At 57.3% G+C, this 222840-nt stretch overlaps 3 protein-coding genes and 3 long non-coding RNA genes across 10 annotated transcripts; 1 reads left to right on the forward strand and 5 right to left on the reverse strand.

The window, feature by feature from the left end:
* Positions 1–25451: 25451 nt before the first annotated feature.
* LOC106729102 lies at positions 25452–31322 on the reverse strand. The gene is made up of 3 exons (XR_004314082.1): positions 30949–31322; positions 28405–28520; positions 25452–26242 (listed from the first exon to the last, which is right to left on the reverse strand). It is a non-coding gene; the product is annotated as an uncharacterized LOC106729102 (long non-coding RNA).
* Positions 31323–31499: 177 nt separating this feature from the next.
* JPH3 (junctophilin 3) lies at positions 31500–103404 on the forward strand. The gene is made up of 5 exons (XM_032464518.1): positions 31500–32442; positions 58268–59045; positions 99114–99238; positions 100779–101656; positions 103271–103404. Exons 1-5 carry the CDS (start codon positions 32061–32063, stop codon positions 103349–103351), a joined length of 2244 nt encoding a protein of 747 aa, XP_032320409.1. The 5' UTR covers positions 31500–32060; the 3' UTR covers positions 103352–103404.
* LOC116658782 lies at positions 91151–94543 on the reverse strand. Its single transcript, XR_004314085.1, has 3 exons — positions 94443–94543; positions 91684–93998; positions 91151–91533 (listed from the first exon to the last, which is right to left on the reverse strand). It is a non-coding gene; the product is annotated as an uncharacterized LOC116658782 (long non-coding RNA).
* LOC116658781 lies at positions 97567–97920 on the reverse strand. The gene is made up of 2 exons (XR_004314084.1): positions 97851–97920; positions 97567–97732 (listed from the first exon to the last, which is right to left on the reverse strand). It is a non-coding gene; the product is annotated as an uncharacterized LOC116658781 (long non-coding RNA).
* KLHDC4 (kelch domain containing 4) lies at positions 100583–144126 on the reverse strand. Of its 5 annotated transcripts, none has more exons than XM_032464521.1 (14): positions 143963–144126; positions 142960–143051; positions 140192–140270; positions 139577–139675; positions 130012–130148; positions 117422–117514; positions 117050–117209; positions 112914–112989; positions 111729–111937; positions 110396–110798; positions 109805–109924; positions 106550–109433; positions 104410–104958; positions 100583–103377 (listed from the first exon to the last, which is right to left on the reverse strand). In XM_032464521.1, exons 1-12 carry the CDS (start codon positions 144059–144061, stop codon positions 109273–109275), a joined length of 1728 nt encoding a protein of 575 aa, XP_032320412.1. In that variant the 5' UTR covers positions 144062–144126; the 3' UTR covers positions 100583–103377; positions 104410–104958; positions 106550–109272. The 5 variants fall into 5 exon arrangements, with proteins under 5 accessions (XP_032320412.1, XP_032320413.1, XP_032320414.1 ...); XM_032464522.1 differs by having other exon boundaries at positions 100583–101947; positions 103249–104958; XM_032464523.1 differs by having other exon boundaries at positions 100583–100849; positions 101791–104958.
* A 41852-nt stretch (positions 144127–185978) lies between these two features.
* Positions 185979–217230, reverse strand: SLC7A5 (solute carrier family 7 member 5). Its single transcript, XM_006180714.3, has 10 exons — positions 216539–217230; positions 204701–204826; positions 194982–195087; positions 194469–194513; positions 193973–194096; positions 193291–193394; positions 192790–192886; positions 191999–192148; positions 189840–190017; positions 185979–188856 (listed from the first exon to the last, which is right to left on the reverse strand). The coding sequence occupies exons 1-10, from the start codon at positions 217077–217079 to the stop codon at positions 188801–188803; spliced, it is 1527 nt and encodes a 508-aa protein (XP_006180776.2). The 5' UTR covers positions 217080–217230; the 3' UTR covers positions 185979–188800.
* Positions 217231–222840: the final 5610 nt, after the last annotated feature.

Raw genomic sequence — 222840 nt, forward strand, 5'->3', positions numbered from 1 at the left:
TCCCTTCCCACCCACGGGGACTTGCCAACAGCCTCAGACCATGCCCTGCACACCCTGCCCTGTCTGTGGCAGCCGGCTGCTCACAGCTGGATAATGTCTCTGCTTCCTGGCCGGCCAGCGCCTTCCCATCCTGCCAAGACTTTCAGGAACACAGCTGGGATGGATGGTGACCCGAAGGGCCTGGCCCTGAGTGGCCTTCCTGGCCGGCTGGGCCCAGGGACATGGCAGACACAGGAACAGCCTTGCTTCTCTCCGGCTGCCCAGGGAGAGCCTGGCTGCTGGCTCAAGGTCTGTGTGACCTTAGTGGTCCTGTCCCCAGCTCAGAACTGGCCCTGTTTCCCTTCCAGGGGGAACAGAAAGCAAAATGTCAACTTTTGGGCCCGAGGGTCTCCAGCCAGGGCTGGGGAGGAGTGAGGGGCAGAGGCACTGCCACTGGGGCTCAAGAGGTTAAAAAATTCCCACTTCTCAGGAGGGCAGGGTGGGCCAAGGTCCAATGCCCAGTGGCTCTGTGGGGTTCACAGAGGGACCTCAGAGGTCCCTGAACTTAGGAAGGACCAGTTACACCCTTGTTTTCACCGACCTTTAACTGGATTAGACCTCAAGTAGGGTTATATCAGCTGGCCTCAAGGCAGGCATCTCAGAGTACTGCCATCCTCCCTCCAACCTTATCCCCACTTTACAGATGAGAAAACCGAGGTCAGCAGGGTGGCGTCCCCTTACTCAGGGTTCCACAGCTTGTGAATATCATCAGATTGGGCTTCAAACTCAGGTCCGTCTGACCCCAGCACTCACACACTAAGTGCACCAGAATGTACCATCCTGCAGCCACCGGCAACCCCCGCAGGTACCCCCCCAGCAGGAGGGACAGTCGTGACAGAGCTTGTTGGTTTTGTGCTAATAAAGAAACTCACATCACTAGGTCGCAATCTGAGATGGTAGTTGTACACTTACATAGCTGGTTTGCTCATACCCTATGTATTTCAGTTGTGCACTTAAAACATTACTCTGAGAAGGGGTCCATAGCCTTCACCAGAATGCCAACAGAGTCCATGGCACAGAAAGGGCTACGAACCCTTGCTTTAGAGCATGCCTGGAAGATGATGACTGTGAGGAGGAGGGAAACAAAGTGCCAGTTCTGTGAGGCAGGGATTGCTTCTCAGGTCACTGCTCTATTTCTGTGTGTAAGTGAGCGCCCGCTCAGGGGAGCACCAAGGGTGCGTTAGGGAAACTTAGAGCTTTTAACCAGCCACCACCCCCTCATCCCTGTTGACAGACTCCCTGAGATGCCTCCTTGTGGTGAGGTGGCTGCCAGCTCCTCTCCTGGAAACCCTGGGGCAGTTTGTGGCCCAGGAAGGGATGAGACCTGTAGGGTGGGGCAGAGCACCCCTGTGGGTCAGACTGACTGGCTCCAAATCCTGGCCCCTACGATTTACCAGCTAGGTGACCTTGAGCAATTTCTCTAATCTTCTGAACCCTTGGCTTCCTCATCTGTAACACGTGCTTAATCACACATCCGTGTGTCCACCCGCCCACCCGTCACCTGTCCATGCGTCCGTCCATCCATGCGCCCACCTGCCCATCCATCCACCCTATTTTCTGATGTGTTTCAGAGGACATGCACTTCTCCCTAAATACTTCAACATGTATGTCATTAATGACGCTTTAACATTTCCGAAACTTAATTTTACTTCTGGATACGTATACAGCCAAGTCCTGCCCCCTTCTTGCCTCTCCCCACTAACACCCTGCAGCCACAGGGTCAGAGATCCCCGACCAAGGACCAGCAGGACCCTCTAATTCCCCCCAGACCTCTGGTTCCTGGTGGACCCTCCCTCTTCCACGGAAAGTCTGAGGCCAGACAGAAGTGGGTGTTTCTCTCCCAGGCTTCGGCGTGAGCTGAGTGCTGCTTTTCTGCTGCGGAGACGTGTGTGCAGATTCTCCCCTAGATGCTCTGCCGTCTCTGGCACTGATGCAAAACTTGTCACCTTGGACCAGCTTTTCTTAGAGGTAGCGAGTCCCCCATCGCTGGGTTAAGCGAAGACTAAAACAGCTCTGGAGAGAGTGGGAGGGTGTCACAGGATTCAAGTCCAGAACAGAGGCTGAGCTGCATCACGGTGTTCCAGCCTTGGCACCGCTGGTGTTCTGGGCTGGATGACTGTGGGGCCACCCTGTGCTCTGCTGGAGGTTTCGCAGCATCCCTGGTCTCTGTCCACTAGATGCCAGTAGCTCCCCCACCCAACCAAAATGATAGCCCAAGATGCCTCCAGTCCCCAGTCCCCAGTCCCCAGGGGGAACTCGCCCCCAGCTGAGAACTCCTGGACTACAGGAAGTTGAAGGTCCCTTCTGTCTGGAAATTCCATGATTTATCCTGGGAGCAGGCCATCCGCCCCCCCCCCCCCTTCACAGAGCCGCATCCTTTCCTTTGCTATGGAAGCTGGGAATCATCTTGTCTCTTCCCTTTCTCCTTGCCCCCCTCATTCATGCCTTCTTCCAACCAACAGACCCCTGTGCCGAGCCGCGGGACACTGCCACACAGCCCGGGGTTCCTGCTCTGGCAGGCGGGAGCAGCGCAGCCTGGCCTCCGAAGAGGCTTGCGTGAGAGGCGCGGCAGCTCTTACAACGGGGGCGGGGCGGGGGGGGGTGACAGCCTGCGGGGCGGCGGCAGCAAGGGACAGCGGCCAGGCCGAGCTGCGCGGGCAGGCGGCCTCGTGGCGGGGGCACATCTGATCTGAAATGGAAGGAAGGATGTCCGCGGGGACAGGCGGAGGGGCGGGCGGCGCTTGCAGGAGCAGAGGCGGGGCGGGGCTGGTCTCCCCTTGCAGAGGAGACTTGTCTGCGGGTGGTTCTTGCCCTGGAGGCACAAGCCCCCTGAAGAGTTTTAAGCAAGGGGTGAGTGACACCTACTGGGAGTGAAAAGGGGACGGGATGGGGGGGGGGCACTGAAAGACCGGCGCGGGCAGTACAGCAGTCCAGGAACCAGATGGTGAGGGCTGGACCCCGAGGTGATGGCCACAGCAGGGGCTGGGGAAGGGGAAGACAGGTAAACGAGCTCTGTTCTAAGAAGTGAAAAGCCAGGGGTGGGGCCGGGTCTCGCTGGGGCAGGAGCCTGACCTCTTGGGGGTGGGGCCAGACCTCCTGGGCGGGGCCAGGCCTGGGGGTGGGGCCAGACCTTGGGCTGGGGAAGGCACAGGTAAAAGGCACCCTCCTTGACAAGGGCCTGCCTCTGTGTCTCCATCACAGTCTTAACCAACTGGCCAGATAGCACCTTTAGAGAGCACTGCCAAAGCATGTGTCTGGAAAGATTGAAAATGGCCTAGTGTCCTTCAGCGGGAGGCTGGTGACCTTGCCCCAAGTCACTGCACGTGGTGAAGGGTGCATACACTGCCCCTGTGACACCACACCCCTTCTTGGGAGAGCCTGTGCTCTCCTGCAGAGGACACGCACAGAACAGTGTGCTCCCTGTGCCATTTGGTGGAAAGGAACAACCTGTGATCGCAGGTGCTTGCGTGTGCGTCTGGTGCTTCTGGGGAGACCTTGAGAACCTGGTCCTCTGCTTGCCTCGCGGAGGCTGGGGACGGGGACAGGGCCTAAAAGGAGACTCTTCACTTTGCTCTCACTTTATCCCTGAGCCCATTGGGAACTTCACATGGCTGCAGGGAACAAACCAGACTCAGACAATAGGGCATGTTTCATCCTGGGACCTGGAGGCATCCAGATACAGGCATCCTGGCTGGGGCAGCAGCTCCCCGCTGGCCACAGTGACCTCGCCCAGCTCCTGTCCTCATGGCCACAAGACGAGGTCAGTCCTGGCCTCCAGGTGGGAAGGAGGGCAGACGCCAACTGAACGCAAAGGGCTTTTCCAGAAACCCCTCCCCGACGCCCACACGCGGCTGGCAGGGCTGGGTCCCCCGGCTGCAGGGAGGGCTGCGACACAGGGCTTTCAGCTGGGACCTGTGTGCTCTGGTCACAACTGCAGCTCTGGTAGGAAAGAAGGGACGCATGGAGGCAGGGCTGGCACCCTGAGTGCCTCTTAAATTGTGTGCTGGGAACTGCTGTCACCTGTCCAGAACAAGCAGGCCTCTGTAACACTGCTGGAGGGCTGCACAGCTTCGGCCCCGGCACGGAGACCCCAGGGGAGCAGGATGCAGGCACAGTGTGGAGGAAGGAGGCTTAAGGCAGGATGGGTTCCTCCCTTCCTGCCAGCAGAGGATGGGGACATGCCAGGTGACAGGTGAGATGGCAGATGGTGGCTGAGGGGAGTGACAGTCTGCGAGGTAATGAGGTAGCTCATTATCAGGCAATTTTTGTCGGTGGCCGAGAGCCCAGCGGCAGCCCGACTCACTCGGCCTAGGGAGTGGAGATCCGGGCCTGCACTGCCTGTTCAGAGAAGGCACAGCCTGAGCTGCTCGCAAAGGGTCCTTTGTTGCCCTCTCCGTCACAAGCCAGGGTTCCCAAAGCTGCCACCTGGAGATAGCTATGCTTCAAATGCAGACCTTGGGTTCTTCCACCCGCAGAGGAGGATTCAGCGGTCAGAGGGGCCCAGTAACCTGCCTTTTCAGACTCAGTTACAGAGCCATTCCCAGATGCAGATTGTGGGTACCTCCTATGGGCTTGGCACGGTCCCCTTTATCTACGTTAGGTTCCATTTAATTCTCACACGAGCAGTCACCACCCATGAGGTGTCAGTAGCCCCTTTCAGGGACAAGGGAACAGAAGCTTAGGACGTGAAGTCCCTGGTCAAGGTTACCCAGCTGTCCGGGAGGAGCCTCTGTCCTGGCAGACAGCCTGGCTCTCTGACCAAGCCTCACACCTGCGTTGTCTGGTGTAGGCTCACGGCGTTCTTGAAGGTCTAACGTTGCTATTCCCCTTAACGGATGGGCAGACTGAGACTTCAGAGGCTGTGTCACCACTCTGAGTCCCGGGCCTGCCAGACGGTGGGGGCCTGTATTTGTCAGAGTAGCAGAACCAATAGTGTGTGTGTGTGTGTGTGTGTGTGTGTGTGTGTGTTTGTGTGTGGAGAGAGAGACAGACTGATTTTAAGGAATTGGCTCTCACAATTATGAAGCCTGGCAATCCAGGATCTGCAGGGTTGGCTGGCATGGGCGGGAGACCCAGGGGAAACCCGACACTGCAGTTCCAGTGTGAAGGTCGTCTGCTGACAGAATTTCCTCTTGTTTGCAGAAGATCAGTCTTTTGTTCAGACCTTCAGCTGATTAGATATGGCCCACCCTCATTATGGAGGACAATCTGCTCTACTCAGTCCACCAATATAAGCCTTAATCTCATCCAAAAACATCCAGAATAATGTTTGACCAAATGTCTGGGCCCAGCCAAGTTGGCACAAAAAGTCAACCATCACAGTGCCTGATGTTTATGAAATGAATAAATGAACTCTCTTGGGGCCAGGCAAGGCTGAATTCTGTTAGGGCAGATTCTTTGTTAATGGACATCAGCCTGGACATGGGAAGGCAGACTGTAGCCCAGGCCAGCTGCTGCCTTGGTGCCACTTCCTGCCGTGACCTTGGCCCTGGGCTCCTATTTGCTCCCTTACTGGAAGGAGATAAGTCTCGACTAGAGCCTGCTTAGCACCTGCCTGCAGTTCCCCACAAACAGACATGTCTTCTCTTCCAACCAGGATGGTGATGGCCTCCCTGGGGGCAGCTGACAGCTTTGCCCACGATCGGAGGCATCCTGCTTCTGAGCATTTATCCCCCGTCCCGGGAGATCGTGGATCCCTGGCCTTGAGGCTGCCCTGGCTCCCCTCTCGTGTTGTGTAACCTGCCCCCCCATCCAGGGAGTCAGTTCCAGATGTTCACCGTGCCGTCGACGTGCTGTGATGGGGGAGTTCAGGGCCTACCTCCTGTCGATAGGTGGTGTCAAGCAGGGGGCTCTGGAGTCCCCCTTCCTAGGTTCCAGTCTCACGTGGAGCTGCGTGACTGACTCAGCCTCCGTTCCCTTGGCTGTGACATGGCAGAAACACATGGCCCTACTTCCAGGGTTAACGTGAGAATCAGCTAGGGTGATTGGTGAAGTGTCTGACGGGGCTGGTGTGGAGGAAGAGGTCCATGAGCTGGTCCTGTCACTGTCATCGCCACTTAAGCTGTGTCCCTTATAGAGACCTCATACAGGTCTGAAAGTGCAGTGACATCTTGTAGGAAAGGGCTCAGCCTAGATCTTGGCACACAGTGGGTACTCAAAATAAAAATGTACACTTGGGTGTAATTTACAGGGGCCACGTTTACTAGAGGTTCCAGCTCTGTTTATGTTAGGCCAGCCCCTCGATACCTCCATCTGTAAATACAAAATTTACCACTGAGCTGCTTTAAGGTGTACGATTCAGTGGCATTTAGTACATTCTCAGAGTTGTCACGCCCATTCACCTCTATCTAATTCCAGAACATTTTCATCACCCCTGAAAGAAACCCTGTTCCTGTTAGCAGGCGCTCCTGCCTCCCCTCCCCTCAGCCCTTGGCAGCCCTGAGTCTGCTTTCTGTCTGACTTACCTACTCTGGACTGTCCCTACCAATGGAATCAGATAATCTGTGATCGTCTGTGTCTAGCTTTCTTCGTTCAGCATGTTTCAAGGTTCGTCCGTGTTGTAGCGTGTCAGTACTTTATGCCTTTTTATGGCTGAATAATAGTCCATTGTAGGGACATGAAGTGTTCATCTACTCATGAGTTGATGGACATTTGGGTTGTCCCTTTTCTTCCTTTTTTTTAAATTGACGTATAGTCAGTTGCAATGTGTCTGTTTCTGGTGTACAGCATAATGTCCCAGTCATGCATGTACATACACATTTTCATTTTCATATTCTTTTCCATTAAAGGTTACTAAGAGATATTGAATTTAGTTCCCTGTGCTGCACAGAAGAAAATTTTTTGTGTATCTATTTTTATATATAGTGGTTAACATCTGCACTCTCAGTCTCCCAAATTTATCTCTTCCCACCTCCTTTCCCCTTGTTCCCTTTCATTAACTTTTTTTTTTAATAGGTGTACTGGAGATTGAACCCAGAACCTCATTCATGCTAAGCATGTGCTCCACCACTTGAGCTATACCCTCCCCACAAACATAGTTTTATTAGTAGGCTTTTAAAATGGAAGGATAATTGACTTACACTCTTACATGCGTCAGGTGTGCAATGGAATGATTTGACATGTGGATACATTATGATGTGCTCACCATGATCAGTTGAGTTGTCATCTGTTACCTTACAAAGTTACTACAGTATGATCACAACACCAGCATTCCCTGTGCTCTACCTTACACCCCGTGACTTACTTATTTTACAGTTGGAAGTTTGTACCTCTTAATCCCCTTTGTCTATTTCATACCTCCCCCCACCCCCTCTCCGCTGCCATCACTAGTTTGTTCTCTGTATCTATGAGTCTGTTTCTGTTTTATTTTGTTTGCTCATTTGCTTTGTTGTTTGGATTCCACATATAAATGAAATTGTACAGTGTTTGTCTTTTTCTCTGATGTATCTCACTTAGCATAATAACAGAGGGTATGTTGTCACAAGTGGCAAGGTTTCATTCTTTTTTATGGCTGAGTAATATTCCATGGGATACGTATATCATGTCTTCTTTATCCACTTATCCATCAATGGGACACTTAGGTTGTTTCCCTATCTTGGCTATTGTAAATAATGCAGCAGTGAACACGGGGGTGCAGATATCTTTGCCGTTAGTGCTTTCATTTTCTTTGGATAAATACCCAGCGGTGGAATTGCTGTTTCCTGTGGTAGTTCTGGTTTTAACTTTGGGGGAACCTCTGCTTTGGGGAAAACCCCAACTTCCCTGCCCACCAGCATGCACGAGGCTCCCTTTCCTGCACGCCCTCGCCCGCACTTGCTGTCGGTTGTCTTTTTGATGACAGCCGTGCCGGCGGCTGTGAGGTGACATCTCATGGTGCTTTTGCCCGTGTTCCCTGTAACTGATGGTGGTGCGCATCTTCTCACATGCCTGTTGTGCCTGTCTTCTTTGGGAAAAGGGTTATTTAGGTCCTCTGCCTGGTTTTACCTGCATTGTTTGTTTCTTTGATACTGAGTTCTATGAGTTCTTTACATATTGTGGACTTGATATATTATCAGACTCAAATGGATTAAAGACTTAAATGTGAGACCCAAACCCACAAAACTCCTAGAAGGAAACTGGCAGGAAGCTCTTTGACAGTGGTCTTAGCAACATTTTTTTGAATCTGTGTCCTCGGGCAAGGGCCCAGTGAGGAGACCCCAGGGTGCCACTTCTGGGCTGCTTGTCCCCTTCTCGCCTGAGCTGTGCCTCCTGCTCTAAGGAGGGCTGGGAAGTTGGGTAGAAACTGCTCAGGGAAACATCAGGGGCTTGGATTCTGCCCCTGACTCCCGGGTGGCCTCAGGCGAGTCCTTGCCCATCCTGAGTCTCAGCTTGTCCCTCGACGGGCACGGGGTCAACCTAGTGATACTCGGGGCTCCCCCAGAGTCCTCGGGAAGGGGACAGCTGCACAGGGGCTTCTGGGCGACTAGCCTCCGAGCCCACAGTGCGCTCTCCTGGACGCTGTGTGGAATGGGTTTATATTTCCGAGCCAAGGAATACCTGGTTCACGGAGACCCGCCACCCTGGCAAGGGAGGTGCCGGGCATCTGCAGAGACCTTGGGCCTCCCAGTGGCAAGAGGGGAGAAGGGACAGCTAGTGGGGACCCAGAGTTTCCAGCCGACCAGCCTGGAGTTTGCTTGGACCAGGAGGCTCCCTGCTCTCGTTGCTCGGCTTTTGGCTCAGCAGCCTGCACTGTGGGTGTGTAACGAGCAGGTGCCAAGTGGGTGGTCCATTCATCAACTTATTCAGCCAGTGAGACATACTGTGGCCTTGTTCAGAAACGGTGGCTGCAAAGCAGTGCCGTCACCGGGGAGGCCGTGTCGCTGGGGCAGCAGGCCAGCTCTGGGCTCGCGGGGGGTTGAAGCGTCAAGTCAGGGTGAGCTGAGCGGACAGCAGGGCCTCTGCTCTGGCCTCCCTCTTCCCTGACAGCAGGACAGTAATTCAGCACCAACCTGCACTCGCTCAGGGCGAGCTCACAGCCAAAGTCGTTCACTCGCCAGGCCTGGACGAGGTCGTTTGTTTCTGGAGTGATGAGCTGCTTTGCGAACCGCAGGGGACCGACCACCAGCCACTGGTGAGCGACCCCTTCAACCCTAGGGCAGGATCACTGAAAACAAGCAGCGGTGGTGGGCACATTGAGTGGCCCCTGCAGGAGGAAGGGGGACGAGGCAGGGCGAGGGGACAGCCTGGAAGCCCAGGTCCAGATCATTTGTCCAGGGTGGGAGCCGGAATGGGGGCCGTGCTGGGCCAGGAGCAACACGCGTCTTCTCAGTGCCACAGGAATGGTTCAGACGGTTCACGATTTAGAGGACGTGCGCTCTGAGAACTCTCCTCGTGGTGTTTTCCTACCTGACCCACGGTACCTGCGCGCGTCCCCGCCGTGGTCTCTGCCCTCTGCCCTCCTCTGCCTCCCATCCGTGATATGAACCACCACACCCAGGCCTGGGAGGGCTGCCCAGGTCCCCTGGCTACTGGATTCCAGAGCTCTGCCCTCCTGCCAGCCCTGGGCAGGGCCCCGTTCCTGGTTCCCACCTGCCTCCCCTCCCAGAAGGAGGACGGTGAGAAGCCAGGTCCACCCGCTTCTCTGCAGCTCCCTGGGGGTCCCTAGTCTGGGTCACCGCTGTGGTCACTACCCACTACTGCCGTGAGGCTGCACCGCCCCTGGGAAAGGCCAAGCAGGGGCCACTGGGTGGGCGGCATCCTAGGCAGCTCCCCTGAGCCCTCGGGGACTGCCTGACCTGCTGGGTGCCACCTCCCTCAAAGGCCGACTTGAAAGTTTCTGGAAGAAGCTCATTTGTCACAGTGAGGGTGCCACCCGCACTTGGAGGGCGCCAGGCAGGGACCCCGGACGCAGCACCACCTGAGCAGTGCCCTACATTCTACCTGGTTTTAGGACATCCTGGGAAACAGTCCCACAGGTGAAAACCTGTTTGTAACCGTGTGCGCTTATGACCAAACTTCACACACAGGCGGGACGCATGATTTTGCACCATTGCCACGAGGCAAACGTTGTGCAAGTGGAGGGGACACCATGTTGGGTTCAGAACTTTGCCAAGAGGTTTTCGCCATTTTGGAAAGCCAGGTGACTGGTCGGTGGGTCCCACGCTCACACCTGGATCAGGTGTCACGTGTCACTGTCACACTCACATGAGCCTGTGCGCCATGGCAAGCAGCTGAGGTCTAGGGAGGCTGGGCTGAGTGAGGGCACGTTGAGAAACGTTATTCTGTGTTATTCCTTCTGGATGTGCTGCGTTTTACAGCTGGGGCATTCTGTGGGGTCGAGGACACGGCGCAGGCTCTGTGCTCCATTTCGGGATGGCAGTCGGGGTGTACAGTGATTGCTAGTGAAGGACGGTGGTCTGTTGGACTGGCTGCCATTGGCTGAGTGGACCCACCCTAGTGGTTGTTCCAAGGCTTTCTTTTTTCTAGCCCTGCTTAAAAAAAACCTTTATTGAGATATAATTGATAGATGAAAACCTGCACATGTTTAATGCAAACAATTTGATGAGTCAGGACAGCTGCAAACACCTGTGAAATCGTCACTACAGTCAATTAACAGAAGTACCCATCCCCTCCAAAAGGCTCCCCATGCCCCTTTGTTGTCGCTTTTTGGTTTTGGGGTTTTCGGTGGGAAGAACACGTAACATGAAATCTACCCTCTTAGCAGATGCTGAAGTGCCCAGCACGGAACTGCTGGCCGTAGGCTCCGTGTCACTCAGCAGGTCTCCGGAATGCATCGACTGGCGCTTTTTCTTTTTTTTTTTTTTTTTAAGTTTAACATTTTACTGTGGACCATTTTAAACTCCACAAAAGTAGAGAGGATACCATAATAACCCTCCATGGAGCCATCACCCAATATCAGTATTTTGCCATTTTGCCAATCTTGTTTCAATCACCTGCCACTCCTTTTTTTTTAACCAAAATATTTTAAAGCAAATTCCAGACTGTTTCGTCATTCCACACATTAAGGATTTTTAGTCTGACTGATAAAGACATTAAGAAGTGCCCACTGTACCCTTAGGCCCCAGCCACGGTTCCTGTCTGCTTCCTCGCCTGGTACTCGGTGCAGTTCCCTCCTGCCCCCAGATGGCCCCAGTTCATCAGGTACCCTCCTCCCCAGGGTCCTCTCCTCCGCGGGTTTCCTTGGATGCTGGCAGGTCTCCCAGCTGCCACGCCCCCTGCTTTAGGGACAACGGCACCAGCTAAGCGCTCGCACAGTCTGCTTGGTCTCATGCCCTCCGCAGAGGCAGGGATTACTTCCATGTCCCTTGCACCCTAGGCTCTGAGGAGCTCGTAACTTGCCCAGAGTGTCACCGCTAGTTAATCTCCAAGGCAGGAGTCATACCTGAGGACCATCCGGGGCTCAGGCTCTTGGCCTTTTTTCCCTGGTGGTTGAGGCAGCTGAATCAAGGTGGACACTTGTGTTTCTCTGAGTTTAGGTGACCTGGATCAGGGTTGGCAAACTACAGCCTTTGGGCCAAATCCAGCTGCTGCCCGTTACTGTAAATGAAGGTTTATTGGGACAAAGCCGTGCTGTTCATTTGCTTATTACTTCTGGCTGATTCTACCACCACAGAGCCTGGTGCTTGTAACAGACACTGTGCACCTGCAAAACCAAAAGTATCTACTTCCTGGCCCTTTACAGGAAAAGTTGGCCAAATCCAGAGTTACATGTGTGACAGGACAAAGAAAGAAAGAGGAAAAGGAGCCTCCCCCTGCTCCCCTGCCCCCCAGACCAAAATTACTTAATGACTTCTTCTTGAACTGACTGAAAAGGCATCCCTGATGGACAGGTGTTAGATTCGAGGTGAGAGTGTGGCTGGCACGTGAGTGTCCTTCGTACGTTTCACTCTATTTTTGTGTGTGTTTGAGAAGCTCCAAAGTAAAAAGTAAACAATAATAAGAATAAATCAGTTTAAAAATAAAGTCACATAATAACTGTGTCTTTACAGGTTAGTCTCAATGATTTTATTTTGAACAACTAAATTTAGGGAGGACACCTTGTTCTGAAACAACCTCAAATGAGGCTAGATATGGGTCCTTATAGGGGGACTGGAGGGAAGAAATGAAAAATAACACAAAAATTATCATAAATTTAGCAAGAAAAATTAACATAGATTTAGCAAATCGATGAAAAAAAAATCTGTATATTAGGCAAGGGAAAAATGTGTGCAAGGAAATATCCCCAAATGTTAATAGTGGTGACCTCTGGGGAATAGAAAGAGCAAATCTTTAGTAAAGATTGTGTTGAACCCTGTGTATAGAAAACTCTGAAAATTCCACACGAAAACTACTAGAGCTGATAAACAAGTTCAGCAAGGTAGCAGGACACAAGGTAAACATACAGAAATCTGTTGCATTTCTTTACACCGACAATGAATATCAGAAAAGGAAAGTAAAAAAAAAAATCCCTTTTAAAAATCACATCAAAAAAACCCCAAAATACTTAGGAATAAACCTGACCAACGAGGTGAAAGACTAATACAGAGAACTATAAAACACTGATGAAGGAAATTAAAGATGACTTAAGGAAATGGAAAGATATCCCATGCTCTTGGATTGGAAGAATCAATATTGTTAAAATGGCCACACTGCACAAAGCAATCTACATATTTAATGTGATCCCTATCAAATTACCAAGAACGTTTTTCACAGAACTAGAACAAATAATCCTAAAATTTATATGGAATTACGAAAGACCCTGAATTGACAAAACAATATTGAAGAAAGACGGAAGCTGGAGGCATAACCTTCTCAGATTTCGGACAATACTACAAAGCTATAGTAATCAAAACAGCGTGGTATTGGCACAAAAACCAACATATGGATCAATGGAACACAATAGAGAGCCCAGAAATAAACCCACAGACCTGTAGTCAATTAATCTTTGACAAAGGAGGCAAGAATATGTAAGGGAGAAAGGACAGTCTCTTCAGCAAGTGGTGTCAGGAAAGCTGACCTGCATGTAAATCGATGAAGTTAGAACCCTCCCTCACGCCATACAGAAAAATAAACTCAAAATGGCTTAAAGACTTAAACATAAGACAAGATACCATAAACCTCCTAGAAGAAAACATAGGCAAAACATTTTCTTAGCAATGTTCACTTAGGCAATCTACTGAGGCAACAGAATTAAAGCAAAAATGAATAAGTGGGACTGAATTAAACTTACACAGTGAAGGAAACTGTAAACAAAATGAAAAGACAGCCTATGGAATGGGAGAAAATATTTGCAGACAGTGCAACTGATGAGGACTTAACTTCCACAATATACAAACAGCTCATACAGCTCAGTAACAAAACAAACAACTCAATCCAAAAATGGGCAGAAGACCTAAACAAGCAATTCTCCAATGAAGACATACAAATGGCCAAGAGGCACATGCAAAGATGCTCAATATCACTAATTAACAGAGAGATGCAAATCAAAACTACCATGAGGTATCCCTGGATACCAGTCAGAATGGCCATCATTAAAAAGTCCACGAACGATAAATGCTGGAGAGGGTGTGAAGAAAAGGGAGCCCTCCTACACTGCTGGTGGGAACATAGTTTAGTGCAGCTGTTATTGAAAACAAACTAAAAAAAAAACTAAAAATAGAGCTACCCTATGATCCAGCAATACCACTTCTGGGCATATATCCAGAGGGAACTCTAATTTGAAAAGATACAGGCACCCCAATGTTCACAGCAGCACTATTTACAATAGCCAAGACGTAGAAGCAACCTACATGTCCATCAACAGATGACTGGATAAAGAAGTTGTGGTATATTTATACAATGGAATACTACTCAGCCATAAAAACAATAAAATAATGCCTTTGCAGCAACGTGGATGGACCTGGAGATCGTCATACTAAGTGAAGTAAGCCAGAAAGAGAAAGAAAAATACCATATGATACCATTTATATGTGGGACCTAAAAAAATGACACAAATGAAGTAATTTACAAAACAGAAACAGACTCACAGATAGAAAACAAACATGGTTAATGGGGAAGGAGTCAGGGAGACGGATAAATTAGGAGTCTGGGATTTGCAAATACAAACTACTGTATACAAAATACAAGGTCCTGCTGTATAGTACAGGGAACTATGCTCAATATCTTGTAAAAACCTATAATGAAAAGAATAGACAGAGATGTATAACTGAATCACTATGCTGTACCCAGAAACTAGCACAAGATTGTATATCAACTATATTTCAATAAAAAAAAAAAAAGACTGTGTGGAATCTACACGTGGAAAATGCACGGACCATACATGCACAGCTCCATGCCTTTTCACAGGTACAAATATGGTGCGGAGTCCAAGCAGCAGACACCCCCCTCCCTTGCAGCCCAGCCCCTTCTCTGGGGAGGCCGCAATCATGGCTTCTGAAGTGCAGGTGAGTCAGGGCACCTTAGAGGGTCTAGCTTCTTGCCTGTGAGCCTCGTCCTTGTGCACAGACCAGGTTGCTTCATTTCCTCACCGTGTGGTGGAATTGGGATGTTTTAAACTCTTATTTATGCTTACTTCTGTTTTCTCATTTTTTGACAGCAAATATGTATTCCACAATGAAACATATATTTTTTTTAAAAAAAATCCAAGGGGAAAAAGAGAAGAAGCAGGGAGAATTCAAGGAATTTCAAGGAGAATTCAAATACCAACCACAAAAACAGCACAGTCGTGGGGCTTCTGGTTCAGGAACAGCTTCAAAACATATCATTTCTGGCCAAGGCCAGCCTGTCTGTCGGCCAAGTGGGGGGAGTGCAGGCAGCTGTCACCACAGGCGACGTCCTCCTCCGGTCCCATGATCCGCCCGAAGCAGGCGGAGGAAGCCAAAAGCCGGGTGGAGGCAGCCAGCTCCCCTGCTCCCTCGGGGCACTGCTCCCAGCCTTTGGTCTCTAGCCTTTTTCTCTCCCAACAAAGCTTGCAGTAGGTGGGAAGAAGGAAGCCACCCTCAGAAGAACGGACGGGCAGCAGGAGGTGACCTGGGGAGTGGACGAAGCCCAGCCTGCTGTGGGCAGAGGCTGGCCTGCTGCTGGCCGTTGGAGGCAGGACACAAGCTTGTGCAGAGTGTTGGCGATGGTCCTCCCCTCCGTGCCCCCCAGGCTCCAGGTGGGTCTGGGCCCACACCTGTGACTTAAGGCCTCGGGGGAGTCACCCCCAAGTAGGCACTACTCCACCATGTGGCTCAGAGGGGAAAGAGGTTCCAGAGCATGTCTTAGAGGCTCAGAGTGTGGATTCTGGAGTCAGGCTGTTTGGCTTTGCATCCTGGCCCCACCGTCTACTAGCTGTGTGGCTTTAGGAAAACCACATTGCCTCTCTGAGCCTCAGTTCCCTCATCCACAAAATGGGGATAATGGTAGTACCTACTTACCAGGTTGTTGAAGTTTGAATGAGCTCTTAGGACGGACAGCATTGAACCCATAAGTGTTCAGTAACCATTATTAGGTGTGCACACACACATACACACATGTATTCCACACAACGAGTATTATTCAGCTGTTGAAAAAGGAAAAAAGGCAATGAGAGAAAATATTTGCAAATCATGTATCTGATGAGTGGTTAATACCGAAAGTAATAAAGAACTCATACAGCTCAGTATAGGAAAAGCCTAATTAAACAGTAGGCAGAGTATCTGAATAGACATTTTCCCAGAGATGACGTACAGCTGGCCCACAGGTGCGTGAAAGGATGCTCAGTGCCACTCACCGTCAGGGAAATGAAATCAAAACCACAGTGAGGTACCACCTCACACCTGTCAGAGTGGCTGTTATCAAAAGACTAGAAAGAAAAGTGTTGGTGAGAATGTGGGGAAAAGGGAGCCCTTGAAGACGCTCGGTGGGAATATAAGTTGGTGTAGTCATTATGGAGAACAGTATGGAGGAGCTGGAAAAAACTAAAAATAGAACTGCCGTATGATCCAGCAATTCCACTTCTGGATATTTATCCGAAGAAAATGAGAACACTAACTCAAAAAGATCTACGCACCCCGTATTCACTCGGTGTTATTCACAGTAGCCAAGCTATGCGTCCATCAACAGATGAGTGGATAAAGAAGATGTGTATACAAACACACACACACACAATGGAACCCTACTCAGCCATAAAAATGAAATCTCGAAACCTTGCCATTTGTAACATGGATGAACCCTGCGGGCATTATGCTAAGAGAAATAAGTCAGACAAAGACAGACATCGTATGATCTCGCTTATATGTGAGATCTTAAAAAAGAAAGAAAGAAAGACCAAGCGTGTAGACACAGGGCGCAGGCTGGCGGTTGCCAGCGGCGGCGGGTAGGGGGCAGGCAGAACGGCCGAAGGGGGTGACAAGGTACACACTTCCAGTTATAAATGAAAGGCACGCAGATGTGATGTTCAGCATGGCGAGTGTATCGCAGACTTGAAAGTCGCTAAGAGAGTAGCCCTTGACAGCCCTCATCCCAATCAGAAAACATTGTTGCTGCTAGGTGTGGGGACAGATGTTAACTGGACGTACTGTGGCGATCGTTTCACAATATACACAAATACCGAATCATAACGTTGTGCACCTGAGACTAACGTAATGGTACACGTCAATTATATCTCAAAAAAAAAAAAAAAGGGATTAAAGTGCTGACCCGGGCTACAGCTTGGAAGGACCTAGGAAGCATCTTGCTGAGCGAAAGAAGCCAGTCACAAAGGACCACGTGACGTGCGCTCACTCTCAGACGAAACGTCCACAATGAGCAAATCTGTAGAGACAGAAAGCAGATTAGTGGTCGCCAGGGGCTGGGGGAGCGAGGAGTGCGGAGGACTGCTAACAGGCCTGGGGTTTTTTTAGGGGTGATGAAAATGTTCTGGAACTACAGAGAGGTGATGGATGTTGCAGTAGCTGTGTGAATGTGCTGAATGCCACTGACTTGTTCTCTTTAAAATGGTTACATTTAGGTTATGGAAATTTTACCTCAATAGAGAAAGAAAGCTGAGTTTGCAGGGGAGGGGGGAGATTCCACAGCGCCCCGTGAGAGGCAGCAGGGCCCCACAAGGAATGAGGGAAGGCCAGTGAGGCACAGAGCCAGGGGCAGGCCCAAGAGGGACCCATAGAAGCCATGCCCAGCCCGCCCAGCCCCTGTGGTCTTAGTAAGATTAAATAGGGGCTAATAAGGTGGATGAAAACCTCGCAGCCCTGTTTGCTGAGGGCTCTCCGCTCCCTTCATCTCCTAGGTTCTCTCTGTCGTCCCAGAGATGGATACCCCACTTTACAGATGAGAAGAGTGAGGCTGGGGGAGAAGAGGTGGGAGGGAGAGGGGGGTTGGAAACCCAGGCCCGTCTGACTCCAAAACCTCTTGATGTGGGGGAAATTCCGAAACACCTCACGTGGCAAAAGTTGCTGGGTTCTGTGTCAGTAATTTACCCTCAGGAAGCAAGCTCAATGGGCAGCTGGTTCCCTGCAGCTGGGAGCTGGGTCTGACTTTATTGTGTGGTTTACAGTCCCTGGAGCCAGCCAAGGCTGTGAGGGAACTGGCCGAGGGTGGCGGAGGTAGAGGAGAAAGATGGAGGAGGACAGGGACACGGAGGTGTTCACCACCGGTGCTCAGCCCTGGGTGCTGTGCAGGGTCCACGCTGGTGGCTCCAGGCCATCACACCCACTCTGAGCCCAGGACGCTGGGAGGAGGAGACGCTTCAGGACTGTGGGCGGTGAAGCCAGCTAGACTCCCAAGTCTGCTTGCGTCCCGCCACCTGGCCCGGAGTGATGCTGAATGGGTGTGTCAGTTACCTATTGCTGCATAACAAATACCCCCAAACTCAGGGGCTTAAAACCACACACCAGTGTCATTAGAAAGAGAGAGAGAGGGAGAGAGAGGGGAAGAGGCCAAGATGGAAGCCCCAGTCCTCTCACAGCCTAATCTCGGAAGTGATACCACACCCCTCCTGGTGATGCTACTTGTTAGGGGTGAGTGACTGAGTCCAGCCCCAGCTCGGGCAGGAGAATGAAGTCCACCTCTCAGGGGGCAGAGAATCCAAGAATTTGTGGACATGCCTCTAACCCACCACAGCAGGTGACCTTGCCTGGTGACCTTGCCCTACTCGGGGGTGTGGTTTCACCGGGGCACTGAGCCTGGCTGATGTTCCCCGAGGAAGCAGAAGACACAGTGGACTTGGAGCCTGAAGACCTGGCCCAGCTTCTCACCTCCTGCCACTTCCCGGCCGAGCGTCTTGTGCTGTTTGTCTGAAAACGACCATAAACTAATACTGTCAGGATGCAGGACAGGGAAATAAGCCAGGAGCAAGCACGCAGCGGAGCCACCTGCTGCACTGCCTTTAACATGACGGAGAGTGCAGGGATCAGCGGAGAAGAGCCCAGAGTGTTCCATGAGGGGAGGGAAAGAAGGGATTCCAACTGTGTGATACTCTTCGTGTAAATTCCGTATGACACGGGTGCACACGCGGTAACTCAGGGCTGGGGAGACGGAAAGGCTGGGCTGGGGCTTCAAGTCTAACTTCGATCTCCTTGAAATACACTGCAGAGCAGATATGAAGAAGATGCACATGTGTTCAGTCTGGGTGGTGGTACACAGGGCCTGGTACATGCTGAACTCGTCGTAATTTACACCCTGAGTCTGTTTTGACAGCAGTGGAGCTGCTGTGAGGATGCTCTGGGGAGAGGGGGTGGAATGCACCCCCACAGGTGCTAACATGCTGGAGACCCTGGGGTCACCACGCCCCCTGAGCCGTGGATGCTCGCGTGTGCACACACACGCATGTCACTGAGTTGCTGATACGGGAGGCGGGCCTGTCAGTGTGTAGTAGGGCCTGACTCCGTCTTGGATGCTGGACTGCTGGCGAGTTTTCAGCCTCGCCCCTCTGTCTTTCTGTCCCACATCAGGGCAGCAGTAGAAAGCTGGGGCCCCTCCTTCAGCACAGCCGGAGTTTCCCACCATGCAGGCTCCTCTCACTCAGCCCCGCCCCCAACCACAGTAAGACCCAGGCCTGTCTCCTTTCCCTGCTCCCTCAGGCCCTTTTGACCTCCTTGGGGGGCCACCCTGCTCTCCCCTGAAAGCCTTATCATGGGTGCGGGCACCCCTCCCCCATCACTCCGGGCATGAGCCCCAGCATGGTGGGGGGCCTGTCTCTCCAGCCTGGCCACAGCACACTGGCACCTGGGGGCTCTCAGCCCCCGATTCAGGAAGGTCGAGACCAGGTGAGTCAGTGATCCGTCCGCACATTGGCATCTTCCTCTGTCTCCAGGGACCTGGGACCCATCAGGTTGGCTTTCTCCGTGCTCAGAGCTCTGTCCGGCCCCCCCACCTCCCACCCCACAGCTCTTCTCTGGAATGGACTCTCTAAGTCTTGGTGGGAGAGAAGAGAGAAGGTGGGCAGCTCCCACTGGCGGAAGGCGGACGCCGGCCTGGGCGGGCTGTCTCCCTCCTTGGCCGTCAGTCCTCACGGCTGTGTAGCTCCCGGAAGCGGCCCTGAGGCTGGCAAGGGAAGACCGGGGGCACTGACCCTCTGAGGGCCCCAGGGCACTGGCAGTGGAACTCCTCAGCGGTCCATGGGACAGAGGGGCCCTGCGCACCCTATTTTCCACGGTGTCTTAGGTTCCCTGAAACGCGGTCCACGTTGGTAGTGACGTGTGGCCCGTGACTGTGCGCCTGTGTGACAGCCTGCGCATCCTGAGGAGCGGCTGTAAAACGACCCCGATGGTTTGCTGTGAGGAGGGACGTGGAGCCCGTGACACTGACGTTTTGGGCTGCAAAAATGGCCCCGAGTCAGCGAATTCACGTGGTTCACACAGAAAGCAAAACTCTACAAGTATTTTGTCCCCCAATCCCGCCTTCTCCTGGAATACAATTGTTTGTTCATTTGTTCCCCGAGCCCAGGGAACGCCCAGGCTTTGCGGTGTCTGGAGGGTGGAAACCCAGCGTGCGCGCCCAGTCCCCCTGTTCCCAGAGCAGGACCGGCGGCGGGAGAGCGGGGCCGCGGCACTGCACAGCCGCTCCCCTCCAGACGGGGTCTCCCTCGGGCCGCCGTCCTCCCCGGTCCTGCTGGCAGCCGCAGGCCTGGAGGCCGCAGGAAAGGCCCCCACCCCCCCCCCCCCCCGCGCAGGACTCGACCCTGCCGCCTGGACCTCCACCTCTCTGGGTGGGTCGGATTTGCTGGAATTGGCTGCAGCCACAGTGCGGCTGGACTGGCAGCTAATGGCAGAGATACTGGCTCCACGGGGAGGGCAGAGGCTGTGCTGGACGCAGGCAGCTGGCCAAGATGGCCTTCCAGCCCTGCCGTCAACACTGCCTGAGGCTGCGGTCGGCCTAGCCCCACCGAGTACCCAGCTTCCTGCAAGAGGGGCTGGCAGAGAACCGGAATGTGCCCGGGGCCCCCGCCATGGGAGGTGGTCCTGGACAAGGGCATCAGCACTGCCTGCCCTGGAAATGCAGAGTCTCAGGCCTCGCCCAGGCCTGCCGACCCAGAGTCAGAGCCAGGGGTTCTGTGTGTGGGAGGCTGAGTGGCGCTGTGACAAGGCGGCATCAGGCAGCGGCAGCAGGTTTGCAAAAGGCACATGCCCTTTGACCTGGCCAGGCAGCATCTGGGGGTTTACCCAAAGGAAGCAGTCAGGTGCACACAGGGAATGTCTGACCTCACAGCGTAGCACTCACCGTGACGTCCTGTGCCAGGACAGCGGTGTCCCATTCCTGTCATGTCTGTGAACGTGACCCTGGGAGGGGGCTGGCTGATGCAGAGGAGACAAAGCTCACGAAAGTCAGGGAGAGCAAGGTGGCCCCGCCAGCATGAGGAGGTGGAGTTAGGGGTTGGGTTCTGGCTGCCCACCAGCAGTGCCCGCCGCCTGCCTACGTGACCTGGCCATCAAGGTGGCGGCACCAGGGCATGTCCAGCACTGGGGGCCAGCCCAGCAGAGCAGGGTCGGCCTGTGTGACTGGGTGTCCTGCTCTCTGCTAGGAGCCTCAGGTACACTTGAGCAACCCCCCCCCCCCCACCGCCACCAAACTGGGCTGAGGCACACCCTTTCCTCCCTCCCTCCTGCCCCAGGGGCTCATACGGCTTCCTGGGGGAGGGGAGGGCCTGTCCTCCTAGCCCAGGCCCCCATTCCCACTCTTGCCGCCATGGCTGCCCCTGGCCAGCAAAGCCCTTGTCTGCAGCGACTCAGGCCAGCATTGCCACGGGCAGCCTGGGGCAGCCTTCTCTCTGGAACGTGGTGCTTGAGACCGAGGTGGTTGGGAATCAGGGGCAGAAGAGGACCCCTGCCTCCTGTCGCTGCAGCTATGGGAGTTCCCTGGTGAGGGGTTCCCAGCACCTCTCGAAGGAGCTGGCAGGTGCACACGTCCACACAGACAGGTGTGATGACTTCCCTACTGCAAGCTCCTGGGAGCAGGGCGACGGGGCACATACAGCCCAGCATCAGTTCACGCTGGGCCCAGAGTCAGCTGGCCCCCCTGCCTCCTCTCGGCCTGTCTTCCAGAGCCCCAGAGAGGCCGGCCTCTCCGGGACACCCTCACGTGTACCATCAGCTCTGGGTACAGTCGGGGACAGGAGTGTGTGGCTCAGGCCCTGGTCTCTCCAGGCACTTTTCTCCAGAAACACGTTGTTGGGGGTGGACGACACTGACCTCATTGGTTCAAATGCCCCCCATCCCCAGGACACGAGGCTCTCTTCGGGAGGGAAGGCTCGAGGACATAGAGCAGGAGACAGAGGGGGAGTGGGCAGTCATTGCAAAGAATTCACGTGTGTTAGTTAAGATCCTTTAGCAACACCACCAAAAGCATGAGCAACAGAGGGAGAGCAGATACACAGGACTGCATCAAAATAAAGACCTTTTGTGCCGCATGTGATAGATGCCTTGAAGGAAGTGGAAAAACAGCCCACAGAATGGAAGGATACATTTGCACATCATCTATCTGATGAAGGGCTTGTATCCAGAATACACCAAGAACACCCACAACTCAGTAATAAAGGTAGGAACTTAGAAAAGGGCAAAGGATCTGAATACACACTTCTCCAAAAGAAGACATACAAATGGCCAGTGAGCACATGAAAAGGTGCTCAGCATCGCCAGTCGCCAGGAAAACAGTGCAGCTGGTCCGGAAGACAGTCTGGCAGCCCTGCAAATGGCGAAACGCCGCCACTCCCAGTTTTATACCCAGGGGAAATGAAGACGTGCATATGTGTGCACAAACACGTGCAAACCAGTGTTCACAGCAGCGTGCTTCACAGCTGACAGAAAATGGAAGCAACCCAAAGGCCCATGAGCTGATACGCGGATAAACCAAATGTGGTCCATCCGTGCGACAGAATGCCACGCAGCCCTCGGGAGGAATGGAGCGCACCCGCTACAACGTGGCTGGGCCTTGAGATTATGAAAGAAGCCGGTCACAGAAGGACTGTGTTGTAGGACTCCCTCTGTGTGGAATGTCCAGAACAGGCAAATCCATGGAGACAGAAAGCAGCTTGGGGCTTGCCAGGGGCCGGAGGCAGGGAGGATGAGGAGTACCTGCTGGTAGGCACTGGGCTTCTTCTGGGGGTGATGAAAAGGTGAAATGACCATGGAGATAGCTCCCAACTTGATGATTATATTAAAAACACTGCATCATACGCTCTAAGTGTATGTATTACAAGGTGTGTGGTTTCTATCTCAATAAAGATGTTTAAAAAAATCCTTCTGCAAATGCCAGAAAACCCAGCTCAGAGTGGTGGGCACAAAAAGGGAATTTGTTCACTTCTGTCCCCCAGGCAGTGGGTAAGTTCAGACATAGGTCTGCTCTTAGGGACCGCCTGATTCAGGAACTAAAGCAAGTTCTCAGCACCTGGCTGAAGACTGAACAGGCAGGCTGAGAATCGGGGACAATCTGAATGTTTCTGCCAGAGCACACAGCCCGGCACGTGAAGGGGCGGGGCGGGATCCCGAGGCCAGCACCCCTGACTGCTAGGCCAGGCGTGAACTCACCTGGCCCGGCCCGCACACCTGATGAAGCCGGTCTGCGCTGGTCCCGGGCTCCAATCCACTATTGTGACTTCTGGATTCACCTCCCAACTTCTGAGCCTCTCTGCACGGACTTTGATCCTTGACACACCCACGGATGCACAGCAGCTCAGCCCCTGCCCACAGCCCTCACCCAGACCCCACGACTTTCATCTTGCTCTTTGATGAACCAGGAGATTCACGAGCCCCTTCATGCCAGCAACCCCCTCCCGCCAGCTGCCCCGCACACACCCTCTGGCTCGTGGACTGTGGGGATGGGCGAATCCCATGCACAGCAGGATGCACGGCAGGTGAGGAAGAGGCAGGAGGAAGCCACTGGCTGCCTCTTTCTCATGAGGTCTAATCACACTCATGAGCCCTGGGGGGCAGAGCAGGAGGAGGGAGCAGAGAAATGCGATCCGGCTGGGAAGCGTGTCTCTGAGTGTCTCTCTGCCTCCGACAGGTCACCTGCTGAGCAGGAAGTGTGAGCTAGGCCTCTGTAACCCTCCCACCCCTCTGCCCACAGACTGTGTCCCCAGCCCGTGTCAAACAAGGTCAAACACAGATCGAAAGCAGCCCCAGTGAACAGCACCTCCGGGCTCCATGGTTCACTTCTGTGACAAGCTTCAGTTCAACCAATGTTTAGGGGACGCCGACCGTTCATTCATTCGTTTGTTCATTCATCATTTACTCAAAATGCAACGATCGCATTCCTGGAGCGTGCCAGATATCACGCTGGGCGCGGAGCGGGAGGAGAGGAATCCTCCCGCCTTGCCCGCCTTGCCGTGCTCCCCCCGCCCCACCTGAGTGGGTGAGACCATGAATCAAAAGATAACCCCATGGCAGAGTGATATATGCTAAAACCAGAGGAGCCCAGGTGCTGATAAAGCTCAGGGAAGAGGCACCTGCCTGGCCTGGGCATCACTGGGGAGGGATGTTTCTGGTGAGTCTCGTGAGTGAAGGAGTGCTCCTGGTAAAGCAATGTGTACACACGTTCCAGAATACAGAGACCAGAGGGTGAAAGTGTTGTTTTTCATAGCCCCAAACTGGAAACAACCTACCTGAATGTCCAGTTACAGGAGAACAGATGAGTGACGATTGGCATTTTCACACAATGGAATATTATACAGCTACGAGGACAAAAAAGCCCAGATTCAAACAACCACATGTTAAGCACAGTGTTGGGCAAAAAGGATGCACGCTGTGTGACTAGTATAATTCTGGTCACATGGAGTTCAACAACAGGTAAAAGTCACCTCCTGCGCCTAGGGACACATATACGCAGGGGGTAAACTATAAAGGGAAAAAGATGGTGGCAAACTCAGATTGCCGGCTCTGTCTGGGGGAGAAGATTATGACTGGGGAGGGGCACGCTGTGGCTTCTGGGTGCCGCTCATGTTCAGCTCCTCGGCCTGGGTGCTTGCTCTTGGACATAGGCTCCATGACCGCTTGTTACCATGGGCAGATACATGGCTTGACACAGACAGCAACTTGTCTTCCCCAGGGAGGGGACATTCACACGCTTGAGACAAAAAGTGTGTTAGCTGCATGCTTTGCTGTGGGCTGCTTGGGCTCATTTCCACCTTTGGCAAATGACTTGACCTGTCCAAGACTCATGTTTCCTCATCCATAGAGCGGGGATAATAATAGTAACAGCCTCATAAAATTGTAGGATTAAGTGTGATAGCAAATGACCAGCACAGAGCCAGAAACACAAATGTAGTAATTAATTGTGGTCACCACCATCATCACCACCACCACCACCATCATCACCACTATCACCACTGTCATCATCATCATCACTATCATCACCACCATCACCACCACCAGCATCATCAACATCATCACAACTATCATCATTGCCATCATCACTATCACTGTCACCATCATCACCATATCACCAACACCATCCTCACCACCATCAACATCCTCAACATCCTCACCACCACTATTGCTGTTGTCATCATCATTATTATCATCACCATAATCATCACCAGCACCACCACCACGATGATCACCACCATCACCATCACCAACATCACCAACAGCATTATCACTGTCAACATCATCACGATCATCACCACCATCACCACCATAATTATCATCATTGCCATCATCACCATCACTGTCACCATCATCACCATCATATCACCAACACCATCCTCACCACCACCAACATCCTCAACATCCTCACCACCACTATTGCTGTTGTCATCATCATCATCATGACCATCATCACCACCACCACCATCATCACTGCCATCACCATCACCAACACCATTATCACTGTCAACATCATCACTATCATCACCGCCATCATTACCATAATTATCATCATTGCCATCATCACCATCACTGTCACCATCATCACCATCATATCACCAACACCATCATCACCACCATCAACATCCTCAACATCCTCACCACCACTATTGCTGTTGTCATCATCATTATCATCACCATCATCGTCACCAGCACCACCAACACCATCATCACTGTCATCAACATCATCACTGTCATCACCACCATCATCATCATCACCACCACTTCCTCTTCTTTTCCTTTTGGCTAATTTGTCCAAATCTATTCTTCATTATCCTCCTCTTTCTCCTTCATTCCTCCACCTCTCTCTTCTTCATAACTGTTTCCATCTAGAAATTTAATGACCCAGTGACAGTGTTCCCTGGGGTCATAGATAGTTCTAGGTCTTGGTAAATAAGGAAGTGAAATTATGCCTGCCATTTTTTAACTCTTTCATTCTTAATTTCAAGTCATCTGTCCCACCAACAGAACACACATCCCAATTTTTGGCTCGGAATCCACTTGCTCTAACTTGCACTAGAAAAGCCAACCAGGCCTTCTTCCTGCTGTCACAAGGCAGGACCCTGACTACAGTTGACTGGGTCGGGAATGGACACCTGACTGCAGCTGACCCGAGCTGGATCTCCCCTAGGAACCAGGATACACAGAGTCCAGATTATTGACTGCCAGTGTTGGACTGACTGAGAGGTGATGGAAAGAGTAGACCACAGCAGAGAAAGCTGGTCTCTGGAGAGCAGAAACATAAAGCAGACAGTAGGAGAGACAGTGGGGCCCAGGGAAAGAGAGAGATTTGGGTTTTGGCTCTCTCGTTCTTCATTTCTGTCCAGAACCTGCTTTTGCCTCCGTCCTCAAGGTCGGAAAGATTCTCCTCTGTTCCACTAAGTTGCCACATTCTCATCCCTGCTGGCCTATTATTTGCAAAAAAAAAATTTTTTTTTAAATGGATCTCCCCCTGCCTGCCCCACTTATTTAGTTTGAACAGATTTATTTTCAAACAAAACTTTACATTAGTAATCTAAGTAGAAAATCAGTAGCATATGATATTCTCAGATGGAAACTAAAAATGGATACAACAAATAATAACAGATAGAAACATCAAAAATTAAATCATGAAATATAAGGAAAAATAAGCCTAATTAACTTACAAAGTGCTTATCTCAGAAGTGCAAATTAAAATCACAATGAGATATCACTACACAGTCCCTAGAATGGCTAAAATTAAAAAGACTGACATCACCAAGTGTTGGTGAGGATGTGGAGCTACTGGAACTCTCACCCACTGCTGGGGGAGTGCAAAGTGATTCAACCACTTTGAGAAACTAAATACTAAAATCAAATACAGTTGACCCTTGAACAATACAAGTTTGAACAGTGTGGGTCCATTTAAAAATATGCAGATTTTTTTCGACAGTAAATACTACAGTACTACACGAACTGTGGTTGGTTGAATCCATGGATGTGGAAATGCGGATACAGAGGAACTACGGATAGAGAGGGCTGATTATAATTTATTGATTTTTTTTTGACTGTATGGAGGTAGCAGTATCTGCAAATCCTGAACTCCCAATTTATCCCTCCCTACCCCCTTTCCCTTTGGTAACCATAAGTTTGTTTTCTATGCCTGTGAGTTTGTTTCTGTTTTGTAAGTAAGTTCATTTGTGTGGGGTTTTTTTAGATTTCACATACAAGTAATATCATATGGTATTTTTCTTTCTTTTTTTGGCTTATTTCACTTAGTATTATAATCTCCAGGTCCATTTGTGTTGCAGCAAATGGCATTTTTTTTATGGATGAGTAGTAGTCCATTGTGTGTGTGTGCGCACGCTGGGATACTTCTTTATCTAATCATCTGTCGATAGACACTTAGGTTGCTTCCATGTCTTGGCTATTGTAAATAGTGCTGTTTTAAACACTGGGGTGCATATATCTTTTCCAATTACAGTTTCCTCTGGATATATGCCCAGGAGTGGGATTGCTGGATCATATGGTAACTCTATTTTTAGTTTTTTAAGGAATCTCCATAGTGTTTTCCATAGTGGCTGCACCAAACTACATTTCCACCAACAGTGTAGGAGGGTTCCCTTTTCTCCACATCCTATCCAGCATTTATCGTTTGAAACTTTTTTTGTAAGGGAGAAGATGGTAAATATTTTAGGCTTTATGGGCCATGCGGTTTCTGTTGAAACTATTCAACTCCACCACTGAGGCTGAAAGCAGTTGCTGCCGTCTGTAAATAAATGGTCATGGTTGTGTTCCAGTCACACTTTGTCCATGAAAACAGGCAGTGAGCCGTATTCAGCCCCTGAGCTGTAGTTGACATGACCTCTGCCGAGCTTAACATAACAGCAATCATCTGTTTTGTTCACAAGTTGAAATTATGATGGAAACAACCTAAGGGTCCACTGATGGATGAATGGATAAAGAAAATGTGAGATACATATAATGGAATACTATTCAGCCATAAAAAGAATGAAGTCCTGCCATTTGCAACAACATGGATGGAACTTGAGGGCATTATGCTAAGTGAAATAAATCAGACAAAGACAAATATCATTTCGTTTCACTTATATGTGGAATCTAAGAAAAAAAAAAGCTCATAGACTCAGAGAACGGATTGGATTGGTAGTTGCCAGAGGGGGCAGGTTGGGTGGAATGGATGAAGGGGGTCAAAAGGTACAAACTTCCACTTATAAAATAAATAAGTCATGTACTGCACAGCCTGATGGCTGTAGTTAACAATACTGTACTGCATGTTTGAAAGTTGCTGAGAGAGTAAATCTTAAACGCTCTCATCACGAGAAAAAATAATTCTGTAACTCTGGGTGGTGACGGATGTTAACTAGTCTTACTGTGGTGATCATTCTGCAATGTATACAAATATCCAGTCATTATGTTGTACACCTGAAACTAGTACCAGTATGTCAATTACACCTCAAAAAGGAAAAAGAAATTGGAACTATGACAAGGCAAGGTGGGGAAAGCCCCGTGCATGGGGTCTCGGCTCCATGCGGCATTAGCTGGGATGGCTGGACGGGAGCTGGGGGACCTGCTTTCAAAATGTTGCACTTACAGGATTGTCAGCTGGTGCTGGCTGTGGGCTGGAGGCCCCGCTTCTCTCCTGCTGCACCTCTCCACGCCCTGTTGGGCTTCCGGACAGCATGGTGGGCTGGTTCCAAGCTCCAGCATCTCAAGAACACAAGACAGAAGCTGTGTCACCATTCATGCCCTAGCCTTCAAAGTCACATTGTGTCACTTTTGGTGTCAGCATCACATGCGAAGAGAGCGTGAAGAAAGGGAGACCTTGATGCAGGCACCTCACGGTGTCAGGGTGACGCTGAGGACAGGCGGGAAACTAGATTGCAGCTCAGTTCTCTGAAGGAAACACACAGGCTTCCGTGGAGATGAAAGGGGGGCGCTCTTTACATAGGGAAACCGGGGAGACTTTCTGGAGCCAATATGGGAAACCTTCCTGGTGATATGGAGAGGGATGCAGGCAAGGGAAATCGCAGAGCACACACCTGGAGGTGAAAAAAGCCACAGGCTAGAAAACCCGACAGCTCGGGCTGGAATCCTGCTCAGTCATCATTTTCCCTTTGGCCAGGCACTTCACCCAGCAGGCTCCAAGTTGGTCTTTGTAGAAGGTGAGTGTGTACACCCAGCTCACCTGAGGAGTGCCCAGGAGGTCACTATTGTGAGCTGTTCACCCCAGAGCCTGGTGCACAGAGCCATGAAATTCCGCATGGTGGCATGGCTTTTTGTTTTTTCTCCCTGGCTTTTGTTTTGAGAGTGCTGGGTGGTACTGTGTTTATAGCCTTGGAGAGTTTCCTCCAAAATGAAATCAATACCGCCAGCCCTACTTTATAGGAGAATGATTTCCAAATTGCACAAAATGAATGCCTCTAATATCTGCATTTCAGAGAAGAGAGTCTGTTGCTGCTGGAGCTAATCTGACCCAGCACCAGAGATCGGGGAGAGTCATGGGGGGTGTGCATTGGAATTGCCAGGGGGGAAGGGTATGCATTAGCCAGAGGTAGGAGGTGCTGACCAGTAATTGCTTGGAACCAATCACCATTTCCCAATGAGATCTCAGTTGCAATCCACTGCATGTGTGAGGAAGGGCTGCTGAATCAGCAAAAAGCGGGTTGGAAATAAAATGGAAGAAAGTGCACAGTGTCCAAGAGAAATGGCAGTTTTATGTCAGCAGAGTTGGGGGTGGGGGAGAGCAGGCTGAAGGCTGGGTGTCCCATGTAGGAACCTATGACCTTCTCCTAATAACACTACTTCCCACTTCTGAATGCCTACCAGGATGGATGCGCTCAGCTCAGCGGAGTTCTCACGGTAACCTGATGGGAACTGCTTTTGTGCTCTTCTTATAGATCAGAAAACTGAGCTCAGAGACATTACGTGACTGCCCAGAGCCACACAGCTGCCGGGCCCTGGAGGAAGGATTTGAACCTGAATCTTGAGGAGAGTCTGCAGCCCTTTTGCCTACACATTCACAATATGTAAGTTTTCATTTACACCAAACAGTCCCAAGATAGTATTTCACATCATTTAAAGAGATGAAATAAAATAAATAAAAACCGAAGGAGTCTGGTTAACACCCAGTGTGGACCAGGGGGCGGAGCCCCAGAAGTGCCCTGCGCTGCAGGGTGAGAAGGGAATTGCTCCAGGTGTTCTGGAGAGCCATTTGGCAACTTCCATTAAGTCCAAGATGTGCTGGACCCAAGAATTCCACCCCTAGGCATTTAGAAAACCCTTCCAGGTGGCAAAGGGAGACGCAACCTAGGAGGTGCACTGAATCACTAACTGCAAATCACAAAGCAGAACTGAAAACTCCCTACTTGTCCCTCTGGCAGGGGGGTGGGGGTGGTAAGGAAAGGACTGCCCTTTAAGGAGGGGGCTTTGGTGCTCAGGAGGAGACAAGAAGTTGAACGTGATCTCTGGGAGAACCAGGAGGGGCTAGTTTTCCAGTGAGAGTCAGTTTAGCCAAAGGTGGGAACAGTGCAGGCAGGAGGTGTGAGCAGGGCACCGGCTAATGGGAGGCTTCAAACTGCACCTCTTCTGGAACCCTAAACCTCGGCTCCAAGACCTGGCTTGCCATTCCTGGCTTTGCTCCCCGAGTCACCCCTGCACTCCAAGGAGCCGGGACCCTCTGCACCTCCCCCACGTAGCACTCGGCTACTGCCAGTTGCCCAACACGTTCCCGGAGAGGTGGGAACTCCAGCTCCTGTCTGCCGATTTATGGTCCAGGAAGTGCATTCCGAATTGGTCCCAGGATACTCGGATCCAGGAATCAAACACCGCCTCTTGCGGGTGGGGGGTGAAGTATGTGTGGAGAGAGACCAGGTAACGCCAGAGTGGCACCCCACTTTGCTCCCCCAAAGCGCGACGGCTGCCGGGATGGGGGTACCTGTTGTCGGGGCGCAGGGGAGGGGCGGCACTTGGGTGTCTTTCCTCCAAGGTATGTGCGTGCGGCTGAGCTTTCTCTTAATTTATGGGGAGAGGCCAATAGCCAAATACCTGCTTTCTGAGGCGAGCACCCCCCTCCCCCCACGCGTGGACCCAAACTGCCTGTAAGGAAAAACAGATCGTTTGTCATAGAGAAAACCACCTGTGGTCCTCCAAGAGCTTCTTCAGTCGAGTCAGGGCCAGGCGTCGCAGACAGGAGCCAGGCGCGAGGGGCGAGGCGCCGGGTGAGGGAGCCGAAGCGTGCGGGGCGTCCCCAGCCCGCCTTGGGCCTGCTGTGCGGGGCTTCACTTCGCAGCTCCCGGGAGGGGGCGGAGAGGGCCCTGAGTGCTTGGCGCCTTCCCGTTACGCAGTTCCTGTCCCTTTAAATTCAAGTCCCGGGAAAGGGGGCGCTGGGGCGCCCCGGCTGGACCCCTATTTCCTGGCCGGCCGCAGCAAGAGGGGACGCGGGGCGGGCGGGGCGCCTGGAGCCCCCGCCCGCGCCACGCGCCCCCCGCCAGGCGGGGCAGCTCCCCTCTCCTGGCCGCGGGCGCGCCGGGGGCTGGGGGCCAGGGCGGGGGCGCGCGCGCGGGCGGGGCGCGGGGTGCGGGCGCGCGCCGCGCCGGCCCGAGAGCGCGAGCCGGGCCCGGAGCGCACGCCGCCCGCCGCCGCCGCCGCCCGACCCGCCGCATTGCTGCTGCCGCCGCCGCCCGGCCCGGCCCGCGGCCCCCAATATGGTGCAGCCGCCCGCGCCACCGCCCGTGCCGCCGCCGCCCGCGGGCCCCGCCGCCGCCCTCGGGCGCCCGCAGCGCGGCAGCCGCAGGTGGGGGACTGCGCCCCAGGCCTGAGCGCCGCCGTCCCCGCCTGGCCTGCGCGGCCAGCCCGGCAGGCTCGCCTCCGAGGGGCACTTGCCGCTGAGGTGGAGCCGTTTGCACCAGACGCTCCTGCTCCTGCCCCCTCCCTCCCCCTCCCCTCCCCTCCCCCGCCCTCCTCCCCTCCGGTCCTGTCTCCAGCGGGAGCGCGAGACGCTGGTCAGGCTCCGCGGCGCAGCTCGAAAATGAATAATCGCCCCCAATTGACTTAAATTCCACCGAAGCCGGCGCCGCGGCCGCCCGCCGCCCGGGATCTGCTCGCTGTGATTTTTGATTTCTCCATTCTTCCTTAAAAAAAAAAAAGCAAAACAAAACCAGCCAGCCAGCCAACCAAGACTCCGGTTTGTTGATCGCCTTTTTTTTTTTTTTTTCACCGTTTGCGGGATTTGCAAACCGAGTTACATGCATGTCCAGTGGGGGTAGGTTTAATTTTGACGATGGAGGGTCCTACTGTGGAGGCTGGGAGGACGGCAAGGCGCACGGCCATGGCGTCTGCACCGGCCCCAAGGGCCAAGGCGAATACACCGGCTCGTGGAGCCACGGCTTTGAGGTACTGGGCGTCTACACCTGGCCCAGTGGCAACACGTACCAGGGCACTTGGGCGCAGGGCAAGCGCCACGGCATCGGCCTGGAGAGCAAGGGGAAGTGGGTGTACAAGGGCGAGTGGACGCACGGATTTAAGGGGCGCTACGGGGTGCGGGAGTGCACGGGCAACGGGGCCAAGTACGAAGGGACCTGGAGCAACGGGCTGCAGGACGGCTACGGCACAGAGACCTACTCGGATGGAGGTAGGTGCGCGCGCGGGGGCTGGCGGAGGGGGACCCTCTTGCCCCTTCTGTTTATCTCTGGGGAAGTGGAGCTGCTCCCTCCAGAGGGCCGTGGGCACCTGGGGCGTTTCCTGGGGCTCCCCGGAGGCCACAGCAGCCTTGGCTACAGGTTGCCCTGCTGCCTGGTGGGGGACAGCGCCCCTGTGCCAGCTGAAGGGTGTTGGGGGCTTTCCAGGAGCAGTGCCAGGCCCAGGAGCCTTGGAGCTGAGCAGAGTGTCAGTGCATCACCCAAGAGCAGGCCAGAGACCTGCGGGAAAGGCCAGACAGGGCCCACGGCCTCCTCCAGGGCCCAGCAAGGGCGCAGAGGGACTGGAAGAGGGCCCCCTCCCCTTGCTGGCAAAGCTCCCTGGGTGTCGGCCTCTGGGAGTCAGGCCCCAGGACTGCTGCTTGTTTTCCTGCGGTGCTGATGGGCCTCCCTTAGTCCTGATCAACCCAAGCCAATGGAGAGAGCGGCTGGGAGAGCTAGAGGCGGGGGACGAGAACCCAAACCAACACAACAAGGCAATAAACTTCTAGGTGGTTGGACGCAGGCTAGCACTGTCAGGCTAGCACTGTCGGAGCAAGCTGCTGGAGGGAGGGAGGGAGGCCCAGCTGTTTAGGCCCAGAAATCTCGCCTTTCAGTGGCTGAATCATTTTCACCATTAGTTTAGGGATGCTCTGTGCCTTCATTCTAAGATGCTACCACATTCCCGGCTGAGCCAGTGCCGGAAGCCAGCGTGTTGTCTGCCCGCTGGCCAGGCTGTAAGATGATTTCTGTGCAGGGAGCCTTGGCTGGCTTTGCAGCTGCCCCCAGTCCCAGACACTCCAGTGTCCACTCCACCATGCATCCGAGAGGTGTGGAGCACTGACTGTTCCTGGAAGCCAGACCCCAGACAAGTCTGCTCTCCAGACACCCCCTCCCCTGTCTGGAAGCTCATCCTCAGAAGTGGCTCCGTGCCTCCCTCTTGGCGGCTGGGTGATTTTTCAGACATGGATGCCTGGGAAAGGAGCAGGGCACAGCAGGGACTTGTGTGCTTCTGCTGGGTGTAGAAAGCACGAGCGGACAGACGTGTGGTCTCCTGTCTGCTCGCTGCCTCTGAGTCCCATGGAGCAAGTGCTAAGCACCTGCTCCCGGCCACATCCAGGAGTGAAGGAGGGCTGGAGAGTAATTGTTATTTTGGCTTATGCAACTGAGAGGCAGGGTTCGTTATTCCTCCAAGGGGAGGAGGCGTGGGGGGCAGTTAATTATATAACGCTCCTGCCTGTCAAAGCCATGGCGCCCCAGTCCCAGGCGGCCTCTTCTGTGCTGTTGTTGTTTTCCTGGAGTGGGTTGGAGAGCTTCCCTGACCCTGGGGCACTGGGGCCAGGCCGAGCAGACGGCCCTCCCTGGATTCTAGGCCGTGGGCGTGTGTGTGCGCGCGCGTGCGTGTGCAGGCACGGCAAGGCCCAGGCAGCAGATGTGGGTGGCTGAGGTGGGCGGCCGAGCAGCCTGGCACTCCCAGCTGGGCTCTTTGGGAGCCCAGGGGCACCTGTCCCCGGGAGCTTTGGTCAGGCTGCCCTGCAGATCTGTCTATCCAGAGGTGCTCCCAGCTATGCCCGAGCATGGAGCGTGGCTTCTCGGTCCTGTGCCACTGACCTCGCTCGTGAGCCTGGGAGAAGAGGAGCCAGGGCTCCATCTCTGTGGAACTCTGCAGAGTATCTGAGATACTAGTCGGCCCACCTTTCCCCAAATCTTCAGTGGCCCACAGAATTCTGTGCTTTGTTCAACAAATATCTACTGAGTGCCTTTGGAGCAGGTGCTCCAGACTCTGGGAAAACAGCAGACAGACACCTCTGCCCTCAGAGAGCCCCCATTTCAGAGGGAAGGGTGGTAATTCCGCATGAGTACTCTGGGGAGGAGAGGATCTGATTCTGTGGTGGGCCATGAGTCTAGGGTCTGACGTGTTGATGGGAGACATGCTTCTCTCCTTGGGTCTCCCTGGGTTGACACCCTTCAGTCTCTATCCTTCATTCAATCAGCGAAAGCACTTCCTTCTGCCTCGTCTTGCTTGAGTTGGAGGGGAGGGGATCATGTCCGTTACAGATGGGCACGTCAGAGCCCCCAGCCTTTGGGGCAGAGCCAAAGGTTTGGATCCCCGACCTCTCCAGGGTGGAGTCCCTTTCCTCACATCACACCACCTGTATGCTGCCCAAGGTGGGCACACAGGTGCAGGGGGCCAGGCCGCCTGCCGCCTTTTGGTTTGCGATAGGACAAGACAGAAAGTTGAACTGACCTTCCCGGCCTGGGATAATCAGGCCCCGATATCTGGGACCACTATTCTGGAGCCTGGTCCCCACCTCTCCCTAGGAAAGAGGGCACTGCTGAGAGTGCTTGCCCTCAAGCAGTCCATCAGGCGAGCACAGCCAACGTGGGTTGTTGTAATCCACTGGAACAGAACAGTGGGTCTCTGCACCTTCTTCCCGGCCAGCTGGTGGGCGGGGATGGGTCATGTCTCAGAGCAGGCAGGCAGAGCTGTGGTGAGTTGACGGTCCTGACTCCAGTCCTGCTTTTCCTTTGCACGAGGGATGGGCGTCAGCAAAGCTCCCCACCTCCAGCCACGCTCCCAGTACTGACTTGGGGAAACTGCGATTTTTACGAATAGAGCACAGACGACAAAGGTATTCTGCTTTAGCTGGAGTTGGTGTGGAGTCCACTTCAACTGGGGGCACTTCTGCCAACTCCTCCTCCTCCAGATTCATCCTCCCCTGGGCGCAGGGCACACATCGCTCATTCAAGTGAGCTGAGCGGCTTCCACAGTCTGCTGGGTGACCCCACAGAGACAGTGAGGCCTGGGGGCACAGGGGGCAGGAGCACATGCTGTGGAGTTGACAGCCATGGGACTTGAATCCCAGTGGTGCCTTTGCTCTGCTCTGCGACCTTGGGCGAGTTACTTAACTTCTCTGAGCTCCTGTTTCTGAAGCTGTACTGGTAATAACAGCTGTGAAGTAGGTGGGGATTGACTGAGGTGGTGTACATGGCTTTGCCAGGAATAGAGTAAATATGTGGTATTATTTATCACTATTTTATTATTATAGTTCACATGCAGTGAATGTCCCTTATAATGATCGTTGTTAGAACCAATAGCCAGACGTGACAATGGTGATAATGAAATGATCATAGATGGCAACATCAGACACTTACTGCGTGCCTGGCAGGGGACAAGCACTGGCATAATGACAGCACTTAATCTCTGTACCCCTCCTTCCTCCCGTTTCCCACTTTGGGAAGCAGAGGCTCGGAGAAGCCAGAAGACTTGCCTGATGAGCACCGGGCGGCACCAGGACTCATGCTCAGGACTGCAATACCAGAGCCTGTGCATCTGTGTGGAACCCCTCTCTCTAAACTCTCTTGTGCAAACTTCCCTTCCTCTTCCTCCACACCCATCCCTCTCCTCTGGGTGCAGCAGCCTAGTTGCAGGCAAACACACATGGGCAGACACCGCACCCTGGTCCTCCTTCCAGTCCTGCCGAGACATACTGCCTCTTCTCCATTTGCCAGACCCCTGCTTTGCTGCACAGGTAAATACTTCCTGCTGGTGCCCTGCACAAGGGATCCCTGGGACCAAAAGTTACCACCGCCTCCCACCCCCCCCCCCCCCGGCAAATAAAACCCTCCCACAGCCCGAAAGCTATGAGTCATTGCACACACCCGGCCGCTCCTCCTCAGATACAGATTCCCTTCACTGGCCCAGATCCCTCGGCCCACACCAGTCACACACGCCCACAGTCGAAATTCAGATCCCCCGGCGCCTGCGTGTGCACACACGCACCGTACACCTGTCACCCAGAGACGTTTTCCATCTTGTCCCCCTAAACACAGCCATGTGCACCCTCCCAGCTTCGTCTGCTTGCCAGGCACTCCAGACCCTAGGACTCCTGCCCCATAGCAGCTGCCCCTGGAAAGGGCGGGTGCCAGCTGGGGAGCAGGGCTCAGACACAGGTGCGGCTGCGGCTTCGTTTCCACTTCAGATGCAGTTGGTGCCTCCTTTAATCCAAACAAAATTCATGACCAGTTGGGCACACTTTTTGTGTTTGGCCATGAACTTGTGAAAAGTAAACTCTTTTCTTTTTTTTATCCAAATGCTCAGTTTAGGAGGAAACAGGCCCATCGCCGAGGATATTACCCAATAGGAGCTCGTTTCAGAAACAAAAGGCAATTGGAGATAAAAGCACCTCCCCAGAGATTCTTCCAGCTCCTTTGGGGAGGGAAAAGGCTCCATGAGGTGAAAGGAGAGGGGAAAGCAAATAACTAGTTCTTTGTTGCCAATAATAGCAGAGAAAGAAGTGTTACTGAAAACTCCCCTCACCCAGCACGGCCCTGGAGTGATCTGACGTACTTTATATTAGGAAGCCTAACTCGGCTGGTGAGGAAGTGAGGCTCAGCACCCTCCGAAAATAGCCATCCACCAGGTAGCTACTGAGTAGCCCTGGCTGAGGCGAACAGTTAATGCAGGGAGCCCAAGGAGCGGGGGCTGCCGGCCTGAGGACACCGCGGAGAGGAAGACCCTGGGGGAAAGTGGTGATGGTGGCAGTAGGGGGAGGGCCAGGAATAGACACTCCATTTTTCTTCAAGTCACTTTTCCTTCCTCACCTCCCGCCAGGCCTCCACAACTCTAAAGACAGCCAGCTCTCAGCCATGAGCTGATAATTCTGTATAAAACACTTCTTATGTCCTTAAATGTCAGCAGGATATTAGATTTGTGAGCGCTGGAAGGAAGGATGACGTTTGAATTTTCCACGGTGGTCCATCCCCTCTTGGATTCCGCTCCCACTTTGTAGTTTCCTGGCTTCTGAAAGGCCACATGGTTGGTGAAGGTGGTGCTGCGTGGGGTCCTGGCTTTGCCAAGCAGGCTCTGTGGACTAGAGCAAGGGGCCAGCTCTCTTGGGTCCACGCGTCGTGTAGGAGATGGGAACGGCCTCTTCAGCACCTTGGAGAGCGCCCACAGGCGCTGCCCCGGCTGCCCGGCGCCCGCCCCCCTCCGGTTCCCTCCCGGCACCTCCTCCCGCCAGACCGCGTCTGCCGCCCGGCCTGACCCTTCCACACTCGGCCAGCAGAAGTTCGCCTGCTCCCACTCTGTCAGTGTGTGGGTTCCAGACGCCAAGAAACGCCACTGGGGGTGTTAGCCTGGTTTCTCACCCCAATCCTGTCAGTCTTTTTTTGAAAAATTGAGTGCCTTCTAGGTGTTTCCTGGTGAACCAAGAAAACATTCCCCAGAGAGAGGAGATGGGTTGTGGGTGGAGTCCTTCAGTCGGACTCTTAGAAATAAAACCTGAGGTTTACTTCTGCCGTGGGTTGTGTGTGCTCAGTTCCCGCGGGGCGTGCGGGGGGTGAAAGTGCACACCAGCGGCGACAAAGGAACAGCTCTGTCTGTAGCAGCCTGAGGGAAGGCTGTTTGCCACCGGTCTCTTTAAGCTGGATCAATAGATTAGTCATCTAGACCAGCCCTGCCCAATCCGCGTGTGGCTGCTTGAATTAATGACAACGGAATGAAATTTAGAAGCACACTGCCTCTGTCCCACTAGGCATGTTCCAAGTGCTGAAGTGCCACTTGTGACTCATGGCCCCCACATTAGGTGGTGCAGAGATGGGACGTTCCCACCATCACGGGAGTCCTCTTGGACAGCACTGGTGTGGCTTGTAAGAGCTGTGCAGAAAGGGATGCGTGTCAGTCGCCACTGCGTGTCCAGTCACTAAAGTAGTGCCAGCATACGGTGGTCACTCCGCAGGTACTTGTGGAGTGAATCAACTGTGCAAATGCAGTAGCGTTTGGCAATTTCATTCACCATCATCATTTCATACGTCCATCTCATCGCAAGAACTTAGAACTGGGCAGTTAAAGGGAAATTTTGAAACTCTTTAAAGCATCACTGTTATAATTCCCTGGCCCAGTTTTGTTTGGTCATCAGCTCTGTCGTTGCTCATAAGAGGCTCTGCCAGCTTTTTACGTGAGTAAGATGGATGGAGCTGAATACAGTGAATAATGGAGTGATAACGTTCTAATGCCGAGAAGCAGTCCTGACCGGGAGACATTTCTGGAGCACTGTCCAATGAGCAGCGCGCGTTGTGACGTGCTAGGAAAGCAAGCAGGAGAAGCACCCTCTCGTCTGCCCACTTTCTAGTGGTCCGTCTTCCTCTGCGTGATTCATTCAGTCATTGAGAAGCATTTACTGAGCTCCTCCTGTGTTCCTGACATAAAACTGAAAAGCTCAGGTCCACTTTCAGTGAACCAACCTGGAAATACGTGCTGAGCCTGACTCTGTCTTAGTGCATTTGGGCTGCCGCACCGTAGACTGGGTGGGGCCGGTGTGGGGAGCTTACCAGCAACACTCCTTTCTCCCTCTTCTGGAGGCTAAGTCCCAGACGGAGGCTCTGGCAGGGTTGGTGTTTGGTAAGGACCTTCTTCTGGGGTGCAGACAGCCAGCTCCTCTGTTCTCACACTGGGGGGAGGGACAGAGGAGCTCTGGGGGCCTCCTCTATCAGGCGCTAATCCAGTCGAGAGGGCTCCACCCTGTGACCATATCACCTCCCAAAGCCTGCACCTCCTAACACCATTACACTGGGGGTTAGGGTTTCAACGTATGGATTTGGGAGGACACAAACGTGCAATCTATAGCACTATGAATACAGTGCATAGTTTGCACTAATGTAGGCTGTTGGGGAAAGAAATAAGCAAATAAATACAAGAAACAGGATAACATGACTTTTACCAAGAAGAAGCCGTAGTCTGGATGCAAAACTAAAATATGTGAAATAATTAGGGGTTTCTCAGACCAGGCTTTGGGGATCCCAGGGGGAGGCCGCAGGAGAGTTCTGAGAAGGGAAGGCAGAGGTGTGTGTGTTCTTGAGTGAGCAGTAGCGGGGTCCCAGGAAGGCCCCCTGAGCCAAGTCTGAGTGACAGTGGGCACCGTGGCCATCGCCCCAGCACCGAAGCTGCAGACTTGGAAGGAGGCACTGCCCTCTCACCGGTGTCTCCTCAGCCCCTGGCAGCCAGTGGTCTGCTCTCCATTCCTGTCACTTCTCATTTCAAGAGCGTTCTACGCACGCAGCCTTTTGGGGTCGGCCTTTGTCGCCGCTGTGATTCCCTGGAGACCATCCAGGCCGTTTGCTGTTGTGTCAACAGCTGGTTCCTTTCACTGCTGACTGTGCTCCGGAGCGGACGGGGTGTTGCTAACGTGCTCTGCCGCTGTTGAGGGGCCTCTGGGGTGGCTCCTGTTCGGGGCGGTTACGCTGGCTTCTGCAGACTTCCACGTGGAGGCTCTGTGAGAATACAGGTCTTTGTTTCTCCGGCATAAGTGCCCAGGAGTGCACTGGCTGGGCCGTGTGGCAGTCGTAGGGCTGTGTTTGGATAACTACCCTGGCCGCTGCGTGGGGAAGGAAAGGGGGGCCAGAGAGGAAGCTGCAGGCCTCTGGGAGGGGGTGCCGGTGTGCCAGGGAGAGGGGATGATGGCCTGGACCTGAGTGGGGAGAGAACCAGAACCCCAAGACTTTGGAGGTGGGCAGAGCAGGCAGGCAGAGCCCAGGACAGTTAGCGCCCTGGAACTGGGGACAGAGGGGATGCTGGGGGAGGAGTGGGTGGGGCCAAGAGTTGCATCTGGAGCGTGTTCGTTGTGAGAAGCTGCGAACGGCCATGCAAGGATGCGGTGGGAGTTCTGAATCTGGATCTAAGCTGAGCATCATCCGCTGGAGGTGGAGCTGGAAGTCAGGAGAGAGGTGGTCCCTGGAGGAGCCCAGGACTCAGAATCGGGCAGAGGAGGAAGGGGGGAGCAGGCAGGGAGGAGGGTGCAGATGGGCTGCGGGGGCGGACGTGCCGGAGGGGGTGGCGGAGGACAGCAGGGGCAGAGAAGGGGACTCAACTCCTGCTTGTCCCAGCCCTGTGGCTACCATTTTTATCCATTAGGTCATCTGGCTGTCCCACACCCCAGGAGGCCAGGCCCAGAGAGTTACTGTGCCCATTTTACAGACGAGGAAACCAAGGCCAGGGGATAGAGGGACTTGCCCAAGTCATGGGGAAGGTGGGGATCCCCGAAGCCACAGAACCACACAGCACAGGGCTGAGTTCAGACCCCAGCGCCTCCGTTATGAGCCCGCATGGGGCGTCCTGAAGTTCGTATGTGAGACCAGGTGATGATTCCTGAGCACAGGCCCAGTGCACACAGATGCCCCATAAATAAGCTGTTACTGGTGTTGTTAAAAATCCACTAGCAAACCCCAGGGGTAGATTAGAGCCCCCGTTCTGCGTGTCACTGCTTTTCCCCACTTGTCCTTATCATCTCGCAGACATGGTTCCCTCTGAAGTCTGCACCCTAAGAGGAGACAAATGCTGTTGTCTTCATCGGGACACAGTTACATCCCCTAAAATCCACCCTTTTAAAATGTACAATTCAGTGATTTTTATTATGTTCACAAGGTTGTGCAGCTGTCACCACGACCTAATTTTAGACCTTTTTTTTCATCACCCCAAAAACAAACCCCGTTATGCATTAAGCAGTCACTCCCCATCGCCCCTTCCCCAGCCCTTGACAACCACTAATTTGCTCTCTGTCTCTGTGGATTTGCCTCTTCTGGAAGTTTCACGTAAGTGGTGTCATGCAGTGTGTGGTCCTTTGTGTCTGGCTTCTTTCACTGAGCGTACTGTCTTCAAGGTTCATCCGTGCCACGGGTATCAGAACTTCATTTGTTCTAAAGATTGAATGATATTCCGCTATATGGATAGACCACAGTTTGTTTATCCGCCCATTGTTCGATGGACATTTGGGTTGATTCCTCCTTTTGGCTGTTGTGAATAGTGCTGCTGTGAACATGTGTGAGCAGATTTTTGTGTGGATTTATGTTTTCCCCTCTCTTTGGCAAATACCCACGAATGGAGTTGCCAGGTCGCATGGGGACTCTCTGTTTCACCTTCTGAGGGGCTGCCTGACTCTTCTCCAGAGCAGCTGCACCCTTTTACATTCCCATCAACAGTGTCGGAGGGTTCCAGTTTCTCCACATCCTCTCCAACATCTGTTATCACCTGTCTTTTTGATGATGGCCGTCCTGGTGGGTCTGAAGTGGGACCTCCCTGTGGTTTTGATTTGCTCTTCCTTCATAATTAATGACGTTGAGCATCTTTTCATGTGCTTATTGGCCATTTGTATGACTTTGGAGAAATGTCTATTCAGGTGCTTGCCTACCTTAAGATTGGGGGTTTTTTTTGTGGTTGAGTTCTGAAGCTTTCTTATATAGTGTAGATACCACAGTGACACACTGCAGCGCCTGACTTCCTGGCCACCCCAGCATGCCTCGCTGGGTGGTGGATTCCTTGAAATAAACTGTAGGTGCCTTTTTCTCGCCCCTAGAGCACGCAGCACGGTGTCAGACACTACCGTAGGGGCTCAGGAAACATTGGGACCTTAGCCCACTGGCCAAGTGGTCACGTGGTCCTGTCCACTTCTTAGTGAGGTGGCTTTGCTGGGCTGCATTTAGGGTCTGTTTTAGCAGCAGGGAGAGAAGGGCATCTGCAGTGAAGCTGGGACCCACACAGGTGTTCCTGAGCGCTGACTGTGCTGGACGGTGAGCTGGCCCCAGGATAGCAGGGCACCAGCAGCCCCAGGGCGGGGTGTGCAAGCACCCGTGTCAGTGGGGTGAGGGAGCTGGGGCCAGGTTAACGGGGTCCTCTGGGGCATTGGGGAGGTCTTCGGGGGAGTGACTTTCCCACGGAGGCCTGAGGATGGCAGGGGTGAGGCTGAGGAGGTGTGGGAGGTGCACCCGCATTTCTAAGCATCCAGAGGCAGAGGGAGCAGGGCCGCTGGGGAAGCCTGGGAACCAGCCTGACTGAGGCTGTGCCGGAGCACATGGCCTGACCCTTGGGTCAGCACAGAACCAACCTGACTGTCAGGAGAAGCAAGAGCTAGGAGGTAACCACAGGGGACCGCCAGGCCGGAGTCTCCCTGGGACCCGGCATCTCTTGCCACACAGAGTGGGGACTCATGCTCCCTGCACGGGGCTGACGGGCCATGCCCACAGCGCAGGGTCCCACCTGGAGGAGATTAACTATGGGTCCCCGAGAGAGTGCGACAGGGCTAGAGCAGGAGCCAGGGTCTCCTCGGGGCTGGAGGCTGCTGTGCGGACAGTGACCACGGGGCGTCCACAGAGTGTCCTGCTAGCCTGAGGCCTGAGCAGGAGGGGGAAGAGCAGGAGCGTTCGCGGGGAGACAGAGATGGACAGAGGTGGGCAGGGGAGAGAGACAGACAGACAGAGGCAGAAGCAGGTCCCTGAGAAAGAGAAAGAATTGGGAGTGGAGTGGGGGGTGAACGAACCCTTTCCTGCTGTCAGGGGCGCCTGCATTATTTCTCCCTCCGCCCCTTTAAGCAGCCGCCCAGCGCCCAGCCCCTTCCATGCACCTTCCCGTTGAGTCCAGCAGCCACCCTCTGAGGCGGGCTGTCCTCTCGCCCAGAGCAGCCTGAACCCCTACCCTCCATCTGCTTGAGATGCCCCCTGTGAAATCCTGCAGGAGGAGCCCAGGCCTGGGACCCCCAGCCCACCAAGCTGCGGGGTGGGGTGTTGTCAGGGCTAAATCTGAGCTGATGCCAATGAGCTCGGTACCTCGGCCCCTCCAGAAGGCCAGCAGACCCCCACCTCCAGGCCCTCCCCTTCACCCATGGTGGCCAGAGAGGGGAATTCCTGTGGAAACACCCAGATCTCCCGTGGGGGTTGTGGAGGCCAAGGCCCAGGAGCGCCTGCAAGGGGACAACCAGCGTCCCTCCTGGCCCTGGGCAGCAGCGTCCTGGGCGCCCGGGTCCAGCACAGCTCAGAGCCGGCATCCGGGGTGGGGGGCGGCAGGGGCAGGTGCGGGGCTGCGGGGCTGCGTGTCCTGGGCCTGGTCCAGCCCGTGGCCGGCCGCTCTGGCGTCCGGCAGGGTGGGCGTGAGGCTCTTCCTCCGCTCTCCAGCCCAGCAGGCCTGCGGTGTCAGCTGTCCCCGCAGCCACGCTCCCGGACGTGCCGTTCCTGCCTGTGACGACGTCCCAGGTCTGGCGAGCACCACTGTGCTTTGCTGCCTGTCTCAATCTCAGGTAGAGGCTAGTGAAAATCTGGGTGTCATTTCTTTCCCTGCAACCCTGATTCCATCTATGGACCCCCCCCCCAGGAGTCCACAGACCCCAGGTTGGGGGCCCAGCACCGACCCTGCCCCCACGAGCAAATGTCATGTCTGAAAGGGGAGCCTCCACCTCCGTGTCCTGTGGGGAGTCCTGACTTGAGCCTTCTCCACCCCAAGGGCCACCGGAGCCTCTGGGCAGATTTGGGGGTGTTCTGTGGAGGTTTGGGGCCCAGCCTGGAAACACTCCCAGCTGTGGGCTCCCTGCTGGGGTGCAGAGCAGGCTTTCCGGGGGCCCCATGGAGCCTGGGAGGCAGGGCGACTGGGGAGGGTTGTCACTGGCCTTCACAGGAAGTGGAGGTGTCCCCACAGGGGCGGGCCAGGCGGCTGTGATGCCTGTTGCAGGGCGGAGACCCCCCAGACCCCTCCCCAGGGCAAGGGAAGGGCGGGGCTGCCTCACACCTGGGCCCACTCTGCTCTGATGGCCGGGGTTCCACCAACCCCGGGCTTCACTGTTAATAGTTTATCGAGACACAGTTCACAAACCATCCAAGTCACCCGTTTTAAGCATACGTTTCGATGATTTCTAGTATATTCACAGAGTTGTGCGGCCATCAGCACAGTCAGTTTTAGAACCTTTCCATCACCTCAGAAAAAAGCCCTGTACACAGCCGCACCCCGGTCCCGCTCCCCCAGCCTGGGCAGCTGCTCATCTGGTTTCTGTCTCAGTGGGTTTGTCCACCATGATCGTTTCGTGTAGATGGAATCCTACAGTCTGTGTGGCTTCTTTCACTCTCTGCCGTGTGTTCAAAGTTCATCCATGTTGTCATGTGACTACAGGCTGCATGAAGATCAAGACTGAATAATATTCCAGCATCTGGATGGACCACATGGGGTCTATCTGGGCATCCACGGATGGGCATTTGGAATCTTCGGGCTGTTGGAAACATTCATGTTCAGTTTTTGTGTGGACATGTGTTTTCACTTCATTCATTTCATTCTTGGGTATAAACCCCCGAGTGGAATTGCTGGGTCACACGGTAACTCTGTTTAGTTGAGGAGCTGCCAGACTGTTTCCCAAAGTGTCTGTACCATTTTACATTTCCACTCAGCTTCTTCTTAAAAAAGAGTCTTCTGGAAGCTGAGAAATCCTTACCAGTCCCCCCTAACCTCCCCCCCCCCCACCTGGGGATCTATTCCTGGACGTGGTGAAGTCTGTGTTGGGAGAAAATTCTAATTTATCCAGCACACCGTCTGTGCTGGGCTTGGGAACTCCTCAGGGTTACCTCCTGCAGGTGGTCCCACCACGGTTCTGCCCCTTTTCCCTCCACCCCAGCCCTACTCCAGTCCTCCCCGCCGTGGGGCCTTCATGGAGTGTCTCCGTCCCGATAAACCTCAGGTCCAGGAGGCTCTTTGTTCCCTGTGCTCTCGGCAGGTCCCGAGAAGATGGTGGTTAGGGGAAAGCACAGTTGTTTAGAGTAGGGGTGTCTGCATGCCCCACGAAGCTGAGACTCGGGGTTGCGGGGAGGTGGGGAGGGGCCTTGAGGAAGCTCTCGGAGCCGAGCAGTGAGCAGCGATCGCTCTACGCACTTGAGGACGTTGGGAGAGTGATCGTGCAGGACTCTCACTCTTCTCAGAGGGTGGGCTCGGGGGAGGGGGACCTCCATGAGGGGATGACAGAGACCTGCCGGGGTGTGGCCGGCCCCGGGGGTGGGGGGGTCTCCGTGAGGATATATCAGGCACCTGTCCAGGAGGCTCCAAGGGGGTAGAACAGGCTCCTGGGGGCGGGGCCCTTGTGGGATGTAACGTGTCCCTGGGGGCGGGGCTATAACAACCCCTCCCCGTGGGGGCGGGGCCTCCGTAAGGATGAAAGAGCTCGCAGGCGCTTCGGGGCCGACTTCTCTGCCTGGGGCTGCGCTCCGTCCTGGTCCCGCGTCGCTGTCTTCCCTGCAGCCCCGCGTGTTAGGTGCTATGATTATCACCATTTGACAGATGTGGACGCCGAGGGTAAGCGACTCACCCGGCCTCGAGCTGCAGTGGTGGAGGTGGACGTGAACCCTGTCTGCCTGGAACAGGAGCCCCCCGCACAGGTGTCCACCCGGTAACTGAGGCCCGGCGGTGGAGGGTGCGGTCTCACGGGGCCCAGGCTGGCCTTGTGTGCTGCGGAGCCCCTGCGTTCCGTTGGGGCTGCAGGTGTTTCCTGCGACCGCAGCTCCTGGCTCCTGCCGCACCTCCGAGGGACGCAGACCCGCCGGAGCCCAGGTCCTCCATCTCAACGCGAGCGCTGGGCCGCAGCCCGGCCTCGGCGGCGGCCCTGGCCTGGTTGGTGCGTGTGTCCCCCGGGCTGCTCCGGCAGAAGCGGGCGGTGCGGGCGCAGGCTCCCTGGAGAGGGTGGAGTGGAGGCTGCTGCCCGCGATGAAGCTGGGAGCTCGACCGAAATGCAGCTTTTCAGCAACAGGATCGCTGGTCCTCAAAAAACAGACACAAGAAATTGGTTGAGGGTCCTGAAATGAGAATCACCTGCGAGCTTTTAACACCCTCAGTGGCCGGGCCTCCCCTCAGACCCACAGATGGTGTCTCTGGGTATACTGGGTGTCAGTGATTGATTTCAGGGTTCTGCAGTGATTCTAATGGGAGGACCTGGGTTCCTGACCTCAAGAGGCACCTGAGTCACCTGGAGGGTGTCACAACCCGGGCCGTCCGCCCATCCCCAGAGTTCTGCTCAGTGGGCTTGGGGGAGCGAAGACTCTGCATTTCATCAAGGTCCCAGGTGATGCTGGCTGCCTGAGAGCAGCCTCGGCCCCGCTGCATCACGCGCCCAAGCCCGTGCGCTCAGGTGCAAACCATCCAGGCCTCTGACGTCATGCCCACATGCCCTGCCCATCCTCAGGTGCTTTGCAAATACGAGTCCACTTCCCTCCCCACAGGCAGCCCATGGGTGACCGCTGTCATCATCCCCTTCACAGAAGGGAAGCAGAGACGTGGCCAGGCTGGGGGACTTGTCCCTTCTTCTGAGGTTAGGCCCACTCTTTCCTTTTTTTCCTGATGTGGAAAATAAGCTTCCCTTTATTCATAATTGCCAAAGCTTAAACAACAGAGGTGCTGACACGGTGTGGTTCATGCCCACAAAAGACTGGGGTCTTAAGTGCTGCTTATGAAGTGGAAGAGGCCGGCCTGCAAGGGCCCCGTGCTCTCAGGGTCCAACTCTGACTTTCGGGAAAAGGCAGAACCGCTGAGATAGTAGATCAGTAGTTGCTGGGGGAGGGAGGGTGAATAGGTGGACACGGGATTTTCAGGGCAGGGAAAGTACCCTGCCTGACACTGTGACGGTGGACACGTGTCCTTCCATGTCTGTCCAGAATCACAGAGTGTGCAGCCCCAGGACTGCATCCTAATGTGTAACGAACGTGTCAGTATTGGCTCATCAGTGACAGCACCATGCTACTGTGTGGTGACAGGGAAAACCGTGCGTGTTTGTGTATGGGAAGTCTCTGTAGCTACACTCAGTTTCTCTATAAACCTAAAACTACTGTGAAGACTAACCTTTTTTTAAAATTGAAGAGTATAGTTGATTTACAATGTTGTGTTAGTTTCGGGTGTACAGCATAGTCATTCAGTTATACATATGCATGTATATATAAAGCCTAATCTTTAAAAAAAAAAATTAAACCTTCCTGGGATGAACAGATGTGGAGAGCAGAAGGGGCGATGTGAAAATGCTGGCATGAAGCTGGCCCAGTGGGCGCGACTGAGGATGCTGCAGGAGGTGGTCTCTTGAGCCTGGTCCTGCCCGCCCCCAGGCCCCCACCCACACACGCGTTGGTGGATGGAGGAGGCAGGCACACCTGCAGTGGCTCCTCACGCCTCCCTGGGCTGGGAGGCGGCTGTGCCTGAATCTCCCCTCCTCTGGGCAGCATGAGGGGGAACACAGGGGCCAGTGTTTGCTGGTTTACGGGGGGTCTGACCCCTCCTGGCCTTGGGGTGGCTTCCTGGCTGGTGCCCTGTTCTGAGCGCAGGAATGGCTGACACCTGCCTGTGATGCTTGTGGCCTCATGGTCCCTTTCTTGCTTCCAATCTGACACATCAGACACCTCAGGGAAGCCCATCCCCTCTGGCCCCCAGAGAAGGCCACTGACCTGCCCCTTGAGCCTCCTTTCTGGCTTTCCCCACCAGCCTTCCAAATACTCTGGCCGGGCACCCACCCGGCCAGCCTCTTCCGTGAGGGTCGGGGCTTCCCTTCGACACCCCCGTTGGGACCCCCGCCCCGACGAGGCGTGAATCCCCTCTGAGCCTTGGTTTCTGCAGCTGGAGATGCGGGTAACATCACTACTGTGCGGATTTTCTCATAAAGGTGTCTTTCCTCCCATCTCACTTAAACTTTTCGTCTTTATCAAGATGAAGTGCCCATAGCTGAAGAGTTAGTGCTGAAAACAATAGTGCCTCGAACAAGATCAGCAGGACCCTGATGCCTCCACCCACTGCTGCCCAGAACTTTACCTTTAAACTCCTTCAGCTGCGTCTCAGACGCTCCCCTCCAGGTTTCTACACCTGTGCTCTCACTGACTCCTGGTTTGCAGTCACTTTGGTTGTGAAGATTTTCAGTCTTAGAACCTTCTTCCTCCTCCCTTCCTTAATCATTCCAGCATTGTCACAATTCTTTTGTTAAATCCGTAGTCAGTTTTTGTTATTAAAAGACTTAAGTAGACTTGGGGAGGGTATAGCTCAGTGGTAGAGCACATGCGTGCTTATTAGCATGCATGAAGTCCTGAGTTCAAACTCCAGCACCTCCTCTTAAAAAAAAAAGTAAATAAATAAACCTAATTACCTCCCTCCCCTCAAAAAATTTAAAAAAAAAGAACATCAAAAAACAGAGACAATTAGTACTGCTTACTGCTGAGCCAAGCCAGACTTTTCATGCACAACTTGAGTTAGTGACGGCCTCATTTTTCCAAATGCATAGTTTCTTTAACTCATTGGGTAATTCTTTACCCACCTTCCAAATGCTCAGTAAAATGCCTCTCAGTGCCGCTCTGCACGTGGACAAATCCACCAGATTCTCTACACATACATCACATAAACACTTTTTATGTTTGTATTTTTTTCTTCATTGTTTTCTGGAAGATACAGTTGACCCTTGAACAGTGCTGGGGGGAGGTGGTTAGGGGCTCCCACCCTCCACACATTCCAAAGTCCATGTATAGTTTATGGTCAGGCCTCAGTGTGTGCAGTTCCACTGCCAGCGTCTGTGGTTCTGCCTCTGTGGATTCAACCAACCACGGTTGTGGAGAACCTGTGTATATGTGGACCTACACAGCTCAAACCCATGTTGCTTTTACACACACATGTGAAATCCCACCCATTCCTACTCTCTTCCTGGAAATCTTTGCTTCATTAAAAAAAATTTTTTTTTGAAGTATAGTTTTATTGACTTCTAGTGTCAGTTTCTGGTGTTACAGTGTTGTGATGCAGTTACACATAAATTCTTTTTCACGTTCTTTTTCATTATAGGTTCTTACAAGACACTGAATTTAGTTCCCTGTGCCATACAGTAGGACTTTGTTTATCTATTGTATATGTCATAGTCAATATCTGCAAATCCCAAACTCCTAATTTGTCCTTCCCCCACTTTCTCCTTTGGTAACTATAGTTTGTTTTCTATGTCTGTGAGTCTCTCTGTGTTTTGTTAAATAAGTTCATTTGTCATTTTTTTAGATTCCATATATAAGTGATATCATATGGTGCTTGTTTTTCTCTGTCCGGGCTTAGTTCATTTAGTGTGATCATCTCTACATCCATCCATGTTGCTGCAAATGGCATTATTTCATTCTTTTTTATGGCTGAGTGGTATTCCGTTGTATGTATATGTGTGTCTGTGTGTGTATATATATATATATACACACATCTTTATCCACTCACCTGTCAGTGGACATATAAGTTGCTTCCGTGTCTTGGCTATTGTGAATAGTGCTACTGTGAACGTTGTGGTGCATGTATCTTTTCGAATTAGAGCTTTCTCTGGATATATGCTCAGGAGTGGGATTGCTGGATCATATGGAAACTCTATTTTTAGTTTTTTAAGGAATCTCCATACTGTTTTCCAAAGGCTGCTGAGAATTGCATTCCTACCAACAGTGTAGGAAGATTCCCTTTGCCTTATTTTTGTTGGCTCTGCCCATGTCTTTCCTCTTCTATGGTTTACTCCCTCATTTTGGTGGAGTACGTCCGGCAGCGGCTTCCTGAGAAAAGATGCATGGAAGGCACAGTTTTTGTGGCTTGATTACTTGGTGAATCAGTTGTGCGTAGAGTTCTAGATTGAAAGTCACTGTTGTTTAGAATCTGAGTGGGGGCTGTCTCCCACTGAGGTCTGGGTCTCAGTGCTGCTGCTGAGAAGACTCATGCCGTTCGGACTTTCCTTCGTGTGACATCTGTCTTCTCTGTGGGAGCTTTGCGATCTTGGCTTGCTGGGGTTCTGAAGCCTCACGGTGCCATGACTTGGTATGAGTCTTTTTCCTTTGTGCGCAGGCAGTCCGCGAGCCCCTTCAGCCTGGACTCTCACGCCCTTCAGTTGTGGAGCACTTTCCCATGTTGTATCTCCGGCACTTTTCCCTCACTGCTTCCTGGAACGCCTGACATACGGGCTTGGGGCCTCCTGGATGACTCTGACTTCCTCTTCTTCTCACCACTTTGCCCACCTCATCGCTTTGTTCTAGTTTCTGGGAGACTTCCTTGACTGCCCTCCGACTCATTTATCAAAATTTTTATTTCAGCCGTCACTCTTATAATTTCCAGAAGCTCTTTCTTCTTCTGATCTTTCCTTTTGTATTGCATTTGATTCGCATTTTGTCGATGCAGTCTCTTACCTCTCTGAGGGTAATTTAATTTTGGCTTCCCAGAGGTCTTCCACACCCTGCGACTTTTCATGACTCCCTCCTGTTTTCCCCCCCGTGTGTTTGCATGTTTTGGTCCCACTTGTCTGTTGGCTTTCTCCAGGTGTCAGACGGCCCCTGGCTGTAGACATACCAAAGTCAGGCACCAAAATGCTGATGGGCGGTTCTATGCGTGGCCATCTTCACTGCTGGCTCCGATCCAGCTTCCCCAGGAGAATTCTCCCCTGCTGCCTGGACATAGTCATTCCAGCTGCCAGCCCCTGGGTGGGCCAGGGAAGTGGGCAGGGTCTCCGTTCCTCCTGACAGCCCTGAGCCTGGTCCCATGCCTCACCCCAGCCTCCTCACTGGCCTGGGTCCCCTGGGGTGTGGTTTTCTGGTTCTGTTGTTCCAGAAGCTTCCTGTGTCCTGCTGGAGGGGAGAAGGTTCTCTTTTTAACTCACTGTTCGTATGCGCTCAGCACCTGGCTTTGTCTTTTCTCTGGGCCTGGTCTGAGTTTTAGTTCTTATTGCCTACACTGGTTCTCACAGCGGCTGCGCCGTTTACACGCAGCGCACAGGCTGCCAGTTTCTCTACCTCTTCACCAATGCTTGTTCTTCTGTTTTGGGTTTTTTTGGTTTTTTGATAGCCATCCTAATGGGAGGGAGGTGGTACCTGGTTCGGTGTGGTCTTTTTTATTGTTTATGGTGCTTTTAATTAAAAAATTTTTTTTAGTTCAAGCGTAGTCATTTTACAATGTTTTGTTAATTTCTGGTGTACAGCATAATGTTTCAGCCATACGTGTGTGTGCACATTCCTTTTCACACTCTTTTTCCTTATACATCACTTCGAGATACTGAATATGGTTCCCTGGGCTGCACAATATGAACTTGCTGTTTACTTTATGTATCATGCTTAGTGTCTACAAATCTCAAACTCCCAGTTTATCCCTTCCCCGCCCTCTTTCCCGCCGGTAACCCTAAGTTCGTTCTCTACGTCTGAGAGTCTGTTTCTGTTTTGTAGATGAGGTCACCTGTGTCACTGGTTTTGGATTCCACGTGAGTGGTCAGGACATGCATTTCCCTGGCGACGTGTGATGCTGGGCATTTGTTCGCAGTGCCTGTTGCCTAATGGCCCAATTTAACCTCGTCATCTCTCTAAAGACTGCCTCAAGTAGGGCTGCGATCTGAAGTGCTGGGGGGAAGACGTCAACGTGTGGATTTTGGAGGAGCACCATTTGTCCCGTAGCAAACCCCAGCAGCCGTAACCCCTGAGCGCCCAGCTAAAGCTGGCTTTTACCAGTGGTGCTGCGTGGTGTTGGTGAGCACGTGAGGAGGGTGGTCACTCTTAAGTAGTCTCTTCTGAGGGCAATCTATCAAAAAGACTGATAAAAAAAAAATCTTTCTTTTGGCAAAGCAGTTTCATTCTAGGAAATTATCCTAAGAATGAATAGAACAGAGCTAATCTTTGTACCCACTGTTCCAGAAATGAGGACTGGCTTGTAATTTGTGTGACTGTGGAACATTCATGTGTTGGGTTGGTTGCAGCCAGTATTACTGATGTAGAAAAGGTGAAAAGAGGCCCGGGGTCCGTGCTGAGCACAGCGTGCTCACGTGTGTCGTGATGCTGCCCTGGCCCTGCTGCTCCTGCGCTGGGCGACCTTGTACTAGCTACTTCCCCTCCTGGTCTTCCCCACATCCCTAGCGCCTGGGGATGCTGACAGGTGCAGGTCACCTGGTCCTCTCTGGCTGGCCTGATTCAGTGGGTCAGAGGTGGGTCCTGGGTTTGTGGTTTTATGTACACACACACACACACACACACTCATGTGTGTACACACAAACACAGCAGGTGACTGACTCCTTATCTTCAGGGGTGTTTGGGAAGCGCCGGTTTCTTCACCAACCATTTCAGACTCCAGCCCAGCCTGGAGATTCTGGGGCCAGTTCTTGGGCTGGGAAGTTGCTGTGCTGGCTGTTTTAATTCTGGAGGAAGGTAGTCTGTTTGTAGAAACTTTGCAGAAACCACGTCCTGGTTAAATCTCAAAGCAGGAGAAATAATGAGGTGCCGCTCAACTGCTCGGTGTGTCCTCACCCTGGTCAGGCCCGTTCGGGCCTCGGCCAGCACTGGGCGCGGGGTGGAGGGGCCTCCGAGCGTCACCCCCTCCCACACCAGGCACGAAGGCTGCTGCAGATGCGGCAGGAGGGTGGGAGCGCAGGTGTTCTGTCTGTGGGAGGGAGACTGGAGCTTCGTGGGTGCTGTCCGTTACTCCCTGGGGAGACGCGCTCAGCACGGGCTCTCACAGCCGAGTCAGACCTGTGCCCAGACCCAGGAAACTGCAAGGGGCCCAGGAGTGCTTGAAGAACAGGCCCCGAGGCCAGGCGTCTGTTGTGGGGCGTCTTAGGTGGACGCCTGCTCAAAGCAGTCAAGTGACAGATGGGTTCAAGGAAGGAAGGAGGGACGTCAGAACCCAGGGAGCAGCCCCTCGTCCTTGCTCAGAGAGAAGGGGCCTGGCTGCTGCTCTGTGGCCCGTTTCCTTCTCTGCATCTTCGGGCGGGTGGCAGTCGTGAGCTCCTCTCTCCCAGCCGGGTGTCCAGTAGCATCCCTTCGTTAGGGTCCCAGCATCCCAGGGGAAGAAGATGCTGGCCAAGGGGAGAGTCTACCCGAGGTCCAGTCAGCTGTGCCCACCAGAGGGGATGGGCCCCACAGGAGGCAGGCCAGGCCGGGTCAAGCAAGTGGAGGTCAGTCCAGGTGGGTGGAAGGTTTCTGGACAGAAGACAGGCTGGGGCCGTGGCATCGGCATGGCATGTAGGTATGTGTGCGGTCGACTGGGAGAAAGGGTGGTGTAGCCCCCTCCAGGCCTGAGACCCTCCCCACAGGCTTGGGAATCAACCCAACCTGCATTCACGTCCCAGGCGACGTCGGGCAGCTCCCTCCCACCTCCGAGCCTCACTCCCCTCTTCCGTCCTATGGGCACAGGGAGCCCTGGCCTCACAGTGAGTGTCCGTCCCCTTGCACCCACACCCTGGATGCCCAGCAGGTCCCCTGGGTGGGACTCCTTCCTGCTGCCTCTCTCTGTCAGGGGCCAAGGGTGAGTGTCCCTCCCGGGGCAGGGCTGAGGCCTGAGCCAGGTCGGCAGCGGGTTCCGTGCCCCTCCCGGAAGAACTTGTCCCATCCCCTCCCGCCCCGGGCTGACGTCCAGGGTGTACCCTCGAGGCCGTTTCGCCTGGCCGGGCTGACCTGGCGTCTCCTGGATGTACAGCAGGCCGTGTTTTCACCAGCCTGGTCCCTTAGGCTCCGTGATGAACCCTTGGGAAGAAGTTCAGCGGGCGGGCGGGGGCTTCAGAAGAAGAATGAAAGTGTGTGACAGACACGCGGGGCCCTCGTGAGACACTTAACTGGGCAAGAGCCGACAGTCCGTGCTGCCAGAGAGGCCAGCGGAGGGTTGAGGCCAGATCTTAGCTGGCTGAGGGATGTGTGGATTCGGCCCTGGTGGTCTCCGGAACCAGACAGCACTGGTGCCCACAGTGTGCCTGGAGTGATGGTCTCAGCCGACGTCAGAGTGGATCCCTGAGCACAGTGTTGGCGTCACCTGGCAGCTTGGTAGTAATGCAGGGGCTCTGGCCGTGCCCATCTGGCTGGGTCAGAAGTTCAGGGGTCTTAACTCGCCCTGAGATCAGAGGACACCGCTTCTGTCCAAGCGAGGCCCTCTGGTGGTCTCATCTCCCACACTCTCCCTGCGAGCTGTGGTCACTCCACTGGGCATCTCACAGGCCACGTTTAGGGAGGTCTGCTTCCTCACCTGAGGCCCACTCACATATCCTGATTTTGGATTCTGGGTGATGGAGACAGGTGGGCCGCCCTTTATCTTTGTCGAGATGGGCAGGTGAGGTGGTGGAGGGTGGGAGGGTCCCCAGCATGTGCCCCTGTCCTCCCGAAGTTACCTGGAAAGAAGCAGGGCTGTCCCTCAACACTCCTTCTGCATCTGGGTGTCCTCCTGGGAGGGGCAGCCAAGCTGTAGGGCTGAGGTGGGGTACAAAATGCAGGCAGGGAGTTGCCCCCGTCCTGGGGGCTGCGCCAGCCCAGACAGACTCCCCAGCACCACAGGGACGCACCAGTCAGGGCCACTCCCTTTGTACTGGGCTGTGCTGGCTTCTGCCTTTCCACGTACAAGCTGCTTGTGTGCAAAGCTAAACATTGGATTTAGTGTCTTGCAGATAACCAGCCAGATTCAGTCAAACAACCATGGGGTTCAGGGCCTTGAATTTAATCCATTGTTGGTCAACCCAAACTGGAGAGAAAGAGGGGAGGGAAGAAAGGCCTTTGGCCCAGAGGCCCCACGAGGGTGAGGGGTGAGGGGTGAAGGGGTGGAGGCTGGCCTGGAGTCTCCTTTGGGAGAAGCCGTCCCCTCGCCCAAGGGCCTATGTTCTTTCTCTTGCTCTGTTCAGTCCTTCGCCATTGAGCAGTGAGGGTATACCACTGAGCTGTACCCTCCCCCAAATTGTCTTAAAGTGAACAGTTTAGTGGGATCGTGCACATTCACAGAGCTGTGCAGCCCCCACCTCTCTCTGATCTCAGGCCCTCTTCATCACCCCCAAAAGGAAACCCCGACCCCATCAGCTGTCACTCCCCCGCCCCGTCCCGGGCAACTGCCAGTCTGCTTCCTGTCTCTGGGTCTGTCGGTCGGGTCGTGGGGTGATGTGTGCATCTAGTGGCAAGGCTGGCCACGCAGCTCCTTTCCTCACCTTGTGCCCTTGTCTGGGCTCATCCCATGCACACAGTTTTGACCCCCTCCAGCCTCGGCTAATCCGTCCAGGGCTCTCCAGAGTCACGGCAGTCAGGAGTCATGTGTGGAGCCGTTCCCCTCTTCTCACTGATGTGGAAATAGACTCCAAGGCTGTGGTTTGCCCTGGCCACTCGGATCTGCCAGGGCACGGCTGTGTGGCCCGTGGAAACCAGGGGGCAGAACTCGGGAACGCAGATCCCCGCCCCCCCACCCCCCCCCGGTCCTTGCTCCAGCCACTCCGTTGCTCAGAACAAGCTAAGATTTGCCTGTGTCTCCACTTTTGCGACAGGCTCTGTGCGTCCCCGTCTGCATTACCGGAGGGAGGGGCGCTCTCCAGCCTGCAGGATGGTGTGTAGATCCCATGCTTCCCAGCACCTCTCCGATACCACCCCCCCATCTGAGCTCACCCTGCAGGGCGGGGTCGGCCCGCCCCCTGAGGATGTCGGGCATCACGAGGGTGGCAGGAGCCTGCTGGGCACAGGGCCGGGGTGCAGGTGGAGGGTGACCCTGGGTCTGAATTCCATAACTTTCATGCCGTGTTTGCCTTTGGGCTGGGGCAGCCCCTCCCTGAGCCTCCGCTTCCTCACCTGCGGGGTGAAGTGCTGTTTATTTCCGAGGTTTTGATGATGATGGTTAATAATAGTGGCTGTTAACTGAACATTAACAACCTTCCAGCACTTTACATGGATTAGCACGTTTAATCTGCATGGCCACCTCCCCCATTTTGCAGGTGAGGAAGCTGAGGCCCAGAGAGGTTAAAGCAGACGTTCCCAAGGCCTCAGATCCAGGAAGTGTGGAGCTGGAATTCGGACCCAGGTCTGTCCCACTTCTGACTCCTCCCCGTACCCCTGCACTCGAGGGCCTCCACCAGGCTGCGTGGAGCTCCTGGGGGTCCTTTTCTGTAAGCCCAGTCTCCCTTGAGGGGGTGCAGGGGTGCTGGGGGGGAGATGGGCTGATTCTCCTCATGTGGGAGAATCCGCAGCTTTGGGAAGGGGGCTGCCTGTGAAACCCAGGGTGACATCTTGGGGGTTCCCAGCCGGGGTGCTGGATTCAGCAAATAAACATATGGGATGCTCAGTTAAATTTGAATTTCAGATAATCGATCTGATTTCTAGGAGAAGATGGTGGAGTAGAGAGACTCACAGCTCACTGTCTCCCACAAATCTGATTTCTAAGTATGTCCCATGTAATGTGTCTCTAAAAATTACTTATTCTTCATGTTAAATTCAGATTGAACTGGGTGTCCTGCGTTTCATCTGACAGCCCTGTCCCCAGCCCACAAGTAGAAGTGGCAGTCAGCTGGGGGTGAGATTGGGGGTGAGAGGTCCCTGCGACAGCAGCCTCTCCCAGCTAGAACTGGCCACAGGAGGGCCACCGCCCTGGCAGGCAGGTCTGGCCTTATAGTGCCACCTTCCCACGGGCCACCCACCCAGGCAGGGGAGAAGCCATCCAGGACTGAGAGCCAGGGTCCCTCTCACAACCCTGGGTGCAAGCCACAGGTCTCTGCCCCAGCGTGGGTCACCCTGGGGTGCTGAGTGGCACAGAATCCGCCACCCCCTTCTCCCCTGTCACTCCATGACTGAACCCCGCTTACAGCCAGGTTGGCTGGCTCTGGGAGGGGGTGCAAAAGGGCCTGAGGTGTGGAGCCTTCTGGGGGAGGAGGTGCTCACTGCCCAGCGTAGGCCGCTGTGGCCCGAGGCAGAGAAATGCTTGGTTGGGGGCAGGGATGGGAGGAGGGTAGGGGGCAGGGAGCCCCTCTCTGTACCATGTTGAGTGTCACTTAATTTGCACAGCCACGTGGCATGAGAAATTTAGGCCCATTGTTGAAGTCGCACAGCCAATAAGCTGAGCAAGAATGTGAGCTCAGTTCCACTGGTTTTTTTTTCTTTCGTTGTGGTGAGATGTAAGCTGTGGTAAGATTGAACGTAAAACTTGCCATGTCACCCCTTACGTGCGCAGTTCAGTGGCATTAATCACATTCACAGTGTCAGGCAACCATCACCTCGGTCTGTTTTTGACTTTTCTGTCACCCCAAGGAGGAGCTCTGTACCCACGAAGCAGTAATCCCCCGGCCCAGCCCCTGGCCCCGCCGTCTACTTTGTCTCTCTGACCTTGACTCCTCTAGGTACCTTGTCCGAGGGAAAGCACACAGTGTTTGTCCTTCTGTCACCGGCTTATTTCACCTGGTAATGTCCTCAGGTTCACCCATGGCGTAGCAAGTAGCAGAATTTCCTTCCTTTCTTTTAAGGCTGAACAGCGATCACTGTGTGGATGGCCTGCAGTCTGCTTCGCCCTCTTGTTGGCTGTTGGGAGTAATGCTGCTGTGCACCTGGATGTGCAAGCATCTGCTTGAGTCTCCCCCCTTTTGTTTAATTTTTATTTTTGTGTGGGGGGAGATAATTAAGTTTATTTTTAATTAATTAATTTTTTAATGGATGTGCTGGGGATCAAACCTAGGACCTCGTGCATGCTAAGCACACGCTCTACCACTGAACCCTCACTTTTGATTCCTTCAGAGATAGCAAGTCTGCCAATTTTAGTGCCTTTAAGGTGTCTCTGCTCAGTGGTCTTCCCAACTCTTCTTGGATGCCTCCAGCTATGGAAAACTTACTGCCTCCCAAGGCAGCCTTGTCAGTACCCAGCTTGTAGCCTGGATCTGTGTCCTCGCAGTTGCTGCTCACGGGCCCCTCGATCCCTGTTTGGAGCTGTTCTCCTGGAATGTGCTGCTTCCTGCTTCGCTTCCCTGCCCTCCCCACCCCCTGTCTTTTCTGGCTTGGCCCATCTGCCCACATGCCTAGGGAGCTGTGCAGGTCCCTCCCGACCGCTTCAGAGACTCTTACAACCTCCCCTGCCCCTCCAGCCTCTAAGAGAGCGAACAGAATTCAGCTGCGGGAAGCAGGAGGGAAGTGTCTTGTGACAGAAGTCATAAAACCACCCCGTGGGCCAGCAGTCTGTCTGCCTCCTGTGGGCCTCGCTGAGTTGCCCAAGATGAGGAGTCCCAGCGGCCGCGTCGCCCTCCCGCGTGCTCACCCTCTCCTTTGCCTCCGCAGGGACCTACCAGGGCCAGTGGGTCGGCGGCATGCGCCAAGGCTACGGCGTGCGGCAGAGCGTCCCCTACGGCATGGCGGCGGTCATCCGCTCGCCCCTGAGGACGTCCATCAACTCCCTGCGCAGCGAGCACACCAACGGCGCCGCTCTGCACCCCGACGCCCCTGCTGCCGTGGCCGGCAGCCCTGCCGTGTCCCGGGGCGGCTTCGTGCTCGTGGCCCACAGCGACTCCGAGGCCCTCAAGGGCAAGAAGAAGGGGCTGTTCCGGCGCTCGCTGCTGAGCGGGCTGAAGCTGCGCAAGTCCGAGTCCAAGAGCAGCCTGGCCAGCCAGCGCAGCAAGCAGAGCTCCTTCCGCAGCGAGGCGGGCATGAGCACGGTCAGCTCCACGGCCAGCGACGTCCACTCCACCATCAGCCTGGGCGAGGGGGAGGCCGAGCTGTCGGTCGTCGAGGATGACATCGACGCCACCACCACCGAGACCTACGTGGGCGAGTGGAAGAGCGACAAGCGCTCGGGCTTCGGCGTGAGCCAGCGCTCCGACGGGCTCAAGTACGAGGGCGAGTGGGCCAGCAACCGGCGGCACGGCTACGGCTGCATGGCCTTCCCCGACGGCACCAAGGAGGAGGGCAAGTACAAGCAGAACGTCCTTGTGAGCGGCAGGCGCAAGAGCCTCATCCCGCTGCGCGCCAGCAAGATCCGTGAGAAGGTGGACCGGGCCGTGGAGGCGGCCGGGCGGGCGGCCACCATCGCCAAGCAGAAGGCGGAGATAGCGGCCTCCAGGTAGGAGGGCGAGGGGGCGCCGGGCGGGAGGTGGGCTGGTCTGGCTCACCAGCCTGATCTGGTCCATTGAGCTTCCCGGGTTCAGGCCCACACTGGTGTTTCTCAGACTTCTGCTCTGTGGAACCCTGCAGTTCCTCAGAGGTTCTGAGAGGTGGAGTAAGGAAATGGTTGATCTGAGGAGGTTCTGCATCTTATAACCTCCCTTCAAACAGAGCAAACCTCCCCTCCTCTCTTTTACCTGTTTTATATGCTGGTGTTTAATGTAAAATACTGATGGAGAAAGGTGGTGGGGGATTCTGCTGGTGAGGTGCACTGGACGGCCGCTGGTCGAGAGGGAGGTGTGACGCTCCCAGGTGGGCCTGAGTGCCCAGTGCTGCGGAGATGTGGAGGAGGGTGGAAGCTGCCCTGGCCACCCCATCCCGAGGCCCAGGAGGTGGCTCCCCCTGGACAGACTGGCTGTGGATGCTGGCCTGGGGGCAGCTCACGCAAGACTGGGTGCTGTCGGCCAATGGCTGATCTGAATGAGATGCTGGACTTCCACGTTCAGGGTTCAGTGGGGCTGCTGGGCCCTGAGCAGCGGATTGAGGGTTGATCATGGTGGGCGCCATGTTGGATTTTGAGGTGTCTGTTGGTCCAGGGGCGGGGGCTTCAGAGCTGGAAAAAGAGGGCCCTGGGAACAGCAGAGGTAAGCGTGTGAGCCTGGTTCTGCCCTTCAGCTGTGGGAGGCCAGGGACAGCCTGCCGCAGGTTGAAGGAAGCTGCCCCGTTGAAAGCCAGGACCCCCAGCAGCCACACTCCTGGGCCCGTTGAAAGCCAGGACCCCCAGCAGCCACACCCCTGGGCCCGTTGAAAGCCAGGGCCCCCAGCAGCCACACCCCTGGGCTCTAAAGGAGCAGCTCCTGACTTGAGTTCACCCAGAGCTTCCCACCATCTGTCCCCTTTCCCGGGTCAGGGCAGGGCCCTTGCATCTGCCCCGAGAGTTGCGGGGCCTGGGACGGGGGTCTGAGGCTGCTTCAGATGCTCAGGCTGCCCGGGCAGGAGGCGCCTGGCAGGGCAGACACTGCGTCGTTCTGGATGATTCTGTGTTCCCGGCTGGGGCAGGCTTGGCATTACCCCAGGGAGACTCCCAGCCGGATACGGCTCAGGCCTCCCCAGCCTGGTCACTAAGACTTGAGCCCGCTTGATTCTGGTTTTCAATGACCTTTGACCCACAATGAAAGAACAAAAAGAGTGGCTGTGGCTTGTTGGCAGACTCTCTGCCGCTCACGTCTGAGGTCTCAGAGGGAAATAAAACCCATTGCAAGAAGCTAAAAGCAAGACAGAATCACTGCCTGGACGTCAGGGCCCAGCACTGCTCTCTTCCTCTTCCTGCTCCCCCGGAAGTGCTCAGGCCCCAAAATAAATAGGAGTGGCATTTATGACTGCTCAGCTGGTGTGTTGAGATCAAATTAGGTTCTGTAGTTTCTTTTTCCGTTATGAATGGAACACGGAACATGGACGGCAGGGCAGCCTCGGGGTGGGGCTCACGTGTCATCCAGAGACTCTGGTTGGCGTTTGGCGTGTTTCCTTCCTTCCGGCAGTTCATCAGTTTGTCTTCCTTTTGTGTTTGGTTGTCTTGTTGACCTCAGTGGACACGAGGCGGTGTACAGGGCCAGGGGTCCGTGTCGTCAAAGATTTGAGGCCTCGTGGGGCAGAAGCACAAAGATTTAGTCTTCCCCCAAATTGACTTTATTTTAGCGTCCAATCAGGGGGCCTTCTTGGGCCTCAGGACATGAGACACAGGCCAGTTTTCTGACACGTCCCACAGAAACTGGGGGTACTGGTTTTCAGGAAGGAGTCAGTGGAGGTGGTGGTGTGGGCAGAGCTCAGAGCCGGCTCCATTTGGGGCAGGGGCTTCCAGTCTCTCACCTGTGAGATAGAGGTAATGGCACCTGCCTGCCTGCCACAAAGGCCTGGGGACTTCAGTGACGTTGGCTCTGTGTCAGGTGCCAGCTCGCCGGGACAGCAGACCTGCATCCAGCCTGGGCCTGTCATTGCTGAGCAGCCTGGGGAGGGTGCTCACCCTCTCTGGGCTGGGTTCCCTGTGGAAGGATGGGACGGAGCGACATGCAGTGCACTCAGCTCGTGGGAGGCCTGGTGTGTGCCATTGTCACCCTCCCAGATGTCCCCTGAGCCCAGCTGGCCCCTCCCCTCCCGCCTCTGACCTTGCGGGGAGGGAGGTGTGTCCGCACATCCATGGTGTGATCCCAGCCTTGCAATGTGCTGGTGCCCTGGGAGGCGGGAAGGGACAGTCTCGCTGAGAGGGATGAGAGTGGGGCATGTTCCAGGCTGCAGCAGGAGCTGCACGTCCTGCGTTTTCTCAATGGGCTTAGAGCAAAGAGGAGGAGCAGAGGCAGTGGTCCTGGAGAGCGACACCAGCAGATGAGGGCTGGCCCTCGCCCGGGGAGCCCCAGGGACCACCCGCCACGGGAGCGTGAAAGCGGCCGCGGCAGCTGCGTGGGGCTGTGGAGCGGCTGGCCCCGGGCGGGCTCCGGTCACTGTCACAGCCAAGATCCGGATGCGGCCAGGTGGCAGGGAGCTGTGTCCTCAGGCCCCAGCCGGGTGAGTCAGCGAGAGGTGGTTTGGCATGTCCTGGTCACGGCGCCCGGGCCTTCCCTGGAGGGCAGCTGCTGTGAGGGCAGGTACACGGGCTTTCCCGGGGGCATGGAGCTCGGGTTCTGTGGAAGGGGGGTCCTGTTACCTCCACTTCGGGGTAGACCAAGCTAGAAGTGAGAGGCACAGGGAGCACCAGGCCCGGAGGTTGTCATGCTTGAATGTTCAGCAGCAGAGCCCTCTGTCGCGCAGACTGTCACGGCTCCAGGAGTGTGAGCCAGGCAGAGACCAGGAGGTGCTGGTGGAAGCCAGGCGGGGATGGGACAGGGCTGACGGCGGTCCGTCTGCCCCGTCCCTCCCCTCCTCACACCCCCTCCTCCCGGGTGGCCCTGGGACGTGTCAGGAGCACCCTGGGCTGAGGGTTCACACGTGCGAAGGCGGCTACGTGTTGCAGGAGGAGTGCTGAGATCCACTGGCGGTCTGCCGAGGGCACGGCGGAAGGGTGCGGGTCTGTGTGAGACCCAGGACTCCTCTGATCTGCAGACCCCGAGAGTCACGCAGGGATCGTGGCGGTCCTTCTGCTGGGACCTCTCTTTCCTCCTCCGTGACTTATCTCAGGTGAACCTGGCTGTGAAGAGATGTGAAGGGCTTTGCAAGGCTGTCAAGCGAGCTGAGCGGAGGGGAGTTTAAGTCGCGCTGTTGGAGCATAGTCTCTGCCGGGCGGGGCCTTGGCAGGGGTCTCGCTCTTGGTTGGATCCTGGCGCTGTGTCTGCGCAGTAGCTGTGTTTTGAGTGAACGGATGACTAATTTAGGCCCCGTCTTCTTTTGTGGTCAGGGGCCCCGGCCACTTCCTTTGGTTCTGGGACCAGGAGCTGTGGCCACGGTGGGGCAGTGGACCTTGGGCCAGGCTCACAGGAGCAGGGGTTGTCGCAGCTCTGTTGTCCTTCCGAGAGGACTGCGGGTTTCCTCTTGCTCCTTGGAGCCCATGGATTCTCAAGGGTGCAGGTGGACCTTCTGGAGTCCAGGCAGCGTCTTTGGGCCAAGCTCATGGGGGAGGGAGCCATGGGCTCTGTCTCGGGGCCAGGCTGACCTCCCACAGACCTGGTCCTGTCCTGATCCAGGCTTGCCGTGTGGCCTCGGTGGGTCACCTGCTCCATGGGGGCGGGAGGAGGGGAGGTAGGCTCCCCCTGGGGTCCTGCGTTGTGTCTGTGCGATGCCAGCACAGCGCCAGGATGGTGGGGACTCCCTGCCCCCAGCCACAGGCCCTGCGGGGCCAGGTGTGCTCTTGAACTTGCCCTTCCAGATGGGGAGGGGCTGGGTAGTGGGAACAGATGCTCACGTCACCTCCCCTACCTCTTGGCCTGGCTCCTCTGGCGCTAAACCCGCAGCCTGGAGCCAGCTCTGCTTCCTGGGAGTGACTGCCTTGCCGAGGGTGAGTGAGGAGGTGCAGGCAGGGTAGTGTACTTTTCGGGGATCTCTGCGCACCCCGGGGGGCAGCCCTGGCTGGGCCAGCCCTGGCTGGGCCGGGTGTGCGGGCAGGAATTGGGGCAGATGGGGCACCTGCTTCTGTGCATGGAGTCCGGCTGGGTCGTCATGGCAGTCAGTGGGGCTGTGGCCACTGGCCCGTGCGCTGACCGTCAGCTGATGTCCCCGTCTTGTGATGCTTTGCTGAGTGAGCAGAATCGCGGGCCGGTGGAGCTGGGAGGGACCTTGACCAGACGTTTAGGTAGAAGATGACAAATTCTTGGCACGTGGACAGCCGTTCCTCCCTCCTGCACCCACGATAGACACGGTTAATTGATGGCTGTGCTCAGAGTTCTCACACCAGGCAAGCAGGCCCTCTGAAGGATGGGGTCCTCCCTGCTGGCACGGCGGGAAGGTGGGCTCTGTGGGCAGAGAGCCAGGCCCCTGTGCCCCAAGGGCAGTGGCCAGTCTCAGAGCCAGGCAGTGGCCCGAGTGGGGCTAGAACTCACGTCTAGGGTGCTGTCTGCTGCCCTGCCCCTGCTCTCAGCTCCTTTGGACCTGGACCAGATTCTTGGTCCCTAGTTGTGAGCATGGGGGTGCTGGCTGGCTTCCTTGAAGTGGTAAGAACAGCCCTGCCCCTGGGACAGGAGGGGCTCGGTGTGAAACTGCAGGTGAGGCCTGCTCAGGGAGGGGCTCCAAATCCCAGGTGGCTTTTTCTATCCTGGTCCTGAGCTAGTATCTGGACAGCGGAGCCCTGGGGCCACCTGCCTGTCTGCCTGGAACTTTCCACGTGGCTTCTCCACTCCTGTGAGTTATGGCTCTCCACCGGCCGTTCCCAGAGCTGCGGGTGCAGGTGCACAGTGTGTGAGCCCCGCGTGGGTCCAGGCGGGGAGGGTGAATATCTGCTGGGAAATGGCCTGGGGCTCTCTGCCTGGGGCATCTTTCCATCTTAAGGGAAAGAAAGTATTTAAGGACATGACATTGTGGGGAGGGGGGTATTATTGCTTTTAAATAAAAGTGTATCAGTCCTTGTTAAAAAGTCCAAGTAATAAATCCTTGTAGAAATATTAGAGCAATAAGGCAGACCAGTGGAAAGCAACCTCGTCCCACCACGAGCTGTCCATCTCCTTAGAGGAACTGGTTTTTTCAACACACGTGCAGGTACGTGTGTCACGCCTTCGTGGTTCCCTGTGAAAGGAATGGCGTCACCTGTCCACTTGCTCTGAGGCTTGTTTTCTCTCCCCCTCACTTACCTCAAGGACCTCTTTCCGTGTCAGGATGTGTTTCCTTGGCAGCTGCATGACATTCCACAACGTGGATGCGCTGTGTTGGTCCCGCCCTTACTCTGTTAATGTTTTGGATACGTTCTGTCTTTCGGTCTTATGATCAAGGCTGCAAAGACGGTCCCTGTCCACCCCCACACCACCCCGCCGTGCTGCTGACGCAGGTCTTTCTCACCACCACCTCCTAGGGGAGACGTGGCCGAGGCACGCGTGCATTTAGTTTGTGGTAGCGGCTGCCACATTGCCTGGCAAAAGGCTGCACCGTCTGCCCTGGCTGGGAGGGAGGGCTGCATGAGGAGGCGGTGGGGTGGCCTTGAGTGACTGCTTTGTCCCCAAAGGGTTTCTCCCTGCGGCAGGTTGATAACAGCCCCCGAAGACGTCCGCATCGTAATCCCTGACACCTGTGGGTATGTGACCTTCCACGGCGAAAGGGACTTTGCAGATTTGATGAAGTTGGGGATCCTGAGATGAGAGGATGGTGCAGGGTTATCTGGGTGGGGGGCCCAGTGTCACCACAGGGTCCTCATTAGAGGAGGGCAGGAGGTCAGAAGCAGACGCGGTGATGCAAGCAGAGGTAGGAGGGATGTGGCCGCGAGCCAAGGGATGTGGGCACCTCCAGACACTGGAAAAGGCAGGAAACAGCTTCTCCCCTGGAGCCTCCAGAAGGAACCAGCCCCATGACACCTCAATTTCAGCCCCATGAGAAGATTTATTTGGGCTTCTGCCCTCCAGCACCATGAGACAGTAAGCGTGTGTGGTTTTAAGCCACTGAGTATGTGGTGAAGTGCTCCAGCTCCGTGGGAAACCCACATGCTCCCGGATCTGGCAGGGGCTGGGGTATGTTACCCGGTGTCCCCCTTCTAGAGTGGGCATGCCCATCCCCTCCTCACCCCCAGCCGCCTGCCCTGCAGCATGCTTCCAGGCCTGCGGCGTTGGGCTCTCTGTGCAGGGTACATGCAGCTTCCTGCCACCGGGGGAGAGCCGGCCACACGCCAGGAGAGGCCTTCTGGTGGGCGACAGCCATCTGTCCTGGCTCTGGCCTCCTGACATTTAAAAAAGGTAAAAGGAGCAGGAGAGACTGCGGGGCGGGGAGCCAGATCCTGAGAGTGACCAGGTCCGGGACCAGCCTGAGGGCTCCCTGCAGGGGGAGGCTGCTGCCTCTGGGGCCTTGCATGCGCACAGGCTCGGGCTCCGCCCCCGCACCTGGAGCGTTCTGGGGCCTGTGTCTGGCGTCTCTAAGGTGTGTCCCGGGGCCTGGCAGGTGTCGGCCTGAGGTGCGAGCGCCTGCCCTCGCCTCTGTCACCCCCGGGCCTCGTGCGTGGGGTCGGGGATCGGCCGCCAGGTGGGGTTAGGCTCAGCGCCCGCCTGCTCTGTGCCACGGGTCAGGCAGGGCGCGCGGCCTCTGACTCACCCCTGGGCGGCGTTCCCGCCGGCCGCAGGGAGGCACCGTGTGTGGCACGGGCTCTGTGCCGGCTGCGTCCAGGAGGGCCCTGGCCCCGGGGGTTCTTGGCCGTCAACCGGCCTCCCCTTGAACTCATCCCCTCACAAGAGAAGCCGCTGCCTTCTACAAAGCCCTGGAGAACAGGACGCCAAAGTGGTCTTGGCGACCTGTCCCTAGGCCGGTGACTGCAGGAATGTTTCCTCTAAATCTGAGCACAAACCATCCTGCTGGAGCTGGAGCCTGTTTCTTTTCCAGCTTTGAGAGAAATAGTGATTCTGCTGGCGTGGCGCTGTGTCCTTAGGCAAGGTGCGCAAATTCCTCACCTTCGACTTCGGCCCCGTGAAGTGGATCGAGGGGAGCGAGTGCAAGGGCGTCAATGTGAAGAGTGACGCGTCGGGAAAGCCGGGCCCCCGGCGGTCTTGCCCCTGGCGTGCTAGAGCAGGCCGGGGGAGGCGTAGGGAGGGCTCCCCTGCCCTGGACTCCTTGGCAGCCCCCGAGCCTCAGTTTCCCCACTTGAGTGAAAACAGCTTACTAGGTGCAGGGATGGCCCCGTACGCCCTGGCCAGACCTGAGAAGAGTGGTCTCCTCGAAGGTCGATTCCGTCAGCCTGGGACCGGCAGGCATGTGTGGCAGGTGGCATGTGGCATGTTTGCTCCTCATCCCCTGACTCTGCCACCCCACGCCCTCGGCCACCTTACTTCATGGCCCCTTCCCCCGAGGCTCAGCTGTGGGCGCTGTTCGGTCAGTGGGGCCGGGCGGGAGTGGTGTGGCAGTCCCGGCTTGGGCCCTGGGAGGCTTTGCGTGTTTGCGCATCCTTCTTGTACCTCTGCCAGCGCCATGACAGCCTTGGGAGCCCCCATCCCTGGGGGTCTGAGGCCCTTGGGAAGATGCCCGAGCAAGAACAAATGACTATTTTGAGGCACCTCCTTTTTGGCAGTACAGCGTTGTTGTTGGCGTGGCTGACCGGTACAGCCTTCGGTGGGGGTCACTGTGCTTGTCTGCACACCCCGCAGGCTCCAGCCAGTGCTGGACCATCGGTCCTTTTGAGGAATGCTCCTGGCCCTTCATGTGTAAGTGTCCGGGGGTGGCCATGTCGAAGCACGACAGACTGGGTGACCACGGACGTGTTCTCCCACGGTCCTGGGGCCAGAAGTCCAAAGTCAGGGTGTGGGCAGGACCACACTCCCTCTGGAAGCTCCAGGGGAGGGCCCTTCCTGCCTCTCCAGCTTCTGGGGGCTCCAGGCATCCCTGGCTGGTGGTTGCAAGTCTCCAGTCCCTGCCTCTGTGGTCTGTGTCCTTTCTTCCTCTACGGACATGTCACTGGACGTAGGGCCGCCCTCATCCAGTGCGACCTGATCTCAGTTACACCAGCAAAGACCCTATTCCAAATAAGGTCACACTTTGAGGTTCCCAGTGGGTGTGGACTTGGGGGTCACCGTCCAGCCCACTGCACTCTGCACAGCTGCCCCGTGGCTGGCTGCTCCCGGGTCATGAGTGCCTTTCTCCTGCTGCTTCAACTCCTGGGAATTCAGCTCCTGCCTCCGGAGTCAGGCCTGCCCTTCAGACGGCTTGGAGCAGAACTTACTGCTCTCCTCTCCACCCACAAAGTGTCTTTCGTTCTCGGGTTCTGTGTGCTCGTGGGTTGTGCCTCGAGCGCACGGGGACATGGCTTTCTTTAGCTTCAGCTTTCTCTGACCATGACTGTTCTCCGTGAGAAACTACCTGCCACCCCAGATTCTGCCCCTGGCCTCCCTTTGCCTCTCCTGAGACCCATTAATGGGCTCTGCCAGGCAGGGCTCATCCTCTCCCAGTCTGCCTGGTGCACAGAGAAGTCACACCATGTGAGCACTCAAGTTACAGCTCCAGTCCTACCAGCAGTGAGGCAGGAGGGAGACACAGGCAGGGAGGAACAGAACGAGGTGGGGAGTGGGGACACCTCACACGTCAGCACCTCTCGGGATGTAGTTTGAAGACCTATGTATTTTGCATAATAGAGCCCCTACGTGTTTAACTACACTGTGGGGATTTGGAAGAGTCGTTTTGACCACTCAAGCTTTTTGGCGAAACTGAAGTCCGTGTAAAGTGTGACTTGGCTGTATTAACCAGGACCCTGTTGCAAGCAATGGAATCATAATTCAGATTAGCTTAGGCAAAAAAGGGCTGTATTGGCTCTCATTCTCTGAGCTGACTTCAGGCACAGCTGGATCCAGGGGTTCAGCTAACATCAGAGCTCTATCTGGCGGTTGTGCTTCCCTCTGTGTGTTAATTTCATCCTCCAGCAGGTTCCCTGCACATGGTGGGAAAGACCACCAGGTCTGCATTCCCAGAATCCTGTTAGTTCTTGATCCTGGTGGGAAGCAGGGGCTGGTTTTGCCCAGCTCCCGAATAGTGACCATCTGGAAAGGCTCGGATTGGCTCTGCTGGAGTCACCTGCCCACTCACTGCCCATGATGGGTGGAATTCCCTGATTCACCAGGCTGGGTCACGTGATGTGACCCCTCAAATGTGAGGGGGTTGGTCCAAGTACAGACACCTTGACAGCTCCCTGGGGCACGGGGTTGGGGAGGGGTGGTCTCCAACGGGGGACGCCGGGAAGCAAACGCTGTCCAGGCTCCAGAAGGGAGCCGTGCTGACCCGTTTCCTCCCATCGGAGTGGATGGTGTCTCAGCCGCTTTACTTTTTATCGAGACCATAAACATCATGCTTTTAAAGTGCACAGTTTAGTGGTTTCTAGTGTATTTAGAGTTGTGCACCCATCACCACTGTCTACTTCCAGAATATCCCCACCACCCCAGACAAAACCCTGTACCCATCAGCGGCCTCCCCCAGCCCCTGGCAGCCACGAGTGCACATCCTGTCTGTGGCGTTGCCTCTTCTGGACACTTGACATAAGTGGAATCACACGAAACGTGGTCTCCTGTGTCTGGGTCTCTGACTCAGTACTGTGTTGTCCAGGTTCATCTCTGCTGTAGCCTGTGTCGGGGCATCATCCCTTTTCACGGCCGAGCAATATTCCATCGTGTGGCTAGACTACATTTCGTCTGTCTAGTCACGAGTTGATGGACACTAGGCTGGTTTCTACTTTTTGTTTATTACAAATAGCACTGCTGTGAACTCTCCTGTACAGATTTTTGAGTGGGTGTATGTTTTCAGTTCTCTTGGGTAGACACCTCGTAGAGGAATTGCTGAGAAACAGCCACTGTCTCCCGCAGTCGGCCCCCTTGTACAAGGGTCTGGTTTCTTAGCATCCTGGCCGACACGCGTTGCTGTGTGTCTCTGACACGAGCTGCGCAGTGGTGAAGAGCAGGTCTCCTTGTGGTTTTGGTTGGCGTTTCCCTGATGCCTGGTGACTTGGGGCATCTTTTCCTGTGCGTGTTGGCCATCTGCACGTCTCCTCAGAACCGTTGGCAACTTGGGTGTTTAATAAACATTTGTGTCCTCTGCCCTGTGGGATGCATGTGTCAGCTGGAGGCAGTCGCCCCGGGAGGCTGAGCTGCCCAGGGCTCCAGGGCGGACCTCGTGAGGATGGTGCTCGGGAGAGTTCTGGGCTGGGTTTGGCTGGCACCGAGGGAGGGACCCCTTTGGGAACAGGGTAGTGGGGCAGCTCTCCACTAACCCCCCTAACCCCAGCCCTTGGCCCCCAGTGCTGTCCTGGGGGGCGGGGGGACAGTGGGGCCGCCCTGGGGACAGACTTGACTAATATGCTTGTCACCAGGGAGACCTGGTCCCTCCTGCCCCAAGGCCCTGGTGAGCTCGCCTTCTAGAGGAGTTACTGCAGAGCCCTCCCTGGCATGGGTCCCTCAGGGAAGAGACAGCGAGGCTGCTTGAAACCCTGACCCCTCCCTGAACCTCAGGTGCCGCCAAGCTCCCGTGAACTCACACGAATGTCAGGGACTCAGGAGGGTCCGTCACTCTCCATCTTGCTGTTGCCTCTCTGGCGCCCCCACCCTGTCCCTTGAGCCCTGCCCCCTGCCCTGGGCTCCTGGGTAGGGGGAGGGTAGTTTAGGTGCTAGAGGCCCCGCTCTGCACCTCAGGTCTCAGCGTCTCCCCCAGCGCACGTGGATAGGGACACCCCCCCGGGGCTGGTGAGGGGACACGTATGCGGAGAGTGCAGCCCAGGACCCGTCACGGGGGCTTGCAGCGGGGTGAACAGTGCCCCCCTGAATTCACGTCCCCCCAGAACCTCAGATGTGACCTTGTCTGGAAGTAGGGTCTTTGTGGATGCAGTTTAAGTTGAGGTCCAGGTTTAAGGCGGGGAGCTGCCCGCACCCAGGCCTGGACGGGGCCTCCTTACCGCGCGTCATCCCCCCAGCTGTGAGGCAGCTGGCACCCCTTCACGGGGACCCGGGCCACCTGGCAGCTGCTCCCTGTTGACTTGGGCGCACCCGTCACTGCCCTCTGTTTGGAAAACTGCCCTGAGGAGGCATTTTCCTGGGGAAATGAGGAAACAAGCGAAACGAGGCTGCTCCCCTCCCCGCCCTGCTGGTGCTCTCCAGCGTGGCTGTGCAGGGTGGCTGCGGCCGGGTGGGAGTCAGGGAGCAGAGGCGAGTGGCCCTCCGCTCTGGGACCGTCACCCCGGTCGCCAGACCCAGTGTGGCCCTGGGAGCCGGGGTTGACCTGAACTCAGCCTCCCCTCCCCTCAAGGGTACTTTTGAAGCAAATTCCAGGAGTCATATTTCTTCTATTTAGAAAATGTGCTTAAAACCCCATACCCTCCATATCATCCCACCTACAAAATAAATAAATAACACCAGTATCTAATACCTCATATTATTAAAAATGCAGCCAGGGTTCTCATTCTGCTGTCTGCCTCATGCGTTAATTAACTTATTTACATCAGGACTGAAACAATACTGTAGTTTTAATACAACTTGAATATTATTGTGGCATTATTACTTACATAACTATACTGTGTTACTATTAATTTGTATTAATATTATATTAATAATGTTGCATTATCATATTGTATTAGTTATTATACATTATATTGTATATAACATATAATATATATTATATTACTATTGTATTCTTATATAATAATTATTATTGTATTATTGTTACTTCAACTGCAGTGACATTGTAGTTGAAATAACCTTGTAACTGGCTATGTCTCAGGTTTCTTAAGCTACAGGTTCCCTTGCTGCCTCTTTCTTTGCAGTTTGTTTGAGAGAAGCCAGCCTGGTCGTCTGTCCTGTGGCATTTCCCACCCCGGGCTTTGCTGAGTGCCTCTGGGGGCGGGCTTAATAGGTTCCTCTGTCCTGAGATGGGTGGTTAGCCCCAGAGGCGTCATCAGATTGCTTGCTTGCTTGCTTGCTTGCTTGCTTGCTTGTTTCTGTAAGATCACGTCCCAGGTGCTCTGAGTAGCTCTGAAGACACAGGCAGGTAAAGGCTGTCCTGCCTCTGGGTGAGGTCCGTTGTGGCCGTGGCCGGGTCACCGTTTCAGGAACGCCTGGTTTGGGCTTGACGTGAATGAGAAATAAGCGTCTGGTGCATCTGAGCCATTACCGTTTTCCTTTGGGCCTGTTTGTTACAGCAGTTGGCCCAGGCTGACCAATACATTGATGGCCTAGCTGACAGCCCTCCGGTCACAGCACACGCTGGGGCTCCTGGCTCCCAGGACAGGCCCAGCCCTGCCCAGGCTGCTGGCTGTTCCCTCAGGCCAGCCAGGCCCCTGGTCTCTCCACATCCCTGTGCTGGTGGGATGGGAGTGAGGCCAAGCCAGCCCTACGTGTGGGCAAACCGGGTGGCTGCCCTGGCATTGCCCACCCTGAGTGCGGGGCAGCTGGTGGGTGGGAGGGAGGTGGGACTGTGCAGTCCCAGACGCTGGAACAAGACTCCCCACCCCCTCCGGCCCTGTCCTCATCTTCCCTTAGCTGCCCCCAGTGCTTCTACTTTCTTTTATCACTAAATTAAAGAGTCAGATAAAAATGCAGCCTCCAGGCCCCACCACCCAAGGGTCCACTGTTAGAAAGTCGGGCCGCATCTGTCCAGGGTCTGTTTTCCTGTGCGTGTGACGTGTGTGCGCGCGTGGAAGGGGTGCTTCGTGCTGCTTCTGTGTTTCCAGAGTCACTCTTCACGCGCAGACCCTTTCTGAACATCTCTATCCGACACAGAGACTGGCTAGAGGCGCCCTCCCCGGCCCAAGGCTCCTCTGGGGCGTTCTTGATGTGAGGCTGAAGGAAAGACCACAGGCTTTACAACTGTGTGCCGAGTAAGATCCTGTCTTTGCAGAGAAAAGACCAAAAGCCCCGATTTATGAACATTTAGATGCTTGGATTTTGGCCCTGGGGCTTGGTACCTACAACTTCCCCAAGCCCCTCACCTCCCTGTGACCCCCAGAGACTGGGGTAGAGCTGAGCGCCCCTCCAGGCGCTGAGACCTGCGGGGCTGACAGCTCAGAGCGGGCGGTGCTGAGCGGGATGCAGTCCCTGCAGCAGGGTCCCGGGCCTGGCTGTCCTGTCCTCTGCACAGAGTGCAGGTGGGGGCCCACAAGGCCCTCAGGGAGGGGTCAGGCCTGCAGCCACGAGCCCCCTTTGAGTTGGCACCCCCTCCCCGGGGACCCTGAGGCTGTGACCGCAGGCACCAGCCCCTGATGAGGCTTTGAAGTGACGTTTGCGGGGCCTGCCCTTCTCGCAGGGGCTGGGCAGGCTGGTGGCACTTGGGATTAAGGGAAGCGTGGGGGTTAGAGATCTGGCAGTCAGGTCCAACTCCACCGTGGCATTTCTGTAAGCTCGGGCAGGCCTCCGGATGCCCATGGAGGTCCAGAAGCACCAGCCAGCAGTCTAGGCGTGGGGTACCCAGTGTGGTGGCTGGTCTCACCTGCATGGGGACTGACCGGCTCCATGGAAGGTCTGCCCAGTGCAGAGAGGGGACATCAGCATTGGGGCGCAGGTCCCCCTGCTCCGCAGTGCCTTCCTCTGGGAGAGCGCACAGCTGCCCGTCCTTGGTGCCTCCTGTCTGGTCGTCTCCGCAGTGGACAGCCTGGTGCATCAGCAGCTGTGAGATGAGCAGTCTGCCCTCCCTGTCCCTGTGCTTCCAAGCCACAGGACCAAGACCAGATCCCCAGCAGACGATGGCCCTCCTTGTATCCTGGCCCTGTGTCCTGCCACCCCGGCCGCAGTCCTGCACTGCCATCCCCCCACCCACCCTCTGGGCAGCCTTCCTCTGCACACGCTGTTCCCTCTGCTTCGAGTGCCCGTCCTTCAGCTCATCCCAGCCAACTCCTGTGCATCCCTCAAGACCCGGTTCAGACGCACCTCTCAGAACTCATCTCCGACTCTGAGAGGGGGTCAGCTGCTCCTTTTCTGTGATCCCAAAGCAAGCTCCCTTCCCTTCTGTGTTGGCATCTATCTGGCGGTGCAGGAGTTTTTGTCTGTTTGTTGGAACTGTGAGTTCCCTGAGGTTGTGACAGCTTCCTCCTCAGTGCCCAGTGGGAACAGGAGCGAGGAGGGGCTGGGGGAGTCTTCCTGAGTAGTGAGTGTTGGGGGCTGCAGAGTCAGGCCAGCCGTGGGGGTCTGACCTCATATGAAGCTCCCCATCTCCATCGGGCGTGGTGATAGACCCACTCCTGGGGCAGCTGGGATGGGCCGGGAGGATGCCTGTGCCTGCTCAGCGTGCCCCTGCCCCCAGGAAGCCCTCAGGGGTTGTCTTTCCACCTCGGGATCCTCAGGGCAGTGGGAACTCAGAGTAAATTTGCTAAACTCTAACTCAGGAGCTGGAGGGACTCTCCCGCTGGGCTGCAGTCCTCTCACCATGTACAAATACTGTTCCTTGCGTTCCGGCCACCGCTCACCCTCTCCTTGTGGAAGGGTGACCGCCCAGCTGGAGGGCGACCACATACGTGCACTGGTCACCTGGCACCTCCCGACAGGGACTAGAGATAAATCCCTGCCCTCTTTGAGCTCCAGGAAAACTGTTGCTGCAGACGAGCTGCTCTTGGTTGCCAAGCACCCAGAGGGCGCAGCCCTGCGGGTCCTATCTCCGTGTTGGATGCGGGCTGTGTGCCACCAGTTTGCCTCCAGGGTCCGAGGGCTGGGGTTTGGGGGATAGAAAGGGCTGTGGCCCGGAGTCTCCAGCCTTGTTGTAGCCCTGCTGTTTCTCCTTGAAGGTCTCTCTGTTCCGTGTGTGGCGGGGACGGGGGCCTCAGGGCCGCGCGCCACCTTGGCCGTGCTGCCTCGCCTCACCCAGTCGGTTTCCCTGTCTGGAGAACAGGAGTCATTTTCTGTTTCTGTTTAGATCTGTGTTTCCTATTTCCCCTAAACAGGCATAACCATTCTTGGGGTGACAGTCAGAATATTTAACAGCGCAGAGAGCACAGCTCCGGCCAGTGTCCCGACACCTGCGTGCAGCGCGGGCACCTGTCCCCGGTCCACGCTCCTGTTCGGCCCGGCCTCCTGGGAGGCTCTGGGTTAAATGAGGTGGGACGGAGGCACACCTGCCCCGCGTGCACTGGGGATCTCGGGGCTTGTTCCCGGGCCATCACCACGCTCAGCATCCCTTCTATTGCCTGGCCAACCTTTTGGCAAACTCGTCCTGAGTGTGGGCCACTGAGGCTGGGGTGTCGCCCATGACAATAAATCCTGGGCAGAGGGTCTCTCCAGGATTGCCAGCAATCCCAAGAGTTGACCTGTCGGGGTGCCCTGACTGTGAACTTGCCTCCCAAACTTGCCTGTCCTCACAGGCCCCCAGGGCATCATCACAGGAGCGGGTCCACCCTTTCCACAGCTGAGGAAACGGAGCATCTTCCGTGCTCCAAGCCTCTCTCCTGGCATATTCGTCCCCATCTTTGCCCAGTGTCTTAGCTCGGAATGTGTGACAAAATATCCCAGACCGAGGGCTTACACAACAGACGCTGCCTCTCCCAGCTCTGGGGTCTGCAGAGCCGAGGGCAGGTGCCTGCAGGGTCAGGCTCCGGGCCTCTCTCCTTCGGTGCAGACGGCACCTTCTCTCTGTGTCCGCACGTGGCCTCTCTCCCGGGCACGCAGAGCGTGCTCTCTCTTCCCCTCCTTATGAGACACCAGTTCTACTGGGTCAGGACCCCACCTTTGTGACCTCGTTCAACTGTAAGTACCTCCTAAAAGTCCTGTTTCCAAATACAGCCACATTTGGGGGTTAGGGCTTCATGTATAAGTTTTGTGGGGAACAAAATTCTGTCTATGGCACCTGGTGTGTTAGGAAGGAGGTCAGACCGACAAGACCCAAAACAACAGTGGTTTAGAGTCTAATGCAGGCCACCACGGGGATGAACCCCAGGGACGTGGTGCTGAGTGACGGAAGCCAGACAGAAACGGACATCCACGTGAAATGCCGAGGAGGAGGGTAATTCATGAAGAGAAGGGTCAGAGGTCCAGGGGCCGGGCAGGGGACGGGGTGACTGCTTATCCCTGGGTACGGGGCTTCTGTCAGCGGTGGTGAGAGACGGTTTTGAGATAGATGGTGGTGATGGTCACACAACATTGTGAATGTGACCACTGCCACCTCGTCACACGCTTGGAAAGGACGAACAGAGCACATGTGTTCCATACGGCTTATCACAACAAGGAAGCTCATCGCAGCCTAGAGAAAAAGAGGCTTTTTCTTGAGTGTAACATCCACACCGCCTGCCCTCCCCGCAGGTGCGTAAGGCACTGTTCTCACACCCCAGTGGCCAGAATGCTGCCCAGCCACAAGGGGGGCTGGCAGTTGTGGTCCTCTCTCTCGGTGGCCGTGCACTGCTGCGGGGGACTGGGGCCAGTGGCTACTGGGGGACAGCAGACGTTCCCGCCGTGTCCGGCCACAGAGTGGTCATTCTTGAAGACCGAGGTGTCCCCTCCCCTGTGCAGCCTCCCCTGAGCCCCAGGTCCTGCACTGCGGCCTGTGGTGCCCCGTCTTAGTGGGGCCGAGGAACAGGCTTTGTCCGCCCCACCTGCCCCCGACCCCTCGCTCTCTGGGTGTGAGGCGCTGCCTGTTAACTGGCGTCTCCAGAGCCAGACCTGATCTGGCACCAAGGAGAAGCTCAGCAAACACTGTGCTACAAGAGCAAGTGAAAGTCACTTCCTGGGGTCACAGCCGTTCAGCAGCTGAGCCAGTATTTGAACCCCCAGCACAGCATCTGGGTGGAGAATACTGTCTTTGCCTTCTGGGAGGAGCATTAGGACAAAGATCCCCCATCTCTCCCCGTCTCCCCGCCTTGTGGACTCTGACGCAGCCCCAGCACAGGACAGGCACAGGAGGACGGCGAGGAGAAGGAGGACTTGCAGCGACCCCGCGTGGGGGTGGGGGAGGGGCCCAGAGCTTCGCCGTGGGGAAGCTGGGGAAGCTGGGGTAGCCGGGGTAGCCGGGGTAGCCGAGGTAGCCGGCTGGACTTTCTAACCGGCTTCCTTCTCCAGCCGCCTGCGTGGGGGCTGCTGGCAGGGTTCTGTGAGAGTCTGGCCCAGCCTGGCCAGCAGGCAGGTGGGCGGCTCGGGGGCTGGGCTGGCTGCAGGCCTGGAGCAGCGGCGTCTGCCCCCTGCGGCCCCAGATCCTGCCCTTTCCAACTGAACGGGCACTTGTTAGCTTAATTCCCCGGGCAGTGTAATTACGTGAAGTGGCTGAACAAGGGCGAGATTACCAGCAGAGTGCCACCGTGGCTGTGACCTCGGTCATCCTGGGCACTGGCCGAGGCACCTGGCCAGCCAGGGGGCCCCAGCCAAGGCCCGAGACAGCCCGCCCTGTGTCTGGAGCCTGGCACCAGTTTGGACAAGCTAGGGTGAGCAGTCCCCGCAGCCTCTGACTGCTGGGCTGTGGCTGCCTGGGGTTCGGAGGCCGAGTCTGGGCTCAGTGGAAGGGCCCTGTCTGATCAGTACTGGCTGGAGGGTGCTGGGGGCTGCCAGGAGGGGCTGCAGGGGCCGGACTCGGGGTCCCGCTTGCTGACGTGGAGCTCTCCAGGGTGAGCTGCCCAGCCCCTCTGGCCCTCGGTGTGGATGGCATTTTTTCAAATTTAAAAACCTGTAAGATACACATAATAGAAATGTTACATTCTAACCGTTTTTCAGTGCGCAGTTCGCGAGTGTTAAGCATCCTTACGTTGTTGTGCGACCGTCACCACAGGCCTTCTCCAGAGCTATGTCACCTTGTGAAACAGAAACTCTGTCCCTATTAAACACTAACCCCCTCCCCCGGCCCTGGAGACCCCTACCCCTGCTCTCTGTAAGCAGACTCACACACTAGTTCTCTTTTTACGTCTGCCTTACTTCACTCAGCATAAAGCCGCGGATCACGCTTCGGGTAAGGTGTGTCAGAATCCCCTCCTGTTTCAGGCTGAGTGGTACCCATTGTGCGGAAGGACCACATTTCGTTTATCCCCTCATCCGTTGACGGACACTTGGGTCACTTCCATGCTGTAGCTATTGTGAGCAATGCTGCTGTGAACACGGGTGTACAAATGTCCTTTTCAGAACTGTGTTCAGTTCTTTGGGGCACGTACCCAGAGGTAGGATGACTGGGTCAGAAGGTAGTTTTAGCTTAATTTATTTGAAGAACTGCCAGACTTCTCTGTGATGGTTGTGCTAATTTACATTCCCAGCAGCAGTGCACAGGGTTCCAATTTCTCCACATCCTCCTTGACATTGGTTTTCTGTTAGTGCTATCCTAATGGGTGTGCGCCTGTCACATTTTGTACCAACTTCTGTTAAATCTAGGTTTCCCACCTCGGGAAAAGGCACTGCCATGCACCCAACTGAGCAGGCCTGACGTCCAGACACATCCTGGACCCTCCCCTGCCAGCCAATCCCTGATCAAGCCCTGTTGGTTCTCAGGATTCTGCCTACCTGGCCCCGCCCCACCCCGCCCACTACTGCATCACCCACCTCTTGGCCCCGCCCCTCCTGCGGCTTCACCCCACCCCTGCTCCAGCCCCGCCCACCTCCAAGCCCTGCTCCTCCTCTGGCCCCGCCTACCTCCAAGCCTGGCCCCTCCACCTGTCCCGCCCCGCCAGCCCCACCCACCTCCAAGCCCCAGCCACCTCTAAGCTCCGCCCCGCCTCCCTGGGTCCAGTGGCTGTCTGACCTGACAGGTGGCAGTCCAGTCTCTTCTCTCACTCCTCCACCCCACTGGCAGACAGAATCAGGCTCCCAGAAGGCAGAGCTCACTGCTTCCCCAGCTTAAAGTCTTCCCACCTCTCACCACCGAGAGCAGAGGTCCCAGAGCCCTGGTGGCCTCAATGGCCACTGCCCTGCATCACCTCGGCCCTTATCCATCACGGGGCTGGCCCCGGTGGCCATGCTCTCAGGCTCTGTGCCTCCACCTGGAGGGACCCTCCTGCTGTCCTTTACCTGAGACCCAGGCACCCCTTCCCCAGGGGCTTCTGGACCCTCCCCAGGTGAATGAGGTGCCCTCCTCAGAGCTGGCACTGCCTGTCCCTCCTGCTCTGTGAACTGGCCTTAAGGGCAGGGATCAAGTCGGGGGTCTTGGGTAATGCTGTGTCCCCCCTTCTTTGTACTACAGGTGTCAGGCAGTGCAGGTGGGATGAGAAGTGCCTGGGGGGCTGTCCCTCCCCCCCCCCCCAGGAGAGGCCTTCCCAAGACTCCCAGGGGTATGCAGGGTGCCCAAGCTTCAGCCCCGCAATCACTGCTCTGAGACCTGGGGCAAGGGCCTGCGGCTCTCTGAGACCTGATTTCCCTGCCTTTAAGGTGGAGCTAATGCAGGACCCGTCCCCAGGCCGTGGTAGGGACTGAAGAGGGTGATACCGCAGTGCTGGCTGAGTCCTGAGCCCCCAGGAGGCGGTGGCTGTGTTGTTACTGTTTCCTGAGAGAACTGTCTAGGCCAATGATCTCCCTTCTGGAAAGGCTCTCCCTGGAGCCGGCTTCTCCCCAGAGCAGACCCTGCCTGGGAGCTTTCTTGGGTGGATGGAGGTCTGCAGAAAGGGAGTTAAAGGGGACCCTGGGGCGTCACTCCAAGGACTCTGCTCCAGAGGCAGCCAGTGGTTCGGTGCCACCCTCCGCTAAAGGCCAGTGACGGTCCGCTCACCCTGCCCTCCCAGGTTCCTAGCAGAACGCGGCACCTCAGCCCCATGCTCGTCCTCCTGTTCCCACCACAGCCCTCAGTCTCCCCAGGTCCTGGAGGGGAAGTCCTGTGTGCCTCCCACAGCTGCCTCTTCCCAGATACGCTTCTTATCACATGTCCAGGAACCCACCTCAGGGCATCCTGGGCATTAATGGCAAGTCCCCCTGAAGCTAGAGGGGGATGTCTGGGGTCAGCCGGCTGGGTCAGAGCTGGGGGAATCCATGTCCTCTTGGGACACACCCGACGGATCTCCTGGAACTCTTCATAGTTTCTCTGAGCCTCAGTTTTCCCATCTGTCAAGTGGGATAAATGGCAGGCCCTGCCTCTCAGAGCTTAGAAGAATGCCAGGCACAGAGCCGATTGTTGAACTTGCTACCCCAGCACCCTCAGCAGCACAGCAGCGCGGAGCACTTTCTGGGCCCCAGGTATTGGTTTCCTCTTGCGGATTAACAAGCCACCACAAACTCAGTGGCTTAAAGTAACACACCTGTATTGTGTCACAGTGCTGAAGGCTGGAAGCCTAAATCCAGGTGTCACAGGGCTGGTTCCTTCCGGAGGCTCCAGCGGAGGATCTGTTTCCTGCCTTTTCCGGCTTCTAGAGGCTCCTGACCCCTCCCTCCATCGTCCAAGCCAGCAGTGGGGCGTGGTGACACCTCTTGCTCTGTGTGACCTCTGCTTCCACTGTCACATCTCTCACTCTGACCCTCCCACCTCTTCTAAGATCCTGGGCGTCCGGCTAGTCCGGGATCATCACCCCAGCTCATGGTCCTCAGCTCAGTCCCCCCTGCAAGTCCTTTTGCTCTGAGGTGACAGTCACAGGGATCAGGACGTGGACATCTTTGGGGGCCACTCTTCTGCTGACCACACCCTTTCTGGACCTGCCATTCGACCCCATGGACCACAGTAGATTCTTGGAACCTCCCCCTCTGGAATGGCCTGGACTTTGGGGATCGGGCTGGGATGGGACTCCTCGGGGGCCCATTATGGTGAGAGCTGGGTGTCTGGGGAGGGGAGGCAAGGAGACAATGCCCCTCACTCCCTGCAGGGACAGCGCGGCCCACCAGGAGTCAGAGCAAGGCCAGCGCAGGGGGTCCCCACGGGCTCGGATGGGGAGAATCTGTCTGCGTTGTGCGGCTTCTGGACCAGTAAGCATTTCCCTGGTCAGAGGCGCAATGGGGCCCGGACTTCGCCCCGTGGAAGCCTCAGACCGCTCATCCCGTGTGGTGGCTTCTGACTCCTAAATTACAGACGCTGATGTGGCAGGCGCATCAGGAGGCGTGGCAGGTATGTGGCCATCTCATGGGCATGACCAAAAGTGACGTCACACCTCAGAATACTCAGTTTCCTTCACAACCTCATGCATCTTGTTTTATGTGTTTAAAATAGTCTTGAAACAGGCGGGGGCCTTCCCCTGCCCACCCCAGGCCTCGGGGAGTCCTGGTCGCTGGCCTTTGGCCCCCACGTCCCAGGCCAGCCGTCCCGGGTTGCTCGCTGGGGGCGCAGGGGGCAGGGCTGCCTGAAGTGCCCCGTCTGCCTTGTGGGCTCGGCATCGCCGTGAAACAGAAATCAAGGGGAGAGTTAGGTTTTTGCCCCGCTGCCTGGTTCTGCAAGGCTCTCGGCCAGCAGGCCTCAGTTACTCTTGTGGTTGTTTGTGGTGGGATGGGGCACTGGCATCCAGTGCTTGTTTTAGGGTTGAGACCCTGTGGGAGATTCAGGGCCCTCAGCCCCCCTTTCCTGACCCCTGGTAGGCCCTCCACGTTCTGCCCGGGCCTGGCCCAGGGTACCCTGAGCCCTCTGAGGGTTGGGCTGTGCACGGCTGTCCCCAGGGTAGGCTGAGAACAGTCGCTGGATCCTCAGTCCTGCCCCTGACTCGTCATAAAAATGCGAATTTGTTCAACACAATTGATAACGTTAGTGACAGTCTGATCATAACACAAGTGCTTTCTCCTGCACAGTTTCATCCGCTAGAGACACTGGTGAATGCAGACACCCCGCTGAACCTGCCCTCAAGGGGGCGCAGACACACACACACACCCCCAGCCCAAGGCGCCCCGCCCCCAGCCAGCCCTCCTGCACGTCCCCAGTGGCCTCTCCCACCCGCGACCCCTGCCAACTCCAGACTTGGTCAGGTGGTGACAGCTGGGGGTCTAGGGCGAGGTACCCCCATCTCAGGGCCTCGGAGATGAAGAGGGTGGCACTTCGATGTGCCAGGTTCCCCTAAGTCAGTGTCAAGACACTTCTTCTATAAAGGAGACAGTAAAGATTTTAGGCTTTGCCGGACTGGAGGTCTCTGTTTACAGAATCTTCTCTTTTTTCTAAAATCCTTAAAAATGCAAAATCCACTCTCAGCTCCAGGTGTTGGCCACGTTTGGCCCGTGGGCTGTAGTTGGCAGCCCTGCCCTAGGGCAGCCCTCTGACCATCTGCAGGCATCATGTTGCCCTCCAGCTCCTGGCAGGCACTGGTCCACAGGCAGCGTTAGCGGGCTGCGTCCGTCTTGCTCTGGGCTCTCGGCCCTTCTTTGGCTGTGTATCGGCGAGCGGAGCACGTGGCCCTGTTCCTCTGACGGGTGTTTTTTCCCCTCCCTCCATCTGCTCTGGGCCCCTCTGCCTTCAGCTGCACTTCCTCCAGGAAGTCCTCCTGGTCTCCACTTCAGACTTACCACATTTGCTGCTGGAACACTTGAAATCTTGGCCTCTCTCACGGCGCTGCCGATCTGCCCTTGGGGCTGCTGACATTGCTCCTGCACAGTCAGTGATGTTGCTGTCTTTGCTTTGAGCTGTCCTGGGTTTGGGGTTCCACTGGGGCCCCTCCTTCATACAAGCGTGTGAAGGCAGGTCCCAGGGTCGCACACTTAACCTCTCGGGAAACACCCTTTTCTGGTCCTTCTCAAATCCCCGTGCCACTCGTGGCACTTGGGTGCGTACGTCGGTGAGCACGGCTGAGCCTTAATCCTGCTTAGAGGAGGTGATAACATCTCGCCATCTGTCATGCCAGGGGTGGGGGACTTGGCTCCGTGCAGAGCGGTCCGGCAAGCTGGCCCTGCCCAGTGTGCGGGGACAGTTGGAGGAGCTGACTGAGGTGGGTGATACTCACGACAGGTCTGGTCCGTCCCTGTCCCCTCCCTCCTTGGCCGGTCGTTTCATGGCCGACATTGAGTCCCAAACGTTGCTAACCAAAGAGCTGCCTTCCAGGTGTCGCCCCTCCCCTCCTCCCCACGGAACGCTGGCTGGGCCCCGAGCCCCATCCTCTTGGGCGGCTGGAGACGCTGCGCTGGGCTGAGTTCCTCCTGCCTCGTCCAGATCTGGTCTCCAGGGAGCTCCAGGCGCTTTACGAACATCTCATTAATCCTCCTAGAGGTCCCGTGAGGTTAAGCTCCTGCAGCTCTGCCTTCGGAGAACTGAAGATTCGTAAGGCAGTCTCTCCCAGCTTCTCCAGATGGACGCGGAAGCATGGAGATGCTGCTGGCGCCTGCTGTCTGGTGCCAGATGGGACAAGGGACGTCTGTAGTCTGGGGTGCGAGTCTGCCCTGGGCCCTTGTGCGGTGGTGTCTGCAGCAGGAGGTGTGGGAGATGGCCGGCTGTAGGGGTGGCATCTGAAAGCCCCTGGCCCCCCTCCACACCTGGAAGAAACCTCGTCAAGTCTGTGGGTCAGGGGTTTGCCATCCAGGGTGCCCACCTGCAGAGAGGGCTGGGAGCCCAGACCGGTGTCCCGTGCCTGCCACATCTGACTTGGGAGAGACTGGGTACCTTTAGGCTAAAGCATGTGCCCAGACCGGTGCCTTATCAGAGTGGGGGCAGACCCGGCCGCATGCCTGTCACCTGGGGCAGGTTGCTGACCCTCCCCTGTGCCTCGGCATCCTCTTCAGTACAGTGGGGTGACCCGAGCTCTGGGTGCTTAGACGGACGCTCGTGCCCTGTTGAGGACCTGCCTCTGCTCACCCTCTGGAGCCCCGTCTTATGTTTGGAGGCTTTGGCGCTCAGAGAGTCTGCATTGCGTGCTAGTGTCACACAGCAGCTGTCCCGCTGCACGTGACCCAGCCGTGTGTCTGCTGGCCGCAGTGCCCACGCCCAGAAGGCTGTAGGAGTGGTTCCTTCAGCTGTGCCTCCAGCACAGTTCAGCCCCTTGCTGGACAGAAACGCGGAGATGGGGGACTTCCCGCGGTGGGTCAGGGATGGCGCCGGAGCCGGCTCCTAGAAGCCAGGCCCTGGCCGGGCTTGCTCCTGCTCTGCAGGAGCAGAAGGATGGCGGGTGGTGAGGAGGGGCGTGAACGGGCGTGGGTGGGTGACTGCTGCACCCAGGGGTGCCTCGCTGTGGGGACGGCAGCTTTGGGGAATCCGCCAGGAAGATGGTGACACCTCTGAGTGGCCTTTGCAAACTCCACTTACCCTGTAGCTGAGATCCTGGCAGAAGTAGCCAGTGTGTGACATCCACGGGATCCTCAGTGCAAGGCTGTCCCCGCAGTCCTGGGCACTGGGCACAGAGCCCAGCCCCTGACTAACATCCCCGCTCCTCTCCAAGGCCCCCTAGGGCTGGCCTGGCCTTGTTTTGTTTATTTGATCGGTAAGCGCCTGTTGATTCCGCTCTGTGAGCAGCACCAGGCCAGGTGCCAGCCCCCCGCCCACCTCCTCTCCATCTTCCTCCTGCACCTTTGCTCATGCTGTTCCGTCCTCCTTTCCATCCACTTGTTCACGAGACGGGCATCCCCCGAGCACCCACTGTGCTCCAGACACTGAGAGGACAGTCACAGCCCCCTCCCAGGAGCCAGTGGCCGGGAGAAGGACAGAGAATCGCACAGATGCAAGATTTGAGGGGCCCGTCCTGCACCTGCCACTGTTCTGGGTCCTCGGGCTGAAGACCCTGCTCACTGGGCTTCCCCGCTGATGTAGGGACACGGACTGGGGTGAAGTTCCCAGGGCTCCGAGCACTGGTAAGGGGGGTGGGGAGAGAGAGTGGCAGGGAGGGCTTCCCGGGAAAGTGACCTTGGTCAGAGATGGAGGGGCAGCAGGAATGGGTCCTTGCCCTCCTGGAGTCAGAAGGCAGTGTCGCCATCGCTGGAGGGGACCGTGGGGGCAGGCAGGGCAGTCACCTGGGGCTCCCGCCCCAAAGGGCCTTGATGCTGAGGGAACCCATCTTAAAATTCCTGATCCTTGTAGCTTCGCACTTGTGCTGAGTGAGGTCCAGTGGGACAGCGAGCCGGGGACCTTGGCCATGGATCACCAGGGGCAAATTCACAGCCGCCCACCCCCGACCTCTCCTGGCCCCGCCTCCCTCACCATCCCACAGCAGTGGCTGGTCTTGCTGGTGAGGGAGCCCACGTTCCACCACTGCCCCCTGGGCCATGGGGCCTGGGGCATCAGGCCGGGCACGCAGGGCCACCCTGAGCCCACTAGGTCACAGCAGTTTGGTGGGGGGTGGGGTGGAACGTGTCGAGGTTCCCGGAGCCTCACGGAGGCTGGCAGTCCTGTCCTGGGCTGGATCCAGATGCCGTGGACAGACTGGTACCTTTTTAAAGTGAATATAACTGGATTATTTCAAAGTTCAGGTTTTGGGCAGGCATTAAGCAGGCAAACAGAAGAGGACAGGGACACACTTCCCAACTGGCTTCTAAGTAACGTGGGTTCTGTGGGGAGGCCTCTTCAGCCCAGCCTTTTATGAGACAGGGAGACAAAAGCCACCCCCCGCCTGCCTCAGCCCCCACCCTCTGCCCCACTCCCCGCCCCGGCCCCCACCCCGTCTGGGTGCGTGTGCAACCCCAGGCAGACGCAGCCTCCCTGCTGGAAACGCGGCGCCCGGATCGGCCGTCTTCCCGCTGCTCAGTGGAATGTAGGCTACTCGCGGGGTGCCAGCTCGCCTGCTATTCCTGGTGTGCGGGGGCTCAGGGTGTGGGGTAAGGGAGAAGAGGGGCGCTCGGTCTAAACATAGACTACAGCCTGGGGTGGGGGGAGCAGCGGGAAGGAGGGAGAAATGATGTTGGAAAATCTTCCAGAGACTCTCGTTTCTAATGAGCGGGAGCCTGTGGGTTGCCATGGCGACTGAGATGTGCCCCTCCTGCCCCCCCCACCATGAGCAAGGCCTCTCTGGGCTTGCCCGGCTCTGCCCGCAGCTGGGCTTCCAGCTGGAGACGGTAAACGCACCAGCTGTGCCCCCAGCATGGCTCTGCCTGCAGAGGCCTCCGTGTTCTCTCCTGCAAAACAGGGGGCGGGGGGGTGGCCGTGGCTGCCTCAGTTTCTTTATGGATACGCCTACAAATCAACAAGGAAAAAAACCTGACCTCACTCTTAATAATCAAAGTGCCACTTAAAACCACAAGGATCTAATAAGTCTGGTTCAGCTGTCAGCATGGGAAAGAAGAAAAAGGATAACCCACTAAACTGGAGAAGATGTGGGGAAATGGGCAGCAGCACTTTGGGAAACGTAACCTGCAGATCGATTTGTGCGTGAAATAGCAAATGCACGGGGTAGCACTGGACCGCGATTTGTAAGAGCAGAAAATGGGGAAGAACCCACGTGTCCATCAGCCGGGCAGGCCTGATGTATTTTGGCATGAAATCCATCATAAAGAACAAAGAGGTTCTGTTTGCTGATGTGGAACCATCTCCAAGACGCAGCGTTAGGTTGAAAGAACAATAGAAACGGCAAGAAGGCAGAACGAGTGGGCTGGGCTGAGATTTGTGTCCAAAGTGTCCAGCACGTGAGGGCGGGGGCCGCGGTCCACGCCATACAGCGACGTGCCGGTGTCGGAAACGGAAACTCGTGAGCAGAGCTGGCCGTGACATGTTACAGGCAAAACCGAATCATAGGAAAAACATAAATAGAGCCTGACCCCATCTGTACTGCAGAGAGGAGTAGGCCTGTAAGTACAGGTGTCTCTGAGAGCAGAAACCGAGAGGGAGCCCTTTCCTGAGCCCGAACGGCGTGAAGTGAAGCAGCAGTTACCTGCTGCTGGGGGCACAGAAACAGCCCGGGTAACGCCCAGATTCTGACACAGCGCGGAGCTCCGGCGGCTTGAAGCAGAGGTGCTGAGCGTGCTTCCCCGGGAAGGAGCTCGGTGGGGCCCCTCTTGCTGCAAGACAAACACAGAATACTGTTTTGATTTTCTCCTTTTCCTATAAAAACACAAATCCTCTCTTTCAGTTATGGGAAACAGGGACAATAGAGGTCTTTCAGAACAGCAGAGTGGCGTAAATTGAACTTGTGAAAGGCAAGGGGTCCCTGTGTGTAGACAAAGAGCTGGAAGGGCATCGCCCAGGATTAAGAGTAGTTCCCTGTGGGGTGTCGAGCAGACAGGGAAGGGCTGGAAGGGGAAGTTTGCATTCATTCTCCATTTTTTTTTTTTTTTACATTTTTTGAAGAACCCACAATTTTGGTGTATATATGTATTTTTCTTTTGTATATTTTTAAAAAGAAAATATTCAACCACAATAGCCAGAGAGTGGGAGGATTATGTCCACCATACCATGGCCTCCCTACAAGGCAGATAACCCTGCCTCCATCCTCCCCCTAGTTCCACCAACACGTTGCTCACTCCCCTGCCCCTGGGCCTTTGCACTTGCTGCCTCTTCACCCTGGGACTCTCCGCCTGGCTGGCTTCTCCTCGCCCATCAGGCCCTGGGGCTGCCCATGTCCCCTCCAGAGTGCGGGCAGTGCAAGCTGCTCCGTGGTTGTATCCGGACCACCCCCCTGTCAGGGCAGGACCTGCCCCTGTGCTCTGAGTCCTTGGCCGGTCCCTGCGTGTCCAGCATGTGGTCGCACCGGTCAGTACACGTGGAGCGAGTGGACGAGTGAGCCCAGACTGCTCTCCCAGGCAGTGGCTGGCCCTGCTGTGGGGGGTGTTTGTGTGCCTGGGGTGGACTCCCCCCCCCCCACCTGTCGTTTTCTGTTCTGTTCCAGGTGGGTGGCTTCCTAGGGTTTTGTGCATTTTCACAGCAAAGGGTTTCTTCTAACTCAGAAAGGAGCAGGACACGGTGGGAGATCAGGGCGGGGGCTGCGGGGCTGGTGCCTCATCCCACCTTCCGACGTCCCCCTGCCCACCCCTCCGCGCCCCGCCGCACCTGGTTCCAACGCAGCCGCCTTGCCCCTGCCAGCCCTCCGTCCTTAATTCCTCCCTGAGAGAAATACTGTCAAAGAAATAACGTAAACAGAGAGCAGACTGGCTGTTGCCGGGAGCAGGGGGTCGGGGAGTGACTGCTAATGGCTGTGAAGTTTCTTTTAAGGGTGATGAAAATGTCATACAATTAGGTTACGGTGGTGGTTGTACGATGCTAAATACACTGGAAAATGTTGAATTGCACCTTAAGTGGGAGAATGTCATGGTATGTAAATGACACCTCAGGGGAGCTGCTTTTTAAAACCCTCACCTACAGAAGTCCACTGAGGGAGAACTGGGCTGCGTGCTGCCCACACCTGATCTCAGGGATCGCTACCAAGGTCCTACAGGCGCCCCTACTGCTGTGCCCTTTCCACAGCTGAGGAAACCTGGGCTCGGAAGCACGAGTGCCCCAGGTGAAGTAGCTGGTGAACAGAAGGCTGGGTGCCCGCCCTTCCCCGTCACCCCTTCCTGGGTGATGGTGTCTGTAGGGGTGGAGGGTGGGGTCAGGAATGCCTCCCTGGAGGGACGTTTGGCCTGGAATCAAAAGTCCCAGAAAAATTACCTAATGATGGGCCCCAGAAGATTTGTCCAGCTGGAACTGTGCCTTCATCTGGAATAAGGGTCACTGCAGATGTAATTAAGTTAAGGGTCTTGACGTGATGTCATCCTGGATTCGGGTGGCCCTCAGTCCAATGTTGAGTGTCCTTATAAAAGACAGAAAAGAAAAAACAGACACACGGAGGGGCTGCAGGAAGAGTGAGGCAGAGATGGGGGTGGTGCAGCCCCAGCCAAGGGACCCCAAGGACTGGCAGCAGCACCAGAGCTGGGGGAGGCTGGGGCAGCGCCTCCCGGGGGCCTTCGGGGGCCGTGGGCTCCCAGCCCCCAGGGCTGCAGGGTAAGTCTCCGTCCTAAGCCTCGAGCTTGTGGTCACTTGTTGCTGCAGCCCAGGGCCCTCCCACAGACTCCAAGGCTCCCCAGGCAGCGTCTTGGCACCAGGCACAGAGGGCTCCTGGCCTCAGACCATCCCCTCCGGCCCCGGGGCCGGCCTCTGCTTGTCTGTGGCCCGTGTGCCCGCGGTGGCGCCTCGACCCCTGGCGGCTTCTGTGCCTTGTGAGTCTGCCTGGCCGGGCTCTGCTGGTGTGCCGGGCGCCGCTTCCTTCATTACTTTGAGTTTTTCCTTCTCTTTCTTTGAAGATCTTTTTAATAGGGGAAAAAGAAAAGGGGGGAGGCGGGGGAGATGTGTCAGGAGGCAGCGGGGCCGGCCACTGTGATCTGATCTAGAAGGTCCTTCCTGGGCAGCGCCAGTCTTTGGCGCTCAGACTGGGTCTGACCAGATGAAATTCCCTTTTCAGGGACTTGGGTGGGATTCAGGCACTGCAGAAACCCCCCACCCCATTTCCTGGCTCCGGTAGAAAACCCCATTAAGATATTCGCAACCAGAGACTTTCGTTTTATACTGTTGGGCTCTGTTTGGGTTCTTTTGTGACTTTCGTCAATTTTGAGGAGCCTTCAACCCCCATCTGACTTGTGTGTGTGTCAGCTGAGGCAGCAGACCTGAGGGTGCCGCATACACTGTAGAGGGTGGTGGTCCAGCTTGGTCTCCACGCTTGTGGGCCTGTCCGAGCCTTGCTTTCCAGAGCCCACAGTGCAGTGGGCCACCAGTACCCGCTCACCCCATCCATCCTCCCACAGCACTGAGGGCTCTTTTCAGAGTGGACTTCAGAGCTGGGCCTGCCCTGCCCGCCACCCTTCAGAGGCGCCTCGCGGGTCTGGGGAGGAGCGAGGCCTCTGTGCTCTGGCTCCCCGCCCAGGCCCCCTTCACTGCTCAGGCAAGTTCATGTGCCTGCCACACCATGAGGCCAAACAAGCTGAAACACTGAAGTTTGGAGCAGAGAAGAGTTTATGGCAGGGCCAAGCAAGGAGGATGGGGTGGCTCATGGCCACGAAAACCAGACTCCCCGTAGGGTTTCAGCAAAGCACATTTGAAGGCCAGGTGAGGGACGGGGTCGAGGGTGCGTGATCAGCTGTGCACAATTCTCTGATTGGTTGATGTCAGGTAACAGGGCGGTCAACACTGTCAACCCCTGGGAGCCTGAAGGTCTGGAGGCCATGTTCTCACAATCATCAAGTAGTTCATTTTTTCCTTTGGTGGTTTTAGCATCTGAAAAACTCAAGAAATATACATGAGGTACTATTATCTGGGTGCTTCAGAGAGGAGCTGCAGCAGAGGACATGGGGGAGGGGTGCGACCCTGGACGGCCCCCCAGGGTTCTGCTCGGTTAACCTGGGGGACAACTCGGACTCCTGTTGTGGGCCAAGCCATTGGCTGCTGGGCTGGGAAGCCCGAGTCTGGAGGAGACAGGCTTCTATCCTCCAGGGCCTGACCCGTGGGTGCGCAGGCTAGGTGGTGCGCTGGGCACTGGTTCGAGGGTGGGGGGGCCTGCTGCGCGCCCGGCCCTGGACCCTCCCTCTGGGAGGTTCACCTTGCTCTGCGGGGCTGCCTCCCGCCCTTGATACAGCGGTCGGTGGGTGGCTGCAGCAGGAAAGGCTCTGTTCCTTCGCTTGGGGATCCCGCTGAGCCGTAGGTCAGTGAGACTGGCTCGAGCCAGAGGCTGCAGTGTGACTTCGGGCTGAGTGATGGCTGGCTGGTGAGGAAGAGAGGCTTCAAGTAAGGAGGATGTTTGTGGAAAGAGACAACAGTGAGCTTGGTCGCCGAAACAAAGCCCCACAGACTGGGGCTCAAACAGCACAGACTTATTTTCTCACAGTCCTGGGGCTGAAGGTCTGACATCAGCGTGTGGCGGTTTGGTTTCTCTGCGGCCTCGCTCCCTGGTGTGTGGACAGCTGTCTTCTCCTGTGTCCTCACGCGCTTGTCCTTCTGTGCATGTCCGTGCTGACCCCTCCTATGAGGACACCAGTTGTAGTGCATCATGGCCACCCTGGCGACCTCATCTGATCACCTCTGTAAAGACCCTATTTCCAAACACGGTCCCGTTCGCAGGCACCAGGGTTAGAACCCTAACGTGTATTTTAGGGGGGACGCAATTCAGCCTGTAGCATACACACGTCTTTCCAGGACTGAGAGAGGGAAATCACACTTCTAAGACAGAGAGGAAGCCCACCTGCCTCTTGGGAGCCACCAGAGAGACTGCTTTGCCACCTGAGGGCCGAGAGCCCCAGGTCTGAGGCCCCGGCCCTGCACACCCTGGGTGCAGTGCTGGTCTGTCCCTTTGTTTCCCTGGGCCTTGGTTTTCTCACCTGTGAAGTGGGTCACGTGGGGGTCGGGGGGATTTGATCCCCACCTGGTGGTTGCATCACTACATCCCCATGGGTCAGCGAGCTCCGGCTGGCACCTCTCCTAGTGAAAATGCCTCAGTACCACAGCCCACCTGTGTCCGGACCCATCTCTGCTCTCTTCCTGAGGGACTGGGAACGAGGTCTTGAATTGAGAACCCAGTGACTACTGCTGGGGCCACACGGATGCCCCTGGACATGGTTTCTGTTCAGTGATATCAGGAATCCCCTGCCTGCCCAATGTATCCTGGGCTCTGCCACCGCCTCCCAGAGCCCCGGGGAAGTTCCTCCGCCCCTCGGCCTGAGAGATGGGGGCCTTGCCGACCTCGTGGGGCTGAAAGGAGACAGTGCAGGGGCCCACAGTGCCCTTCCTGCTCAAGCACGGGGCTTGGGACTGACTGGCTTGCCTTTAGCTCCATCATCCTGGGAGAGCCTCCTGAACCATAACCTTTCTCTCATTCACTCCCACTGCAGCCCCTTGCATTTCTGTTTATAGACAGTTTATTGGGACCCACTACTCCTCGGCTGGGAGGCAGTCCCTAGCAAGGATGTAATAACTCGAAAGCAAAGCGTTAAAGCACCAGCCCCACTTGCAAAAGGAAGGCTTGTGTGCTAACGTGAAATAACAATTCCGCCTCTCTTTCCCCTCAATTCTGGCTCCGATCTGTCAGCCTTTCTTCAAGGGAGATACAGCTCTTGATTCTGTCCTTCGCAGGCCCTGAGTGGGGTGGGGACAGAAACAGGGCTGATACTGCCTTCCTGCAAGTGGGAGGCAGCCTTGCAAACAATAGAATGAAAGGATTCTGCAACCTCTGTAGTGGGAGGCATTTGCCAGGCTCATGCCCCGCCCCGCCCCTGACCCCGCCCCGCCCCCCGGCCCCGCCCACCCCTGGCTCGGCCCCGCCCCCTGGCCCCATCCCACCTCCTGACCTCGCTCCGCCCCTGGCCCAGCCCCACCTCCTGATGCAGCCCTGCCCTCCTGCCTCACCCCTCCCCAGCCCCGCCTCCTCCCCAGCCCACAGCCTGGGCAGCAGCCAGCTGGAAGTGTGCTGAATGGTGGCCTCCGAGAAACACGTCCATCTAGGACCAGCGAGTGCAGTCCTACTGGGGAAAACGGTCCTTGCAGATGGACGTGAGTAAAGGCTCTGGAGACGTAGTCTTCCTGGATGAGGGTGGCCCTAAGTCCAACAACTGGTGCCCTTACTACAGTCAGGAGAGGAGCCGCTGCACACAGAGACACGGCCCGCGAAGACAGTCCAACAACGATGTGGCCATGACCCGAGGGACACCTGGAACCCCCGGGAGCTGGAAGAGGCAGGAGGGATCCTCTTCAGAGCCCCTGGAGGGAGTGTGGCCCTGTCAACCCCTGGACGTTGGACTTGGCAGGGAGGGGAGACTCAGGCCTGGATCCCACTGAGGCTGATCCCACCTCCCCTGAATCTGAAAGGGCCTTACCTGGACGTATGCTTTGTCTCCTCTGAGTGCTGTGACAACCTGTGTCTCAGCACCTGGTAGTAATGAGGGGCCAGCTCAGCAGGAGTCCTGATCCACCAGCCTCAGCAGCCCCGCGGTGTCCAGATCAGTGTGTAGTTGGCTTCAGGTCAGCTCAGCTCCAGACAGGCCGTACAGGCCGCAGTGAATGGACACTCCCACCACCACCACCCAGAGGGGCACGGGAGGGCTGGAGCCGCCAGCCCTCAGCTCAGAAAGAAAGGAGGAAGCAGTGGGAAGGGAGGTCGGGGAGCAGGAGGATGGAGAAAAGGATGTTCAGGTGGTGAGGAGAGGAAGGAGCCAGGAAAGGGGAAGGGATGAGAGACGGGGCTGAGGGGGAGCAGAGCCCACGAGTGCTCCCCGCAGCCTGGTTACCAGTCGCAGGCAAGACCGGACGACAGCCCGCAGTCTGCCCTGGGACACAGGGCGCTCTAGGTAGGGGTAGGGGGCGGGGAAGCAGGTGCGAGGCCCCGTGATGTAGGATCCCGCTCGTACGAAACGTCCAGAACTCGGCAGACCCAAGAGACCAGAGGTTGATTGGTGGCAGGTAGGGATGGAGAGTGACTGCTAACAGGGACAGAGTTTCTTTTGGGGAGATGGGAACACTCTGGAATGAGACGGTGGTGATGGAGCACAGCCCTGTGCCTGAAAACCACTCGGTGGTTGAGGGGTGAGTTATGTGGTCTGCGAATAACCCTCAACTACACTGTGAGGAAAACAGGGAGGACGTGGTGGTTACGAGGTCCAGATGTCATGTCCAGATGCTTGGGTCACCTCTGGGGTGTCTCGGGAAGGGAGACAGCATGAGCTTCAAAGAGAAGGGGCTGGGAGACGAGGGATGGGCATGGAGCCTGGTCCCTGGCCTTGGGTGGCCTGGGAAAGCCCCCAGGTGGTCAGGCAGACAGGATCTTGTCCCTCCTTCCTTGGGGTCCTGACAGCACCTCTGGGCCCTTTGAGGCGAACCCTGGCACCAAGGGCTTCACGCCCAGCCTGGCAGTCCTGGCTGGAATTGCACGTGGGGTTCCTGAGGATGCTGTGGGACGGGTGGGGCCGGCAGGAAGAGGAACTGGGTGGACCCCAGGACACCTGACATCTGTTTGGAACCTTCCCCCAAGTGTGCCCAGAGCACGTCTCCACTTCTGAAAGATGACTGTCCATGTGGCCAGAGGAGCCTGGGCGCCTGTCTGTTCCTCAGTCCAAGCCACAGCTCATAGCGCACCTGGGCAGGTGTGTAAACCTGGTTTCCTGCAGAGGAAGCCTCCCCGGATGTGCGCAGTGTGCCTGCACCTGTGGCTTCCTGGGAACCCATCCCTGCAGAGCAGGCATGACCCCTTGCTGCCTGAGGTCATGTCCTGGGGCTGCAAATGAGCAAGGCTGGGGGGCTTCAAACAGCAGTTTATCCCCTCCCAGCCTGGAGGTTAGAGGTGTGACGTCAAGGTGTCGTAGGGCCGTGCCTCCTCAGGGGCTCTGGGCGAGGGTCCTTCCTGCTTCTTCCAGCTCCTGGGGGCCACAGGTGTCCTTGGCTGTGGCCAGATCACCCCAATGTCTGCCTTCGTCTTCACACAGCCTCTTCCCTGTGTAAGGACACTAGTCTTTGGACTTAGGGCCACTCTCATCCAGGGTGACCCCATCTTAACAAGTTACACCTTTACAGACCTTATTTCCAGATAAGGCCACATTCACGGGTTCTGGGTGGATGTGAGGTTAGGGATGCCATACACCCCCATACAGGGCCCTTCCCAAGCAGACGCCCACATCAGCCTCTCACCCTCCGAATCAGTCACTCATTGTGGACTCTGGGCACTTTTTTGAGCTGGAAGAGAACGTGGGTCATCAGTTGGGCCAAACCACTGAAGGGTCACAGAAGCCCAGATCCCTGGGCCTTGGCCTCCACCTTAGTCTGTAGGGTGTGACACCACACGCCGACCTCAGGTCGTCATGGACTTGGAAACGAGCCTTCCAAGAGACTGGACAGTTGGCCACCAGCAGGTGTCACGTTGCAGTGTGGGGATGACCCCTGACCCTAGGGACCCGAGGTCAGGGACCTGGCACAAGCCTCCCTCCCCAGATGTCCCAGCAGGCAAACAGTAGGTGCTCAACAGGTGTTGAATCTGGGGGTGAACAGGAGGGAAGGGGGCATCCCCTTGGAGAACCTGGGCCTGTTTTAGCGCCTCAGTTACCAGCACTGGTGACAGCTGGTGCCCAGAAGCTGCGTCCTGTGGGGACCCAGGGGGTGCACAGTAGTCGGCTCCAGTGCAGGGGGAAACAGGGAGCAGGACCTAGAGGGGAAGCAAGGTCCGGACTGGGTGAGGGAGGGTTCGCCAGGCTGGAGGCCACGAGCAGGCCCATCTGCCCCCACTTCTTGGGCCGACGGAAAGCTGGGGGTCTGGGTGGCTGGCACTGGGGGTGGGCGTGCCTGGATCCGGGGTGTGGGAGCAGGTTGAGTGGGTTCACTGTGGGGTCAGCCGAGCGGGGAGGGTGGGCCACAGACAAGCAGTGGCCGTGGTGAGGGAGCGGGCTGTGGTCCGGGCAGACCTTGGCTCCCACCCTCCTGAGAGGGGTCCCCAGACCACCAGCAGTATCTCCTGGGGCTGCTAGGCATGCAGATTCCCGGGCCCACCCGAAACCTGAGTCAGACACTTGGGGGGCGGCCAGGTCATCTGGGGCTTTATCACGCCTCTTTTCCCAGTACGGCCACGTCCCTGGATTCTCAGACAACGTACGGGGAGACAAAGGCAGGCGAGCAGTCCGCCGTCTGACCCGTCTGTCTGTGGCCTCGTCCCCCGCAGCCCTGTGGTGGCACCTTCACGCCCGGAGCGGTCTACGAGAGACGGTGGGCAGGCAGGAGCACAGGGGCCTCCTCTCCGGGTGGCAGAGTGGACCTGGGAGCCGGGGCTGCACGCCTCATCAGCACCTGCGTGGGGCTGCGAGGACTGCTCGTGCGGCAGCCCCACCCGCCCTGGCTCACTGCCGGCCGCACCGTTCCCGGTCCTGGCTGCGGGCCGAGCCCTGCAAGCCTGGAGCGAGAGGAGCCTCGGCGGTGCGCTGGGATGCTTGCTCTCTATGAAATGCGGGCGCCTTGATTTAACCGTATTTCAGGGCTGCCACGGCAAGCCCTTTTTATACGCGTGTGATTGTGTGTGTGTAAACATGCGGGTGATGTTGGTGAATTAACGTCCGCGTGTTTTCGCTAAGCAAAGCTGTGGGCACTAGACCGAGGCCCCGTCAGGGGTGCTCTCCCCTCACGTGTGTGCTGGGGGGCCCCGAGCAGGCAGGTGCAGTGCGCCCTCCTCTCCGGGAGCCTGCGGTGGGAGGGGGCGTTCTTAGAAGGGAAGGGGGCCAGACCTGGGGCCGCGGGCTTGGCTGCGCCCACCATGCTGCTGTGGGGCCCAGGCCAAGGTCAGGCGTCCACGTGGCAGTCTGAGGGCAGTGACCCGGCTCTCACTGTCCCGCAGACCCTCCCCAGGAGCAGCTGGGCCTCGCCCAGAGAAGGGGCTGTCTTTGTTTCTGTCCCCCAAGGTTCAGCACCAAGCCGGAAGCGTCTGTGAAAGCATCGGCCTCAGCTGGCCATTTTGACAAACTTCTGGAGAGGGGCCGTGGTGCCCGAGCCGCGTGTCCATCGGGTACATCCGTGCAGAAATGCGTCGGAATGACGCCAGCTAGCCTGACCTCTGGGGGGTTTAAGCTGAGCTCTTCAAGGTGGGAGCTTGTGCTGGTAAACGTTCATACTGTTTCTCTCAACGAGGAGCCGTCAAACTCACTGCTGCAAACCGTTGCTCGCTTCTCTGGCCCGTAACTCCGCTGGGCGAGCGGCCTGTCCCGTCCGGTGTGCTGAGCTCAGCGGTCTAACTGAGGCGGCTGTCATCACCTCTCCCCGCTCCCCCTGCAGCCTGTCCCCCCTCGTCTCTGGGGGCTGGTCTTCCCACCTCCTGGTCCAGAGCCCTATCTGGGCATTTGTCGCATCAGGACAGTAACTGTTAGGAGCCTGGAGGCCTGCTGCTCGCAGGCAGCAGGCGCGGCTCAGTCCATCTCACGCTCTTCCCGGGGAGCAGGGAGGTGCCGGCCCTGAACCACCTCCGCGGAGCTGCGCTGGGCCCCATCCCAGCTGCACAGCTCGCCTCTGGTCAGCCCCGCCTCCTGCAGTCTTCACTGAGCTCGCTGCGTATGGCCCCATGTCCTGCATCGAGGGTCGTTACGGGAAGCCCCCAGGAAACCTTGAGGCCAAGGAACCTCCTCCAGGTCCAGGGCCCCCCTGGCGATCCCTCTTCTGAGCCAAGGGTTTGATTTTTGTCTCACATGCACCCTGAATGGTATCAATGCTGCTTCCCTGTTGCCCTCCCTCCAGGTAGCACTGAGCCACCTGGTGCCCTGAACTGTCACCTCGCTGCCCTCTCTGCCCTCTTTCCTCGTGACCTTAGAATACTCTGCTATCAGTTCACCTGTAGGCCTGCTGTCACGAGCACCGCTCCAAGGACACGTGCCCTGGGGGCTGTCCCCACTCCCAGCCTCGCAGCAGCCTCGCTCAGGGCGTCTCCACTGCTGGGTTCACAGCGCGGACGCGTGTTTACGTCTCGTGGTTCTCTCATCTGTGACGGGGCGCCTGCACCCGGAGGACTGGACCCGTCGCAGACTCGGTGCAGGAGGCTCAGGGCAGATGTCCGGCTTGGGGGACATGGCACCTCGTCAGCCCTGATGCCTGTGTGCCAGCTAACGACCCCAGGACCTGGTCCCACTGCTGGGCCGGGGGCGGGAAGGCTGCCACGGCCGGAGGGGCCTGTAGGCACTGAATCGTGACACAGGGTGGGCGACTGCCCTGGGGATGGGGCTCTTTTGGGGATGGCAGAGAGGCCCTGGCACCAGACAGAGGTGGTGGCCACACAGCCTGCAGATGTGCTGGACGCACTGAACCGTGACTTCTCAGGTGGCTCACTCTGTGATGGGCGTCCCACCTCAGTCAGCTCGTCCACAACAGGCAAATTTACTGATCGTCCAGGGCTGGTGTGGAGGTTCTGGGGGAAGTGAGGGCGTGACTGGTAAAAGGGATGGGGTCTTTTCGGGAGGCGATGGAAAGTTCTAAAATCAGTCGTGGTGATGGTGGCACAGCTCCCTGAACAGACTGAAAACTACTCCACCGCACACTTCTGACGGGTGAGTTTTGCACACTCTGTGGCTTTTATCTCAGTAAAACCATTATGACCAGAACTAAACCTGTGGTGCACTCTGGAGAAGCGACATCGTCCAGCAGAGGCGAGCTCAGGCCCATGAGCCGGTTCTGGGGTGAGCCGGGACCGTGCCTCCTAGGAACCAGGTCAGGCGGTCTGGTGCCCAGGTGAGCACGTCTGAGATCTGGGGCCTCACAGGGTCAGACGGAAGCCCTGCACCCTGCCTGCGGGAGGCAGCAGCACATGGAAGCCTTGGAGTGTCAGGGTGTCCGTGCTCTCTACTCTGCGGAGCTGCCCACTGGGGCCCCAGCCCAGGAGAGGCAGGGCAGGACGTAGGAGCCGTGGTGGTGGTGGGCGAGCCCACCAGGACCCCGCGCGGCCAGCCACCCTGCCCTCCCATCCCTTCCCCCGTTGCCCCAGCACCCTGGCCCCAGATGACCGGCCTCATACTGGCCGTCACTGGGTCTGATGTCCACCCACGTTTCTGATGTGACGCTGCCCACTCTCAGGACACACGCCTGCCCCAACCAGCCTCCAACCTAGGGCCTGGGCGGGGAAGCCCGTGTGTCCTGTAACTCAAGCTGTGACCTCACGGACCGTTGGACTGCACTGTCCTCAGGTGGGGGACGCGAGGGAGCCCGTGGGCTGCAGCCGTGCATCAATTGAAGTGGTAACAACTGACCGATAAACTAGGATTCACAATTCATGTTTCATTAACAGCCTTGCTGCACGAGGTTCCTGGCACTTTTCTTGCAGGGTTCCTGAGGAATCTTCTAGCAGGTGGGCTTCTGAGCTTTCCCATCAAGGGTCACAGGGAGCGGCCGCCCCAGGTGACGGTCATCTCCCCATTTCTAGGAAACCACGTGAAGGGTGGGATTTTTGCACCTTGTTTTCTTCCATCCCTGGGGCCTGCTCCCTGGCAGCGTGGGGGCGTGGGGAGCCTGGAGCCACGGTCCCGTGCTGACTCACGTCTTGTGGGTACACCATGCGCTGCCTTCCTTCTGGTAAATTGTTCCAGGTTAGCATAGGAGCATTCTGAAAAAAAAGGGAACCCAGTCGCTCGGAGGAGTCTCCAGGTTAAGCCCATGGAGCGAGCGGCGTGAGCACTGGGGGGCTGGGGGAGGCCTCCTGGGGACAGGCTGCCCATTTCTCGGGGGTTGGTCCCTGTTGGGCCAGGACACCAGGGAAGAAGACCCTCAGGGCCTGGGCACCGCCTGCGCCGGGCGCCCGGCCTGGGAGGAGGGTCTCTCACAGGGCTCAGCTGAAGGGCCTCAAGCTGGGGCCACCCACACCCTGGGGTCCCGGGCCGGAGTTGCTCAGTTGAGTGGGAGGTTGTCCTGCTGGAAGATGCAGAGCTGTGTCATCAGGCTCACTTGGATTTGGTGGGCCTCGTGTCCACCTTGGGGGGTGGGGGTCCCCACGCTGGGCCTGTGCCCTGGAACTTCACCCCACCCCCGAGGTCGGTGCTGTCACAGACCCTGATGGAGGGGGGGCATCACGCGCCTTCAGTGCTGAGGGGAGTCGGGCCTCGTCCCCGCTCAGACTTGCCTTCTCTCAGTGCCTGGAGGCCACGGCTCGCACCAACGTGGAGGAGCTTCCCAGATGCCTGGGCCTGTCTCCTGCACCTGCTCGGGGTTGGCGATACCAGCTGCGGAGACACACGACGGCAGCTGGGGCCGGGGATGGCACACCCATCCCAGGCCCGTCTCCCTGGGGCGGGACCTTCCCGAGCTCTGGGCTCATCCGTGCTCCCCTGGGAGCCGGCTCTTGGGGTGCTCGCAGGCTGGGGCCGTTCCTCTGCCCTCGCACATGCTGTGCGCAGACTGGTCACGCTGTCGAGCTGGCCTGCCAGCTGCCCACCCCGGAGCGCAGCCCACTCTGCCCTGGTTGGGACAGTGGACAGCTGCCCCTGGAACTGTCTTTTCCAGTCAGGTCAACATTGCAGAGCACCTGTCTGCCCCCAGAGGCTCAGATGGGTCAGCGCAGGTCTTGGCCTCTAGGACCTGAGCTCGCCTTGGATGAGGGACAGGGACCTGCTCTCGGATGCGGTCTGCCCCGTGCAGAGGGCAGTGGGCGGGTGCCCAGCCTGGGTGGTGCACAGGGGCGTTTGCTGAATGACAAATGAGGTCGGCAGGTCTCCGGCATCCTGTCCCAGCCCAATGCGCTGCAAGGTTGGCGGCCGCCCAGCCCTGCCCCTCCATGCCTTCACCCACACCCCATCTCTCCCACCAGGACCGCCCACTCCCGGGCCAAGGCCGAGGCGGCGCTCACCGCAGCTCAGAAGGCCCAGGAAGAAGCGCGCATCGCCAGGATCACTGCCAAAGAGTTCTCCCCTTCCTTCCAGCACAGGGAGAACGGTACGTCCCGGCCCCCAGGGGGGCTGCCCCGAAGCCCCCATCAGCCCACTGCCACCCTTGTGACGCTGCGTGTCCACACACGGGGCCTCGGCACAAGGGTGGAAGCATGCGTGGCATCAGCACCTCTGGCCCTGCATCCACAGCTGCCTGCACACGTGTCCGTGCACCCCCCTCCCCCAGGGCTAGGCTAGAACTTTCTCTAACTGCTCTGCCCGACGAGATAGATGCCCACTGTGCAGGACCCATGGCTGGCGTGGCCGAGGGCCTGGACCTTTAGTTCCACCTCATCTCACCTGATTTGCACTTCAGCATCAGCGGCCATACGTGACTGGTGGCAGCCGTGTTGGTCGGCACAGCTCTGGGACGGGCCTGAGGGAGGCAGGGAGGCCAGCTGAGGCCGAGGCCCTTGCAGCCGGGCTGGCCACCCCACTCGGGTCAGGATTGCGCTTCCCTCAGACCCACGCTCCCCAGAGCTAGTGGAAGCCTCTCAATGTTTGGGGGGTGGAATCTGTTCCAAGACCACACCCCAGCTCTCCTCCCAGAGCCCAGAGCTCCTGGCCTGGCTGGTAGGGGTCCTGGCCTTGGAGGGCAGCCAGGAGGTCCTGAGAGGCCCTGGGAACCTCACAGCCCAAGACAGGGGAAGAGGTGTTAGCATTCAGCCCCCCCCCCCCCCCGGCTCCGCTTCCTGCCTGCACTGTCACAACCCTGCTTCCCTGGAGCTGATTTTAGCTGAGAGCCCTCTCCTGGCTGGTGGCACTGACAGTCAGGGCACCAGAGCTGAGCAGGAGGGCACTGGCCTCCCTCTGGCGTATGGGGTCCGAGGGTCAGTCAGGGCTGACCCCAGGGCCGTCAGTGGACAGACGGCCTTCTGGAAGGCCACAGGCCCCCACACGGCTTGGTGTCCAGGATCGCCCGTGTTCCCAGGGTCTAAGGCATGGGAGTTCAACCCCAAGAAAGTCCCAATCTGTCAGGAAAGGGGAGTGACCGTGGGGGCCAGTGCTTGAAAGGGGGCCACACCTCCAGTGACCTCAAGGCTGACCGCTGCCCTGAGCCCCACGTGTCCCACTCCTCAGCACTTACAGGTCTCCGAAGCCTGTTCAGGGGCGCCAGCAGCTCTGCCTCCTCCTTGCTGCCATGTCTCATAACCCAGAGGAGAGGAGGGGGCCTCAAGCCACTGTGTCTGCCACCAGTAGCACCTGGGATGTCTTTAAAGGGAGGGGCCCGACTCCACCCCTTCCCCTGGCCAAGGCTCCAGATGGAAGATGGGAGGGGATCCCAACTCCTGCCGAGCCCTGTCTCCAGAAGGCTCGGGCCTCCCTCGCCATAACACCCCACACAAGGTCGCCGAGCACGAGCTGCTTCCTTTATTGTCAGGAGAGACCCGTGGGGTTGGGGCCTGAGAGCCCGCAGAGCAGGCCCGGGCCAGGGCCGCTGTCCACCACGCCCGTCGGGCTCCGGTCAACCTCTGAGTGCCCAGGAGGGGGCTCTGGGGGCACCTTCCCTGTAACCAGCTTCTGTGCCTCCCGTCTCCCTCACAAAGGGCTCGAGTACCAGCGGCCGAAGCATCAGCTTTCCAGCGACGACATCGAGGTGATCTCCACGGGGACGCCCCTGCAGCAGGAGAGCCCCGAGCTATACCGCAAAGGCACCACCCCCTCGGACCTGACCCCCGACGACAGCCCCCTGCAGAGCTTCCCCGCCAGCCCCACAGCCACCCCGCCCCCGGCCCCCGCCTCCAGGAACAAGGTCGCCCACTTCTCCCGGCAGGTCTCGGTGGACGAGGAGCGAGGCGGGGACATCCAGATGCTCCTGGAGGGCCGGGGAGGGGACTACGCCCGGAACAGCTGGGGCGAGGAGAGGGCAGGGGGCTCCAGGGGCATCCGGAGTGGTGCCCCCCGCGGCGGCCAGCCCGCGGACGACTTCCGCGCCCGGGGCTCAGGCCACAAGCAGCCCAGCAACCCCAGAGCCCGGGAGCGGCGGACGGAGTCCCCCCCCACCTTCTCCTGGACTTCCCACCCCCGGGCCGGCAACCCCGGCCCTGCGGGCACTAAGCTGCTGGAGCTGGACGAGGAGAAGCTGAGCAACTACGAGCTGGAGATGAAGCCCCTGCTGCGGATGGACTCATACGCACAGGAGCCGCATCCCCCGAAGAGACGCTACAGCAAGGGGGGCGCTGGCCGGGGCCCCGGGGAGGACCCCCGTGCTGAGAGACTGCGGCCCAAGGCCCAGAGCAGGGAGCATGCCCGGCTGGCCTCGTGCACGGAGCCCGCGGTGCAGAGGCTGGAGAGCCTGCGGCTGGGGGACAGGCCCGAGCCCCGGCTGCTGCGCTGGGACCTGACCTTCTCCCCGCCCCAGAGGTCCTCGCCTGCCGCGCTGGAGTCGGACGAGGAGACGGGGGACGAGCTCAAGGCTAGCACGGTGAGTGCGCCTGCGGTCCCAGGGTGCAAGCCGGGCCACCGAGGCCCCCGGACCCTCCACTGTAGGAAGCCGGGGGGGGGGGGGGGCACACTGCGTGACAGGTGCCTGAGTTGTGATCATTTTAGCAGAAGTACCTGAATGGTTCTGGAAGCCCCTGAAAGCAGCAGGGCAGCACCAGGCCCCAGTTTCCCCACAGGCGGCCTGGCTGCCCCAGCGGGTCCTCCTCTGCTCGGGGTAGGGTCTCCTAGTAAGCAGTTTCTTCCTCCCCAACTTCGAGGAGTGCCCTGGAGCCTGGAGGGCGATGCAGAGGCTGGACACAGGCAGGACCCACTGGGTGAGGGGACAGAGTTCCACATGGGGCTGTCCACTGCCCCGGCCTCCCTCCAACCAGCGCAGGGCTCTCCCCAGCCTGTGGGCTCAGACACTCGGGGTGGGGCTGTGACCCAGGATCATCAGGCCCTGGGTGGGCAGGACGCTGGGTCTTGCTCAGGTGTGACCCCCGTGTCTCCTGTGTGAGACGCACCCTAAACGCACGCCTGCTGGGGAGAGCAGGCAGTTCTGAGGAAAGGAGAGAGGCCCCTGGGCCAGACCACGTGGGGATCCTTTTGGACCCTGGAGTGATCTCTGGGACCGTTGGCCCAGCAGCTCCGGCTGGTAGACGGACACTCCCTGCTCCCTCCATGGGATTGCGGTGGGAAGGGCCCACGAAAACACCTTTGCAGACCCACAGCCCAGCAGCTGACGCCCTGTGCGATCCAGCCTGGACTAGGGTGTCGTCATTAGGGCCTCTCACCTGCTGTGGGCACAGCGTTCTCAGCTTCACCTGAACACGAGGACACCTGAGCGCCTGTCTCGAGGGGTGTCCCCACCCAGCCCACTGGGACTTAGCACCTGCCCGGTGGACCCGGGTGGGAGAGACACTTTCTGTTGGGAGGTGGCCCTTGAAGCCACCATGAGCGTCTGTCTTGCCACTGGGCTGGTGCTGCGGTGCACCTGCCCTCTCTGACCCTGACACCCAGGGAGCGGCCCCCGCACTTCTGCCGGGGCCTAGATGCCAGCTCCCTTCCAGAAACGTGTGCGCTCGTGGTTATTTTAGGAAGCCAAACGCTGGGCAGGGTGGGAGATAGGAGGTGGCTCTGAATTTAGTCCCCTGAACGTGCTGGCTGCTCTCCAAGCTGCTTCGGGCAGAGGTACGAGTGCAGTCATCTGCAGCCGGGCGGCAGCCGGGCCCGAGGGCAGCTCTCGGGAGGGAGCCGCCCGCAGAGGTGGCCGGGGGCCCCTGGTGCTGCGCACGGGGGCGCGGGTGGGGGCGCAGCAGCTCTCGGGAAGGCAGCTTCTATGGAGGAGGCGCGTTTAGGACGCCAAGGGCTCCCCCGGGGAACTCGGGGCCCCGCTGGGTGGGCTGAAGGTGAGGTGCCTGTGCCCCTCCTCCCGTCTGGGCGGAGCTGGGGGCAGAAATGCAGGCGTGGGGACATCACACCCCCAGGCCTGGGCACCAGGGGTGGGGGCGCAGGTTGGTTTCTGGCCGCTCCCGAGCACCCCCCCTCTGGGGACCCCGTGTGGCCGAGAGCGAGGGCCCGCGTGGGGCTCACCAGGCCTCCTCTCCTGTTCCAGGGCTCTGCACCCATCCTGGTCGCCATGGTGATCTTGCTGAACATCGGAGTCGCCATTTTGTTTATTAACTTTTTCATCTGACGAGGCTGTCGCGTTGGCAGAAACAGCTGGGGTATAAACGGGGATGTTAAAAGCAAGACAGCGGACAGGAAGCTCGGAGCTCGGACGGCCGACGGCTACGTCCGAGTCTTCACAGAACCACGTGACTGGGTATTACTCACAGTTTGCCTTTTTTTCTGGATAATGTTTTTTGGATTTTAGCCAAAACTCTGCTTGTATAACACTATGCTGTGTGGCGTGGCAAAGAGGCCCGCACGCCGACCCTCCAGCTTGACGTGGAAGGAAAAGGGGTCCTGGCAAACCGTCGGCAAAAAACACACAATGGCCCTCCCCATCATCACACTCCCCTCTGGGATGGGGAGCCGCAGGCAGACCCTCGGGGCCCGGCTGGGCCAGGCGCGGGCAGCGGGTGGGGGGTCGGAAACTCTGCTTGTCCTCAGCTCTGGAGGAGCGGGTGACGGGGGCGGGCGTGAGGGCGGAGAGGGCAGAGCCGGGGCCTTCTCCCTCTGATCTGTGCTGCACACTAAGGGAAGCAGAGACCTGCCTTCCCTTGGCCCCAGGAAACGGATCCCAACCCTGACCTCTCCCCACACCGCCCCACAGCCCTCCTCGCGAGGCCGGCTCCCCACGCAGGTCTTAAAGCCAAGGCCTGACTCTTCCCGCTGTCCCCTCTGCCCTCCCACCCCGGGGGCAGCTGCGCTGTGGGCAACGGGCTGCCACCGGGGGGCTCCGCGCACGGGGCACCTCCGCACTCAGGATGCGTGCGCAGGCTCCCGTGTCCCTGTCACGCCAGCAGGCGTGACGGCTTCCACTGTCACTAGCCCACGGGTTTTCCCATTTCTGTCCAGGGCCTGCCCTCACTTCCCGACAGATGCCTCATTCACACCCTGGAGCCAGTCTGGTCCCAGGACAAGAATGTGGTTGAAACCCAGGGGCTTAAAAATTCCTGAGAAATCATTACATATCCGTCTCCTCCAAAATATGCGACGTAACACTTCAATCCAACAGACCCAGGTTCCCGGTCTTTGCCCTCTTTACCAGCACCCTCGCCCCACCCACACGAGGCCCCATGCACTCACGCCTGGGAAGGTCTTGAACGTGAGCCCTACACCGTCCTGGGCACGGCCGTCCGTGGACTCTGCCTTGCTTTGCTTATGTTCAGCTGTTTCTCTGCTACCTTTCAAGCAGATTTCTTTACTACACTGCACTGGATTGCTATATTTTTAACCAGAAATAAACTAAAGATTAGAGCATGTTCCAGTTAAATCCCGTTTTTTTTTGTGTTACACATTCACACACCACCACCACCACCACCACCACCACCACCACCACCACCACCACCACCACCCCGGTTCCTTTTCACAGTTTGGTTTCGTCTGGGGGTCTTTTTTGGGGGAGTGGGGACACAGGAGAGGGAGGGAGGATCCACAGGAAGTGCACTTCTGACAATGTTACTTTCTAAAGGGGCACGACATCTTTTTGTACATCTTACTTTGCGTTCCTCTTTTCTACTACCGAGTGGTTGCCAGCCCTGGAGTGAACCAAATAAACCTGCCTGCTCCTCGCAGCTCTGAGTCGTCCGTCCGTCCGTCCGTGCTGGGGTGGGTCTTGTAATTCTGGCTACAGCTCTGTAAGCGTTAGAGACACGTTGTACCTCCCAGTAGCTGCACGACACACACAGGTCACACCAGGAGGTGTGTGACCGTATCCCTGACAAGAGCAGCGGCTTCAGGGCTGGCCAGTGTCCCCTCACTTGTCAGGCTGCCCATAAAAACCGCAAACCAGATCGACACCCACCCTCTGCCGCGTCCCTGCACCTGGTAAATCTGAGAAGGCTCCACCGTGACTGCCCGTGCTGGGGCTGGGGCTCGGGCTCCAGAAGCTCATTTTCAATTGGTTTCCAGACTCTGATTAAAGACTAGGCTGCCCTGCAGGACTGCTGGAGGCTTCCGCTCCGCCCGGCCGGCCTGCCCCACCCGCCCAGAGCCCTGGGTTTCCCGGACAGGCGTGCCACGAGCTCCCTCGGGGGCCAGGTTGGCTGACCCGCTTCCGCCACGCAAGTTCCTGGTGGACACAAGTGTGCTGAGCTAGACAAGGACACCCGGCGCTGTCGGGAGGAGCAGGTGTCGTCAGGCAGCCCCAGTGGTGCTGAGGGCTGCCAAGTTTTAATTAATCCCAGAGCAACCTCGTGAGAGTCATTCTCTCCTGACAGCTGCTTCCAGGCTCTAGATGTGAAACTGGAAGCGGAGACACTAAGCTACCTGAGCTACTGGGGGCGGGGGGCGGGGAGAGGGGAGAGGCCACTGCCCACTGCTCCCTCCCCGGCTAGGAGGCTGCACCCCCAGCTGTACCAGGAAAGAGCTGGAGAGGAACTGCATAACGTATGCAGCACATGAACCAAAACAACAGACCCGGCACTGACCACAGGGAGAGTTTGGTGCAGCCACAGCCACGCGAAGCCCAAGGCTGAGAGCACCCGGCGGGGTGGGGGGAGATGCAGGCCTTCTGACTCGCCTCCCACAACCATGGCTCCTCTCTCTCTGCTGCAAGTCCTCGGCATGGGGCGTGACTAACGACACTGCGGGACAGTGAGCTTCCCTACGTGCATGACCCCAAGGTCCCCCGGGGAGGCAGGAAGAGCACAGGTTGGTCCCAGCGGCACAGGGGCCCCGGGGCCCAGGTGCGGCGCGCAGGGTGTAGGCACACAGCAGGGCCACCCCTCGTCCCGGCCAACGCCTGACGGCCAGCCTCCTTTCACCCTCAAGGGTCCCACTGCACAGCCACCCCAAGCACAACCTGAAGGACGTCACCAAGAGTCCAGCGGAGACGGTCAGATACCAAGGCCAAGATGGCATGGACTCGAAGCAGGTGAGTATTTGGGAGAGTGAATGAAATAAAGCGTTTGTTTGGTGCTTTTTAGTTTGGGTTTTGATCATTCTGTAAAGACGCACAAGTACCCTGAACCAGCAGCAGCGCCATCCCTCGGGTCCCAGGTGAGCCCCACCCTATTGAGAGCAGCGTGGCCGGCTGCACGGTGGTGGTGTCACACGATGCTTCCATGTGAGCCCACGGGCCCGACCGCGCATCTCGAGCCCCCTGCACACTGAGCGAACCCGACCACACCCTCCAGCCGGCGCCTGCTCGTGGGCCCCACCCATCACCTCCAAAGAGACGCCACCTGACGAAGCTGGACTGAAGTAAAACCAACACGGCCCTTACCGTTTGGCGGAGCCCTCAGCCTGACGTCGGAGCCTCCTGTGGACTCTGACACGTCGCTCTCAACCTTCATGTCCTCTTCTGCATCCTCGTCCTGGTGCATGCAAACCGTCTGTTGCCACAGCCGATCGTCTTGTACAACAACAAAAGGCAGTGGCAGCTGTGTCTGGTTTTTCCTATGATGAAGCAGCTGAAGTGGCCTTTTTTTCCTTTTCTTTTAGCTGGAAAAACAGCTTGGAAAATAAAATGGTTTTCTCTGATGAATATAACTGTTTAAATCACACCATTACTGTATATTTCACTATCTGAAAGCAAAGGAGGCAGGCTGTTGAGACTGAAAAAAAATCTTGCTCCTTTTAATAATAAAACATCATCGTTTGTAACCTGCGTCACCTCCTTATAAATCAGTGTCTTTGCTGCAAACTCCTCCTACTGCCCAACTTTGAGATGAACACATGTAAATTCCTTCTTATGGAACCAAGTTATCTGACAGTGTGCCCTTCTGTCCTATTTAGAGGGTCTCCTGAGCAGGAAAGCTCCAGGAGCACGAGTCTGCAATGTGCCCCGCTCCCCGTGCCAGCACTTCCTGTGTGAGCAGACAGGCCATCGTCTCGGGGCCCGCCTGGCGCTTGTCCCCCTTTGCCCGCAAATGGAGGACAAAGAGATGACTTTCAAAGACAGGCTCTGCCCGCGGAACCTCATAGCATCGTGGTTTCAAACCTGTTTTGATTTTCTTAAACTTCAACGTCTGTATTTCCCACAGGTGGTTATTCTCTTTCCTACTGGAGCTTCTCCGACATCAGAATCCCCCACCCCTGACATGCTATGGTGTTTCCAGGCCCAGCTCCACAGACGAGAACTCCCCAGCTCGCACCCAGCTAAAGCTGGGAGGAGCCTACCTCTCCAGCCCCAGAGTCCTGGGCTGCACCGCCGCCCGGGGCCTGGTTCGAGAACAGCAGCAGCCCCAGCTCTGCTCCTCCACGGCACTGGTGACCGGGCCCGGCGGCTGGCTGCGTCCACACGGCTCCTCAGCCCCATGGTGGCTCAGACTGGGGGCGGGGGCTCTCAGATGAGGAGAATGGCCTGGCCAGCCAGAGTCCAGGCTGCCTCGATCCCGGCCACGCCGGTCAGTGCCTGAGCTTCCCACTGGACCCCGCGGTCACAACCCAGCGACCTGGCCCGGCCTCAAATGAAACTCTTGCCACAGGAATGCAGGTGACTGTGACCTGCACTGGAGGGTGCTCTGGCCCAACACCCCACACAGCCACGCCTTCTGGCCGGAGGCACCCGGGAAAGCAGCAGTTAGCAGGGCTCCTCCGGTGCCCACAGAGCTAAGCGGCGGACGGCGGAGGGATGGCTTTCCCTCCAGGGAGGGAGCTGCTGCCCCCACCCCGGCCACGCTCCTCGGATCAGAGCCTCTGTCCAACGCTGTCACACGCTCATCCCAACTAAGGTGCGTCTCACCCACGTCACCTGCAGGCCCCGAGCGACGTCTCTGGAGGGTGACCTCTGCCAGGAGTGGACACCGAAGCAGCCCCGCCAGCGTCTGGTCCCTCAGTGCGTTTCTGTTGTCACCAAGCACTGACTTCCTGCCTGTCCCAACTTGGTACAAAAGCCAGATGTCACGTGCAGTAAGCACCACCGTCACCTGCTGAAAACACGCAGAGACAGCTCCACAAACAACGAGGGTTTCCAGGCTCAACAGGTGGCTCCCGGGACTTCTGCTCACTTCAGTCCAGCCCCAGAAACCCACTTCCTCACGCCAGCCCTGCGGGTGACCCGACAGCCTGACCCAGACCGCTGGTTCAGCTGCTCCTGCCAAGCGGGGAGAGCGCAGGACTACCCACTGATCCCCGCAGAGCCCCAAGGAGCTCCTGTGTGCTGTCCGCAGGGGTGGCGGGGCCGGGTGGCGGGCCAGTGAGAGGAGCGGTGTGGCGGGGGCTCACCCTTGCTGACCCTGAACCAGCTGTCGCCCTGCTGTTCCGGCTCCACCAACACAGGGAGCACCCAGTGCAAATTCCAAGTCCAACGTATGACCCAGTTCCACAGAAGAACCCGGTCTCCTGCCCTGAGCCCCGGGGCAGCACCGGTCAGCACGCTGACACACCGCAGACCCAGACTCCCCTGTGCTGGGCCCCCTCCCTCAAGCATGGGCTGGACGGCAACACCCCGGGGGATCCAGCTCCGTCCTCTGCTGTCACTTGGCAATGACAACCTGGAGCCCGAGGGGAAAGGAGCAGAGCGTGGCTCCATCACCTCCCCCCTAGGAGACGAGGAGCAGTCCCACGAGACACCAAGAGACCCCAGGCACAGCCGCGGGCCAGAGCAGGCAGCCTGGCCCGCCAACAAGTGCTTTATTTTATAGACAACCAGCAAAATGCGGACAGGACTCGATGGGCAGCTACTGATAAATTTTAAAAACCAAAGAAAGGACCTCTGGGTTGGTCAAGGAGAAATTTTATCTCCCCGTCTGGCAGAGGATAGCTCCCCACCAAGCTCAACATTCCACTTCAGGGTCAAGGTGTCGCCTGTCGTAGGGGTGGCCTCACCCTCAGCTCGGCCATGCCCCGGGCCTCCCTGCCAGAAGCACCGGTGCCCGGAGACTGTAAAGAAGACCACCTTCGCAGCAGCAGCCTCGTGCCCAGTCCACAACCGGCGAGCCGAGGGCAAGAAACCGCACCGCCCTCAGTCGAGCTTCCGGCCAGTGTGCCGCTCACGCCGAGTCATCAAAGAAAGCCTTGGCCGTGGCCTGGGCGGCTCTCAGCATCCTCCTCTCCTGGGCGCTGGGCCCGGCGCCGTCCTGGGCCGGCTTCAGCCAGTGCCGCTCGGTCCCGGGCAGGCAGGCAGTCTGCGAACGGCTCGCCAGGCCTCGCCGAGGGGTGCAGCGCTTTCACGGGGAAGGAAAGAATGAGAAACACACGTTCAGCCGAGGAGGGAGCAGGCAGTGAGCACGCGGACTTACACAGGGCATCCCAGGCCTTGGCCCACTTCACAAGCAAACCACAGCCTGCTGGATCAGCAAGCCGCCCAGACGCACTCCAGAAATGGCTAAAACCCGAAAACCTTAGCTTGCCTCAAGAGCACATCTACAAAGCAAAGTCAAATTTTAACAAAACCTTAGTAAAACTTTAAAATCTCTCATTATCCATAAAAATGAGCACTTAATGGCAGAGAAGTGACCTGGGCTGTAAGCGCTGGGGAGACTGGGCCCCAGCCCCTGACCACAGTGGATGGAGACGCCCGGGGCGGCACACTCACCCCCGCTCTCATCGCTGCTGTCCTCGTCCTCGTCCTCGTCGTCCTCCCTGCCGCCCTCGGCACCCTCGGCCTCGTCGCTGTCCTCCTCTGAGTCCGTCTCCTCCAGCCACTCCTGGGTCTCTTTAAAGCAAAAGTGAAAACCAGAGTGTCCACGTGGCTGGTGCCGGGGGTACTACAGAGGGGCGGCGGCCGCCCGAGGGCGCCACCTTCTGCCTAAACACCAGATGTGCGCATCTGGAGCACGAGGAAAACGTGCCTTCCCTGCGTCTCCAGGCGGAGCTGGGAGGCTGAGGAGCTGTGCTACAAGACAGCCACCTAGAGCCACACCCCGAACTGTCTCAGACCTAAGAGCTGAGCAGCAACGGGTCCAGCACAGCTGTGCAGCGGGGCCGAGGGTCGGCCACCTGGTCTGGCCCCAGGCGCACCCCGGGAGGAATGCACACATCTGTCTGCTTTGCACCAACGTGGCCGGCGACAGGGCCTGCCCTTACTGAGGGCACAGGGGCGGGAGCCACAGCGCCCACAGAGGCTCAGGGCGCTGGGCGGACAAGTCGGGGCTCCCACGGCAACCCGCGGTGCCTGCCCTCTCACCTGGATCCATCTCCACCAAGACTGTCCATTCCTCCATCTTATGGAGGTCCAGGCAGTACAAGTCACTGAGGGTGACCTGGCGGTCACCGGCCTCAAACATGCCCCCGTAGAGGTAGAGCCGCCCATGCTTCACGGCCAGCATGGCATTGGAGCGGGGGCTGGGCTCCACTGGCGGGACACCGGCTTCCTCGGGGCTGTCCTCGACGTCCGACTCTGGCCGTCCTGCCAAGCCCGGGGCAGCTAGCACCTGTTTAATGGTGACCACGGTCCCGTCCTCTGCGACCACCTCTCGGATCACTTCCAGGGGCTCCTGGGTGCTGGTGTGCTCCACTTCCTGCTTGTCAGTACCTCTGGGCTCTGCTTTTTTGCCCCGCCTGCGCCTTCGCTTCTCCGACCTGGGTCCCTGTTGATAAACAGCAAGGCAGCCACTTTCAGGAGCACAGTGGTGAGCAGCCGCGTCCTCAGCGCTCTCGGATGCCAGCATGTGAACTAGGAGCAGGGTCGGCACGAACCACCAACGCTGCTGGGGCAACGGTCAGAGGACCCCAGGTCACCTGCTGGGAATCACCCTGGGGACCATGTTGCCCCCACCTGCTGTGACCCTGGCCCAACAGCCAGAGGACCCACGTCTACCTACTGGGACTCACCCACAGAACCACACTGCCCCTGACTACAATGACCCAGATCCCACAGTAAGGGACCCCCGGTCCACCTGCTGGGACGCACATCAGGGACTACACTGCACCCACCTGCTATGACTGTGGCCCAACAGTCAGAGGACCCCCGGTCCACCAGCTGGGACTCCCCAGGGACGACGCTGCCCCCACGTGCTGTGATCCTGGACCCAACAGTCAGAGGACCCCCGGTCCACCAGCTGGGACTCCCCAGGGTCGACGCTGCCCCCACGTGCTGTGATTCTGGACCCAACAGTCAGAGGACCCCCGGCCCACCAGCTGGGACTAACCCTAGGGACCACGCCGCCCCTGCCTGCTGTGACCTCTTCAGGAACGCGCGACAGACGCAAGCCCTCGGCCTGCCTGACTCCCCACGCAGGTGCCGAGGCACAGCAGCATCACCACGATACGTGGACGTCCTCCTCTGGCCATGGGGCCCTGCTCCTGAGGCCTCTGATCCAACGCACCCTTCAAGGCCTGAAGCCCCTGGGACCCAGGACAGCAGACACTGTGCTACATCTCTCGGGCTGGTGCTTGCAGCAGACGCAGAGATGTCGCTGTCCCCGCTTATGGTGACAGCTCCTCAGAGCTGCCCAGAGGGACCAGGCAGACCCTGGGCGCCACTGACAGACGTGACATGGGGCCAGCCCACACCCTACCTTCAGCTGCCCTGCAAACCAGCGGTTCCTGGCAGGGTCGTAGAAGTGCAGGTCATTGAGGAAGTCGCCCTCCAGGATCTCCTCCTCCTCCTTGTCACACACCCCTCCGAAGAGTAGCGTCTGGTGGTTTGGGGCCACCGCCACAGAAAAGCCGGACCTTGGGGTGGGCTTGGCTCCAGAAGGGTTAATCCGAGTCCACGCCCACCTGCCTGTCGGAGGAGAGGAGTGAGGGCATGGGGAACCCCTGGATGCTGCACCCGTGTTTGCTGCTCCACAGCTCAGCACCCACCATGCCCACCCCCCACCACCACCAACAAAGGACCCCAGGTGCACACGTTCACAGGCCACAAGATCACTCGTGACAACCAGCATTTTCACGTTTAAAGAAGAAAAAAGAACAAAATAATAAAGGTCAGGTGCTGTGCGTGTGGTCAGGGTGGGCTCGCCTGCCCCGCCAGGCCGGGTGCGGTCAAGACGCACCGCGTTCTCCTTCCTCCTTGGGGGCCGAGGGCCTGACCCAGGGCTGAGCACAAGGGCTGGGGCCCCACTGCCTAGAATACAGTCGCTTTCAAGTTCAAGTCTGCTGAGGCGTAAACGGGGCTCCAAACCTTGGCTCCCATGTCCTCATCAGCCACCTCAACGCAGTGGCTGGGGCTGAGAAGCACCTCGCCCAGGGATGAGGACAGGCTCCTCCCACTTTATGGAGACAGGCCTCACAGGGGCCTTGGGGCAGCGCCGAGCCCCACCGTCCAGGCCTGTCGTCCTGCCACATGCATAACCGCCCTGCTACTAGAGCTTTAAAAAGAGGACACTGGGCATTTCAGTCCCATCACAAGCATCCCGAGAGTCTACGTCCTCACGTGGGACACGTCCTCTGGAGCAAGACCGAACAGGGGATGACAGAGACGCAGCGGCTACCACCCCTGTGGAAGGAGTGGTGGACGGACCAACACTACTCCTGGTTACAGCTCAGCATGTCCCCAACACCCCAGAGGGGACACCCCTCAGCACACCTGCTGTGCGCACAGGTGGACACAGGGGGCTACGTGTGGAGCATCCGCCTGGCTTGCCCAAGGGCGAGGGGGCACCATGCGGGGGCTCCCTCAGCCCCATGTCCCTCCTCCACCACCTTCTGTGGGCACCTGCACACCACCCGTGTGGCCCGTCCTCTGGGCGGCCAAGTACCTTCTCTTCCTTCCTCAGACTTCAGCAAGAACATGTCGGAGTGCTGGATGCCTCTGTCCACGTCTTTCCTGACTCTCTGCAGAAGGAAAAGGGGGCCGTGAGAACCACCGCGCCACGCCATGCACAGCCCCACAAGCCTGTGGTCTCGTTTCCCGTGGAGGCGACTCAACCTTGAAGAAAAGCTGGAAGATGACAGGTCATGAACAGCTGTAACAGACCTTGCTGTGACTTAAGAAGAAAGGGTCGAGTTCACAGTTTTAACCCCAAGATCCTACAGACCACGGAATAGGAATACTGCAGGGTCTCTCAGAGCTTCCCGTGGCTCCCGTGTGACCCCCGCAGGGACCTCCCACATCATCACCACACAGCCACCCTCCACCTCCTGTGCCCATGCGCCCTCAAACCCCCATCACCTTCTGAAGAGTGGGCTCCCGGCTTCTGTGCAAGGGTCACCCAGACACCCTGTGCAGGAGCCAGCACCACCACTGAAAAGCCTTCCCAAGCTCTGAGAACACAGCCTGCTTAAACTCAGCTCTCCAGCTGCAAACGAGCTTCATGATGCCCAGCGGCCCAGATACTGTTCTCTCAAGCAGCACCCCGAGTCCTACGCTGCACCCACCCCCACGTAAGAAGCATCCAGACAGCGACGCGGCACACGGCCGGCCTGGGTGGCCCATCTCAGCAACTTCCATTCCTGTGTCCTCGGCCTTCGTGGGTCCCATTGCTTTTAATTTCAGATCCATTTTACATTCACAAAAAAATGAGAAGACGGTGCCACGCACCCTGCCCCGGCTTCCCCTCACCGCTGACACCTCTCGTCAACGTGGCACGGCTGTCACGGTCAGCAGCAAACCCCCGCCTCCGCAGCCCCCTGCTCTCCCAGGACCCGCGCCGCAGCGGGTTGGCACAGACCCCCTGGGCTCCCCGGGCTGTGCTGGTGGCTCAGACTGGCCTTGTTCTGACAGCCTGGGCGTTGGGACGCGCTGGGCAGGCACTCTGTCGAAGCCCTCTCCTGGGCCCAGGCCGAGGTCTCTCTCATGCCTGGACCAGGCCGTGGGTCCCAGAGGAAGCACCCCTCCCACGGCACCCACAGGGTGGGCATGGTCCCCGTAACCCGGCACTGCGGAGGCTCCCCTGCATCACCTGGCTGAGGCGTCACCAGGTTTCTCCACATTCAAGTCGCTGCCCCCTCACCCCCACCTTCGCCCCGTCCTCACTGGAGGAACGTCAGTCTGCACAGCTCCCCCTCTGGAGGTCACAGCACCTCCTGCAGGACGAGTGCCCACGTCTACGTGGGACCCTGCAGAGCTCTATCTTCTCCCCAGTGTATCTGACTCATTCAGTCCCTTGCTGACGACCACACAACTCATGGACACTTGACTTATCCCGTGGACTAGAGTCTTCGCCACCTGACTTACTCTGCTGCTTGCTGCGGCCCGTTTGGGCTGCTGGGAACCTTCCAATCAGCACCAGCAGCCCTCTGATGCCCCACTGGTGCAGGTTTCCTACAGGCACTCCCGGGGCCCTGCACCGCGCAGCCGGCATGGAGCCTGGACAGGCCTCCCTTCCCCAGCAGGCCAGCAGAGGAAGTAGTGGCCACTCCCAGGCCCACCCTCCCCTCAGGAACTAAATTCACACCCAGAGGCCTCGCCCGCTGGCAGGACACTGAAGGACTCCAGTGCCGTCCGTTTACTGTCAGAAACTCAAATCACAGCTGAGCCCAACCCACCACTCAGCCTCCTCGGCCTCACGGTGCAGATCCGCCAACAGCATGATTCTCCTCCAAGCCAACAAGCTAAGGGGGTCCTTTCATGCCCTGACATTTAAACATGTCCCTCCGAGACCTGTGAGCCAGAACCCTTCCTAAGGCTGCTCTGCCCACCCGCGTCTGCAGCTTCCCTGCAGGGCTGCAGCGGGAAGAGCCCACAGGCTGGGGCGGCGAAGACGCCCCCAAGCTGCCGAGCTCCTCCCGTGACAGCACGACCTCCCTCCTGAAGTGTGCGACCCGCCCTGGTCCAACCTCCCTGTCCTCAGCGGGAAGGCCGCCAGGCTGTGTCCGGTTCTCGTTTTCAGGACAACCTGCGGCCCAAACCCTTTCTGTTAATGCACATCACAGTGGCTTTCTGCTCAGCCTTTTCACTGGGCTCAACCGCACTAGAAGAAGAAACAGAATCTGCGTGGACGTCTGGAGATGTCGCGCTCCCACTGAGGACGTGCCAGCTGGAGCTCTGGAGAGGGTGTGGGCCCTTCACTAGGGACGGGCCCTCCTTCAGGCAGCTCCAGGAGTGGACGGCGGTGCGGCAGGCCAGCGAGTCAGCACGCGTCTTGCAGAGAAGAGCTCCTCCCCCCACACGCACACTTCCGTCCTGGACAGCTGACGGGTTCCAAAGGCGTCTGAGAGACGTGCACCAAGCACTACCACAGCACAACTGTCCACATCACCACCGAGGGCGTGCGGGACCCCGCCGCCGCCTCGCAGCCCGGCGTGGGCTTGTACGCGTGGCCTGAACCCGCAGCTCCCGCTGCCTCGGCCTCAGACTCGGAGACAGTGCGTTTCCAGGGTCAGGAGAGCAGGCCCCTGGCTTCGGTGCCGTCAGGTCCCAGGATGGGGAGGTGGGGGTGACAGCTCTGGTGGGCACGGCCCCCGCCACAGGAGGCCCCGGACTCACCCTCTCTGGGGCCCGCCAGTCTCTCCCCAGGGCGTGGGGAGAAGCCGCCCAACCTGGCCAGGATCCTGACGAGGTGAGAAGGACCCCGAGGGAGAAGCCGCTCTGAGGAACCTGCTCTCCCGGGGCAGCTGCACAGGCACTGACGCACAGGACCAGGCGCCGGCGGGGGGCAGAGCGCTGGCACACGGGCGTCGAGAATGCGCTGGGTGAGGACGGCAGGGGCGGTGGGAGGGCTGGGCTGAGGGAGGCAGAGGCCCTGCCGCTGTGTCGCCCGTGGAGAAGCTGGCGGGCAGTGGGTGAGGGCGCACTGTGCTGCTTCACGGCGGGCGGGAGGACGGACAACACTGGTGTGCCCGCTAGAGACACCCTGTGGGCACGCAGAGAGGGGCTCCTCTAACCCGTGCCTGGAACTCTCCTCGGCCCACACGTGTGCCCAGAGCAGGGGAGATGCGCCGCCTCCCTTGCTCTGACCTGCCGATGTTACCGACTGGCTCACAGCCTCCCTCGGCGTCCTGGCCCACAAGCGGTTGGTTCTACAAAGCTATCAGGATTCTGTGCTGGTCCCCTGGGCTGACAATGGCAGTAATTTTTCAAAGCCAGGTGGACCGTTTGTGGAACACAGAAACCACCAAGAGGCCGAGCCTCATGAGCTAAGATCCGCTTGGACAGGCTGCCCCACTGGACGCTGTGCTGGGTCTCATCTGCTCACTGCAGGGCTCGGCCAGCAGCCACAGGCCAAGAGGCGACATGTGCGGGAGGAGCCACAGCGCTGCTCCTGGGAAGGCCATGCCTCCTTAAACGACCACAGAGTCACACTCACATCTTGCAGAGACTCTGGTAAATCTCCCGTGAATGCAAACACGCCAGCTTCTCCCTGTGTGCCAAATGCCAAAGGCCTGGAGTGAGGGGGTCCCTGAACTGAGGGGACCTGCACCCCTGGCTGCTCCAGTGGCTGCAGAACCACAACGACTGGGGACCAGGATCTGCTCTGAATAGAGTGGCACCAGCGTCGCAGCATCTTGCTGTCCGTCGTCTGCTTCACGATGGAGCACCTGCTGTGACAGAGCAGTAGGCGGGGGGCACTTGGCACAGCTTCGGCCACAGCAGCCTGGGTCACAGGGCCCTCCTGGCTGCAGAAAACAAGCTGATTTTCCTTTCCAGACAAGGGCTGAGCACAGGCTGCACGGCAGGGCCGTGCGCGCACTGCCGGGCAGGGTGCGGTGGGCGCGGGCACCTCCTCACCTCGGTTGTCCTTCAGGCTGTGTGTTTCGGGGCGCGTGGGTTAGAACGTAATGTGGCCGCACAACCTCAGTCTGTTCACAGAGTTGCAGATCAGCACCACCTCTGTCCGTCCCTCACTCAACAGAGGGAGCTGTTCCCATTAAACTGACGTGCAGCCTTCCTGGGAAGTTTTCATGGCAGCAGACAGACAGCAGTCCCTCTGCACTCCCACACGCCGTGTCTCACCTGCTTTGAGTAGCCCCCGTAGACGACGATGCTGTCCTGGGCGGTGACGGACATCTGGCAGCCCGAGCGGGGAGTGGGCCCAGAGCCGGACGGGGACAGCTTGCTCCACGTCAAAGTGTCCAGGTTGAAGGCATACACGTCACCGTAGTAGATGTAATCTCTGTGACAGCAGAGCAACACGAGAAAATGAATCTCATTTCAATTAGAGGTACGTTTCCTACCACGCACGCTAAGTTACTGCTTTAACTAAAGTTTAGATTCATGTGGTTTTAGGGGAGTGGTGGCATTTTCCATGTGCATTTGGAATGGTTGTTCCCATAAGAACCCCACGCCTTCCTGCTCCAGGAAAGGTCACCTGCTGTTGGTACTGACCGTGTACTCTCATGGAAGCCACCAAAAAGGATCAACTGTCTCTTCCAGGCCACCATGCGATGTCCACTCCTGCCTGAAGGACCGCCTGGTGATCTAAAATTTTTTTAAAGAGAGAGAGAACACTTTTTATACCCATTTTTTTTTGGTAAGCACTCACTGAGGACCATTAAATTTGACCACAAGCTACCACAACCATCCTGAGTACAACTAACTACTAAAAACTCTAGGAAAAAACAGGAGAAAATCTCCATGACCGTGGAGTAGATACAGACAGAATATCACAAACTGGACTCCATCAAAATAAAAACCCTCAGAGCTTCAAAACAGACATTAAAGAATAAAAAGCCAGGTGACGGACAGAGAAAAGTATTAACAAACATACATCTGCAAGCGACCTGCATCCAGACTATGTAAAAGATTCCCACCTCACCTGTAAGGCGAACAACGCAGTAATGATTCCAAACAGTGAAACGACGTGAACAGAAAGTTCACAAGAGACGCCACAAACATCCCCGGGCGCCCGCAGTGTGAACCAATCGCGGTGAGGGCTCCGCCAACACCCGGGAGCCTGAGACAAAGCGTGGCATCCAGGTCGGCGAGGCCCAGTGACTGGGGCGCGCGTCACCCGGCCAGCCTCAGACACGGCACACAGCCTAGCGATCACACCGCATACTCACTCAGGAGAAAAGAAAAAACAAGTGCACACAGAGACCGCTCCACGTCCAGAGAAGCTTTATTCACGACTGTCCAAAACCAGAAGCCGCCTGCAAGTGCTCCAAGCGGCAGACAGACACACGGGGTCTGTCCACAGGACGGACCACCTGGCAGCCATGGAGAGGCACCACCTCCAGAGGCACCCCCCGTGGCCGGGCTCAAAGCCAGCCAGCACGAGGAGGAGGAGGAGCAGGGAGCCAGGAGGGCATGACCTGGATGATTCCACTTGTGAGATTCGTAAACAGGCAAAATTATCCCCTGGAGCCAGCAGGTGCCTGGGCCACAGATCAGGAGGGAACTGCCTGCCGAGGGGCAGAGGGGCTGTCCAAGCTGAGGGAACCTTCTGTCTTGAGTGGGGCTGGCTCCACAGGTGCACATACCTGCTGAAACTCAGCCACCTGCGCACCAGAAGGCACACATCTCACGGAACGCGACCAGAGCTCGGCAGGATGGATGTGGAACAAGAAGCCAGTAAAAGGGACTCGATGCCGGCTCAGCACACAAAGAGCTTGGAGGTCGCCACTCTGGCCTGTAAAAAGCTGAGGCGACTGAAAAGTCAACAATTCTTGACCCGTGAGAGAGGCGAGGACGCAGGGAGACGGGCCGGCGGCACAGTCGTGCTCCCGGGCAAGACGCATGTGCAGAAGCTGCGGCAGGAGCCAGCCTGGGTGGGAACACGGGGCTGGGGGCTCAGAGCAAGCAACTCTGAGAGAGAGAACCTCCAGGAGCTCTGTCACTAGGGCCCCACCATAGAGGGGGCCCCCTCCAGGAGCTGGACCCCTCCCCACAGTGAACATCAAAGGGAATCCCGGGAAAGGGACCCCTGTGAAGCGCACCAGAGTGCGGCTCCTGGCACGGCCGCCCTCGGGGGGGGGGGGGGCCCTGCCCTCATTCGGAGCCAGAATGACCTGGAGGAAGAGAAACCCCCAACTCCAGCCACCCTGTCCCACCGACGGGGATGGAGAAAGACAGAAAGAGTCCACAGCCCAGGAGAACAGGAAAATAAGAGAGGTCAGGAACTTGGACCTGCGCAAAGAAAGGAAGAGCATCCAAGGAGGAATAAGTGAAGGTGAAACTTTTATTTTCGTTAATTGATTGAACAGGTGACACTTGGTTTAAAATAGCAACAGCAAGCGTATTTGATTACGTATGCTTTTGTGCAGTGCGTGGATACGTGTGCATATTCCTGTGTATGAATACGTGTATGCGTATACATGCACGCACGTGTGCACGTGTGCAAGTGAAACGAACGACAGCGATGACACCAGGGCTGGGAAGAGGAAGGCAGGGTCACCTTGTTCCTACAGGGTCCTCACACCACCGACAGAGTGGCGCAGGGCCATCTGAGCGTGAACTTGGGTTAGCTGCAAATGTATACTGTAAACTCGAGGGCAACCACTAAAAAAGAGGGAGAAGAAGAAATACAATTGATATGCTAAGAAAAGAGAGAAAACGGAATCAAACAAAATGCTCAGTTAAAACCACAGAAGGCAGAGAAAGCGGAGGATAAAAACAGGAACAAAGAGCAAGAGCCGCAAAGAGGGGCCGGTGCTGAGCCGGCCCCGCCACGTCGCCGTCACCCTGACCGTCGGGAGCCTAAACGCACCGATCAAGACGATGTCAGAGTGGGGCAAAACACAAAACCCAGCTGCGTGCTATCTACAGGAAGCGCACTTTAAACACGAAGACACATGGAGGACAAAAGGAAGTGGATGGAGAAACACACACCGTGCTAACGATAACCTAAGGAGCCTCAGAGTAGCTACATTCATTTCAGACAGAGACGACGTCGAAGCAAGGAAAGTTACCAGGGGGAAAAGGGCATTACAAAATGATAAAGGGGTCAATTCTCTAAGACATAACTATTCTTAACACGTACACACCTAACAACACTGTCAAACTACGTGCGGCAAAAACTAGCACAACTGAAAGGAAAAACAGATGAATCCACTATCATAGAGACTTCAACGCCCCCCTCTCAAAGAGACAGACGGACCCAGCAGGCAGAACTCAGCGAGGACACGGCTGGACTCAGCCAGCTGGATACAAGGGCCGCCTACAGACCACCTGCCCAACAGCAGCCGGACGCACACTCTCCTCAAGCTCACAGAGACCGTCGCCAGGACAGGCCACGGCCCGGGCCACGCCACACACTGTAACAGCTCGGAAAGAGCAGAAAAATGTCTGCTCTTGGGCCATGGAAGAATTACACTAGAAATCAGTAACAGAGAAATAACTGGAAAATCCCCAAATACGCAGAGATTAAACAACACATTTCGAAATATCACATGGGTCAACGATGAATTACCAAGGGAACTTTTAAAATATTTTAAGTCAGATGGAAATGAAAACATAACTTACCAAAATTTGTGGGATGCAGGGAAAGCAGTACTTAAAAGGACATTTATAGGACTGGATGCACATATTAGAGAGAAAATCTAAAAGCAATCATTTAAGTTTCCACCTTAGGAAACTAAAAAAAGAAAGGGAAATTAAACCCAAAGGAAGCAGAAGAAAAGACATGAGAGTGAGAGCAGACATTAATGAAATTAAGGACAGGAAGCCAACAGAGAAAACCAGCAAAATCAAAAGGTGGTTCTTTGAAAAGATCAATAAAACCAACAAACCTCTAGGCAAGCTAAGAAAAAGGAGAGAGGACACAAAGTGCTACTGCCAGAAATGAAACAGGGGCGTCACTACAGACCCCACGGAAATTAAAGCGGAAACGAAGGGACACTCGAACAGCTCCCCACAAGCCTGTTGGCCTGCATGCAGTGGACCTCCTTGAAAGAAACAGCCCACCAAAACCTACACAAGAAATGAACTATCTGAACAGACCTGCAGCTATTAAGGAAGTTAAATCAACAATGAACAACCTTCCAAAGCAGAAGGAACGAGGCCCAGGCGGGTTCCTTGGGGAAAACGACTGAGCGTTTAAGGAAGAAATCACGCCAAACTGGCCTCGTCTCTCCGGGGAGGGCTTCCACCTTCTAGGCAGCGTCACCCTAACACCAACACCACACAGGCTTGATCACAAGGAAACGTTATGCCAACACCTCGCATGCACAAAGATGCAAAAGTCCTCAACAGAGCATTAGAGAACTGAATCCAAAAGCGCATAGAAAGGTTACACACCCTGACCACGTTGGATTTATCCCAGGTGTGCAAGGCTGGCTGCAAATCAACGTACTCCACCACGTCTGACAGACTAAAGAAGGCACGTCACATGCTCCTATCAAGAAATGAAAATCTAAAATCCATTCATGATAAAACTCCATAAACTTAGAATAAAGGGGGACTTTTCCAACTTGATAAAGATCTACAAAAAAACTACAGCTGAAGTCACACTTAATGTGACTTCAAATCAATCAAAAGCTCTCCCACCGACATCAGGTACCAGGCAGGGATGCTCTCTCACCACTCCTGTTCAACTCTGTACTGCAGTCCTCACTAGCGCAACAAGAAAACGAAACGAAAGGCGCGTGTACTGAGAAGAAAGATAAAAGCCGCCCACAAACGACACGATCATCTATGTGGAAAGTCTGAAAGACCCAATAGGAGAACTGGAATTAGTCAGTAATTACAGCAAGGTTGTAGGCAACCAGGTTAATACACAAAAGTCAACTGTTTTCCTGCAAATCAACAATGAACAAGAAATCTGAAATTAAAAGCTGTATGATTTACATCAGCACCCCAAAATGAAATACTTGGGTATAAACCTAATAACATATGTACAAAGTCTGCCTGGGGAAAACCACAAAACTCTGATGAGCAGAATCAAAGAAGAACCAGACAAACGGAGGAACACCCCATGCTCGTGGGTAAGAAAACTCAGTCCTGTCGAGTGTCAGTCATTCTCAGCTGGGTCTCCGATTCACGGCAGTAGCCATCAAGATCCCAGGCAATTAATTCACGAATATCAACACACTGGTTCTGGAGTTTGTATGGAGACACGAAAGACCCAGATTAGCCCACACAATACTGCAGGAGAAGAGCAAAGCTAGAGACTTCAAGACCAGCTCTAAAGCTGCCGTCATCAGGACACTGTGGTGCTGGCGACAAAACAAACAGAGACCAATGAACAGGATAGACAGCCCAGAAACAGACTCCTACAAATGCAGTAACTGACCTCTGACAGAGGACCAAAGGCAGTGCGACGGGGCAAAGGCAGCCTCCTCAACTAACAGTGCTGGAAAACTAGCATGCACACGCCGGAGAGTGAACCTGGGCACAGGCTTCACACCCTTCACAAAAATTACTGAAAATGGATGGCAGGTCTACGTGCAAACTGACAGATAAGCTGGACATCATTACAATTTAAAAGTTCTGCTCTGCAAAAGGCAGTATCGAGAGAATTAGAGAAGTCACAAATCTCTGCAAGAGACACACCTGACGAAGGACTGTGATCCCAAATGCACCAGCAACTCAACCACAAACAACCCAACCAAAACAGGCCAACGTGGCCACCCGGGCACACCGCCAGGCACCTCCGCTCACCATCTTCCGCGCCAGTGCCGTGGCAGCCTGGCTCTCCCACCCACACAATCCAACTGTGAAGTCCAGGGTCCCACAGAGACCTCAACACCATCAGGCTGCACAGGGCGGTGGCAGCCAGAGCTCCTGGCTCAGCACCTCTTCACAGAAGGCAGTGTTCTCCATTTAAGTCTATGAAGCTGTCCCCAAACCCGGAGCCCAGCAAACCCGACACACAGACTCTCAGAAGGCGAGAGAAGCTGGAGCTGCCCGGCGCAGGTGCCCCCCACCCCCGCAAACCTCAGGCAAGAAGCTCGCTGCGCTCCGTGGGCCCCAGGGCCTCCCCTTTCCCCAGCCCAGAGCTGACTCCACTCTCACCTTTCTCCCAACGCTCCATCACTCAAGTCTCCCACCCCTAAGGCCCTCAGCTCAGCGAGCTCCCTCTTAATGTGTCGTTCAAATGGACACCGCACTCACCCACGGAGAGTCGCCCAAACCACCAGTCTCTGCTCCCGGAGGGCGCGTCCTGCCTGTCCGACCTCTAAGCCTCAGCCTTGCGGTAGCCTTCCCACATGCAGTTGACCACCAGGACTTCAGCTCACTAAACCCTTCCCTTCCACCAGCAAGGGTAGCTTCCTTAATGCTACGTTTATATGCAACTCACAGGAAAACCTGTCCCACGTCAGTTTCGTCCTGCAAGACTGGCCCACGGAGGTAGTCCTGGAGGCTGAATCTGCCAGCCAACTCACTTGACTTTGCTCCTAGCTCTGCACACCCCACAAATTTAGTCAGCAAATTTCCTTATCCAAATTCATGGTGACTAGACGGAGAAGGCTCAGGAGGGTGTGCCCCGTGCCGCCACCCCCGCCATCATGCTGTCGCTGGGCGCACCCCTGCTCTGCGCTGTGGGAGCGGTGCGCTCCCTGGAGCCGGTCCCGCTCACAGGCCCAAGTGGCTAGCATGACGTCGCCACCCCGGGGGCTGGGTGCCGAGCAGCGCCCCCGCACCTGGTGCGGAGACCACCGACGAGCTGGGCAGGCAGCCCCCCGCGCCCCCCGCGGAACCTGCTGACATGCTCCTCTAACAGCACCACCCAGGGAACAGATTCTCATTCAAAACCCGGCAGTTCCGCTTCCAACTCTACTTCCAGAAAAAAGCCCGCAGGAGAGCCCAGGGCCCCTGATGCGGCCTGGCAGCTGCGAGGCTGACGGCTCAGCGACCCACGGGCACAGCGCCGCAGCCACGCGTCTCTGCGGCCCCCGGGCCCAGACGGCCAGGGCAGGGCCCCCTGCCCACGAACTGACGGCGTCTCGCCCTCTGGTGAGCCAGGCACGAAGACTTAATTGACTTTCTGTGGCAGCAGCCAAGTACCACTGCGCTGTGTAACCAAAAAGGGAAAATTTTTCTAAAAAGAGACTCCATATATCTCTTTAGAAAATTAAGCCACCCAAAAACTCCTATTTATATTTGACTCTCCAACAGGCACTTTCCAACTGCCGTCACTCCTGAGCATGGAGTCTTAAAAAAGTAAACTGTCCTACTCAGCCAGGTCTGCAAGCGGCACAAAACCTTGTGGGCGCCGCTGCGGGGCGAGCGCTCCTACTGTGTTCGAGCCACTGCAGAGCGGCGTTCTGGCAGGGCGCGCCGCCACTCCGGCTCCCCAGGCCCCTGCTAACCAGCCGCTGCGGCGACGTTCACATAAGAGGCACACGCACCAGACAACAATGCCATGGGCTTCGGCTACCAACAGAGTGAGAAGCGCTCAGTACAGCAAATGCTTCCTCGGGTTAAGGTTCACACCTCACAAAAGGTCGGCTGCAGTACCACGCAGTACCCGAGGCATTTACCGAGCAGAGGAACAATTTCTCTCGTCATCCCAGAGGTCCAAGGCCACACAGGCCGACCTGATGCGACTCAGTGCAGTGGCCCATCCTCAGGAAAGGAAAGGGCCCCCCACCAAGAATGGTTCCCACACGGCCTCAGCAGGAACTGTGTGTGGGAGCGCCTCCCACTTCATCCAGCAGGAATCGGCCCCACTTTTCCAAGTGCCACTCAAACCGCCGGCTCTGGGCTCAGGAAGTGTAGGGTATTTAACCACATCGCACAGAATGAGCAGCAGTCTCGGCATCCGAGCAGCCTACAAACCACGTCCTCCTTTTATGGTAACCATTACTCCTAATAATACCACCACCACGGGGGAAGTGTTTCCACAACAAAGAAGCTGCCGCAGCAGGGTCTGTCCCGTGGGAGACAGAGCGGGACGGCGATGCTCAGTCCCACCTTGGGGTCCAGATGCCCTCGAACTCACACACTGAAACACACCAAGTCCCCATCTCCACCTGCCGGAGGAGACGCGGTGGGGGAAGGGGAGAGAGGCTAGATGTGCTACAAAGAATATAACTGGTATACAGAATCGTGTTGCCAAATCAGGCACCTCCCACGGAAGACAGAGACTGAAGGGAGTCTCCCAACATCTGTGAAAAGCTAGCTGCACACGTCCAGGGTCAGATCAGGAGGCCGCACACGTCCAGCGCCAGACCAGGAGGCCGCACACGTCCAGCGCCAGATCAGGAGGCCGCACACGTCCAGCGCCAGATGAGGAGGCCGATGTCGGCATCGTTGACGCTCTGCTCTTCATGATGTTAGTAACACTGCTTTTTCTCTGATTGTCAAAGTGCTATGATGCCAAGTAAATGTTTGTTGCTGGGATGGAGAACGTGCATAAACGAAGACAGTGAAAGACTGCAAACATCTGCTTGCGGTAAACATGCCACAGCGGGTGAGAAGGGAAGAAATGAAGGGGAAGCTGAACGCCAAGCATGGCCTGGACGAGCAGTGTGGGCCCGCGCCAGGCTCCTACCTCACACATCTGTGGCGGGGCTGGAGCCCTGCGTGCAAACCTCACCTCCAGGCCCAGTCTGCTCTTACACGTGCTCACCATGAGACCCAGGAGAAGGCTGACAGCAGGCCCATCTGCAGTTACCTGAAACCAGGAACTGCAACGGCCACCAAGAGTCAGAGCGCCGTGCCATCACGCCACGTGGAATGTTGCACGGCAGACCACACGCGACATGGGTGAACTCACAGACGCATGCGCAGTGAAGGGGCCGGGCCCCGAGCACACCGTGTACGAGGCCGCTGTTCACAGCACACGCACCTGGCCTGTGCGGGGGCCTGCGAGGACGACAGGGGTGCGCGTGGCCCCTGCAGGCAGATAAGGCCCTCTTCTGGGTCTGAGCACAGAGGTGAACTGACCTCGTAATTCACCTAGCTACGCGACTGCACTTTTCTTCATGTGTCTCTCACGTTACCGAAGTTTACTTTTTTAAAAAGCGCTTTTACAGAAACCTTAGGGGCCAGGAGCACCACTTGCAGAGGCCGTCCTCTGAATCGATGGCTCCGTCCTGTGGGCACTGGGCACCACGAGCTGCACTCGGTCCTTGTTACGTGCACACAGGCCTCTGACCCCGCTCAGTGTCCAGTCACCAGCTTCCAGGGGCAGCAGAAGGCCTGCGGCCAGACGTGGCTCATGGCCTGTGCTCAGGTCTCCACACAGCATCCAGTGCGCAGCATCGCTGCTAAGCAAGGAGGCTTGCAGGCACTGGGGGCTCAAGGCGTCCCCTTCATGGCCTGACCTCTGACCTCAGGAGAACAGTCCTCACTGCTCGGAACAGGCCCTGCCTTTTCTTGCTGTTCCTTCAGACCAGCCCATGCAGAGTCTGGACGCAACGGAAACATCCCTCAAATCAAATCATCAGCACCAAAAGCACTCATCACATGAACCAGAAAGTCACCAGCGTGGAGGGTTCATCTTGCCCTCCCAAGGGAAAAACTGCTAGAACGCCAAGAAAGCAACTAAATACTCCAGACGCTGACTTCGGCCGGCCTCTGCTGGCCTTTACCGCCACGTAACCTTCCCACTCTCGGTCTCCCCAGCTGTAAAACCACCCCCACGGAAGGGAGAAATCGTTTCTAGGAAATGATCACAGAATGCCAGCCAGATCCCAGAAACTGAACACATTCGGTTCACAGCGAGCCCCTCCTGGACTTTTGCCGAGATTCAAGCCCACATCACGCGGACCCCCTAGGCTCAGTGTCCTCCCCGAGACCTGCGTTTTGGTGCAATCTCCTTCCCTTTTCCTTCAGGTCAGTAAGAAAAATTTCAGAGGAGAAACTGCCAGCAGGGGCCCTCTTTCCACGGCGGCCGTTACGTCAGCGTCTTAACAACCAAGCCCACTGAGAGCGGCAGAGCTCCGAGTCGAAGTCCCACACGCTGCAGCCCACCCCGCGACCGGCAGGCCGGCTGGCCCTGGAGCCGCACAGCGCTGCGGCGCTCGGGGCAGCGCTTTCGTTTTGGAGTAAGTAGCAAAGTACAAAAGCAACAGCCACACCATTCCATCCTTATGGATCGAAGAGGGGCTTCAGGTGAGTTCTCTAACTCCCGGAAGGCAGCAGATGTTCTCGTATCAGTGAACAGGGCTCAAAATAAGCATGAGACTCCCCCCCACCCCAGGCCCCGCCAGTGGCGAGGCCTCCAGCTGTGATCCTGGCTGCCTGGGTCAAGGTCACTGGGGGACTGGCGGCGGGGTTGGGGGGGCGTCATTCGAGTGCAGATTCCTGAGCCCCATTCTAAACCGGCTCTGAGTCAGCCTTGATGTCTGGGGTGAGGAGCAGGAACTAGGGTCTCCAAAGCTCCCCAGGTGCCACGTGCTGCAGGGACGTCCAGGAATCACTCACAGAGGTGCCCTCCCAGCTCCCAACCGCCTCCCAGGGAGCAGCAGTCTCCCAGCCACTCTGCCACCGATTCCTGTAGTGAAACCTCAAAAGTTCTTTAAGACACCCCTTACAAAGTGCAGGTAAGGCCAGAAAACTGCTTATGCCACAGGACAGCCACCAGGGTGGTATCTGCTATGCTGTGAAGCCACGGTGGGCCCGGAGAATGAGTAAGACCCACCCCGGACAGGAATCCGTGCACCGCAGAGCACTGGGAACACCCGGGCGGGGTGCTCAGTGCCCTGGGAGACACCCAGACACAGGGAAAGGCTGCGGGATCACACGCCCCGTGACTTGGAAAATCTCCTTCTGAGCCGTCTTAAACTGCACTGAGAGATAAAGCACAAACCTCAGACTTCTAAGAGGAGGTGAGCGCGGCGTTCCTGACTAGGAGGACTGAGGATGACAGACGTCTGCTCTCCCCAAGGGCGGCCTACAAATGGAGCAATCCAATCAAAATCCTGCTGCAATGTTTAAAAACGGAACTTGAGAAAATGATTCTCAAGCTCTTACGGAAAATGAGCACATGACAAAGAAATTTTTTAAGTAAATGACAAAAACCTTCTTGCTATCAAAATATACCATAAAGCTACAGCAGCTGGGGGGAGTGTGTCGCTCGGCGGTAGAGCACGTACTTAGCATGCACGACGTCCTGGGTTCACTCCCCAGCACCCCCATTAAATATATAAATAAATAAACCTGATTGTCACCCCCCCAAACAAAAACAAACAAACAAAACCTACAGCAATTAAAACGGAGCATCACCAGAACAGGAGCACACAGGAGACGAGGGAGTCAGAGGAGCACCCGGGAGCGGCCCAGACCTTGACTGTGTGTGCAGTGAGCATGCACGCGACTGAGTGCGTGTGCCTGCACCAGCTCCCCGGCACACTCTGCAAACACACACACTTGGGCTTTTTCTCAGGCACGTGTAGTGTCACATCTTGTTTTTTGTACAAAGTCGCACGTGCTTTCCGCACAAAGTGAGGGAGGGCACTTCTTCAGGACTCCTGCAAGCAACTGTGGGCCCCGCGGCACAGGCACACGGAATGACGGGCGCCGCCAACATCCTGAGCAGGATGCAGCCCGCTCGTGCACTAAAGCGGGGCCGGGGCACAGAGGCCATGGTGAGCTCTGTGAAGGGCAGGCCCCGAGTGCCCCAGCTTCCTCGGAGCAGGCACATTCACATCACAGAACCAGGAAGGCCTGAGGGCCACGAGAAAGTACACGTCACAACTCAGCCCAACCCATGCTGCGGGACCCCCCGAGCTGCCACCGTCACTCCAGCCCCGGCGGGTGCTGCTCGTCTGCATGGGCACCTGCATGCACGGGGTCTCTCCACAAGTAATAACTAGGTTTTTAAAAGAATAACTGAGGCAAAGCAAGAAAGACAACAAAAAGCACATGCTCTGGGCCTAGATATGCTTTAAATTATGGGGAAATGATGAAGTTTCAACATATACACAGCGAAATGGCTTTTAATGTTAAAATAACTTCTTAACTACGGTGCCCACCAAGATGAGGACCCTTTCCCAAAGCAAGTCAGAGAAGGGGGAGGATGCGGTGCTGGGAGAGCCACCTAGGCCGGCTCCGGCTCTGGCTGAACCAAGACGGCCGCCAAGTCTGTCCCTGGAGGCTAGCCAAGCTGAGGGACTTTGTGCCCCTCCACTCGCACAGCGGCCACTGGTGCACTGCTCCAGGCCCGAGGCCCATCCCAGCAGCCTCCACAGCCTGGCACTCGGGACTCCGAGTCATGGGACTGAGCACACCCTCCAGGGAGGGACACTCCCCTCAGGACTGACGCGGTCCTGCACCGCTGAGCTCCCCGACACACCTGCTGCTCTGCCAGGAGGGCGGGTGGGGGTCGGTGTGCTGCCTTGGTGGTAGAGATGGTGCCCTGTGGCGACAGGGACCACAGCCCCCGCCACCAGCGTGCTCACCGCAGAAGGATAAAGCTGCCAACCAACTCCACGATCAATCTGCAGTCCCACTAGATTTCCCTCGTACGGGATTTACAGGCAGGCAGACCATTGGTCTCTACAGAGTCAGGCGCGCAGCTCTGCCCGCTGAGGCTGCCAGGGGGAGCATGCAATGCTGAACGTCACCACTGGGTCAGCATAACCCACAGCAGCAGGAGCCACATATCAACGACAGGCAAGCCTGGTCTACCGGGAAGGGACGTGTAGGCTTCCCTGCCCTCCTCTCACCAGCCCTGCCGCTTCAACGTCAACCCCCTTCAGTGACACCACACTCCACCTGCAGCAAGCCGAAACCCAGAGCTGCCTCTGGGGACACATGGATGGCCCGGGAGGAGAAAAGCCTTAAAATATGACAAACGGAGATGCTGGCGAGGGAGGAAGGGGAAAATGAGCCCGGATGTGGCACTGGTCCCGGAGACCCCACAATGCCCTCAGAGAGCCAGACGTCAGGCAGCCGGTGCCAGGCGGGGCTGCCCCGCGGGCTCTCCCCTCACCTCGGCCCCAGCGCAGCTGGCATCCCAGGGCTGCGTGGTCTGTGCTCTGCCGAGGCCAGAACTGCCCCACAAGAGCCGATCATGTCACTGTGAGCTCGAGATGCCAGCGTAGGACAGGAGCCAGCCGAGGGGTCAGACTCGCCACCTGGTGCCTTACCTGACTTGCTCCCAGGTCTTGGTGGCCAAATGCAGGACCCAGAGATCCTTGTAGTGGTAGAACTGCTCCCCGTCGGGAGATGCAAACTCCCCGCCGAAGACCCACAGCTGTCCGCCGCCCTGAGGCACCACCACCGCCTGTTGAAAGAACGTGTCCGGTCAGGCGCAGCCGCACAGCCCTCAGCAGCGCCACGATGGGGGCTCGGCCGCACCCACACCCAGCGATCGTCTCCTCTGCCTTGCAGGGGAGAACTGCAGGCCGCTCATACAGCAAGTCCTCCTGAGTCAAAAATCTAACACACTCGCATGCATTCCTACGTTGCAAGATTAAACCCTCTTCTCTGCAGATAAACCCACATCCGCTGACGTCTGTTAAAATGGACACAATTACGTCAACAGTTAGTGGCAGTTACAACAGAAACCGAGAGTATTTTTTAAGTAAGTATCTGTACTTAATCATGAATCCCTTACCCAGCTATCAGGCACTGGACGCCCAACTATGCTAACGACTAAAATGTACATGTAATACGCAGTGTTTACATACATTGTTCACTTCTTTACTTTCTAACCACTGGAGCCCGACAGCAAGGCCAAGGAGAGCAGTGAGAGCAAGCCCCTCCAGGGCTGCCGCCTCCCTCACCCGGTCGTCAGCATGGAAGCCCCGCCGACCAGGTGCCATGCGACGCCACATGTCCAAGACCCACGTGGGCATGCTTCCTGGTACGACTGGGCTTGCAGAATACCCGAGCACTCGCAGAGCAGCTGGTCCATGGGCACGTCTCATGAACCACCCTGCCGACAGAGGGGGAGGCAGCTGAGCACGGAAACCCAGGGCTCATGTCCCATGAGCGGGATCACCCTCCACGTTCCCAAGGGCACACACTCCACAGAAGTGACGTGAGAACTCTCGACACCCCTGAGCTGGAGACGCACAGCTGCCCAAGCCGCCTGGTGTCCCTCAGGGACCTCGCACTCCAGTTCTCCGTCACCCGCAGAGCTCCATCTCCATGGGTGAGGCCAACATCCTGGACTCGCAGCCAGGGGTCACCACGTTGGATGCCCTGAGAGAAGAGGCAGGCAGCGTGCAACCAGAGAGGCCTTTCCAGAAACGGAATTGTATCGCAGAAGAGAATGGATTCAGAAAGTCACAAGAGGGCACGTGCTCTCCCGCATAGAACCAGTTTCACAGGTGCAAATACAAGAAAGCAGACTTGGGGACCTTTAAAGGCGACTCCTAGACCACTAGCCCAGGGCTTCTGAGCTCCAGGATGGACTGTCTGTCGAAGCTGTCAGGGCCTTCCTCCAAACAGGGGCCACTGCTGGGGAGACGGTGACAGCCTGGCTGGTTTTATGGGTAGCTGACCTGTGAACCAAGTGTCTGCGGGGACAGATGTCACAGAAATGACTCCTTCTGCGAGCACCCCGCAAATGTGGGGACGCCGCCCTTTTGGCGAGTACCACCGGGGAGCAGGTGCCGGGCCAGCCTGCCCAGCAAGTCCCAGCCCCAGGGCCCAGGCAGCAAAGCAGGCAACCAAGCACGTCCTTCACACCAGGGGGCGGGGCAGCGGACAGCTGCGGTCCGGCCGGGGGCCCGGAAGCAGGGCCCACGGCAGCAGGCACAGCGAGGCCCAGGCGGGGGATCTGGGTCAGGGGCTGCTAGGTGCCAGGGGCTCCCAAGCACTCTGTGTGAATGCCTCCTGCCCTCGCAAACCTCCACGGACAAGCACACAGTGGACGGCCAGATGGGGTTCCCGGGAGACCCGCCCCAGGCACCCTCCAAGCACCCCCGGGCTCCCACTGCAGTGGGCGTCCTGCGCATCACTGAGTTTCACGCTGCAGAACCTCAGCTCCGGCACCTCCGCAGCTCCAGCACCTCTGCTGCTCCTGCCCTGGACTAACTGGGGGGTCCTGGTGACACACTTAGGACCCCCGCCCCCGTTTTCACTCAGTCCTGTGCATCCTCTCAGCACCGGGGACTGGCCCACTGAGACACAAGCCAGTTTCCTATCACTCCAAAACCCAGACAGGAGGGTCAGCTCAGGCCCCAGCCTAACTTGATGAAGACAGGCGGTACACTGGTGCCACGCACTACAGCGGAGCTTTGAAGTATGATAGGAGGCCACGTAACGTCCCAGGACAACACTGCAAACAGTGCGTCCACTGGGAAGAGCAGCCCAGAAAGAACACGCATCCGTGCACGTGCACACACACACTTGTACACGTATGTACACACATGGGTGCGCACGTGTGTTCCAACTAAGATGAAACCCAGAAAGAAGTGCAAAGAAAAGACGCAGAAGACAGAATTAACAGTTCTGGGAGGAAGGACAATGGACTCACTTTCCTTTTCCTCTTTTCACAATGAATTATTTATTTCTCACATAGTTTTTAAAGCCATTCTTGAAAAAAGAAGTCAAACTCCAGACAAAAAAAACACAGACCGAGCCAGAGCTCGCCTTCCTCGTCCCAGCACACCAGAACTCTGGTGACCACACCAGGGCGGAGGATGGTCAGTAACCTGAGCGCCCAGTATTACCCTCCTCCTCAAAGGCAGCACAATCCAAGTGAAAAGCTCACGGCCTGTCCAGGGGAAGAGGAAAGCCACAGAAAGGCGGGCATGAAACTTCCACTCCTGGCCACGCTGGCCCCCACCACACACAAAACCTAGAAGGCAGCTAAGCCAGGCAACAGGATCCCCAGACATAGTTAGCTCAGCCTCCAGTCCTGCAGACGGCACCCCCGTGGCCTTGCTGCGCCGAGGAGGCAGAGCTCAGAGTCCAGGGAGGCTGAGGCAGCTGGAAGGTGCAGGGCCAAGTCCCGGAGAGAGAGCGCCTGGAAGTCTGGGGGGGCCCCGGGGCCTGCGAACACTGTGCCGCACGTGCACACACTGAGACCCCCGGCGGCCGGCAGGTGGCCACTCGACCACTGAGCTATACCCTCCCCGCCTAAAAATGCTTTTAAATAATAACTGTCTAAAGCAAAGTCAGTCACGTTGTGCTGCGGGGCTTCCAGTATATATAGAAACAAGATACATGACACCCACCCCCCAACAAACGACAGAAGGAAACCTGGGTCTCCCACCGCAAGGCTCTCACAGCTAACAAGCAGCAGCACGCCGTCTGTCGGGCATCTGTGCTAAGCTAGAGGTATACTGCAAGCCCCAGAGCAACCACGAACACAAAACAAACAAAAATGAGGGGCTGCTAGTAAGCCAGCGGAGAAGATTAAAAAAAAAAAAGGAATATTAAAATACAATCAACCAAAAGAAGGCAAGGAAAAAGGAAAGGGAACGCAGGACAGATGGGACCAACAGGAAACAAACAGCAAAGTCAAAAACATCACTGACAGCTACGTCAACAATCACATTAAAGGTGACAGACACAACAAGGAAAACGCAAAGGCTGGGGGAGGGTGCAGCTCAGTAGAGCACGTGCTTAGCATGCACGAGGTCCTGGCTTCAATCCCCAGTACCTTCATTAAAAACAAAATAAAATGTGCATTTCCCCACATTCAAAAAATTTTTTTTTAATTTTTTTGAAAAAGCAAAGACTGACCAGATTTAAAAAACAAGACCCAATGATAGTTCTGTTTACAAAAAATGTACTTTAAGTGTAAAGACACAAACGAAAGAGTAAAAGATCAAAAAAGCTATCCCATTTAAATATTAATCCTAAGAAATCTGGGGTGGCTGCACTGACAGCAGGCGAAGAAAGGTTATCAGGGATAAGCCAGCGAGGACGTGGAAGATGCGACCACCACCCACCCACCTGAACTAATCAGGACACCACACCCGACAACTAAGGGCGCGCACGTTCTTCCAAACACACTCAGGACGTGCACCAAGACAGACCGCACGTCAGGCCACAGTCCCCTTCTCAGAAAGTTCAAAAGGACTGAAATCATACAAGTGTTCTTTGCAACAAGGTATGTGGGAAATCACCAAATGTTTGTTAATTAAACAGCACACTTCTGCAGCCAGAGAAGACAACTCGCCAAGCGAGTCAGGCCATTTCACCCTGAGTGATGACGGAACACACCAAAACATGCGGGGCGCGGCGAAGCCGTGCCTAGGGGAAAGCGAGCACGTTCAGTGCTTACGTTAGAAAAGCCTTTGTGCACTAATAGTTGCCTTACAGGGGTCCCAGAAAGAGGAGAGAAGGAACCTGAGAAAGTATTTGGAGAGATAATAACCAAAAACTTCCCCAGCTTGGGAAAGGAAACAGTCACCCAAGTCCAGGAAGCGCAGAGAGTTCCACACAGGACCAACCCAAAGAGGAGCACACTGAGGCACATAGTCATCAAATTGACAACAATTAAGGATAAGGAGAAAATACTAAAATTAGCAAGAGAAAAGCAACAAATAACATACAAGGGAACTCCCATAAGGTTATCAGCTGCTTTTTCAGCAGAAACTCTACAGGCCGGAAGGGAGTGGCCTGACATGTTTAAAGTGATGAAAGGGGGACCCTTACAACCAAGAACACTCTATCCAGCAGGGCTCTGGTTCAGATTTGATGGAGAAATCACAAGCTTCACAGATAAACAAAAGCTAAAAGAATTCAGCACCACCAACCCATTACAACAAATGTTGAAGGACCTTCTCTAGTCATCAAACCATAAGAAAAGAGAACAAAAAGAAAGGGGGGAAATAAAAGCACCTACAAAAGATTGCTTTGGCAGTTCGGGGTCTTTTATGGTCCTATATAAATTTTGGAATTGTTTGTTCTAGTTCTGTGAAGAATGTCGTGAGTACTTTGACAGGGGTTGCGTTGGATCTGTGGATTGCTTTGGGTAGTGTGGCAATTTTGATAATGTTGACTCTTCCAACCCAAGAACACAAGACATCTTTTCATTTCTTTGTATCGTCTTCAATTCCCTTCATCAGTGCTGCAGTTTCCAGGGTACAGGTAACCTCCTTGGTTAAGTTTACTTCTAGTTATTTTGTTGTTTCTGATGCAATGGAAAATGTTTGTCAGTTATAAAATTCTGGGTTTTGAAGTGAGAAAAAAAAGAGAATGAAGGGCCTCAAATGGCAAATATCCTTCTTTCTTATGGGTGAGCTGTATTCCATCACACACACATGCTGCATCTTCTGTATCCACTCATCTACTGACGTGCACTTAGGATGCTTCCAGATGTTGGCAATCACAAAGAATGCTGCTGTTAGTAGCAGGTGTATGTATCTTTTTGAGTTAATTCTTATTTTGTAGTTGGTTTTATTCCTTTGATAACAATGTAAGTTTAAAAAGCTAAAGCTCTAAACGTTCTTAGAAGCAATGAACAGTACATATATGTAAGTTTTAAAAAATATGTGCAGTATACTGTGTATGTGAATTTACATTCAATATATTGTATATGTGCAAATTGTAACAATCTACCTAATAAAACAGAAAAATGAAAAAAAAAGCTTTTAAATAAGCAGATCTACCATTTCCACTTTAAGAAGCTAGAAAGGGTAAATTAAACCCAAAATAGAAGGAGAAGTAAAAAGTAGAAATTATTGAAAAAGAAAAATGGATAAATACAGAGAAAAAAAATCAATGAACCAAATACCAAGGAAACAGGGAAAAGCACACACGAGCACTTGAACACACCCTCCGTGTGGGACCTGACGCTGGGACTTCCAAGTCACCTGGAACTTCCATCTCCAAGAACTGTTTCAAAACCGTACCTGAGAGGCACCAGGCAAAGTATTCCCCTCACAGCCTTAAACCAGAACCGTTCTTTAAAGATTAAAACGCAGAAGGCACCTTAATTGCCTCATGCAGCCCCAGTCCCCCAGTGCAGCCAGGAAATTCAAGTCAAACAAACCAAGCGAATGGCTGGTCGCTGGAGCGCGGGTCACGCAGCAGTGCCAGACGAACACCCAGGGCCCCCCCTCCAGTCCACGTCAGCACAGAACAGCGCCCCAGAGAGAAGCCCTTAGAGGGCACCAGTTAAGGACACGTTGTGATAAAACACAATTGTACTTCCTGCTAAGTTATTTAAATCCTTAAGAAATTATACAGTGAAGAAAATCTCTTCACTTGCCGTTCCTAAAGATGAAGAAAACGGAGCTTAAGATAAATTCATCTTTTCTCCTTCCCTTTTGCAAAAACAGCATGTGTGTTGCCTCTGGTTAGCACTTTGCTCCTAGAGCCATTGACGACGCCCACAGACGTCTTTGCCAGCACTTCCTACGTCAACGTGGACGGCAAAGCAGTCACACTATTGTAAAAGTGTATACAGTTCACTCACCTTCGACAAGGTATGTTTTAAAATTCCAGTTATTTCAAGTAGTCTGCCCTGTCAAATATTTTTAAACAACTATTTGTGGGTAAAAATGAGTGTCAGCTTTGTATCAAAGCAACAAAACAGAAAAAGAAAAAAGGAAACGAACACCTTCTTGGGTAGAAGGACAACTCGTGAAACTTGGGAACCGGCTGTCGGGTCTTATCACCCAGGCTCAGAGGCTCCAGTCGAGCCCCGGTTCCGTGTTACCCCCAAATCACCTCCACGTCATAACTGTGGAGCAGGTGGGATGGCACACAGTCTGCCAAGGAAGGACTCTAGTTCAGACCCCTGATCAGTGCCAAATTCTCCAAGAACGTATTTTCTCAAGGTCACTGCTGGTTATAACTGAGCACATAATAAACATGAAGTACTCTACCGCATCCTAAAGTGTAAGAAAAACAGCTACTTGCTAAGGGTACCCACAAAATGCAACTTAACCTCAAAACATAACAGGCTCAGGGCCAGTGAGGATGTCTTAGAGAGTTCCCTTCAGAAGGAGCCAAAGCACTTTAACAAAATCACTTCCCGTGATGCCTTCTGAGACGGGTCCCCCGACCGCGGGCTAGCCGGGCAGGAGCCCGCCGCTCACGGGCTCTTCAGCAGAGCCAGGCTGGGCTGGAGGGAGGCGAGGGCGGGGCAGAGCGGCGGCTGCACCCAGCGCCCACTCACCGCACCATCTCCTGTTTGTCACAGTATCGAACCAGGTTACACCCCTGGCCCTCCTAGGAGTGATGAACCCACGGACTCCAGAAATAAAGCAGTAAAAAATAAAAACTCCTTTCAGTACGTACACTCATGCACACATGCGCACAGTGGTTTGCAAGTAACTGTTTAAACTGACAACCCATATTCCCCGGAGCTAACGAAGGCCAAGCACTGCCCAGTGACCAAGTGGGCCAAGGAGGAGAAAGCAGGACGGGACTGCTCCAGGCACGTGGCAGGGCTGCCTCGCCAACGCCCACTTCCCTGCTTGTCCCAGGAGGCTGCGTGCTTCCCAGGTGTTTGGGTTTCTGTGCTGTTCTCTTAACTGGAATAAAATCATGTCCAGAAGACCTTACGTTTACAGCCTTCTCTCTAAATGCCAGAAGAGCACAACGGAGTCCAAAACGACACCGAGACTCCATGAGCAGATCCTGACGTCAGGCACAGGTGCCACTTTTGTGATAGCCAAGTCCTAGAAATGAGTGCCACCGTCAGGACCAAAAACCACAAAACATGGGGCATCACCGGGGGTGGCCAACATGTCTTTTCTGTTGCTATATCGCAGCCCTAGATGGTGCCTCACCCATCAAAGACTCTCAGTATTTCCCGATGGACGAGGCGGCAACGCCTGCTCAGGTGGAACACACTGAAGCTCTGGCTCAGCGGGAGGAAGACGCCTTCGGCAGCTCAAACGGACACCCTTGCACAAATCTGCTCATCTCAGCAACAAGCCTTCTGTGTACGTTAACTTCTCCATAAACCAATCACTGCTCGTTAGTGCACGAAGGCCGATAAGAACAGAGATGAGGTTTTTCAACCACATGGAACTTTTTGTTCTATTCTATGTGAGTGTGCACTTTGCTTTAAGTGCGTTTAGTTACTGCTCTGGGAGAAACCACCCACCAGGTGAGTAAGACATCAAGGCCTCCCCCCCAACCCCCAGCAGTCCGCTGGGTCGGGCCAGGCACGGGCCAGGCGGGGGTCTCCTCCTCCCCGGGGCGGGCACCGGGACGGAGCAGCAGCCCAGGCCTGGCAAGCCGCCAGGCACGCCACCAGCAGGCCTCGCGGCCCTTTCCCTTTTCCCACTGGCTGCATTCATTTAGAAAAGGTATTAAACTCTCAGATTACACACTGAAATAAACCTCATCCCCCAAAATCCAGGACCTAGGAGAAAAGAATGAAGGGAGCACATGTAAGCTTTCTCTTTCTACTTCTTTCACTCCTAACTGATGAAAGAGGAGACAAAGAACATGGCTTCTACCATGACATTCGTTAAACTAGTGTAGAGTGAGGGAACTGGTACGTCCCAGAGTGTAACGTGGTAGGATGAGAACTGTAATGATCTTTAGGTGAAAGACTTTATAACCCATTTTCTGTTTCCCACAGCTCTGACTTGCTATAAAATCCACCAGGTAAACAGCAAGACAACCTCAACTACAGGGACATCACTAAGCCCCAGATGAATAAAGTCCCCCTAAGATGTGTGTGTCGAGCACCCTGCCTGAGTAGCTGACTTAAAAACCTCAGACTCACCAAGGAAGCCCCCAGCCTTCATTCCTGGGGCCCAGGAACTGACGAGGCGTTGGTGGGGTTGCGGACTCAGGGGGCTCCCTGCCAGGACAGAAGAGGACAGGACTGGGTCCTCGGCCTGGAGGCCCGGGGCAGATTCATTCTCGGAACTGGAGTGGACTCTGGCGAAGGGACTCGAACTTATCGAGACCCATGTGTTTATTAAGACCCAAGCTTACTAAGATCTAGTTCTTAAACCAGAAACCAGTGCACGCCTCTTTCCCAGATGATGAGCCAGGCCGGGTGCCTGCAAGGCTTGGAGTACAGAGACATCTACGCACTTCAGGTAGGCAGGTCCCCTCGCAGACCCGATTTCCATCAGGCGGCTACTTCTGAGCCCAGAATCAGACAAGGAGAAGCACACACTGTGGAGGGCGCCTCAGTCACCCCGCGGCAGGCCGGCACCGGGGAGGTATCGTGCCTTCTCGTTATTTTTTGAGCCCCAACACCATTCCAAGTACCAGGTTAGAATAATGAACGAGACAGACCAACGCCTGTCTCTGTGGAGCTTACGAGTCTGAACAAGGAACTCCCCACAGGGCAGCAGCTCCGACAGCTCCCCGGGGCCAGCAGAAACCAGCCAGCAGCATGCCAACCGCGTGCTCCTGCCCCGTATCCCTAGTAACAGCTCTTCCCTCTACCACAGTTATTCTCCGTAACCACTCATACCTGCCTCTGAACACTGCTTTCTCATTCCCCCTCTCTGGTCTCGGGATCTTGGGTCTTTGGGAGCCTCTCTCACTCAAATGGAGAGGGAGCACTTTGCTGACTGCTCCACGCCAGGCACCACACCACGTATTCTCAAACCACCTGGAGGAGCAGGAGCTCATCTCCCAGTCGTACAGGCGAAGACGCTGAGCACGAAGCAGCTCAGTATCAAGTCCAAGTCACAGACAGGGCGTAAGGACCACACGCGAGGCCCAGCCGCCCTGTACGAGGCTGCCCATGATTTACCAACTGTCCGGCCCATCACAGAGCCCTCAGTGACAGCCAACAGCGAGGAGGGTCGCACCAACACGCACCTGGTGAGCACAGCGCCGTGGAGGCGGACTGGGGATGTCGACTTTGGTCCAGGCATCCTTCCGAATGTTGTAGATGTAGAGTTCATTATATAAAAATGTCTGCAGAAAGAAGAGGCACTGTAGTGTCCCAAACGATGCTTCCATACAAGCGATGGCCGGGGGAAGGGAGGGTCTCAGTCACTAGCTCTCCCCGGGAAAGGGTTTCCTAAGGTGGCTCCTGGATCCTTCCAGATGACGACAAAGACAAAGGCCATCTCTGCACCGCCAGGCAGGGAAGGTGAACTCATGCTTTTCTAACTCTGTCATTACAGCTCTGAAACACAGGTCTTTCTGGCCTGCTCAAAACTAAAAATTAGCCCTACAATTTAGCAGCACTTTCCCTGTTCAAAACACTGCAGGAAAGCCACAATGAGGAAGAACAGGGCTGGTCCACCTCACGCGGGCAGTACAAGGCAGCCCCAAAGGTCCCTAAAGGAGCCCGGTAGCTTGTCAAGGACCACGCTGCATGCCAGTCCTGACATCCAATGGGAGAGGAATTAAAGTGCTTTAAATTAACTTTACTCTAAATGAGACCCATGAAAATTCGGAGAGAAAGAAAAAAAATATATACTTTACTTTTTGGCCATTGAAATATTCACCTCCAAAAAGGATTAATTCATCTTTCTCAGGATGAGCGGAGAGTGAGGCATTTAACCTGCAGGAGACAAAAGGAGCAGATTAACAGAGAATCAAACCATCCCATGCCCCACCCGAAAGCCATCCTCTTCTCCACCAACCACAGGCCTTTTCTAAACTTCTGCTAAGGTGGAGCCTGGGACTGAGAGTGGAGGCTGAGGCACAACCCATAAAGGCAGCCTAGCGGTCATAACACTAACACCCAGGCTCTCTCCCCTAGGACAGCCTGGGTCCCAGGCTACTCACACAGTGTCTGGCAGTGAGAAGTCTAGCTGTTCCTACTAAAGTGCCAAAATTCCCAGAACTATTCTATTTTAACGGTCTGTCCTCGTCAATCACAATCAAAACTGTTGTAAAAGATCATAAGTAAGCATTTCAACAGATGAAGCAGATCCTTTCCACCTAGAAATTGCAAATACTTTTCCTCTTACTTCATACACAAGGACAAGAACACCATAAGGGAATTTTTAGTACGTCCCGACCATTTGGGTAGAAAACAGAGAAGGATGGTGACCGGGAGGGTCGTCACAGGAAAACATCCTTCTTGCAGAATCCCCTCCAGTGGCGTTCCCCAAGGTGCCTTCCACAACAGTAATTCCAAGATGCTTCTCAAGGGAAAAGGGATTCAAGGTCAAGTTTGGAAAATCTGAAAGCTGTTTTCCTCTTGAGGATTTACTGTACACAGAAACATTCTACAGGCTGAGAGATTCTGTAGTAAAGAAACCCGTGTTACGACAATGCAGCCGCTGTGGACAACAGTCTCATGGTGCCTCAAAAAGGTAAACACAGAAACTACCATATGATCCAGCAATTCCTCTCCTAGGTACAGACCAAAGAAAACTGAAAACAGGGACTCAGGCAGACACCTGCATGGCACGTTCATTACTGTACAGCATCACACACAACAGCCCAAAGGCGGAGACGACCCAAGTGTCCAGCAGCAGATACACAAAATGTGGTCCATCCATACAATGGACTGATCCAATCGTGGAAAGAAATGAAGTTCACATTCAGGCTATAGTATGGACAAACCTTGAGGACGTTACATCAAAGGACAGCAGCCCATCACAAAATGACAGATAGTGTGGGACTCCACTTGTATGAAACACCAGGAGAGGCGGATCAGAGGGACAGGAAGTAGAGGAGGGGGAACTGGGGTGGGGGAGGGGGCAGTGGCGGCTTAACGGGTATGGAATTTCTCTTTGGGGTGGTGATGATTCTTGGAAATAAATGATGGTGATGGTTGCACACCACTGGAAATGTAACCTCACTGAACAGTCCAATTAAAAAAGAGATTAAATTGGAAATTCCACATTATATATATGTTACCACAACAAAGAATTCAAGAAAAGGAAGCCAGTGTTTCCCAAAGTTCTCTGACCTTTAATCTTTTCTCACTTATTACTTATCAATTTTCTGTGGGAAAGTAACAGATACAGCTTTGGAAGCAATGATCCCATTCAGGCCCAGGAAAGGGAAAAATGAAGCCAGATTCCTGATGGAATTTATTACATGAAGAGCAGGAAGGACATCCGACTTTGGGAGCTGCTGGAAAGGGGCTTGTGTCCACCCAGGGGTGACCCACTTTGCTCCTGACCCAGAGCAGGGGATGACGATGCCCCTGTGCGAGGTCGCCGGGATCCAGGGCCAGCCCTGCATCAAGGCAGCACTCTTACTGCCTCCCTTCCCAGAGTGCTGCACCCAGGCCTCCACAATGAAGGAAATCATTTCTCAACTGAACAAGACAGTCCCGGATGCCTGTGAAGTTGAGGTGTTTCCCCTTCCCTGAGGGACACAGCATCTCTTCACTGGGTCATTCAGCCTCCTGAGGCTCCTAACTCCATCACCGCGTGCCCTGGCTCTACTCTGAGAGGAGCAGATACAACAATTACGGAGCCCAGGATGAAATTCTAGGACACATGGACCTCAGACGCCGAGGGGACAAGAGTTGAAGCAGAAGCAGCAGCAGCCGAAGGAAAAAACAGCCTGCTCCCCTCACCAGCTCCTTCCACAAGCGCCTGAAACCCTACAAAAGCTCTGACTGTCTCACATAAACTACAGACTCACTTAAATTGGCTTCCAGACGATTTATGTTTAATAGTCACATTTTTCATGTGGAAATTCAAAAGCACTATGAACAAATACAGCAAAAAGCTATTTTGATTTTTAATAATTAGGCTTATTTATTTATTTATTTATTCATTTATATTTAGAGGAGGTACTGGGGATTGAACCCAGGACCTTGCGCATACTGAGCATGTACTCCGCCACTTGAGCTATACCCTCCCCCAAAAGCTATTGAAATTTAATGTTTTCCACCTGTGATGTGCACTTTACAAACCTAAGAACCAGGAAAAGCTCACTGGGACGATGCTTTAGTCCACAGATTATCACCAGCTGGAAAGCTTTCAAACCTGCGTGAGCTCCCTGATGAGCACCTGTGCCTGGAGACCTCATTTCCATGTTTCTGTGCAACCATAAAGCTGAGTGGCCTCACTCCATTCTTCAAATCGGGAGAATGCTTTTAAATTCTCATGTGTAAGGTAGAAAAGAAAAAAATGTTTTGTGGGAGCTGATCTGGCAGGTTTTAATGATGAAAATGTCCCAAGTGCCTGCTTATTTATAAAAATATGGTGCCTATTCAAGCAGTTTTCCCATCTACAACAGAAAACGGTCAGAAGCTACGAGAAGAGTCCGTGCTCGCTTACCGTGGGGAAGGTGGGGCACAGGGCGTTTCCACAATCTGGGTCTTTTTGGCATCCAGCGTCTGGAAGTGGGCTATGAGAGCTTCAAGGTCCTCCTGCAGGCAGACAAGCAGTCACACCTGAGACGTTTTCTTAAATCCTATCACGTGGCCAAAGCCTGGGTCAACTTTCCCCAGTCCTACTGAGCTGAGAGGTCCAGTCACGTCTGTGAATTAGAACTTGTTCCTTCCAATTCGAAGACACAGAACCTGACACATGGGAAAACACCCAAAGCCTGCACGTGTACCATCTCATTCCCAAACCTCAGGCCCCCGCCCCGAGGGGCCTTCCTCTTAGACAAGCCCACCCAACTCCACGCCAACACCTTCAGCCACGCCTGAAAACCCACGCCTGGGCTGCCCCACCAGCCTGCTTTGCTGTCTGCAGAGCAGAGTTTGATATCTTCCCGTTCATTTCTTTATTTTGTTTCCCCCTCCCTCCGGCCAAATTCCAGCTCCAAACCACTTCACGGTTGTGCGACCCTGAACTGCGTAACCTGTCAGGCAGGGATGCCAAAGCTACCTAACCCGCTTGCACGCAGCAGACACTCATTAATCATTATAGATAGTCCCAGGTTAGGCAGCCCGTGAGCAAGTCAGTAGAGAGCAGAACGCTTGACGCTTGCCTTTAACTTCAGCACTGAGCCATTTGCAGAGCCTGCTAAGGAAGGAGCGGGAGAAAGGAAAGACAGAGAGACAGAGCCAGACACAGAAAGGAAGGCCGAGATTGCCACCAACTGTTACGGAGTATCCTCCAGTTCCACTTACTCCTCTGACGCTCACCGCTCAGGGCTGCTGTGAGGATCACTCACCCACTTTTAAAGACGAGAACTGAGGCTTGCAGAGGCGCGCCCGCCCAGCCCTGCCCTTCCTAGAGCCCCACAGGGGGCCCAGCGTCGCCCCCGCCCCGGGACGAAGGAGGCCACCCCGAGGAGCGGGGCAGCCCGCCTGGGGGAGGACGCGCTCACCTCCTCCTTCCGCGAGCGCTTGGACGCCTTCTTCTCCATCTTGGCGGCAGTCTTCTCCGCCCCGCGGCCCTTCTTCTCCTTCTTGCCCTTCTTGCCCATCGCGCCGAGTGCGAGGAGACGCCAGGACCCAGGGAAGTGCTGCGGTGCGCGGCGCGCCGGAAGTACGTGTTTCGTGCGGAGTGGCGCGCGGGAAGCACGTCACTTCCGGCCCGGCCCGCACGCACTTCCGCGCAGGCGGGGCTGGGCGGGGATTGGACGCCTTGGCGGCGTTAGGTGCTCTATCTGGAAATGGGATCGGGGGCCTCGGGCTGTGGGTGGCTCCCAACTGGAAGCCGCGGGCCACGCCCCGTCCCCTCCGCCCGCTCCCGCGTCCCCCGCTGTCCCCCGGTGTCCCCCGTCCCCGGAAAGGCGCTCGTGCACTTGCAGGACCCGCGGACGCCTGGTGAAGGCGCTCCCTTCTCCACGAAGAACGCGCCAGCTCCCGTTAGGGGCTGAGGGTACTGTGCTCGAGAGAAACAGCCCTGCCTAGGGCGAGAGGCTGCTCAGTGGTGCAGCGCATGCTCAGCGTGCAGTGGCCCTGGGTTCAATCCCCAGTACCTCCTTTAAATAAATAAGTAAATAAACCTGCTTGTAATCAAGGAAATAGGACAAGTTAAGGACAACGACAAGCAACCATTTGGCAAAGGGAAAGCATACGTCAGAAAATGAGCTCCTTTCCTGCTTTGTGGGGGAACTGGCGCAAGACTCAGCCTTAAAGGAGTTACCTCAGATCCAGTCAGTTTACTAAACGCTGAGCAGCCGGTGGGAAAGCTTTGTCTTCAAACCTAGTTCTTTAAGAAGAAAAATAAAATCGGGGGAACTGTAGGGAAGAAAAGGTGGAATCGGGTTGCTGCCTTCCGCAGCCCTGATTGTAGAAGTCAATCAGAAAAGAGCTGCAGAACTCCACAGAAAGCTGCCCCCTGAGCCTGCGAACCTGCAGCAGTGAGCTCAAACGGCCAGAGCCTCGCTCTCGCCCCTCGGAAATCCTTACTTAGCCCCCTAGGGCAATGTGACTTTAAGAACGTGCCTAATCCTTTTATGCTTTGCTAAGCGTCCTGGGCAACCTGCAGGCAAGGCACTTGGAGCAAAATGGCCCTTCAGTCACAGCACGTCTGTCCGCAGTACGTTACAGTGGTTGCTTCTGAAGGCTGTGAGAGGGGAGCCTGTTCCCTACTGAAGATTTGGAAGGAGCTGCTAGATGCAGGGTCTATTACTGGAAAGGATCTTGGATTTATGTCATGGTGATTTACGCGAGGTTGAAGCTCTCAATACCAAGAAAGAAGGAGACCAGAACATTTAAAATGAGATCATAATCCTAAAATAGTAAAAAGATTAAGTACAGGGTCCTATTTTAGTGAAATTCACATTTTTGAAACTTCAATAGATAATCTTGAATCTAACACATCGATAACTTTTAGTGTACCTTTTGTGCGGTCAGGCGCCCTCTGCTGTCTTCAAGTTGAAATCCAGAGAGAAAAAAAGTAACAATGGTTGCAACTTGTAATTGCCCTCACCACTAACTATCGGGTGTAGTTGGAAAGATCCCCCAACCGTGGTGTAGGTGAAATGGCCCTTTCTACGTTCCCATCTGGAGAGGGATGATATTAAACCCACCTCCCTACTACACAGAATCCTTGACAGAATCAAGTGAAATAATTTTTAAAACCTTAGAGAAGTAAAAAGCAAAAGACAAGTTTAAGAGATTCTGTGTGCTGTGAGGTGAGGTCCCGCTTTTGAACTGGCTGATGATCGTCTTGGTTAAGGGTATTAATTGGATACTACGATGTGGGCATGTTGTACCAGACCACGTGGGAGACGAAACAGAAGACCCACCCGCCAGCTTGGAGGAGGCTTTATTCTAAAGAGACAAACATGCTGACATTCCTCAAAGGCTTTGTGAAATGAAGCCAAGAAGAAGGGGAGAGGAGGGGGTGCGGGAGGAGGGGAAAGGAAAGGAAAGGGTCAGAGTGACATCAAAACCTGTTTCATATATTTTGTCCAGTTTTCTAGGCGTCTGAGGGGAAAGGGTATATCCAGTCTCTTTGTTCCATCGTAGCTGAGAGCAAAATTTTCTCCTCTTTGGAGTTAAAGTGTGCTGTTTAATCCCCAAATATCTAAAGATCCTTTTGTTATTTCTTTCTAGTTAAACTCATAGACTTGAGAGACCTCAGAGTTTCGTGCCTTCGGTTTCCCTTCAGTTCTGCTTCAGCTTCATCCTACAGATTTTAGTATGTTGTGATTTCCATTCAGTTCAAGATACTTCCTGATTCCCCTTTTGATTTCTTCTTTGACCCCCAGCTTACTGAGAAATGTGTTACTTACTTTCCAGATATCTGGAGATTTTCTAAAGATATTTCTGGGAAGTAATTTTCTTTTTCTCCAACTGCTTTTGCGATTTTATCTTCATCTCTATTATCCTGCAGCTCCACTACGACATGTTTATATATTAATTTATTTTTATTCCTCTTGCTGGGGAATTGCTAGTCCTTGTGAGGCTGCGCGCGTGGGCTTTACCATCCCTGGGGTTTCTCTGTCCTTGCCAGAGGATGCTGTTGCCCCCTCCTCTCTCCTCCAGTTAAATACATGACATCCCTTCCCTCTCTCTAACAGGTCTCTTAACCTCTCTTGTCCATTTTCCATCGTTTGTCCCTCAGTGCTGCCTTCTGGAAAATTCGTTCTGATTCATCTACTGATTCATGGGTTCTTTGCTCAGTCTAATCAAGTCTGTCTAACTCATCCGTATGGCTTTGGATTACGATTAGTAATTTTCAAAGGTTCTGTTTTTCTCAAATCTGCTGGGTCAGTTTCATAGCTTTCAGTTCCTGCAGATGTTTTGAAGCTGGTCTCGTCCTTAAATAGAGTACGTATATTAATCAGTTTGTGTTGCAATAATGCTGCGCAGTTTCCTTGAAGAACTGCTTGTGAATAACCTTTGAAAGATTCCAGCGAAAGCGTCTTTTCCCAGAGGGGAGCTGCCTGTGCTTCTGACTGACAGCTGCGGGCGCTGCCGGCTCCGGACATCCCGGATCCTGATGTGAGGCTGGGACAAGCCAGGCGGTGCACTTTGAGGCTGAAAATCCACGTTGGGGGGTTGGGGGGAAATGCGCTTATGGGCATCTTGCCTTCCCACCCTGCTTGCCCTGGGGTGACATCCTCGGTGACATCCTCGTGGTTCCTGAGGTTCAGGCTTATCTCCACCATGCCCTCACCCTTTAGGGACAGTTCTTGGCATCTCAGCTTAATCTGCAAGGGACCTCCTTCTAGATCCCACCTGGGGCAGCCTTGAATTCGCCAAACTTTCCCTCGCCCCCTTGAAGGGTTTGTCAAACTCAGACAGGAAGGGAGGGGGCAGGGCCCAGCCTTCATGGAATGACACAGCAATTAACACCAAGATGTTGGGAGATTCAACTCCCAGTAGACCTTGAGGCCCAAGATGGAGGGAGATCTGACTTCCAGGAGACCTTCAGCTTCATTATAAGCTCATTGTAATATATTAGCATGGTGAATGGCACTCCTGTAGGCGCAGGGACAGCCCCAAGGCTGACCATAAAAGGTCAAAAAGCTGGCAGTGGTCCAGTTCCTGGGAACCCCCAGCCCCTCCCCAGAGCAGCTGGAATAACCCTCCCCCTCGTCAGCACCTGAAGCGACTGAGCCCATGGACACCGACGGCCCCCCGCACCTCGTGGCCGTGCTCCCTGCTGAGCAAGACGGCCCGTGCGCTGTGGGGTGTGTGTCTCTCTGAATGCATCTACCTCCACTCAACTGTGGCTCCCTCTTGAATTCTTTCCTGAATGAAGCCAAGGACCCTTAGTTGGTGGGGCGCATCCCAGCGATTCAACCAAGTCCTAGGACGCGGCCCTCCTCTCGCCCCACGTTTTCCCGTATCAAAACCGAAGTCAAACATGGCAACGCCGGCTCGTGCCCAGAAGCAAGAGCCATCTCAGAGCCTAGCTTCTAGCAATGTTTTTGTTTGTATTTCCCTTTAGGTTCCGATTTGGTGACTCTTTACCCGCTGTTAGCTTTCCAATGCCTTGAAGAAGGCGCCTTTCAACATTTATCCAGGATTTTTCTGTTGTTTTAAATGAGAGGGTTGCTCCAAATGACCTCGTCTACCTTGTTAACGGCATTGCTTTGATCTTGAACTGGTATTTTTTAGGGTGTTATTAATGTCTATTAACTTTGAGAGTTTGGAAAATACAGGCAAGTGTAGTGAAGGACACCTCCCGGTCACCCACAGTCTGCGGTCCCACGCACGGCCGCGCGCAGCGTCAGGGGAGTTTCCGGCTGACTCATGTTCGGCAAAGACCCTGTCATAGTTTTAGTCACTTCCTTGGCCCATGGGTGCGGGGCCTCCCTCCTTCTTGCCGCTTCCCTGTCTTCTCTATCACCCATCTCAAAGGCATCACATGAAGACCAAGGACACTGTAAGTCATCAGATGCAAGAACTGGGGACAGGGAAACACCAAAACCTCAATACGAGCGCAGGAAGTGGAACGGGAGACAGAACCAGGCGGGGTTTGCTGACTGTTCAACCTCACACGGACGTCATGTGGACATCTTTAATGTCACAGTGAGTCAGGGAGCAGGTTGTGACCAAGCCGTGGACCTGCAGCATCACGGCTGTCCCTGGGCCAGTGTCTCCCCAGCACCACCCCCAGCCAGCTTGGCTGCGCGCAGGGGTCAGCGGCACCAGCCTAGAGAAGACACTGCGTGTGAGACTGCATCTCTGTCCCTGAGGCTAAATTTGCTTTTAAAAAGTTCAGACATCTTGACCAAATAGGTGAAGATACTGATGATTCTTAAAATAAGTGTATTTTTAAAATCCCTAAAATATCACCATTTTGAGCATCTGGCCCTTTAACCCTGCCTGACCCAGTCACCTCACAGTCAACAGCTCAGGGTTCATAACTGTAGCCCCTTAAACCCCGGCTGCCTGCAGCCTCTGAAAAGACCTCGCCCTCACTGACCTCCCCCTTCTCCAGAAGGGCTGTTCTCTCACTTCCAGGAGGAGGCCAGGTGTCAACCCTTCACGGAACTGCAGTTCTGAAACCTGCGTTCTGGGCAGGGAGCTAACCACATCCTTCTGATCTCGGCCAGACTCAAGAATGATGCAATCAACATAGAACGTGAAATGCCACGGAGACCTCTGCTTCGGAACCTGAGGGCTGGAGCGCGGTGCTCAGAAGCTGGATTGGAGAGCTGGCTGCGTGTTGGCCAGCGTCTCAGACCTGCCAGGGCTCGTGCTCGTGTTGTCCGACGTCTGAGTCAGTCAGGCGTCCCCCACGGACGCATTTCCTCTAGTGGCCCCAAGAACACGCTGGGAGCTTGTTGAATTCCAGCTTTCCACGTGCTGGATCTGCTCTCCACCAGGTGTCGTTCTCTGCAGGCTGTGTCCTGTTCACCTTGGTGTCCCCAGGACAAAAATATTGCACCATTTGTTTAATGTTAATAAATTATGAATAAACCATGAATGAATAAAAGGCCCCAAATGATGCCCTAACTGATGCGGAGAACATCGGCCCGGCACGGTCAGAGGAGGCCAGTGTTTTAGCTGGTCAGATAGTTTGGGGAGTATGACATCCCGAACGTGGATCATTCATTCCCAAAGACTAAGAACCACACACATTTGAAATGAAAACTCAAGGCAGATAAAAATGGAGGTCGAGAAAGATCTGTCAGAGGAACAGAGGACCGGCGAGTACGTTTACAGTCGAGAGAGTGAGAGAGAAGCCAGTTCTGACGCATTCTGAGTGCGATGCTAGTCCCGTCTTCCCCATGAAGCAGGCCGGATTGCAGGACGCGCGACACTCCCCCTGCAGACTTTCCCTCCTGACCCCCGGCGTCCCACGGGTGCGCATGGTGTCAGCTCTCACCCCGTCTCACGTTTGCCTTCCTTCCTTCCTCCTGTTGCCTGAAAGGAAAACACGCAACCTACAAGTTGTGAGTTCAGTTGTAGTCAAGGACCTTCCTGCAGACTGCAGACCTCTCCGGACGACCTGGAGAAACTGCTCCGAGGAGGCCAGGGAGGTGCCAGGATGCATCGGAACTTGTTTGCTGGGAAAAACATCTAGTGAAGCATAAAAAATGACTGCTAACCACAAGGAAGAGGCGTCCAGATTGACGGCCTTAGTGCTTTTCTACATACAGGAAGGTGCAAGAACCTGGGGGCACTGAAACTCCTCCTTAGAGGCATTACTGCGCTGTGTGGGGGAAGCCCGGAGGCTTCCTGTTTCCTCCATCCCGTGTCCCCCTCCCGGTGGGCGACACCAGTGGCCAGTGTCTTGGCCCTTGAAAAGCTGGAATGGCGGGCAACTTTTTTTCTTTATCCATCTTTCCTTCCTCCCTCCCTTCCTTCCTCTTCTTTTTCTCTTTCTCTTTCTCTCCTTCTCTCTCCTGCCTCCCTCCTTCCTCCCTTTAGATTTTTCGCTCTAGCCTGAGAAGAGAGGCCTGGGGTGGGCAGGGGAGAACTCAGCCTCAGTGGGCCCTGGAAACACTGTCAAGACTGAGAGTAAAAACCCAAAATAGGTTATTCCAGGGAATGGGTGAACGCAGGCAAGATCGCGAGTAAAGTCAGGGAAGAACTTTTCCTCTACCCTCTGGCTTCTTCTGGCCGGTCTACAAATTAAATTGGCACGGGACAGATGACCAGGAGGAAATTAAACAAAAACAAAGTGTAGTAACAGGTGGACGCGGGAGAGGCCCAGGAAGGCCGGGCAGCTCACCAAAAACCCTCACCTTCCATGTTCATTTTCATTTTCAGCTAAAGACAAAAGAGGATGTGGGGTGGGGCTGGGGGTTTGGGACTTCCAAGGGGAGGAAGGTAATTCACATGGAGATGAAGAAGCCAGCGTTTGGTAAAGAGCTGTTTGCAGGGCCTCGCGGAGACAATGCCCCCCCGCCCGCTTCCCCCACTGCACCTGCCCCGTGTCCTCTGCAGACGTCTCTTGTGATTGCTCTGTTCCGGGAACAAGCCCTCTGTTTAGATCTTACGGGCAGCTGGGAGAAGGTCAAAGTTTATTCCTGAGTCATTTGGGGCCTTGATTGTTTTCTTGAAGTAATCCGCACGCCAGGGACATTGTGCCCCCTCCATTATCCTCGATTCATCCAAAAAAGTAGCAAGCCTGTAAGAGCAGTACTCTGAAGAAGGCAGGAGATGGGGCAGCGGGTGGGGGGGCGATGCCCACTTCCCAGAAAGCAGGTCTGGGGGGACACACGAGGCTCACCGTGTCATTACAGCCTGCTCACCCACCAACTGCTGTGCGTGTGACATTAACGGCTGCTTCCTGGTTGGCAGACAACCCCACCTTCCTGGGCTGCCTCTGAGATTCCCTGATAAAGACGAGGAAACTTCCATCATGGGCTGCAGCTGGCCAGCAGGAGCCACAAGCAGGGAAAATGGGCCTCACCGCCCCCCACCCCCGCTGGCACTCGAAATGTTTGTGTTCATATATGTTTAATCATAATAATAAAAGAACAAGTGAAAAAGAGAAAGAGAGGGAAAGAGAGAGAAAAGCTGATCGCTAGACTTGCCACACTGAAAATTACCAGGTCCTCTGTGAACTGGGCACTCTCCCTGCCGCCCCTGCCCGGGCCCCTCCCCACTTCTGATCCTTGACCTGGAGAAGGCCTCAGAGGCCTGATGTGTGCATTGCTTGGGGACAATAATAACTACTTGGTGAGAAGAGGCTTAAAAGCAGAAGAGGGTTTCTTGCTTTTGCTTAGCATCTGACCATTTGCTCTGGTCCGAGTGGCCAGGGCAGAGCAGGCTGGGCACCTTCTGGCTGATGCAGAGACAGAGATGAGCTGAGCCTCTCCGGGGCCAGGAGGTTGGAGGTGTACACAGACTGGGCCTGGGATCAGCAACAGCAGTCAGATCTCCCTCAGAGGTGAGGAGCAGCTGTGGTCCTAGTGGACCACCAGCCTCCATGGCCAGGAGGCAGGCCCAGGACCATGGGGTTGCCAACACAGTCCCCACAACAAGAAAGGTGCATGAGAGTTTAGCTTCATCCCACCTCACACACCCTCACCACCCCCAGCCCGCAAAGGTGTCCATGCAGTGTGACCAGCAGGCCAGGCCTCGGGTTCCCAGGCTCCCACGGGTGGATGCAGACGGGTAGAAGTTGTTTAGAAGCATGGCGCCGGCAATGAGGGAGCCCGCCGCCAGGGGTCAGCCCTGCCCCACGGACGCCCTGCCACGTGCCGGCAGCTTGCATCATGCCCGCGTGACCTCACCTGCAGGCTGGCCTGGGCCGGGGTGGTGGGGGCTGGGGAAAGGGGCTTTTCTGAATTCACTCTTCCCTCCCCGATACGTAACATGTCAGAAGCTGCATTTTAAAGAGGGGCTTCAGTGCAGGTTTTGCAATCATTTCACAGGATTAGCCGTGGGAGGTCAGCGCCTGCCAGTGTCCGCCCATGGAGTCCAGGGGCTGGGCACAGCGGGAGCCCTGCGGCCCCAGAGGAGTCAGCCAGGCTTTCATAATCCGGAAGGAGAACAGGGGGGCCGGGGAAGAGGGGTGTTTGCAATCCCTGGCGTCACTAACACCCAGTGTCTTCAGGTGTCTATGGAAACCTATAAATCACTATTTGCTCAACAGCTCTGAAAACAAAAGGGCTCAGAGAGCATCCCTCCTCCTGCCCAGCAGGCAGAAACGTCCATGCCAAGGGCGCCGTGGGGGCCAAGTGTTTGCGTTCTCATGACCGTAACCCTCAACACTATCATCCCTGCCATCAAAGAGCAGGAAGAAGCAGAGCTTACTGGCCACCGAGCTTCCCATCCACAGACAGACCCTGGCTTTCTCCCTGGTTTACAATGGGCTCTCGGCCCCACCCTCTGCCCTTGCACCTGCCCCTCTCTCCACTCCCCTCTCCACCCGCCTCCGAGCAGTTTCACCTTGGCCTTTCTTTTTTTTAATCAGATACGCTTCTTTTCTTTTGGAGTAATTTTAGATTTGCAGAAAAGTTGCAAGGATGGTTCTGAGAGTTTTTGCATATTCACCTTCCGTGACCTTGGTAAATCCAGTCGCTCAAAACAGAGAAACCAGCACAGGGGCATGACTGTCAGCCCAACTCCAGACGTTATTTGGACTTGGCTGGTTTCCCCACCAACGTCCTTCTTCTGGTCCCACTGGGGGTCCCGTGCAGGGTATGTGTTGCGTTTAGAGGCAGCTTGCTTCTCAGAGCACAGACCCTAACCCAGCCCACCCCTCCCACGGCCTTGCTCTCAAGATTCTGAGGATCAGTCGTTCATTATCTAATGTAAACCCCAGGCTTTGCTCAGCACTGCACACTGCTGAGATGTGAAGACACAGGGTTCTCTGGGACGAGAATTGTCTGGAATCTTGGGTGGATTTCGGGATTAAAGCTTCTTTGAGAATCTCACTGCTTAGAGTTCCTCTCCCCCCTCTGTGACTGGCCTTCCGCCTCCCGGGTTGCCTGGAACCTCTGTGTGAGCAGTGTTTCACTGATACCCCCTCTCCAGACCCTCCCCAAACCCACAGCTGAAGCACTGACACAGGACACCGTTTGAGGCTCGCTCCCACGCGGCATCTCGAGGCTGGCAAGATGGAAACACAGACCAGAATCTCCTAAGACAATCCTACTGAGGCCGGGCCCACCTCCTCAGCATGGCTCTCGGTAACCAGCAAGCGGTAACCCGACGCCTTCGCCCAGCTGCCCGAGGCCACCGGGCTCCTCCCCAAAAGTCAAAACAAACCCATGGGTAAGGGACACAGAAATCAAATGTCCCCACCGTGCACCACAGGAGACACTGAGTCACTTGTTTCTCCTCCTCAGGGAGCTGGGAAGGTTAGTCATTTCTCCCTAGGGACCATCCGGGTCTCACTGTGATGGTCAGACAGGGCTGCCGAAGTGTCTGGGGCTCTGAGAATCCCCCTGGCTTCATTTTGCAAACCTGGGAACATCCCAGAACAGAGCCCAGAGAAACTGGTCCGCTGGGTCAGCAGGGGCAGCGGGGCAGCCACGGCCGGGGTCTGCCGCCTCCTCCTGGCCCCGAGCTCTGGGCTGCAGGGTCCCCTCTGCCCAGGAGGCCTCGGGACCTGGGGGAGGCCAGCCAGCATGGTGGCTCCCGCTCAGCTGTCGCAGTGGCTCAGCGGCTGCCCTTGCTCCAGTTCCCCGTGGCCACCCCACACCCATTGCCACCTCCGTCTGCTCTGGACAAAGAGACCAGAACAAACCCCTTCCCACCACGCAGCAGTGGCGTCGGAGGTTCAACCCCCCACCTAGACAGAGACTAAACCTGCTCACAAAAGCGCTAAGCGGCTATGGCCAGGGTGATGGTGACGTGGCCGTAGGGCGGATGGGAACGCTCTGTGCCTGCCTCGCGATTTCGCTGTGAACCTGTCACTGCACCAAAAAATAAAATAAAGTCTATTGAAAAAAACCCCAGCCTCTGGCTTGGCCGAGCCCTGCCCCGGTGTGGGCTCATTCTGGTCCTGTCCCCAGGGAGCCGGCTGCCCGCTTCTGCACCAGTCCATTGGCGCCCGAGCCCGGCTCCCCCTGTGCGTGACTTGATCCACAGGCCGACTGAGGGCCCGCGGCCCCGCGGGCAGCCAGGGCCTGTGCAGACGTTCTGGGCTTTGAGAATCCTCCCCCAACGCCAATGCTGCCCCCGTACGAGTCTGGTCTGCTTGGGCTGCCATGGCCACAGACCGGGGAATTGAGCAACACAGCTTTATTCTCGCTCAGTCCTGGAGGCTGGAAGTCTGAGATCAAGGTGTCAGGGTGTCAGTTTCTCCTGAGGTCTCTCTCTCTGGCGTGCAGACGGCCGCCTCCTCCCCGTGTCCCTGCGTGGTCTTCCCTCTGGGCACAAAGCTCCCCGGCGCTTGCATTTCTGCGCACAAATTCCCTTTTCTTATAAGGCACTGGTCAGATTGGGTCAGGGTATCAGTCTAATGGCTTGTGTTAACCGGATCACCTCTTCAGAGGCCCTCTCTCCAAACACAGTCCCTGGCTGAGGTCCCGGGGTTCAGGGCTGTGTGGGCAAAGGATGTCACCTGCCACATCAGTAAACAAAGGTTGTTGCGGTCATTGAGCCATCAGCCACTACAGCTGCCCAGGTGAAGGAGAATCAGGATGGGGAAAAACAGGACACCGGCCTGAGACTGTTACGGGATCACACATCAAAGGAATAACTTCTCGAAAAGACACCTGCACCCCAGCGCCCACAGCAGCACTAGACACAACAGCCAAGACGCGGGAGCACCGAAACGTCCATCGACAGGTGGCTGGGTAAAGAAACTGTGGTGTGTTTACACAATGGAATACTACTCAGCCATAAAAAAACAATAAAATAATGCCATTTGCAGCAACATGGATGGACCTGGAGATTGTCACTCTAAGTGAAGTAAGCCAGAAAGAGAAAAATACCATATGAGATCACTCACATGTGGGATCTAAAAAAAAAAGGACACTGTGAACTCATCTACAAAACAGAAACAGACTCACAGACATAGTGAACAATCTTATGGCTACCAGGGAAAGGGGGTGGGAAGGGAGAAATTTGAGAGTTCGAGATTTACAAATGTTAGCCACTATATATATATAAATAGATTTAAAAAAAGCTTCTTCAGTACAGCACAGGGAACTATGTTCAATATCTTATAATAACATTTAGTGAAAAAGAATATGAAAAGGAACACATGTATGTCTCTGCATGGCTGGGACACTGTGCTCTGCGCCAGTAAGTGACATGCTGTAATTGACTGCGCTTCAATTTTAGAAAAAGGAATAATTTCATTAAGGCCAGAGTCTTGCATCTTCCCATTCATAGAAAAGCGCTAAATTCGTTAACTTGAGATGCTTGGTTTTTCTTTAATTAGCAGTGATATTTTGATGATCGACCTCCTAGGTTTTGTGGTTTTTCCCCCCAAAGCACCTATATATCCTGGCTCCCCCCTCACCTTGTCAGAGCAGTCCCTCAGAGCTACCTGCGATCCAGGTAGCTGAAATATGCCAGGGTTGAGTCCTCAGAAACGCCCTGAAGTGAAACATAATTCTCAGATTTTAGGTTGTGGTTCTTCCTCAGTCGACAGCTGCAACAGGCGGATTCTGGGGAGGCACAGTTCCTGCCTTGGGAGGCACGTGACTGGTGGCCTCCCTGTTTGTGATGCTGGGGGCACTGATGCTCCACACCTACATCCACTATTTACCGGGGGCTGCAAAGTAGTAAAATTCTAGTTTCATCATTTTGTTTCCGTCAAGAGGTTGGAATAATCTTATAAGGAGGCTCTCTCTGTCATCTACTATTTGATTACAATGGGACAGCTCTTAAGGGAAGGCAGGATAAATTTGTTTGCTCTCCTTTAAAATACTGTTATAAATTCACGGATTCAGACATACTTGATGGGTTTCTAAGTCACTGCGATTCTTGACCTAACTGAAGCTCAGATCGCCCCACCTCTGGCCAGTGGGAGCCTCCCTCCGTTGCCCCCCAAGTCCTTACAGCTCACTGGCGTGTCAGGGCGTCACAGGTTCATCTTGCGCGTTTCCTGCCGGACCTGGAAGCTACCATGTTCTCCAGCCCAGGTTGTTTCAGGGGTGGGAGAGTGTAGGGAATTTAAGTGCCCCAGAGGGGGTGATCTTTGAGTTCCTCTGTGTTGCAACCTCATCTTCCCTCTTCCACACCGCGAATCCAGGGTCTCACGGACACCTGAGACGATGGGATTAGAATATCCCTTAATTAACGTGTCCCACGTCACACACACCCGATAATCTTAGGACAGCAGCGCCAGGCCCACCACCACCAAGCACCACTGCTGAGAAAGTGTCGAAAGTGTCCAGTTTTTGCAGATGACACCCCCGCCGCCCCCCCCTTTTTTATTTGTGTGGCGCCTGCACCGTCAGGTCACACAGCCATCGCCTGTTCTAATGTCTCTTCAGTCCTGGTTCTTCAAGGAGCGAGGTGTTTAATGCTCACCAGCAGTCCTCCACAGTCATCCTGGTGGTCGGAGCCGTTTCCAGCGGGCTCTTTAGGAAGGCTGAAGGAAACGGTGGATTTTTGCACCTGGAGAGCATTTTATATTGAAGAGCACCTTTGCTGGGTGTTAACTCTTTGGCTCGAGGGTTCTGTCCCTGCGCACCTCAGAAACGTCACCCCCTTTTCTTCTGGCGAGGGCTGCTGTTGAAAAGTCTGCCGGTGATCTGAGTGTTTGTCTCCTGCAAGTCAGTGCTCTTTTTAACCAGAGGCCAAAAGGGTTTTTGTCCTTTCGCTTTAAATACTGGGAATTTTACTAAAATAGGTCTTGGTGTTGGTTGCTCTAGGTTGATACTCTCAGGTACCCAGGGGGCTCTGTCAAGTCCTCGTGCTCCAGGGACGCTTGCCTGAACAGCTCCTGGCGTCTGGTCAGCCCCCGGCCTTGGCTGCCTCCAGCAAAGGCCTCTGTTATCTCCGTGTTAGGTCTTTCTCGCCCTTCTTCAGAATTTCCCACTGCCTCTCAGATCCTCCTGATCACACTCTCTGTTCCCTTTTGAACTTGCGGACGTCTCTCCTGCTCACCCTGCTCTTCCCTCAGGCACGGTTTCCGTGTGTCTTTCCTCTGTGTTCCTCTCTGTTGTCCCCCCTGTGTTGGTCTTCACTGAGAAACGTTTTTTCTTTTCTTTTTCACTCTCTTCTTGAGTCTGTCATTTCCGAGGTTTAAAAGCTGACTTCTAATGCTGTGTTTCTTACGTTTTGAATCCCTTTCTTAAGCCTTTCTGGCTTATCGTGAAGCAGCGCGTCGCGGTTCTGGCCTTTGTCCCGACGCCTCCTTCTGAGCGCTCTCCTCTCTGTGGCCGTGTCCTTCTGCTGCAACTCTCGCTTGTTCTGCTGCGACTTTGTGCGGGATTTGACCTTGACACCTTCCTGTTGCTTTTTATGTGACTTGAATGTTTACGAGCTTTTAGCAGGAGGCCTGGTACCAAGGTGTCTCCTACTCCGCAGACGGCCTTCTTCTGCTGGTCTCTCGTGATCTGAACCATAGCGGCCTCTCTCATCCACACCCCCTCCCTCATTTGTCTCCATCACCGCTGTCCTGCTCAGCTCTGATCCCACCCTCGAGTTCTCCCCTGACCCGGGGCTCCGTCCTGGAAAGGAGCCCAGACTGCGTTTTGAGAGCTCACCAGGGTAGGCCATTCCAGCCTCATCAGACAGGACCAGGTCACCCCACACTCACCCCTCTGCCAGCTTCACCTGCTGGTGTCAACCGCCTGCCGCCACGTGGTCCGGGGCACCGGGGGCACGCCCTAACTCGGCCCCTTACTGCCCTCTGCTCTCTCTGCATGGACCCAGCACCCCAAGTCTGCACTGCAGTGGCCCGGCCCCACCCGCTGGGACTTCGGGCTGTGAGAGGAAGACTACTTTAGCTCCTGGTTTTGCTATAAATGTTATCCATAGAATGTTTTATTTTTTAAAGATTTGTTTAAAATAGGAATAGTAATCCTATTACATGTTAATGTAAACAGCCTTTTTTTAGTGAAACCTGACTATGTTTCTGAACACACAGTATTTAGTGAGAAGAACGTCATTGTTTTATGTTTTTGCAAATGCCTTAGTGCCTGGGTTGATAGAGGACAGCTGGACTTTTCTGTCTGCTTGTGCATTTAATCTGTGGGGCTGTTGCGTGCCACGTTGCTCTGGAAAACGCCACCGTACGCTCAGGGGAACTTTTCTTTTTCTAACTGGTTGTACTGTTTGTTTTCAAGTGGGGCTTTTGTAATCTCCAAAAACTATGTTACTGTGTTACTACTTCCATCTTCCCAGAATCCTTTATGAGCGTTTTGGGTCGGGGAGGGGATAAGAAATAGGCGAAGGTGTGACGTCCTCTCTCACCACATCCATATAACGCAGCGAGGGTGGGCTTGGCCAATGCGAAAGGGCAGGAGAAAGACATAAAACGCATAAGCCTCGGGGAGGGAGAAGCAGAGCTGTCATTATTCAGACACAACATCATGTGGAAAACACAAAGGGATTTACCAATCATCGGTGACAATGAACAAGTACGTTTGGCTAGGTTGCTGGATACGAGATTAATATACAAAATTCCTTTTTTTTTCCCTATGTGGCAGCAGCAAACAAATAGAAAATAAAAATTTTTGAAAGTTACCACTTATAAGTGCATCAAAAAATGTCAAATACTGATGAATAAAAGGAACAAAAGATGTGCAGGGCACTGAAGACCACAAAGTGCCGTCGAGGAGAACGTTAAGGAGCCGTGAACAGACGGAGGGACAGATGAGAGTAACTGGGGGAAGACTCGGTATCAGAAAGGGTCCCTTCTTTCCAAACTGAGCTGCAGAGTCAACGCTGCCATGACCAAATCCCAGAGGGTGTCCTGTGCGCAGGTGCAAACCGACCAGTGATTCTAAACTTAAGTGGAAATGCAGAGGACTGAGAAGACAAAGCAACATGGAGAGAAAGGGAGGTATGAGGGCTTGGCTCCAGACGTCAGCAGAGAGGAGGGTGGGTGCAAGGTAACGTGTGGGTGGGAGCTGGGACATGCTGCCTTTATTCCCCAAAGAAATGGCTTCAGCACGTCCACACATCTTATAAAGCAGGAGTTGAAGGCAGGCAGGAAATCAGGGCATGGTCGCGCTGTCCCGGACCACTCCCTGCATCACGGCTCAGGGTCTGTGGGAACTCAGTCTGGGCATCCTGAGACCCGTCGCTGACCACTGACATACTTTGATGTCCATCCGGCACGCCTGGAACCTCCACCTGAGCCGCTGGCTTCTTCTGGGGTCACATCAGTTCTTTGGCAGGATTGTGCCCAGTCACCAGGGAACCTCAATTTTGAAAGGCAAAACCAAACCAGCTATTGTTTGTCATTTTCATTTTAAAAAGACTGCTGAATCTCTGGACCAGAGTGCAATGCTGGCAGCTGCCCGTGCTCTTTGCTCATGGTCCACACAGCCCACAAGTCTACACTTGGCAACTTGGCATTTTCCCTCGTTCCCAGCCCAGGACTCACGCCTGAAGTCTTTGGCAAACTACAGAAATTGACAAGAGGAACCGAAGACCAGGAGGGGAGTCAAGTTGGAGAGAAGCCAGTTCTCAGACTTGTCCAGTCGGGTCGGGGAAGCCATTAATCCGCTGGAATGAGAGCCGCACTCTTGGGTCCCTCCGGCTGTTTCATTCCTTGGGAATTAGCGCATAGGATCCTGCAGGTTTCAACAAACAAGGCCAGAAGCAGGCTGGGGGTGTGCACTGGGCGTCCGAGGCCGTGGTCCCAGGATGGAGCCCAAGGCAGCAGCCTACGTGTATGGGGTCCCTCCGTCTGTGAGATGGTCAGGAGTCCATTGTGTGACACAAACGAGGCTTAATGGGGATGCAGAAATTCACCAAGTCAAATGAGTTTCACAAGCCCACGGTCAGCCATGGTGCCAGAGGGGGCTTCTGATAGCAAACTCCCATGACAGCCCCCACCCACAGCCTCTTGGAGGCTCCGTGTGACACTGTTGGGCGCCTTGGCCCCTCTCTCATGGAAAGCAAGCCAATCCCGCCACCTCAGGTGTTGGCTTTTGGCCTCTTTGCTCTGTGCGCCTTGGGGTCTTTAGGTCTCCAGAGGGCTCCCCGCTGGGGGAGCAAATGAAAATAAACTCACATTAGCTTTTCCACTTTTATTACCCAGAGAAGACTCTTGCTTCACTGGCCTCCGTCTACTTGGCTGGTGGACACATCTTTTCAGCCCGAGGCAAAAATCATGCAATGTTGCCTCCTCCAGAGGCGAGTGTATAAATCACTGTAATTATCCACCCTGCCAGACCGAGTGAAGGCCCCGGGGACGCGGCCGTCCTTCCGCGTTCCCGCCTCCCCGGCGTGGCTGCCCTTTGTCTCTGAGCATCACTACCTCCTGGCTCCCCAGGGCTCCCCCACCTGGGAGGGGCCGGCCATATCCCGCTGCCAGGATGCAGTGTCATTTATCTCGTGGTTACTGGGCTCAGTCAGCCGTGGAACCCCGCCGATAAATATTATTCTCTGTTGCCAATAGCCAAGGCCAAGCTCAATTTGGAAGCGGAGGTCAAATGAGCAAGGTTCGCAGATCCCGCGTGGACGGGACAAGCGCCCAAGCACAGTGTCTCTGCTCACAGGGTCATTCCGTTACAGTTGGAGGGAAGCTCATTTGCTGAAGTGGCACAATGAGCGTCCAGAGGCTGAGACTTGAGCCTCTACCCAGGACACTGTCCCCTCTGTTCTTCCGCAGCCGAGGCCAAGAGCCCTTTGTGTGTCTGAATAGCTGGCTGGGAACTGGACAACGCACCATGCCAAGAACAGCGACAGGGCTGCCTCTGCTGGGATCACTCGCCTGTTTTACAAATATTTGGCGAGTGCCCGCCTTGTGGTCGGGCACTCTGGACACAGAGGCCTCGGCTCCTACGGAGCTCACAGCTGGTTCTCGGAGGGGGACAGAGAGGGCCAGGTGAACGGGGACACAGGTAGTTCTGGACGATGATAAGCGTGTGAATGAACTCAACAGGGCAGCCTGGCAGGCAGGATGGGCCTCCTTCAGGGGCAGGGGCGGGAGGGCACCTGAGGACAGGACCTGCCGAGGGAGTGACCTGGAGTCAGGGCCACTGTGCTGCGATGGGGGGCGGGGAGAGGCAGGACCACCTCCCACGGGGCTGTGGGCATGGGAAGGGGTTTGGATTCTGCTCTAGCACCGTGGGGAGCTGCATGGGGGGCAGGAAGCTGGGCTGTGACACAAGGGACCCGCCATCTAAAGAGCAAAGAAAACAGGGGAGCTCACATTAACGCAAGCTGCTGTGCCGTTTCAGAGCGAAGGCGTAGCATCGAGGTGCTGCAGACGTCCAGGGCGGGAGGCGGCCAAGTAAAAGCGAAAGGAATCAGAATGGCCCCCAGTTTTTTACTAGAAAGTGTTGATGAGAGAAGGAGATTGAGACTTGCCTCCAAAATATGGACCGAGAATCATGTTCGGTCTAGAGCTTTATGTCCAGTCAAGCTGTCAATTAAATGGGAAAGCCGAGTAGAGACATTTTCCGATAAAAACGAAAGAAAGGAAAGAGCAGTCTGGCCCCTGTGGGACGACGGGAGGCTGGGGAGGCAGGCAGGGTACCCGTGACTCGACCCCAGAAGGCACCTGTGGATGTGGGGCCTCACGTGGCACAAGCGACTTTGCCGGCAGGATTAGGGGAAGGCGCTTGCGGTGAGAGTTGATCCTGGAAGACCCGAGGGTCCCCGTGTCCTCACAAGGATCTCTGTCGGGGAGACGGGAGGTCAGAGGAGAGACGTGAGAACAGAGGCAGAGGTCAGGGCCACAAGCCCAGGGGTGCAGCTCCTCTGGGAGCTGGCTGAGGCAAAGGAACAGAGGGACCAGCCCTGTGACCCCTTGGTTTTAGCCCCCTGAGACCTGGACTGGACATCTGACCTCTGGAACTGTGAGACAGTAAGGTCGTGTGTGTCAGGATACTGGCGGTGGGTAATCACATCAAAGGGAGACTAGCGCACCCCAGCGCGATCCAGGTGAGAAGGCCGAGCGCACAGGTGCCCGGGTCCGCAGACAGGCTTCGCGTCACGGGGCAGGGCGAGGAAGGGACAGCTGAGGGTCCCACGGCAGGCGGGCCGAGGGGACGGGGCATCTGCTGCCTGGCCAGCAGGCAGCTCTGGGCTGTGGGGTGGAGGGTGGGCGGGGTGGCTGGCGGCGGCCTAGGAGGCGGTGCTCCACGTCCTGTCTCTGCGCCTCCAGATACGCCAGGGTGCCTCTATCCATGCACGTAAATAATCAGGAAAGATGATTCTATTTCTTTCGGTCAAGGTGTCAGATACTTTCCTGTTAGCCTGACTTTATGATAAATCCAAGACAGAAACAAACAACAAGGAAAACAGAACAAATGAGGTTGGCAGGGCAAGTAAATGTGCCAGAAACGCACTAGACGTACATAAAACAGACAAGCAACTCGGAATCACCGTGCAGCACGGGGAACTATACTTGATATCTTGTAATAACCTATAGTGGAAAATAATCCGAAAAAAATTATTTACATAATGAGCCACTTTGCTGTGCGCCTGAAACTAACATAACATTGTAAATCAACCACACTTCAATTAAAAAAAGAGAAGGAAATATATTAGAAATAGGACCCAGCAGGGTGCTTGTGTGTCCTGGGATCGCTGTGACAAATTGTCACTAACGGGGAGGGCCTTGAAACCACAGGAGTTGATTCTCTCCCAGTCCTGGAGGCCAGAAGCCCAAAGTCAAGGTGTCGGCAGGGCTGCGCTCCCTCTGAAGGCTCCAGGGGAGGGTCCTTTCTTAACCTCCCGGCTTCCGGTTGTGGCCAGCAGTCCTCGTGTCCTGGGCTCCCAGTGGCAGCCCTTCAGTCTCTGCCCATCCTCACACGGCCTTCACCGTGTCTTCGTGTGTTTGTATGAGGACACCTGTCACTGGGTTTAGGGCCCATCCCTCACCTGGCACGACGTAGTGGGCTGAATCAGTGTTCCCCTGAAAGCATGTCCAAATCCTGACCCCTGGGACCTGAGAATGTGACCTTATTTGGAAACACGGTCTTTGCTGCTGTAATTAAGTTACAAAATCCAATGAGTGTCCTTAAAGAGGCAGAAGAGGGATGTTTGAGATACAGGGACATTGGAAGAAGGCCATATGTCCTTAGAGAGGCAGAGATTAGACTGATTCGGCCACAAGCCAAGGGGCACCGGGAGCCACTAAAAGCTGGGCAAGGCCGGAAAGGTGCAAGGGTAGGTTTAGGTGTCAACTTGGCTGGACCACAGGGTGCCCTGATATTTGGCCAGACGTTCTTCTGCAAGTTTCTTTGTGAAGGTGTTTTGGATGAAATGAACCAATATAAACTGCTGTACCGAGTGGAGAGGCCTGCCCTCTGTGGTGTGGGTGGCTGCACCCAATCAGCTGAAGGCCTGAGTGGAACAGAAAGGCTGACCCTCCTCGGAGTAAGAGAGAATTCCTCCTGTCCAGTGCCCTTTGCGCTGGACAGCAGTTTCCTCCTGCCTTTGGACGCAAACTGAAGCAGCTTTTCTTCCTGGGTCTAGAGCCCGCTGGCTTTTGGACTGAACCCACACTGCCCGCTCCCCTGGGTGTCCAGCTTGCTGATCCAAAGGCAGATCTCGGGACCTGTCAGTCACATGAGCGATTCCTGTAATAAATCTCCCTCTGGACGTGAACCCATTCTATTGGCTGTTCCTCTGGAGAAATCCGACCAGGGAGCACCTGGAGGGAGCTTGGCTCTGCCGACACCTGGACTTCAGACTCCTGGCCCCAAGGACTGCCAGAGGACACATCCCTATTGTTCCAAACCTCATGGTACATGGTAAGCTGTTTCAGCCCTCCAGGAAACTCACACGCTCTCAAGAAACCAAAACAACTTGAAGGAGAGGGAATTCCCAGCTACTCAAGAGACTCCTCTCTAGAAACCCAGCTCCTCTGAAACGCACAGTCGTCCTGACCCTCAGAGATGTTCACCTCCAAGGACACGGCTGCCAGGGGAGGAGGGGAGGCAGCCGCTGCGGACTTGGGGTTCCTGCATCGTCTGTGTTGGTAACGAGCCTCAGGCCAGCGCTGGAGGAGCTCGAACCACAGCCGTAGGCTCTCAGGACAGGGAGGCCTCTCTGGGCCTCTGCCGCCCCGTCTGTCAATCAAATGAGAGCATTTGCCTAAGAAGACCCCCAGCCCCCTTTGCAACTCCGTGGCGTCTGTGATCGGAGGGTCAGAGCGGGTGCCCTGACCGAGAGGTGCCCGCCAGGGAAGCAGCCGCAGCAAGGGCGGCCACCTGCTCCAGGTTACCCGGAAAGAAACCGGGAGAAGGCCGTGGACTTCTGGCTATTTCCTTGGCTATGCTCAGGAGTTCACCCCCTAGCAGACTGCCAGGGCATGGGCCTCTCTCTCCTGGGGTCTGTGTGGCCCTGCTGGAAAGCCCCCTAGACCAGCAGTGCACAAGACCTGCCCCAACCGGGGAGCCAGTGCCCCCACACACCCGCGCTTCGGGGTGGCCTGCATCCCCTCTGGGGCAGCCAAACATCTGACAGGACAGAGTCCATACTCTCTTGGCCATTTCCTCTCAATCTGAGGAAGTTCCAGCAAACAGAGCACAGCTGTCCGTTTGGGGTGGGGAGGGGGCAGCGACAAGGCCACAAACGGGTGCCTCCCCGTCGGGAGACACTTGCTCCCAGGACCCCGGGTCTCTGGCCTCCCTGCCTCGGCCTGTGTTGGCCCTTTTCCCCACTGTCCCTCCTCCATCGCACCCCCACCACCACAAGTTGAGTTCCAGGCTTCCTAAGGCTCCGACCACCTCTGCGGAGAAGCCTCCTCTCCATCGTTCACACAGGGGCATCTTCCCAGCCACGCCATTAACACCTGCGAAAATGTGAGGCTCGGTTCATCCCAGCTGATCACACGGACCTGGGGCCTAAAGACAGGCTAGAACTCTCGGCACGTTTCACTGCCCCCTCGCCCCACCGTGGGCCCCCAGCACCTGCACGGGACCCCCAGCCCACCGCCGCCCTATCCTGGGTGTGACCCATGCTGTCACTCCAGGAACACTTGTCTACCTGACAAAGCCAGGGGCTCGTGAAGCACGGTGGGATTTTATTCCTTTCGGGGCCCCTCCAGGCCCTAGCACCGGGCCCTGCGCTGGGCTGCCACCCTGTCTAGGTGGTCCAGGTGGGTTAAAGACAGCCGTACAAACTCTGGCTCTCCTCCCACCAAGGGGTGGGCTCTGCAACTCCTCGCCTTGAGTCTGAGTGGGCTCTGTGGCTGCTGGACCGATAGAGTCTGGAGGAAGGGACTTGGTGCCAGTGTCGGCCAGGCCTTAGGTGGTGGTTTCTACCTCCCATCTCTTGAGATAGTCACTTTTGGAGCCCAGAATTTCCCTGTAAGAAGTCTGACCACCAGACATAGGAATGCCAGGCTCTGGAGAGCCCCACAGAGGGCTGCAGGGAGAGAGAGGTGCCTGCCCAGCCCGGGAGGACGAAGCCGTGAGATGAGCCTGGATCCAGCTGCCGTGTGGGACCCTGAGCAAGAACCATCCACTGAGCCCAAATGCCCAGAGCCATGAGCACTCACAGTAAATTGTCTTAAGCCAGTAACTCTGGGGCTCACAGCGACAGCCGGAGCAAGTGGCTTGGTGAGAACTAAAAAAGTATTCCCTTTTGGGGAGTCGTGTTGTTAAAAAGCACCTCCCTCTGGGCCAGGCACAGTCCCACAGGAGGCTTGGCTAGTGGACAGCTACTCTGTGCAAAGAAGCAGATGCCCCGTCCTCGAGCTGGAGGATGTCCAGGCCAGAGTGCCTTTGGGCAGTGTGCAAACTGTGCAACTGTACATGGCAGCCCTGCATGGAGGCCTCGCTACTGACAGGAGGTGGGAAGCGTCCATTCTAGATGAGTGCTCCATCACTGACACCCCCTGCCACAACATCCCCACTGTGTTCATCCCTCAGTCAGTCCCCTTCCTCGTACTGGCCCGTTCTGGCTGCTAGGAGCTCAGCCAAGCAGGAACTTGCAGGAATGCTCCAGCCCAGGCAGGCCAGGGTGCCAGGAGGGTGCCAGCAAGGCCCTGGGGCTCACAGGCCAGGACTTGACCCCCCGCCTCCCCGGGCAGGGGTCTGTCATCATGGCCTGTCCCTGCCTCGTCCAGCCCAAGGTGAGCTCCTTTGAAGTTCGCTGTTCGGGACAATTAACCGGAGCCTTGATCTGGATCCGGAAGCCAGGACCCACCCCACGTCCCCCGAATCCTGGGCTGCCTCTGCTGAGAGTGGATGAGCCTCTCCCTGCCCTCCTCCCTGGTGACCCCTGCCTCCCCCGAGCCACCTTGCACCATCACCCAGCCTGCCTGCCCGGACCTGAAAGGCTGGGTGCCGACGCCGCCCACGGCCTGCCAGGCCCTCCCTGCACTGCCGCCCCGGCTCCTCACCCGCTGCAGGAATCCTGGGGTGCTCCCACCCTTGCCAGCCCCCAGGCCCTCATCTTGGCGGATGGTCCCTCCGCTGCCCTCCCTGGGGGGCCGCTTGTCCCACCAGGCCCCTACTGGGGCAGAATTAAGGGGAAAACAACATAGCTTCACGCACTGGTGAGAAAGGACTTGGTCCTCGCTCTGACTCTCAGAAAACCCCTGAGATGTCGAGTAAGGGGCCTCTGCCAGCACCACCCAGAAGAGGGTCGTCCACTGTGTTCTGGATCTTGGGGCCTGATGGGGGCTGCGGCAAGGTGTTTGGCAGAAGGGAGAATCCTGGCCCCCTTGTCCTTCCTGAAGCGGGCGCCAAAATTTCCCAGTGACCAGCGTGGCCGTGCCGGCCTCGTGTGCAGGCCCCGCTGTGGCACGGGGGCCTTGGGCACGTGGACAGGCCTCCCCGAGTCCTGCCCCCTCCTGTGCAGGAACATTAACAGGGCAGGACGAATGCCCACTGCCCGAGGACAGAGGCTCTCCCTTGACCTAGTCAGGCTCCCCTGAGCACGTTTTCAACTAGGCTCACCCTCAGGCATGTCCTCAAAAGCCCAGCGTTACCAAGAACCCTGCCAAGTCAGTGTAGCCAGAATCCCCCACCTTTGGTATCCGATCCCCCTCAATGTATGACCAAGTTCCTCCCCCTCCCCCAGTGACGTCTGCCCCCCTGGCCTGCGTTCAGTAGGAATCCTGTTGGGTCAGTTTAGCCAGAATCTCCCTCACCCCTCCTGTTTCCTTCTATTCTTTTCCACCCAAGGACCCCACCTGCTCTGTGGCCGTAGCCCGCCCCCCACCCACCGCTGACGCTGCATCTCTCTCCCCTCCTGCAGATCCACTGCGCTGGCCCTGCCCCCATCCTGATGCTCCTGGGTGACGTGGGCCTCACCATCTGTAACATGTGTGAAGGATTGTTTTTTCTTTAACAGCGGTGGTCACTCAGGCGGTGGTCAAAGGGCAGGGAGCAGCGCAGGAGCCCCCAGCACAGGGCCGGCTGCAGGATGGGGCCGCAGCTCTGTTCCCTCCCTCTCCAGGGAGTTCTGACTTTGGTGGGGAGACCTCTGTGTTCTGGATGCCCGAGCTCGTGCTGGGTCCTCTGGGCAGACTCTGAGAGGACCAGGATGAACCCGCCTGGCCTGAGGATCTGTATGCCCGTCGGGTGGTGGGGTGTAGCCGCCCCCTTCCTGTGGACAGCTGGCAGGAGCCCCTGCCCAGGAGGCCAGCCCAGAGGAGGGAAGCCAGTCTCCGAAGAGGCCAGGGCCAAGAAGCTCGAGGGACAGGGAGACATGGACGTGGCGGGCGGACACCAGAGCTGAGCGCTGAGGGACAGGATGTCCCGCTGGGCAGAGGAGGAAGGAATGTTTCCCAGAGATGTGCTCAGCTCAGGGTCTCTGGGCTGGTGCCCTCCAGGGACACTTGGCGACGGTGGTGACAGTTTTGGTTGTCAGTACCAGGGAGGGGAGGAGGCGGCAGTGCCCTGGCACCTCATGGGTGGAGACCAGGGACACTGCTCAACTTCCTACAGTGCACAGGACGCCCCCAGTGTTGTTCATGTGGGGGGTGAACCCCCGTGACAAGGGCACAGACCCAACGCCTACCATTGCCTCCTCCACTTCATTCGAGCTCTGGTGACACCAAGGAGGGCTGACATGCGTTAGGCCCCCCCAGCCCCCCTTCTGTGCCCTCAGTGTTTGTAAGGGCTCCAGGAGGACAGGGTGGGGATGTCCTGCAGTGGGTCTCCCTCCCCCCAGCTCCAGCCAGTGCCCCCACCCACCCCAGTGCTGAGCAGCCGGTTCAGACGCGGCCACCCCAACCCCGCCCCACCTCCGCCTCCGCCTCCGGAGCGCGTGCGTGCAGGACTGCAGATCTGGGGAAGCAGCGTGACCCCGGAGCCTCTTGCATCAGCCCGGCCTCTGCGCGAGGGGCGGGGACGGAGAGGTGGGACGTTGGAGCCTTTACCTGGCTCCTGGGTTCACTCATGCGAGGAAACAAATGTGTCCCCAGGGCTTTCTTTCTCCACAGAACATGCTCCACCTTGTGTAACTGGAGACCAGGCTGCCGTGGGGCCAGATGCTCCTTGGAGCTGCTCTGACGCGCTCCTGCCCTCACCCCCGCCCTTCCCCAGGTCTGTGAGTCAGCGCTCCCCAAGGAAGGGCAGAGGAGGACGGCGGGCAGGGCTCGGGGAGCCCAGGGTTGCATCAGTGTGTTGATCTGACGCAGCGAAGTTCTGGAGGGAGTCACGGTGCCCGAGCGTGGATATGTAAACCAGGACTCGCGCACCGACAGGGGCGACAAAGAGACTTCACCCAGGCCAGCTCTAACCAACAGTCCTGGCTGTCTCGGCCCCTGAGTGGCATCTGGGGACACTTGGCAGTGCCTGGAGACATTTTTGGTTGTCACAGCTTGGTGGGGGAGGGGTATGCTACTGGCATCTAATGGGTCCAGGTCAGGGTTGCTCTCAGCATCCTACAATGCAGAAAACAGTCCCTTCCCACACACCACCATGAAGAGTGATTCTACCCCGAATGTCGACCCCCAAGTCTGGGAGACCACAGCCCCAAGAGATAGAGCTGCAATCCATTGCTTATGTCTGCCACTGGCACAGGAACGGGAGTGGTGGTGCCCACGTGGCTTAGTCTCCACTCCAGTCCCATCTGGCAAGCGGTCCCTGATGAAAGCGATCAATCCACTCCACCTCCCCTCGCCTCCCCATCTCTCTCTGGGGCCTGTACACCTATGGTTCCTCTGTTCTGCCAGCGACGGCAGGCCCCACCTGAGGGGAGGTGTTTGGACCGGGGTACGTACTGCCCTGTTCCAGGGGGTCTGTGATGTGGTGGCCTTATGTGGGTTACTGCTTTCTTGGGGATGGTTTTTATATGGGCCAGGAGTTGAAATCTCTCACGTCTCCAGGGGCCAGACCCGGAAGAGAAATGCACTGAGTGGGCAGGTGGAGGTGATGGTCACCTGCGGTCCAGGACAACTGCTGCACAGTCCAGCTGCTTTAGTCCCTGGGGATGGAGAGCCTGACGTCATCAGAGCCTTGTTTTTTTTTTTTTTTGTTTTGTTTTTAAGAAAAAAATTAGAAATTTGGCTATTTCTTAATGTGAAGTTTCCCAGATTTTTGAATGTGAATGCCTATTATTTGAAAATACAGTGTGTGTGGTTGGGGGGGAGAGTCTGCGGGTCCCCTTAGCCTCAGCTGTCCCTGCGCTGGGCAGGCAGGCCCCAGCTTCCTAAGTGAGGGTGACTGTGCCGCTGTTCAGACCACGGCCGTCCCCATGTGGTCCAGCCCAACAAGCGAGGATGCTCACCCCAGGGCTAGGCGGAGAGAGCACAGCGTGCGTGCGAGGAGGCAGGGGCGAGACCCAGGGGCTAGTCCATGGTCGGATTCTGACACCAGACCAGCAGCTCCCAGCTGGCTTCCCCACAATACCCTTCCTCCCGGGACCCTTTACTCAACAGATTTCCGTGCTCTGCCCAAGACCTGCCCAACCAGAATCTGGTTTCCAAAAGGCTCTTCAGTAACGTTCTACACCTTGATGGGGTGTTGCGTTACCCAGCGTATGTGTTTATCTCAGTTCATCCAGGGATGCACTGAAGACGGTGCACCTTGTGGTGTGTAAGCTTACACAGAGAAAGCAGGAACTGAAGGGAGAGAGACGGTGTGTCCAGAAGGAAGAAATGTCCCTCTTCCCTGTGAAATGGAGCAGGACCCTGCAGGGCCCTCCAGGTGCAAAAGTCCCTCTGCACCCCCCGTTTCTTGTCTGCAAAAAAGACTTTTAGTCTCCTGAGTTCCAGAGAGCAGACTCAAGCAATTGCTATGTAGGGAAGTGAGGGAACACAGAAACAAAGGAGAGGCCGTTAAGCAAGAAAAGTAATGAGACCAGTGTAGTGATAAAACAGAGCCCTAGTTCCTCCTGGAGGGACGCACACACAGCCTGACCCAGATCCCGGAGCTGCTCTGCAGAAACTGACGCCCCAGCCTTGCGGAGGAGGCTGACCACATGCTGAGACCCCAGACTGGGTGGAGCCAGAAGCTTGATGACTGAGACTCCTGGAGCGTCCCCACCAACCAATCAGAAGGAAGTCCAGGAGATGCAACCCTCACCCCAAGTGTTGCCTTTAAGAAACCTCCCCCGAAAGCCATTGGGGAATTGGGGTCTTGAGCACAAGCTTCCTCTGCTTCTTGCTTGGTGCCCTGCAAATAAACACCGTACTTTCCTTGCCCACAACCTTGTGTTAGAAGACTGGTGTTCCGCGTGGCAGGCGAGTGGACCCAGATTCTGTTCCGCAACATCCTGTAGGTTCTTCTGGCTGGTCTGAGAACTAAACTGACAGGAGACAGATTAACAGGAGAAAATCAAGCAGAAGTGTAATAACATCACCCAGAAAAACTGAGTAGCTCGCCAAAGTGACTGAACGTTCACCTTAAGTACCACCTGCAGGTAAAGACAGAGAGGGTGCTGGGGCGGTGGTTTGGGACTTCAAAGGGGAGGAAGGTAATTCACAGGGCAGACGAAACAGCAAGTGTTTGGTAAGTGGAAGTTTGCTGGGCGGCGCGGAGACCCCGGGACAGAGGACTCTGATCCCGGAGGGCTTCCCCCGGCACTGGGCCCTTGTTCCTTGCCAACCTCTCTGGTGATCACTCTATTCCTGTCACAGGCCCTCCATCGAAATCCTAATTCGAGCAGCTAAGGGGGAAGGTCAGACTTTCTTCCTGAGTCCCTTGGGCCTTGATTATTTTCAGCTGGAAACGATCCACAGACCCGAGACATTTCTGGACAGCAAATTTTCTTCCCCCACGAGAGAGAGAGAGAAAACCCTAAATCCATGTCTGAACACAAGTGGCCAGCATCCCGCCTCCTGGCCCAGCAGATGCACATTACTGTATATGAAACAGACAACAAAGACCCGCTGTGTGGCCCGGGGAACTGTATTCGATTCCTTACAATGAACTGTAATGGAAAAGAATCTGAAGATACGTGTACATGTATGTATGTGTACGTGTAACTGGGTCACTTGGCTGCACACCTGAAACTGACATTGTCAATCAATCACACTTCGATTCAAAAATAATAATAAAAGGAAGGGAAAGAAAGGACTGGTTTCCCGAGGTTCCCCAGAGCCGTCGCCCCGTGACTCAGTCGGCGCTCAGACCGCTTGCCCTCTCACTGCTTTTCTTTGAATTGACTCACTTCATTTACTTAAAGGGAAAACTAGCTGTAAACAGAAGGTCACCGTAGGAACAAATACAGTGTAAACAAAACGCCACGTCAGATTGGCAGGGGAACAGAGTCCGTCACCCCCAAGAGTGTCTCTTGGGAACATTACTCTATGCTGGTTATTCCCAAGCAGCAGACATGGGGGAAAGCTCTGGAAGCCAAGCAGGACTTGCCCTTTTGTGGGAACCCCTGGCATTTGTAAGGGAGCGAAGGGAAACCTGCAGTGGGTGGGCGTCTCCCTCTCTGTGCCTGGAAGGGGGGCTGTGTCTCTCGAAACCCTCATGGGCGGGGAAATCGATGCCCTGACGCTGCTTCACCGCCTGGGCTGGCGGCTTCTCCTGGCCGCCCCCACGGCTGACTGTCCCCACACTCAGCGTCCTCTTTCATCTTTAGCTGCAGATGTTATTTGAAGCGAGAGCTTCAGCCATTAAACCTGGGTTTCATTTTTCTCCTGTTAATGTGTCATGGGTTAGTTTAATTCTTAAACGGTCAGAAGGACCTAGAGGAAGATTTCTTCCTCCCTGAGAGATTCCAGCAGGATTTGCCAAACGCTGGGGACTCCAGGTCTGCCAAAAAAGGAAATTCACACGAGCTGAGAGGCGGTCCAGGCCCACTGACCGCCAAGTGGGGCTTTCCTGATGCCACCGAAGGGGCTGACTGAGAAGGGGCAGAGGATTCTCGCTGTGTGATCCAGCGGCGCCTCTGGGGCACCGATCAGGCTCTGGGAGGGATGCCTTGTGCCCCCATCCCTGACTCGGCTGGCAGGCAAAGTGTGGGAACGAGGACCCCTTCCCCTCCAAGCCAGGCGGCAGGGAGCCTGGGGGAAGCAGTTCCGAGTAAGCTGGGATGAGAGCCAGGCCAGAATTTCCGGTCAGAGCAGAGGAAAGCCAGGAGACCACCACCTGCACTTGCAGTCGTGTGCCCCAGAGAAATGAAACCGGGTGTCTGAATCAGCACAAGACACCATGACCAAAAATGGAAACAAGCCAAACATCCATCTTCTGATGAGTGGATAAGCAAATAGCAATATTCCATCCAAACAAGGGAGTATTACTCAGGAATGAAAAGGAGGAAGCCCTGGTGCAGCTACGACACGGGGGGCCTTGAGAACGTCACACTGAGCGAAACAAGCCGCCACGAAAGACCACAGATCGTATGATTCCACGTATGCGGAACGCCCAGAAAAGGCAGATCCATAGACATAGACAGCTGAGCAGTGGTGCAGGCCGGTGGGACAGACGGATGGGGAGTGGCTGCCTCCTTCTAGGGCGACAGAAATGTTCCGGGACTAGACAGAGGCGGTGGTTGTACAGCACTGTGAGTGTCCCAAATGCCACTGGACTGTAGACTCTAAAATGGTTGACTTTACATTGTATGAATTATCTCAGTTAAAAAATCCTTTAAAAATAAATTTTTTAAAAAGGAAGAAACTCTGGGAGAGAAGGGACTGAGATGGTTTAATGCCCGAGGCTGATTTGAAGCTGAAACTCTGCTCAGTGGGCACCCCCAGTCCCTTCCCAGGGCAGGGGCCGTCTGGGCTTGGCCAAGCACTCTGGCCCCAGGAGGACGTAGTGGGTGGACACACCTGGGAGAGGAGGGGACCCTGAGGCCCTGCATTTGGAGGAGACACCTCTCCTGCCCCGTCCCCCAGGCCCCAGGCCACGGGCAAGAGCCTGGATCAGGACATCTCTGCTACTTCCCACCCTGTCCTCCCCTGACCGGGGCCACCTCCCCAGCAGTTTGGCCCCACAGTGAAGACACAAAGGGCTCCAGCCTGGCATTGATGTGCCAGAGATCACCCCCTCTCTCCAGAGACACACAGACACCTGCAAAAACGCCTGCCATCAGTGAGGTGACAGCCGTCTGCCTCTGCCAGCTCATCCGAGTGCAGGAGCCCACATAATCCCCCTGCCAGACGGGAGTGCTGTCCCCATTGGAAAAACCCACCCACGTGGAAACGAGGCGGCAGCCAGGCCCGACAAGGTCAGGGGTCAGGATCCAGCAGGGCTCTGCGGGGCTCGGACTGACCCGGGGCTCCCGGGGAGCGATGGGGCCGCCTACACCAGCCACGCCGGGCGCTGGTTACAGCCCTGAATTCACCGGAAACTCAGACGTGAGTTTATTTGGAACCAGGGACTTGCAGATGTCATTAGTTAAGTTTAGGTGAGGTCTGAACTTAGGTCAGGGCGGCCCTAAATCCAGTGACTAATGTCCTTATAGTTGAGGCACAGACACAGAGGGAGACCGCGTAAGGACGGAGGCAGAGGCCGGAGGAACGTGACCACAAGCCGAGGGAAGCCCAGAGCCCCGGAAGCTCACAGAGGCAGGAAGGACCCTCCCTTGGGGCCTCGGGAGGGAGCTCGCCCCTGCGCCCCTGATTTCAGACTCCTGGCCTCCAGGACGGGAGGGAGGGGGTTTCGGTTGCTCTAAGTCCTCCAGTTTATAGGTCATCTGTCGCGGCAGCCCCAGGACAATGACGAAGCTCCCCTCACCCCTGCCTGGTGGGTGCCAGGTCTCTGGGTGTGGTGTCCTCCACCAGCCTTTCGGACAAGGCTGAGGCCGGTGCCAGCCTCCCCCACAGCCTCCCCCAGCCTGCCTCTCACACCCTCACGGCGGCAGCTGGGGCTGCCCCCACAGCCTGCATGCACTCCCCCATGCAGTGACTCACGGAGCCGCCAGCTCTGGAAACAGCCTTATCTTCCACGGCACAGAGGGAGCTGGAATTTGACCACGTCCATGCAGCCGTGATGGCCGCTCTCAGAGCTCAGGCCCGGCCGAGGGCAGGCCCCTTCCCAGAGCAGCACCTCTCGGGACAGCCAGCGTGCACGTCCCTGCGTGGACAGGGTTCTGGGGACAGGGGGACGAGGGAGGCGCCCTCCAACTCGCAGGGCAGCAGGGCAGTGGGGAGCCCGTTTCCCGGAACTCAGTGTGAGCTGAGTGGCCGAGAGGGGCCAGGTGGGGGAGATTCTGTAATGAGCAGGACCCTAGGGGGCTTCCCGGGACACACCCCTCCGCCATGTCCTCTGCTGTGGCTCCTCTGAAGCTCCCAGATCATAGTGTCTCATGCCTGTTCCCTGAGTCTCTCAGGTGCTAAAAACCACCACCAAGTGGAAGAAATGAACTCCTTGAGGATTGTGAACACGTGGCCCCGACCTCCTGGCACCCAGGGGTTGATGGTGCTGACCGCCCTGTTAGCCCGACATCAACCAATCAGAGGACTGTGCGCAGCTGATCCCGGGCCTGGGCCACCCCTCCCTCACCTGCCTTTGGCGATGCTTCAGGGAGTTCGGGGGTTTCCTGGGCGTGGGCCACCCTGTCCACCTCGCTCAGCAAGGAGCACAGGGACTTGTGTTCAGCAACAACCTGGGGCCGAGGGCAGCTCCTACTGAGCCCGCTCTGCCCGCACCTGCCGGGAGCTCCCAGGCTGCGCAACAGGCCGACCTGGACGGGGAGGGGAGGGCGGAGGCAGACCACCAGGGTCTTGTTCGTTGGGGGGTCTGCTAAGGGCGTCAGGAGCCGCAGAGTATGATGGATGACCCGGGCCTAGGAGCTGGGCGTGGAACAGCGCTCCCAGCTGTGGGATCCCGCACGCTCAGACCGTTTCTGCCTGGGTCTGCTGTTCCAGGTTAACTTACCTAATTGATGCTAATTCAGGAGCAGACACTGCTGGAGTGCCATGGGTGCGAGGCCGGCCCTGCACAGCCCAGCCGGTGCAGTCAAGCTTCCACACCTGTCAGCTCTTAGGCACGCACATTGATCTCTCACCCGCTGGCCCTGGGATGTGGCCCTCGAGTCTGGGGTCCACAGTTAGCCCAGCCCCATGGCCCCTCGCTGTCTGGGACAGTCACCCTGCAGGGTGACGTGGGGAACAGAGGAGGGAGGCCCCCCGGGTCTGTCCGCTTTACCCCAGCTTCCCATTCGCTGCCGTTCGCAGGGGGGTAAAGACCCTGGTCTAGATAGGGGTCTGTTGGGCCAACTGACATCCTTCCAAGTCCGGTGACCCCCACTCCTGGGCTCTCAGACGTCTGCCTGCCATCCCTCAACAGATAAAGCCCATTCTTTGCTGGGCGTGTTTCCCCTAACAAACTGATAATCCCAGGCCATGCCCACTCCCACAGCGGCTCAGGCCGGCCTGCTCCAGCCCACCTTGTCAGAGCCGGAAACCCCACTGCCCTTCGCAGGCCCTAACCTCTGCCGCACCTGCAACCTACCAGAGACTCGTGCGCAAGCCGCCCAGGTGCCTTGTGGCCCTCCCTCATAACCCCCCACCAGCCGGCCCTCGGGGCTCCCGGGCACCCCTCGTCTGTGTGGCCTGCGGTGGGCTGTGGCAGCACACCCCTAATCAGCTCCTTTTCTACTCTCGTACTTTATCTCTGGTAGATTCTTTTACCAACCCATGCATCACCATGCCACTGACGGGCCACCCCCCTTGAGTCCCATAGCAGGGTTGTTGTCAAGTTTCCCGAGATCCCAGCTTCACCCCCCTCCACCCCCACAAGCACCATTGTCGGTTCTGAGTTTCCCCGGGGGCCCCGCCGTCCCACCCAGGGGTCATTTGGCCAGATGCCAGGGATTTCTAGGTGGACCAAGACGGGGGTCGTTCGCACTGGGGATGGGGAGACGGAGAGTTGGATGTTGACAGAGTCCCACGGAATCTCTAGTGGGTTAGACAGTGCCCCCCCATTCACGTCCACCCGGAACCTCAGGATGGGACCCTACTCAGATCTAGGGATGTTGCAGATGAGATTAAGGTAAGGGTCTCAAGATGTGACCATCCTGGGTTAGGACGGTCCCTAAGTCCAGTGAGAGTGTCCTTATAAGAGACAGGAAAGGAGACACACAGAGAGGCAGAGACACAGGGAGGGGCCATGGAGGACGGAGACACAGGCTGGAGGGACACAGCCGGGAGCCAAGGGTTTCCAGAGCCCCAAGGAGCTCCAAGTGGCAGGAAGGACCCTCCCCCGGAGCCTCCGGGGGAGCGTGGCCCTGCCCACACCACGGCCTAGGGCTCTGCCTCCAGGGCTGGGGGTGTGCTTCTGGTGCTTAAGCCCGCCCTGCTGTGGTCCTCTGTGACAGTCGCCCCAGGACACTGACACCAAGACCTTCGGGGCACGTATGCTTTCTTCACTGAGCAAAACGGGCATCTTAAGGTGGTTTTAGTGATCAGGCTGGTCACGTAAGAAATCCTTGAGACGGGGGAGGGTGCGGCTCAGTGATGGAGCACGTGCTTGGTGTGCACGGGTCTGGGGTCCAATCCCCAGTGTTTCCATTAAAAAACATCCCTGAAAGGAACAAACGTTTGTCCCGGGCTCCCCTTTCAAGCCAAGTGTCCGCTAATAATGGATTCATCGGCTGCAGTTTCCCACCAGGCCGACCTCACCCACGTGGTGCTGACGGCCGGCCCTGACGGCCTGGGTTCAGACGTGTCCAAGGCCCCAGGCCAACAAGGAGAGTTATTTGTCAACGCGATGACACCTGATGTTCTCTCTGTCACATCAAGCATGACGTGATGGTCACATCTCACAGGGAACGGGCGAACGTTGGCTGTAGCTTGGATCCAAGCTTACAGCTTTCGTCCGTCCTGGACCTCTGTGTGCTAATGTCAACCCTGCGTGTCCCCCAGCCACCCCCCCAGGGGGCTCACATGTCCAACAAGGTCCTAGGGAGGCTACTCTGGGCCCCATACACGCACCCGCCGGGCAGCGGGGCTGAGGGTCTTGAGGGTGCAAAGGTGGTGGATCGGCCACCCATGTGTCACGGGAGCCTCAGAGCAAAGAGCCGGAGAAGCAGAGTGATGAGAGATGGGGAGACATGGGGAGAGAACAGTGAGTCCAAGAGGAAATTTCTCCCCGCAGGAAGAAGGCACAAGAATGAGCGTCTGCCGAGGATCCCGATCATTCCTGTGGAATCCCCATCTGCACCTGGGGCAGCCCCCTCGCAGACATCTGGGAGGGTGGGGACCCCTGAGACGCAGTGAGGTCCCGCCTCCCCATCTTAGTGTGAATGTCACGGGGCGGAGAGTCTTCTAGAACTTGAGACGTTGTATGGTGCCCCAGCCTTCCTCTCTTTCTCACTGGACCCTAGACTCTCAGGCTGCAGGGTCACCCAGCTCTCCAGTCAAAACCCGTGGCTGCTCACTCTGCAGCCGCCCCGCCCAGCACCACGCTGCCTCCAGCTCGGGAAGCCCCTGGGGGCCCCGCCCTCGCGGTCTAACTCTGCGTATATCCTCACCCCAGACCCCCCGAGGGTCAGGGCCAGCGCACCTGTCCAGACTCCCCTGCTGTCTCTTGGGCTTCATGGTAGACAAGAGGCCAGCCGAGTGACAGCCTCGAGACGTGCAGGTCCCCTCGTCCTGATTCCTGGAACCTGTGAACACGTTAGGTTTCGGGGCAAAAGGGACTTCGCAGACGTGATTAAGTTCAGGATGCTGCGGGGGGAGATGGTCCTGGGTACCCAGGTGGGCCCACTGCCAGCACAGGGTCCTTGTGGGAGGGAGGCAGGAGGTCAGGCAGGAGCGAAGATGCTGGGCTGCAGCTTTGAAGACAGAGGACAGCCCGCAAGCCAGGGAACCCGGGCGCCTCCAGAGGCTGGGAAGGGCCAGGAAGGGACCCTCCCCAGAGCCTCCGGGAGAAGCAGCTCTGTGGACGCCTTGATTTTAGCCCCATGAGATCGTGTCCGACTTCTGGCCTCCCAACTGTGAGATGGTGAATTTGTGGTTAAGCCGCCATGTTTGTGGTCATATGTGACAGTGGCCCCAGGACCTTCACACACACTGTAAACCCTGAACACACATTTGTAGGATGAGCAGACTTGTTCCTTTGATTTTCTGCAACTTTCTTCTTTAGTGTAGACTTTCTATTGGCATATAATGTGTGAACAGTAAAGGGCTTGTATCCTCAGTGTCCACAGCCTGATGACCTGTCACAAGAGGCCGCTGTCGCGGACCCCGAGCTGGAGCGTGACCAGCGTGCGGCAGAAGGCCCCTGGGGAGCTCCCAGTAACAATGCTCCTTCAAGCGTGTGTTGGGTTGAATGGTGTCCCCCCCAAATTCACAGCTACCCAGAACCTCAGAATATGACCTTCCTCGGAAACTGGCCTTTGCTGGTAAGACAAGATGAGGTCTTGCTGGGGTAGGGTGGGACCTAAATCCGGTGACTAGTGTCCTTTCAAGAGGAGGGGCACTTGGACACGCGAGGACGGAGGCAGGAAGGACCCGCCCCGGAGTCTCAGGTTGGCTCCCAGTCCTGCCCGACCCTGATACGGATTTCAGGCCTCTAAGCTGCAAGGGGACATGTTCTCGTTGTTTAAGGCCCTGGGTTGTGCCAAGCTGTGGCAACAGCCCCAGGACCCCGACACAAAGGGCTCTGTCGCTTACGTGCAGCTCCATGGGGGGTCCCCAGTTCTGACCTTCTGGAAGGGGTCACATGGGGGTAGCAGGCAGTACGGGCTTCTCTCGCCCAGCAGGAGGCTGGTGGGGCTTCTCCACGTGGCCCGTGGCTGGGTTTACGTGCCAGTGTGGGACCTCAGCGCGCTCTCTCCCTGCCCTGGGTCACAGGCCCCGAGGCAGTCCCTGTACTGGGCTGTGGTGGCTGGAGCACTCTCAAACACGCCCCGGACAGAGCGCACACCTTGAGAGCGTGTGCTGGCTGCACACCCAGAAGTGACTTGCTGAGTCACAGACTTCAGCAAATGCTACCCTGAAGTTTCCAAAAAGGTCGAACTCACTTATACCCGCTCCACGGCAGGATGTGAAACTCAGGAACCGTCTGTCAGCACTGGATGCCTCATGTTCGCTCAGCCCGAAGCAGGGAGCATCACTTAGGGAAAATGGGGTGGGAGAGCGCAGAGGGTTGAGAAACTCCCTGATCCAGGGGAGATTTATCCGAATGGAATTTGTATTTGTGCCACCCGCAGAGCTCTGAACACATGTTCAGAGCTGCACTAAACCAGCCCGGGTTGTTGGGATCAGAGAGTTTAGTTCCTCTGAGCAGAATTGATGATTCCCCACTGCACCCTGGCCTCCTGCCCCAGGGGCTCTCAGGGGACGTGTGTCAGGACATGGGCAGAAGCAGGCTCTGTTGTGGCGGGGTTTCCAGTGTGGACCCGGGACCTCGTGTTTGGTGACAGAGGCAGGTTTCCCCTCGGGAGAAGCAGGAAGGGACAGAGGGTGGCCAGCCGAGGAGGACAGACACCAGCTCAGGAAATGGGCAGAGATGCCAGAACACGTGACTCCCAGGTCCAGCTGGGCCGTGGCCTGGAGGCTTGGTCTGGGCCACCCCGTCGTACCAGCCCCACATCCCTAGAGTTTCCTCCGAATTTCCACTTGCATCACGGTACGGGGAGAAACTGACAGTGGGAGAGACGGACTCCCCTTTCCGGCGTGGCCCCTCTCTGGTGGGCTGCGACTGAGGTGTACATGGGGAGGCTTCCTGGGATGACCCCAGGGGCCACACCTGGGAGGGAGGCGGCCCCGGGCACAGGGAGTGGTCGAGCTGCGCGAGGTCACGGCTGAGGCCTCAGCCAACCCTACGGGAGCTCTGGGGCTGGGGACTCTCCAAGAATTGTCCCAAACTGGGGACAACTGGGGACATGTCCAGCTGTCATTGGATGCAGGCCGCCTACAGAGACAGGGTGAGCTCTGGGTGAGCGGCCTCCTCCGGCCAAGGGCAAGTTGGGGAGGGCCCAGCAGAGAGCAGCCAGCGGCCACTCCCGGAGTACAGGGCCCAGCCTGGCTGAGTCCGTTCCAGCTGCCTGAGCCAGCCAGCAGCCAGCACCTGTTACCCTGGGCCCCCAGCTGGGCAAGCCGCAGAAGCTGCCCTGCCCTCTGGGATGGGAATCCGGGCAGGGCGCACCTCTGGCGACCTCTCCCCGCACTCCCCGGGCTCTGTGCCCTGTGTGTGTCAGCCTCCTTCTTGGGCTGCGGCCAAGCAGTAGCCGTTTCAGGCCTCACACTGAGGCCTTAACCCTCACGCACCTGGGAAATGGGTGGTCCTCCTACCACCCCCACTCCACAGGTGGGAAAAAACAGGCTTCGGTGGGGGAGACAACAGCTCAGACTCTCCTGGCTGGAGAGTGGTGTGTCGAGATGCCACAAAAACGGACACTTTCGCCCCCGGGAGGGCTGGTTGGCCCCTGTTCCCTAACTTCCATCTAAGTGTCTCTAGGGACCTCCAGCATCCAAAGTGTTCTTAGAGGTGAGCCAGGGAAAGAGAAAGCCAAAAGGGATTCCCAACGTGGCAATGACCCTCAGGGGCAGAGAATTCCCACAGCCCCAGTCTCAGGGAGGGAGGGGCTCTGCCCAGCCGGGGGCAGCCACCACGCAGCAGGGGGTGGGGGTGGAGCAGGACTCACAGCCAAGGGGCCAGGAGGAGCGGCTCGGGAGGAAGCAGCATGTGCAAAGGCCCTGGGTGCGCCCCAGGCAGAGAACGCCCCAGCCGCTGAGAGAAGGCTGTTGTGGCCTGGGGTGCAGCGGGAGGAGACGGGGCTTCGACAAAGGTTGGAAAAGTAGGTGAGGCAGACGTGCGAGACTGTCTCAAAAGCAACAGGCACTGAGATATGTCCTTCAAATGTCTGCTTCTGGGGCCTTGCTCCTGTTTACCCAAGTTGGCAGTCAGCACACAGGGCTCAGGACAGAACCTGTGACTTGTGCCAGGCACTGCCTCAGGGGGACAGTTCATTCGTCAGCCCCTGGGGGTGGCTGTCCTGGGGTTCACACAGCAGCCTCTCCCACAGCCAGCCTACCCATCTCCAAGGAGGAAGGAGCTGTGAACCTTACCAGCTGCCTTCCTGCACCCACATCTGCACCTGCGGCGCTTCTCTGGGTCCAGCAAGTCCTGCTCCTTCTTGTCAATAAAGAAAAGGGTGAAACCCCAAAGCTCTTCAGACGTTGCAATTTTTAAATCACTTCTGACGCTTGGGTCTTCTCACCCCGAACCAGGACCCGGCCGGAGATCTCCGTGCAGCCCTCGCAGCCCTCGGACTTTTCCACTCTGTGATTCTAATCACCAATTCCAGTCACCGAAGCCGGGGGTGGCCCGGTCCTCGGGTGGTCGTTGCCACTGGTGAGCAGGTCTCCAGGAGCTGCAGGTCAGGGCCCGGTCACTCAGTGAGCGGGGCCCGGGGTGGAGCGCGGGGCCCGGGGTGGAGCGCAGGCCCCACAGCACTCTCCTGCGGCGGCAGAAGGCCCCAGAGGCCCTGGGCCGCCCCTCCTGCCCACGGAGGCCTGGTCAGGAAAGGAAGCAGGGGCCCAGAATCAGTGACTCTGGGCTCCAGTGAGTTAATAAACCTGGGCTCGCTGGCATGTCAGAGACCTCCGGTCCCTAAGGTGCTCTGGGAGCCCGTCCTGGGGGCTTCAGGCCTCACAAGGCAGGAAAGTGAATCACTCCAGGCCCCTGTGGACGCCAGGATGCTGCCCCGCATTTCCTACCGGCTGGGAGCCCACCAGGACAAGAGCACGCCCCGTCCTGCCTCCTCACCTGCCTGGGGGTCCTGAGACAAGATGGACAGCCGGGGCTGGGGAGGAAGGAATGCCGACACCTCCCCCCTGATGGGTGGGGCCCTGGGGCCTTCAGGGCACGTGGAAAATGCACGGAAGACACAACGGAAGGCCAGGCAGCAGCGTGCAGAAGTGTGTGTGGAGGAGGGCGAGAATCCTTTCCACTGCAGCCGGGTGGATTTCCACCCGACTGGACAGAGGAGTGGCAGCATCCCAGAGAGGCTGCCTGTGTTTCAAGCTGATTTAAAAGTATTGTTTTGACTTCATGTAGATGGTGCTGAACTTCAGAGCCCTAGGATCCCCGAAAACAGCCAGGGCTCCGCCCCCGCCCTCGTGCTCTGGAACCAGCACCACAGAGACCGCCGCCCTCCCCGTGTGACTAGGGGACACTGTCGACGCCCCTGTTCACCTGTGACCAGGACAGATGCCCGCCCTCGAGTTCCCTCTGTGCCTCAGCAGCGGGGAGCTGACCCGCTCATCCCAACCCACCCAGCAAACAAAATGCTCGTTACCCAGACTCGGGAGCGTCCCTCCTCGTCTGGACCCTGAACTCGGCCCCCTAAGCCCGAGCTGACAGCCCCCCGGGACAGGCCTTCCCTCCCGACTGCCCCCCTCCTGGCCGCCCTCACCCCACCCCCAGCCCTGACCCTTTCTAGCTTGTCCCCTTCCCTATGGAAGAGACCGTTTGTCTCAGCCCCAGATGCCTGCTTCCCCCGGCGAATGGACACTGCCCAGCCTCTCTGCAGTGACTTTCCAGCAGTCCCTCCCTACTCCGGCCAGATCTGGTTTATACCTGCCGTTTCGTCCCTGTGGGACTCCCAGCCCCGCTCTAGGGATGGAGCCCAGAAATAAAAGAGGAGCAGCTTTACTGGAACAAGTGGGGACTCAGCCCCCAGACCCCGTGGCTCTTTGAGAACCAGGCTGGCAGGGCTGCCCCACCAGGGCGTTAGAGCTTGTAAAATGTCACTGCAGCTAAAGGAATGGGTGAGGTAGCCGTTACATCCAGGGGCGCCCTCCCACTCCCCATACTGCCCTTGGGGAAGGGAAAATGCTCGCCACCTGGAGGAATCGGCCCCATGGGCTGTGCAGCGAGTGGACAAGGCAAAACCCTCGTTGGGATGAAGACAGGCCCTGCCTGCGTCCCTGGGGCAGGGAGACCGCGCCAGCCCCGTCTGCTCCTTGCTCGGGGCACTGGCTTGGGGACCAGAGGGCATGGGCGGCCACTGCCTGCCCGAGCTTGGAAGGGGTGAGACCCTGCGGCAGGCAGGGCCGGACCCGCACTGACTGTGGGCCCGGAGCCCCCCTGGGATACAGGGGTGGGTAAGAGCCCTCTGGGGGCCACGCGCCCCCCTCCAAGCAGCCTGCGCGGAGGTTAACGAGGGAGGAGAGAGGGGCTTCCGGAGCCCCCTGGGCCCCTCTTGGACCCTGAGAGCATGTGTTCTCTGGTGAAGCAGGTAGAGACTGGCTCTGTGAAGGTCTCTTCACCCGGGGGCGTTGCTGCGACTTAATCCTCACCTTGAGTCACAGCTGAGTTCCTACTTGCAGGATTAAATCGCCCTTTGGCTGAACGACCAAGAGCCAGATCTTGCCAGAACTGGACCCCGAGAAGTAACGGGGACCCCTCAGGGCCTGTGGGGTCTGGTCGTGCACATGGGGGAACTCAGGAGAAGTTTCTAGCAGGAGGCTGAAGGGTCCTGGGGCCCCGAGAGATGCTGCTAGCCTGGGACAGCCCCATGAGCGCGGAGCGCGACCCTGGGGGTGAGGACGCGCTGCTCTCCGGGAGCGTGGACTCCCGCTTCACCGCCCCAGAGGACAACCGGGGAAGTGTCTTCGATGCACACGGGTCCTGTCCAGAGGCAGGGGCACGGCTAGAGGGAGCTCGAGGAGAGGCACTGCTTCCTCCCGGAGCCCTCCCCCTGGGCCTGGGTCACCCCCACTGCCTCTCCTCTGCCCGCCTGACCCCATCCCCCCGCCTGCTGAAACCCCGCGCCCTCACGGTGGCTCTGGCTAACTCCACGGAGGGGCATGGCTCCATGATGTGGAGGTCCCTGCCGCGCTGCCTGCCCCCCACCTGGCCCCCATCCCTTCTGCAGTTCCACACATCCGCACGGCGATTTCCTGAGTCTGGGGACCACGAGAAGCCTCCTCCTGTAGCAGCTGGCATCCCGCAGCCTCCTTCCACCCCTTCTCCAAACACAGACGGTTCCGTCTGCACCGTGCTGAGTGGTGCAGGCTGTGGCGCGAACGTGCCTGGGTCTGTCTCCCCCACAGCCCCCTCAAAAGACCCCCACCGGCTCCACTCGGACCACAAGTGTGGGGCAGTCTGTTTGGGTTGCTTTCAGACCTGTGCTCTCCTATCAGCGACTGTGAAAGGCTGGCCCAGGGCTGCCCTTTCGCTGCTTCCCACCTGCTTCCGTGTGGAGGTAGCAGGACTTGCAACGCACTTGCCGGTGCGTTAGGATCCACGCGTCTGATGGAGCTGCCCCCAGAATTTGTTCAGCTAGGCTCCCTGGAGGAGCAGGAGGCACGACAGGTGCTGAGGGAGCCTGGTGGGCACAGCCTGCCGAGGGCAGGGCAGGGCATCCACCCATTGGACCAGGCAACCCCCTCTCCCCAGCCATCAGCTCGTCACCCACCCCCGGCCTTGGGGTCCCCTCTGTGGTGGCGGCATTGGGGGCCTGGCCCTCAGTAGGGCGTTCTGCACACTGCAGCTGACTCGAGGCAGCCCCACTGCCTGGGGGGGTGGAGTGGAAGCCCCCTGATGGCACCCAAGGCCCCTGGGCCCCCTCCAGTTGCCATGAATAATCCTCCTGCCCTCACGTGGTTCAGGCTGCGGCCACCCCACAGGGCCCTCCCCAGCCTGGTGTACCCCTGGCCCACCGGCCAAGGCCCCTGGAGGGGTGGGGTTCACTGGCACCCAGTGAGGGCTGAGGGCTGGCGAGGTTCTCAGCCCTGCTCCACCCTGAGGCTGTGACAGCTCCGCTCAGGGGTGTCCTGGAAGTGAGGACAAGTGCTTTCCCTTCCCTCCGACCCCCAGCAGGCACGTGCCCTCTCCCTGACCTGCTGCTGGTCTGGGCGAGGCCAAGCTCTTCACGCCCTGGGCCCGGAACCTTCTCTCTGCTCTCCTTGGTCTCAGCCTCGATGGTCCTCCTAAGAGGTGGACCCAAATTCCTGCTCAGGCCCCTCCCCTCGTCCCGGGACTTCAGCACCCATGGAGCGGTTGACCTCAAGGAGGCTGTCTGTGAATGAATGAAGAGGGCCCAGATCAACCCCTCCCGGGGAGGCACCCCCACAGACGCCCCTACACCCAGAATTCGGCACCGAAGAAAAGACAGGAGACCACCAGCAGCGCTTGTAAGTCCAACTGTTCTTTAAAAACAAACAACCCCCCCAAACACACAAAACAAAGCAACGCCCCATCCCAAACCAGCCAAGTGTAACAGATTCGTCATTAACAGAAGAGAGAGCAGCGTGAAGTCACACACATGTCGTTACGCTACGTCACAGAGGGCAGCTGACGTGGCCGGGACCGTGGCCAGGGACCCACGGAGCGGCAGGGCTGCATGCCGCCCCGTAAATAAATAAACATGGTGCTGACAGCATCCTTTACATTAATTAGTGAGACTCGAGGACAAAACAAAGCAGAACGGCTGGACAAACGCTTGCTTGTTACACCAGAGTTTTGCTTAAAAAAAAAATTAACCCATAAACGTGAACGCTCAGGACACTTGTCAGTAGTCTGGTCAGGAGGAGCAGAGGCTACCCCCAGAACGCCAACATGGCAGAGCCCGGGTGTCTGGGCTGTGTGGGGGCGCAGCGCCAAGAACTGCAGGCCAGGCCCCCGCCCTGCCCTCACAGGTGCTGGGGAGAGCCACACTTCAACTGCCTTTGACCTCTCAGTGTAAAAAGGGACCCCCAGGACCCCAACACTCCTGCAAGGGTGCCACTGCCCCGATTCCCCAAGGTGCACGCCATGGGAAGGCCACTGTGGTCTGGACAGACACCTGGCTCCCTGCACCCTGCCAGGTCACCTCCAGAGTCAGTGGTTTGAACTCCCCAAATTCCAGAGGGAAGAGGCTGAAATCAGCTCAGACATTGCCCGACCACCGTGGAAGGGCAGGTGGGCAGTGCACCCCAGGCAGCGTCCCACCACGTGTGCACGGTGCTGTGGCCACTGCAATGGCCAGTTTCCCCCTGGACGTGCACAATGCCACCAGGCAGGGGTTGCACCAGCTACTGACCCCATTTGCAGATGAGAAAACTGAGGCCCAGGGCTGGAGTCCTGCCTGATGCAAAAAGTCCACACCCAGGTCTTTTGACTTCCTTGGTGCCATCCTGCCCCCAGGTGTTGAGCTGGACCGCCAGGTGCGGGGAGACAGCCCCGGGAGGATGCAGTGGTCAAGGAGACTTCAGTGGACATCAGTCCTCATGTGTCAGGAGCCCCAGAGGGGCAGGGTCTCCTGATCAGCATAAAGAGGGAGGATGGACATCTGGCTGACTCCTGTTCAGCCTCAATGCCCAGCCTGGGGCCCTCAAGCTGCCTGTCAGGGCTCCCTGGACCCCTCAGACCGAGCCCAGGTGGGTGGTGTCAGGCTGGACTGGCCACTCAGAGGTCACATGGCCCCCAGGAAACAGCACCAGCTGGCCTGATACCTGGGGGCTCAGCTCAACCTCCCCCTGCTGGGAAGGTCAGGGGTCAGACGCCAAGGCAGAGCCACCAGAGCCTAAATGGGCCTGGAGGGAGATGATGTGACCCTAGGTCGTCCTGGGTCCAGGGACACAGGGACAGTGAAGGGAAGCCAACTGGGCCAGATGAGCTTCTGGGCCTCAGCTGCCTCCCCAGGGGAAACGCCACGGGAACCAAACACACGGCGCCAGCACTGCATCTCTGGAGAGGAGGGGCGGGCCTGCTGGTCCCACCAGGAGTTGGACCCTGGACAGTCAGGTGGTGACAGTGGTGGAGGCTGGACTCCAGCCTCCTGACATTCGGAATCGAGCCCAGGGCAGGTGACGGGGAGGGGATGGTGGCGTCTTGGCAGGGAGCCAGCCCCAAATGGCAGCCAGGTTGCCATTCTGCCCTGGAGGGGCTGCCTTGCGGGACACGGACAGGAAGGCCTTGAGGGGTCGTGGCATCTGCTTCCACAGGATTTCAAGTGTGGAGCATTGAGAGAACTCGAGCTTGGCTCCAAAGCCGATGCAGAGTGGGCCCAAGGCAGCGTGGCCCACAGGCCAGGCTAGGCTGCTGCCCATTCGCCCGCCCACAGGAGACGCCTAAGTCCCCTCCGTGTCCCCGCTCAGGCTGGCGTCCAGGTAGGGCACACAGACAGCAGTGCTAAGGTGTCACAGGTGACAGGGTCGAGCCCCACACTGGCCCCGTCCTGCGTGTCCCCGTGGGAGCTCCGGGCTCGCCCAGCTGCCCTGACCCCTGCTCAGAGCCCCTGCCCACAGCAGACCCCAAGCACAGGAACAGAAGTCAGAACCAGCCCAGGGTCTCTCCTCCTACAGGCCTCTCTGAAGGCGGCTGTTTCACTGAGACTTTCTTTTTCTCTTCGGAGGGTGGGGAGGGAGCTACCTCGCGTCTTTAAGGCAAAGAGACATAAACCCTGGGGGTTAGTTTCACAAATGTCACTACAGCTACAACAAACAAGCGGGGAAGCCGAGCGCACGCGCCCGGGCTGCGGTCCACAGGGCGAGGCCGAGTCCCAGCGCGGAGACTGTGCGGGAATCTGGCAACAGGGCCTGGTCCCTCTGATGCACATCGTGCTGCCGGCGGCGTTAGGGAAGAAAAGACCCCTAGCCCTGGCCCCCCACCATTTCTTTAAAAAATAATCATCTTGGTGGCATTGACCTGACCCAAGATTTAAGTTAAAAAAAATTATACAAAATAAACAGAAGTGAGGAGAGAGAAGGCCCAACGTGGCCAAAAGCCCGCAGTCTCCTCTCGGTTCAGTGCTCCCGCCTCCACACGCAAGAGGTATCCGTGGAAGTCCATCCTCTGGGACTAAACTCGTACCAGGTTTCACAGTGGCCCGGCCGGGGCCTGGCAGAGGGACAGGGGGCGCTCGGCAGAGCTGCCTGGACGACACGACCAGAGTCGCTTTCCGAGGGTGGGTTGTTCTCAGCGATCTTTGTGCAGTCTTCTTTCCGGCAGCTTCTCGGCTCCTGTCACTTACGTCTCCTGGGGAACCACGTGCATGAGCTTCTGGCAGAGGACCGTTGTGGAAACTGTCAGGGAGGAGAGCGAGTTACTCGGGGGTCGTGCGATCACGTGCTGGAGGCCCGGGCAGTGAGGGGTGTAGGCACCACCTCCCCAGCCCCTGTCCTCACACCCCAGAGGTTTAAGACAAGCCAGAAGCTCAGAACCTTACGTGAAACCTCCCGACTCGTGCATGTGGGGCGGGAGGGAGATGACACACCCACCAGGCTGCACTGCCAGATGGATGCGGAGTGACCGTGACGTTACCTGGGAGCTGTGGCCAAGGTAACAGGGAGGTGCTGGCCCCAGCCCTCACCCCCCTTTCAGACCCCAGGACCATTGGGAGGGACAGGAGGACAATGACACCACACACACCTGTCTGCCGCCCAGTAGACCCCCAGGACCGGGAGCCAGCGTGCCCTCCGTGGTCCTGCAGATGGGCTGGAGCAGGCGGGTGCGCTGGGGCCCAGGTGAACCAATGTCATTCACAGACCCTCCAAGAGCATCACTCAGGGGGATTTCAGAATGGTGGAGTCCTGCCTCAGGCCTTCAGTGTTTTCTGACAGGTCATTAACAGGGTCTGTGGTCTGGGCTGGAGGCAAAGTGTTCTGGTCTCTGGGCAGGTGCGCGTCAGAACTCCAGGATGGCTCCCCTGTCTCCCTGACAGTGGTTGCAGGACAGGTGCTAAAGCAGGCATGTGAGTGGCCTTATGACAGTGCTGTGGGGACCCTGTTTTCTCTCCTCGGCTTTTCTAGGTCAGCCGGCCGGCTTTAAGCTGGCGGCAGACGGGGGATTTTGTTACTTGGCAAGGGCGGCCTGGTTTTCTGGAATCCCTTGTTCTGAGATTAGCTGGTGCCAAGCTGAGTGTCTTATCCTGAAATACGCGGGACAGGCGTCACTGCCAGACCTCCGACACAGCCCAATGCCCCTGCCACCCGGGCCCTGCCCGCTGCGCCCCTGGCGGCACAGCTTGGCTGGGTGGGCAGACCCCGGCGGGCCCGGAGGTACTCACAGATGCCCTGGAGCAGCCACTTGGGCTTGTTTTTCCACCAGACCCCGAGGAAGTAGACGGGTAGGCCGCTGAGGATGATGGTGAAGCCGATGCCGCACTCCACGGGGGTCTTCCAGAAGGAGACGGCGATCAGGAACAGGCAGGCCAGGATGAAGAACGCTGGGAGGGCCACGTGCACCTGCAGACGGCGGGGCGGACGTGGCAGCTCGGCAACTCTCACCGCCCCCCACTGCCCCTGCCACAGCCGGTCGTCACGGGCCCCATGACGACCCCGGCGGCCCCAGCCCACCACCCCCGCTGGGCCAGCCTGCCCTTGGCCCACACAGCCCCTCCCACGGATGCCCGCACACACGGTTCCAGCATCTCCAATACCTGCTGGTCAGGGCCTGACCGGTTTCCCAGAGTCAGCCTCCCAAGTGGGGCTGGCCTCTTGGGAGCCAGGACCTCACCCTGTTCTCTGTTTACCCAGCTCAGCGCCCGGTGCCAGGTGGTAATTACCCAGAGCCCAGCCGGTGCTGGTGGGGGAGCAGAAGCAACCAGGCTGCCCCACGTCAGGGAAGGTCGGCCCCCCTGGTTCCCACACCACAGGGTGGGAACCTTGGCCACCCGTCCCCACCGTCACCCAGGTGGGGGGACAGTGCCTCTGGGAAGACTGTGGCCACCCACTAATAAGCACAGGGCGCCGGCCTCCTCAGAGAGCCCTTGTGGACAGGCTGGGCCGCCGGGCAGACAGCCCCACCCGCACATGTCCAGGCGGAGGAGCCACAGAGGCGCCCACGGCCCGGCCAGGCTCCAGAACAGTCGCCCCCTTCTGCACGCACCTCGCCTCCTGCAGAGTGGCCTGTCCACACACAGACTGCCTGTCTACATGCTGGCAGAGGCCCTGGGGGGTGAACGGCTTAGACTGCCTGGCCCACACCCCCTGCCATGTGCTCAGGGTGACACAGGGTCAGAGCCCCCCCACGAGCAATGAGGTCGTCCTGGTCCCCGGGAAAGCCTGTCTGGGGCAGGGCTGCTGGGTAGGGGACGGGGCAGAGGCCCGGGACGGTGCTGGCTGTGTCAGCCTCAGTCCATCAGGAACCGTAAGAGTGGCTGGAGCTGCCGGCCAGCAGCCACCACGGGCTCTCTCTCTCCCCAGACATGAGTGTCAGCCTCTGACCAGAGTGAGGCCTTCATCAGCCCCTTTTCTGGAGAAGCAGAGTCCCCCTCGGGCAGCTGCCCCCAGTACTGAGTCGAGGAGGGGGCGAGCCCACCTGAGGTGGGGTGGGCAGAGGGCGCACAGTCTCGTCCTGGAAACCCTCCACTGCATCAGGGACAAAGCCAGTCCCTGCGGCCTCAGACCCCCTCCCACCCCGGCCTCTGCCCACGTGGGCCGCCCGCTCGCTGTGGCCTCAGCTGGGCTGCTCGCCGCCGCCCGCCCGCCAGCCCGGGGCTGCAGGCTTGCTTCTGCCCCTCTCCTGTGAGAACAGGAGCTCCGGGAGGGCGGGGGTGCTGACGAACCCCAGCACTTGGAATCCCACACCTGGCGCTCGAGAGGCTGCCAGCAGCGTCAACTGAAGCCACGGCCCTGCTACGTCCAGCTCAGACGCATGTTCACACACAGATCAGCTCTGTTCTCGCCAGGAGCCTCTGGAGAAGGTGCCCTGACCACTGGTGTGCAGAGTGGGTGGAAGCCTGGAGAGGGACGGTGGCTGTCCAGGCACACGTGGGGCCGGACAGAACCAAGAGATGCGGTCACACAGAACCTGCTTATCAACCACGTGGCCTGCGAGCCCCGACCGCCTGCGTGGGTCCAGCCCTGGGCCTTCACCTTGGGTCCCTCACCCTGACGGCCCCTCACCTGATGGTGCCCTCACCTGACGGCCCCTCACCCTGACGGCCCCTCACCTGACGGCCCCTCACCCTGACGGTGCCCTCACCTGACGGCCCCTCACCCTGACGGCCCCTCACTCTGACGGCCCCTCACCTGACGGCCCCTCACCCTGACGGTGCCCTCACCTGACGGCCCCTCACCCTGACAGGCCCTCACCCTGACAGCCCCTCACCCTGACAGTGCCCTCACCCTGACGGCCCCTCACTCTGACGGCCCCTCACTCTGACGGTGCCCTCACCCTGACGGTGCCCTCACCTGACGGCCCCTCACCCTGACAGGCCCTCACCTTGATCGGCCGCTCCAGTTCCGGCTTCCTGTAGCGGAGCCATAGCATCCCAATGATGGCCAGGGCCACGCAGAGCCAGTTGAAGAAGCTGAAGAAGTTGATGACGGAGAAGATGTCCTTGGAGAAGGCGTAGAGCAGGGTCATGACGCACTGCAAGTACAGGCACGGGCCGTGAACCCCCCGACCCGGGAGACGTCTGTCGGGTGGGCTGACAGCCCCCACTCAAAGCAAAGGAGGGTGCTGAGGAAAGTGGCCAAGGCATATGGATTCCAAGGTGGAGGTAACGGACCCCCAGGCTCAGGAAGGCGAACACCTCAGAACTGGCCTGAGGACCCAGCACTGGGGTCAGCAAAAGTGAGCCGGTGCATCTGGGCAGCGGTTTCAAACCCAAGCTGAACTCTCCAAGAGGTGGAACCTCACCCCCCTCTCCCTGAGCTGGGCCGAACTAGCCGACTGCTCCTACAATGGTGCAGAAAGGAGGGTCCTCGCTGTCCCCCAGCTTGCCCCCATCCCTGCCGTGGGGACGCTCAGGCAGCCCCTGGAGAAGCCTCCTGTCCACATGCCAGACGGGACACCTGTAGCCACGGTTAAGCCCTTGTGGGGCGGTGGCCCCGACTGACCACTGTGGTCACTGCCAGCGGGGCCACCGCGGGCTCCTGACTCACAGAAACAAGCCCTTTCTGTTTAGGCAACTGCGTTTTGGGGAAATTTGTCACATAGCAACAGAGAACTAATAAAGCCTCGCATCCTGGCACGGAAAGATGTCAGGCAGTGATGGGGCCAAGACTCACCGTGAACACGAGCGAGGGCATGGGCGTCAGCAGCTGCGGGTGGATCATGGACAGGACAGAGGGCAGGTGGCCCTCCCTGGACCCCACGAAGAACAGCCTGCGGGCAGAGGAGCAGGGGTCAGCCTCGTCCCGAGGGGCCAGTGCCCGAGGGCTGGGCTCCCTGCCATGGGACTCAGCTGACAAGGGACACAACTAGGGGCCCCCTGTTACCTCCAGCCCCCAGCTGGGCTCAGAATGAACCCATGAAGGAGTCTGCGTGAGCACAGTGGGGTCACCTCCAGGCGGGGAACTTGGTTTCTTTATTTCTGTGTCACGTGTCACTTGGACGTTTTGACTACTATATTATTACTCGTATTTTTACGAACATGACAAGAAAGAGAGCTTCCAGCACACACGCTACAAATGGCACGCAGCACTACCCCCCGGCCCCCCCGGCCCCCCCGCCCCATTCTGCTCTGGCCCCGCAGAGCCCATGTGATGGAGATGGTCCTGGTGGCTCACCTGGAGGACGTGAAGAGGGACCCATTGACGGAGCCGAAGCAGGAGAGGCCCACGAAGACGGGGATGACCCAGGACATGACACCCAGGTGGTAGTTCCCGAAGTCCTGCACAGACACCAGGCGTGAGCGCCACCCCAGGCACCCCGACCTCCCAACCCGACGGTGGCCCCCACGCAGGACCAGCCCCGCCCACTGTTGGCTCCAGACAAGGTGAGGTTCCTGCATGCGGAGGGTCCCTCGCGGCCTGGACGTCGGGGCTGTCCCAGGGTCCACACCCCCTTTTGAAGAGGGCCGGCCCCCTCTGGCACTCCTCCCCTGGGGCTGGCCCCTGCAGGGCCCTCCTCATCTGCACATCCCCGCCCCAAGAGCTCAGAGACTGTTTACTCAGAAGGTGGGACAGACGGGCCTGAGGTGGGGCTGGGGGTCCATAAGGGACTCACCCCTCGGCTCTAAGAACAACCATCACCAGGACCGCAGCAGACACGCTGATATGAAACCGCTGGGGTGGCCTGGGCACCGCTGTTAAATCGCCCTGTGATTCCCAAATGCAGCCAGCGCCTCCCCACTTCCTGGCGGGCTTGGCAAAGCACTGGCTCAGCCCCCTGAAGAGGAGCATGGTCTGCAGACGAGGCCCCGGTCATGGGCTCAGTGGGGAGGGGGGACGCGGGTGGGCGGCACCTTACCACAGCCACGGCCTCGGACGTCAGCATCTGCTCGGTGGACAGCGTGGTGAAATAGGCCAGGTTCGTGAGCACGTACACCAGAGTGACGATGGGGAGGGAGATGATGATGGCCAGGGGCAGGTTTCTGAAGGACCGGGCAGCACGTCACCACAAGGAAGCGGACGGAACCAGGCCCATCACCTGACGGTGGCCGGTCCCCACCTCCACGTGGGGAAGTGACACGTGACCAGCAAGCGGCTGGAAGGGGTCGGATGAGGGTACCAACCTGGGCCAGCAACTCAACCCTGCTGGCCTCCACTCCCCGATCTGTGCAACAGGGCTTCCTGCCCATTCTGAGGATGAACTGTATTCAAGGCCCCACGGCCCCCATAATCCTAACCCCACGCCCGCCCCCCAGGCCCTGCACTGCTTCTGTCAGGGCGGGGCTGGGCCCAAGGAGGCTGCGTCCTTCCCTCCCTGAACGTGAGGAAACACACACCCCTGCTCACACACATACCTGTAGGGATTAATCATCTCCTCTGTGACAAAATTCAAGTAATTCCTGGAATTGAGAGAGAGCAGACCTTTACTACATGTTCCTCCCACATTCATCAGGGAAACAGAATGCAGGTCCCCAGGGAGCCCCCCCCTCCCCCGGCTGCCCTGGGCCCACGGAGAGGAGCCCTGCATCGCCCGGGGCTCCCCTGATGAGCAGCTGGGGGCTCAGGGGCGCCTCCTGGGCCTGCGATGGTCCTGTCCACCTCCCCCCAGCTCCGCGTGGCCCCCTCCTGGGCAGCAGCACCGTCTGGAAGGTGCCGGGACGTTTACCTCAGGGCTGCCTTCTCGGGAGCCGGGCCGTGAGCCAGCAGCAGCGCCAGGGCTGCGCAGGGGCCCTCTTGCTCCTCGGGGTGCATGAGGCTCAGAGCAGCTCCGAGAGGGCTTCTGGCCGCCCTCTAGGCTCACCGTGGTGTCCACGGTGAGATGTGGATTTCTGGCCCAGCCCATGTGCCCCAGGCATTCTAGAACCTACCATCCCCCGTAGGCAAAGAGGCCGCTGTACAGAGCCAGTACGATGTTCCCCACATCCAGTTTGGTGCCTTCAAAGGAGGACCTGGGATCCAGGTTGGACACGTCACCTGGCAGAGGCCAAATAGACAAAGGAACGTCAGGTTAGAGAGCACGGCACTGAGGTCAAACTTCAAGTTCTGAAATGTTCTCAGAGCAAAACAGCAACAGACAAAAATGTTAGGCTGAAGGCTTTTCACTGCAACAGATTAAGTGCACTCGCTGAGCCACCTGACCCTCATGTGCGCCAGACTCACTCTGGGGCCGGAGCAAGCAGCTTCGGCCCTGACGGAGGAACACGGTCCCAGGGGCCCACCCGGGAGGGGGACAGCAGCTCTGCAGACCCCTGGCTGCTCTGAGCACCCACCTCCCGCCTGCGCACTGAGGGACAGATGCCCGGGCAGTGCCTGCCTCCACCTGGGCTACAGAGCTGGAGGGACAGGCTGATGGGTGCCAGCCGCCTCAGAGGACGCTCCTCGCAGACCCTGTGACGTGGCTCCAGGTCAGGGGGCCTGCGTCTCCAGCTCTCCCCCTTGGTGCCCGGAGCCCACAGCTGCTAAGTGCACACCCAGGCTGCCGCCTGCGCACACAAGCTTCCAAAGACAGCCGGGACCTGTCCCCGGGACACGGCTGTGCCTGGTGAGGGAGCAGTGCTGGCTGAGACGCTGGGACTCCAGGCTGAGGCGGCCAAGTCCCTGGCTACGAGCACCGTATCCAGCCCTCTTGGGTCTGTAAAATGACCCCACAACACACAGACCCGAGAAGACTTGCCCCGTCACAAGGGGCCAGCCTGACAGGCACGGGCAGAGGTCAGCCGGGCTGGTGGTCCACTCCCCATGGACGAGGGCCACCCAGCCCCACACTTCACAGACGATCACCATTCAGGAAGGAGAGCTGGAAACGAGGGTGGAGGTGCCGAGGGGACAGAGGGCTGCCTGCCAGGCACCGGGGCTGGAGGAGCCGGGCTCCCGTTGGATGCTGACTGCTCGTTAGTTCGGGACCATTTCTAACCGAGGCCCCTGGCTCTGGCCCAGGTCCTGCAGGGCCAGGCTGGGGTGTGACTCCCGGGACTACTCACGGGTCACTGCTGCCCACAGCTGGAGGGTCTGCAGGTCCCTCGGGGGTGGGGGGATGGGAGGCCCATGGGACTCCGCCACCCCAGCAACAGGACAGTGTGGTGGTGCGTGGTGAGGTTCCCACAAAGCCCCATCACTCCAGCCAATCAGGGCCTGCGCTTCAAGGCAGCACTGATGTCCCCTGGCAAACACGGCAATGGGGAGGGGAGGGACCCTGAGCTCCTGTTTCTGGGTCCATCTCCTTATGGTATTCCAGACACCTGGACTCTGCCCCGCAGGCGAGCTCGGGCCTCTGATCTCCAGCCTAAGCGGGGAGACGGACGTGGACACGTGAGGCCCCTGCACCCCCAGATGAGGATGTGGGCGGGCTCCCGGGCTCTGGCGCCTCACCCAGCCTGCCACCCACACGCGGTCTGTCTCGGAGGCCCAGGTCCCGGGGCTGCCCAGTCACAGGGTGGTCAGCAGGCTGGTGGGCGGGGCCAGTGCAGAGCGCCAGCTAGGGACGGTGCAGCTAACATCAGCGCAGCGCCCAGAGCCTGGCTGCTTCCCATGGAATGTTCTGGAATGAGCATTACTTTACACCTGCAGAGCCCTGCCACGTCCCGGGACCCTGCCCCCACACTTCTGCTATGAGGGGGTTAGGAGCATCAGTCCCACCGTTGGGGAAACTGAGGCTTGGGCCACCTGCCCAGGGGTGCAGGGTCTGGGGAGACCACCTAACTGTCCCCACTGCCCCAGGTCTCCGAAAGGTCACGAAGCCCCCCCCCCCCAGGGTGCTGCTGCCACCACGGTCAAGGCTTCACAACATTAAAGGTCTTTCCCAACAAAGGTTCCTTCAAGTAATGCATCTGATTTTCTCCTTAATCTGCCCCGTTTCCCTATTGCGACACTTCCTGCCCACTGCTTACTCTTCACCTGGAACCCCTCTGCACACCGCGGCAAGGCAGACTTTGGTGCAGTTGTTAAAACTGGCTCCAACCTCAGCGCAATCCTGAACTAGTGATACGTGTGCACACACGTCTGTACACGTGTGCACACGTATGCGTGGGGGACGCTGCGACCTGCCGGCTGCTGCTTTTGCTGAGAATAAACTCTGAGACTTGAAATGCAGGCGAGGGTTTTCAGGTAAGAACCACCGCTTCCAGGTCCACGGCCTGTGAATGTCTGTTTTCATCAAGGGGGCACTTGGTTCAGTGCCAACCAGCTCAGACCCCTGGCACACAAGACAGTTGGTGGAATTCCTGCAGCAGAATGGTATTTCCTGGGTTTACAGCTTGATTTTGCTGCATCTGAAACCCCAAGAAAATACCAGCTGCTCTGACCAAAACAAATGCAGGCTGACTCTCCCCAGGCTCCTGTGGGGGCCTGGGTAGGACACGTGGCCAGGCTGTAGCGCTGGGACGCCCCTCGGCTGTGCGGGGCCTCACTCCCTGTCTGCAAAGTGCCTGACATCCCTCGGAAGGATGTGGACATCCGGTGCACAGTGGACAGATAGCGCCCCCCCAGAGCTCGGAGCCTCCAGTGAGGCTGGAGGACCTCCCACTCTCTCCTGGCACAGCAGGGCGGGGGCTGGGGAGCTCCACCAGGAACTTGGCTGCTTTGGGCCCCAATCCACTCCTGCAAGTTCCCCTGGGCAGTCCCCCACCCTGTCACCTCCCTCCCACAGCAAGCCCCACTGCAGGCCCGGGTCTGATGGCGTGCTACCCCGAGCAGGCGCATGCAGGCCCCTCGGCAGAGGTCCGGGGCTTGCTTGGCCTCAGGCTGGGTTGGAGGTGGGCCCGGATCAGCCCTGCAGCCCCGGCGGGCACCCGACCAACGCTGGCAGAGCGTCTGCCCTCCTCTCCACGGGTGCCACGGAGCAGGCGCCAGGCCTGCTGGTTCTGTGCAGCACTTGGCCTGGGCCCCCCCCACAGGACTGGCACGGCCTGGAGGAGCGAGGGGTGACCGCCCAGGGACACCCTGCCCACGCCGTCCGGTGGTCTTGTTGGGGCGGGAGCCCTAACAGCAGGTGGGCTTAGGGTGGCTTGGAGAGCTGGTGGGGGGCCGCCTGCCTGACTCCAGGGCAGCAAGAAGCAAGTGAGGCAGCCATGCCCTCATGTAACAGCGTGCGCCGGGGCGGCCCCGGGCCCGGTGGCCACAGTAAGAATGACACAAGGGAGCCCAGTGGATTCCAGGCTCCGCACGGTGACCTCAAGCACCCTCCGGCCCCAGCAAGCAAGGCACCTGTGTTAACGACTAGAGACACTTGGGGCTGTCATGGCTGTGGTGGGGGTCACATGGCTGGAAGCCGGGGTGCCGCTGGACACTCTGCAGTGCACAAGGCGGCCCCCACAGCAGTCGGTCCCAGGTGGCAGCAGTGCCAGCACCAGAGGATGTGACAGCAGGTGCCTGGCCCACGAGCCACTGCTCCCAGCCTCCCCCATGGACCCCAACCCAAGGCACCATCCTTGTTTCAACACAGAGCTCCAGGCCCCAGACAGGGGATGAATGACTGCCCGCCCCATCCGCGCCCTGACCACCACTCAGGCTCTGTCCTCACAGGGCCACCGCCCCCGCAGGCAGATGGACAGACGGGGGCTGGGGGAAGGCAGGCCCTCTCGCAAGCACCAAGATGTGAGAACCCCAGGACCCACAGATTAACAGGGTCCCCTGGGCTCCCCCTTCTCTGCAGGCTTCAAAGTCACCCCTAACTTGTTGCCCACAGGGAAGGCAGGTGGTGGGTTCTGGCCCTAGGCTCACCTGTGCCCCAGGTGCCCCTTTCATGGGGTCCACCCGTCCTCAGCCCTAACACGCAGCCTCCTGGGAGGACCGCGGGAATGTGCGACGCAGTGCAACGTCCCAGTGGCCTCAGGAACCAAGCCAGCCCGCCCGCCATCCAGGATCCACTCGAGAATAAGGGCGACTGCAGTGGTGTTCACAGGGTCCAGAGAGCCGATTCCAGGGAAAGCAGCCCGAATCCCTGTGCCATGCAGACATAGCCACGGGAGTGTCAACCTGGGCCCCGGGAAACCCCCAGCCCCGAGAAGCCATGTGCACGGGGGCGGGACCAAGAGCCCCGCGGGACGCGCCAGCCCCTCTGAACCAAAGGACAAGGACTGCCCACGGTCTCTGCACCGCCCCCAAGACCTCATCTGGCCTCTGCGTTGGGGGCTGGCCTGGTCGCACTCACTGGTCTGGATCCATGCACGGGAACCCGCCACCTGCAGATGCCCAGTCTGCTGACAGTGTCCGGGAGAAAGCTAGAAAACCCCGGCCCCTCAAGGTGGCCAGGCCCTGCCCTACCCAGGCTGCCCTCCTGTGACAGCCGTGGACACCCCTCCTTGGGCAGGGACACTGTGAGGTCATTCCCCAAACCTGGGGGGGTCCACTGTGCTAGAACATTCCGCCTTCAGTCCCACTTTAACCCTCTGGGGGTACACACGATGGAGTGAGCTGAGCAGGGTCCCCTCAAAGTGCGCGTACCCCTGGTCGTGACCGGACTTGGAAAAGGGTTTCTGCAGACACCATCGAGGCACAGACTGGGTGGGTCCTGAACCCACCAGAGTGTCCTCAGGCGACAGAGACACGGGGAGAGGCCACATGATGACAAGGCAGAGTGACGCGCTGGGAGGGGGTGGGCCCTTCCTGCAGGTGTCAGGGGAGCGTGGTCGGCTGCCCCAAGACGGAGAGGGTAACTGCTGTTGTTCGAAGCCCCTAGTTTCTGTCCTTTGCTGCAGCAGCCCCAGGACACCCCATGCAGACAGAGGGACCTCAGTCCATCTGGGTCAGGCTCCCGGGTCCCCGCTGCGCGTCATGGGCACAGTCGGGGCATGCAACAGCCACAGCCTTGGATCCTGTGCCTGAATCACTGGCCAAGTGAGCTTGGCTGTGGTCCGTGGGGCTGAGCCCCATCTGAGAGTCCACTCTGCATGGCCAGTGCCCTTAGCGGGTTCTCCCCTCCATCCAGAGACCAGGCATCCTTGTGGGGGTCACATGCCACAGCCAGCTTACCAAGGGTCCCTCTGTCTTGTCTCCCCACATTCAGGCTGAGTGTCTGGTGCCCAGGGACTGTCCCCCTCCAGCTCTGCCTCTGAGGGGGCAGGAACCTGGGCTTGGGGAAGCCAGGAGGGGAAAGTACTGGCTCACCACAGCCAGTGTCTGTCAACAGTGTCACCTGTCTTTTAGACTCCTGGAGGAGCAGGCCCCTGGCCCTCAAGTTCAGCCTCAAACCTCAAATCCCAGTTGGAAAGGACACTCCTCCCACTGCACAGGCTACAAGAGACCCCAAAACTGACTGCCCAGCACAGGGCTTTCTGGCTCCCGCCCCGTCCAGCTGCGGCCCTGTCCGTGCAGCTGACCACCCCGGGTACGGGTGAGCGAGGGCAGCAGTGGGAGGGAGCCAGCTCCCAGGCCTTGGGTTTCACCCTGGGGGTGGGCGGCAGGAGGGAGGCATGTGACTTCCAATCTGACAGCTCCAGAGGCTGCATCTGCAGAGCATGCAGCCCAGTGGAAAGGACTCAATTAAAAATGATCAAAGGGCACCTACGGGAAAGAACAGCCAGCGTCACAGGTCCTCCCACGGCGGCCAAGGGGCTCCGGTGTCTGCCGCGTGACCCACTGCTCTGGGCACTTGGCGAGGAGCAGACTGCCCTCCCCATCCCAGGCACAGCCCTGCCCTCCCCTCAGCCCTGGCCCTCTCTGCTGGGGGCACAGGTGATCCGTGGGGAAAACCGTGGGGCCCCAGTTACAGCATCCTGTGGTCCTTGCCGGACCCTGAGCCCCTCGAGACAGCCTCTGTCACAGGCACCCCAAGTCCTGCCTTGGGGAGGACAGGCTTGGGAGCCTGAGTGCGTCCCCTCCCCTGAGAGGGGCGACACCTGTCCACAGGTCGCCTTGATACTGCTGTTGCTGCTGTGGCCATTTCACAGATGAGGACACTGGGGCTCCGGGAGGGGACAAGACCTGCCCAAGGTCCTCAGAGAGCCATCTGAGATGCAGACCCTCCCAGGACGAGGGGCTTCTCCCTGCCCTGGGTCTCCGGCCACCTGGCCTGGCTGCCCAGAGCCCCCCGCACCTCCTTGTGACGCCCAATACCGCTCCTGGGCAGAACACAGTGAAGCGGCGGTCTTCCCTCGAGGGAGCTCATCTCCCTGCGCAGTGTCCATCGTCACAAGCCATGTGGGGTCCTGACTGGACACCACCCTGCTACGAGCAGAGAAGGGACAGGCCACCACTGCTCTGTGTCTTGGGGGCCCCCAACCTAAGAACTAAACTAATCCTTGGGGGCACGTTGACCTTCAAAGTCCTGCCTGCTGGGGCTTCCCCACTGAAAGGCCTCATTCTCGCCTGGGTGGACCCCCGCCCCCCTGGCACAAGTCACTTCGAGGCAGAACTCGGACACAGAGAAAACCAGCAGGGGGGCTTGGAGCCTCCGTGCCCATTTCTCTGGCCCCCGGGGCCAGTGTCCCAGCGCTGAGTGAGGTCATGGGGGCTGCTGTGGGGCCGGGGGGCAGAGGCCGGGTCTGCCCTAGTGCAGGAGAGCCCCTCCCACGACCTCCGCAGCGTGGAACCCTTTATCTGCTCAGCCTCGCCCGCCGCTCCTACTGCTCGAGGAGACGCGAGTGTCCCACCAACCACACGCCACAGCAAAACCACAAGGGTCTCATTGTGCATCCCACGTTCCACTCCCAGCCTCTGGTCTCGGCACCACCCACTCAGCTTGGGAACAGCCTGGCCTTGGGGCCGTGGGCCCTGCTGAGTGTCGTCAGTTAAAGGACAAAAGTGGGTGGAGGCAGCTGGCGGGCACATCCTGAGCCTCGAAGTGCCCTCTGCTCACAGTTCTCACTCACTCAGGCCCTCAGGCTGATGGGCCTGCTTCTCTCTGAGGCCTTCCTGCCCACCCACGCTTCGGGGCCACTGGGACCTGAAATGCCAACCTGAGGTCAGGCTTCCCTCCTGAAAAGGCTGGGAGCAAATCCAGAGGGCCCCATGTGTGCAATTCCCCCCATCCCCATCCCTGGCCACAGGGGCTGCCTGAGCTGCACCCCTGCCCGAGGTCTCAGCCTGGCCCTGGAGAGCTGTCCCCTTGTCACCCGGACTCTGAGCCTTCATCCAGCCACCTTCTGGCCCTCAGAAGGGCCTCCCTGGTTGGGGCTGAGCCCCATCTGCCCGGCTATGATTCTGCTGCCCACAGGTCTTGGCTGTCTGATGTCCATGCACCGGCTTGCAAGCTATGGACGGCAGGGCCAAGTGCCAGCGGGTCTCGGGAAGTTCTGGTGAAGGAGAACCAGAGAACCAGGGCAGGACTGCCCACAGATCTCAGGGCAACGACAGGCCTGGAACCAGGCCTGCTGGGCCCCACACCTGAGCCCCTCTGGGCACCAGGCAGGCCCAGGAGGAAGACCTTCCATGCTGGGTGGGGCCGGGCACTGGGTGAAGGACTGTCCGTGAGGCACGGATCACGGATCACGTTCTCCAGATGCAGCGTGGCCCGCGGCCAATCTGAGCCCCTGCCCAGGGGCCCTTCCACCAACGCTCAGCACGGGGTCAGGCAGCCGCCCCAGGGGAAATCGGACGCCTGTCACGGGGAGAAGGGTTGTTCTCCCAAAGTATCCTCTAGAAGGGAAGGCATGCGTCTGGAAGCACACTGGCCTCCGGAGGAAAACCCGTGCGCAGGAATCCTGCAGATGCTGCACTGCTTCCCAAGCTCAGAGGGGAACGGCTTCGGGGGGAGGGTGTTCTCAGACGGCAACAGAATTATAAACATGTTATGTGTTCAGGCTGAACAAAAGCTCCTTGCTACCCCTGCTGAAATCTGTTTTTACAGAAGTCTGGCTTCCCCTACATTCCTCATCTGCCTGGATTTAATCACATCAGCCAAGCAAAAACCTTCACAGGCAAGTCTCCCCAACGACACTGACATAGTTCCTAGCTGGGCAGAGTCAGGTGGGCATGGGGCGTGGTTTTTCTCCCACGCATTGGTGCCCACCTGTAAGCTCTCCACGAGGCGGGGAGTGAGTTCCCAGCCCAGACTGCCCTCCTTAGAGCTGATCATCACTCCTGACACCCAGAACCTTGTCTGGCCAGGGTCCTTGAGACAAAGTCTTGTCTTCAGGAAGATGCTGGAACAGGAAGACCCAGGAAGCCCTCTGAGAACAGGGGAGCACGGACACGGAGTGAAGGCAGATGCAGGGCCTGACACAGCCCTGCCGGGGGGGCGCACTCACAGCTGGTGTCTCAAGGACTTCCCAGGTGATCTGACTTCACTAAGGCTGAGAATTACCAGTCAGATGCAGGCTCCCAACATAAAGTGCAGTTCATGAAGCACTAAGCTGGCTCCTTTCCGAGGCGAGTGACCCAGGGTTCAGGTGGAATTTTCCTTTCAGTGATGATGGTCAGAGCTGACAGGTGCCAGGTTCTCACCGGTGTCAGGGTGAAGCCTCCCCCCATACTGATGTGTTTAATAACGGCAGTCCGCCCACACTACCTGGATCCCTGCCTCCGCTCTGCTCAGGCAGTGTAGACCAACACCGCCAGGGGTCCGTGAGGGCAGGCACCGCAGCCCCTCGTGCACCCACCTCCCGAGCCCTGAGGGTGCCCCTGCACAGCCCCGTGGACTGTGGACACCGATCCTGTGAGCACAGAGCCCCACGCGGCCAGTGCGAGGAGGGAGCAGGGTGGATTTCTGACATCACGGGCAGAAGCCTCGAGGACACGCCAGGGAGGGGCCGTTAGGGGCTTTCCATCTGCTCATTTCACAGCCAGCCGGCCCCAAAGTGTGCAGGGGGATGACAGTGGCAGCCCACATGGGGTTCTGGATGCAGCAATGCAGACTCTGCCCAAATCCTGGCTCTGCTGTGGATGCGCGCCAAGCTGCCTGCAGGACCAGGCTGGCAGTGCCCCTGGTGAGCCAGGGGACGTAGGGGCTGGCTTCCAAGCCCTCAGCTCTGTCAGCAGTCAGATGCAGAGGGAGGCCCCGGGTCTCACCTGCGTCCCCCCCAACACATGGGACTGGGGGGATGTGTCCTCAAGGCGATCTCCTCTAATGGGGTTCTGTGGGGTCACCATCTGCAGAAGCCAAGCAGATGCCTCCCCCCTGGCCTGCCATCCACTCGCCCCGGGGAACAATACTTCTGTTCACAAGAGACACCCCAAGAATGTTCCTGACAGCACTTCTCAGGTCCCCAGAAACAGGGACAACTCCCCTGACACACAGGATAGACGTTACAGCACACTCACGAGGACACGGACCAGCAAACGCCTCCGTGTGGGCACCCAGCACGAGGAAAAGCCACCTCGGGAAGTGCGAGGACAGGCGACGGCACCTCCCGGCTGTGCTCCTGACATCGCGGGCGCAGCGCTAAGCTCTCCACACGAACCCCCACGTCCCGCTCCAGGTCCACCCCAAGCCAGGAGAGGGCGGGGTTCACGGTGCGCACGGCGGATTGGCATCCCGCTGCCCTGGACTGACTTAACCTGCTGGGTGACACACGGTCCGCCTGCGCATCAGTGCCTCTCCCGGGCAGCGTGGCCCATGGACCCCGATGGAAGCCATCACGCTACTGCGGGCCTGCAGGCCGGCCGTCTGGAGAGGGGGCCCCCACTCCAGGCACAGCAGGGCCGCACTCACCTTTCCCGATCTGGATGAAGCCAAGCAGGATGATCAAGGCCAGTGCCAGGAGTTTGGCAGCAGCAAAGGCGTCCTGGACGCGGGTGGCGGCCTTCACGCTGTAACAGTTCACGGCTGTGAGCAGCACTGCAGAGACAGGGGCAGTGTGTGAGTCGCAGGGAAGCACAGGCAGGCACCGCAGCCCCCTCCCTGGGGTCTGACTTTCTGGGCTCCAGGTCCAGGGTCACAGGCTGAGAGCTGCCCCCCCCCCCAGGGCCTCCAGCCTGGCACAAAGGATGAATGAATTCAACCTCCTAAGGGCCAATGGATTCATCCAGCCCTGCCCCCCACCCCGCACACCCCGCTGGATGAGCCTTTGAGGCGAGTGCTGTGCTCAGAGCAAGTTAAAGTGCAAATCGGCCTTTTGGAGGGTGACCGTGGCCCCCTGTTTGCTCCCACCCAACATTTCAGCATAACCTACAGCCCCTGCACAGGCTCCCAGCTTCTGAAGGTGGGGCCCTCTCTTCAGAGGGTCTTGGCAGAATCCCAGAGAAAGGAGCGAGGCACCCTGTTAGTTGGACTCCACCTGACAGGCTGAAGGGTGGGCCCGAGGGGGCAATTTTGCCTCCTGAGTTGGGGCTGACGCCCAGCATGGGGGGCCCAGCCGTGGGGGCAGAGAACAGCTCACAAGTACCAGTCCCACCACTGGTGTCACCACAGACACACCCAAGGGCGGGGGCGGGGGACACGCGCAGGGGCTGCACAAACGCCCAGACACGCTGGGCCCCGGGGAACAACCAGCCCAGAGCGGAGTGCGGTCAGCCGGCTGTAACACCGCCGCCCCGTGAGCGCACGACAGGACACAGCCGGATTAGAGCAAAGGCGAGGGACAGACACTCGGCACCTGCCCCTCCTACTTCTCCCTCTGCTGTCTCAGCCGAATCCCGGGGAGCACCCGGTGAGCGAGCCCTCCTGGCTGGCGCTCCGCTCCTGCAGATCCCCGATCCCCGCCCGGGCGCAGAGCTGGGGCCTCTTATTCTCAGAGGGTGGGCTGTCAAACATTAACCAGCGCATCCTGGACCCACGGGAAGTGCGTTTCCCGGCAAAGCCCCGCACATGCCCGGCTTCTTGGGAGGGCTCGGTGGGCGAAGAGAGTCGGGGAAGGGCTCCCGCCCGAGACAGAACCAACCCAGGGCTGGCAGATGCCACGTGGCTTCTTCCCCAGCTAAGTTAATCGCACGTAATTTTACAATCGGAAGGACAGGCCCCACACCAATTAACTGGATGAGACCTGTGAGCTCTGGTTGGGACCCAGGGCCTCACTGCACCCAGCCTGCCTCCACTTATCTCTTTCGAAAGTTAATTGATACCTAAATAGCACCCCCACCCCATCACTTTCTCTTGGCTGCTGTACGCTCCGGCTGATGCAACCAAAGGCCAAGACTGCATGCAACGCTCTCAGAAAGCCCAGGTTGAACACTGTTTTGAAATTAGTTGCTTTTGGCTGCTATTCCTAAGCTGAAATACTCAGAAGCTCCCCTGCCAGCGGCAACAGCAAAGGCCTGTGACCAAAGAGCCACAGCAGCCCTTGCTCGTGGGGACCCTGGCTGAGCTCCCTGCACTCCTAGGCTGTGGTTCTGCACCTGTCAGAGGCTGGTGGTAAAATGAGCTGCCTCGGGGTCTCGTGACAAAGCATCCGTGTCACAGCACTGAAGCCACCTCCGGCAGCAGGAGCTGAGGCCAGGCAGCACCAGGGGCCCTCACTGTGTGGCTCTGGGGTGGACACACGCTCTGTCCAGGCCCTCAGGACCGAGGGGGAGACAGCTGTCCTGGAGTAAGCACGTCAGCACAGAAGAAACAGAGGCTCCAAGAGGCCCCCTGTCCGAGGTGCCGGGGGCAGACCCAGGTCTGTAGGGGCCGTCTGATGCCCCCCTCAAGTGACAATGAAGGGCGGGGGATGAGGTGAGCAGCAGAATTCCTGGAATTCCCTTCTCCTGGGCGTCCCGTCTAGTGCTCCCCGTCCCACCTGCCGCGTGGCTGGGGGCTGGGGCGCGGGGCCCTTGGAGGACAAGCCCAGCCTCCTTTCCACCACCGCTGCACAGCGAGAGGGCGGCCCCGGGGCTCTTGCCGGACAGTCTCACATTCCCTGCCTAGGGAGCGACAGCCAGAGGGCAAGGCCTCCTTTCCGGATGCGGCAAGAAGCGGGCGGATTGCATCACTTCTCCATTCATGCCCTGAGGGCGGGAGGGGCGGTGGCTAGTCTACACACCAGGAGGCGGCTCTTCCCGCCACTGCCCGCCCAGCACAGCGGTGGCTGCTGTCACCACTGACAACTCATCGCCCCGTGTGCGGTCCCCACCCCAGCGGAAGCAGGGGCACCTCTCCCTGCCTCACAGATGAGAGCTCTGAGGCTCTAGGAACGGGGGGGGGGGGTGGCTGGCCCAGCGCCCCCAGCAGCAGGGCTGTCCTGCTGTGGTGGTCACTGGGGCGGGACCGAGGCCCGGGGCTCCTCCTCCAGTGCCCCCAGGCCCTCCTTCAGGAAGAAGGGGCTCCACCCAGCACTGCGGTGCCCGCCCAGCAGGAGTCAGAGCCCCACTCCAGTCCCAGGTAGTGGACTGCGAGGCTGGCTGGCTGGCACAGCAGGGAGGGAAATGGGCCAGATCACAGCATAAACGGGACTTTGTAACTTCCATTTCCTTCACAGGAAGAACCACAATACACGATGAAGCTTCAACGCTCACTGACTTCAGCCGACAGCTAAACAAATGCTCTACTGTTCTCCGCTGCGTCCTTTCTGAAAACTCCAAGATGAAACAGAATCAAGTAAATAAGCAGATTCACCAGGACCCGTGTCTCTGGGCCCTAACAAGAGCTGGGCTAGGAGGCGGCCGGGGGCTGCGCCTGCTCTCAGCTGTTGCGCTCCATCCCCTGGACAGGGCCCTAGCTCTCCCGCAGGGGCTGGAGGGGCAGGGTGTGACCAGGGCCTCACTGCTGACCACGGGCGGAGTGGGGCTGGCCAAGGAGCTCAGTGACACACGGGGGTCCCCCATCTGCTACTTTTCAGAACCCCCATGCTAGCGCCTCTGGGACCCTCTCTGACCCTGAGCGTGGGGTGGCCTGCAGGGACTGGACGATGACGGGGTTCCGCCCACCAGAGTGACTCAGGACAGCCTCTCTCACTCTCTCAGCTTCCCTACCCGCTGTGCCAGGAGGATGTACCAAAGGGAGGGGTGCTCCCCAGCCTCGGGGGGGGGGGCGCTTATCCAAGCAGCACGACAGCTCCCTCCCCAGGCCTCTGGCCCAGTTATCTGAACCTCCAGGCCCCCAGGTGTCCACCTCCTGATAAACCCTTCAGCTGCGGGTCCGCCCCCAGGCATGACCGCTCCAGGGCAGGACACCGTGGTCCTGTGGGCTCCAGTAAGTGCCATGCGGGTGGCGGGCTGTCTCGCTCACAAGGGAGGGCTGGAAATGCAGGGCAGCCTGTTTTCATTTAAAAACACCAAAACAGAGCACACAACACACCAAAATCCATTTCCCTCCCCAACAGAGGGTCAAACCCTGATGGGATTTACCGGCCTGGTGACCAGCGCTGCTCTCCCCTGGGCGTTACGGGTGCAGAAAGGGCTACATGTGAGCTCCTGCTGTATATGTGAGCTCGCTCCCTCGCCCAGGGCCCTGGACACTCCTGCCAGCGCCCTCCTCACAGGTGCCCTCACTGCTAACCGCTCTGCTCACTCCAGGGCACACACATCAGAGGAGGGTGACAAACAAGCCCAATGGAATCATCCAGAACCGCAGCATCCGGGGGCCAGCTGGCCAGAGACTCTGTCCACTGTCCCCGTGTATGGGGCTGTAACCGTGGACCCGCCCTCCTCCCTGGCCCAGGGCTCTATGGGGACCATCCCTCTCCCAGGATCGGGGGGGACAGGAGTCACTTGGGTTTGATGCAGGGCCCCCAGGTCAGAGCCCCAGAGCTGAGGCCCTCGCTGCTAATGAGCTGCTGGTGGGCTCCTCACATGAGCCTGTGAGAAAGGTCCTTTTTGCACGTGGTTCTAGGGCACTTGATAAAATGGGTCAATACTTGAGGCAAAGCAGATCAGAGGCTCAGGGGTAACAGTCGCCCAACACAGGTGGGGGGAGTCGAGACACCAGGCAAATGGCCCCCGCTTTGCCCGCAGCTCTGCCAACAGGGCCCCGAGATGGGACAGGAAGTGGCTGCCGGCTGCAAGGGTTCCAGGAAGCTCAGCCAACCTGGGTGCCCGGGGAAGCACTGGTACTGGGCCAGAGAGCAGCATCCGACCTCGTGACCGAGGCTGGACAAGCCCTGGGCCCAGGCAGCCAGTCTGCCTGCTGATCTGGAGCCTGAATATCTGTCCAACACAGCGGCACTCACTGGGCACTGGGACCCGGAGCCCTGGCTGCCAGTGGGCCGGGGCTCCTGGACTGCGGCCAGTGACCACAGGCTTGCGTGGCCCAGGTGGCCAGGAGAGCGGCCAGCAGCAGGGCTGACCACTGGACAGGCATCCTGTCGCTCTGGCTTCTTGTCCTGCCTTTGCCTTGTAGTCCAAACCCACCCGGGCACATGGGGGCCCTCCTCCCTCCCTGCACACCCAGATGTCCTCTGGGCTTGGCAGGGCCCCTTCCACCCCAGGCCCAACTCCCCCTCCCAGTATTTCTTCACTTCCTGCCCTGACTCTCATCCCTCCTAGTAACAGACAGAGGCCCCCATTCGGGGTGTATCAGAGTCCTTGGGGACCTCATAAAACAGGTCTCCCCGTCCCTGGGGTCTGATGGGGCAGCCTGGGCGGGGCCAAGAACCTGCCGTCTGACATGGTCAGGGATGCTGTTGCTGCAGGCTCGAGGACCCATATGGAGAACCAAATGTGGCTTCACGACAGCTGATTCACCTTTACTGACTCCAAGAAAGTGAATGAGCATGACCCCACCACAACCCAAGCACCTGAGGAGGGCCAGCCTCCCTTCCAGACGCGCTCAAAGGCAGAGCCCGCTCAGGGGGACAGCCCAGCTCCAGACCTCCCACCACCCCACTGCTGGCCACTCAAGATTGGAGCCTTCAAAGGGTCTGGAAAACTGACAGAAAATGAAGGAATTCCCCAGGGCGGGGGCTGCTCAGATGGGACCCAGGGCTCCAGTTCTGGTGCTGGATCTCTGCCACGGCCGGATGTGACACCTCGGTCCAGTGGGGAACACTGCCCCCCAAGTACCCACACCTGTTGAGGCCCTGGTTTCCTGCAAAAAGAATTACTAACACGCTGTGTCACATTTTCAAATGTGACCAGCCCTGGAACATGCGTTTCATGTTTCCCATTTTTAACCAGGCTGGGGGACGCCCAGCCATACAGAGTTCCCCGCCATTCGGTGGTGGAGGTGTCCGTGAGCATCTGGAATGGGGCTGACACTTTATTTCAAAATATGCCAGACAGAGGCAGATTCAGTCAACTCTGAGATGTGCTGACCTGTGAGCCCTGCAGTAAGCAGGGAATCCCACAAGCAGCCATATCTCGCTTTTGTGGGTTCTTCCAAAGCAGAGCCCTGCAAAACATGGAGGTTCCCAAAGCACCCCCAGCACCTGGCCCCAACAACAGCCAGGATGCACAGGAAAGGAGTCTCCCCCACAAAGTCAGCCCCAGTTCCTGACATGCTGTGTGACCTTGGGCAGGTTGCTTAGTGGAGTCTGAGCATCTGTTTCCTCATCAGCTAAAGAGGAATACTGCGGCAGGCCCGGTGGGTGAATTTTAACATGCAAACACACCGCCTGGCATGCCTCCAGGTTACTAGTCCCAGGGGTCACCGCCGAGTGAAGACCTGCCAAGGACAGCAGGGGTGCACGTGCAGGGGACTCCGTGGTCAGTCCCATCCTGGCTCTTACCTCTGGGGCCTGGAAACCCCCACCCCTGCCCAAACCTGCTGCAGCTGCAGCACCTCAGGGCGAGAGGACACTGCAGCATCCACCCAGCACCTTCATTGGTTAGCTGGCGGTCAATGGAGCTCAGAGAGGTTATCTGACTTGCCAAAAGTCACACAGCTGTAACCAGGGGAGTGGGGTGAGGATCCCCCGGCCTTCTAAGTCCCACTCCTGTGCTCTGGCTACTGGACTGGGGTCCTCAACCCTGGCTGCCCGTGACAGTCTCCACCCCTGCTCCCCTGACACATGATGGGCTCCCACTTTGCTGGGTCGCGGCAGGGGGCTGGGCATCAGTGTTCCCAACTGGGTGGCTGGAGGTGCAGCCAGGGTGGAGACCCACCATGAACACACAAGTCTACTGACACCCTTGGAGTGGGGGAGACGGACAGGTGGGGGCGTGGCCCCATGCAGGTTCAGACCTGAGTCTGCAGCAGGCTCTCACGTTGGCGGGGCCCTCGGACCCTCCCGTATGACTGGGGGACACTCATGACGCCCCTGTTCACCTGTGACCAGGACAGAAGCCGACCCTCAAGTTCTCTCTGTGCCACAGCAACGGGGAGCTGACCTGCTAGTCCACACCGACCCAGAGAACAAAATGTTCGTTACCCAGACTCTGGGGAGCGTCCCTCCTCGTCCGGACCCTGAACTTGGCCTCCTCAGCCCGAGCTGAGAGCCCCGGAACAGGCCTTCCCTCCCGACTGCCTCTTCCGGCCGCCCCCACCCTACACCCAGCTTTGCCCTTTCCTTCGGCTCTGAGGGGCCTGACACGATGGCCTGTCACACGTGTTTGCGACCACACAGGATGACCAGACGAGGTGGCTCCAGCCAGGCCCCTCCAGCTGCCGCTGCGCGCAGCATACCCACAGCCTCTCCCCTGCACCCGGTGGGGCCGCAGCGTCACTGTCCCCTCGCCAGGCACACCTGCTCTGTCATGTTCCTCCCTGGACAGTCCATCTGGCACTAGGCCCCCACCGTGATGGGACAGCCAACTCTCACTCCCTCCGCAGGCACAACCTGCCCACCCCTGCCCTGCCCCAGGCTCTGAAACATAGGCCAAGAGAGGCCCAGCTCCCAGCCCTGGGTCACGCAGCCAGAGAGAGCGCCAGGCCCCAACAGGTCTCCTGCAGCAGCCCTGGGCCTCCCAGCTGACTGAGGCTCACAGGGGCCCCTAGGTGGGGGCCAGGTGAACACAAAGCCACACAGCCTGCGTCCGCACCGAGGGCTGGGTCCCACAACAGCCTCAGGCAGCTCATGTGGACAGGGTCTACACGCTGGGCTGGTCACGGGTCACAGTCTCCGGGCAGTAGCTCCAGTTCTGTACTCCTACACTCGGGGCAGCTCACGGATGATTGGGTTGTCAGCCAGCAACCAAGGTCAGGGTGACTCAGAGCGCGGATTGGGTTGCCTGCATCACACAGGAGGCTTCAGAGCAGGCGAATCCCACGGGGGAGAGGTGGGCGCAGCCAGGGAAATGCCCCTGCCTGAAGGCAGGTCTCAGTGGACAGGTGTGGAGGAGGGACGACACCCCTTCCCACGGCAGAGGAGTACAGGAAGGCCACCTGGGACTGCCCACCTGCACAAGCAAGAGCTCAGGATCCTGCCAGGATGCAGATGGGACCCCAACCATCAGAGCCAAGAAACTGCCGGCCTGGGTAGCATTCAGCTGGTGGGAACAGAATGGGGCAAGGCCTAGGGGTGGGGAAAGGTGTGCTCTGGGCAGCTCCCCTAGCCTACAATCCAGACAAGGGCGTGGGAAGGTCACACCGCCTGGGGGTGTGAGCACATAACCTGCCCTGTCCCCGGCACCCGCTGTGAGTCGCGGAAGGAGGGGACGGGAACAGGAGGCCAGCGTGGGCACAGGACAGGGCCCTGGGCAGCTGGGACCCAAGGGGCAGCTGTCTGCCGCCACCCCCACACCTGCCCCCACCCTGGAAGCTCATTTGCAAAGTGAAGGTTCTGAGAGAAGATGGATGCTTTCTTAGGTGGCTCCCTGTAAGGGGTCTGACTCCCCACAGTTGGGGGTGAGAGGTGGGCAGCATTTCCCAGGGAGACCCCAGGACACGCATAAACCTCACATCCAGGAAGTGCTTGCCCTCAGCGACCAGGTGCCTGGACGTGGTAACCGACACTGTGGCAGACCACTGGCACCTGCCACCCTCGCCAAGACAAAGACGGCTCAGGTGGAAGAGGGCACCACAGCTGCGGCTCCCACCCACCACTGCCTTGGTCCCCCTGGCTGTAACCTGGGGGGTGGTGACACCGATTTCAAAGGCTGGGCAGTCTCTGATGGGGCCATGCTCTCAGGGGGCAGGGGTGGCTTCCAACCCAGCTGGGACTGTGGGCGTCCGGGAACCTCGTGACTACGAGTTTGGATTGGGTGTGCTGGGCGCACATTCCATGGGATTATCAAAGGGGTCCGTGACCCAGGGGAGACCGGCTAGAGACGCCCCCCACATCTCCCGCCTCCCTCGGGCCTCGCGCCCTGTGAAGCCCCTGCCGGGCCCCAGGCTGTCCCGTGACCTGGGGCTGGAGCGCTTTCACGTCTGGCTGGGAAAGTCAGATTTCAGAGCTAATTACCAGGCTGCCGTCTGCACTCGGCTCACAGCTCCCGATGCTGGGGTGGCCAGCTCCTTGGAAACACCTAGAGGCCTTTGCTTCACGTGGCAAGGGGCTGACGCCAAGCGGCTGGCAGGAGTCCAGACACACTGAACCGGCAGTTGTATGCAGGCCTCGCTGTGACAGGGGACACAGCGGTGAGCACATCGCATAGGATGGGGCCACACCACCAGGACAGAGTCACAAGGGGGGGCTGGGGGAGGGAAGTCATGCTGCCATGGCCTCCCCTCTCCTCCGGGTCATCACCCCAACTGACTGACCTACCCTGGGGTCAACTGGCCATGACTCACCCACAGCCACAAAACCCATGCCTGATCTGCACCCTTCCTTGTAGAAGGACAGGCGTGTCCCCAGCCCCAGGAGATGCCGACACCCTGCCCCATCCCCACCAGGCAGGGCCACAGGCTGACACCTGTGCGATGGGCAGCTCAGCTCGGCCCCTGCCCCACAGGGAACTGCTGGCCTTCCCTCCCCTTCAACTCCTCCCTTCCTTCTTTCTGCTAAGACTGATGGGTGACATGCGTGACAACTAGGGGGTGCAGGTGGCTGTCCTATCCAGTGGGAGGGAGAGGAGGGGGCGCCCAGAGATCTGCAGCCACCTCCCTGACACCTGCGTGCCCTGGACAAGAGGGACCACAGCTCAGACAGGCTGAGTCAGCAGAGGGACGGGGGTTCAGGCTCTCCCTTCTTCTAGGAGATTCTCCCGTGAGATCAAGGACCCGTTAGGGCTCAGCTGGGTTTCTGAACCACGGTGGGTCCATGTTCCCTGTGTGCTCCTGCCTCCGGCCTCTCCAGATGCCACCATTCCCATCTCAGAGAGAGTGGCCAGGGAGGCTGGAAAAACTGGGGATGAAAACCCGGCCCAGGAACAATCTCAGCTCGCCTGAGCGACTTCTCCGCAAAGATAAAACCCGTGTCACCTGAATCTCAAACAAACGCCACCAAGTTTTCACTAAGCTGTAAGTAACCCACGTAAGCTGGGTCTCATACCAGTCTCCCAGCGCCAGCAAGCCTAGCGTCTCTCACCTTCATGACTCGTTACAAAGACAAAAACACCAGGGCCACACACGGAGGGCCCCATTTTGTCACTTCTATGTCAGACCTACCAGAAAAGGGATTCCCCCCACCCCATTTACCCTGTCAGCAGGATCATTTCAAGCACCAAAGCCAACTGGCGTCACAAGGAGCAGAGGGGCGCCCAGGGGACTGAAAAGATCAACCTGCGAAAATGAGAACCTGGCTCTAGAACCCCCGCCCACCGCTGGAAAGAGCGGCCACGCGGCCATTCACAACCCACTGCACGGCTGCCAGGCTGGAGTGCAGACCCTGAAAACAGCCCGGGGCCCCACGCACATGCCCGTTGTAAGGAGGGACTGCGGACACAGGCAGTGCACAGGGCCCTTTCTCCTGTGAGGGAGAAGTTCTAGAACCTGGCCTGTGTGCAACAATCAAATGACACTCAGAAACTTCCCGTGGCCCTTCACAGCCTTCTCAGATTCCCCCAGGGGTGGGTCCCTTCCTGGGAAGTCCAGACTCTCCTCTGTGCACAAGTGTGAGCTGCCGGTGCCCAGCTCTGAGTTCTGCTGGCCTTGGGCAAGTCAGACCACGCACTTACCCCTGCAGGCAGCATATCCCTTTTTGTTACCGGAAGTTTGTTTTCCATGAGAAAAAGCAACTCGCACGCACACAACACACTCACATGGGCGCTTCAGAGGAAAAGAGCTCCACGTGGCCGGTGGGCACATGAAGGCCGTCTCCCTAGCTCACACCAAAAGGGGTGCTGTTCACGTGACCCTTGTGACTTAGTAGCCAAGGCCCCTCCAGAACCCACCCCGACGCCTCACCTGCTTAAACCCCAAAGGGTTAGAAAGTAAGGGTCCACTTTTAAAGCCTACAGAGCAGGCCCTTTAAAGATAGCGTTGTCCTTACATCCTGGGCGGGAGCGTTAAATCGGATCTAGCCACGGTGGAGATCAGACACTAAAATCATCCTAATGCCAAAAGCCAACAAAGAGGGACTTTTTCTTACTTAGTCTAAAAGCATCACCTCAAGAGCCCACCAGGTTCCCCTGTCCTCAGGCAGGTTGAGAATTGCTTTGACTGTTCCTAGATTTGGATCAAAAATTTTTTCAAGCTGAAATCCTGTTCGCTGAGACTCCCCCAAAAGGCAAAATGTCCCCCTTCCCAGGCGTGACTGCTCTGTCACAGTCCCAGGAACATGGGATCTCAGGCCTCTTGGAGTCACCGCTTTCTGGAGTGTGCCTTGGAGCTCTGAAAGACCCCCGCTCTGGCCCCCATCACCACCTTGCAGCGAGCTTCTGTGGGAAGCTGGCCCGCTCGCTCCAGAATCCCAACAGCACCAGCACGCACTGCTGGGCAGAAGCCACTCCAGGTCACAGGCCCTGCGTCTCAGGCTCCCACCGGAGAAACCACACACCAGCCCTGCCAGCTCTGCACATCTGTGCACCATCAAGGTTTGGGCAGAGCCGCAAATCAGGTGGCAGCTCTGAAAGCAGGGCACGTCCGTCTTGCAGGCCTCCTTAGAGGCGGGCCAGGGGGTAGGTGTAAAACTGCCAACAGCCAAGAAACCAAGAAAAGATAAGAAAATTCCGTGGCTTTTCATGCAGGTGCTGTTTCTTTTTCTTTTCTGAAATCCCAGGAGAAAACAGCCCACTAACATACTGGGCCCTCATCCACCAACATACTGGGACCCTGTCCAACACTGGGACTCTGGCCAATGGCTGTTCTTCAGCACAACTTGGGACCCCCAAACCCACACATTTAAGCTGCAGCTGAGCCCCCCTTACTCTCAGCAGGCAGCCTTCAGGGACTAAGCACTGCCGCCTGAACCAGCAACGTTCATTCAGCCACCCACACAGACTTTATTACTACTGGTTTTGTATGAGTCAGCCTTTCCTGATAAGCTGATTTAAATGCTTTTTTTTAATGCAATTTCTTTCTCTTGACAAATTGTAAGCATTTGGGAAGTCAGACAGGAAACATGCTTTCAGACGCTCCACGTGGGAGCCTTTGCAAGAAGGCAGGGGTATTGCTCACTTCAACGGCTCTGGACGGACTGAGTGGGAAGCGGAGTTCCGGCCAGGGACTGGGGCGGGGACTCTGCTGTCTGTCTCACTGCGGATTTCCCAAAGTGATGTGGAAACGAATGAATGAAACGCACGTGGCCTTAGTCTAGAACTGCGGCGACGCCCAGGGACGCCGGATGCTGGGGACGGCCGGAGACGGCCGGGGATGGTCCTGGAGGAGTGCGCCCCCCGCCCCGCCCCGCCACCGCCGGGTCCCGGGGCCGGTACTCACGCACGCAGAGGCAGGCCACGAGCTTGGCGGCCTCCTCGGGCACCGGGCAGGTGGGGAAGAGCGGCTTGAGAAGGTAGGTGGCGAAGACGAGCGCCACGATGTACTGCGAGGAGGGCCGGATGATCAGCAGCTCGATCCAGAGCTTGAGGAAGGCGGGCAGCGAGCCGTACACCTCAAGCATGTAGGCGTAGTCGCCGCCCGACTTGGTGATGGTGGTGCCCAGCTCCGCGTAGCAGAGCGCGCCCACGATGGAGAATACGCCGCACACGGCCCACACCACCAGCGCCAGCCCCGGCGAGCCCGCCTCCTTGAGCACGCCGGTCGGCGTCACGAAGATGCCCGAGCCGATGATGGTGCCCACGATGATGGCCACGCCGTTGAGCAGCGTGATGCTGCGCTGCAGGGTCACGCCCTCGCCCTCTGCGCCCTCCGCGCCCCCCGCGCCCCCCGCCGCCAGCATCCGCTCGCGTGCCTGCCGCTCCTCCTCCTCGGCCGCCGCGGGGGCCGCCGCCGCGCGCCGCTTCGGGCCCGAGCCCGCCATGCTGCTGGGCCGGCCGGCGGGGCCGCGCTGGGCTGGGCTGGGCTGGGCCGGGGCCGGGGCCGGGACGGGCCGGGCCGGGGGCTAGACAGCCGGCGCGCGCCACCCACCGGAGAAGACCCGTTCCCACTACGCGGCCGACAGCCGCTGCGTCAGCCCACGCGGCACCGCGCCGCCCTTTATAGGCCGCCGCCGGCCCCGCCCCGCCCCGCCCCGCCCGCAGGGCCCCGCCCCGGGCCCGTCCCGCGCACGTGGAGCGCTGGGCGCCTCGCCCTCCCGGCTGGCTCCGGCGTTCCCCCCGCCCCAGTCCGCGGCGACTCGGAGCGCGCACGCGGGGACCCCGCTGCTCTTGGCGGAGCGGGCGCTGCCGCAGGGCCGGCCTGCAGCACGGGATGGGCGGGTTTTGGGTGCCTTTGGGGCTCAGAGGAGGCCTGCCTGCCCCCTAGAGGGAGCCCACTGTGCTGCCGGCTTCTGTCCCAGAGGTGTTAGGATCCCGCGCCGTCTGCTCACCCCGGGGGACCTCGGAGGTATGAAGTGATCAGAACCCCTCCTGGGGGAAGCCCAAGGCCCAGGGTGGGCCTGGGGTGCTGAATCTCAGGGCTGAGTGAGCGGGAGCTCAGAGAAGAGGAGAAGAGGGAAGTGCTGAGGCCACGTCTGAGCTCCTTCCTACGCTCCGAAGTCCCCACTTTACCCCAAGGGGCGCCTCCTTGCCCAAGAGCAGCATTCAGGGACACACAACTTTGAGAAGCAGTGACACAGGTTCTGGGAAACCAAGAAATCTGCAGAAGCTCAGTTACATTAACAGAATTGCCCCCCCAGGGGGGTCCCTGAAGGAGCACCATGAGAACCCCTGCCCCCAAATCTACCCCGAAAATCCAAAGGCAAGCTGCTGGGGGGAAGGAGTTTTAGCCGTGTTCTGGAAGAGCTCCTAGGAAGGGCAGCCAGGACACCAGTGGTCAGAATCAGAGGAGGAAATGCACTGCAACCAGGTATCCTGGGCCTGGAAACAGGAAGAACTCAGACATGCTTGTGGGCGAAACTGGCAGGTGAACAGGGGAAGAATCTCGAATCCCATCTCAAGGGGAGCTTAGCCAAGGCATGCCATTTGGACCTTCCTCATCAACCCACCCCTGCCCCCAACATGCCAGCCCTTCATCAGCAATGTGCCAGCCAAACAAAATCTCGGCAGCCCGAAGGCCCTACAACACAAATATTAGCTTGCAAGATGTCTAAGTTGGTGGCTTAGGGGGAATCAAAACCAACCCTTCCACTCCTGTCCTTTCAGAGGCCGCTGCTTGGCAGGAGACCAGATTACCCAAGTCCGAGCAAACCTCCGAGTCTTTATCAGGTGCTGTGCTGAGCATCCAGTGTGCAAAGTATTTAATAGAGAAGGTGCCATTACTATTGTAGACGAGGAAACTGAGGTTTAGCAGAGCAATGGAACTTGTCTGACCAGCAAGTGGGCTGGAACCCCATCCTTCTCACCCTGAACCCACATGTACTTGTGGTCATTCTGCCACCCTCTTCCTGTGGTTTATTTGCCTCTAGACAGTTAAGCAGCGAAGACTTGATCATCTCAGGATATACTTCGGTTTCAGGTGGAAGGAAGTCATTTAGCAATGCTCCAAGGGGACATGCCAAGCCCCTCCACCTGCGATTCCCACAGCTGACACCTGCGGGCATGTCCCTGTGCTGGCCACTGCGCTGGGCTCCAGGCCGGTGACAGCGAGTGCCTCTTCCAGACACAGAGAGGCGATCAATAATTGCACATAAGAGTGTGAAATTAACAATGCCGATAAGCCAAGAGCCCTAAGGGCCAGAGAGCTGGTCAGAAGGAACCAGAACTAACAAGGGAGGAGGAAGGAACAGCTTGTGTGTGTGGAATGCTGGTGCCTCCCTCTGGGGGCTCCTGGGAAGTGGCCGGAGACAATAGCTGGGAGGTGACAACACCCCAGGCGCGCTTCCACTCCCCCGCGGCTGTTAGGCACCTTCGTCTGTTTCTACTTGGTTTTCAGATGAAACCGTCCTAGATTTCCAAGGGCAAACTTGCTTTGATTTCCCTGATGCAACTCCTAAAACTCCTTACAGAACTCCATGACTCTAAAAACCTTAGCCACAAGCACCACCTACTGGTGGAGTGACAGTGGAGCTTCTTGTCCCAGGCAGGTTCAATCCAGCCTTTTCAGCACTAGCCAGTAATTTGTTTAAAAGTTGTGCTATTTATTCTTACGAGGGTTGCTGGAGAATAACTCGGGCATTTCTATCAGGGAAGCTTGGGAGTTTCCGTCAAAAGCCTTAAAACCGTGGATCCCATTTGACCAGTAATTCCACTTCTAGAAATTTCTCTAAGGAAATAAGGAGCAAGCGGAGTTTTGGCTACATGGTTGTTTATTGTAGTTTTAAAACATAGTAGACAACAGGAAATAACCAAAAGTCTGGCACATCAGCTTTGGTAAATGTTTCTATATCCACAGGGTAGAAAACAATGTAACCATAAAAAATCAGGCTGTAAAAGAACCTTTTGATAGAGGGCGGATGATCTTCCAAGGCTCTATCTGGTGGACCCTTGGGTAGTCTGGCTGAGCCAGGACCCCACGTCCATCTGTTGAGACCTGGGAGAGCTGTCCCCCTTGGGGAGGAACAAGCAGTTCCTGTTTCTGTGGTGCAGGATGTAATCTGGCCCCAAGGTCGCTGCCTCTTCCATGGAGGAGCATTTCCCGGGGGCTTCTTGGAGCAGGAGCCTTGGCCTTGGAGAAGCTGATCCGCGCTCGCGGAGAATTTGCAAGAGCTTCAGTGGGGCAGAGCGGTATCTCTGTAGGGTTGTGGACTATTAGCCCTTTGGGGAAGCCACTCTCTCCTGTTTGGGTCTCAGAAACTCTGGGTCCAATCGTGGGAGAGAGAAGCCTGTCACAGGAAGACAGGCTGGATGTTGGGCCAGTGCAGGGGGCCGGGAAGCACGGCGGTTCTTCACAGAGCCATGCCATCAGCACTGCATTCCGACCATTCTCTCCGTGTTTGTAAATCTGTCGTAGACCATCCTCTGTGGTCCATCAGCAGGTCCTCTCGAAGTGTTTTTCTGCCGGCTCTCCCAAACTCTCTTCTGTTATCTCCAAATCTGCAGTGATTTTCAGGTTCCTGATGTCAAAACGTGGGCTGTGGGGAGGGGGGTAGGAAATGGGTGAAGGTGGTCAAAAGGCAAAAACCCCCGGTTTTAAGATGAAGAAGTCCTGGGGGGTCAAATGTATGGCATGGTGACTGCAGTTAACAAAACGTATTGTCTATTTGAAAGTGGCTAAGAGAGACCTTGAAAGTTCTCATCACAAGAAAAAGATTGCCACTGTGTGAGGTGATGGATGGTGAGTGAAGCTACTGCGGTGACCACTTTGTGATATAAACGAATTACATGCCCGAATACACGGTTATCTGTCAGGGAAACCGGGGGGAAAAAGAAGTTGGGAGGGGGATTCCTGGCAGCAGAATAACCATGAGCTTGAGGGTCAGGCTTCCCGAGTTCCCACCTGGGCTCTGCTGCACATCAGCTAGAGGAACTTGGGCAAACCCTGTCCCTCTCTGGGCCTCAGTTCCGCTTTCTATAAAGTAGGACTAAAGGCGCCTACTACAAATGAGCAAATGCATGTAAAGCCCTCAGAACAATCTCTTTCCCCAAAAGAGCCACTCAGTACACAGCAGCCACTCGTAGTAGCAGTGTCTATAAAAGAGCTGGGAAAATGGATGGAATTTACACCAAAATGTTAAAGCGACCATCTCCAGGTTGGGGGGTCAGATGACCTTTCTCTTCTTTATAGTTCTCTACTGTTCCTAAACTTTGTACCATGAACATATACTCTCTTTACATTGTTAATCTTATGAAGAAGTCCCATTTCACGGATCCCCAAAGTTGAGAGAAACGTAGCCAGTTTGGCCAGAGCACAGGAGCGGCCTCGTGGCTCTGCCTCCCGTTCCAAACCAAAGAGCAGGTGACTCTCCTACCCGGTTTGCGACTTCCCTGGGGAAAGGAGGAGTCTCCGCGGCCTCCCTCCTGCCCCTCTGGCTTGCTCTCAGACTGTTTGTGGGGAGAGACAAACTCTGAATTTTTGGCCTTGGGAAAGAAAGAGTTGGGCCCCTCGCCCAGGGAGAGTTGAGTGGCCTTAAAAAGTCTTTAATCAGCAGAAGCAGATTCAGTGTCCTTTACAAACATGCCGAGCAAAAGCCATCCGCAGGTGTGCTCCCCTCGAAGCTAGCCTATTGTTCCTGTAGACAAATAACACTCAGCAAGCACGTGTGCAGAATGCCTTCCTGCCATGCACACAGACCCTGGGGTCTGAGAGGCAGCCCGCTTGCAGGGTTTAAGAGGCTTGCCTCCCACCCTGGGCGGCACTTTGACAGCTGGTGAAGAATCACGCCCACTCGCACGCACAGAGGGGCTGTGGCCTAGGCTCCAGAAGCAGGGTCCACATCTGCAGCACAGGGAAGGGAGCAGCACCTCCTTCTTATGTGGTCTGGGGTCTAAGTGAGACAAGGCGTGCACAGCCCCGCATGGAGCGCCAGACTAGAGAGTTAGCATCCTGGCTTCTCCGACTGGGTTACCCTGTATTATTTCTCTGTCTCCTTGGAAGCAACCACAGTGGCAGCTAGGAGGCGGAGGGCCGGGCCGGGGGAAACGCGACAGGTCTGTTGGCTCTTGGGATGAGCCTTCGCGCTGCTCAGCAGCCGTGGTCTTACCCCCTCCGCAGACCCCAGGGGCACGGCCTGTGCACGCAGAGTCCTCCTACATCCCGGCCCTTCTTTTGAACTCATCCTCTCTCCCGGGAAAAAATGCAGCTGACAGGCCATCCACGGGCGTGGGAGCCTCCCCGCCTCAGCGGCCGCCCTGCCACGTCTGTTCTCAGTCGTGTGGGACGAGAGTTCGTGCTCTTTTCACAGAGCAAGTACCTCTCCTCCTTCTGGAGACTGGTTTTGGAAATCCGTTGTTCGTGGTGCTCCACCATCCACGTTTCCCTGTCTGCCCGCTTGAAGAGCTGGGACCGCACTTGGCAATCTCGGTCAAGTTCTGTTTCCCAGCAGGTACTGACTGTGAACTTGGGCTGGTCTTGAAGGTGTTTCATGTGGTTTGGTTCCCGCATCAGCCATTGCCAGGCCCTACTGTGGCTGGAGGGACGAGACAGGCAGTGAGCTCAGGGGGCGGCCCAGCCCGGCCTCAGACCCCAGGTGGCCCGTCAGCCATAGCTGCCACGCCAAGGTGACTTCCTCAGGCAACCACGCCACCTGCTGAGCAAGGAGTCTTCTAGCCACAAGTGGGCTTTATCTCAGCTGCTCCTGAGGGCTCCTGGCGGTTTCATTTCCTTCATTGGAAAAGCCCCCGTTCTCGTGGGGGGAAGGGCACGTGGCTACCCGCCACAGGCTCTTCAGTTCCCTTCGGAGGCCCAGCAAGTTTTCTGAAGTCCGTGTGGTGGAGATGGTGACTGTCTCTGTCAGTCCCAGTGCAACCCAAAGCCCTGGGCATTTCTGAGTGACGGGAGAAGCAAGGAGAGGCCATAAGTCTAGCTTGTCCACGGGGGGCTCCACTAAGTTGAAAAAAAGAAGAGAGTTTGCTCGTGTTTCAGGATCCGGGCTTGTGACGGGCCACTGGGAAGGGTACGCCTTCTGCAGACCTGGCCTTGTCGGTGGGCCCGGGAAGCAGGCCTTGCTCGTTGCTCAGGCCTCCTGTCAGCAGATAGATGGATAAATCCATGTGGCCTCTGTGCACAGGGGACCACCATTCAGC

The sequence above is a fragment of the Camelus ferus genome, chromosome 21, assembly GCF_009834535.1.
Source record: "Camelus ferus isolate YT-003-E chromosome 21, BCGSAC_Cfer_1.0, whole genome shotgun sequence".
NCBI classification, from domain to species: Eukaryota; Metazoa; Chordata; class Mammalia; order Artiodactyla; family Camelidae; genus Camelus; species Camelus ferus.

Coding starts and splice junctions, on each gene's coding strand:
- KLHDC4 (XM_032464521.1), bottom strand. CDS start 144,061: ATGGGCAAGAAGGGCAAGAAGGAGAAGAAGGGCCGCGGGGCGGAGAAG. Junction 139,676..140,191: donor AATATTTCAATGGCCAAAAA/GTAAAGTATATA, acceptor TTCTTTCTGCAG/ACATTTTTATATAATGAACT. Junction 117,515..130,011: donor AAGACCTGGGAGCAAGTCAG/GTAAGGCACCAG, acceptor AAAAAATTTTAG/ATCACCAGGCGGTCCTTCAG.
- SLC7A5 (XM_006180714.3), bottom strand. CDS start 217,079: ATGGCGGGCTCGGGCCCGAAGCGGCGCGCGGCGGCGGCCCCCGCGGCG. Junction 193,395..193,972: donor CGTCCGAGGCCGTGGCTGTG/GTAAGGTGCCGC, acceptor GTGTCTGTGCAG/GACTTCGGGAACTACCACCT. Junction 188,857..189,839: donor GTGGCTGCTCCAGGGCATCT/GTGAGTACCTCC, acceptor CCTCCCTGACAG/TTTCCACAACGGTCCTCTGC.
- JPH3 (XM_032464518.1), top strand. CDS start 32,061: ATGTCCAGTGGGGGTAGGTTTAATTTTGACGATGGAGGGTCCTACTGT. Junction 32,443..58,267: donor AGAGACCTACTCGGATGGAG/GTAGGTGCGCGC, acceptor TTGCCTCCGCAG/GGACCTACCAGGGCCAGTGG. Junction 59,046..99,113: donor GCGGAGATAGCGGCCTCCAG/GTAGGAGGGCGA, acceptor CTCTCCCACCAG/GACCGCCCACTCCCGGGCCA.